General features: G+C 38.0%; 29 protein-coding genes, 2 long non-coding RNA genes, 1 other non-coding gene and 1 pseudogene across 43 annotated transcripts; 18 read left to right on the top strand and 15 right to left on the bottom strand.

The window, feature by feature from the left end:
* Positions 1 to 1,788: 1,788 nt before the first annotated feature.
* Positions 1,789 to 3,567, bottom strand: LOC110053240 (collagen triple helix repeat-containing protein 1-like). The gene is made up of 3 exons (XM_089298368.1): positions 3,508 to 3,567; positions 2,628 to 2,945; positions 1,789 to 2,535 (listed from the first exon to the last, which is right to left on the bottom strand). Exons 1-3 carry the CDS (start codon positions 3,565 to 3,567, stop codon positions 2,173 to 2,175), a joined length of 741 nt encoding a protein of 246 aa, XP_089154494.1. The 3' UTR covers positions 1,789 to 2,172.
* Positions 3,568 to 13,990: 10,423 nt separating this feature from the next.
* Positions 13,991 to 15,953, bottom strand: LOC110053226 (collagen triple helix repeat-containing protein 1-like; annotated as a pseudogene). Its single transcript, XR_016209976.1, has 4 exons — positions 15,769 to 15,953; positions 15,436 to 15,548; positions 14,671 to 14,901; positions 13,991 to 14,482 (listed from the first exon to the last, which is right to left on the bottom strand). The product of XR_016209976.1 is annotated as a collagen triple helix repeat-containing protein 1-like (transcript).
* A 681-nt stretch (positions 15,954 to 16,634) lies between these two features.
* LOC110053221 (beta-1-syntrophin-like) lies at positions 16,635 to 25,292 on the top strand. Of its 2 annotated transcripts, XM_020759430.2 has the most exons (6): positions 16,635 to 17,457; positions 19,318 to 19,546; positions 20,881 to 21,074; positions 22,150 to 22,346; positions 23,151 to 23,263; positions 23,681 to 25,292. In XM_020759430.2, exons 1-5 carry the CDS (start codon positions 16,689 to 16,691, stop codon positions 23,253 to 23,255), a joined length of 1,494 nt encoding a protein of 497 aa, XP_020615089.1. In that variant the 5' UTR covers positions 16,635 to 16,688; the 3' UTR covers positions 23,256 to 23,263; positions 23,681 to 25,292. The 2 variants fall into 2 exon arrangements, with proteins under 2 accessions (XP_020615089.1, XP_020615088.1); XM_020759429.2 differs by having other exon boundaries at positions 23,151 to 25,292.
* A 318-nt stretch (positions 25,293 to 25,610) lies between these two features.
* LOC110053222 (uncharacterized) lies at positions 25,611 to 30,795 on the bottom strand. The gene is made up of 5 exons (XM_020759431.2): positions 29,939 to 30,795; positions 28,324 to 28,422; positions 27,630 to 27,752; positions 27,052 to 27,104; positions 25,611 to 26,956 (listed from the first exon to the last, which is right to left on the bottom strand). Exons 1-5 carry the CDS (start codon positions 30,198 to 30,200, stop codon positions 26,876 to 26,878), a joined length of 618 nt encoding a protein of 205 aa, XP_020615090.1. The 5' UTR covers positions 30,201 to 30,795; the 3' UTR covers positions 25,611 to 26,875.
* Positions 30,796 to 34,975: 4,180 nt separating this feature from the next.
* On the bottom strand, positions 34,976 to 39,902 carry LOC110053216 (isoaspartyl peptidase/L-asparaginase-like). Of its 2 annotated transcripts, XM_020759426.2 has the most exons (5): positions 39,687 to 39,900; positions 39,137 to 39,284; positions 36,925 to 37,278; positions 36,388 to 36,489; positions 34,976 to 35,062 (listed from the first exon to the last, which is right to left on the bottom strand). In XM_020759426.2, the coding sequence occupies exons 1-5, from the start codon at positions 39,822 to 39,824 to the stop codon at positions 35,049 to 35,051; spliced, it is 756 nt and encodes a 251-aa protein (XP_020615085.1). In that variant the 5' UTR covers positions 39,825 to 39,900; the 3' UTR covers positions 34,976 to 35,048. The 2 variants fall into 2 exon arrangements, with proteins under 2 accessions (XP_020615085.1, XP_020615084.1); XM_020759425.2 differs by having other exon boundaries at positions 34,976 to 36,489; positions 39,687 to 39,902.
* A 17-nt stretch (positions 39,903 to 39,919) lies between these two features.
* LOC110053217 (inositol monophosphatase 1-like) lies at positions 39,920 to 50,432 on the top strand. The gene is made up of 8 exons (XM_020759427.2): positions 39,920 to 40,042; positions 42,658 to 42,791; positions 43,455 to 43,559; positions 44,471 to 44,516; positions 45,191 to 45,299; positions 46,249 to 46,363; positions 47,231 to 47,382; positions 48,296 to 50,432. Exons 1-8 carry the CDS (start codon positions 39,956 to 39,958, stop codon positions 48,400 to 48,402), a joined length of 855 nt encoding a protein of 284 aa, XP_020615086.1. The 5' UTR covers positions 39,920 to 39,955; the 3' UTR covers positions 48,403 to 50,432.
* LOC110053215 (ER degradation-enhancing alpha-mannosidase-like protein 2) lies at positions 48,851 to 60,111 on the bottom strand. 2 transcript variants are annotated; one of them, XM_020759423.2, is made up of 12 exons: positions 59,731 to 60,111; positions 59,247 to 59,357; positions 58,376 to 58,415; positions 57,920 to 58,025; positions 57,197 to 57,322; positions 56,458 to 56,595; positions 56,012 to 56,085; positions 53,874 to 54,015; positions 53,171 to 53,295; positions 52,865 to 53,009; positions 51,701 to 51,822; positions 48,851 to 51,023 (listed from the first exon to the last, which is right to left on the bottom strand). In XM_020759423.2, the coding sequence occupies exons 1-12, from the start codon at positions 59,820 to 59,822 to the stop codon at positions 50,559 to 50,561; spliced, it is 1,686 nt and encodes a 561-aa protein (XP_020615082.2). In that variant the 5' UTR covers positions 59,823 to 60,111; the 3' UTR covers positions 48,851 to 50,558. The 2 variants fall into 2 exon arrangements, with proteins under 2 accessions (XP_020615082.2, XP_020615083.2); XM_020759424.2 differs by lacking the exons at positions 57,920 to 58,025; positions 59,731 to 60,111.
* Positions 60,109 to 66,867, top strand: LOC110053237 (uncharacterized). Its single transcript, XM_020759448.2, has 8 exons — positions 60,109 to 60,270; positions 60,362 to 60,495; positions 61,630 to 61,770; positions 62,387 to 62,477; positions 63,120 to 63,255; positions 63,336 to 63,407; positions 63,973 to 63,995; positions 65,272 to 66,867. The coding sequence occupies exons 1-8, from the start codon at positions 60,112 to 60,114 to the stop codon at positions 65,464 to 65,466; spliced, it is 951 nt and encodes a 316-aa protein (XP_020615107.2). The 5' UTR covers positions 60,109 to 60,111; the 3' UTR covers positions 65,467 to 66,867.
* On the bottom strand, positions 65,507 to 75,149 carry LOC110053200 (E3 ubiquitin-protein ligase RNF166-like). Its single transcript, XM_020759407.2, has 6 exons — positions 74,912 to 75,149; positions 73,511 to 73,670; positions 68,995 to 69,092; positions 68,660 to 68,771; positions 67,475 to 67,582; positions 65,507 to 66,536 (listed from the first exon to the last, which is right to left on the bottom strand). The coding sequence occupies exons 1-6, from the start codon at positions 75,019 to 75,021 to the stop codon at positions 66,471 to 66,473; spliced, it is 654 nt and encodes a 217-aa protein (XP_020615066.2). The 5' UTR covers positions 75,022 to 75,149; the 3' UTR covers positions 65,507 to 66,470.
* A 55-nt stretch (positions 75,150 to 75,204) lies between these two features.
* On the top strand, positions 75,205 to 79,603 carry LOC110053199 (exosome complex component RRP42-like). Its single transcript, XM_020759406.2, has 7 exons — positions 75,205 to 75,386; positions 75,532 to 75,626; positions 76,647 to 76,812; positions 77,166 to 77,236; positions 77,537 to 77,657; positions 77,888 to 78,043; positions 78,607 to 79,603. The coding sequence occupies exons 1-7, from the start codon at positions 75,228 to 75,230 to the stop codon at positions 78,712 to 78,714; spliced, it is 876 nt and encodes a 291-aa protein (XP_020615065.2). The 5' UTR covers positions 75,205 to 75,227; the 3' UTR covers positions 78,715 to 79,603.
* A 105-nt stretch (positions 79,604 to 79,708) lies between these two features.
* On the top strand, positions 79,709 to 98,577 carry LOC110053203 (putative tRNA N6-adenosine threonylcarbamoyltransferase). Of its 3 annotated transcripts, XM_020759409.2 has the most exons (14): positions 79,709 to 81,103; positions 81,224 to 81,284; positions 82,651 to 82,709; positions 83,317 to 83,588; positions 83,759 to 83,808; positions 84,061 to 84,139; positions 84,924 to 84,989; positions 85,313 to 85,346; positions 86,001 to 86,057; positions 87,210 to 87,236; positions 93,600 to 93,648; positions 93,764 to 93,862; positions 96,679 to 96,730; positions 97,815 to 98,577. In XM_020759409.2, the coding sequence occupies exons 1-13, from the start codon at positions 80,989 to 80,991 to the stop codon at positions 96,722 to 96,724; spliced, it is 1,014 nt and encodes a 337-aa protein (XP_020615068.2). In that variant the 5' UTR covers positions 79,709 to 80,988; the 3' UTR covers positions 96,725 to 96,730; positions 97,815 to 98,577. The 3 variants fall into 3 exon arrangements, with proteins under 3 accessions (XP_020615068.2, XP_089153990.1, XP_089153991.1); XM_089297864.1 differs by having other exon boundaries at positions 96,679 to 98,577; XM_089297865.1 differs by lacking the exons at positions 93,600 to 93,648; positions 93,764 to 93,862; positions 96,679 to 96,730; positions 97,815 to 98,577 and adding an exon at positions 90,045 to 91,430.
* LOC149106144 (uncharacterized) lies at positions 91,104 to 92,995 on the bottom strand. The gene has a single exon (XM_089297866.1). The coding sequence runs from the start codon at positions 92,916 to 92,918 to the stop codon at positions 91,974 to 91,976; it is 945 nt and encodes a 314-aa protein (XP_089153992.1). The 5' UTR covers positions 92,919 to 92,995; the 3' UTR covers positions 91,104 to 91,973.
* A 2,279-nt stretch (positions 98,578 to 100,856) lies between the features above and the next one.
* LOC110053202 (uncharacterized) lies at positions 100,857 to 111,496 on the bottom strand. Its single transcript, XM_020759408.2, has 10 exons — positions 111,081 to 111,496; positions 110,896 to 110,966; positions 108,853 to 109,105; positions 108,028 to 108,152; positions 107,116 to 107,241; positions 106,582 to 106,657; positions 106,207 to 106,318; positions 105,651 to 105,759; positions 104,361 to 105,195; positions 100,857 to 102,193 (listed from the first exon to the last, which is right to left on the bottom strand). The coding sequence occupies exons 1-10, from the start codon at positions 111,316 to 111,318 to the stop codon at positions 101,907 to 101,909; spliced, it is 2,232 nt and encodes a 743-aa protein (XP_020615067.2). The 5' UTR covers positions 111,319 to 111,496; the 3' UTR covers positions 100,857 to 101,906.
* Positions 111,497 to 112,133: 637 nt separating this feature from the next.
* On the top strand, positions 112,134 to 114,824 carry LOC110053251 (SH3 and PX domain-containing protein 2B-like). Its single transcript, XM_020759461.2, has 2 exons — positions 112,134 to 112,476; positions 113,048 to 114,824. The coding sequence occupies exons 1-2, from the start codon at positions 112,149 to 112,151 to the stop codon at positions 113,392 to 113,394; spliced, it is 675 nt and encodes a 224-aa protein (XP_020615120.2). The 5' UTR covers positions 112,134 to 112,148; the 3' UTR covers positions 113,395 to 114,824.
* A 1,080-nt stretch (positions 114,825 to 115,904) lies between these two features.
* On the bottom strand, positions 115,905 to 117,228 carry LOC110053249 (ubiquitin-conjugating enzyme E2Q-like protein 1). The gene has a single exon (XM_020759460.2). It carries the CDS (start codon positions 116,957 to 116,959, stop codon positions 116,219 to 116,221), a length of 741 nt encoding a protein of 246 aa, XP_020615119.1. The 5' UTR covers positions 116,960 to 117,228; the 3' UTR covers positions 115,905 to 116,218.
* A 72-nt stretch (positions 117,229 to 117,300) lies between these two features.
* LOC110053247 (tonsoku-like protein) lies at positions 117,301 to 134,812 on the top strand. 2 transcript variants are annotated; one of them, XM_020759458.2, is made up of 22 exons: positions 117,301 to 117,468; positions 118,987 to 119,082; positions 119,712 to 119,875; positions 120,215 to 120,516; positions 120,688 to 120,859; positions 121,539 to 121,656; positions 122,428 to 122,573; positions 122,746 to 122,901; positions 123,275 to 123,400; positions 123,813 to 124,020; positions 124,774 to 124,853; positions 125,333 to 125,422; positions 126,646 to 126,718; positions 127,519 to 127,682; positions 128,451 to 129,629; positions 130,408 to 130,606; positions 131,066 to 131,227; positions 131,737 to 131,891; positions 132,346 to 132,529; positions 133,112 to 133,281; positions 133,815 to 133,972; positions 134,299 to 134,812. In XM_020759458.2, exons 1-22 carry the CDS (start codon positions 117,438 to 117,440, stop codon positions 134,648 to 134,650), a joined length of 4,485 nt encoding a protein of 1,494 aa, XP_020615117.2. In that variant the 5' UTR covers positions 117,301 to 117,437; the 3' UTR covers positions 134,651 to 134,812. The 2 variants fall into 2 exon arrangements, with proteins under 2 accessions (XP_020615117.2, XP_020615116.2); XM_020759457.2 differs by having other exon boundaries at positions 124,771 to 124,853.
* Positions 125,666 to 130,539, bottom strand: LOC149106143 (uncharacterized). The gene is made up of 2 exons (XR_016209730.1): positions 130,401 to 130,539; positions 125,666 to 127,667 (listed from the first exon to the last, which is right to left on the bottom strand). It is a non-coding gene; the product is annotated as an uncharacterized LOC149106143 (long non-coding RNA).
* A 174-nt stretch (positions 134,813 to 134,986) lies between the features above and the next one.
* Positions 134,987 to 139,094, bottom strand: LOC110053252 (proteasome assembly chaperone 4-like). The gene is made up of 3 exons (XM_020759462.2): positions 138,780 to 139,094; positions 136,162 to 136,237; positions 134,987 to 135,623 (listed from the first exon to the last, which is right to left on the bottom strand). Exons 1-3 carry the CDS (start codon positions 139,005 to 139,007, stop codon positions 135,505 to 135,507), a joined length of 423 nt encoding a protein of 140 aa, XP_020615121.2. The 5' UTR covers positions 139,008 to 139,094; the 3' UTR covers positions 134,987 to 135,504.
* A 9-nt stretch (positions 139,095 to 139,103) lies between these two features.
* On the top strand, positions 139,104 to 143,778 carry LOC110053248 (uncharacterized). Its single transcript, XM_020759459.2, has 2 exons — positions 139,104 to 140,735; positions 141,550 to 143,778. Exons 1-2 carry the CDS (start codon positions 139,301 to 139,303, stop codon positions 141,978 to 141,980), a joined length of 1,866 nt encoding a protein of 621 aa, XP_020615118.1. The 5' UTR covers positions 139,104 to 139,300; the 3' UTR covers positions 141,981 to 143,778.
* A 2,185-nt stretch (positions 143,779 to 145,963) lies between these two features.
* Positions 145,964 to 148,174, bottom strand: LOC149106142 (ATP synthase F(1) complex subunit epsilon, mitochondrial-like). Its single transcript, XM_089298110.1, has 3 exons — positions 148,072 to 148,174; positions 146,335 to 146,474; positions 145,964 to 146,105 (listed from the first exon to the last, which is right to left on the bottom strand). The coding sequence occupies exons 1-3, from the start codon at positions 148,101 to 148,103 to the stop codon at positions 146,089 to 146,091; spliced, it is 189 nt and encodes a 62-aa protein (XP_089154236.1). The 5' UTR covers positions 148,104 to 148,174; the 3' UTR covers positions 145,964 to 146,088.
* Positions 148,175 to 148,177: 3 nt separating this feature from the next.
* LOC110053253 (nuclear envelope phosphatase-regulatory subunit 1-like) lies at positions 148,178 to 154,216 on the top strand. 2 transcript variants are annotated; one of them, XM_089298109.1, is made up of 6 exons: positions 148,178 to 148,260; positions 148,351 to 148,422; positions 148,716 to 148,783; positions 150,653 to 150,765; positions 151,306 to 151,360; positions 152,047 to 154,216. In XM_089298109.1, the coding sequence occupies exons 1-6, from the start codon at positions 148,188 to 148,190 to the stop codon at positions 152,080 to 152,082; spliced, it is 417 nt and encodes a 138-aa protein (XP_089154235.1). In that variant the 5' UTR covers positions 148,178 to 148,187; the 3' UTR covers positions 152,083 to 154,216. The 2 variants fall into 2 exon arrangements, with proteins under 2 accessions (XP_089154235.1, XP_020615122.2); XM_020759463.2 differs by lacking the exon at positions 152,047 to 154,216 and having other exon boundaries at positions 151,306 to 151,717.
* Positions 154,217 to 155,680: 1,464 nt separating this feature from the next.
* Positions 155,681 to 165,624, top strand: LOC110053234 (uncharacterized). Of its 2 annotated transcripts, XR_002297121.2 has the most exons (6): positions 155,681 to 155,796; positions 156,211 to 156,306; positions 161,674 to 161,925; positions 162,277 to 162,330; positions 164,041 to 164,136; positions 164,292 to 165,624. It is a non-coding gene; the product is annotated as an uncharacterized LOC110053234 (long non-coding RNA). The 2 variants fall into 2 exon arrangements; XR_002297119.2 differs by having other exon boundaries at positions 164,041 to 165,624.
* A 13,446-nt stretch (positions 165,625 to 179,070) lies between these two features.
* Positions 179,071 to 180,287, top strand: LOC149106141 (uncharacterized). Its single transcript, XM_089298424.1, has one exon. The coding sequence runs from the start codon at positions 179,373 to 179,375 to the stop codon at positions 180,048 to 180,050; it is 678 nt and encodes a 225-aa protein (XP_089154550.1). The 5' UTR covers positions 179,071 to 179,372; the 3' UTR covers positions 180,051 to 180,287.
* Positions 180,288 to 180,322: 35 nt separating this feature from the next.
* Positions 180,323 to 188,593, bottom strand: LOC110053232 (small nuclear ribonucleoprotein-associated protein B-like). The gene is made up of 7 exons (XM_089298421.1): positions 188,494 to 188,593; positions 188,154 to 188,417; positions 183,094 to 183,202; positions 182,639 to 182,716; positions 182,058 to 182,189; positions 181,167 to 181,340; positions 180,323 to 180,667 (listed from the first exon to the last, which is right to left on the bottom strand). Exons 1-7 carry the CDS (start codon positions 188,494 to 188,496, stop codon positions 180,633 to 180,635), a joined length of 795 nt encoding a protein of 264 aa, XP_089154547.1. The 5' UTR covers positions 188,497 to 188,593; the 3' UTR covers positions 180,323 to 180,632.
* A 35-nt stretch (positions 188,594 to 188,628) lies between these two features.
* Positions 188,629 to 194,488, top strand: LOC110053230 (biogenesis of lysosome-related organelles complex 1 subunit 4-like). The gene is made up of 5 exons (XM_020759441.2): positions 188,629 to 188,765; positions 188,889 to 188,960; positions 190,290 to 190,391; positions 191,573 to 191,695; positions 192,655 to 194,488. Exons 1-5 carry the CDS (start codon positions 188,643 to 188,645, stop codon positions 192,862 to 192,864), a joined length of 630 nt encoding a protein of 209 aa, XP_020615100.1. The 5' UTR covers positions 188,629 to 188,642; the 3' UTR covers positions 192,865 to 194,488.
* LOC149106140 (U4atac minor spliceosomal RNA) lies at positions 189,273 to 189,393 on the top strand. The gene has a single exon (XR_016210076.1). It is a non-coding gene; the product is annotated as a U4atac minor spliceosomal RNA (small nuclear RNA).
* Positions 194,489 to 195,206: 718 nt separating the features above from the next.
* On the top strand, positions 195,207 to 197,265 carry LOC110053229 (ras-related protein Rab-38-like). Its single transcript, XM_020759440.2, has one exon. The coding sequence runs from the start codon at positions 195,502 to 195,504 to the stop codon at positions 196,231 to 196,233; it is 732 nt and encodes a 243-aa protein (XP_020615099.1). The 5' UTR covers positions 195,207 to 195,501; the 3' UTR covers positions 196,234 to 197,265.
* A 2,595-nt stretch (positions 197,266 to 199,860) lies between these two features.
* On the top strand, positions 199,861 to 202,755 carry LOC149106139 (ras-related protein Rab-32-like). Its single transcript, XM_089298423.1, has one exon. The coding sequence runs from the start codon at positions 200,509 to 200,511 to the stop codon at positions 201,235 to 201,237; it is 729 nt and encodes a 242-aa protein (XP_089154549.1). The 5' UTR covers positions 199,861 to 200,508; the 3' UTR covers positions 201,238 to 202,755.
* LOC110053231 (magnesium-dependent phosphatase 1-like) lies at positions 202,347 to 214,114 on the bottom strand. Of its 3 annotated transcripts, none has more exons than XM_089298425.1 (7): positions 214,021 to 214,114; positions 209,696 to 209,756; positions 208,834 to 208,944; positions 207,376 to 207,483; positions 205,686 to 205,771; positions 204,006 to 204,127; positions 202,347 to 203,654 (listed from the first exon to the last, which is right to left on the bottom strand). In XM_089298425.1, the coding sequence occupies exons 1-6, from the start codon at positions 214,076 to 214,078 to the stop codon at positions 204,042 to 204,044; spliced, it is 510 nt and encodes a 169-aa protein (XP_089154551.1). In that variant the 5' UTR covers positions 214,079 to 214,114; the 3' UTR covers positions 202,347 to 203,654; positions 204,006 to 204,041. The 3 variants fall into 3 exon arrangements, with proteins under 3 accessions (XP_089154551.1, XP_089154552.1, XP_020615101.1); XM_089298426.1 differs by lacking the exon at positions 204,006 to 204,127 and adding an exon at positions 210,353 to 210,400 and having other exon boundaries at positions 214,021 to 214,100; XM_020759442.2 differs by lacking the exon at positions 204,006 to 204,127.
* Positions 214,115 to 217,433: 3,319 nt separating this feature from the next.
* On the top strand, positions 217,434 to 220,713 carry LOC110053246 (protein CFDP2-like). The gene has a single exon (XM_020759456.2). The coding sequence runs from the start codon at positions 217,746 to 217,748 to the stop codon at positions 218,949 to 218,951; it is 1,206 nt and encodes a 401-aa protein (XP_020615115.1). The 5' UTR covers positions 217,434 to 217,745; the 3' UTR covers positions 218,952 to 220,713.
* LOC110053241 (uncharacterized) lies at positions 219,797 to 220,327 on the top strand. Its single transcript, XM_020759452.2, has one exon. It carries the CDS (start codon positions 219,797 to 219,799, stop codon positions 220,325 to 220,327), a length of 531 nt encoding a protein of 176 aa, XP_020615111.2.
* Positions 220,714 to 222,201: 1,488 nt separating the features above from the next.
* LOC110053224 (uncharacterized) lies at positions 222,202 to 231,677 on the top strand. The gene is made up of 5 exons (XM_020759434.2): positions 222,202 to 222,877; positions 225,422 to 225,563; positions 227,118 to 227,327; positions 227,709 to 227,879; positions 228,535 to 231,677. Exons 1-5 carry the CDS (start codon positions 222,280 to 222,282, stop codon positions 229,841 to 229,843), a joined length of 2,430 nt encoding a protein of 809 aa, XP_020615093.1. The 5' UTR covers positions 222,202 to 222,279; the 3' UTR covers positions 229,844 to 231,677.
* A 402-nt stretch (positions 231,678 to 232,079) lies between these two features.
* On the bottom strand, positions 232,080 to 232,929 carry LOC149106138 (uncharacterized). The gene has a single exon (XM_089298367.1). It carries the CDS (start codon positions 232,927 to 232,929, stop codon positions 232,171 to 232,173), a length of 759 nt encoding a protein of 252 aa, XP_089154493.1. The 3' UTR covers positions 232,080 to 232,170.
* Between the last annotated feature and the right edge of the window lie 2,948 nt (positions 232,930 to 235,877).

Here is a 235,877-nt window from a genome sequence, read left to right as displayed (position 1 = left end):
AATATTTGCCTGGCTTCAAGACAGACGAGCAAAACCTCAAAATTTTCTGTCACGCTACCAGAGCCTCCTGCAAAACGCAAGAATTGATTTGAGATTATCTGATTTGGTGCATGGTTACAAATGTATTGCCCTGCAGTAAGCTGCTTCAAAAGCATATGCTGACGCATGCAAAGTAAGAAGACAAACATTTGACAACTTAATCTTGATTTCTCTTTCATATTTTCTTTACTGCACTCCATAATTTTTGTATACATTAGTTAAGAGAATTTGTTTTACTGTCAACGCAACGCTTCGTTGGTGATCGTTTGCTTGACTCTCATGACATATAATCCTGATAATGGGATCACAATATGAGGAGAAATTATATATTTATCAATCTTGAACATCCTCGTTATTTCCAATTCCTTTTATTGCCAGCTAACATTGCCGCAATCTTCGGAAATCTTCGGAAATTTTCGGGAAATGTTCGGCAACGTTTGTGTGACCTTCGGGCAAGTCTTGGAGAAGCTTCAGAAATCTTCGGAAAATCGTCAAAAACGCCGTCATCAGTATATCTATATAATAAAAAGAACACTACGCGTTAGCTCGAAGATATGAACTTTATATTCTCGTGGCAAGAACAATATCTCACTAGTTCGCTGCGCTCACTTGTGAGATATTGTTTTTGCCACTCGAACATAAAATTGATATCTTTTCGCCACCGTGTAATATCCTCTATATATGAAAATGAGTTTAATCAGTTGCATGTCAATGCAATCTCATTTTCATATAAAAGGACTGGCTCCAAGACTCGCTCTGAGAAAGAGGCTAAAGGTAATTTGGAAATGGCCTGATGGAATGGTTCAATTCTGTCAGCTGAATATTTGAAGTTTACCTAAATTTTTACGGAAAGTAATTGCAACATTTACTAAAATTTCTGGTCTTAAGTAGCGCTTTTTAAATAGTTTGAAGCTGAACTAAGCTCTTAAAAAGTAAATAATTTCATTAGCTCCTATTAGTGATTTAACCGATAAAAAACTGGATATTTTTCTCTGTTATCTTCTAACGCCACGGCTCCCTTACCTCTCTATATCCTAGCTGAAAAACCATTGATAATATTTTTTCTGGGGGACCCGCGTACTATGCTCCCTGCATTCTTCAATTTAACAATACACCTCGTATTCAGCATAAAAGCCCTCACTCATCACACGCCACTCCTCGGTCAGTCTTTTCAAAAAGCAACGACCGTCGCATGACTTCGCTACCCTCCTCCCGAGAGCGATGAAACACTGTTCTCCCCTACAGCTACCCGTTCCCAATCGCCTCAGACTGATTCTTTCATTTCATATCATTGCCCGCGCATTGTTTGTCGGGGATCCAGGTAAATATATATTATTATTGCAGCTTGTGTTTCCTTTGATATTTTCTGCCGGATGTACTTTTAATAATAAGCAAAAATATTAAATCAGTCTTTCTCCATCCAAGCAGTAATGAATCCGACAATCCCGCAATATAGTTAAACAACCCATAGGTTGACAGTGTACACGAAAACAAAGCACTGAGCATTTTTTGAGGCTTGTTAAGGACATTGCACAGATCCCCATTTGATTTTAAAACCTTCTCGTGTCCCAGAAGGTTCTCATGTCGCTGTTTCAACGCTATTATTTTATCCAAACTCGTTCCCAGGGCTTCTCCCAATTTCTAAGGAAAAACTCCTCGGAACGAGGTTGAATTTTACCCTAATAAGGCCTCTCTGACTCTCCCATCAGTTCTTAGTATTTTCTTTTTTTAAGCTTCTTTTACGATTTCTCATGACCACTTCTTTGGTTGTTCCAACCACTCAAAAAATTGACGCAACAAAAGGTAGAAGAGGTTATCGCCTGTGATCTGATCATGATGACAGAGAGCACTGGAACTATATTGATTCCTGACGGTCACCGTTTTTCAGTAATTATGAATGTAGACCCATGTATGCTGCTGCTGCTGTAACACTCTAAGAATCATGAACAGGCAGTCAAAAGTTCTTTCTCGAAGTACTTTATTGGATCATTTTAAAGCATGCCGTCACCGCTCTTTTGCAAACGTTTTTAGTTCCCCAAAAATGTAACTTTGTCTACTACAATTGAAAACGGCGCGAGTACGTAAACTAAATTAGCAAAGCCGTTTTCCATCACAGATCACTGTGTTGTTCAGCTACTGTGGCTTAGGGACTTCCTCGATCATGATTCGGGTCACGGATTTGTACCCAGCATACGCGTCAGAACCGCTCTTGAAACCTGGGCAATCTCCCACCACCAATCCCACGCGTACGGTGCCTTTACCAATCCCTTCACAGTACCCACCGATCTGACTGTCCTTGTGTACGTTGGTGTCCTTTCTGCGATGGTTATGCCGAATCGCATCGATCCCCTCGATAGTGGTTGGGTTAGAACATTCCACGCCATTGAAGAAGAAATACCAACGCTTGCAGCAGTGGGTACAAAAAGCTACTCTGAAATCGCCATCGAACTCCACTCTCAAGGCTGTGTCTTGGTCTTTTTTAACGAAGACGCAGTCCTTCAAAATAAATAAAAAATAAGGCATTAGAAAGAAGAACGTAAAAGAACTACAGTGATAACATTTCTAGGTAAAAATCACAAGACATCAACCTTTATCAATCCCTTGTCCTTGCCATCTTCCAATTGTTTCCAAATGCATTGTTTCCAATTCCTATGAGGAACCACACCCAAGAGGCCCTTTTCCCCCTTGTCGCCCTGGGTTCCTTTATGGCCCATCTTTCCAGGTGGTCCCATTAGCCCTTGATTTCCTTTGGACGTCTCAGGACCCTGAAGTCCCTTTTTTCCGGGGGCTCCCACAGGTTCTTGTTCCCCCTTGGTCCCATCTCTTCCACTCAATCCGGGCACTCCGGGGACACCTGGGACGCCACTGATTGGAGAGCTTGAGATCTGCGGAGACCGCGGCTTTACCTGTTGTTGTTACTGTTTTATAGGGATTGCGTGACATCCAGGAGACTAAGTATGTATAACTTACACCATGTGACCTAGTTGGTTTTCGAAGTCGTCGATCGATTGTAATCGGAGGTTTTATCCTGAGTTTTACCCAGGAGTTTTAGTATTAAGATCGTTGAGTTTCAAGAGTTTTGGGTCAAGTTGATAGTGGAATCAACACCTGTGATAAAAGAAGATTCGATTGACAAATTTTGAATTTATTTTATAATGCTTGGTTACAAGGAAGTATGCGGAGAAAAGGATTAAATACTTATGTAAGGCACTTCATAACGAGGAATGGCCATCCTATCTTAGATTAGACATCCGAACACTGATATGCAACTTAAGATCTTCATCAGAACTTAATTTGGTAGTGCCTCAGTTCCCTGGCATGTTTCAGGACTGCGCAGCGCGCTTGTTAACAGCTTGCCTAAAGACATTAAAAACACCACTGGCCTGAGGGTCTTCTGCAGAAATATAAAAACTTTTATTTTTCCTCTGCAAAAGCCGAATTTGAGTAATTTTTTAAAAACGTTCTGACCGAAATGGTTCCAAATGAATTATGGCACATTAGTTCATTGTGTGCCTCAAAATGCTGCATTTTGAACTGAAAAGAGAGCCCTGACAGATTTATTCGTGTCCATCCCCAGACGGACTAACACAGGAATTACGAACTTCGCTCGACAAGGACAACCAAAATCAGAAAGGGGTTTGTGTCAGGCAGTTACAGAGGTCGTTTAAATAATCAAATGAAACAACTGATACAGTCTTCTTCGAATGGGATCGGGTGTATTCCTCTTTGTATTTTTCTATGGTTGGCCATTCGTTTCAAAATTACGACAGGGTATACGCGGGTTTTTCTGCCGCATATACTCGTTTACATACGTTACGTATGGGCTTTAAGCTCATATATACGACCATTTAGATCGCGTAGATACGCATTTTTAAAGGGCCACACATTTGCGTGAATTCAAGCGCGGGGATATGCGAAATAAATGCCCAAATATACGCGTCCTACAAGAACCCATATATAGGCGTGCTAAAATGCGCGTACATGCGGGTCTCGTAAATTACGTTTTATATGCCAGCACGAAATGTGCCTTTTAAGAGAATGGCTGTTCGTGTATGATAGCAATGAAAATTACTTTAACTAGGAATCGTCAATATGGCGGCAGTGGTAAAATGCCTTGTCTTGCTCTATCTGCTATTTAATGTTTGTTACTGCAGCTCTCCAGTGAATGAACTTCTAGAAGCAGTTATGCGTGTTTTGAATGACTGTTCAAGATTTTATCCCCACGCTAATCGTAACATGGCAGAGAACTTGATTGTTCGTCGTGAAGTTGCTGTGGATTCTGTTCGACGTTTAGGACAGAGGTGCCCAAGCGAATGCTGAGAGAATTCTGCCTCTAAAATTGCTGGTGAGACAAATTCAATACGGTATTTAAGATGCAGTCTTGTAATTTATGCGCCTTGTGGTCAGTTTCGCAATGTAACGGTTAGCGCTGTTTGTGCGCCATTAAAGACAGCATTTTACCGTTATCTCACGTTACATGGTGTCAGGAGTGGCTTGATCTCCAATGGCTTATCTTCAGTCGTTGCCTGCGCCTCATGCTCTCGATATTAATGACTCCAACGTCGCTGAGAAATGGAATGAATGGAAGGAAATGTGGCTTCACTACAGTGTAGCGGCTAAAGTCAACAAAGAAGTTGGCGAGGTTCAAGTTGCCACGTTCCTCACAGCGATAGGTCCTGAAGCAAGGAAAGTCTTTAAAACATGGAATTTAACCGCTACGGAGAAAAAGGACATCGATGCTGTCATCGAGCGATTCGACAATTACTGTAACCCAAGAAAGAATGTTCCGTTTGAGCGTTATCGTTTTAATTTGCGACAACAAGAGCCTGGTGAATCCTTTGACCGGTACGTAACTGCACTACGCCACATTGCGGATAAATGTGCTTTTGATGCCATTACACCAGATGATATTCTTAGAGACAGGATTGTTTTTGGCATTGCCGGCAACAAAGTCAGGGAGAGGCTTTTGCGGGAACCCGAACTCGATCTTAAGAAGACATTAGAAACTTGCCGCGCCGCGGAAATGTCTCAAGCTCAAATCAAGGCGGTGGGCGATCTCAACTTGGTGAACGCTGCTAACGTCCACGTGGTCAAAGAAAACGAAGAAGAAAAACCGCCGACTGTTCCTGCAAAGCCGCTGCGATATCCTTGCCGCTTCTGTGGAAGAAAGCATGACGGAAAACGCGAGGCTTGCCCTGCTTGGGGAAAGAAGTGCAATAAGTGCGCAAAGGATAACCACTTTGCAAAGAAATGCAGTTTGAATTCTAACTCCAAACAAGTCTCAATGGTAGAGGAAGAGGACGAATATCCCGTTTTCCAGGTGTTCAAAGTCTCGGCGAGTCAGAACTCCGACTCGAACCTCGTGACGCTAAAAGTTTCAAGCGGGAACTTCATACGCTTTGAGATCGACACTGGGGCCCGTTGCAATGTTTTACCGGTTCATATCTACAAGAAGGCAACTGGCGACTACCGCCTTGAGAATGTTAACCCAGTGAAGTCGTCAATTGTGTCTTATGATGGTGGAAGCATTCCGGTTCTGGGAACAGTAAAGATCCAAGTACAGCGTGGATCTTTTACGTGTCTTCTGTTGTGTCGTCTGGTGGAGAGCAAGCGTTGCCGTCCAATTCTAGGCAAATCCGCATGCGAAGGAATGGGCGCAGTCGAAATCAAAGACTCGGACGCTATTAGACAGCCTGATACCAGTGGTGGTGAAGTTTTCTCTGTTCAAGACGCAGTTTCTAGCTCTAAAATTTTTACCAAAGAGCAAGTCGTTGAGATGTTTCCTGATGTTTTTAACGATGGGCTTGGTGTGCTGGAAGGCGAATACCACATCAGGCTCGACGAATCAGCAAAGCCTGTTCAGCACGCTCCCCGACGAGGTCAGGTTGCTCTTCGCGCTAAAATCAAAGAAAACCTTGATGAGCTGCATAGTTCTGGAGTCATCGTACCGGTCACGAAACCTACACCCTGGATCTCCTCTATGTTGGCTGTCCCCAAAAAGAATGGGAAAATTCGCATATGCCTCGACCCAAAGGATCTGAATAAAGCAGTTCTTCGTGAGAACTATCCCATGCCCACTATCGAGGATATTGCTACTCGTCTTCATGGTGCTAAAGTGTTTACAGTCCTTGACGCCAAAAATGGGTTTTGGCACGTAAAGTTGAACGAGGAATCTTCTTATCTCACCACGTTTCATATTCCTTTTGGTCGGTATCGTTGGTGTAGGATGCCGTTTGGCATAAGTTCCGCCCCTGAGGTCTTTCAGCGGCGAATGCATGAACTGATCGAGGGTCTCACCGGCACGGAAGTTGTGGCAGATGATTTTGTGGTGGCTGGTTTTGGTGACACATATGAGGAAGCTGTCTGTGATCACAACAAAAGCCTTGTCGCTTTTCTACAGCGGTGTGCCCAGCGTGGAGTCAAGCTTGCGGTTGAGAAACTTCAACTGTGCTTAGAAGAAGTCCCGTTGATAGGTCACTACGCAACTAATTCGGGCTTGAAGGTTCACCCCGACAAGGTGCGCGCCGTTCTTGAAATGCCTCGCCCCACTGATGTAAAGAGTTTACTTCGCTTCAATGGAACTGTTCAGTACTTGGCTAAATTTCTTCCTCGCCTGTCAGAAATGTCTCACCCACTTCGCCAGTTGACTGTGAAGAACACTGAGTGGATTTGGTCAGATTCTCAGGAGAAAGCGTGGAATGACATCAAAACGGCCATCACCCAGGCCCCAGTCCTACGTTACTACAGCCTAAACGATGAGGTCACCCTTCAATGTGACGCTTCTGATACGGGGCTAGGAGCTGCCCTACTTCAGTTACAGCAGCCAGTAAGCCTTTCGTCGAGAGCCCTAACCCAAACTGAGACCAGATACGCTCAAATTGAGAAAGAGCCCCTCGCTATTGTGTTTGCTTGCGAGAAATTTGACAAGTATATTTTTGGGCGCGACGTTATCCACGTGGAAACTGACCACAAGGCGCATAAATTACAAGACTGCATCTTAAATACCGCATATGTACACGTGCACTTACGAAAATAACAACGATCATAATAACACCTAATTACGGGTATGCATAGTTCGTCACACTACATAGATGGGAAATGTTTGCAGTTCAGTTTTGAACTTGAGTAACCTCAAACTACACAAAGCATAAGCAGTGGAAAACAGTTTTATAGAGAAAAATTTATATTTGGGTTAACTTTTAATCCTGGGTTAGCGTTTACCGGCTTTCGAACAACCCGGCCCTGATGGTTCGAGAAATAAGACTGACGTGGGTTTTCCAATTCTGGTATCAGTATCATGCTGGGTTATTTGCGAAGTAGAAACATCTATGTTCAGCGTCAGCGTGTAAGGGAAAGTTTTTTTCAAACTGACCCAGCAGGGTCTGATTTGAGGTAGTTCAATACCATCACAAGGCGTCAGGGAACCTAATTCTCTCTGGCACATTGATGGACTACACTGCCTTATCAGTTGGAGGTTTGTAATACATGGTGGTTTTGACAGGGCTTTAGACTTTAAGCTTTGCAACAAAAAATTCTGCTGCGACTGGGCCCGCTTTGTTCTTAGCTGCTGTGCAAAGTTATGGATTGCCCTCTAGAGTGTGTTCAGACGAAGGGGATGAAAATTTAGAGGTAGGAAGAGCTATGCTATGGTACAGGGGATTTAATAGGGGAAGCAAAATTGCTGGGTTGTCTGTACACAACCAGTGAATTGAACGTCTCTGGAGAGGAGTCTTTATTGAAGTTGTTCAGTTCTACTACACTCTGTTCTACCAGATGGCAGAAAATGGCATCCTGGAATCGACCAGCATAATCGATCTGTTCTGTTTGGATTACATATTTCTTTCCAGAATTAACAACCAGTTAAACTTCCTAGTTGAGGCATGGAATAACCATGCTGAACGCGCAACCAATATGGGTGAACGCAGTTATTTTACAAGATATATGTAATACTGGAAATACTAGCTGTTAAGGACACATTTGATGATAACACCCAACCAGATGAATTATCTGGTGAAAACCCAACAAAACTTACACTAAAATCACATTCTGTTTCCTAAAACTCCCCTTGAGGTATTGATATATCATGGACTGGACGACCCACTCTTCCATTAGAAGCTGATGCAGTTGCCAAAGCCCTAATGGGAGTACACTGAGGTGCATGAAACTGCTCTTAATGCAAACATTTCCCATCTAAGTAGTAAATATTGCATTTGTCTCCCCAGCGATTCTAGAGGCCGTATCCTCTCAGCATTCGCCTTGGTATGGAGTTCCATCCCCGCCAAAAATCAAAGCTGATCACAACATTCAACTTGACAGTCTAACAATTAACTTGGCAAACATCAACATCATATTTCACTCTTCAACTTTGTACTTTGTATCACAATCATTGAAACTTTAAACATCAACTTTCAAAGTGACAGTTCAACGTTTAACTTTATCCATCAACATTCATGTGAACATGTCAACAATGATCTTGACACATGGTCTGTCAGCGAAAGATGAAGTTTGAACCTCCAAGTCGAATGTTGAGTCACCAAAGGCGCACCAATCCCGCCAAAATTCAACTTGAGAATTCGACTTTCAAGTTGATAATTCAACATGAAATGTTACGTGTCAATATCCGTATTTAGCAATGAACATTGCTATTGCTGATGACGTAAATATGTTCACCATGACGTAATGTTCAATTTTTCAAAGTTGGTTTCAACCTCGTTCCCAGGGTCCTCTCTCTTCCTCCCTCGAGAATGTACCCTGGTTGCGGCTGGTTACGTGTCTACGTATGCCAACCAAAGCCGCACAGAGGGTGGGTCCTCAACTTAAAGTTAGTCAACACTGTCTAGGGAGGTGAATGTTGCGCTGCTATACAGACGTTATTTATTTTGAAAGTGAAGCAAGTTGTTAGTCAGAGATCCTGCCTGACCAATGCTTCGTCGCTATGATCTGAACTTCTATGAGTATGAGATGCTAATTGAGAGGGAACTTTGCTTATTTTTCAATGCTTTTTGAAAACCGTCAACAACCTGCTTCGGATTAGTTTAACCAGTTTTTCATAGCAAAATAATTAAGTAACCGTCAAATTATCGACGGGATGCATTCAACTAAATGAGAAGCTAGTTTCTTGGCCGAAAATTGGACTTACCGCTAAAACAGTTTTAAAACGAAAGCCGTTGGATTTTGCAAATGCGCGACCGATGTCGCTGTTGTCAAGTTCTTCATAAAATTTCTCACAGCAAGAGAACCGAATGACCGTCAAACTGTCGATTGGATGAATTCAATCAAATTAAAAGCTAGTATCTTGGCCCAACACTGGACGTATCAAACTCTACACGAAGGCATCAATGTCTCCGTTTTGATTTTGCCGATCGAAAAATATAAGCTGCTTGATCAAGTTACTAGTATTCAGCACTCAGTCGTTGTTGATGTCAAGTTCTTCGTAATTTGTTTTCGCCGCAAGAGAATGGAATGACCGTCAAACTGTCGATGGGAGTAATTCAATGAAATTCAAAACTACCTTTGTGGGCGAACAAACAACATAATTAACTCTAAAAGAATGAGTAAATACCTACGTTGTGATTTTGCCGAGTGAAAAATGAAATTAAATTCACCGCGCGGTTCATTTATTGTTGTGGTCGTCATTTTCAAGTTCTTTGTCAATTATTTTCACCACCACAAATTCCAAAGACCGTCCAACTATCGATGGGAAAATTCAGCCAAATGCAGGGCTAACCTTTAAGCCGAACTTTGATGCATTGAACTCCAATATCGAATGTGTCAATGCCTGCGCTGTGAGTTCGGCCGAGGTTACAAATTCCACTCCCTACTGGGCTCAGTAGGTGAGCTCAGTGGAGACAAACTTTAACTGTCCTGCCCCTCCCTCCAATCATTTTTCTGGAATCTGCAAAAAAAAAAAAAAAAAAAAAATCTAGCAGACACGTGACCAGCCGCAACCAGGGTACATTCTCGAGGGAGGAAGAGAGAGGACCCTGGGAACGAGGTTGAAACCAACTTTGAAAAATTGAACATTACGTTATGGTGAACATATTTACATCATCAGCAATAGTAATGCTCATTGCTAAACACGGATATTGACACGTAACATTTCATGTTGAATTATCAACTTGAAAGTCGAATTCTCAAGTTGAATTTTGGCGGGATTGGTGCGCTCTTGGTGACTCAACATTCGACTTGGAGATTCAAACTTCATCATTCGCTGACAGACCATGTGTCAAGATCATTGTTGACACGTTGACATGAATGTTGATGGATAAAGTTGAACGTTGAACTGTCACTTTGAAAGTTGATGTTTGAAGCTTCAATGATTGTGATACGAAGTACAAAGTTGAAGAGTGAAATATGATGTTGATGTTTGCCAAGTTAATTGTTAGACTGTCAAGTTGAATGTTGTGATCAACTTTGATTTTTGGCGGGGATGGAACTCCATACTCTTAGTCGTAGTACAGAAATTTAACCGAGAGAAAAACAAATTCATTCACCTTCTAAATCGATTGAACTAAAAAACCGCTTACTTATTTAGCTTAAATTATTCCCAAACTTCTTTCCTAGATTTCTTGGGGTCAGAGACTTAAAAAGCTCAGATTAAAATAATATTCAGAGTTTGAAGCTTCAACTCTAGACTCTAAAAAGCTCCTACGCTTCACGTAATTCTTTTTTGTTGTGTATATTGTTTCTCGTAAAAACTAGTTCACTACCCCCACACTGATTCGTTTAACACAACAAATATTTACAAGATAAATATTAGCCTGGTTTTACAGACAGATGAACAAAATCTCAACATTTTCTGTCTACTAGACATTCTTGCAAAGCACAATTTGATTCGAGATTATCTGAGCTGATTTGGTTCGAGGTTACTGCGCCTTTCAATAACATGCAGAATCTAAAATTCAAAGCTCAACCGCCAAATGCGTTTTTCGCTACCGTCAATCAAATGTGCGGCGGCAACTCCCGGGTTTCGACTACTGCCAAGCGCGCGGTAATCAAATCGTTAAGCACAGTTCAGACAACGAAACAGTGCTCGGCAGTAGTCGGAAGCTGGGAGGAGCCGCCGAACATTTGATTGACGGGAGCGAAAAACGCATTTGTTGGTTGAGCTTCGAATTTTAGAGTCCGCATGTTATTAAAAGGCGCAGTAATGTTTTGCCGTGTAGTAAACTGCTGCAAAAACATACACTGATGTATGCAAAAGAAAGAACTTAAATTTTGTGTTAAGAAACTAGTAAACTTCCTCTATAAATTCATAAATATTTGAAAACGTAAACCTTGATTTGTCTTTTATGTTCTCTTTACTGCACTCCACATATTTTTCTATAAATTAGTTAGGAGAATTTATTTTACTATCAACGCAACCCCTTGTTTGTAATCATTCGCTTGACTCTCATGACCCATAATCCTGATAATGGATCACATTATGAAGAGAAGTCATACATTCATCAATCTTATGTATCCTCGTTATTTACAATTCCTTTCATTGCCAGTCAACAAATTTACGTCAAGTCAGTACTGTTTAATTGTTTTCTATCACGGCGTTACCTTCATTAAAATTCTACTTCAATTAATGAGTGAACTATTGAATAAACGACATCAAACATTCTAATGAAATTTATTTACTACATTCTATTAATTTATTTATTTAATAAAATCTCAACAAGAAATCCTATCACAAAGACCTCTGAGAAACGAAACGACGCGTTTTATTGAAGATCAATCCTTTGGGTGAATCAAGGAAACGTTTGCATGAGCAGACGTACCATTGTGCGGACAAGGCGGCCGTTCTTTTTTCATCGGTGTAGGGTGAAACTTTCTTTGCCCAGGGCGCGTCGTAAACCAAAAGGAGAAATTCCCCGCGGCCCTTTTCTGTTTCTTATTTGGTTGCATGGCTCAAAAGAATATTCATGTAAGCTAGCATAATTTGAATTGCTCGATTTTGTTGGCTGGATATTTCAAGTTCACGTACAATCTACGAGAAGTCGGTTTTTGTTCTTGGGATTCCCCGCGCTCGGGACTGAGTTTAGATTACGCAAATTAGACTGGGAAGGAAAGCGGAGGGAGTGGTAAGAGGCAGGAAAAACCGACTACGAAGACTGCGAAGGTCTTTCTTCTTTTCTTGCTCTCGAACGCCCGCGCTTCTCATCGCTCGATCGTTCATTGCACGCTAGGAAACGAAACAGATCACGTGCAGTCTACAGTTGGTTTGATTTCTGGTCTAGAACGAGGCTGACCTGAGATCCTAGAATGTAACTGACTTATTTTACCGGCCTCTAATAAACCGATAAAAAAAGGTATTTTACTTTAGCCCTCTAACGCCTGGTCATCTTTTTCAAAATGACTTGGCATTTACATCTCTAATCCTAACCGAAAAAACCACTCAGGCTGATACTATCTGAGTTTTTTAAAGAAGGACTGAGGGGCAAAGCGCCAGTCGATATGATAACTGTCAGTCCTAATCGTGGACCCTTTATTTCTGCTCGGGTTTAGTCCTTCGGTATTCTCCATCCTAATCCATCACTAAAAGAATTTCGCTCGCGCGCGATTGGTCTAAGCCCGTCACGTGACTAAATATTCCCCAGCTAAAACTGGGGAATATCCGAGGATATTCGCTAGCTTTCAAATCTGCGCGTGTTGCGAAAAATATTTGGAGGATAATCAACACAATGGCCTACATTGGGCGCAAAAATGAGTAGGGAGGTTTTTAACGACCCGCAATGTAACCCTTGGTTTGCCCTCGAGGAACATTGTGGGTCTCGGGGAAACAAAACTCACTGTTTCCCTTGTGTAGCATTCTGTATGACTTGTTTTCATTTCCATTGTCTTTTTAACAACAAGGCAAGTTATGTTTGAAGGCACCGCTTTTAAAGGGCTCTAACTTTTGCGGGGTCACTTATTTGGGAACTAGCTACAAAAGTGAAATTTTATCGAAAGGCAGTCGTTTACTTTTGTAAATTCACGTTATTTTATAAGCTTCTACTTATAACTAAACCAATAAAAAGCAGGGATTGGACAATACTTCTCACCTCTAGTCCAAAATAAATAATACCTGATACTATGGAAATTTTTTTAGGAATTAGGGGCAAACCAGGCGTTAACTACGAGAAATCTTCCAAAACGTTGTCAAACCCGGACACATTTCCTACGTCACGCAGACTTCTATTTAAGGTAATTCCCCTGAAATAAAACTTGACGTAGATTTTCGTTCAAACTTTGTCCAATGAATATTTATCATATGAGAACTTTCATTATAAAATAAAAAAGGGGGGTGCCCATGCTCGTTAAGGACCAGTGAGGCATTCAAAATGTCCCATTTTAACGTTATTTAATGCTTATTACAAGAACGCATTCTAAGTTATTGTAAACTCTTTGTGAGCCCAAACTCATGAAAACACGCCTCAAACTACAGTCAATACTTGTGTCGGACACAAATAAACTTTTTACGTTTGATTTTGACAGACAGCTGAATCCTTGTTAAAATATTGGAACCAGTTTTTCAACCGATAGAACTTGATATCAAGGCATATCCGCCATGTTTTCAATGTGCGCGTGCACGAACGCGCGCTAACAACGCCATAAATTATGCGCAGTAAGGATGCGCAATGCAATACTGGGGAATGACCTTAAATCCAAATACTGAAAAATGATCATTTGATGCGATGTCTTGTGATTTCCACAGAGTTTTTTAGATGTCCATCAAAAGTGAGCTAACTTTCAGTGTAAGGGGTTTCAATACTCATGCTATCTTTTGGTTTATGAATTCCTAAGATCTTAAGAGCTCTTTGAGGTTCTTTGAGTAGGATTACTCTCACAAACGGAAACCAAATCATAAGCGGTGCATACGCCGCTTTATGGATTTTCCAAGTAAATTTAGCGTATTCGAAGGAATTCAGGGATCGGGCACTTGATACCTCTCTGCTGTAGTTTCAACAATAAACACACAAATTGCTAATGCTTCAAAATCTTTTTAATCGCTGTTAATACACTAATATCCCGCGTCTAATGTGTACTATATGATAATGATAACAGGAAAATTAAGAAGCAGGTTAAGGCCTTCTATCTTTCTGTTTTGCTTTCAAGCTACTTCTGGGGTGCATTGACTTCCTCGATCACGAGTCACGGAGTTCCACCCGGTATAAGCATCAGACCCCGATTTCTTCCCTGGGCAGTCTCCGACTTTTATTCCCACTTTAATGGTTCCCTTGGAAAGTCCCTGGCAGTATCCTCCAATGTAAGTTGTTTTGTGTATATTGGTGTCCGTTTTGCCGTTGTTTCGGTAAATATGGACAAGACCATCAATGGCGAGTGGACCTTTACATTCCACTCCGTTGAAGGTGAAATACCAGCGCTTACAGCAATCCAGGCAGTAAGCTATTCTGTAGTCACCATTGAACTCCACTTTCAAGGCTATATCCTGGGCGTGCTTGGTAAAAATGCACTCCTACCAGCCGGAATTCGAAGTAAATTTATATCTTAACTTGATAGAAAACGCTGATGCTAATCTTCTTATTACCTGGTTAAAAACAAACTTGATGCCACGTAGCCAGACTCTGATTTTCTTGTCATAAATATTAGGGGAAACTAATCAACGAGCACTTTTTTATAATTATTGTTAATAAAGTCTCTTACCTTAATCAGCCCATAGTCTCTTCCATCATTGAGATTCTTCCACGCACATTGTTTCCAGTTTCTCTGAGGGGCCTGGGTACCCTGCTCGCCTTTGGGCCCTTGAGAGCCCTTAGGTCCCATTTTACCGGGTGTTCCCACAGGTCCTTGGTCTCCCTTGGCCCCGGGAGATCCCGGTACACCACTGCAGCCGCTGACAGTACAGCTCAAGGTCGGCGGGGACTGGGATTTTACCTGATAACGGGAAAAGAAGAAAGGCGGCAAACTTAGGTTTTACTTCAATGCTTGGTGACTGATAAATCTCCTTTATTGGCACGGGTCTCAGAATAGTTCTTTCACTTGCTTCGGTGCCGAGACGCTATTAGAGTAGAAATGGTTTGTAACAGGAGCATTTGCTCGACTACATGACGAAAACAATGAAAAACAGAGTATGGTCTGTGGAAGGTTATTGTGGAGGCTAATTTCAATTGTTCGTTGGAAAAAAAAAACACCAATACCGTTTCTTTCGAACTGAATGTGATCTCTTTCATCTCAGCGTTGATTTTCCGCCTCTTTGTCGTTGCATTCTTTAATAACAAAATAGCTGTGATCTCACTGGCGACTGAGAATGTAATGCCAAACAGGGAAAAGTGAAACAAGACTAAGACTATGGAAAGACAGTTCGTTCATGTAATTACTGGGGAGCTGAATTTTTCGCGAGTAAAAGAAACTTGCGAGTGAGACCGCATCGATTTGTTGAAATTCAAGATTGTGAAGATGAAAACTTACCGACTGGTTGGAGGAAAACACTAAATGTGGAATAATAAATCCAGCAAGGCAACTGAGAAAGATGACGAAACTCATTGTTTCAGCTTTTTCTTGGCCGTTGTCAGCAAGTTCGACTGAAAGAGAGAAAAAAAAGCGTTACATGTAACCTATACAGCTAGTGCAAGGAAACGGCGGAGCAAAGAAGGACTTAATAGTTGTAATTTCTAAGCTGAACTCGGTTGAGTTTTAGAATATTTCTGATCAATGAGCCCTCCTCATTGCTGTGTTGTCAAGCCACCGTGAACTGTGTTTACTGAAGCAGTGGACCAGTTCCCAAGACCCAAGCATAATTACCTCCTCTTTTTCTAGTGTTATACCGTGACTTGTATCGTTCCAGAAAATTGGAGACCCGAACGATATGATTTCTCTTTTTTTATCGGAAGAACTACAAGTACTTCTCATATGCCGAACCCGAAAGAATCTGCCTTCAGTTTTGCTCTCTTGTCTCTCTTGTTTCGGGCAAAAACACGCTAGCTCCAATTAATAAATATACATCATGTCGACTGTTATGATAATGTTGACATTGTTATTAATGAATTTTTGCTGATAAATAGTTTATGCATATCACTCTGTAGTATTTTACGGTCTGGTGATTGGGTATAAAAATTGGTCTAGATTGGCACGAAAAGGGGCTCATCGAAAAATTTTGAATATAACAGACCTAAATAAAATCAGTTTTAGAGACCCTTAATAAGTTCAAGAGATTATTTTTTTTAGAACTGTCAGTTATTCGGTTTCCTGTCCTCAAAAGTCATAGATTTTCTCAGTGACCCTTTGTTAAACATTCGTCTGAAACCGGCTGAACTTAGCATTGGTTCGTGACTATAAAAAATGTGCAATTAACTCTTCAATTTTAATCCAGTTAGGTAAATCGGCTTTTTAATCTGTGTTTCTGCTTGTATCGTAAGGGGATCTAGAAGCCCTGAAGAATGGAAAGCGAAGAGGAAGAGACGAAAACATTTGTGAAAAAGGTTTATCGGTACTCTTAAGCTTTTTAACGTTTCGTCCACCCTGCAAATGGAGCCTTTTCTTTCAATACTTTCTTTTATATGCTTCGTACCGCAAAAAGAAGCAAAGAGGATCTTGTCAAAGAGCGGAAGTTTCGGTTTCTTTCATTCCCAATTTTTTCTCAGCCACTCATTACCAGACTCTTTAGCTCAGCTCAGTACAGCTCAGCGGGAAGGTCATCACAAGAGGGGAATGCGAGGCCAAAAATGGCGGCCACTACGCGCTCGGGAATGTTAGAAATTTTCACTAAAGATGGATGGAAACGAGTGTTAGCCACCCTCGATGACGATGTTTTGACTCTTAATGTAGAAGATAATTCTTTAGTTAATGGCCAACCGCCCTCACCGACTCCTCCTCGTTCACCAGAAGCGAACGACCACGTCGAACCACCGCAAACGATCGCGGACCAAATCCGGACTGTGCGAGTGATAAAGCAAGAAGTTGGCGGTTTGGGGATAAGTATCAAAGGTGGAAAGGAAAACAAGATGCCTATTCTCATATCGAAGATTTTCAAAGGGTTAGCTGCGGATCAGACAGAGAGTTTGTACATAGGGGACGCGATTTTGGCGGTAAATGGAGAAGACCTCCGAAACGCTACCCACGATGAAGCGGTGAGGGCGCTGAAACGTGCAGGCAAAGAAGTTGATTTGACTGTGAAGTATGTGAAAGAAGTGACACCTTATTTTCATCGCACGGCCGAATTGAACGCTAATGCTGCTGCAAATGCGAGTACGAATGGCGAAGGTGAAGGATCTTCGGAGGGCAAGCCAAATTGTATCGAAGTGAAGAAAATACCTCTCAAGTTGTGCTTCGTGACGAGGCACGTTTCGCCCAAGATTGAAAATCATGGAAGAACGTTCGAGCTTTATAATCCCGACGCCAGATCAGCGTGCATACTGCGGGGGAAAGATACTTCAGCAACGAATCAATGGTTCACTGATATTCATACGAATATTACAAGGCTCATTGCACCAGGTATGTTCCATGACATTAATTTTAGTAGCACTGAATTAACGCAAAATCGGAAATATTGCGGAGATATTTTCACCAGCAGCTTTTATTCATCATCAGCTTTGGCGCTTAGCGCTGCAATTATGGATTACATGCGGGGTAGATCGATGTAAATTTACAGATTTATTTTATTTATTTTTTAATTTACTTCAGTTAATGGATTTCATAGTTTTCCCTCATTCCATCGTATGGGTTTCATTCGAGACTGGAGACTGAAAAGTGCAATTTTTCAATTCTGTTAGTACTGATTGCCAAAGTGCTTGAGTACTGCTTTCGAAGTTTAACACTTTAAGTTTGCCATTATATTTTATAAATAAAGATTGAGCGAACAGCTGAACGGAAGGGTGAAATTTTAATTCTGACACTTGAGAGTGGAAAGCATTGTTCGCGCTTTGTTGCTATTGTTTCAACCTTCGTGTGACAGTTTCCCACTTTCGTAAACAGTCAAAACATTGCAGTCAGAGGTAATGGCTTGTTTACTGAATAAAGAAGATGTATAAAAACAGTGCTTTTTCAGGCACTCTGTTGTAACTGGTTGAATAAATATTTAATAGAAATCTTTTCAAATCTAGAAAAAAGTGGAAACAAGTAGAGCCCGAAACGAAAACCATTAAAAATAGATCGGCACATATTCAAGTAACAAATCCTTTATTTATGTCTCAATTAATTCAAAGCCCATCGGGTAGAACTCATCAATTTTGATTATGCTAATGAAAACAGTTTGAGCATAAAACTATTGAGGAATAGCACTTTGTCGATTTGGCTGGAAATTTGCGAACAATTTTCGAAGAAGCAATTTGAAATTGTGAAAACGATAGTCTTTTTAAGGAGATTAAAAATATTGAGTCGTAAAAATAGCAAAGGTACATGTACTTCTCTTTAATCAGTGTTGTGATTTATGTATGCAGCCACAGTCATAACAAAGAGATCATTTATTTTAAGATTTGGTCTTCTCTGAAACCTCTTGTTTTTCAATTAGCCCTACAGCGTAAATTTTCTCATTTTCGAAACAGCTGTAGCCTGTTATTCCCTTAAACCTTTTTATCCGAAACTGGTTATTATGAATTAGTTTAAAAGAAATTGTTTCAAACTGACCTTATCCTTGTTGGACACTGCAACCCTGGTCATCAATTTAATAAAACAGACTTTAAGTATTTAACAAGTGTGATGTAGTTGAAAAAGACCAGTTCTTGTTCGTTCGTTTGTTTTTTTTATATTCACAATTTGGAAAGGTTGTAAACATGACATGAATACAGTACTACAGAACTCTGTTTTCAAACTAACTCCTGTTGGTAAAACTTGATTTCTGCAATATTCATTGTCTTTAAACCAAGATTCTTGGTGGAAAGCTTTAAATAAAGTACATTTTGTATGAGCAAAATCAAAGAGTATCAAAGTTTTTGTGCCTTTTGAATTGGGTGTGTTTTGTGCACCCTGGTTTTGTTTGATGTAAGTCTCAAATTGTGATTATTTTAGTTTTAAGTCAGGTCTGAAATCGGAGATGGAAATTCACACATTTTGTCAAAAATAGCTTAAGGGTTTCAATAAAAAAGCAGCTCTACCCCAAAATATTGCGGAGAGTGCCCTTTCCCCCAATCCCTAGAACTGAAATATTTGCAAATATGGTGTCACTGGTGAAGACAGTTTTAAGGAATATAGTTGTGTGGGAAATTTGAAGTCACATGTTCACGGTGAAACTGTATAATAATTATAAGTCCAATAAAATTTTACAGATGACAACTGGCGATGACAATAATAAATTGTTGTTACTCATGTCTGCCTTAAAAGGCCAAATGGTTAAGTTCTTTCTTTGTTTTTTCTTAGCCATTGAAGAAGTAAATGACATGCTCAGTTCCAATGCAGGATATCGCGAGGTGCGTGCTATGGGCTGGCTTAGTGAGCAAGTTCATCTTGGCGGGGACAGTTCTCATACGGAATGGAAACCGGTGTTTGTTGCTTTGACAGAAAAAGACATGTTGCTGTATGTGGCAGCACCTTGGTCACGGGATGATTGGAGTGCTCCAGTAATGAGCCATCCACTATTAGCAACAAGGTGGGCAATGTTGTTAGGGCCGTAGCTAGTAACAGGCAAACCGAAGCACTTGCGTCAGTCATTTTTTTTTTTTTGCCTGATCTCAGTGTTTGGTTGAAATGTAGAAATGAAGTCATTATAAACACCCTAAATACCAATGAAGACCATTTTTAAACCATAGACATTGCCTCAGTCATATTTTTTTTCCTGGTTTTAACTGTGTATGTTACTGCAGTCACATGTATTTTTTTTTTTCTGGATTTAACTGGGTACATGGCCTCAGTAAGAGTTTTTTGGCTACGGCCCTGGTTGTAGGGACAAATAGTAAGAGTTGGTGACAGTGCAACCTTCATAAGTTCCAAACAATTTAGTAATCGAGACACTTTGTGAAAATGGCACTTCATAATGTTTAACCCCTAGTAGTATTGCGAATACATCTAGTGACAATTGTCTGCTACCCCAACCTTCCAATTTAATGTTGTGCAGGTTCTTTGGTCTGCAGAGTCTTGAAAAAACCAACATTATTTGGGGGGAAGGGGAAAAATGTTTGTTGGATGCTCAAAAATAGAATTCTACCAAGAAGTGTCTCAACACATTTACATGTATCAGCCATTGTGTGTCCAATAACTGAAATTAAAATGTGTTAATGTGTTCTGCCTTTAAGGGCAAGAGAATACCTTGTTGTACCCAGTGTTCTCTGTAAGCACTGGTGATGGGCGAAAATTGCTGTCCACTAGTTCTGAATGGGCTGACTACTCTCGATACAAATATGAATTTTTGAGATTAAAAAATGCAAATGTGAAGCTTAAAGTTTTACAAGTTTTCAGTACCTTATCATTACCTCTCTGGGCTAAAAGTCGTTTGAAATTGAGCTGAAAACTTGGAAACTAAGCAAAAATCATGAACAAGCCTACTACAAAACATTCTCTGTCTCCTTCCAATTTTTGGGAGAATCCTGTGTATCTATTTCTTTTTTTTGTATGTGTGTTGTGTGTGTTGTGTGTGTTAATACCATTTGCTTTGAGAAGGCATCATTATTACATGACTTAGAAAGTTGAGAAGGGCAATACTAAAGGCATACTCAGACCTGTTAAGATATGCCAATCACAGGGCAATTTTTTTTATCTACGTTCCTCTTATTAACCAAGTTTGAGGTCTATACTGTAAGTTATGGACCAAGATTTTTCTCTTCCCCTTACATTCTTGCACTTGGTTTATGAAATATGTTTATTGTTAAAATTATTTTACTCAGCAAATAGGTTCAGAGAAGTTTGAAATCAACCAACACTTAAAAATAAATTCTCATCCCCTTGTTGTAAAGAATAACTACTCTTGTTTCTCTCATGATTTTACAGACTTGTTCATTCAGGACATGGTACTAACCACCTCCAGAATGACGATTTGACATTTGGAACACGCACTGGAACAAGGAAAGGAGTTGAGGCACATATGTTCAGAGTGGAAACTCCAAGAGAATTAGCTAACTGGTCACGCAGCCTGGTGCAGGGAGCCCATGATGCAGCAACACTAATCAAAGAAATTAACTGTGGTAAGTTTAAAATGAGTCTGTTGAAGGACAAGGGATCTGGGAAGCTTGACAGCTCAGTTTCTGAAATCAGCTGGAGTGCACTTTCTGAAAGTCAATCAAAACTGGTTAGAAAAATTTGAAACCCCAAACCAAAGGTACATTTTGTACATGTATGTTCAAAATTGTTTATGGATGCTGTAAGTTTTTTTGTTTTTGTTTTGTTTAAGAAAAGACAGCTACCTGTATGTAGATGAAAATACATACAATACAGTACATAGAATGTGATGTAGTTCTTTAATTTCCTCTCAAACCTACACTTTGATAAAGACCAGAGCAGGTCATTCTACCACCAAGATGGTAAGCAATGCTAGTTTAGAATCACAATGAAATAGAAACAGGCTTTATTTGTTTTAAAAACTTTAACTGTACACTGTATTTGTGACAGCCTTTTTCTCAAAGCTCTCTCGTGGTCCCTTCTTAAATTGCATATCTATTGGTTAGTGCCGCAATGGTACACCAATGCAGTGGTGAATCGCAATATTTTATGTCATGATACGAATATCGATATTACGACAAGATACCATGATATTATGATTTTGTGATTCTTCATGAATAAAAAATTCAACATTCAGAAACAACTGTCTTTTATGCTCCTTACCTAAGTCCTTTCAGAGCTATTTATTAAACTAAGGGACCTGGGAAAGGGAAAAAAAGTTCCATCTTTTCTTTGTATTGCTTTGTGTGCTTCCGGTCATGTATCTTTCAACATGGCGGCACAAAAGCATGCGCAGTTCCAATTAGCTGTCAGTTGACACAGTCTTGTTTGGCCACGGACAAAACACATGGTTCATCTGTTCCTCGCAGCTCTTCTTTGCCTGTCAGTTGTATGTAATGACGTATCATATCATGTATCATATGGTGACACTTGTATCGAGATATGTATCGTATCATGAGAAATTGTATCATTGCAGCCCTTCTATTGTGTAATACTCTGATCAAATGTAGCAAGTGTGATATAGTTCGTATGTTTTATGCAAGCAGTTAAACTATTTTACATTGAGCTATAAAATAATCATGAATTTGTTTTCCTCTACAGCTGTGACGTGGAGAGACCAAGATGCACGTTTAACTGTACACTTTGAAAATGGATTCACTCTTACAGATGCACGTGGGAATGAAGGCAATGGACGTGCTCAGGTCTTATGGTATTTTCCATTTGAAAAGTTGAAGCGTTCAGCAGATGATGGGCAAAGAAGATTATGGCTGGAATTTGGGGCAGATGAGTCTGATCAGGTAATAAATTTATGAAGACAAAACATTCATTCTGTAAGGTATTATGAATCTTCCTTATCTTGATTCTTTCAGACTTTCTTGCTGAATTCGAGTGTGCACTTGATGAAAAATGTATATAATGGTGATAGAAGTTGACCTTAGACTTTTTATCATCTGGCCCTTGTGGCTTTCTTGTATTAGTGAATGCTATATGGGTCAAAATAAGGAAAAGTGCCTTGTTTATGATTCATTAATTGCTTTGTGAATTGCTCATTACAGGTTTGGGGTAGAAAATGGTCATTGAATATGCCATTTTCGATATATTAAAATTCTGACATAGCTTCGAGGCTTGGGGGAATAAAACAAAAGAAATTCATTATTCATCACTCAACCCCAATATGATTTCTTTTGTTTTATTCCCCCAAACCTTGGAGCCAAGTTAGAATTTTAATATATCAAAAATGGTCTATTTGTGATGTGCAGTGTTCGATTTGTATCTTTTTAAAAAAGGGTGCAATAAAATTCCTAATTATTTTTTACAGTGTGACAACTTGAACTGGCCCAGCTAAAAGGAAGCTAACCATTCAGCCTGGTGCCATGCGTGGCATGGGTTGAGTTTGTTGTTGATTCTGACCTTACTCCGAGGGTTTTTCCCTTGGTACTGCAGTTTTCCTCCCCCCACAAAAACCAAGGACCTACATGAAAACCAGCTGACACTGGTGTGGCTTCCTCTAAAAAAGTCTTTTGATATTTTTAATCTTGGAAAGTAGGAGAGAGAACTTTAATAATCAACTGAGATGCTGTCCCCTATTTTAATCTCCTCAGGAGTTGGATTTAGAACTGGATCTTCATGGCTGTCCTAAGCCTGTGGTGTTTGTTATGCATACCTTCCTCTCAGCAAAGACAACTCGGCTTGGGCTGTTTGCTTGAGTAATGTGGTGAGGTTACAAACTGTGATTTCTCATCTTGATACTTCCTCCTCTCATGTAATGACAATAGGACTAAGAGGACTTTTAGCTACAAACAACTCATTAAATGTAATTATTGTTTTGTGTAAAAGTCATTTCTAGTTTAGTTTGCAGCTGTTTTGTGAGGCAATGCCATTAAGTGCAAGTGCCATTTTTCATCTGAATGAAATTATATTATAATTAAGTGCCAACTAGTTTTAAGCTGTACATGTATGTATTTGTAGATTGACATTTTTTTTTGTAGACATTAAGAAATGCTTCTAATGTAACTATTAACTATTATTAACGTTTTAATACATTTCTTTCAGTTTGAGTTAACTCATTATAAATTACATGTAAGTTGGTTCTTTACAACCAACGAGCAATCTGTTTGCTTTATTTGCGCAGAAAATGGAAAAAGATGTAAAGGTCTTAAACACAAAATGCCATGGAAAGGTAATGCAATCAATGGCTGGCTGCTATGCATAACAAAAAACAAACAAACACAAACGCAAACAAACAGAAATCTCAAAGGGTTTGTGGTAACGTCAGGGGTGAACAACGCAGGGAGTTACTATTAGTATTTGAAGACTTTTTCCTTTCTTGAAAACACACAGTTTGGGTGTTGTGTGTGCTAGAGAGAGTCCAAACCTTTTATCCCTCAGCCAGTGGTAAAATTAATTGAAAAACTTTCCAGATCAAGATTCTTTTTCATGACTGGTTTCAGCATGTAGCCAAATTGAACAACACAAGAAAGCTGTGCTGAAAAGTTAAAATAGCAGTTATGTTTGTCTGTAGCTAGGAATAGGATTATTGTCAATGTTGTGATGCAGTGAAGAGGCAAAGGATTTTGTATTCAAGATATGAAAAGGCACAGAAGGAAGTCTTGAATTAGTTTTAATTGCTCTGATGTTTGCTAATTAATTGTATCTTAAAGACTGAGGAAACTACGCATGAAAACGGTGCAAATTAAATAGACCTCACTTTGCAGGAAAGTAAAACATAGGAATTTTATATAAATTACATTTTGATACCAAAGAGTGGCATTTGTAGGATTTTGCAAGTGGAAGCATTGTTGTTCTTGATGATTTTCACTACATTTTCACATTGACACTGCAGTACATATATAAATTGTATTTTTATTATCATGATGACATATTATTCTCCAAGTATATTGTGCTTCAATTTCTTTTTAAAAAGGTCTAGGATTTTAGACCGGGGAGGTGATGTTTCTTACATTCTGATTTTTGTGTCATATTAGGAGGATGACCTTTTTTATTTGGTATGTAATTGCTGTTGGTACCATAGATTAAGGGTTGTTACTTCTTTGTTTGAGCTTTTTGGAGTGAAAGTATATCAACAATATTATTTGTAGATGTTTATGGGTTATAGTAAATGTGCTTGCAAAAGGAAATTAGTTACATCCCATGCCTTTACAAATGTATAGTTTAGCAAACCAATGATAATAATTATATTATTTGAGTGTATTAGGTTTGAACTAAGCTACAGTGAAAAGCAAGGAAAAATAGCAAAACATGTAGTTAGTGATTTTGTGACTTGACGCTTTTACTATGCTGTAATTAATAAAATATGATCGAGGAAAGCGTAATGCTTCAAGCTTTCCTTTCAGGTGTTTTCAGGCATTATATTGATTGCATCTTAATTTCAAGGTAAATGTACCTTTGTTCATTGTAACAATATATTATCAATCATTATGGTGAAATTTAAATTTATATCAGGCATTGGTTAGCAAAGTTAGTTTATAAAATCTGGCATATCTATGGAGACTTAAGTTTATGATATCTTATCACAGCGTGTGTCCAAGTCTGGACGAATTGGATGTGGGCCAAACATTTTCATCTCTGGCCATCACATTCAGTGAATAAATAATGTATTGCACAGCCCTTATAGGAAACGGACCTGTCTACAACTTGTTTTCCTTGGTTATAATCTGACTTTAGCACACCTGTAGCCATATTCATAAAATTTTGAAAATAAATCAAAGTATTTTTAGAAAGCATTTTGCTGTGTTTATTGTGTTCAAATTAAGAGAAAAATATTTATGTGTTGGGTACAGTCCAGAACAAGACATTGACTCTCAACGTATTTCGGATCCAGTTAAACAGTTGTTAAAGGGGCAATGTCCACCAGTTCTGTCAAGAGAGGTACCTCTTTGCTCTAGAGAGGTTCTAACTTTGTGGCTGGGTCAACGTTTGAGTGTTGAGATCAAGTGGGAGGTGTTTTGTTATAGAAGGTGTACCAAAGTAAGGCCTTGATCTGTTAACTTTACTATTGAAATATAAAGACATTTTGCAAATTCAATTGACAACTCTTACACTTTATCCTGCTTTAATCTGTCTTTATTTTTTCTCTACAAAGCCCACCCATTGTAAACTCAACAGCAATTAAGCAACTCTTGGTAATAAATATATTGATGCATTGTTTTTGAACCAGAAATTTAATAAATGTTGTTTGTCTGTGCGCAACTCTTGCCAGTAGACCATGATGAAATCAAAGTCAGGGACATAATTTTTCTATCTTTTTTATCATGCTGAGAACCAATAAGAAAAGAGAATTTTATTGTGGTTACAGTATGAATGGTATCTGCTGTTTGCATTGATGGCTGCATAAACTTTAATTTGAAGTTGATCTTAATAAATTAAAACTACCGGTAGGTAGCCATTTACCTAATTATGAATTCTAAAGATGAAGATTTTAATACATACTAGTGAGCAACGTGCAGACCTAGAAAAGAAGTGACTAAAATGAAATCCTAATATTCTAATAAGTAGTATACCTAGTGACTGAATGTTTAATTTTCACATGTTCTGATTGGCATATTCTCCACTTTTTTTGATGATTTATAAATTGTGGCAAAATTATTTAAATGTAAATAAACTTGTCATTGATAGTATTGAGGAACATCATTTTTAACCTGGTTAATTGCAATAAAAAGATTGTTCTTGTTATGGAAATACAAGAACAACTCCAACTCCACATCAAGTAATAAACAGCAGACTACGGCTATGTATTAACCAGACAGTTTCATGGCAAAATGTAGTTCTGCTATCCATCTTCAGTTTGACCAACAGTTGTCAAATATTGGGACGGTATTTTACGCCTTTTACGCTACACAGGGTTTTTGGCATGGTTTGGATAAAAAATGCATCTCTGCCCTCTGTACCTGTTTTCAGGATACCTAAGAGTTTATTTAGATCCGGTCTGAGCAGAAGAGATGGATGTGTGAGAAGTTGTCATTTTATAGAATGTACAAAGTGTGACACATTTCGATTGCTTAAAAATCCTTACCATGAAACTGGGAATCTTTTTCAGTACTTATATCAGAAAAGAAGTAACATTTTTTTGCATAGAAACAAAAAGGATAGATTTGGTAGCTTTGAAACAAAAGTTTCTTTTTCTCCAAAATTCTTCTTGTGTTCCATGACAATAGAAATGTTAAAAAAGTTTATGTTATATTACACATAACCAAGTCATGGGAAACAGTTGCACATTCCATGGGATGCATCTTGGGACAGTTGTAATTGCCACTTAAGTCGTGGATTGAATTGATTTAAATTCTAGTTGTCAACTTCTTGTAAATTATCATATTATGAGATTGGACTCTGTCATACCCAGGCAGACATTATCCTCATTTATCAGCTTTGCAGTGGCAAAATAATGGCCCTAAAAAGAAGGGAAAAAAATCATTTTCCTCAGTGAGATACTGTGCGTTAAAAAAATAAAGGAAAATAAAGTTGACCAAATATGATCTATCTTACCTTTGGAATGTATTTTGGTAGTTTGAAGGACTCATAAACATGAAGTTTTTGACCTGAAATTGAATGCACAACAAAAGTCATTAAATTAACAAGGTGATTCAACTACGACTAACATTTCATTTAATGTTAAAAATATTGGACACAACATAATAATTGCCAATGTTACAAGCCATTCCTTCCTCAGGCATTTACCAACAATGGTCGTTTTCCCATGCGTCCTGTAAATTTCTGCTTAGCAAATGTTCCCCTCTGTTCTGGAGAGGTTTTGGTTGATCTACAGATTGATGATTATTATGTTTGGTAACTGAAAGAACAGTTGTCTCTCCCCCCCCCCCCCCCCCTTAGTCTTTCACCTTCACCTATGGTTAGGCTGACAGCAGGAGACAACTGACTTTTCAGGCCTAGACCTAGAATCAACTATCCCACAGCAGACTCCAATGAAAGAAGGGCACATCTAGTCCCTGAAATGGACAGAGATAGTTGCTTCAGCTGAATTTCCTTGTTTGTTTGCAATGTTACTCCCTTTAGGGTGGGCAGCTAAGGCTGGTCCTGAAATGATAGCTATTTATATTTGTTACCTTTATGCATTGGACAGCCAAAGCTTTTTGCATCCACTTTGCAGACATTGTGTTTAACATCATGCAGGGTTCGGCCATGGAACTGTGCTACTACATGCACTATACCACCATTTAGGGTCGCTTCTACAATAGTGTTCGAGAAAGAAAATAAAACATTTGGTTCTTGGAATAACTGAGTATTTTCAAAAGGTCCAGATTTCAAAACTTTCTATGTGGTTAACATTAAATTGCAGTTGTTGCAAGAGGCGTTTAAAAACCTGTGGTTATGGAATTCAGTCTGAAACCATGTAAAGTGAGAGAAAAAACATGGGAAGGGAAGGGGAGGAAATAAAAAGAGACCCCTTTTTCTATTTACATAGCACTCCCCCGATTAGTTTCCATAGCCGTTTGTCTCTCTTATCCCGTGGGGCCTTGGCAAAAGAAAAAAAAAAGCAGTTCAGGAGACACATGATATGATTGGCTAGATTCTTAGACCTAGATTTTCACAATGCTGGTTTTCAAGACAATCAAATCTTGTTCCAAGAGTCACCTTGTGTTTGCGTAAAGGCCCTGCCAATGAGGGGGACAGGACACAATATAAATGGAACCAGAATGCTATCCCCTCTCGATATTGTGGATCTTTGTGCCTCAAGTTTTCATGCATCTCACACTCGTAACGCAATTAGCTGCTAACAGCAATCAACATTGATCTTACTTGCTGTAAAATTTGCAACTGCTGTTCCAATAACTCGTTTCTGTTCCGCATCGTAATGGATGATCACTTTTCCTATCTTTTTCCGTGAATCATTGTGGTCTGCAAATCAAAGCAGGATTGACTATACATTCTCTTTGTCTTAGTGTTGGCACAGTGACAACAGTAAACAATGGTTATTAGTCACAGAAATTATTTATATTTATTGTTAAAAACTTAGGGAGTGGTCGCCCAGCCCAAAAAAGTTGAACAGCATTACCTCTGCTTAAAATTAACTATAGCAAAGCAGAAAAATAAAACAAAATACTTCTTTTGCAGCTCTCCCAACATGCCATAATGTTCAAGAAACGTCATTTTGCATTTCGTATGTACCCTAGGGCTACATGTTCCCTTCAACCCCTAAATTTTTGCATTTTGCATTTCCTCTTTTGTACCATATTCACTTGTTCGCAAAATACTCCGAGAGGCCAGGGGCCCGTTTCTCGAAAGCTCCGGAAACTTTTCGGTCTCACAAAGCCATATTTAGTTAATCTGTATCTAAATGCAGAGAGGTGTGTGTGCCTGAAACTTCTTGTATGAAGGAAACCTCCGTCCTGTTATTGATCATGAATTTCGTCATAATATTGTCAAAGTAGTTGTGGATCCACGAGGCGATAGCCGAGTGGATCCGCAGACTACTTTGAGAATGTTATGACGAAATTAATTGTCAATAACAGGACAAACGCATTAAAAACTGACGTCAATTTGTTTTTTACAATACACAAATTGTCAAATTGTCCGCTCTCGCTCGTTGACGCATCTCATAATTTACAAATTCATTTGTCTGTCCGCTTATTGACAATGAAAATTAGCCAATGAGTGCGCGAGAATTTCCGCAGTTACCATAAAATTATATTTAGAATATATATATATATATATATATATATATATATATATATATATATATATATATATATATATATATATATATATATATATATATATATATATATATATATATATATATATATAAAACAGCTCTGTAATGATAAGGTTTGAGGTTGCTTCCGTTCCGGAATGCGAAAATTTTAACGGGCGCTTTTGGATTGCGTGACGTGACGGATGCGCGTCACGTATTGAAATTGATGTCTCATTTGACATTGACCTTTTTCTTCCAGGCAAATCCTGTTTTATTTTTAGAGGAAAACAGGAAATTGTTCTCCAGCATCTTGAGCGATGGAAGACCACACGTAATTTTTCCTTCTATTTTGTTAGCGATGACTTTAAGAGACAAGAAAAAATATCTGAAAAGAAATAGAAATTCCTCGATTGGAACAAATTTTGAAAGATTGCGTGCGTAAAGCACAATAAATTCTGATGGAGCAAAGTTTATACACGTCAACACTAATTGCTATTATAAAAGAGGAAAAAATCCAGAAATAGAGCTAGAAGCGCAAATAAACTGCAAGGGCAAAATAACGATTAATCGATAAAAAAAATTATCGTCGATGTCAAAACAAACTATCAAGATTTTATCCTACGCGTACAGTTTCTGAACATCATTTTTTAAAGTTCGTTCCTGTAAAATAGAGAATTTGTTAACTGTTGATCACAAACACGTTTTCAAAGGCGACCTCACCGCAACTGTCCCAGATGTCTCCAACAGCCTTCAAGCCATTTTCTTTAACCCATTGATCCCATTGTGAGCTATCGTTTATGCCATCTTGCCTCTCTTGTGTTATGTTCAGATCCGATAAGTCCGCAAAGAAAGAAGTCCAAACAGCCAAGCACCCGAGCACCAATAGCACAAGGATCGACAGAAAAAGCCGCTTTTTGTAACCTATACTCCAAAATCTCACACGAATGGAATTCCACTCTCGGCATAAAATCTCGGCGAACATCACGTCCCTTATGATCAAACCCTCCAAAGACTCGGGCGGTAAGGGTTTGAACAGTAGTTCAATTGTCACCAGAATCAGAATACCTCAGCAACCGAGAGCCACGTAGAACTTGAGGATCCTAAAATTATATAAAATACTGGAACCTTTCAAGACAGGAAATGACATGGTGCTGTTCAAGTTAATTATTGTCAGGCTTTTCCTATTTTGATGACATGTACAAGCATTCACCGACAATAAATCGGTCGCCCTTGTGAATGGGAAATGTCCAGGTGACATTTATATACAGGGTGACCGTTATATTATTGAATTAAGCTGTACTAACCTTACACTACTTACAATATGACAGTCCAACCTTCCTTCCCGGGGGGGACTACCATACCTCTCTATTATGGACAGTTTCCTATGCCCCGACAAAATTCTCATATATTTTCGTCAAAAGAAATCTCATACGGACCCTCTCTTATACGGTCAACGGACACAAAATCTCGCCCCCAGAGAGCAAATTCATATAAAAGTTAACCTTCTTATTACGGTAATCACTGAGCTGATGATTGTTTGTGAATGTGATACAATTTCCGGTTTGAACTTACACAAACACCAACGCAACTGGAGATTCATGAAAATTGAAATAAAACACCACAACAGGTGACCAAAGATGATCAAAGAGAAGAAAAGTGAAAGTGCGAAGCTAAGCCTTACATGGCTGTGTTTCACAACTGAGGACTGGGAACTGTACCGAATTCACGAAGTTGATTGGCTGAAATCGATATTGAAAGCGGTCTAGATTTTCCCATCTGGACCAGTTCCATTTTGCGGTGAAGAAGTTGCAAACTAAAATGCAAAAATATTGACTATTTTCTCTGAACAATATTTATTCATGGAAGTGCCAAAAAGCCTGATGAGAAAAAAGGGATAGAAGACGAACAACCTTTGGCAGAATTAAGTTCGGCTCATCGCCGTTCGCAAGCAAAATGTTAGCTAGTACAAACCAGTTATACGTCAACGAATTAAATTTTTCTTGCTTGCCATATAGTGAACATCTTATTAACCGAGCTTAGTCGGTCTGTATGGGAGATTATTGACCTCCGTCGTGTGTACAGACCTCACTGCATTCGGTCTGTACTCAAAACCTCGGTCAAGATTCTGCTCCCATACAGACCTCCTGCTCGGTTAGTAGGAGCTAAGTAGACTGTTACAGACTTTTTAAAGTTAAATGACTCATTTAAATTGTGAAGTGCTCATGGACTACACGGAATTAGCGCTATATAGATGTTACTTATTATTATTTATTATTATTTAAGATTGTCTCATATAATTCACTCTAGTTTGATCTAGTTTATAAGGCTCAATATGGGCTACTGCTGCAAACTATCGAGACATGTTTCAGAAGTGTACTTTAGAATTACTTTTTAGTTTTTTATGGTGTAATCGCGTTTTACTTCATTTCAAAGCAATGATACGTATACTGTATATAACCAAGATGTACAGTGTGGTAGTACGTAGTCTCAATGCTGTATAGATGCAATTGCCAGTGTGGGCCTGTTTTTTGTTACTGAACGCCAGGTCGTGGTGACCTCGACAGTGACCTCTACATTCAGCGCGAGGGTGAGAAAGCCCCGTCTCACCACCCCTTGCTCCCTCGAACTATTTTCCTTGCGCCGTGTCGCGCGCTTTATGAAGAGGACTGAGGACGAGTCCGTCTCTGCTACGGATACTTTGCTCTGTCCCTTAGGTGTCCGTATAACGGAGGTCTTACTACACTTATAAAACTTACACTGATTACACTACTTACACTGCTAAAAATACTTACAGTACTTACAACAATATTTTTCTGTTGCCTTTATTGTTTTTAATTTTTAAATTTACACTAGTTACTTATAGTCCATACAATGAGATACTTACAAATGACAGATTCAACTTATTTTACAAATTATAAACGGTAGTATACAATGAAATACGGTTTAAAATTCTTAGATAGGAATAAATCAGTAGAAGAGAAGAGCGCCAGTCGTGCTGCTGTCTCATCATAAGGATCCTTACAAGCCAAAGCGTTCATTTAATTTAGCTAAGAATTCATCTAAATAAGGTTTCTTGGAAAATGTTTTGCAAAAGTAAAGATAGTTCATTAACTATAGTCTACTTTTATGGGGTTTGGGTAATATATTCCGATAGAAAGAAGTTTTCAAATGAATAAGACATAAAGAACACGGGTCATCAGTGACAAGTTTGTAATTCCTCAATTCTTTGGATTCAGTCTTTCCAAGTCGGAATAATCCTATGCATGCTATGAAGAGCTGCAACTTGTTTGAAAGAAAACTGTAAAGTGTATTTGATGCCCAGTTAATCACTTTTTTCTCGAGAATTAATTGCGGTCTGCTTCGTGACAAGTTTTTTTCATTAACCAATTTATACTTAGTAATTTTTGCAGCCCAGTTTAGGTAACAGTGGTGTTCTGTCTTCTAACTGACGGTACACGATGTTAAGACGAAATCCGATAGAAAATCGAGCAATTTCAGTTTTTAGTGGACAAAAATCTGGTACCAGAATAATTTTTAGTATTTTACAGTCCTTTTTACATTTTCTTAAAGCTAAAGATATAAATAGTTGCCTGAAATAACACCAAAAACAATTTCCGGTGGGAACGAGAGAAAATAAATTTCAAAGTTCAGGGAAATTGTGCAAACGCAGGTAAAATTTCATCCTCCGTTTCATTTCACCAGTACTTTCAATTGTTTCGTACGAAGTTCAACATTTGTTTTCGACATTTGGTGTTGCTAGAAATGATTTTTTGAGAACATATTTAAAACAGTCTTACAGAAGTTTGCAATACGATGTAAACCCGGGGGAGTACTTTGGGAATTTCTGGGTGGGGATTTGCCGCTGGGACCCTGGAACCCTCAGCCTATAGCAGAGCTAGTTCAGCTGAATTTTGCTACCCTATACTAGAGTAAACTCCCCAAATCCCCCAATCTATCGACATTGTTGGGGCTGATTTGCATAAATTTAAACTTGCCGATTTGATTTTTTTATATTTTTGAGTGGCAATTTCTGGTTTCCTTAGTCTAGATAAATCTTCAACCAACCAGTGAGTTTTGTGAAAAATTATACCATATTCTAGACCCAAACGCTCTGATTTATATACCCCATCCTAGAATAAACTGCTTGAAAACCATACCCTTCACAGCGGCACATACCTATATAGCCCATATATTGCAGTGCTCCCCCCGGGGATGTAAATAATCTTGGTACTGGGTTTTTGTCCACTTGTTACACGAACTTCTGTTGGATTCTATTCAGTGTGCGAGATCAGGAGTTAGAAAAACAAGTGACTTTCTCTTCAATTCTGTTGGAATTGCAGCAATTATCTGCAGCAAATAAACAGGGCGACCGCTATATACACGTCAGTATCCTTCAAACTTTGTTGGAAGCGAATGAATAAATATGTTTTAAAAATGTTTTTATGTGGAACTAGTTAGCTCAGTTAGTGTAGCTTCTCTCCTTTTCTTTCGCTCCGCCTTTTTTTCGCGCTGCGCCCCAACTAAGTAAACGCCTAGAAGAGGCTACCTAAATGAAGAAAGGCCCCTAAATTTCCGTAGTTTACGTTAAGGGAGGCACTTTATGCTTGAGTTTCTCCTAAGTTCTCTTGAAGGCGGCGTACCATAGACGCTTTTACTGGAACAAGGCAGCTTGAATTTCACGGTTTTCAGAGATTTTCTGAGCGTGAAGCTTGATTTCATCTGGGATGTAATCGACTTTACCCTGTGTATAAGACAGTTCTTCGTGCCCATGGCACTACGCACGACATCAATTCTGTTGCTATCTGTGAGTGTCCCAACCCTGTACCACACGCAGGCGATGATATGTATTTGACATAGGTCATATTTGGTATATTGTATTTATTTGTGTGTGACCCCCTGCCATAGTGCGCTACAATTTAATATAAAGCCGTTCTATGAAGCTTGTAATGATTCGCTGATGGGTTGATCGTAATGCAATTTGGTGACCGTTGTATAGGTGCAAAAAACAAGAAAATTGTGGATTCGGTAAGTCTAAAGGTCGATTGTGTCCGTTGCATGCAGGTGACCGCTATATACAGGTAAACTTTACAGTAAATCTAAATAGGATTTTTGGAAAGTTGTTCTGACCGTTAAGTACAGGATGACCGCTTACATGTAAGATTTGCCTGTATAAATGCGAGAAAAACATTTTCATTCCTTTTTGTTTTTCCTGTATCTTTTTCTCTTACTTACAGTTCATGTATTTCCAAGTGTCGCTATATCTGTTATAAGTTATATGCATAAAAACTTGATAAAATCTGAGAAACGTGATAAAAGAAACAAAAGAGCTTCCATTGAAAATTGATTGCAAGCTTAACCTCTTGTTCACCGCAGGCCGGCAGGCACGAAAGGAATAAAGTGATTTTAATAATCGACCTCATTAAGTCACGCAATATTAATTTGCCGTGACTATGGAGGTTACCAAAGGAAAGGGAGGGGTGGGTACTTGGTCTATGGATCATCCTACTTATTGGCTCATTAGAATACCATATGGAGAAGTGATATTTTTGGATTATAGAGGTGTCTTAATGAGGGTTTATGACCACTGAAAGAGGCATTTATAAGAAGAGGTTTTTTTTGCAGTATGTAGGTGAAAAAAGGCAATACTAATAGTTGGGTTTTGACACCAAGGGTTCCATTTCATCTTCATTTCAATCAAATTGAGGGTTTTTCTGTGGAGAACAAGTGATGAACCAAAATAACAGGAAGAAACCACTCTTAGTCCCATTCTCCTTTATTGTTAAAAAGCTGAATGTAGAAAAATGGTCTGGAATTTGCAGCCATCTCCCAACTACCAATCATCTCCTAAAGAAAAACAAACACCTTAAGATAATTTTCTCTTAAACCTCTTAGAATTGAGACGATTGGAAAGATCTAGAAATTTGATTCATAAATCCTTAGATATAAGAAATCAAAAGTGGAAAGCTGATTGTGACCAATCCTCCACTACAGTTTGAGCAGTTTAAACAACTTATTAATAAATTATTTCTTATCGCTCATGGCGATAATGGAATAATAATATATGTAACAAAATAATAATACTACTCTCTGTATTATTATACATATATCTACTATATCTCTATAATAGTCTATGTATTAAATATCATCTGTGAATTTCAGGGTTTACTAAAACATATCCTAGCCTGAATGCAGATGTCTCCTATTTTAAGACGTCTGCATACAGGCTAAACATATCGCCTTACTCTGGAGCTGATGTCTTGATATAATTTAATAACCTGCACATTTGACCTTATTACAAATGTAATGCCAATTGGGTTACTGGATGCATTTTCTTCATCTGTATTTCTATCAACTATTCTTGTACCTCTAGATAAATGCATTAGTGTTTAATTTATAATTTTTATTGATAAATATTATCTTTTGCCTAAAATTAAGGATTTTAAATGTTTTTAAACATCAATACAATGTAATACTTAAAGTAGTTGCAAACATATGAAACAAAATCTTATTTCCTTCTGCAAAATATAAAGTTTGCAGCAGCTTAAAAAGCTACTAACATTATCTGTAATAAGTTACAAACTAATACAAAATTGTCCTTTCTTTTTGTTGCTGGGTTCCCTGTATTGTTCATGTATTTTTCCCGCTGTTTAGTTCCCACGTTTAAGTCACATGATCTTTTCGAGTGTGCATGTAATGGTGAACGTCGGCAAACGTTGTAGTTGTATGTGATCCACTCGAAGTAATGACGGATGAGACGGATAAAGACGCGGACGATTGATGGAATTATGTACAAGCAAACAGGAGCGTCTTATTGGAGTGTTAGTTGAATTAAAGTCAGTGAACTAAAGTGAATCTTGCCTATTGAAACCGAGGGAATTGGAAATTGGCCCATACACTTTTTGCGATTTACATTTCACCTGTTATTTCCTCTCCAGGGTCAATTCCATATTTCAGGATGTTGCTTCCAGTAATGGAAGCCCATGCCATTTCTCTTGTATTGAAGGCCACTCCGATCTTTCCAAACTTATCCAAGCATATAACACCTCCCTTACCCCCAGTCTGCTCATTCATCCTATGTATTGCCTTCATACAAGCATCATGTGGTGTAGCACCATTTTCTATACTGTATATGACCTCTCTGGATAATAGCACTTTAAGCAAAGACTCACCATGGCCAGTGCAGGCAGCACCTGCCTGTTGATTGGCATAAGCACCTGACCCCACCAGGGGTGAGTCTCCAACTCTACCACACATCTTGTAGGATGTGCCCCCTGAGGAAATAAAGAAACAAAAGAACTTGCTATTACATTTTCAATGATTAAGTCAATCTGCTGTGATTTGTGTCAAATTAATTAATATTGTAAATAACTGGCCATGGATACTTCTCCTTCTCTGAGTCATAAACTGAGTTTTACTGATTTTGTGTTAATTTGTCTTTAATATGTTTAAAAATATATTAAGACAATTGAAACCTTCCCTGGTTGAAAAATTAATTCATATTAAGCTTTCAGCTGCCAACCTGCAGCCTTTGACGAATGATTAAAAAGATGAGTTTGCATGCCTGGTTTGAGCCTTTGTTGCAATGCTTGACAACTCTGACATTTCTGACAGTATCACAAACACACTGCAAAATGGTAAGACGCAAGCTTGTAATACAAGAAGCTTATGATAAATGACAGTGTCACATGCAATATTTAGTTCATTACCTGTTGAATTGCTGACGGCAATATGGCCATTAGTATCCATGGCAACTACTCCTACAGTATCATGTCCTTCCGGCTGTGTATTCTTGTTCTCCTGAGACACTTTTTCAACAGCTGTGTCCTTTCTGTCACGGTCCACTTCCTTTTTAAGATTTTCACGTTTTAACTTTTCCTTCACATAAATTTGGTGTGAACGATCACTGATTAATGAACTGGGATCCTCCAAAACAGGAATTCCTACATCTCTTGCAAACTTCAGAGCACCTTCTCCAGCCAGCATACAGTGAGGTGTGTCTGTCATCACTTTACGTGCCAGAGAAATGGGATTAGCAATGTTCTGGACACATGCCACTGCTCCTTGATAGAAAAACAGAGAAAAAAGTCAGGTTTGATAAATACAGTCAAACTTTCTATGCAAGAAAGAGGCATGCCCTTATTATGGGCTATGCAAGATTGGCCGCTCAATTCGACAGGGTAGTATGTTATACCTGAGGGGTAAATTTTTCTACATTCTTGATGAATCTAGATTATTGTGGAACCTGGTTCATATGCACACCAAAGGGACACAACAAAATCCTAGGGGGGTGGGGAAACTCCCCTATAAAAAGGAGGGGGGTGCTTGTACTTATACTGTTTTCAGCTCAACACCCTATAGCCTAATCACTGTGGACTTTTTGAGGCTAAACATCCTAAGAGTTACCAAAACTCTGCTTTTAAAAAAGAGAGTTTTGGTACCTCTTAGGAAATTTAGCCTCAAAAGGTCCACAGTGATTAGGCTATAGGGTGTTGAGCTGAAAACAGTATAACAGGAAATAATGTGTTGTTTTAGAATTGGTAACTCTTGGACTTACGTGTAAACCACAAGACTGAATTTAATACAGAATCACACACCTCCGACGGAATAGAACGAAGTGACAACTCTTAATGTCAATGCAACGAGAACACAACGAGTACAAAGTTCCAACATGGCGGTCTCTCCTGCAGTTGAGCGCGTTTTTTTTTGTTTTCTCTACACATGCGCCGAACGTACACCGCAGGTTAATAGTATCGCAGTGAGGCTAGGTTGCTAGTCACCAGATTCCACAACTTAAGGTGAAAAAAATTTCAAGCCATACCCAAAAAAAAAGGTTGGATCTTGGTACCTATTCGGTTTTTTTTTCAAAATTTCCGATGAGCACCCCCTGTCCTTTTTATATGGGATTCCCCCCTCCCCGTGGACAAAATGTCTGTGTTATTCAGGTGTCTATTATTATTAAGCTCTCAGACACACGTTTGGTCAAGTTAAAGACTGAACGGAATGATTATTTTAATGCCATGACTTCAAACTAAACAAACTTATAACGTACATAATGCTTGCAGTAAAAGTAAATGTTCTTGTCAGTTTGGGTTGTGATGATGTGATCATGTGTGGAACAGGCCATGAGAGTCTTACAGACTCAGCAGTGCAGCACATACATTAAGAGCTATCCATCCCTCAGGGGGAGGGACTCTCATAAAAAAAAGGACAGGGGTGCTCATTGTACCTTTTAGGGGTTGGTACCTCTAAGGGTGTTCAGCCTCAAAAGGTCCACAGCAGGAGTTTTTGCTGCACTTTTTAAGGTGTAGACCCAAAAAAATATGACAGGCGACAATGTATTGTTTTAGAGTTGTAGGGGGACAGGGGGCGGAAGCCCGGGAGAATAGGGGGCATGAGGTGGGATAGGAAAGGATGGGAAAGAGCGGGAGGTGGGATGTGTTTTAAGTCTCCCTATTTACAGGGGATGGGAGCAACAGGAGTTGGGAGATAAAGGTACGGGAAGCGGGAGGGCGGGGCATGGGAAGCAGGAGGTTCTGATCCCCTGTTCCCCACACAGAATTGGTACCTTTTAGGGGTAAATTTGAATTTTAAATTGAAGCTACTCCCACAAAACAGGATCTTGGTACCTCTTAGGGGTTCTGTTCAAAACTTCTGACAAGCATCCCCGTCCTTTTTAGATGGAAGTCTCCCCATGGCTATCCCTTTGGACATCTGCTATTGCATACACTTATTGACACTTAGTTATGCTCTCAGCCAGTGCCAACAGTACATTTCCAACCTTAAGCAGACAATTTAATCTGCTGAAGGGAGTTTCGAATTAACGGGGTCCAGCTGTTAAAGTAATTTTAACCAAAAAGATTCCTTGTTATAGTTCTTTTACAGCATTAGACATTTAGAAGTAAAGTACAATTAACTTGCCAGTGTTTAAAGTTTGGCCATTCATAATCATAGCATCAAGTTCAACAGTTCCTTCTTCTGTAAGGTAAGATCCACGCCCTGCATTTAAAACTTCACTGTCCTCCATGCTCCGTGTGGCAGCTTCTACAGCATCTAATGCACTTGCTCCCTTAATTAAGATAGAAAAATACAATTCAACACAATTGAATAATCAATACGAACAGGTTTTGTTTTATTCAAGATCTGGCATAAATCTGAAAGCCAAGAGAATGAGGTGTACTTGTCCAAAATGTGATGGTTCCACGTTGATCCACTAGAGCTACCGATATAATGGATAAGCCTACACCTTAATCCGCATGATTATGTAAATTTATCCAAATTTTACCCATCCCTCCTAATTATGATTCCTTTCTTTAACTACCAACTAAGACTGTAAGTATAAAATAAAGGCCACACATGAAAACTAAGCTAGGGCATCTTTTAAAAGAACATATGATTACTTTATAAGAAAGAAACTCATAAACTATTAACAAAAGCTAACTGCCTCGGGGTACAGCCTGGTAAATCTTACTTCTAGGAGAACGCCATATCCAATCTTGACTGCTTCTGTTACAGCACAAAGAACTTGTTCTCTCCTTGATGTTGATATGTTTCCTGCTCCTCCGTGAACAATTATACATGGTTTGAATGGTGTCCTGGTTTCAGCCATTGCAATGGGGAAATTCGTATCTCAAAATCGGGAAAAATGGGTCAGTCCCGATGTGCGCTCTGATGATCTTCTGGGCCTCGGGACATGACACGTAGGCTTACATCAAGCACTACCTGTTTCCAAGCTCCAACATGGCGGACGACCTTGTACAGGCAGGTGGACAAGAAATTCAAGAGTACTTTGATGCCGCAGTAAATGTAGCAAAGCAGGCAGGACAGGTAATTAAATAACACGCATTTACGTATTTTCTTCTTGTATTTTGCTCAGTTAAACTGTGCAATTATTGTGGAAATTGCTGTTGTGGCGCACTGCTGGCACTGCTGGGCAACTGGTTCATTCTTTCTTCGCACGGTTTTCAATCGTTAATAATACCGCTATTGTATAGCTGTCACTTATTTTGTCACTTTTTTCTTATATGTTGCACACGATTGACGTGAGTAAATTAAGTAAACAGGGCAGAAGAATTTTAATAAGGCAGGCAATTTAATAAAACTGGTTTTAAGCTTAAATAATTTTAAATAAAAAAATAAAATAAGCTTCAATAAATTGTCGTCGAACAATGAACATTTCTCGACTGACTTATAAAAAGGACGTAACTTAAAGTACATAGTGCAAGACAGTGTTTCTCAGGCTTTTTAAAACTACAGTTTTCTGACTGCAGGGTTTATTTCTCAGCAGAATTTTAAAAATAAGCTTAAATATGCAAGTCATGAAAAGTACACAGAGCAGAAGTTTCTAAGTTATTTTGGTAACTAAGAAAGTTAATGCTGTTCTGTATTTTAGAATGATGAAACGTTTTCAACTCTGTTTACTGTTAAAAAAATTATCAACCAAGGAAAATCTCTTGACCAGTGAAAAACAATGAGTAGAACTTACACCCGTTTTCAGTGTTACGTGCATAGGCAACATCTTTTGACCATCTTTTGACATGCCATCTATATCAACATGCTATGTAAATGGCTGAAAGACCGTTAAACTGCATGTTTACTGATTTACGAGATAATTAAAACGATTATAGTGTAGTTGATCAGCTCTCAATAGTGAATTCCAGTAGAATTGGGCGACTACCGCTCATTTAATATTTGAAAGATGTAAACACTCAAAATAGTCGATTTATCTCTCAGAGAATGACTTCTTGATACTCCTAGCCCTAGTTTGATGTCAAATAAATCCATCCCTCATGACTAAAAGTTGAGTTCGACCATAAAGAAGTCAGGCCCAGTTCAAACGTTGCGCTTCTGCCATGCTGAACTTGATTGCAATTTGGTTCAATTATGGCACGGCAGAAAAACAACAGTACTCTGATTCAGAAGTCATGCCAGAGTTGAACCAAATTCAGAATTTACTGATGCCTTGTAACAATTCTCCTCCTAACTCCCTGTGGGAACGTAATCCCGCCAAAATATTTATTTAATAAAATTTATGAATTTTGTTTGGCGTGACAGAAGCACGACATTTGAATCGCTGCCGTGCCAGAGTCGTGTAGCACAGCAGAGCTTCTTGAACTTAATAACTTGTTGATCTTAATTCAAAAGTTTGATTCAGACACCGTGCTTCTGCCATGCTTTTCTCATGCCTTTGTCGCACGTAATTCGTGAATTTAGTCCGGTATGGCAGAAGCACAATGTCCGAACTGGGCCTTAGTTGTGCTTACATTTTTGGTATAGGCCAGGGTACATAGCATGTTGAGAGATGGCATGTTGAAAGATAGTTGCTATGCATGTAACACTGAAAGTGAGTGTAATAAATGACACTGACAATAAGTTCCAAACCCCACCATCCATCCCTCCCTCCTAGGGCATTTGCAAATGCCCTACGGTATACTTGTGCAAATCCCCAGAATGAAGCTTTAGGAAGACTGCAAGTATCTGACCCATGGAACAAGGTCAAAATTCTCTTTTTCTGATTGATGATGGATGCAATTATAATTGTTCAAAATAAGTGGATCTTAACTGTAACTATGGTTTTTGCAACCAGCTAGTACACCTTCGGAAGGTAATAAAACTTAACAAACATTGCAACAAATGGCATTCCATTTTGTTGGGGACTTAATGTCCATGTTTCAATGTCTGACTACCAGTGATAAGAGAGCTTTGCAACCAGCACGTGCACGCAGTGGCAGAATCTGATCTCTTTTAAAGATTCTAATTGAACAACTATGTACACTCAGGTGTTTGATTACAACACTGATTGATTTAGTGTCAATTCTGGACTGACTAGTTCTCAACTTATTTTTTTTACTTGAGTTGACTGTGAAAATTTTGCTGATTTGAATCATTTTTATAAAGTAATGGAAAAACGTATACATGTAACTTAACCAAATCCAGGGCTTGCAGCTGTCTGGTGGTGACACTACTTCAATGATTTAAGGTTAATTTCACCCTCCCCTCACAACTTAGCATCTTGCTAGGTTTGGTATCAGTTTGGCAGTTAGCCTGCATTCATATCTCTTGGTGGAGAAAGGGGGAGCTACCTTAGGTGGTTCCCCGAGCTTCCAAGGGGGACAAAAGCCTCAGAAGTTGGGGAGGGGGGTTTCCATATTTAAGCTATTAATATGGGTATGGGCTGCTGTGAAGGGTATTATCTTTAGGCAGTTTACTTTTAGAGGACAATTACGAAATGAAACTGGAATTTGTAGAGGGGTGGGGTGAGGGTCAAACCAAAGCCCTTCCATGGGGATGATGGTTATTTCCTAGGCCAATACATTTTACTCAGTAGATCAAATGAGTTGTAAAGCTTCTCTGATATTTGGCATTTTTTTAATTGCTTAAATCTGTAACACTAGTAGACTAAGTGTTATATTCAAATTTTGCCTGGTTTTTACCATTCTTAGGTTGTGTTAGAAGCTTTTCATAAGGAAAAGGCCATTGACACAAAGACTTGTGGAACTGATTTGGTTACAGAAACAGACAAATATGTTGAGGAATTAATTATTGGAACTCTACTGGAAAAATTTCCAACTCACAGGTATTTGCTTCTTTCTGAATGATTTTTTGAGAGCTGTACAAGGTGAATGTGGGCCTGAAGTCTTGAATGTATGGACTGAGCATAGCAAAGTTCATACATGACCAGGAACCATTACTATCCCAGTATGGCCCTAAGATATCATGGTCAATGAGAGAATTATTAAAATACTCAAAATGTTTAGAACAAAACCCAGCAAGATCTCGTGTACTGAAAAGATACTGTGTAAACTTCTGTTCTTATTGAGAGCTGACTTAACATTTTCTTACTGGGGTTGGTTGTCAAGGAAAAAGAAGGAAAAGGAAGTTGGAAGAGAAAGAGGAAGAATCTCTAATGTGCAAGTTAATTCTTTTAGAATAAAGTACCAGAAAACTGCAAGAAAATCAGGCAAGATCATTCGCAACAATGCCCAGTGCAATGCTTATAATGCTTAAAACTGGAACATATTATTTGTACCTAGTTGCCCTACAAAGAGTCACTGGAAATTCGATAATTGAGAGAGGGGGAATTCTCAAAAGTCAAAACATTTTGAAGGATAGTATGATGTTTCAATTCCCAGATGAGTTGGTGGATTGAAAAAACAAATAACCCCACTGTGGAGAGTAACATGATATTTTCTGGAGTGACATGTTTAAAACTATAGCATGCCACATTTTTATGACTTAGCTTTATAGGTGAGGAGTCTGCAAGTGCTGGGAAGAAAAGCACTCTCACAAACAACCCAACATGGATAATTGATCCAATAGATGGTACAACTAACTTTATTCACAGGTGAGAAAGGAGGCTACTTTTTCTACAGTTATTAAAATCATGTAATCAGTTGCCATTCTGATAGCATCCCATTTAACCCCCTGGACCCAGTTGTTCAAAATCTCTATCTAGCATGCAGTTGTCTGTCTCTGTTGTTATTGATTACAACAGAATTTCACAGAAGCTGAAGGGGAAGTTTTCACATTCCTTGTTTCATTCATATTGCACTGAAAACAACTTCTCTGTAGATTTTGTTTGAATTTTTCTTCTTCTAACCCCAAGTTAACCCAGGAGACATGGTGGCCTCATGGTTAGTGTGCTTGTCTCCAGATCAAGCTGTCCAGGTTTGAGCCCTGGCTGGGGTCATTGCATTGTGTTCTTGGGCAAGACACTTTACTCTCACAGTGCCTCTCTCCACCCAGGGATATAAATGGGTACCAGCGAACTTAATGCTGGGGGTGACCCTGCAATGGACTAGCATCCCATCCAGGGGTGAGCGGAAATACTCCTAGTCGCTCCATGCCACAGGAACTGGGATAAGCTCATTCGGAGGTGGGTTAAGTTTAACCTGCTGTTTAACCTGATTTTAGCAGTGACTTTGAACAACAGAACCAACACTTAAACTTTAACCTTGTGTTAAAGTTTGTACTAGATTTAACCTGAGGTTAGGACCTATGTTATCCTCTTTTGAACAGCTGGGTCTTGATTCCTAACTAATCTGTTAGTACTCTTTTATAAGGAATCCAAGTGGTGGAGTCAAAACTGAGTCGAGGGCTCTGATGCATTAAAACTAAAGTCTCCCTTTGCTGACATCAGTCCAGTGATTAATCAGCTCTGCACTCCACCCCACCCTCCAGTGTCCCACTTCTCTCCCATCTTACGCCTGCTACAGAGGCTAATAAGGAGGCTTAGGATTCTTGTTTGTTTTTCAGGTATCCTATGGTGGCAGTATGTATAGCCTTAGCTGTTAACAAGCAGGTATTTTTAAATATGCCTAGACCTCTCTATTATGTACACTTCAGGCTGCGGGGGTTTCATTAGGGGCTTGGCACCGGTAAATTGACTGTTGAGAGGGTTGTCCAATACACTCAAAGTGAGTTGATTCATTTAACGTTGTAGTCAACTCTACTTTGCAGAAGTTATGTTGTGTCATGAGGCCCTATGCGCCAACTTGGCGCCAGGGGACAGGCGAAGGTGATGTCGTGAAGAACAAAATGAAGTCGTCTAATGTTGCAGCATTCTCTGCTTATACACAGAGAGGACTTGACTCACTTTGAGTGTATTGGACATGGATGGGTTGTGAGGATGATTTTGCCCACCTGGTTTGCATATATGGAGTTTTTGCTATAAAGAGGTTTTCAGTTTTAAAGGTTTTGCCCACCTGTGAAAACCATTGTAAACTATTATTTAATGCAGTCCCTGCACGATGAAAAGTCTCCATCTATAATGCGGATACCTCTATAAGGTGGACAGTCAACCCTGCTGGGTAGAATTGAGGTGTTTTATTCATTCAATCATTGAACTTCTAGATCATTAAATAAAATCACTAATTAAATAAAATGACATGATGGAGTCACCCTTCTTTGTTGATAAATGTATTCATAATTTGTCATTCTCTATTGGATATTATGTCTTTTCTTTGACTGCTATAGGTAGAGATTGGAGTAGTATTCAACTCTATAACAAATGAGATGTACACAGCAAGGCGAGGCATGGGTGCATTTTGTAATGGAAAGCAAATTCATTGTTCAGGTGTTACAGGTAAATAATGTGGTCATCACTGTTTGATTTGAATTGCCACAATTATGGACAAGTTGGGAATGATGTTAAAGGTGGAAGGTTCACCCAAAGTTTTGAAAGTTTTAAGTTCCTCTATGACAGAACCAGATATGTGCTTGCAAGAAAACTTAGTGATTGGTCTTCTACACGGCCATCTTGAATGAAACATTGTGGAGTGCTACCTGTTTCTTTAAAACTAAACTTCCGAGAAGGTTCATTTTAAACTGGGGTGTATATTGTGTTGGACCCCCCAAGAAGAAGCTGTTTGTGTTCTGGGGAAGTGAGCCCAAGACATCCTAGGGACTCCAGATGCCTTTGGTATTCATTCTGTCTTATAAGTTCCTGGCCCTGGTTTAAAAATCCTGGATCTAGCACTGAATTGAATTATCCATACCCCTTCCTTGACAGATATTTTGGTTTTACCCCTTCACCCCTGGGGAAATTCCAGTTTGTACTTTCCCGTAGTAACTTTGACTTTTAAATTCTCCCTGACCTCCCTCTTGGCATTTTCAATGATTTTTCTTGGGTTGGGTATGTGTATTTTCTGGAACTGAACATTATAGAAGATAAGGAGTCATGCAGTTTCTTGAAAGAACTACAAAGTCAGAGTCCTGTTCCTTCTTCTCTCTCCTGGTCACACAACTCTGGACATGATGGTGTCTGTGGTGTGAGCTGGATTGACAAAGATCAAAGAAATGCACAGGGTAGTTAAGAGGGCTGTCTATTTTTCAAGTGCCAAACTCTACAACCCAGCGACTATAACACTGACTTCGACTTCATTTAAAGCCTTTCAGCGCATGTGTCACTGTTGCCACTTAGTTTAATGGCTATTCCTATTGATCAATGGGAAGTAGTCTCTTGAAGCATTTGGACAGTCTTCCCTAGGGATTGTTCAGTCTCATGTCTGTTGTTATGTGACTTTTATCTGCAGATCTAAGCAATGCTCTTGTCATTACTGAAGTGGGTTCATCCAGAGAACCAGAAATCATAGATGTAAAGATGAAGAACCTTAGAAGACTTTTAGAGAAACCTGTTACAGTTCATGGGTAAAGATATATTAGACTTTGGTATTTTACAAACAGTGTAGGATATGTATCAAATTATTGGTTAAGGCTTTACTGAGCTGACTCAAAACTGTGATCATGAAGGATATGCCCAACCTACAAGCCAGCAAGCCAAAATTGCAAGACCATCAAACAGTCACGTGAGGCTCACAAGATAATTTTGGACACAAATGAAGATAAACTCACACTTTGTTTATCCCAATGCAAGTAAATTTACCATGATGGTTTTGTTTATGGTATCTGTCAGATATTACATTTTATACTATGTAACATGTAGTTAATATGTGACTATTCAATTTACACTGTCTTGAAAGACCTTGTAGCGACACGAGTGTGATGTTAAGGCCTGTCCTAATGGGAAATGTTTGGCGACCAAACATCCTCAAACATTGTTTGGTGACCAAACATGCTGATGTTGATGTGAGTGGCCAAATGGTTAAAACACGTTTGATCAAACACAGATCAAACTATGGATACAAACCGCTGAGCAAGCATGGTACGCATGCGCACGCCAAACATGTTTGATACGGCTGGCCAAACGAACAAAACATTGCCCATCAAACAAGAGAGCAAAAGAAATGTTTTAAGTTGTTTGATCGCATGTTTGATGGCGTTCAAATTTTATCAAACACGACCAAACACAACCAAACACGATCAAACAGCACCAAACAAGGTGGCCAAACGGTAAAATGTTCGGTCACCAAACAATGCTCGATGGTGTTTGGTTGCCAAACATTTCCCGTTTGGACAGGCCTTTATGAGCTAACTTTACCTGCAGATGCTATAGGGAAAATAAATAAGAGTTCAAAGCCTTTCTGATTCTTTGATTTATTGTCGATTTTATTTCAGCATACGAATGCAGGGATCAGCAGCCATTAACTTGTGCACTTTAGCAAGTGGTGGGGCAGATGCGAGTTATGAGTTTGGACTTCATGTCTGGGATTTTGCTGCAGCTGGATTAATAGTTGAAGAAGCTGGAGGAGTGGTGCTAGATCCTTCAGGTGAATAATGAGATGTCTGGTTGTCTTTCTGTAGCATGCACACTATAAGCTAGCTCAACAGAATTTAGATTTTCAAAAGGAACATTGTTTGTGTGTGTGTGTGTGTGTGGGGTCCCCCACTAATTTGCCGATGGACAGGCACCCTAGTGGAATATTTATGAAAAGGAAACATCCTCAAGGAAAGTGAGCCACTCTACCCCACTTAGGAGCTATTCACAGGTCTTCTCCTGAGGTACATGTAGGCTTTAGCAATTGGTGTAATTTGAAAGTTCATTCAATTCAGAATTTTTTCATGAATTTCATGTGTTGGCTATATTTGTGCCTTAATTCAGATGTTTTATTTCTCCCAGACCAACACAAGTTTTGTCCTTCCTTTGTTTTGGCATTGCTATGTTAAGCAATTGTTGGCTTAAAAAACTCACACCACTTTGGCATCCAACCTGGAGAAACTTTCTCACTCATGCTTTTCCTATACTTCACGTCAGCTATATCTGCTGGCTTGGGAGTTTTGATTGGTTCATTGGATTGACTGTAATAGACCATTTTACAGTTGTCTGCTCAGTGTCCTGGCCTTTGGATGGCAGCGAGGCTGGAGTTGACCTTGTTTTGATACAGACCTCACTGCTTTTGTTGTGTAAAACAAGTTGTTCTGATGCTAACTAGGTGCATTTACATGACAAGAGCAGTGAGGTCTGTATCAAAACAAGGTCAACTCCAGCCTCGCTGCCATCCAAAGGCCAGGTGACTCTGCAGACAACTGTAAAATGGTCTATTTGCAATTGGTCAGGGTGGTTCCTTTGATTTGGTTTTAAGACACTCCTTATAATCAAGACTGTGCCACAGTACATTAAGTTTTCTAGTAATTGTTTGGCCTTCATACAAATAACAAATTTTAATGTGGTTTATGTACTAGGTAAACCAGTGGACTTAATGGCACGTCGTGTATTAGCTGCCGCAACCAACGAGCTTGCCCAAGAGCTTTCTCAGTACCTTGACAGCATAGATTTGCCAAGAGACTAGGAGGTTGATCTGTTTTAGTTGGTATTGGAACATTATAATTCTAGTAGTGTGAGGTCATGTCATTCTTTTGCGTACTGTGGCTCACCTCACTGCATGTGCGTGACTGATGATGTGAATTCATTATAATCAATATCCTTGCAACAGCTAGAGTTTTCAAAAATCATACATAATTATAGGGTTGGTGTAGTTTGGTAATTCAATTCATTCTTGGTCACATTTTAGCTTAACAAAAAATCATTTATTCATAAATATTTTTATTTTCTGGTAAAAAGGTATCTTGAAGCAAAGGTTTTAGTCAAGTTGACTAGAGGTCACGACCTAAATTGCCTGACATAATTTTGTAACTTTTATATACAGTATATATTACTACAGCTAGCAAATTATTTTTATTACTAGTATTTACTAGTAATAAATGTTTAGAATGACAATTGTAAGAATAAACACATACTTAACAGAATTTACTAGTGTTTTATTTGTTTCCAAAATCTCCTGTGTTTGTTGAAACTCCTGACACTTAGTTTGAATGAGAAGTAAGAGTTATACTATAGTTAACAGAGTAAAGCTAACTGTAGACTAACTAGCCTGTGTGACAGGCTGTAGAAGGGGAGGGAAGGGGTCAAAATGAGCACAGGAGGATCAAGCATGCTTTGAGGAGGGATGGCCTGCATCCCCTACCCTCATGCGCTTTGTGTGCTTGATCCTCCCGCTTTCTGTGCACTCGTCTTTCCCCTTTCCCTTCCCTTCCGACGCCTACCACACAGGCTATGAACTAACTGGTGTGTCGTTCAGACTTTGCACACCAAGTCTGTTAGCTGTCAGATGCATCATTACCATAGCTACGAGTACTGACAATAGTGTTAACCTATACAGCTAAAGTTGAGCTTACTGGTACGCTCTGACAGTAGGTTTTGATATGAAATATTTAACTATCAAGTTATCCCCAGCCATTTTATACTTCCATTTCATTTTTTCAAAATATTTTTTTTTACAATAAAATTATTACATCTACTGGTAAGTAAAAAGGTCACTTGCCTTGCCAGTATGGTTTGAGGATTGTGATATGGTTTTTTTTTTCTAATCAGTAAATGCAGATGAATGCTTGGATAATTTTGAAAGTAAATTTGTGACAATTACTCCCATGGTAAATTCACATCTTTATTCACTTATCACAATTATTGTGCCTTCTCATAACACAAACTCTGAAGTTCAAAACCTAGCCTGCAGAACAGGCGTAATTTTTTTCAAAACCTAACAAACAATTCATTTTTGTTGCTGTCAATCATAATTACAACGACAACCAACCAACTGTGAAATAAAGAAACAAACAACAAAGTTTGAAATCTACTAATCATAACCCCTTTTAGACCCATTAAAGGGAACTTGTTTCCTGACAAGTCTGCTAAGATGACTGACAGCAGCAAAACATGAAACTGTTGATTGAGAAGAGTTCATGTATTATTGAAGAGCCTAGTAAATGACCCTTGGCCAGCCTTTTTTTATTTATTAATAGACTTCACATCACCTGGTGGGATGTTGAATGAGAGTACTTTATTTTGGTAGCCATTCAATTCATGGTTTTGCAACTCTAGTTCAATACTTCCCTGCTAAAGCAAAGGCAAGCTACACTTTAGTGTTCCCCTTCAATATAAGCTCTCGTAGTATGACCAACTGGCACTATTAGTGACAACTAGCAGAATGAGACCTCCCCTTTGTGAATAACAAAATAAATAAATATGAACTCTGATAGTTGTAACCAATGGACATAACTTGTGAAAGAGTGATAATATCATTTTGTGGTTTATACCAGTCCTATTTAATTTGTAACACCTATTTAAATTCTTTTCATATCACTGGATGTAGGATTTTCAAACATGTCTAACCAAATTGACATTTTCATTGTAAAACTCCGTAGTAATAATTATTGTATATCTACATGTAACAGTAGTTTTTTTTCTAGTTTGTAATCAATTTGTTAAATGTGCTTCACACTACAAAACACAATAAATTATATATGTATATATATTTACAAATTTCTTGTCTACTCCAGCATTGCTCAAAATATTGTTTCATCTTCTCTGCTGTGTAGAAAATAACATTCATTTGATATGTTTCGAAATTACAATATAATTTATTAATAGAAAAACAAATTTCATTTATCAAGTGTTCCCTGGTAGCTCTTGAGATCCTTCAATAAATGCTCCTAATACTGACAGTTTCTTATGGAATGGTCTTGCCTGACAAGTGTAAGAGCCAGTAAAAGTTTTCTCTCCTTGACTGCTATCATCATCAATGTTGTCCAATAAAACTTCTGAGTCCCCTTTAGTTCCTGTAAATGACATTCTTCTAGTTCTTAAATTTTCAGGTATATGTGTAAGCTTTGAGGATGAACAGCAATGAATAGCGCCAATATCGATAGGGTGTGCCTCTGTGTTGAAGACATATCCTGCTGATCCAGTGTTACACGATGGTGACAGAGAAGGTTTTATTTGATGATCCACTGAACCATTGCTCTGATGAATAAAATTGTGCTCATCGAATAAGAGATACAAGTACTTAGTTGTTTCTGCTAAGAAAAAAGATTCCATTCTATCTTCTTTTTCATGTGTTTTTACATCTTTTATCTGAAAGAAAAGTTGGCAAACTGTGTAAGTACACTGTAAATTTGCTGGGCTGGGTATGTTTTCACAGGTTTGAAAGCTATGTGAGAATTCAGACTGAACATTGTAAAATGGGAATAGTGTTAAAGGTCTTGGGCAAGACTAGGATAGCAAAAGGTAAAATTTAAATCTTACTTTTAAACAAGATGATGATAGATTATGAGCAGTAATGCACTGAAGCCTTTTCAGAGTGTAGTGCATCAAAATGTTGGCACTATATTTGCCCAGTTGTTTCATCAATTCACTGGTACCCATTATATGCGTACTGATTAGTACAAATCTATTTGTGTTTTGGCTACCACTAGGCTACTCACTATCTGTTCTATTGCAGATACATGTAGTAAGTAGCCTAGCAGTGTGTGGTTGTGAACAAAATGATGGCCACTTCTTTGGGTTTTCGAAGCGTCGGTGAAGAGGATTTTGTAAGATTGACTCGGGCTTATGACAGAAATTGTGAGCTCATAATCTAATTATTGTTAAGTAGAGAGGCACCAAGAGAAAGTTTTGTTTCTTCCCTAAGAATGCAAGACAATACTGATAATATTAGAAGGCCATTGTTCCTCCCACAGGAAAGTTTGTACTCAATCTGAGAGGTAAGTATACTTGTACTAAAGGCAGTTAAGAACAATGGTTGGACTCACTGTGGCATATCCACATGGTGTTCTAGCACTATGTTCTATTGATTCCAACATATCCCTTCCTACTTCTAGGAAATAAGGATCCTGTGTTGCACGGTACAGGTACATGGCACTTTCAATCAACTCTGTAAAACAAATTGACATTAGTTGAGAACAAAGAGCTATTACAGGCAAGCAGTACATGCAGTGTGCACAATTTGTACCAAGGATTCTGAAGCTGTTGCCCTTCCTATCTACTGTGTGCCTATGGTATAAGGACTTACTACTGAGGTCAGATTGTGGCTGGTTGTATGCTATATTTTGCTACAATTACTTACAGGAGTAGCACTGTATATCGTAGAGTATACATTGTTTAAGAAATAGAAAACATGTAACATGTTTGTATCGAGTTATAGAAACATGAGTGGAAGTTTGGGAGAATGAGAAATGCTGTGGGAACACGAGCCGCAGGTGAGTGTTTCCACAACAAGTTCTCCCAAACTTTCACGAGTGTTTCTATAACTTGACAGAAACATGGAGAACATGTTTTCTATTTCTTTTAGCAAACACTGGGACGAAAAAAAGGAAAACAACTTGTTAACTTTGATTATCAAAATGTAAATTCTCTTTGCTTGCGCCATCATTATGTCAACAGTTCATGCTAGTTCTGTGTTTCTATCAAGTTATAGAAACATGATTTTTAACCAATCAGTGTTCATATATTCTTACGACTGTTTTCTAAAGAATATATATTGTAGCTGAAGATTAGGTAGATCTAACATCTGCTTTTTTGGTTACTTCTTGGCCATTTGGTTATGACCAAATATTTATTCACAAATGTAGTGTGAATTGAAAGTGCAAAGGTGTAATACGAGTTTGTCAATGGAGGGAAATTGCTTTTGAATATCCTATGAAAACTATTTCCTGGTTTTAGCTACAGCTACAGTGTTTTTTACCTAGAGCCTGATGTAAGCTATAAGCTGAGACCCTAGAGCTGAGTCACATAATGACATATTTACAACAACAGGGTGTGAGAGAAATTATTGTAAACATGAGCTCTCAAAATATTTCAATTATAGATTATAACCACCATCTCACTAACACAGTTATCAAAGAGGTCCAGTCATAACAAACAGTGAATCAATAATAATGATCAACAGAAAAATTCTTGTAGATGTTATCCCCCACCTGGTCTTAAGGGGTAACCAGCTCTTCCAGAATAAGGTTCTCCAGAAGAAATCTGATAAAACTCAGGAATGAATCCAAAGTGCCGCCATACGCTGTGGTACTTTTGAAGGGTCCTTGATGCTGGTCCAATATCGCCCCATAACGTCTATAATAATTATTGACAAAAAATTTGATAAATAATTGGATAAATTTATACCGAATAATGAAGCTGAAGACACACCTTGGGTATATGCGAGTAAATAATTGCATTAACTAGTGGGTGCAGTAAGCATGGCGATCAGCAAAGAACTGACAGCTGTCACTCACCTGAAGTCCTGGCCAATAGGCATCAAGGGACTGGAAGATTGGCATCGTAATCTGACCTTTGTCCATGTGGACCCACACATACCAATCACTGATCTTCAGGTACTGTTGAACCTTGCTATAAAATTCTTGGATGAGATAGAACAGCATGCATATTTAAGATCATTTCTCACTCACAACTGGGAGCAATGCCAAGCCAAATATAGAATTAAGCATGCACATGACAATCATTTCTAACACAAAAAATTGGGAGCCATGCCTTGAGTCGAAGAAAGAAAAACATGCAATTTAAAATCATTTATAATATTTAATAAGTGTATGCCTAAATTAATAAAATGTTCATTTAGCAGTTATCATTTTAAAGGTTCTTGACACCCTTGGATGAGACCGAAATCATTTATTATTTTTATTATAAAAAACAGGCACAAGGTTTTCAGTCCCCAAGCAAATCAGTCTGCCAAATATGACCTAGTATCTGCATAATACCGACCAGGAAAAATCTTGCAAATTATTTGAAAAAAGTAAAAGGAGGCCAAAAAATTGTATTCAACTCAAGTGGAAGCAAAGTCTAATAATTTTGAAACATTAAAACTTGTACATGCGTGTACTAAAAAAAACATTCTCTTCCCCACTAGCATCTAACTATAAAATCAAATTGTTAAACAACATTGTGGTGTTAAAACAGAAAGAATGTTCTCACCATTACCTTTAAACATGTCTATCAACCTTGGTGAACCAAACAGTATACCTCCTTTAAGGAGATACTCGAAGTAAGAGTCTACACCAGCACCAATGCCTGCATCTTGTGCTGTCCATTTACCACTAACTACATCAATATGGTTACCCACCTACAATATAACAGCAATAAAAAAATGAATTAGACTTTGAGAACTTTTCTCACTGGGAATTTCTGTTCCATTTGATTTTACTTCCAGAATTTCTGGAATTTTAGGTTGAATGGTTCACATTTTACAAAATTTAACGATTAGCAGATTTTCTGGAAACTTTCAAGAAAATTTCTGTAGCACTTGTGCAAATGTTTCAAAAGTTCCGAAATTTTTGGTTGAATGGAATGTGCCAAGATTTTTAACCTCCAAACAACTGTTTGGCTATCTGCCTAAAATATGTAGAGATGAAATGTTTGTTATAATATGTTACAGCTAATGCACATGTATGTCTGTCCACTGCACACTGAAGCCCTCTCGTGCTCATCTAGCTTCATCTGCCGATACGTTTTGTCCTGATCATTCATTCATTAATGGTCTAGTACGTCAACCCTCTGTATGCGCTGTAATCCTATGGTGCTGGACTGTGAAATTTTTGTCATGTTTCCGGGGGTAATCCCTCAAACTTTACAACTTAACCAGGGCTCGAAAAAACCCCCGTCTGGTCGTCCGGGACAAGTAGATTTTCCCTTTGGGCAAGTAACTTTCTCTCCTTACTTGCCCCACAGGCAAGGACCCAGGCAAGCCGTTCGCCGACTAAAGTTTTGATAACAATTTTGAGAAGAAAAGGTAACTTTTAGGCTCAAGGGTAATCAAGTGTTTAGATGAAGCTTGACGAAAATTACAATTTATAGCGTTGTTTTGTTGATTGCGTGACGCACGCTCACGGCTCACAAGGGGTTGCCTAGCACGTGATCAAAATCTGCCCCAATCAAATTTCCTTCCAGGATTAAAAGTAGCCGCGTTGGGCACGAAAACGCTGTGTTTATTTCGTTAAATTTTAGCAATTTTCTGGGAGCATTTTCCAGTTTCTCTGTACAAAACTTAACCCAACAACGATACATTAAAGCTATAGAAATTGTACGCGAAAAGAAGTCGCATATTTCTACTGCAAAAAAGAAGCCAGCATTTTTGATGCTAAAATCCAGGTAGATCTCTGTTTTCGGTGAAACATGCAAGTTTGCTAGTGGTAACATATTTGGGTGCTGCTGCGTAAAATGAAAAGTATTGTGTTATTAAAAAGAAATGGATAATTAAGTCATCAAAATACTTTCAGAGTTCCTGGAAGATGACTTAAAATATCTAGCCGTAGTGTTTCTTTCAAACAAAGATGTTTTCCCTCGACTAAAACTATTTTTCATTCACCCAAATGAAAAAATATGCTCTCGCCGGCTTTTCAAATTCGACACTGTGCCTGTGTCAAAACTGAAGTGGGAAGGCGACTTTTCGTTAATTCTGCATGTTATAAATTTCTCGCGCTTCTCTTCACAATGATGTCGTGGAGCTAGACAAGATGCAGGTGAACATTCAAGGAGTTGAATGCGATCTTTGGTGAATTGAACAAATTGATTCAAGGCTGTATAATAACGAAGATACCCAGCATGTAATACAGGAACTAGGAAATAAGTTCACGAACGAACAACAACAACTTGGGAGTTCATCCATGTTAATTATTACAAACCGCACAACGTCCTAAAAGCGGAATGAAGAAGTTAAAAGTTTTGGAAGCATTAAAATATAATGGCGTAAACATGAAAGTGATCAGCGCTAGGAGAACTACAGTCAAGATGGGTTTAGCCCTGTTAACTTAGTATTTTTTTTAATTTTTTGTTTTTAATTCAATTGCCACTTACACTACTTACAATACTAACATGGCTGCTCACACTACTTATTTGTTACCTATACAATAGTATTCTGACCAGCAGTATTACAAGTAGTGTATAAGTAAAGAATTATCACCTATGGAGTGGTTGTAATATCATTTTGTTTGGCATAGCAATGTATTACATAACTGTAAATAGGAGAATGATGTCTGCATCAAGAATAATTCAGTAAAAAGTTGTTGTTCTTTTTACATTTCTATTTCAATGGCAAAAGAGGTAAAAAAAGTTTTATTTACCAGTCCAAGTTTTGATCTGCTTTTCCACAGACCTTCAAGTGCTCCTATAGCAGCATTGATAAATCTTTTATCACCTAATTGAAAAAATATTGGTAAACAATTTCATGAATGTATGAAAGGGATAGACACAATTTATGCATGACTGCCACAAAACTAACAGTGAATTAATAATTCAACCACCTGCTGCAAGTCTATATAATGAGGTTGACTGGTTAAAATTCTTTACACAACTCATTATTTTATAGTCTGCATGACACTGGCATTATGGTGATGTTGTGAAGTATGTGTTTGAATCAGTTTAAGCTGCAGAGAAAATTCTTCACTTACAGAGACTGATATTTTTCAGGCAATATGCAACTGGCAATCGAAGTTTCAGGGCAAAAAAATTATGTAATCAGCTCATGGTTTTCCAACCTAGTTCAACCTGTCTGTGTAAATTAACATACCTGTCAGCGCACTGATAGTTCCAAACTCAATAATGAAGGTGCCACACCCTGCAGTACAGGTGACTGGTGTCTCCGAAGGTGGAATTCCATAACGAAGGTTTACTGTGCCATATGGCATCCCAGTTGGAGAGTTAAATGCTGTACATAGTAGATCATGAAGTACATTTTGATAAATTGAGCTTAAAAGAAAACTAGGATACCACCTTACGTAATATCCATAGGGATTGCAGAAATCAAAGGAAACAAGGTTTCTCGGGTTTATTTTGTAATTCCTCCTTACATACAAGAGACAACATAGATGAAAGTGCCCAGAAATGGCCCAGAAACAAGGTTAGGAGATGTCAGTGCAAACACATTGAGGTCCACTAAATTCAAGGGAGAGGACAACTAATGCATGCATTTTATTGAATGTACTTTCTCTGACCATTCCCTTGATACCTCTCTTACTAAACTAGAAGAACTCATCTTTTTCCTTTAATTAGTAATTAAAGCTAAGAATGAACAGCAAATTATCACAGTAGGCCTGAATCTCCAAATACACTGGGCATGCAGAATATTTAGCTACTACATGCCTGATTGCAGGACTTGGCCTTAAAAAAAGAATCATTTTCCTTTATTTTGTACTATTTGGCCATGAAACCTTGCAATTGTGCCTGGTTAGTTCAGTATAAAAATATCTTGAGCAGCAACCTAGTTTGCAACAAAAGTATAACATACTATTTAAGGTCTAGAGACCAACCTGGTAGCAGTCTCTCTGCGACATCCACAGCGAGTCTTAACAGTGGTCCTTGGCATGGCCATCCTTCCTCTGCAGTCACTCCTGCTCTTGGTGCAAGTAAGTGAGCTGACAACAGGCCTCCAATAACTGAGACAAAATAACAAATATGTCACAAAATGCCCTGCAATTTAAGGTAATAAAATACTGTGTGGTATAATTGCTTCCAATCTTTTAAAACAAAGCAGAAACCAGCAGAGGCAAAGGACTCAAAGTGAAATACTTCTAATCAGTGCTTCCCAGACCAACATGTACCAGCCTCCCCCCATATTAATTTCTCTTTTTTTGTCAGTAAAAGTACTTTACATCTATTTGCAATCTAGATGATCAATGTATGTACATTGTATGCCTGGATTTTGTACTGCAATCATACTTGTCTAATTGTTGCCTAAAGTTTCATTCAAACAACAGTCCTAACTCCGTAGATATGAGTATCCCCTTAAGGACACTTCCTTTTTCAAGACTTAAGTATTGAACAAGGATGGAAAAAACTGCCTGATGTGAAACAATCTGGCAATAAGCAAGACCAATAAATTTTTGGAAAAAAGGTTTACACCTTCAGGTTTTGCTTACATTATTTTGTTACAATCTATTGCATTTAAACGACTTAATATTCGGACAAATAGCAATGCAATGGTCAGTTCAATTACAGGATGAATATTTTCAAATCGCACAAAAGTTTGTCACCTCGTATGTTTGTTTCAAACACAGATACATTGATATCCATATCAAATTCTAATGTTTCTTCCAGCAACAATGAAATCCTTTGAAACTCTGAGGTATTCCCAAGAATCTTAAGACAGGAAATATGTTCATTTGTTAATAACTGAAAACAGATATTAATAATCACGATAAGAAAAGAGAGATCCTTACTACAATGTAATATTTTTTTTCAAATAGTGATGGATAGCACTAGTCTTGATAAACAATCCCCTTTTTGTAACCCAAAAACTACCACATGTTGGAGTCTTTTGCACAGAACTTTTAGCCCTTGGTTCACAGAAGGTCACAGAAGGACAGAACTAAGTTATTAGTAACTTAGTACTTTAAGTAATTGTTCCTGAAAAGCCCCATTGCGGAGGTAACAATAAAGTATGTATGTATGTATGTAATGATAAAATGCTAACGTCCTGCACTACTTACCAACAGAGTATCCAAGGCATCTATCAGTGTCAATGAGTAGCTAAAGAAGTTTGCAACAAATACATGTTATATGCTTGAAAATACGCAAAATGGAGAACATTAATTTTCATGCATTATAGTAAATAAATAATAAATAAAGTACATGTTCATAACTGAAGACTATGCTGTGATTGTATCAAAAGTATAGCCAATTTATAAGCCATGACGAGGCAAACACTATTTGAAGCAAATGAGAGTAAGATTTGCCATCAGGCTAAAGTTTCACATACAACTAGCACTAATGGCTTCTGAAACACTTAGGAGTATTTCCTCCACTATTTGTAGTCAACATATGCTTAACTGAATTAATATCTTACAAAGTCACTTCTGAGTTTCAATTTCTATAATATTATACATGTTCACGTAGGGTAAATAACCCTGATCTAGACTAAATTACCTGATCTACACTGGTCACTTTCCCAGTAAATTATACCCTATTCTAGACCAAAACTGTCTTAATTCTAATACCATATCCCAGACTAACCTGCCTGAAGGCCATACCCTTCACAGCGGCACATACCCATATAACTTATAAATATCTCCCACCACACCCCCCAACCCCAGCCTGCCGGCGAGCAGTTGCTATCATAGTTTTATTATCAGAGCAACCCATCACAGAAGACTAGAAAGCTATCGAGATATAATTTGTCGTCTACACTGTCCTGGCTTTATCAACACACTGCTACAGCACAGTGAAATAATTTCTCTATGCTGCTACGAACTTCTCACATAGCTATGCACCAGAAAGTCTACACATGTCTAACATTTTACCTAAGCTATATCAAAAATCAAGTGAAGAGTTATTAAAATAATAAATTATTCCAGGTCTCACCTTCCCCATGTGTCTTGCCCACTGCACGACAAAGGCTTTAGCTCGTCATAAGGATAAGCATAATTAAGATAACTATCATATCCATGGTAAAACATAGCTTTCGTCTTGAGTCTAAAAAAATAGAAAATTCAATCATCAGCATGCCAGCTATAGAGCTATCTTTATACTTCTTTTGGCTAACGCTCTGAAATGAGGTGCAAATATGCAAATAATTTGCCTTTGTTTTCCTCGGTAGTTTTCCGATCTCACTGCGTTTTTTTCTCAAAGTTTCGCCAAAAGAGGGCCAAGACTTAAATTGCAGTGAAATAATGAAAAATTGAATGAACTTTTTCATAAAATTTAAGATATTTCTCAATTTATAAGTTTCTTCATCACGGCATTGACTGAACTTAGCTTAGCTTCGTACGTGTATAATCTGATTCACTGTAAACAGCTGTTAACAAATGATTAAACAGTGTTTAACCACATTTTTTTGCACACTAACCTGTATCTCTCTATCTCCTCCTTGGTCATACAGTCTCCCCAGATTATAACAAGAAACAGCAAACACAAGGAAGTAGTTTTGTCTCGATGCATTTTGTGATGCAAGATTCCGTAGCGTGCGTGATACCACTATTTACAGTGAAATATTCATCTAAATACCAAGGGCTTGTAAATCATGAAGTTTCACCGACTCTCCTGTCTCACTTCTAAGCATGCCCTTCAAGAAAAAGGCGATCATTGCTGCAAAGTTCCTTAATCATAAAGGCCCACGAGAAAAAAAACAGGAAATCGTTGAGAAAATGTGCTGGTCTTGTGAGACATAACGTAGTTTTAAAAAGTCGACCGCCTAGCACAGTCCTTTGAACTGCGGGCACATTCCTTTATGCACTTGCCATTCGTTGTCAGCGGTTTCCAAAATGGCGGCGACTGGCGGCAGATTTTGAAAATCCTCTTACAAAACACCGAAACATTTTCAACAGTGTTAACAACAAATAGTGTGTTAAACAAAATGTCAATGCCTGATATACACAACTGCTTATATGTGAGTAGCTTTTATCAAACGATTTTTGAATTTTGTTGCTGTTTTCATTTGTAAAGTAAGCTAAACTGAGTTTTTGAAAATATTTCTTTAGCTCTCTACAGAAAATGAACGAATTAGAAAGAAGTACAAGAAGCTTGCAAGAAGAAATGGACAGTTAGAGAAAGAACTAAATGACCTAAAAGAGCAGTTTAGGAATAATGAATTCATGCAAACCTTTACTAGGAGGTAATTAAGCTAAGCAAACTGTTAGGAAGTCGTTTTCAGCTTGAAATTTTAGTCGCAGTATTTATTCTTGTTGTTTACCTCTTTATGAATGGCTATATCACATTGTTTCATTGATATACTGGGACATTCCATTTATTATCCGCACACCCCCTATGGAAGGCAACCTCTGCCACAGGGCCTGTCGGAATATTTTTTCAAAGAAGCCGACAAAATTTTGAACCCCTCGGATGCAAACTTCAAAGGTTCCGACAACAAAAAACTAGGGTGTGGAATGTCTCTACATGGGGTAGCTAGGAAAAGGTGAGTCTGATCTTCTTACTTTCCATGCCTTTATTCCTGGTTTCCTGTCCTTCCTTAGTGGTTCTGGCCTCTGTCCTTTTACTTTTGCAAAATGTGCCTTCTCTTACAAGATATATATGGAGGTGGTGCAGCAGAGCGGTTTGAGGTACTGGCTGATTTTGAATTGGGAGGCCCCTACCACAAATACTCCACCCTACAGGTTACTAACTGAAAATTATTTCTCAATAACTATTATCCTGCATTCAACTCCTTAGCTACACTTTGCAAATAGCCAAAGTATGCCAGTCCCACTAGCCTCCCACTGGCCTCCTATGCAGACATTCTGCATAGGAGGCTCATTGTCCAACATTGATTAGAGAGGAAAGATTGCGTGACAAGCCATGAGACTGACTGCAAAGAAGGCTTGCCTCCCACCAGTTTGGACATGTTTCTGTTCTTTTTGCTTTTTTGTTTGTTATAAATTTAAAATAACGTCAATTAGTACAGAGATGCTTGACATTGACATCCACAAGACCTCAGCAAGTAAGTAAGTAAGAACTTTATTTAAGTGTCAATGTATTTAGCCCATGTGGGCTAATAGGGGACACTGTATTAACTCTATCTAAAAATTTTCATTAATAGTATTATTAATAGTATTATTCGTTATTCAGCAATAATAAAGTACTTTAATTTATTTTCTTAATGCAGCTATAATTTCTCCTGGTTCTTCCCACTTTCTCTTCTCCTTCCTCCTATAAACTACCCACCCATTTTAATTCTTATTTATTTCTTACCCTTTGCACCCACTAACTACAAATAGCATTTTTTTATGCCTCCTTTTTTTAAAACCACTAGTGTCCAAGTTCAAACTGATGACAAAAGGCCAAGAACTGCTAGTGGAGTCATAACAGGAGGAACGCTGGGACCAGCATCACAACTGAATCAAAACAATAAACCAAAGAAACCAGTTGATGAACAGTTTGAAAGAACAACCAAGTAATTTCACTTACTGACATCGATCTGTGCATTTAAGTGTTATCTGACATAAGCACATGATGTTCTGTTGGTGTACTTGTGGAAAAGGCATTTAGATAAGACTTGAAGATGTACAATAACAGGGAGCCACATACAATAGTTACTGTGCAGCTATCAAGTTTTATATAATAAGTCAAATCATTCTCGCATTTTGATTGGGTCTTACTTATGATCTACTGGAGGACAGTCAGACATATAGATGATGCATTAGCATTTCGTTGTTTAGACTTCATAATATACAACAGATAAAGTCTATGTCCAGTAATACATGTAGATCACAGATGATGTCAAAACGTGGTAAGAACATCAGCGACACACTCCCTCAGGGCTTGTGTGGATTTTTTTGTTCTTACCACATTTTGACATCATCTGCACGGATGCATGGCAACATGGCATCTATTTAAAATAGAAGACAGGCTGGCAAGTGCAGTGGGCAGGTCGTTCTGGACAATTTCATATCAACCCAATCCTGTCCTGTACTAATCAGTTCTAAGGATTGTTTCCTTTAGAACAAGAAATTCCTCCATGAGAACTGTTAGATGATAAAAATAAGTTAACATGTGAAAAATTCCAACAGGATGTTGTCTATGCATAATAACCTTATGAAGCGATACCAAAAAGAGTTAAAGACCAACACAGCTCAAGTGGAGCAAATCACTACTTTGAGTGTAAGTGTTACAGCTGGACTGCAAGAGGTTTTGAATGAGACTTTCCGTCTTCACACAAAGGTCAAGAGGACATAACAATTCTATCAGTTCTTTCAATAACATTGAAACTAACTAAACCAGTTTACCGTATCACATGGCATTTCTAACCAAAGGTAGAATATGCTTAAGAGGTTTGAACAAGGCTTTGTGAGAGTTTGCTTTCAATAATATTGTTTTGTTGCATCCATCATGGTCATGTTTGTATTTCTCACAATCTTTATGACCTGTAGCTACCATAAGTCTGTGCAGGCTCTTTACTCTAACTGCCAGAAACCTTTCCACGTATGTCCCAAGTTTTGGTACATCTTAGGGTGTTCAGCCTTAAAAGGTCCACAGCAGGAGCATTTGCCATATCTTTTAGGGTACTGAGCCGAAAAAAGTATGATAGGAGATAATGACTTGTTTTGACATTGGTACATCTAAGGGGTAAAAGAAATTTCAAGCCACACCCACAAAACAGGCTGGACCTTGCTACCTTTCAGAGTTCATTACAAAATTTCAGACGAGCACCCCCGGCCTTTTTATGTGGGAGTCCTCTTCCGAGGTATGACTGACAGTGGTAACAGTTTATTCTTGATATTTATTAATAATTTGATTCCACAGCTGGAAAACAGAGATTTGGAAAAGAAACTCCACGATGCCCAAAGTAAAATAGAAGAGCTACATAAAGAGAAAGATGCTCTTCAGACAAGGATTAATGCAGTGGGAATTAAGAAAAGGCTAACACCTTCTAAAAGAGGTAGAAATGCTTGCTTTTTCTCTTGAAAATAAAATAAAACATTTGACAGATGTGATTTTGTTATATTTTTATTCAATCAGATTTAATGGCTGAACTCCGCAAGGTTTCACAGGAAAGAGACAGACTTGCTAATGAAAGAAAAAAGTTCAAAGGTTAGGAGCTAATTAAAATAGTGTTTGGCTGGCACAGGCAATAGCTTCGATATATTCTATTGCAAATGCAAAAATTATTTTGAAATCAAATAAGTTGCAAGGTGTATTAAAAAAATAAATTTTTAGAATACTCCATGGGCAATTTCCATTCAAGCATTTCAATGAATGAAATACTAGAATAAAAACCAGCTGGGGAATCAGATTCTGTCCCTCACTTGCCAGACAGTGCCGGGAAGCTTTTTGGGAAATTTTAGACTGAAGTACTGTAAGAAATGAATTTTTTTGAGGTTAGTAAGAATAAATCTCAAGCTATTATATCATAGATTAGTTACAGCTTGCCTGAGGGGCAAGTCCAAAAATTTGTTTTCTTTGTACCCTGGTGTGTGGTGTGTGTAAGGATATAGCCACTTAGCCCTTTGCACGCATTTCATGCCTATGATGTTGTACCATAGTAGAATAGACAGGGTAGAGAGGGTAAAAGCCAGAGAGCCCTTTGCAAGTGTTATGTCATGGATCAAAATTTATCAGTTTTCAACTTTGATTTAGCATACATTGTTTTCTACAGATGAACTCAAGATGCTGGACAGAGTAAGTAAAACATTGCAAAATATGTCTGCATCAAATGCCAACTTCCACTTCTCACCCTTATCTCCTAGCAAATAAAACTAAAACTGTAGGATCACTGTGCAGTCCACAAACTGCTCAGCGATAACTTGTGATGCCACAGATCTGTGATCAGAAATTATTTAACAAAACCATTTTCCAACCTCAGGTACATGTACATGCAATTGAGCTCTGCTAATACCTTTCTCTTACTCCTCATCCCTACTTTAAATTCTAAGCTACTGGACTTGGAGAAAAGGACACATTAACAGTCTAGTAATAAGTAATCAAATCCAAATTGCTAAGCATGCACTGGTAACTCAGGCTTTGTGAACAAATTTCAATCTCTTGCAGTGCTATGAGATCTATGTGACTCTCTGCCACAGGCAGTGTTGCATGACAATGTCCGCCACCAGGATGGTGATTGAGAACACCTGAAATATATTCTAAACAATCTAAATGCTATAGATGTATTTTGGAAATTGTCATGCAACACCTCCAAAAGGGGAATTTCATATAGATCTTATAGTACTACAAAAGATTGACATTTCTGTACAGAGCCAGATCAAGTGCCTGTGCTAAGTCGAGTTTTTCTGATAAGGGGTATTCTTGATCTTCTTAAGGGCTTTGCTGAAGAGATAGAAAAATTAGATTTAGAATTCAGGCTTTGTGTACAAATTTCAATCTCTTGCAGTGCTATGAGATCTATGTGACTCTCTGCTGGAGGTGGTGTTGCGAGAAGGTGTCAGCCACAAGGATGGCGATTTCCAAATGTAAAGAGAACACCTAAAATTTAATCTAAACAGTGTAAATGCCATACATGTCTTTTGAAAAGAATTGTCATGCAACACTTCCTAAAGCATAATTTCACATAGATCTTATAGTACTACAAAACATTGACACTTGTGTACAGAGCCAGATCAAGTGCCTGTGGCAAGTCAAAATTTTCTGATAAGGGACAGACCATTATTATTTTCCAAGAAGAATTCCTACACAGCAAAAACTGCTGAAAACAAAATTGTGCAAGGGAAGCCGCAGGGAAAAAAATCAAGCTGGCCAAGTGCTTTCTACTTTCATTATTCTGATTTTTGATGTTAAAAAAATTCCTGCACAAGCTATTGCCCACTGAAAAAAATCACGCCCAACCTAACGGTGAGCAAAAATTTCATGAATCAAAGAAAATTGCCCAACCTCCATCCCCCCCCCCCCCCCAAAAAAAAATAATGGTCCATCCTTAAGGGTTAATCTTTATCTTCTTCAGGGTTTCTTTGAAGAAATAGAAGATTTAAAGTACGCACTCCAGCAGGCAGCAAGACTAAACAGTGCTTACGAGAAAGCACTGAAGCAGTTGTGTTCCCAGAGTGGTGTTGCCTTCCCTAAAATAACTACAACCACACCAAAAAAGCGAAGTAGGAAACGAACAAGATCACAGGCGAGAGAATTTACCGGTAGATAGCTTTTTAACGAGCAGGCAAAATTAACTTTCAAGGCTCAAATCAAAATGTAAAGTGTAACTGTTGTTACACATAATTTAATTATAATAAATAATGTTCAGACAAATACCCCCAGATAAGTCACAAAGTGTCAACAAAATGGTTCCTTAGTTTTTCCCAGGATAAATACAATCATGTTAGTTTCATTAACTAAAAGTATGCCCTTTGTTTATCTCAAAAGCACAAAACATTTCCAGTGCTGAGTTCAAAATAGCAAGTCACCTTCCTTACAATACTGTTAGTAGTAATGCAATTACTGGTAATGAAAGCTGTCATGTCTAAAATGCTTATTGAATAGAAATAGTTCTAAGCAGGCTGGTAAATGAATGTGGCATTGTTCACTTATTTATAGTTTGAATGGTACATATTTTGACTTGCATAGCAATAAAGAATTCCTCAATGCTGTGAGGCCATTCCTCTGAGCTTTATTCCATCTACTCTTACTAAGTGAATGAAGATTTATGTTTGAAGTGTTCAACATTGAGGCATTTATTTAACTGCAACAACATATTCAGTAAAAAATTGATTCAGCACCTGAAAGAGTAATTTAATTTTGGAAACCCCCACCCCCACCTCAACCACCAGGAAAGCTTGCTATAAGGGTTATCAAAAATGGTAAACAGCCTACTTGTTTTGGGAGGTCACTGTGTTAGTGTAGCTCAAATGTACAATATTCAAGCTGATCGAACTTTCAGAAGCATTCATGTCTTTAAAATTCAACAATATTGACTTGGCATTAATTTGAACTGCCTTTTCTCTCATCAATGTTATTTTGAAAAGTTTGCTGAATCATTAGGTTCAAATATATACCACACCTCAATTAAAATGCTGATTAGAATTACTCTCGACTGGGCACTTGGTTATTTGAAACAGTTAATTCAAAACAGGGCAGTTATATGAGAGGGGATACCATAGTTACAAGACTTAGTTCAAGAGGTTGCTAAATCAAGTCATTAGTAATATTAGTTTATCTGTCTTGCACTGACTGAGCCAGGACTTGTTGTAGAATAGCATCTTCATCATTGTCAAAATCCTGTTAGATGAGGTGAAAACTGAGTAAATATAACATGTTAAGCTGCATTATACTTAGTATTACTTTTACTAGTAAGAATGACATGCTTTATCACAAATAATAATAATAATAATCAAATCCTCATAATTTCAGTTTTTGAGCAGAAATAAACAGTCTATGAAAGCCCTTGAAATGGGGAAACACTGGTGTTAATGTTTTCCCCACAATGTTGTTTACCTTTTTTTGTGTGAAAGCAAAATCGGTCTGTAACAGTACAGAGGCATTAGCAAATTCTTCTTAAAACCCAGTAATATTTTTGCCTCTGGGAAATTAAATTTAGATTCCAAGACAAGTGATGCATGTGAGTGCAAAGAGGGAAACATTATTTTATATTTTATTTTAAGAAACAATCTTTCAGTAATGAAGTGTCCTGGTGACTTCTAGGCTCAATTTCCAGCCATTTTGGGAGTCAGTGTGGTTGTTTATCCTCCTCCCAGGTGACTTCATGACCCCTAGACTTGCTTTCTACAATTATTCTGCATCTGGTATAGGAATTCTCAGCTTAATTTAATTGCAGCTGAAGGATCTAGGTGTCAGAATAAAAGGGAGCTTAAGCAAACCGTGACCACAAAACGTTTAATGAGCCAAACAGTGGCTATGCAGGTGTGTTCAAAATCTTTGTACATTTCTTAACTGTCCTCTACAAAGCATCGTGAAACGACCAAGTTCTGCATACTTTAACTAATGGGAACCAAAAGCTAATTTTGTGTATCGAATGCTGTCATTGCATGTTCAGGCTGAGCAAGTTCTTGGACCGATAGGTGTACTGAACAGATCTAGAAAATAATGCAAAATTTGAAGGTAAAATTAAATCCTTTTTTTTTCACTAGGTGTTGTTCTTGGTGTGACCATCATCATTGCTTATTAAGCTACCTAAAGTTTCACAACTACTGACTCACCACATATGTGTCATATTCAAATTTATGCCGCAGATTAAGGTGCTGAACAAAATTCCCACTTTTCTGCTGGGGATTCCCCCACGGCATGTTGGCACAGATTGGACACACCTGTAGAAAAAAAAAAACTGTAGCTATTATATGTGATTTTCACATCTATTCAGCAGTAACCACATTTCAGGTGAATAACAAGTCATCTCAGTCTGCTTGCTCATTCTACAGAGGTTTGTCTAATTCAAATAGTTTCTCTTGGGAGTATGTGACCAGAGAAATTCAGGCTAGTTGTGATTGGCAAAGACCTAGAAAGCATGGAAAATAATTAAAGCAAATTATCAGCAAAGCAGATTAAAGCAAATCTAAACTCAAAACTCATCTTTTAAAGAAAACTTATTATTCTTAGCGATTTTTACTTTCTATTACTTTCTTAAATGCACATTTTTAATTATTAAGATTAGTACAGCTCATTTTGGCAAATTGTACAGCGCCTAGAGCAGGCATGGATAGGCACCATATAAATATTTATTTATTATTATTTATTTATTGTAAATATTCTTCTTATTTGATTTAACAAAATTGGCACTATTTTAACTGACTGTCAGAATTCACATTTGTTTTGGTTTTGCTTTAATTTATGCTGAATACCTATGCCTTTTAGTCATCCAATTAGAACATAACCAAAATCAATCGTAACTTGTTCCCTGAGGCACTTGTTTTCCTGTGCTTTGCATCAGCTATATAATTTTTTATTATATGGCTAGCTTCATGAGCGGGCAAGATGAATCAAATCCTGCTCTGTGATTGGCTACCTGAGTGGGCAAGATGGAGCTATCTTGCCCACTTGGGACTACCCGACGTGTCCCGCAAGAAAAATTTCCCCAAAAGCCATATAATAAATCCTTTATTGACCAAGCTTGTTCAGTCAAGATGGCTGGATTTTGGCCTCGTTCTTTTTTTGCGAGTTTATGGACCTTGACTCTGTCTTGGTCCATAAACACGCAAAAAAAGAACTTGGCCAATATCCAGCCATCTTGACCTCACACTTGGTCAATAACCCATACTTATTTGCTTGGAGTAAATATATTGGTCCAATTGCCAGTGTGTCCTTTGTGATTGGCCAGAGTTATTACTAATTGGCATTGGTTTTACGACACTCAGTTGAAAACTGCTCTGGCTAACCATTAAACCTACCACAGACTGTCTTTCATTTTTGTGATTGCTGTTTACATGTTGCAACAGTCCACTACTGTCAAAGTTTCTCTGGTTGCAGAAAGGACAGGCGAATGTTGACCGATTTTTAGTTCTGGAAGACAAAAAAAAAAAGAAACAGTTTCAGTTACAAGTTACAAGTTTTATGTATAAAGAAAACTAAGTATTTATAAAACAAGCATTTGATTCTGGGGGAAGGAGTTACAAAGCAGGGAAAGAGATTGAAACAGACCAATGTAGTTAATACAAACTAGCTGCTTCTTTATTAAGCTTAGTTAAGAATGCAACAAATTTCATTTTAACAAAAGTCAACTTACTCTGGCCACGGTTGAGAAGTAGGGGCAACAGGAGAGAACGACTGATCAGGCATTGATGCGCAAGATGATCTGTGTTCTCTTAATCTGGACATGGGAAACTGAAAAAAATGAAAAGGGATCTCAAAAATCACTTTGTATCACAGGCGGCCCAAGCTCACAATGCAACGAGTTATTATCTTTATTAAATCTTTATGCGAACGTTCAGCGTGTGAAACGTGACAAGTTACCGCCGACATCTACTATTACATAATGACCGACTTTGGTTATGTGAAACGTGACCTTCTCCTTGCAGCATATGGTAGTGTTGTGTTACAACTTTTTGAATTTATAAAGGTTTGTATGGGGAAAAACGGTAATCGACCTTATAGCTGAAATTTTGGTATTTTTGCAATAAAAATGGCTTACCTCAATGCCTTGTTGTCTTTGCTATTGACATCTCGCTTCTCAGCTCGATCCGAAGCCTTTTAAGCGAGTTATCACTTTTTGGTTTTCCGCTACTAAGAAAGAGTAAAGGCTACACACTAGATTCTAGACTGACCCCCGCTCAAAGTGCAAAAAACCACTGAAATCCAGCCAGCTGCCCCAGTAGGCCCTTTGCAGGATCCGGTCACATGGTACTGAATTAATTACGCTGGGACGCAAGTTACACAGTGGGACTTCCAAAACGAAGGAACTCGTACCAGTCCAGCCCGACATTCCTTTGTTTTGGAAGTCCCACTGTGTAACTTGCATCCCAGCGTAATTAATTCTGTACCATGTGACCGGATCCTGCAAAGGGCCTATTCCTCCCCAGTATCATAGTACAGGGTTAAGCGCTCCCTTGCAGTTAAATTCCAAGCCAAATTCATCTCCACAGCGCACGACACAAAGCTCTGAATCGAAGAAAGCTAACCATCCGGAATCAGAGATCGTGCTGCCAGCACCAACCCTGGACACAGTCGAACAAATTGACCCTGACCAGGGGAAGGGAGCGCACAGTTCTCGACAAGCCAGGTACTTTGCTCCACCGTTCCCTGGAGAGATTTTTGTCCAGGCTGCCAACGGAGCCAACATTATGACAAGCCAATCAGTTCCTAGGGAACCGTGCACTCCCTTCCCCTGGTCAGGGTCAATTTGTTCGACTGTGTCCATGGTTGGTGCCAGCAGCATGATCTCTGATTCTGGATGGTTAGCTTTCTTTGATTCAGAGCTTTGTGTCGTGCGCTGTGGAGATGAATTTGGCTTGGAATTTAACTGCAAGGGAGCGCTTAACCCTGTACTATGACTCTGCGGAGGAATTGGGGTGGCTGGCTGGATTTCAGTGGTTTTTTTCACTTCGAGCGGGGGTCAGTCTAGAATCTAGTGTGTAGCCTTTACTCTTTCTTAGTAGAAGAAAACCAAAAAGCGATAACTCGCTTAAAAGGCTTCGGATCGAGCTGAGAAGCAAGATGTCAATAGAAAAGACAACAAGGCATTGAGGTAAGCCATTTTGATTGCAAAAATATCAAAATTTCAGCTATAATGTCGATTACTGTTTTTCCCCATACAATCCTTTCTAAATTCAAACCGTTGTAACACAACACCACCATATGCCACATGAAGGTCACGTTTCGCGTAACCAAACTCGGTTGTTATGTAATAGTAGATGTCGGCGGTAACTGTGTCACGTTTCGCACGCTGAACGTTCTCATAGAGATTTAAAAAAGATGATAACTCCTAGCCTGCGTAGCAAGCGTTTCCGTGGGGTTTGGAAGCAAAGAAAGACCGAGGAATGGGATTTTCGGTGTTTTGTCTGCGCGGAAAATGGGGCGAAAACCAAAAAAAGAAGGAGGGGGTGGGAGAGGGGAAGGAAGGAAACGCTTGCAGACAAACCCCTGGATTTTGAAAACCTCCGTTCGCCAGCGAACGGAGCTTGTGATTGGCTTGGCTAGTCCAATATTATTGACATGTGTCGATCAAAGGTATTTTAATACCTTTGAGTGCCAGACAAAATGGGAAGATGCGTTCGAAGCTTGGTTACAAAATGCTATAACTTTTCTCGCTGAACGAGGATTTAGTCGTCAGCTTCGACAGTACGGTAGAAATCCTGTGATGATATGCCGACGCTTTGGTTTTTTGAAGCCTGCACATTATTGCAGAAGCAAGCGTGACACAATTTGTAGCTGTTCCTTTAATTTTAACATCACTTTCTTGAATGCCACATGCGCCAAGGACAAGATAATAAACCACGGGACAGAAAATTAGCACTACTGCGTGAGAAAACCTAGTGATTTCGTCTGGCTTGTTACATGGCAACATGTTGTCGTAGGTACTCAGACATTTCATTAGAAGCATTTTTGTTGACAGCATTTAGAACTTCTGGGTACAATTCTGAATGATTTGTTATAGTGTTAGCTGCGGCATGCCAGTTTTTGTCACATATTTGCCTTACCAAAAATTTAGTCGTCTCGTCGCGGGGAATTCTTACGAGGACATTCTATAAACAACTTTGACTTGGAGGCCGCCTAGGGAAAGATTATCTTTATTCAGATACTGGTCAAGATTATCGTTATTTCTCCTCTCAGATGTTTGAAGCCTCTCCTGCCCAAATTCCAAAGTTTGCCGAGAAGACTTTCCGTTGTTTGTGTTTGTTGCAGGCGATAACAATCGAACTGATTTGCGGATCTGGCGTTTCCAGCAAACGCTTCTTTACTGGAATTGCCTTTGTGGGAGTTGACTTGCTAATTTTACTTTGTATCGATTCCTGGACGAATGAATACAGTGATCCAAGGTTTCGAATCATCCAAGCACAAGGATTACTAACACGACTGGAATACTTCTCACATTTTAACTTTCAGGCAGATTTGTGCTAAAACTTCACCCTTGCAGTCCTTCCTTTTAGACGGATTGAGTGGAAATATAGCTTGATTATAAATTACCAAATTTAATTCATCGAGATTTCTCTGTTCCCACCGTGCGCTCGTTGTTTCAGACATATTTTGACAAGTAAATTTTATTTTGGTTCAAAGTTCACTTCCGCTACGGAAGGCCGAAAATTTTATTGGTTAATTTATGACAGCCGATGACAGCATGAAATCTCAGTGTGCGCACTCAGGCATGAAAGACCAAGTGGGCGGTTTTCAAAATCCAGGGGTTTGTCTGCAAGCGTTTCCTTCCTTCCTTCCCCTCCCCCTCCCCCCTCTTTTACTCGCTCCATTTTTCGCGCTGTGATATTCTTTGCTCCCGAACCCCACAGAAACGCTTGCTACGCAGGCTAGATAACTCCTCGCATTGTGAGCTTGGGCCGCCTGTGTTTGTATTTGTTATTAGTATTCTAAATTTAGCCACTTTTATGTCATAACAATCAGTCATGTTAGGGGAGCAGGGATGGCCAAGTGGTAAGAGCGTTTGTCTCCCACCAATGTGGCCTGCATTCAATTCTGGCCTGGTGGCATATGTGGGTTGAGTTTGTTGCTGATTCTCGCCTCACTCCAAGGGTTTTTCTGCAGGTTCTTTAATTTTCCTCCCTCCACAAATTGATGTTAAGCAGATTGTAATCAGCTAAGACTGATGTGTGCTTAGCTCCTTTAACTCCATTATGTGGACTTCACAATGTGGTCCTAAATATAGTATGTAGTAAGGTAAAGTGGGTAATAAAAGTCTGCATCTGCCCAAGATGTCATACAGATGTCATGTACTTGTCAAGTACAATATAACTTGTATAGGAGTAGTGTTTCTACTCCTTCTGGATGGGATGCTTGTCCGATGCAGGGTTTTCCCCTAATATTAATTCCCAGGTAACCTTCTGTATATAAACCTGTGTAAAGATAGGCATTATGAATGTACATGTAAATTAGGTCTTTGCAAAAGAACACATTTTCATTTTTTTTTTTTTTCAATGACCCTGACCAGAACTTGAACCCAGATTGCTCAATTCAGTGTCCAGTGCACTAACCATTCACCACTTAAACTAGAAGAACCCTGGGGGCACGTCTCACCTTGCACTGGCTTGTTGGACTGTTTCTTGGGACAAAACAAATGACAAGAAGCTACGGCATCCCCAGTAACACAAGCAATTGCAAGATTCAATCTTGGCCAAAATGTTTGGGACACTCTCATTTATCTATAAACAGCATTCCAATCTATCCTCCCCCCACCCCCCCCCCCCCCCTGGACAATGTTGGTTGTCAGTAGTCAAAGATGTATCACAAATATTCTACAGTTAAAGGACTTCACCATTGTTCAGGGGGAGTGCGGAGAATTTTTTTAAGGCTATTTCTATGACTGTAAATTGTTGGTTTCTCGCAGTTTCCACACAAAAAAGTGACAACAAAGGGAAATGTCCCATACCCTTTTGGCCAGGATTATGGTTCTCGCCCCAGGTTTCTTCTTATTTGTAAAGTGGTGAATTAGGTTACCAAATCCTGACTTTCACTTACATACTCAACTTTTTATTTTTGCAAGCTCCAGCTAGTAGTCCAGACTCAATAAAGTTTGGCTATACATAACAATGAGTAAGAGACTTGGGTAGTGTTGAGTTGCAAAGCACATTGTTTACCTGTCTATTACAGCCTGAACAGGATCCACTACTTTGAAGGATCTGTCTATGAATATCTCTAGCTCTTCGCTTCTCATGAACACTGAAACTGGACCGACAAACAGGGCATGTTGAAGACCCAGAAATATTTTCACAAGAGTCCAAGCAATTATTACAGAACCTGAAATGAGATGGCAAAATGTCAGCTTAATATTAGATAAAAAGTGTTGATCCTGTTGAACAAAAGGACCTGTGTCTTGTAGTCCACTTGCTAAAAGTAATAACATTATTGTGTCTCTAAAACTTACAAAAACACAAAAAAGATTCTTTGATTTGTTTTTATAAAGGAAATGAAAGACATTTTGTCCATGATGCAATAAGGTAAGGCCCATCCTGATCCTACATGTAACAACTATGGTGTTGTTGGAATTAACTTCAGAATAGAAGATTGAGGTCAGGTCACTTTTGTTCTTTTGAAGTTCAGGGATGCTGGTGGCTGATGAGGCCAATTCAAGACCAGTTGCTGCAGGCCGGAAATGTCCAGTCTGTGTTGGGCATAGCTTGGACACAGTTTTTCTACCTTGATCTCTTTTCTTCCTTGCTGGCATGATGGTTCACTTCAAAGGAGCCGATGACTTGGTGGAGGTTATGACACCAAGTGCCCTTGTTAGCAGCCTTGGTAGTCTAGTGCCCAGATAAACTCTGCAGACACTGAGGGCTTTCTATTGTGTATCATTGTATTACTTCCTTAATTAAGGTACCAGTGTTCTAAAATACAGCACCATAACCTATCCTGTGAGCTTTTTGTATTTGAGTGTTGCATTATGTAGATATATTGATTTCTGCAATGTTTCGTTCCTTTCCATTAATTAAATGTTTGGAACTTAGTGGCATCTGAAGTTCCCTAAAGGACCAAGTAAGTGGTTCAGATGATTCCATTAGCAAATGATGCACATAGTTTTCTCACTGTCACAATGACTGCATACTTTTAGGTGTAAAGTTTTAATATAAAGCCACACATGCCCCATTTTAAGTCTAAACAACATGAAAGCCAGCAGTGTTGTTTCCCAAAGACACACAAAATATGCTGAGCTCCATTTTCTGGAATATGTAGGTTTTAATGCTTTTAGTTTTAATTTAAAAATAACTATGTAGTTACCCATAATACAAGAGATAATAAATAAACTAAGTCAGAGTTAAGTTTTTACGGAGATGTGTAGTTTTGCCATGCATCACCACTTCCGGTTTGTTTCAGGAATGCAAGTTCTCGGAATTCATGTTCTTTAGCTGCAGGTGTTGGCAGTCAGCTTCATTCCAGTACGTATAAGCTTGAAAAAGATTACGAACTGAAAGTAATTTGAAAAGAAAAACGGAAATCGGGATGAAACTGTTGCTTCTCGTCAAAACTAAACCTTAACTTACGTATGACCGCAAGGTATTGAGATGGGATTTTCCAAAACCTCCAAACAAACAGGACACGAGAAGTTTTCTTCTACAATCTTTGGCCGTACATGGTATCCTCCAGTTGCCATATTCTTTGTAAGAGTGAAACAGCCTTGATTTAGTTACGATTTCTAAATTTATACAGTTTCAGCTCAGTTACAGCTGGAGCAAAGCAGGAAATTCTTCCGCCTGCATGCTAGCCTCGACTTGAATCTGACGCCTTCACTACCAACCTGAGGGCTCAGCGGCATACTCAATGAAGGGTTACTGCGTGGTATAGTGCAAACATTTCAACATGGCGCATGCCATGCTCTCGTCATTTGAACGGACTTTTATTATTGCTGGGGTTGAACAAGATTTCCGAAGTGATGGAAGGTCTTGTCAAGATTACAGACATTTTGAAGTAGAAACTGGAATAGTGTCTAACACGAGTGGGTCCGCACGACTTCGTTTGGTAAGAATTTCAATTATGATGCATTAATAGCAAAGTGGAGCAAAGTTGGGACATTTAGCCGGACATAATTAGGTTATAGATCTGACCAATCAATCAATAAAGCTCACTGTTTAATTCATTGGCATGTTTTTGGTTTTGATTGAAGTCCAAAACAGACATTTTGGTTGGAGTTAAAGCCGAAATAGGAGAACCTCATATAGAGAAACCAAACAAAGGATATATTGAGTTCTTTGTTGACTGGTAAGGATTTGTGTTGAATTTGACTAATTATTAACTGATTTTGCATTTATTTGTTGATTTTCTATTCCTAATTTAAATTAGTATTTTATGAAAATGGTAATTGTTTCAATGTGCCTTTTAATCACATATGAATTAAACTCTGATCGTTTGGAAACATTGTAGATAGTTGGTAAGAAACTGATGGCAGAGTGAAACACAGGTACCTTGTTTATGTTAATTTCAAAACTTCAGAGTTGAAGTCTCATTGAAAGGTGCAGTGACAAACTCCTTGTGTCCTGATGAAACAGAGACTGATGTTAGCACCTTTTACATGATAGCCAAAACAATGCTCATGTTGCCTTTTTTGTCTGTGACATGTATCAGTCATGAGACAGATCCACAGTTGATGTCATTGTGTGAATATGACTTGCATGCATTATCTTAACCCAATTTTCAAGGTTTCATGATTTTGGTAAACGTTTTCCACATAATTAAAGGTTTTTCTCAGCCAGTTTGTGTGCAGCTGATTAATATTGTCATCATCCGTGGAAGTTTATCTTTTATCAGACAACCAGCAGGCTAAGTGTGAAAGATTACTCAAGATCAATCCAATATGATGCATGGGTAGTGAGAAGGGATGACCTTTAAAGTATCAGAAGGAAAGCCTCAAAATGTTATGTGGCTACTTGTCAGTTACCTATGTAAGACTCCATAATTCCAATCTGTGGTCCCAGAAAATGTCCATACCCACCCCAGGGAGGGTTTTTGGAAATTCCAAGGGGAATGAAGTTTTAAAGGAAAGTTAGTATGAACCAAAACAGCAATTTCAAGAAGGATGAGGGAAGGGGTTCAAAATTAAAAAAATCTCCTCTTAGGAGGGGTATGATCACTATCAATTTTTATTTTATGTAACAACACAATAGCTTTTTGGTGCTCAATGCACCACCCAGCAACATGGCTCAATTGCTTTCTGTTTCAGAGTGTAGCTAGTTACTGAGGTTTGAACAGAATTTGAATCCTTTAACATCTCCTTTCCTCCAGCTCAGCAAATGCTTCTCCTGAGTTTGAAGGAAGAGGAGGAGAAGAATTGGGTACAATGCTGGCCAAGACATTAGAGAGGGCATACAATCACAAGTCTGCTATTGATTTGGAGTCATTGTGTATTCTACCTGGAAAGCAGTGTTGGATTCTCTATATTGATGCTCTGGTATGGTAACCTGTTGAGATCACAATTTTCTTTTATAAAAATTAGTCAAGTGGCAATGCATAGATCAAGGATAGCAAAGCCTGGGCAGAGTGATCACGACTGGAGGCTAAAGATTTTCACATCTGGCTTGATTTAAAACTCAATATTAAAAGAAAGTTTAAGCATTCTGTGTGGTAATCACATGATTTTGAGTGCAATTTGGAATAAATAATCACCAGTTAATTTTTCAAAGGCTATCAAAATTGCACAAGTCCTATGAGCTCATGTCATAATATATTTATAACCCTAGTTTTATGTTTTATTTACTACCTGTCTATACCATGGCAGACTGAGGAAGGTGTTTAATTTGATAGGTGTTAGAGTGTGGTGGAAATCTGTTTGATTCATTGTCTTTGGCAGTGAAAGCAGCTCTTCATAATACCAGGTAAAGTTCACTTTCCTGTTTGACTTGTTGTATTCTTCCATCCAAGCTCAAATAACATTTATTTATTCTCTTTGTTGATCATCATATATTTCCTTGAATGTCAGTTCTGAGGCTTGGTAATACATCAAGACAGCATGACATACTTACCAGTAATTGCCTAAATATGTTCATTTGTTAATTTGGTTCAAACAAAACTTTGTTTGATCTTGATCTTTAACTTCTTGGTGATTTGTGGCAAAAAATTTTGTTTGAAAGATACATGTGGTGACCTGCTAGCAAATTGACTTTTTTTGGTCGTAGAATTCCAAATGTTACAGTTTCAACAGATGAAGGAGATATGGAACTAGAAATATCAGATGATCCTCATGACTGTAGAAAGCTGGATGTTAGTTCAATTCCTGTGACAGTCACTATGAGCAAGGTATAATAACCATTCATCACAAGTCTTATCTTATTACAAGAATATTATTGGGAGGAAACCTTCAATAACTTGTGAGAGGGTTAACCTGTGACAGAACTAGTAAGCCATCTTGAAGGAGTAAGAGTTCAAAGTCATTTTGTGCGATGAAATTAAGCTCCTCCTGCTTAGACTTGTCCCAGCCATAAGTAAGTTTACCTTCATGTAATGTCTGGAATACTTTTTTGTTGTAGATTGGCCATCGTCATGTGGTGGATGCCAGCCTGCAAGAAGAAGCCTGTTGTCTTGCTCAGCTTCTGGTGTCAGTGAACGGCAACAACAACATCTGCGCAATGCAGAAAGTTGGCCCTGGAGCTTTGGATCCTGATTCTATATTTGAGATGATTGAGGTAAAAATTCACTTTCACTGTGTATTGAAACCTAAACTGGCTGTTTATTACTACTTTTTCTTGTCATTTATTGAGTAGTTGTTCCATGTTCTAAAATATGTTTTGCCAGGTATATCTGTAGCATAATGACCTTACTAGTCCCTTTTTATCATTAACCTCTAATATTATCTTAGCAGAATTCTGCTAGTATTATAAATTAATACTAAATGAAAATGGAGCAATCTGATTGGCTGAGCTATCATGCTCTATCGTCCATTAGTGTATGTAGTGGCTGCAGGTCAGATACAATATGGTTGTGTATTTGTTTTTGAAAGTTCAGAAGAACAATTCAGAAATATTGCTGGATAATTAAATTCCCAAGTTAACTAAAACAAATAAAAAATACTGTCATGTGTCTTTTAAGGTAGCTTGCAACAATTTCCATCATATCTTCATTGGTCATTACAGCCATTGTTTCTTTAGTTCATGCTACAATAATGGCATAAATCAAATGCCCAAACATCTTGATTTCATAATCTAATATTATTGGTAAACGTTAACCAAATCCTATTTATCTTATTCAGACTGCTCGCTCTGTTGGAAAAGCACTGAACAAAGAACTTTTGAATGTTCTCAATAAGGAAGAAGCTGAAACGAGTACAAATAAAGAGAAAATTGGTTTCTTATTATAGCAGAAAAATACCAGCTAAAGGATTCAAATTTGTTAATGCTCCTTACTTACTTCAACACTGTGGGATCAGTGTGGCTATAAGGCTTACTTACCTTGGATACACAGGACATGACAGTGAGTGGCCTGGTGTTCACCTTCTGCTAGGATGACTGCTCTGACCTCTTGTTGTCAGATTTGTATAGGACGAGTGAGCAAGAAAAATAATGTGTTTGACTGTACAATGAGGAGCTAGTTAGGGAGAAGAACCTTGCTTTCCTACATTGTATTTCCTTGTTCAGCAGTGTTTTTTGTTCATCATGGTTTCTTTTACTAGTGTCCTAGTCTTACAATCTGAAATAAGCTAATATAAAACATGAGGGTCAGGTACATTCTTCAATAGCTTGAGTAATGCTTTCTTTATGTTTTTTATTAGCTCAAAATTTTATATTATTTGTAAGACTTCACACATGTGAGAGTCCAACATCGGCTTTTTCAATGCATATATCCCACTTTTTTGGCTCAATCCCACCATCCTGCCCTTTTCATAATGTTTATCCTGATTGTGCTTGGTTAGAGTCGCAATAACGTGTGATTTTCTGTTTTTTTCTACCACATAACAAATGGCATCACCTTTAGAACTATCCCACATCCCACCTGTCAAAGTGAGCACATCCTGCTACTGCTGAATCATTTTTATCATGTATCCAATGATTAAAAGTTTTTGTCATCCCACATTTTGTCTCCCTTCTTACTTTTATCCTTACATCTTGCCAAACCTTTGTTGGACCTTCACATGTCTTATGGCTGTTGATGTAAATATTGAACATAGCTACTTGTAAATTCAATAACTGAAATTAAAAGAAAAAGAAAACAGGAAATGCAAATGAAATTAAACAATATTTTTAAAATGAGTAATGGAAGATGTTAAAAGACAGAAGTTATTAAAGAAATGAAAAATGCTTAGGGGAGGGCGGGTGTTGGTGTGGACTCCAATACTTTGCATCAGTTTTTTGGGTGATCATGAAGATCTTCTCCTGAGGAAGCATTGTGTGATGACCCAGACAACAGTTGTAAAGAAAACAGACCTTGTTCCAGAACAAGTTCAATGCTAAATTTGAAACTCTGCACTTCCAAACTAAGGTAAAGTTTCAGTCTGTGTTTGAGCCTAGTGATTGATCAGGCCAGCACTCAGTTCTGGATTCTAATCCCCTCTGAATGGGATGCTAGGCCATCCCAGGATTACACCTCAGCTTGTGATTTGCTAGTACCTTCTTACCCACCTGGGTAGAGAGAGGCACTGGACAGTAAAGTGTCTTGCTAAAGAACACAACACTATGACTGCGGTCAAGATTCAAAACCAGACGGTTTGATCAAGGTCTAGTGCTATTGCACTAATAGGCGATTTGCATGATGGTGTCATTTGACTACAACTGCCAGAATCCTTCACTTTTTCTGTTTCTTATGGTAATTAGGGCAATTGTTATTTAAACCCCACTGGGGTTTAAAATTTAAATAATAAACAAAAATTGAAAGGAACTCAGGCAGTTGTAGTCAAATGATGGCATGCAAATCTGCCATGTCCACCTTGCTTCCCAGAATGAATGCTAGTAGAAATAGACTCAGAGTGGCATAATTTATTTTTCTTTGAAGATCCTAACCCAGTCCATGTTCATTTATCCTGTAAACAGACAATGTCTGAAATAGGGGTAGAAACTGATATATGTTTTAATGAACATGCAAATTATTTACAAAATTGTTCCACTGCCTAGAATTAAGTGCAACCCAGATTTTTGAACCACTTGTGCACAGATAGGAAGAGTTAATTTAAAACTTTCTTTGTAATATTTTACACTGTCATGTTTCCTTTTGTTCTTATAGTCAATTAGCATTTTGCATACACTATATATCAACTCTGTACTTTGTAATTTAAACTGAAGACGACAGAAGATTCTGTTGAAACATGTTTTTAGAAAACGTCGTGTTGTTTCTCAAAATAGGAAGAGTTATGATTAAGGAAAAACAATTTGTAATGAAAAGAAAAATTCTTTCTTTTTCTTTTTTTTCAAAGTTGGAAAAAAATTAAAACGTTATACCCTTGTACCCTTTCCATCCTACCTCACCCCAACCGCACACTTTCAACATACCGTCCCCTCTACCACAGGACCTCCATCATAAATTTCTCTGCCAAAGAGTGGAGAAAGACTGGGTTCTGGGAACAACGAAATGGCGGCGATCTGAGAGGAAAGTTCTCAAACGGTTTCTTTATTTTGTTTCTGCTGTATTTGACAATTTCACCATGACAATTGCTATCGGATTTGAAGGTAGTGCAAACAAACTAGGCATTGGCATTATAAAAGACGGCGTTGTCCTCTCTAATGTACGAACAACTTACATTACTCCGCCGGGACAAGGTAAGCTGTGCACGTGGGAAAAATTACATTTCAGGTTTGCTTTCTTCTAGTTAAGCGTATTAAATGTTCTGTTCACAATGTGAGTCGAGGTATACGTAATTACACGATATCTATTCTTAGGGTTCCTACCAAGAGATACGGCGAAACATCACCGAGAAAATATCATTGACATTTTGAGAAGGTACATTGCATAAACAGTTCTGCACACTGGACATCCATGCAAACTGGGAAGCTTTACTGTGCAACGTGCATAATTTCGTGTTTGATTTCTTGGCCAGGCCAATTAATTGGAAATTTGTTTGGTGAGATTGCTACTTATTAAAGTCAAAAAGGACCGCAAAACATTCTGCCTTTAGTGCTTGCCGTTGTTAAGTGGACAATCTTGAGAGGAATTTTATTGCAGACTGGACTGGGTACATGTATGCAAATCACAGTGGGCCCAGACTATGTCTACATTTTGTATCACCAAGTTCATATTGTTCAGCATGGGCGATGATCGCAATATTGTGTTCTGCTCTAAAACCAGAGCTATTCCTATATAGCATGACCTTGCTAATCCAACCACCAGTGGGCTCCTGATTGGTGGCTATTGTCCGCAACCAATAAGTATGCAATTTTGGTCTTGTATAATTACCCTGCGAGACAGGGATTCCCTTCGCACCTGAGTGATAGAAAATTGAGCAGTTTCAAGCAGAGGTCTCCTCATTTCTCACCAAGCAAGGGTACATGTATCTTTGTTTCAAAAGGGTAGTGCATAATAATCTTAGTAGTTGAAAGTGAAGAATGATCATCGCAGTAAATTGAAGAATGATCATCACAGTAAATTGAAGAATGATCATCACAGTAAATTGAAGAATGATCATCACAGTAAATTGAAGAATGATCATCACAGTAAATTTTCCAATCCAAGCAATTGGAAAGAAGGAACCTGAAAAAATCAGGACTTCAACGGGATTCGAACCCATGACCTCCGCGATACCGGTGCGATGCTCTACCAACTGAGCTATGAAGCCACACATTCGGAGCAACATCAATTAATTGAGTTCATATCTTCCTGTGAGGAGTGAAATGATGTGAAGTATATTTGAAATAATTCCTGATTTTTTCAGGCTTCTTCTTTCCAATTGCTTAGATTGTAAAATTTACTGCGATGATCATTCTTTACTTTCATCTACAACTGCAGTTCAAATATGAATTATTTCATATATACTTCACATCAATCTTAGTAGTAGTAACAATTTTACAGGGTAGTACCAAATCATTTTTACAACTTTTACCGATAAATTATTGGAAAATGCTGTAAAAATGATTCAGCTCACTTCACTTGGGCTTTTGTGGATGCAAAGTTGCTGCTTGCAAGCTATGGAGACCTTTTTTGAGATAGATCTAAATTTTGAAAGAATTTGTGTTAAGGCCCAAACATTAAACAGTATGGTGGATTGAGGTGGCCATAAAGCATGGTTCCACTGTACCTTACCTTACACTGTGCCTTAAACTCTTGAATCAGTCTGTTAAAGCTGATTTTGCGAGATTATGTTTTGTTTTAGATCTTTGAAAGAAGCTAATGTCAAACCCCAGGAGATTGACTGTGTGTGCTACACCAAAGGTTATTTAAATGATGATATGATTTTAAAGGCATGATTTAGTTCAAATATCACCAGCTTCTGTAGGGATATGTTGTAGTTTAAAATGTATTTTTGGCCAGAGTGATTTCAATCTAGGTTAAATTTTTTAAACCTTTTTTTCACCTTTTAGGGGTTCTTAAAACAAATGTTAGCACACCACCCACCCACCTCAATCCTTAACCCTACCCTAACCTGCCAGAATCCCTGTCAACCCATTCAGATCTTTTTTTAAATTTTGCACTCACCCAGATTGGAACACCTGATCTCTGATTTGGTATTCCACTAACCTTCATCTCCTCTAGGCCACACAAGCAATCACTACAAATTTTGTTTAATAAGTTATTGGTCCCAGACTCCCCCTTCCCTTTTGATGAAAACTGAACTATTTTGAAATTATTCTGACCTTAAATAGGTGGGTCAAGTATTTCTCTTTTAATAAACTTGAAGTTAAAGACTTAAAATTAATGTGTAATGCTAAGCGGTTAAATTTGTATACTGTTCTTTAACTGTATTTGAAGGTAAACCAGCTTTATGTGAAGTCACCATTACACATTTTCTAAAGGTCTGCATAATTCTTTTGAATTTCAGGTCCTGGTATGGGTGCCCCTTTAGTCTCTGTGGCCGTTGTTGCACGGACAGTCGCTCAGATTTGGAAGAAGCCTATTTTGGCTGTCAATCATTGCATTGGACACATTGAGATGGGACGGCTTGTGACAGGTGCTGTCAACCCCACTGTCCTCTATGTGAGTGGTGGGAACACACAAGTTATAGCGTACTTACAGCGGCGATATCGTATATTTGGAGAAACCATTGACATTGCTGTTGGAAATTGTCTGGATAGATTTGCAAGGGTCTTGAAGGTATCAAGGACATTGTAAATTCTGACTATTTGTTAATTGTTCCATTTAAAAGAAAAAGAGAAAACATTTTTTGAGCATGATTTCAAGTTAATGCAAAAGAGATCTGTATAAACCTGATTTTCTGTATGTTATCTTAAATTATTCACTTGTTACATTTGTATATCTTTCAGCTTTCAAATGATCCAAGTCCTGGATACAACATAGAACAGATGGCTAAAAGGTAAACCCTTGATAATAACCATATAGGGTCTCTTTTTCAAAGCTAAACTGGTAAAGATTCTCTTATTTTAATGAATGCTTTATAAAAAATAAAATATATTGCGGGGTCAGCTTGACAGCTAAGATCTCAATAAGTTCTTTGTAACTGAATCCAAAATGTTACCATGTTATGAGGTGTTTTGGTATATGTAACTGTATTTTCACCATTATTGCACGACCATTCAGTGGAAGCCATCTTAATCATTCTGTTTAGGGGAAAGAAGCTTATTGATTTGCCATATACAGTAAAAGGAATGGATGTGTCATTTTCAGGGATTCTGTCATACATTGAAGTAAGTTTACTCAGTCTAGACTTATTCTAATCAAGGTGTTCTTCAGCCATTTCTGTTAGCCTATTAGAGACAAGTGTCAATCAATTTGTCAAAACAGGAAATGGATAAGTAAGCACAGGATTGCTTTGAGCCTGTCATCCTTGAAGCAGGCAGTAAGGATCTGTGAACATGTTGTACTTCTAGTGCGCATTACAAAACAACCCAAAGAAGAGGACCCTACCCTCCAGATTCAATTTTTACACAGAAGAAGGTAAGGTAAAGTCTGCTTACAAGCCAGTGGCCCACCAGGCTGGAGCTTATCCTGCTTTCCGTAGCATGAAGCGACTAGGAGTATTTCTACTCCCCCCTGGATGTGATGCTAGTCCATCGCAGGGTTACCCCCAGCATTAAGTTCGCCGGTACCCATTTATACACCTGGGTGGAGAGAGGCACTGTGAGAGTAAAGTGTCTTGCCCAAGTACACAACACAATGTCCCCGGCCAGGGCTTGAACCCAGACCACTCAATCCGAAGACGAGCACACTAACCATGAGGCCACCGTGCACTGAAGACAACTTAATACAGAAGTTGGAGAGTACTTAGTATTTCAGATTGAATAATTCTTAATTAAAATTTGTCACAATAAAGATGATTGTGATAAAAACTTTCCAAAATTATAGCTCATCTTTTCAGAGAAAGCAAATGTGTGCTAGTGGTCTGTGAGATTGTGAATATTGTAACTTAGTTTACTGGTTTATGATTGTATAATGAATGAAAGAATTAAAATGAACCATTTTATTTGGCAGAGTATGGCACCAAAACTACTTGCTTCAGGAGAGTGTACACCAGAAGATTTATGTTTTTCACTTCAGGTGAGAAGTAAAAATAAACTATTAACTAAAAATACTTCCCTCCTCCCTGAAGAACGAAATAAGTAAACAAAGAGAGTAAATTAAGAACAGTGCCTGCTATTTTTAGTGTGCACATGTTCATGTGCATCATGCAAGGCACAAATTACATGCCATGAGCACACTATGCAGGTGCACAAAATGCAGGCGCCTTTCCCAAAGAGCGGCTGGCAATCAAGCCTACCAAGCACCTAACTGAAGTGAAAGGGAAATTTTCTTAAAGTGACCAGATCAAGTTTGTTTTATTCTAATATGGGCTTGGTTTCTTGTTACTCATTTCTCTTCAGGAAACAGTTTTTGCCATGTTAATTGAAACAACAGGTATCAATTTTGCATTTTTCTTATTAATTTTGTTGATTATTTTTACCATGCAATTTAAGATGATTTCCAATCCATACTGCGCATTCTCCACACCCTAATGTTTATAAAATTATAAATCTCACTCAATGGAATGCGAATTGATGTTATTCGTTGTGAACCACATACCTTTGAGGCCTTTCAAATTCTTTTTCCAACAGCTTCATTGATTTTTACAGCTGTGAAGTTGTTTCATCAAGTGATATGAGAAAGGACAAGCATAAAGCTTCGATTGCTTCACATCCATAGTGGCGTTTTCTTTTTAAACTTTGAATTTACTCCATGTAAGTGGTTGCAAAATGTTTACATTTTGTGATGTCTTACATGAAACAAAACGAAAATTGCAAACAAACTCTCGAGAGTGCACAGTACAGACTGGAAATCATCTTTAACTACTGAATAAAAATAGAATTCATAGTTTCCTCAAGGCAGTGCAGTTTTGCATTTTTGTGAGTGTCATGTGTTTAGCAACTAAAGATTGTATCAAACACTTAATAAAGCCTAAATTCCAGTCAGCGGACCTAATTCACCGAATTGTCTGTAGATTTTTTGGGCAGTTCTAGAACTCGGTGAATGTCAGTTAAACTTTACTGAGTGCTTCTTAATTCTCTGTTTCAGAACGAGCAATGGCTCACTGTGGATCAAATGAGGTTCTTATAGTTGGTGGAGTGGGATGTAAGTGATTATTAATATATTTTTTGACTGCATTTATGAAAATGGTGTTGATGAAAATTTCACCCTTTTTTGCTGCAACTCAGTCTGAGGTTACACTTTTTTTTATCTCCAAAGTAGATGATATGAATTAAAATTCAAAGTAATGCCAGCCTTTTTTTCAGCCACTCTCCTATATAAGTTTTTGTACTTTTTCCCATTACTTAGAGTGATTTTTCAGGCCTTTTGGAGTCATACAATGAAGATTTGTAAAAGAATAAACTTTTCATTCAATAATTTTTATAAATCTATAATTAGTTGTATTTATTTATCATTATTTCTCACAACTACCTTAGGTAATGAAAATACCGTATGCTCTAGAATTTGCATTCATTTGAGAAATAGAAAACATGTATCATGTTTCTATCAAGCTTTAGTGTAATCTAGTGTAATTGTTCTATCATGAATGCTATTTTCTGATTGACTATGCTACTCACTATCTATTCTGTGATAGATAGCGAGTAGCATAGCAGTGTGCCCTTCTTAACCAAATGACAGCCGCTTCTTAATTGGCATTTTCAAAGTGTCTGTGAAGAGGATTTAGATAAAGTTTTGAACAACTAGTACATTTTATACTTAAACAATATTATTAGATTATTTGCTTTCGATTTCAATGTGTGATAGTTGACAAGGGCGCATTGTCAACTATCACGAAATAGAAATCTCTGGTTCATAATCTAATTGTTTAATAGAAGCATGAGTGGAAGTTTGGGAAAATGAGAAATGCAGCTTTTTCGAGTTCTCCCACTCTCATGAGTGTTTCTATAACTTGATAGAAACACAGAAAACATGTTTGCTATTTCTTTTAGAAAATTCTGGAGTGAAAATGTAAAGAAGAAAACAACTTGTTTACTTTGACCATCAAAATGTTCATTCTCTTTTCTTGTACCATCATTACATCAACAACTTGTGCTAGTTCTGTGTTTCTATAGAGTTATAGAAACACAATTTTAAACCAATCAGCATGCAGATTTTCTCTGGGCTATTTTCTAATATTTATGATCTTATCTTGAAACAGGTCAAATGAGGTACTAGGATGTTTTGTTTTGAGGTTTAGTACTGGTATCTACATAGGGCATATTCTTACCCCAAATTCTGTTTTTGATCTGTTAATAGGTAACAAGAGATTACAAGAAATGATGGGTAAAGACAGTTTGTACTTGAAAGTATATGATCTTTATTTTTTCAGCAGTTGTCAGATGACAGCATTATTTTATTAGATGGCAATATTTAAGTTATGTTTCAAATTATTGAAGCAGCAGTGTTATGTAACTGAGAAAATAAATTAAATTAAATGGATGATTTCATTTCATGGCTAGGTGTCTACATGATAATTATACATTAAAAGCTAAAATGCTCAGCAAATGCAAGTAGAATACTTGTTTTATTAAAGCACCCCTAAAATATAGAAAACTAATAAAATAAAATAAAAATGCCAAAAAAATTATTATTATTATTTTTTTTTTTGTAATTTTTATTTTTTTTTTCAACATTTTGGGTTATAATACATACAATACAACACAAGACATAACACTAGTTACAATACTTACAATACGTCATAACTACAATAGATTACATACAACAAATTATAATTACTAATCGTAGCCTAATTATACCTAAAGAATATACACTGCGTTGTTTACAATAGTGCAGCTACCCAAATACAGAAAAAAAAAAAAAAGAAAGTAAGTTAGTGACATGCTGAGAAGGAGAAATTACAAATTAAGCTCAACTATTATTAAGAGATGGCATTAGTTTTTCCCACTTTTTGTAATGTTTATAAAGTTGGTTATTTTTGGTAGCTATTTTTTTTTCAATGTAATAAACGGTTTTTGTCTTTGCTAAAAATATTGTTAATGTTGGTTTAATTTTATTTAATTTACATTTATAAATAAAAAACTTTCCTAGCAGTATCAAGTGATTCAGGATAATAAAGTCTTCGTTGTTGTTGAACACTCCAAACAATATATTTTCAAATGTCAAAGTGTCCAAAGATACATTCTGGTTTGAAAGCCAAGAAGAAAAAGCCCGCCAGAAGTCTTTTGTTGTATCACAATAAAAGAGCAAATGTTCGAGGGACTCGACCTCTTTCAGACAAAAGGTGCACATTGGTGATTCAATCATTTTAAAACGGAATAACCTCTCATTTGTGAAAATTATATCGTTTAATAATTTATATTGGAACTCTCTAATTTTTGTTTCAAGTGTGACAGTGAATGGTAAAGAATAAATTTTTTTCCAGTCTTCTATAACCTCTGGATATTTGTCCTTCAACTTCCTTTTGGCGGTTGGAGGAGTTTGTTTCTTTGTTTTAAATCCTTTATACAAAAGTTTTGAAGAGGCTTTTAACAGATCCGATTTGGTTTCGTCGATATAAATATACACTGTATCCAAATGCTGTTGAGGATATAGTTGCTGATGTTGAATATGTGATTCTTTGATAATTAATCTCCATTCTTTTGGTATGGCATCTACAATTCCTATTAATTTGAAGTACTGGATTGGAGATAGATTCGCTTCCAACACTTTAGGGCTTTCAAGAAATTTACCCGTATCGGATAACAAGTCACCAATTTTAACAATTCCTTTAGTAAACAAATGTTTTTCAAAAAGAGATTTTCCGTGTATCACAATATTCCTATTATTCCAAATAATTTGGTCTACAACATCCTCATAGGTGGCTACCTTGGATTTCTTTAAATTACGAAATGCCTCTAGACACTCTTTGTAGAATATTGGAAGATGAACCGGTAGTTTACTAGTTTCAAAATCACAGAACAGGATGAGTTTTCCACCTATATTTCCAAAAAAGAAATCATCTAAAATAGTTTTCCAAGTGCTGTTGCTCTCTCCTAGATACTTTTTTAAGATCATCACTCTTTGAGCCGATATCATGGATTCAATATCAAGCATTTTTAGTCCTCCATTTTCAATATCATTGATAAGCGCGGTCCGTTTAATTTTATCGTTACCTTTCCAAATGAAACCGAAAATCAGTCTGTTTATCTCCTTGACAAGATCGTTTGATATTGAAATTGCAGTCGCTTTACTCAAAAATTTTGGAATAATGAAGGTCTTAACTATTTGAATCTTACCAATCAGGGTAAGACCCCTCCACTTCCACATACTCAGCGTTTTTTTAATAGATTTGAATATTGAGTCGAAGTTTGCTTTGTCTCGTGATGGTTTGTGATAGTCAAAAACGGTACCTAATATCTTGATTGATTTTCGCACTTTGTGAGTAAAGTCATTTTGTACTAGTTTATGTGGGCCGATACCAAAAACTTCTGTTTTATCGTCGTTAATTCGGAGACCAGAATGCAATGAAAAAACCTTTAAAGTTGTACAAAGTCGCGAATATGCATTTATGTCTTTTAGAAAACAAGTCATGTCATCTGCAAAAAGCGTGAGTTTGATCTCCACGTTTTTGACCATTATTCCTTGTATGGTTTTATCCTGCCTGATTTGACATGCGAGAACTTCCAAAGCTAAGATGAATAATAAAGGTGATAGAGGGTCACCTTGTCGTACACCACGATGGATACAGAAAAGATCTGTAGTAAAGCCGTTATTTAAGATACAGTTGGATATGTTTGTATAAAATGTTTTTACCCATTGTAAAAAATACGGTCCAAAATTGAATTTTTCCAATACTTTAAATAGATATGTATGGTCCAGAGAATCAAATGCCTTTTCAAAGTCAATTGCCATTAGAATACCTGTTGTATTTGTGAGTTTTGCCAATTCAAGTAAATCATCGATTGTTCTAACTGCATCAAATGTAGACCTTCCTTTGATAAAACCATTTTGATTATGGTGAATAAGTTCTGGCAGGATTGGCTCCAGCCTTCTAGCAAACGCTTTGGATGCAATTTTAACATCTACGTTGATCAGTGAGATAGGTCGCCAGTTCTTTATAAATCGTCTATCTTTATCTTTTTTCTCCAATAGGGTAATCATTGCCTGCTTTTGCGAAGTTGATAGTTGCCCGTGTTGGTGAGAGAAGTTTAGAGACTTTTCAAGATACTTTGCAACCACGTGCCAGAACGCCAAGTAAAATTCCACAGTTAAACCGTCACTTCCAGGTGTTTTGTTTTTCGGAAATGTCTTCAATGCTTCGTACAGTTCGGATCTAGTAAGTTGTTTATCTAAAGTCATTTTCTCTTCATCAGACAATTTTTTAGTATCCACTTCATTAAGGAAATGATCAATTGAATTCTCACCTAAATTATACGAGTCTCTATCATAGAGTTTTTCATAGAAATCATGAATCTCTTTCATTATTTCTTTTGGGTCTGTTATATATGAATCATTATCCACGGATAATTTCCGTATACATGTCTTTTTCTTTTTAGCACTTTCTAAATTTAAAAAATACTTGCTATTCTTTTCGCCCTCTTCATACCAACTCACCCGAGATCTTATGATTGCTCCTTGTGTTATATAATCATAATGGCGTTCGTATTCTGATTTGAGAACTTCTAAATCGCAGAGATTTTCAGCACTTGGGTGTTCGTCACATTTTCGCTGACACTCTTTTAGTCTAATTTCCAAATTTACCAGCTCTGACCTTCTCTCTTTTGCTTTCTTCTTACTATAACCAATCGTTTCATAGCGTATTTTATATTTTAAATAATCCCAGGTAACCCGCGGGTCTTCGATTTCTCTACTTTCGTCTACCCATTCACCGATTTTGTTTCTAATTAGGTCTACATATTCTTTATCTTCTGACAAACTTGCATTGAATTTCCAAAAAGACGGTCCATAGGTTGAGTTCTCTATACCATTAATGTACAACGTAATGGCGGAATGGTCAGATCTAATAGCAGGGATAATATCGACCTTATCAACCTCTTCCTGTATATTATTTGATATCAACCAATAATCTAACCGCCGTTGAATCATTGGAGTTTTCTGTCTCCAGGAGAAACGTTTTAATTTTGGGTTTCTGATTCTCCAGATGTCTATTAGATCAAGAGAAAAACATAGATTTTCTATCTTTTTGGACGATTCTTTCAATTTTGGAGATCCTCCCGATCCATCCAAATCTGGGTCGCGGATAACATTAAAGTCACCACCTATTATTATTTTGCAATCAGTGTCAATTTCCAATTTGTCGAATTCGTTCTGTATTTCGTCGTAAAAGATGCATTGTTCGTTGGTCTTATTTGGCGCATAGATATTCAAAAATAAAAAAGATTGACCTTGAACAAGACCTTTTAGAATGATATACCGACCTAGATTATCTTGTTTACATACCTCAAATTTACAGTCAAGCCCTTCTTTGACTAGTGTTAAGACACCTCTGCTGTGTTCAGAACCATGACAAAAAAACAAGTCTCCTCTCCACTGGGATTTCCAGGTGTTTTCCACCTCGGATGTGCTGTAGGTCTCTTGTAGAAAAATTATATCAGCTTTATCCTTCATACACCAATGAAAAAGTGCTTTTCGTTTATCAAAAGATCTTATCCCCCGAACATTTAAGGATAGGATACCAAAATTTAAATTAAGTTTTGTAACTTTTTAAGGACATATTTAAGTGAAAAGGCGAGCAGTTGCAGAGAATGAGATAGTAATCTTTAGTAGATGAGCTAATGAAAAAATTTGCATGTCTCTTGAACAAGAAAAAGGTAAAACTAATTAATATTGAAAAGGAAAAAGAAACAAAAGAAAAACATTTATAACACCTACAACTACAATTGAACATGTATGTAAAACAGTAGCCAGCGATAAAAGCTGTTAATTGCGCTACTAATGGAATAGGTCTTGCACGCATTGCGCTAACTAGATGACACGCATGCAGCTCCATTTTTAAGAACAAGTGTGAATGAGGCTTACATGTTATGAATACCTAGATAGAGAGTTTATGTTCCAAAGAAATTAGAAGATTCGTATACCCTCAATAAAAAGTTTGTCCGGCTCTGATCTTTTGAAGAACGCCGATTTTCCGTCTTCTTTTGCTTTTTTGAACTTAGGCATTAATTCCTTTCTGCGGTCCACAATTTCTTTCGGAAGGTCTGGCGATATTCCGAAACCAGTTCCTTTCAGCTTTCTTGCACTTGACATAACTCGCTCTCTGTCGGAGTATCGCAAAAAACGTGCGATTATTGGTCTTGGTTTTTCTTGCGATGGGTCGCGCTTGCCAATGCGGTGCACTCGTTGATACTCAAAAGAATCCGCCTCGCTGATGTTAAGTTCCTTCTGTATAAAGCCAATTAACACCTCTTTGACATTTTCTTCTGAGAGGTGGAAAGATTCAGCAATGCCGTAGAAGCGAAGGTTTTCCCGTCTTTGATACACCTCCATATACAACTTCTCGTTTCTTAAGGCCTCGATCTTTCCCTTGAATTTGTTTTCGGTGTTTACTGTATTTTCTTGGATAGTTTGTTCCAGAAGCTTTACTTTCTTCTTTAAATTTTCTATCTCTGTATTTGCGAACGACATTCCTTCATCTAACACCTTCAGTTTTGTTGTGGCGTCCCTGCTGAAGCTTTCAAACTGCTCAGCTTTATCCTGTAACTTGTTAACCTTTCCATCGACCACTTTCACAAAACCCTCAAGGATGTCCAATTTCTTTTCCATGTTGTCTAACTTCTGCAGAACAAGGTCTAGCTTCGGCATTACAGAATTAGCCAACTCCACGGCAGCGGCGGTTTCGTCTTCTTCGCTCGATTGCACCGTGTCAGACATGTGCAACTTGACTTTGGCTTTCTTCTCCAACGGTGAAAGGGATTCTTCTTCCGACGAGTTGGATACACTTCTCCAAGTTGGCCCAGTTCTCTCTACATGAGTTTTTCGTCTGAACTTTTCTCCTTTTTCTGCCATGTAGAGGCCTCCATATACGAATTTTGAGCGGAGCTAGCAAAAACACGTCTATACTCTACCCATGCTCGGCCCAATCCCCCAAAAAAATTATGGCCACTATGCTTTCCATAATTATTGAGTTATTTTTGTGTAAAAAAAATACCTCTTAGTTGGCGCATCGGGTATGTTATGGATGGGTCAATGGGTGAGTGAGTGATTGAGTGAGTGAGTGAGTGAGTGAGAGATGTATGTATGTCACACCAATCAGATTGGATCTACTATAAACAGCCAATCAAATTTCTTGTTGTCAAGGTAACTGGTATGTGAGAAGATTTGATCCAGATAGAGTTCAGAACGGTCATATTTATTCTTCTATAAAAGAGGAGGAAGTATTCATATACTGGGTTTATTTTGACATTTTCTGTGGGTTAGGCTGAGGATTTTAGTTAAATGAACAAGATAAGCCTTGAGGTTTGAAACAGTTCGTGAGTTAGTAGTACTGTACCATGAATGCTTCTATCTCCAACACTTCACACAAAAAAATAACTCTTGCACGCCTTGCATGCCTATGTTTTATATCTTGAGCATGGTACTGTATAATATTTCTCATATACCATAATGGCTAAGTTAATGAAAACTCTTGAACTGCATTATCCAGTGTTCCAGTTTTTAATAATTTGACTGTGTTGTTGGATGCTTTAGGTGTCATGGCGAAAGAGAGGGGAGCCAAACTTTATGCTACCGATGAAAGGTAGAACTATCTTTGATTATATTGTACATTTACTTGCTGTGTATGAAACAAGTGATTCAATATTTATAATTTTGTTAACTGACATGTGAGAACATCTGTTGCATTTTTTTCTCAGATTTTGTATAGACAATGGGGCAATGATAGCGCAAGCTGGCTGGGAGATGTTCCGATCAGGATGTGTCACTCCCCTTGAGAAAACCACATGCACTCAGAGGTACACTGTGACACTACTAACAATAAGAGTTAATTTAATGGCATAGGCCATATTCGTGTTCTGGGTAAATTGAAATGCCATGGGCAAGAACGTCCCCTAGATTTTTTGGCCATTTTGAAGTCCTCAAATATAGCTGAATTTTGGCATGTGGACTTTGTTTTACCTGAGAAAGATTGTTCTGAAGTTTTTTTTCGCTGGGTTGCTCTTCGTTTTTGAGAAATTACGTATGCAAAAAAACTCAGTTTTCCAAGCAGCATCTTTTGGAGATCTTTTGTTGAATGAAAAACAAAAGAAACCTTATTATTATTTTGTAGAACAGCAAACAGGCAGACTGTTTATAGTGTATTCCACAGAATCTTAGCTGTCTTTAAGTCAAAGGAAAACAGTATATAGAGCAGAAATCTGGGAACAGATTGTTTACATCTGTTATCGTGACGTGAAACACAACATGTGAATCAATCGAGCGTCAAAGGAAGTACCATCGAACAAAAAAGAGATGTGCTGCATTAGAGCTCTGTCAACTAATATCTTGAGCATTGTTTTAATGTACCTTGTATGCCTGCCTGGTGGTTGAGAGGCACCATAAAGCCTTGATAAACCCGTGAAATGAACATCCTTGCCGCCAGGCGTTCACATGCAGTGAACATTTCAACCTATTTAGACCTGAAATCAACATTTTTGAGATTATGCGTTGCGTGAAATTGACATTTTGCTGCTTTCTAAGAGAAATCAACATCCTTGCCGTCAGGCGTTAACGTAACTCAACATTTTAACCTATTTAGACCTGAAATCAACATTTTTGAGATTATGCGTTGCGTGAAATTGACATTTTGCTGCTTTCTAAGAGAAATCAACATCCTTGCCGTCAGGCGTTAACGTAACTCAACATTTTAACCTATTTAGACCTGAAATCAACATTTTTGAGATTATGCATTGTGTGAAATTGACATTTTGCTGCTTTCTAAGAGAAATCAACATCCTTGCCGTCAGGCATTAACGTAACTCAACATTTTAACCTATTTCCACCTGAAATCAACATTTTTGAGCTTATGCGTTGCGTGAGATTGACACTTTGCTGGTTTCTAAGAGAAATCAGCGTCCTTGCCATCTGGCGTTAACGTGATATCAGCATGTTAACCTGTTTCCACCTGAAATCAACATTTTTGAGATTATGCGTTGCGTGAAATTGACATTTTGCTGCTTTCTAAGAGAAATCAACATCCTTACCATCGCGCGTTAACATGAATTAACATTTTAACCTATTTCCACCTGAAATCAACATTTTTGAGCTTATGCATTGCATGAAATTGACATTTTGCTGCTTTCTAAGAGAAATCAACATCCTTGCCATCAGGTGTTAACATGAAATCAGCATTTTAACCTATTTCTACCTGAAATCAACATTTTGCTGGTTTCTAAGAGAAATCAACATCCTTGCCGTCAGGCGTTAACGTGAAATCAACATTTTAACCACATTTGACCTGAATTCAACAAAATTGAGCTTATGTACGTTGCGTGAAATTAACTTTTTGCTGTTTTCTAAGTGAAATCAAAGTCCTTGCAATCACAGCGAGTCGATCCTTTGTTACAACAAACCGAGGCAAGACTTTGACTTATAACAAAGGCTCGCCTTGGTTTATTATAACAAAGGATCGGCTTGGTTTATCATAACAAAGGTCCGGCTTCGTTTATCTGAAGGGCTCGGTGGAAAAAGAGTGTTAGGTATTTTCATCAAAAGTGAACTTTGTCGAAAACACTCCAAATTTCGCATGCAGTTTTGGTCAGGTATGTTAAGCAATGTCCTGTAGTTTTTGTGCTAAAGTTCATTTCGTTTTCGAGATATTGCGTATGCAAAAACACTTAGTTTTTCCTAGTGGTGTGCCTGTTTTGCAAACTTCAGAGCAATCTTTCTCAAGTAAAACAAAGCCCACATGCCAAAATTCAGCTATTTTTCAGCACTTTCAAAAATGGCCGAAAAATCTAGGGGACGTTCTTGCCCGCGGCCTTTCAATTATGGACAAGAACTAGCCTGCAACTGAGGCTGTTGTGAGGAGTCCATTCAAATGCAAATGACATTCATCTCTTTCTTATAATATTTCCCTGCTTGAGCCTCCATTGCAAGCTAGTTCAGTCCAATACCGAGAATACGAATATGGCCTATTTTGATGGAGAAAAAAATAATCTAAGTACAAAGGTCTTTCTTAGATTTTGCAATCAAAATATTGCCACCATTGTTTAAAAGTTTTATAGTTCAGTAAGAGCTGTTTTATAATGCTTCCCTAAAATGAAAAGTGGCAAATTCCCAAAGATTTATAATGACTTGATGTAGTAAAGTGTGCTCAAAGGTGGTCCATTATATGACAAATGCCAGAGGCGAAATTATAACACTTCTACTTCTTGGGCCTTTAAGTTATCTATCAGAGTACAACCTGGGGCTCATGCAGGATTTTAAAGAAGGGGGTTCAAGATACGGACCGCTCCTGTATGTTTTAAAATTGAGATCCTCGGAAATGGGATTTCTGGCATTCTGAGGGCAAGTCAGCATGTTATAATGTCTCAATTTTTTTAATTTAGCGGGTTCAACCAAATCGCCTTAGATCTGCCTCAGTTCAACCTTGTATCCAGTCTTACATTGAATTTCTGAAGTACTGTAACTTTTGTAGGCACACTATCAAGTCATAACTCTGGGACATGTGGGATTGAGAGATTTAAACTTGCTTTAATTTTTTAGGTTTGGTGAAATCCTTGTGATTATAGTTCCTTTCGAGAGTCTGTACTTAATATAATAATTATTTTTTAATATTTTAACATGGCAGGTATAGAACAGATGAAGTCGAAGTAACTTGGAGAAGTGACAGCTGACCTTAGGTGAAGCATTTATTGCACCTGTAGGCATTTTTGTTGTCTAAAAACACATTTCCAACAAATTTAGTGAAAAAGATAACAGCTCTACCAGTGTACATGCACTCTGCCAAAATTTTTGTTCCTTTTGAGATGCAAAACCTCCAGTCGTCAACAAAGGAAAGGGAAATTTTGGTTGCTGATATTCGTATATGACAATTTAAGGGATGTACAAATAAATGGTTTTGTAAAATAGGCAGGGTGGTAGTCGTTATTAGATAGTAGGGAGGTTAAGCAACGACGACGACGAGGACGACGCCTAGTAAAAAATGAATTTATAATTTACAAGCGAAATTCGCGATTGTTTAGATCTGTTCGGTATGCCAATGGCTCTAAAAACGTGCTTGAGCTAAATATGCAACAATGGCGTTCAATTCCAAATGGAAAAATGAAAAATTAGCCGTTGTTGTCCACGTTCCGTAGATGACGCAGAACTTGGTCATTTCATGTTGTTGTTTTGCAGAGGACGGCAATGAAATGTACAAAGATTTATAACACATGTGCACAGCTATTGTTTTGTTCGTTAAACCTTTTGTTTAGTGACGTTCTTGTTGCCGTCGTCGTCGTGGTTTGCTTAAGCTCCCTATTGTTATATGGCTTGTTCTTGTAGCAGATATAACATGCGCTCTGATTGGCTACTTGTAGGGCATTATTCTTCCATAATGCCCATGGGCTGATTACAGGCTTGCAAAAACAAAGCAAAAAGTCATATAATAAACAACTTATCAACCTCGAATGCTCAGTCTTTTCGGGAAAATCTCAGACCTCAACCTTGCCTTATTGACCTTACTATCGCTCGGTCAATACAGCAAGGTCTTGGTCTGAGATTTTCCTGTAAAGATCTCATTCTTGGTTGATAAGTTGTCAGTATATATCTCAAGATTGAAACAACAGGAATGGTAGGGACAGTTGCAAAGAAAACTTTCCCTTTCTATTAGTGTTACAGCTGGTTAGCTGACTACATTTTACATGACTTATATGCATTTCTTATACACACATATACTGCTTTTCAAATATTTATTTTCTGACTTGTTCTTTTTTCACTTAACAGTATTGGTTACCATCTATAGGTAAAATAAAATTTAAACTGAAATAGAGCAGCCAGTGTGTTCCAAGATTCCAAGGATCAGAGTTGTAGCCATATCTTGAAACAGTTATTCAGTAGGAATCGATAGTTTAATGGTTAAATTTTAGTTCAATTATATATACTTAGCTAAACTGTACAGCTGAATTTTTTTGTTCAGTAAATTAAAGTTTGTTCTGACAAGTTGTGAATTATTTTATTTGCTGATAGAAATGCCTGGTCTCTGTCTCCAAATTTTCATCTTTCAATGTATGCCTAAAGTTCAGTTCAGTTTTCTGATTGTGGTATGTTATTCATTCAACACAGTGGGCCAAAATCTAACAAAAAATTATTAGTTTTAACCTCTGGCCTAAAATGAGAGCCACAAGTTTGTTTCCCAGTGAAACTGTCCAATAACTCGGCCATGATACAAATAGTTAAATAGGGCCATATCTTTTGTTTTCCCAAACTTTCACTCATGTTTCCACAACTCAAAAGAAACATGGAAAATGCTTTCTCTTTCCTAATTAAAATAAAAGGTAACCATACATAATGACATTGCTAGGTAAAAATCAACATGTTCACAAGTTTAAATACAATTACACAATGTAAAATCATATTGAAGAAATTTTTTCATGTTTTTTCAATGTACCATAAGTAAGCCCAATTGTTAGATAGCAATTTTTGTGGTATTTGTAATAATAAAAGAAGGTTATTGTGATAAATATAGAGATGGTAAATGTTCAGCTTAGTTTATGTGGATTATTATGCACATTCCTACTGATCTGAACAGTGTGCAGGATGCATACCACATAATAATTAACCTGGCTAGTAAATGACGTAGCTCACCACAAGACTTCTTCAACTCCAGTTACAAGTACATGTGGCCTCCTGCACAGACATTCTTGTGGCTTGTCACACACTCCTCAGGATAGATTGCATGACAAGCCCAAACAGTGTCTGCATAGGAGGCCAGTCCTGTTAGGGACTCAGAGGTTTTTCGTTCTCTTATACTGGTAACTAACTGAATAATTATATAGTAACTCAATAAACTGATCGGAGTTATATAATTATTCAGATGAGGAAGTGACAATTTTACAAAAGATAACAAGCCCTAGTGTCAACCATGATAAATTTTTTATTTGAGCTAATTTTATTACAAACTTATTGTTAAAAAATGTGCTCTTGTGTAACATTTTAGCCCTTTAAATCCAGGTGGATTCTTCATAATCATTGGCATGCATTTCAAGAAGAAATTTTAAGTACCTTTAGTTAGTCTTCTATTAAGTGCTTCCTTTCTGGAACAAGAAGTTTACTAAGCCCGCCTTTCCAGCCACCTGCTTCTTTACAACCAAAGACATGACTGTTAAACTGTCTTACAAGAGTGCATTTTCTCCATTGCAAATCCTGGCAAATTCAGGTACAGTATTTGCTAGCTTTCAAGGGAAACATAAATGGTACTCTCCCTTCCCTTTCAAGCCCCAATTAAACTTGATGGATTCTCAGACGGTCCAGGTCGGCCATGCTCTCTCTCTCCCTTCCAATAGGCCTGCCAGATTTTAGTTGCTGATTATTTGGGTTCAAAGGATGAAAACTTCATCTATTTTTACAGATACAGTCATGTTGCTTCACATCCAAAGACTGCAGCTCCCAGAGTGGTACTCAAGGACAAAAGAAAGCTGTTAAAATCTTTAATTTTTGTAAATAATATCCCTCTTAGGACACTATAATATACACCTACCATAATACCAGCTGTCATCTTATTTACCCAAAATATTGTAATACCCCAGTAATTGTTAATTTTTTGAAAACTTTTCAGTTCTTAAGCCAACTTGTTTTTTTTCTTTATTCGGGTCAGTAAATTTATGACCTGAATAATAATATTTTTTTGCACCATCTCTCTCTTTTATTCTTGAGTACCACTTCTATCTTTATCTCTGAAAACCTTAGGTTTTTTTTTCAGAATAATAACTTTTAGCTTGTACATAAAAAAACTTTCCTATTTATTTCTCTCACATTCTTGTGGAACTATTAAACTAACGACGTCAACCATACTTCTCTCTGTAATCATGATTTTATTTTCCGTGTGCCCACCTTGTTAAAACATATACAACTATTTTCCTGAAATGAAATATCAAATAAGTTAAGGCTTGAAAATATTTACCTAAAAGGGCTTTGGGCTTTGCACATAAAACATGAAAACTTTGCATGTTTTTTTTTTTTTGGATTAGTATATATAAGAAACCTAAAACAAGTATTTTCTTAAGATAAATTTGTTTCAGGTCCACACCTGTAGCTTGCCTTTGTTAAGATCAAATCTAAGTTATTTTAAACAATAATTCCTTTCAGAAACATTTTGATTATTCCTCGGTCAATGCAGTTAGAGTTTGTCTACAAACTTAATAGGCTACATTCCTGAGAACTTAGAGAAACATCAGAGTACCATAGACTCTATTTCCTGTTGGAGATGATGGGGCTTCACTGTTACTGACAGGGCATTTGGTAGGTTAAAGTGACACCATCAGCAGAGGATTATGCAATTGGAAAGTTGTAACCAGAGTCATATTTTCATTAATGGAAGTTCCTCAAAATAATGGTCTATTTTGCATATCAATGAAGGTTCTTGATAGCAATTTAACACTGTTTTGAACAAAAATGCAGGAACCCCCCCCCCCCCCTCTTGATTATTCAAAGCAGCTTTTGTTCCCTTTGCAAAAGAGTTAGAATATGTTAAACAGATAACCTTGTCTGTTTTGAACCTCTCAATTTTTGGAACCAATTTCCACTCCCCCAGGGGCTCTGTTGACTGCAATCCAGTTTAATTTATGGTAAACAAGAAGGTTCTTTCCTTGGTCTAGAATTTCCATACATTTTTACAACATCAATGGAAGCTTTTCTTGATGTAATCAATCTCTCCATTTTTATGAGCTGCTCACTTTTAAAATAAAATTTAAATCCCAGGATCATTAAAATAATGAATCTTTCACATTGAAGATTAACAACAGTCTGAAAAAAAAATTGTGAAGTAACTTCCAACCACGCACATTTTTAATCATATTCTTTTTTTCTTTCTCTCTGTTTCGTTTATATTACAAACACTTATAAAAGAAACTGTTGAACTGCACTCATAAATTAACTCTATCGCTGCAATAACATTATATTAATATAAAAAAGAAACATCGGTGAAAGCAGGAGTAAAAAATAAACAGAAAGTGAGAAGAAAATGCTTGTAAAAATTGTTCGAAACATTATTTTTAATTATTAACAACAATGCAATATTGACTGCTGAATGGTAAAATCCCAGTCCTTTCAGATGCTGAACAGCCTCCAAAAACCTAATAGTATGTTAAAAATTATTAAACTTGAGGAAATTTGAGCTACTTCTTAATGACAATTCACATATTTCTATATCAGCCTCCTTCTGCCTTCCACACTCCAGTTTAACTGTATCTGTAAATTAATGTCTCTATGTCATCAAACATTTGTAGAGTGACATAATTTTCAACATCGCTATTGCTTACACTAAACTAGGTTCCTAAAAAAGTGTGACCATGACAAAGTCTTATCACCATTTAGAATGCTACAGCTCCACAATGTCAGGATTTAAATTTCTAGATCCTTTTCCTACTGACTTGCATCTCATCAGGACATGTAGATAGTTTCACAGTTCCTGCATTGGTTTCAAAGTCTCTATATAATCATAGCTACTGTCAGTAGTTAACAAAAAGCTCTCAGAAAAATGTATACTGTAGTCTTAATCTTGGCTCCCACTGTGGACCTTCCGTAGATAAAGGTGAACATCATTTGTAATTTTCACTTCTCTTGTGTCCTGGCCCTGTCATTTTGCTGAACTAGATCACATCACACCTGAACCAATAGACTTTACTCACCAAGAGGTAAATCTTTGTTTCTCACAGCTAAGAATGTTCAAACTGCTCTGCAAAGTGTCCATCTAGTTCCTAAACATTTCTGAAATCTTGAAGCTCCAACTTAGTGTGCTTTTCTCTAAAATGACTCTGCAAACTTGCATCATCTTATGATGCTGAACATCAAGTTAAGTAGGTACAGAGTACCTTCTAATCACATCAGAACACAGCACGATTTCTTGTGCCGACCAACCTCCTCAGCATCAGTGGGTTGCTTAAATTTTTTTCTTGGTTCTTGCACTGTGCTATTGCTTACATTGTTTGTAACAGGTGATTTCATGGTTGGAGCAGTTTCACTTGAAACATCAAGTGTTGCAGCTGTATCATTATGCTGTGTTGATGGTGGTGATGTTGGCTTTGGAGTGTACTTAGCAGTTACAGTTTGTGAAGACAGTTTGACATCTGACGGTGAAACAACTTTGGATTCCTTGAAGTCTTTTGCTGTGGTTAAGAAAATAATGATCTCATTTTAATGTTCAAGAAATTCTCTTTATGTAGACAGTAGTGTATTATTTATCATATCTATCACAAAATTCCCGAGTATGATTGGTTCTCCACAGCCTATTTTTCACATAATTGGCCCTCAATCCAGTGGGTGCCCATTACACCATGTGCAGTATAATTCAGAGTAATAGTGCTTGTAATGTCAAATTGGTTTCATGCTCAAAATTCCTCATCTGCATTGTACTCCAATAAGTCGATTACTAAATTAATACCAATACAGGCAAAATATGGCACCAATTTAAATGGCTATCTTTCTGGAATGGCTGACCTTGTGCCAACATTGCTACAATCCCCAACAAAAGTCTTGGCACACCTTCCCACTTTTGCAACATCTCTCAGGGAAATTTATCAGTTTGTCCCCTTCCTCCAATTCAGTGTTGTTTATCGTGATGAATTTGTCATTGCTCATTTACAACATTGTCAGGAGGAAGGGGGTTCCCTATTCTAGTGATATCATTAGGTATTGTCCCCAAAATACCCTGTCAACAAATTTTTGTGCTATCTGATCCAGGCGTGCCAAGGACTTTTGTCATGAATTGTAGGTAACTTGCTTTCCACGTAAATTCATGGCTAGACTAGTCTCTATTACTAATCACAATACAATTCCTTTATAGCACAACTACTAAAAAGTTGCTTATTTTATACAATGATTATTCTAATTGAAGGCTTTCGTGCAAAAAGGGCGTATGTAGCATTTTGGGCCAATTTTTATTTTTTGTAGGATCGAGCTAATTCTTGGCAGACTGACTTATTTTGACATGAAAAGCATCATTGCGTAATTGTTTTTGTTGATTTGCGCTTCGTTTTTGAGAAATAACGTATGCAAAAAACTCAGTTTTCCAAGGGTATCTTTTGGAGATCTTTTGTTGAGCGAAAAACAAAAGAAACCTTTGTTTTGCTAAATGATGAAGTCACCAAAGCATGGTATTTGCTGCTAGTTTTATTATTCACATAATTACGCCATTCTCTTACTGTTGCTTCGTTAGCGTAAGCAAATAAGGCGCTGAACTGGCCGGATGCAAGTTTGTTTTGTCGTGACGCCGGTTCAATACGAGGTCAGTCAATTTTTTTTTCCGGTCTATTTCTCTACTTCTTCAAAAATCAAAACATCTATTTAAAAAAAAACGTGCTGTCAAAGCTGCTAAAAGTAACCGTTTAAGTTTGCGCCACGTCAACATCCACCTTGGAAGGATTCGCTCCAAAAGATGCCGCTCGGAAAACTGAGTTTTTTTTGCATACGTTATTTCTCGAAAATGCTACATACGCCCTTTTGCACAAAAGCCTTCAATTATTGTTAAACTGATGGGTGTCGTATTAGATTGGTGTCACTAAACAAAGTTCCCTTTAATTTTTGACATCTTAATGACAACTTTTTGAAGAGTTCAAATGATTTGATCACTTGATAACCATGGAATTGAGGGTAGAGTTTACAAGTGCAGTACTATATTTCCAGTTGGTGACATGATGCTGTGTTGCCCCTAGCCCGCGAACATGCTCCCAATGAGCCTCCTACCTTAAAAAAAGAAAGAAAGAATTTCACGAGCAAAGCAAGTGGGGCAGGGTAGGGAACCTGTATACTTTGTTTTTGATGCCCCAGTCCACCCTTGGTGATTAGCCTGTTACAAATCAGTCAAGAAGTTAAGACTTTACTCCAGTCTCAGCAAAAATTATGCAAATCGACAAGCTGTTGTTAAGATCTGTCAACTATTTATCTGAAAAGCTGTCAACAATCAGTGATTTATCCAATCAGATAATGATACCAGATTCTGGTATCCTGGAAAGGCAGCATCAATAGAATGTCCACAGGCCTCCCTACCTTCGCTTCCTCCCAAGACAATTCTTGTTTCGCTTGCCAAATTCTTTTTTTTGCACTGGTTCGCTGGAAAATTTTTTCCTGCCCTTGCTGGGAACCTATTTGCAGGTTATGTTGCTCCCTCCAAATTTCTCAAGTTACTAACAGTACAGCATACATCACTGCTCTCATCTTGTCAGTAACATGTACAATCATAATCATGAAGAAGGCAGTACACAATGTTAAATACATTCTGTATGAACATGAATTCATACTACATAGTAGAAACATCTCAGTTAAAAGTTAACTTACCCAATTGTTGCAGAGCAGTTTCTGTTAGTTCCCGTGAATCTCTCGATTTCCGATTGGAAAATGACTCTGGGTAACCTGAAGTATCAGATGATGGCACCTGACTCCTGCCACTTGTGCTTCCTGAAGATTGTGGCACTGGAGGTGCAACACGTGTCTTTGTTGATTTAGGTGCTGCTGTAACAGACTGTGTAGTTGCATTTGAGTTGGAGCTAAGTTCAGACAAAGGCTTAGTTGCAGGAGTCCTTTGCTCTTTTGTTACAGTAACTTCTTGACTACTGTGACTACTAGTTTTTATTGTGCTATTCTCTTTTGTTGTTTGCTGTCCCCTTGGATCGGCTGGTAGTTGCCGACGACCCACCGTTGGTGATCGAGGAGGTGGGCATGATGGAGGTTCAATCTTTTCTGATAGCCTGGGGGTTTTCTTCTCTTGTGACACTTGCTCTCTTGTTTCAGTCTTGCTCTTATATTGAATGTTTGTTGATGTGGTACCTTGGAAAGGTGCTGAAGCAATTTCCCTTGTCACAGGCTCCCTAGGTTTTTCACCTTTTAATATATCACTTGTTGTATTTGCCAGAGGTCTATTCTCCTTTTCATTACCTTCTTGTCCTATCACTTTTACACCGACTATTTTTGCGGTGCTTTTTTCCTCAACCTGGGAAGTTCTTTCATAATTCTTTGACACTGTGATTTCTGTCATTTGCGTGTCAGTATGTTGTATTTTTTCATCCTCTGTCTGTGTTCTCACTGGTGAAGGAGATTCTTCTTTGGGTATAAAATCATTCTGTTCTGCACTTAAATCCACTTGATTTGGTTCATCAGTCGTCTTCTTGTCCTTCTAATGATGTAAATCAAAACGTCACATTTTAAAGTCTAGCACTTACAATTTAGATCAGAGAACAGTGATACTTTGACACCATGTTTGCTTGTCTATGACCAAGCTAGACAGCAGAGTTGGTATTCTCATATTTAAAATAACATCAATTTTGAAAGCCATTAACATTAGCACAGCTTAAGAAAAATCTAATTTAAGCACACATAAAAATTTTGAGGATTTAACCTGCAAAATTCTTTAGGTTGTTACCCTCAAAAATTCTGTAACTAGTCAGATGGGGCACATAAAAAGAGACACCTTATAAAAGCTAACAGTGTCTGTTTAATGATGTGAAGACTATTGTGACTGTCTGTCTGTCTAAATATAGACCACCTACTGATCAAATAAAGTATGTATGTATGTATTGACATTCCAAGTTTCATTCCCTTTCCCTATCCCCTTTTTGAAGGCTGCTTTACCGTAATGAGGAAAGCCAGTTCAGGGTGTTGTCGAAGAATTGCCTCTGCTTTTGCCTCATTCTGAGAAATTGAAATCTTTTCTTTCAGACTTGACCGTTTGACTGACAGCCTACAAAACAAACAGTAAAAAAGTTTTCAGATGGATCTTTAGTGAGGTAGAAAGTAAAACAAGTTTTTCCGTACAACAACAATGAAACTAGCTGAAACACCTTTATATTGAAGTCCAGGGGTACGACACTTCACTCTCACAGTGCCTTTCTCCATGCGATAATAAACAGCCAAGTAAACAAGCATGCAGTACATGAACTGTTTGCTGGAAAACCTGATAAAATGAGGAGAGGGTACAAGCATTTGATGTACTAGCATCTTATCCAGGAGGAGTCATAATACTGTTTTAGCTTCTTCATGCCAGCGAAATGGGAGTTAATAATCGGTGGCCTGTCACACTGCTAGACTACTAAAAGGTCTTCCTTATATCGTACTTTGATGAGAACAGGAGAGGACAGCTGTCTGAGGACAGAGGTGGTCAACATTATAAGAACATTCCATGACTTACGATCTTGAGTTGTTTCTTTTCCTTCGGTTATTCTTGACCTTAAACTTGTTTGTCTTCATTTTATTCTTGAGATCAATAATGAATTGTCTTGTGTCAGCATCCTCACATAAATCTAATGAGAGAAGATAATTTAAAGTAACACTATGTAATATTTATAATAAGAAATGGAAAATGGCTTGTAGGCTTACAGTATAGCCAGATAAACACATGGAGGGTGTTTGAGAATATAGAGTTTACACAGTCAAGCATTTTCAAATTCTCTAAAACCCCGTCAAGTAATTGCATCAGGTTACAAGTTTACACATGTAAACAGCATTTTTAAATATTTCATACATAAATGTGTCAAACTCACAAGCAGAATTATTCTTTACATACCAAGTGGAGTTTCACCGTAAGGTGTCCGGCTTTCAAGATCTGCCCCATGTTCAACAAGTAACTCAATTGCTTTCTCCTACAATATCCAAATTTTAACTTTAGCTTCATGGTGCTTTGGAGTTCCTGTATGTTACCTAAATGTAGCAGCATTTTCAGGGTATTCAAGTACATTTTAGGAGTTTTCCAAGAGTACATATTTTTTCAAGGATTTTTCCAGGTTCCAGGAACAGTGCAAACCTTGGTTCCAAAGAATCCAGACAACTGTAACAAGGTTTGATTGTGCTGAGAATCTACTTGTAATTACTTTTAATCAAAACAATGGAGAAAGGAAAGAATTCAATCAAATTCAACTTAAAGGGAAACAAGTTAACTAGAAGTGAACTCTCATACAGTAGGAGAAATGATTTCAGCAGCAATTTTTTAAGATAGCCACACTGCTTGAGTGTTCCCAAACAATACAACATTTCAGGTTTTTCGAACACAAATACAGCTGCCATGACATCAAGTAAATTAAAGCTTTTTGGTTTCACTCACATTTCCCCAGCAAGCTGCTGCATGAATGGGCTTCCAGCCATCCTTATCCACAACTTCTACATCAGCATCATTCTCGAGCAAGAACTCCAACACCTCCACATAGGCATTGGCTGCAGCAATATGCAACTGAAAATAGAATACAGTAAAATCACATTTGATGGGACAATGTGATCTTTAAATATTTCCTGTAGGAATGAGAAAATACTTTCATGGTGATCAGCTGCAAGGAGGCAAATTTATTGTTGAATTTTTAATTTTCAGTGAATTACAAATTTAAGTGTGCATGTTTGTAGTTTTGTCAGTTATATAATTTATCTAGTAATTGTTTGGAAACTTATTGAGCAATTGACGATTTAGAAAACAAGTGATTTCTGAAAATTCCTTAACATTGCACTCACCTAAGGCTCATGCAATTTTGAGAGAATTTTCAAACCTCACTTGTAGTGCAAAATAATCCTTTTATTGCATTTGTATTCACATGATTACCTATACTAATTCCATACACTGCTTCACATTTAGATTTTGGGTAACAGTGTAATCTTTAAGTTTTAAAATTGTTACTGAGATTCAAAGTTTTTTTCTTTCCCTTTGAACTTTTGGTTATTATTTGGCTCTGACACCAAACCAAATAAGGTAAGAGAACACATAAAAAAAAAGAATTTTACAAAATAGTGTCCCAGTTTGACCAGCTGAGAGCAGAGTGAATACAAACTGACAAGAGGAAGGAAGAGAATTAAAACAGACAAGATTAATAACTGAATTTGAGGAACAAAAAACCTACAAGAAAGATGCTAAAATACATGAAAACTAAAGTTGTCCAATAACAAATCCTTGGTTGGAGTGGTTTGGTACATTATGCACAGACATTTTAAAACACATCACAACTTTTTATGCTACCATACTGAAACCTACCGCTGTTGCGCCCTGCATATCCTTGACTTCCAGGTCCCTTCTCTTTTCGATGGCATCTTTTATATCTTCAAGCATCCGCGTTTCCCTCAGTATAATTAGTTCATCAACTTTATCTTGATTGAAACCTGAAAATTTGACCACATTTACCCTGGACTGAGTTTGCTACTTACAGTATCAAGGTATACTGTTAAACTCTCATAAACTGAACTTTGGGTATTAGATAGCCTATAGTGCTACAGGCAAGCCTCCTCACTCAAATCAAGCTACAAATTCGCCCTACTGGTCTTTATCTTGTGTTGGTCCAGTACTAGCTGGAGAAGTTTCTTGTTTGTCACTGGGGCTTAGCCAACACAACAAGGTAAAATAGCCCGGGGGGCTATGAAAATGCTGGGGACGCTTGTTGTAAAATTTGAAGCCCCAAAAGAAGACAAACCTGGGCGTGGTTCAAGCATTATTTGACCCCTAAAAGATACCACTAAAAATGTAATAGGCTTGATTACCAGCCACTGTTCAGGAGAGGAGCCCGCGCTAGTAGACTGGACTTGAGAGACCGACGAAAATCGAGCCAACAAACAGAGATAAGAGCATTTTTGGTTTCTATTTTTTTGAGTGCACCTTAAAAGCTACTTTGACAGCTAAAAATAGGGGCGTTTTGTCATCAACACCCAAAATGAGATCAGAATCCTTGATTTATACCCCTTAGCCAGACGATGAGGATTCCTGGCCTTTTCATATGGAGTCCTCCCCCTCTCGGGAAGATAAAGAGTGATCTTGATGAACTACCTTGTGAACTCTTAGCAGCATTTAGGGGTGAAAGTAACCTACCATGTTTATTCATCTCATTATGCAAGTACTTTCTTAGCTCTTCATCTTCTTCAACCAAATCAACAGGCAAGTTTCCATCAGCATTGATAGCAGCAACATTAGCGCCATTTCCTACTAAGTACTGAACCATGGCAAAGTTCTCACATGCTGCAGAAGCATGTAAGGGTGTCCACAATTCTCGATCTTCAGCATCAATATCAGCACCATAACCCACGAGAAGTTCTGCTATGTCTTCACACTCATCTATGCAGGCCTTGTTTAACGATGCAGAAAAAGATTGACATAACACATGTAAATTACAATATTTATTATTCTTTAAAATATTTTTTAATAGTTATTGTATTATATATCAATAATATATTATTAATAATTTTGTATTAGCAATCACATTTCTTATTCAAAACCAAGACCAATCTCAGCTTTTCAAATTTGGTCCAACAACATCTAAAGTACAAAAATTACTGTGATAGTAGTCAAGATAACATGGTACACATAAAAAGGTGCTCATGTGGTCATATCTTGCCTAAATGTGTACAAACAAACTGAAGAATAGGAAAGACGCCAAAACCTTTAAAACCCAAAAGGAAATTTGAATGTAGGTAAAACTAATTTTGTATACAAGTAAATCAAGCTACCTGGCCTACAACTTATTGCCTTTCACCAAATTAGTGGGTAATTGAATTTAAGTATTCACAAAAATTTTTCATGTTATCACCAGCCAAAAAACTTGTAATTTCTCTTGCCAAAAAATAAAAACATTTCCAATTTGGAGAAAAATTGTGCCCATCACAAAATTGTATTTCTAGGACCCTCCGATTTAGTGTACAATATTTTATACAAAGTTGGTTTTATACCAATATTATGAAGAACAAGGAAAAGGGACTGCATGATGGATTGTAAGTCACTTATTAACTTTCAAGTGGTATTTATTAAGTGACAGTCATTCATCATCTTTAGCTTACTAGGTGAGCAGATGTCATTACAGAGATCTGATATGTTTTGTTTTTACATGATCTAATTTTTTCTCTTATAAAGATCACAAGAGAGTTGAAATTTAACTGCCCTAACTTCGTTAAAGATAACCTTGAAAAGAAAAAGAAAGGTTAAAAATTTAAATTTTACAGTAATTTAATGAAAGCAAGTATAATTGAAAAATATGCTTTGTCAACAACGATTTCTATTTTCAAAATAATTAAATTTCTGTAAAGGAACACGTCTTGTTTACTCCGGGATAACCTGCAGTTTTCTTCATAATCTTAAACGGACATTCACGAGAGGCCAAAAAACAGAATTATGGATAATAAAAATTGTCTAAGCTTAAGTAAATAAAATTCCAACGGAGAGTAAGAACGAAATAATTGCGATTTGCAGACGTTCCGCGTTTAAAAAAAGAAGATAAAAAAAAATATATATTTAAGTAAATACTTATAGTCAGCCCACAGCTGAAAAATTCTCACATACCAAAGTTGTTATGAGATCAAGTATTCTACACCGAATGAAACTGATTGATGAGAGATGACTTTCTGGTCTGTTACATCGTCTCATAATTTGACATTAAAAACAATTTTATGTTAAAGTTTAAAAATCCATGGAGCAATGGACCGGAAAAGGCAGCAATATAAAAATTATATTGGTTTATTCTCCAGGTGGAATATGTATTTTTTTCCCATTGCCTGGAATAAGCTTACTAGTTAAGTAACTTCAATAAAGCATATCAAATCTAAATTTTAATAGAATTATAACTGTGCAGTGATTTCTTTGGAAGGCATGATATATTGGGAAAAGGAATCAACACCCTTAAATCTTACACAAGAAAAATTTCATGTGGTCCACTGAAGAAAATTAATTTTCCAGTGAATTTAATTTCGCTCAACAGTAAAACAAACACGGATCTTCTGACAGTGAAACTAAGCAAACATAGCGCATTTTGGAAATTAGCTGACAAATATCGCGCCCTATTGAGTTGCAGCGATTCAAAACAAGATCCCATTAAGACTGCATACTTAGGTAAGTAAATCGGTCCTGCACAGAGACTCAACTTACTTGATGAAGCGATGTTAGGCCGTCGTCATTCGCTAAGTTTGGGTCAACACCATAATCAAGCATCCTTTTCACTGGATAAGAAACATCAATAATTCAAAATTCGCCTATAAATAGAAAGGCTCAAGACATAACTATCATCGAGGAATAAACTTTACGGCAAAAGGCCAGATTAGCTGTGTACGAACCTTCGTCGTAATCGCCCCTAGAGGCAGCCTCGAGGAGAATAATTCTGGGCTCGAATTTCACTGGTTTCGCTCGGTGAGGTCGCTTTTTGGGCGGTGGTGGACCGAGTTCTTTATCTTTCTCCCTGTCCCATCGTTTGAGCTGTTGAGAACGGCGTTTTTTCGCCAGCTCTAGGCGATCTTGTACTGTCAATTTCTCGACCTTAGGAATTTCAGCCACAAGTTCTAAATGGTCCGCCATGGCTTAGCGCGGGGGAGCCCAAGCAACTTAGGCCTCGTAGAAGATTGCGGCAACTTCCTACAGTAACATTTTCGAGGTTAATCTTCTCAGTTTCGGCCAAATCCGACGGAGATGTACAGCGAACTTAAGAAGACTGTTGTCTGGAAAAATTATGCAAATTTTGTATTTAGTTTAGAGGCGAGCCGCGGCAGTGTATTACCGCTTTCCATATATGGAGAGAATAATAACTTCCGGTTCCTCGGCTGGGGATGTGGTTAGGAAATGAAATTTCCCGTTTTATTTTAATACGCTTACACACTTCCTTGGTTTTACGGTTTTCACCGTTCCCACTTTTTAACGAAGCTCCTCTTTTGCGGGAAAATTACAAGTCAACGTTTCAATTAAATAAAAAAAGTGAGCTGTTCCTCTGGAAATTTGTTTTGGTGACGGTTTCGCTGGCAGGGCGTTTACTGATCTAAATCCCTTTACTAAAATTAAATATTTTATGAAACAAAGTGCCTCACTGATAAGTGGTAATTTCCTTTAATACTAGGCCACAAAAAACTGTGTCAAAAAAAACTTTCCTTTTACGCCTTGTTTATTCTTGCATTTGTGTGAAGAACTAGATCAGAGATGCTACATTCCTTCCCAGTATTCAAGGAAAGCGGCTTCATCCGGCTATCACAGATGCCAGATGTATTTATCACAAATATAAACAGCAAAACGGATGAAGATAACGGTGGAACTTCGATCAAAAGATTTAACCGGAAGTCGTTTCTGACGTGAGCGTGACATAAACTAACTTGCGTTACGCAATTTACGTGATTTGCATTGAATCAAAACCACAGATAATGCTCTCGAGGTCAAAAGCTCAGCTGTCTCCTCGGAGAAGTCACGTCTGTGTGGTTAGCGACTGTATAGACAGTGTAGATGAAAAGATCGCCATGATTTATGTAGTTTCAGCCAAACTTGACTCAATCAAGGAACGTTGGGTTGGTAGCAAGAGTAGAAAGAAACAATACGCTTTTGTTTTTAACCTCAAGTGGTCGGATGGCTCTTTAAGTGTCATCTGGCGCAGTTACAATGACGTTTTCGATTTTCAATGTGGACTGTTGGACTCTTTTCCTGAGGAAGCTGGTACCGTGAGAGGATTTGTGAGGATTATACCTTACCTTCCAGGTATATTTGCATATTTAATATTCATCGGGATTAGTGTGACGAATACCCCTGAGTCGCATGTCTCGGCGCGAAAAAGCAACTGGCAGACCGGTTCTACGAGACAGATACGAGCTGAAAAGAGAAGCAATCGTTTTGCGAGCCAGGGTAATGTATATAGCACTGTGTCCTCATCGGAGAGGGGGTGGGGTTGCAGTTGCAGGTGACCTTTCTATGATGTTGGGAAATTTACTACCCTACTTCCTAAAACTTTAAGCCTTCCAACTCCCACCCCACATCTCTTGTATCACTTTTTAAGGGTAAGGCCCGGCCCCTTTGCATTGATCTTCCACTGAATCAAATTGATCTGGACAGAAATAATTTTTATTTTTGCGACTCAACTCCAAGTGAAATAATCACACTTAAAGTAGGCTGTGATAATTTTTTTTTTTCAGTTTTGGATCATTTCTATGTTTAGCATTCCAAGTTACTTTGAAAGCTGTAACATAATTCTATACCTAATAATAATTATACTTCATATCTGCCACTCATTATTCTTATGGTAAATTAATGCTGCATTTTAATTCACTTTCAGGGAGAAAAATCCTTAGGAAAAGTGATCTAACTCTTGCGGAAGAACGAAAACCAGAGATTGAAAGTTATGTCAAAAAATTGATCAAGCTTCCTCCCAAGATTTCACAAAGCAACATTGTGATGTCTTTTTTGAAAAGAAAGCAAAGTGATCCTGAGTGGTTTCAACAATTTCCACAGGGAATCAATAGACAGGGTGATCATGTAGATATTAGTGATTCAAAGGATTCAATGACAGAAAATACAGTTAAAGAAGGCCAACAGGTACTTCAAGGAGCAGATTTACTTTATGAAGATGACAGTGGACAAGGCAGCTACTTGAATCCCACATTTGAGGCATCAGAAGTCTAAGCTAGTGCCTAAAACCTGCAGGAATCAGTAGAATATTAGAAGTCTTTTAAAGTTGCCAGATAAAGTCCTATGCAGAAGCCAAGTGGTTCACACCGGCAGAAATATTTTCCAGTCTCCACAAACAAGGAGTATTCATAATTCCCTGCAAGTTCAAGATGTTTTTTTTTTTCATAAATGATCGTAGCAATTTTTTAAATTGCATTCTGAGGTAACTTACATGTAAGGTTGTGTAAGCAAACCATGTGTGTCTTCCTGGAAATGATTCAGAAGAAATGTAACTAAGGGTGCATTCCTTTGGGGTGATGTGGATCAGGATCAGTGATCCAAGATCACTCAGATCATGGAACATCAAAGAAGCCAATTAATCCCTGACCAGAGTGGATTCACCGGTTCCTTTGATCAGACCATGTTGGATCACTGATCCCAAAGGAATGCACCCTACGATTTCTGTGGTATAGTGCAATGTCTCCACAGTAAAATTTACCTTGAACCATTTGACACCTTCGTAATTTATCATATGTTTTGGTGGCACAGTTTGTCTTAGATCACTTCTCTTGCATGGAGGATAACTTAAATCCCCTGCAACCTTCAACAGTATTGCTCTCAATCTGCTTCCAACCGGGGTAGAATTCATTAGGCATGGTACGTCAATGGAAAACATGCTAAATGTATACCACGTAACACCGCATAAAATAATGAAGTCTAGCATTAGAGTCAACTTTTAGTAATGCTTATTGTTAAGCAACCAATTGGAATGTGGTCCGTGAACCCTGGAGAAACAGCAGGTTTCGCAAGCACCATCAATGCGTGTGATATACTATTTCATTGTTTGATGAAATTAGAGTTTACAGAATTTAAAAGTTACATTATTTTAATCTAACATGCAGGTTTTTTTATAGTAATGGTGATAGTTCATTGAAATATTCTTGAGATTATGACTATTTACAACCAAGTGCTCAAATGTTCAAGGAACATAGGTTCCAATACCAGCCGCCGTTCAACAAAGGATCCTGCACTCCTCCTCCTAAGGCACAACTAGACGCATGAGCTTTGCATTGTTAATTTCCGCCAATCAAAAACATGCCTACATGAATTGAGCAGGCGGCATAAATTTTCTTTCTAGTGATAAGGAGCATAGCCCAGGAGAGTGGCAGAAATGGAACCCACCGCAAACACAACTTTTTGTCTGCTGTAAATATTTACTATGAGGTTGCATGACTGATAACTGCTGCAGAGGAAAAAAACTGAAATGAAACTAAACATGAATACATAATACAGTCCAACACACACTGGCATAATTTTGATGTTTTCCTTGAATTTCTTTCAGCTTCTCTAACAGTGAAAATGTACTGTACAGACTGGTGACTGGAATGAAACAATAAATAAAATTACCAGACAAGTTCAGGAAATATACAATATTAAGTTACAAATATTTGGGTCTATTTCATTGACTGGATTTCGGAATGTTATTTCTATTATTTAATTATTAACAATGTGTTAACTAAGTTCACATTGGGCACTACAGCAAAATATCCACTAACAGTAACTGGTTTAAGTAGTAAGATATATCTACCATACCAAGATTGTAGCCTTATCTCTTTGGTACTAGCAAAGAAATCAGTCTACACCTAAACTTATTTAGCAGAGAATCACTTAAAATTGAACCTGTGTAAGACTTCTTCACAGAAGAAAAAAAATTAAAATTACAAAACCCACTGGTAAATGTATTCATAACAATTAACTGTACTAATGGCTTTCTTTATGCACTGACTCCATAAAACAGAACAAGGTAATTACATCCTTTGAGACATCCTGCCTAAAAAAAAACACTTTTAATACAATAATGTGCATACATATATATAACGTGCCTTCAAAGTTATTTCTTTCGATGGCATATTTCTAAGACATTTGAGTGAACTGAACTTGCTTTCTTCCAGTCTGTGATGTAGAAAAGATGCAGTCCACAAGTATTGCCACTAGTGTACTGCAGGTGGCAGTATAATGTTTATGATAACTTTCCCATGCCACAATAAAAGCCAAAGCAGTCCATTTCTTCAATTGTTGGTTGTTTCACATTTTCACTGTAATTTGATATCAGTTTGGTTTTTGGGCATTTGACGATATCCTAAAGCAATTTCCTCTTAACATGACAGAAACAGGACACAACATCAGCTGGTATGTGCTATCTTAAAATTATTTTAATCCTACGACACAAAAACACTGCCTCAAGGAAATAAAAATGTAAGTGAGATGTGGAAATAATGTATTTACATACTGAATGCCACAAGCTTTTAACAGCAATTTTGTCATTTAATTGTTTGAATGACTAGCAATTTTACCTAAGCTTAAATTTTTACAATTTTTTTCATTAACACACATGATGAAAAGGGTGTGCTTTTAGTAGGACAATAACTTACAGCTGGTAGAAAACTGATTCCAAATCGTTCCCCCATTTACTTCCCTAAAAAGATTCCAAGAGTTAAATAAAAATTTGTGAGTAAAACTCCGCGAAATCAGAATAAAACCGTGATAGAACAAATTTAATACCAAATCTGCGCACATCAAATAATTCCACAACAGACGATGAATGTTTATATTTCAAACTTAAAACAGAAAATTGAAAATCGAAAACAAAACTCCTCCAACTGGCCACTGTAATCTCTAAGTTTTTTCCTTGAAGCAAACACTAATGTTAAATGTTGCTATCCGATGAACAACAACAAAAGCAATTTTGTAAATGTGAACAATGAACTTTTTCCCGATGGAATCGATTGGATGTACTTGTATCTACATGAAAATTTGACCTCCGCAGTTCTCTAGCCGGCTAACCTTCTGATTTTGGTGGTGTTACCCATCCATATTTTTCATGAGTCTTTACCAATCGTTTATAAGCTGATTCTGCCTCTTTCTTAGAAAATGCCTTTTTAGTGGACCTGTCGATTCGTCCTTGACCCTTCACAACCGCGGCCGAAAATTGTAACACTATCGCTTCCACTGTGTAAGCACTGCTCCAACCCTTGGGAGTTAAAAGTTCCATGCAGATCGCTCCGCCATCTAAAACAAATCCGCCTTCAATTCGTGGCGCTGAAACTCGCATGAAAGGTGGTGCAAATGGAAAATTGTCGGGAAAGGTAATATTCAAAAGAATAAACTTGGTTCCAGTTTCAACCATATCCCTATAGAGCAAACTATCCGTGTCGATTTTGTATAATTTTACGTTCCATTCGTAAAGGTTATCTTCCACAAGTTCCGCTGAAAACAATTTGTTATCGCATCGCATGGTCACATCGTGAAACTCTTTCATTAGACGCTTTGCTCTCACCCTCTCAGCATGCGAAGAGGACATTTCGCCGTCGCTGACTTTCACACCATTGTTAGTCCCTTGAGATTTTGCCGGATGAGAATTTAGGTGTCTTGTTTCGTTGCTCTCCTGAGGCTGACTGCTTATCTCGCCATCCTTTCTTTGGCTTTTGTGATCGTCTCCCTTCGCCTTACATCCATTCTTGTCCGAACCGTCTGCATTCCGTGATTCGCGTCTTACTAATTTTCGAAAAACGGACGCCATCTTTGAACGTCCGTAAGTAAAAATTCAAAGGAAGAGAGAAGTAGACTCAGGGTACACCACGTATCGGTGATATACGTGCTTGGAATTTAACAGTCTCAAAAGGTAAACAGCAATCCTGTGCTTAAAACACTCCTGAGCTAAATTCTAATTAATTCCTGTTGCGACATTAAAATAAACACAGAAGTAAACGACACATATACAAGTTGGTCCCTTCGTTCGTCAACAATAAAATCTCCTGCGGGGTACAAAGAATTGTGGGAAGGTATTTTATCGTCCACAAAAATAGCCTGCGGTTGTGAAAAAATCCCAGCGGTAACACCACATCTCAAAACGAAAACGAGACACTCGAGTGAAAACTGGGTACGAGATCAAACCGAGCGAAGAACCCGCCATTTTTGAAGGTGAAATTTGGCCTGTCTTCATATTTTACCTTTTTCCGAAAAGATGAAAATTAGATGAATACTGCTGGTCGATTCAAATGGAAGCAAACCTCCAAAGGGAGCTAAAGCGTATGTTCTCATGTTTTCCATGCCTTCAGCTTAATACATTGACTAGCTATATTTGTGACCGTGTCGTATGAAACTTTTGACAAGGCTTCTACTCCAATCCCACTCTACCTTTTCGAAGCCTGGAATTTAGGTCACAAGCTAAAACTCATGCGTTAAACTCCTGTAAATGCCTGAGGTAGACGAAGTATCTTAGACATTCAGTGCAAATTTTCTTGTAACTACGTTCAAGCTTCACTGTACTAGTTTTGTGGCTCGGTCAGATTCAACCCTGTTGATTTCCCTCCTGGGCATTTTGAGACTTTTTGACAGGGTATGGCATTTGCTATAACTTGTCATCCCGGGGATGGGGCAATGTCAAAGGCGACGTTATATTTCAGATTTTTAAATATTTATACCTTTGTTTATTTTAAGGTACAGCGAAACCTGTATTAAGCGGACACCCTTGAGACTTTAATTAGTGTCAGCTTAATACAGGGTGTCTGCTTAAAACAGGTTCTGATAAATTGTACAACAGAGTGGGTTTCATTTTAGCGTCGTAAAACCAAAAGCAAACCAGTTACTTACAAATTGGACTACTCAGCCAATCTCAAACCATAGTAAATAAGTTAACCTGCAATCTTTCCCTATATGTTCCTTTTTTTTATCTTCACCATTTTAAACAAAACAAAAATTAATGCCTGATTGCAGGGTATTGATAATTTGCAATCAGTATTTTCTGACTAACAAGTCTATAAAAATATAGTGCACAGACGTTCATAAAACTGAGGCCATCATTTTATTAAGAGGACACAGAGTAAGTCACTTAGCTTTAAAACTACATCATTGAACAATAAATTTTAAAGGAGTCTGAGACCACTTTTAGAAGTAAAAAGCTCTTGAAATGTCTGCTTGATGTAGGTTTTGTGCTACAAAATATGTCAATATTGGTGTCCGCATCTGCTAAATAGAAGTGTCAGCTGAATGCAGGTTTGTTTTACAGTAAAATGTGGGAAGAAAATTTAGGGACTCAATTTGGTATCCTCTTAATAGGGGGTCTGCTTAATACAGGTTTCACTGTATCAGTATACCTCAATGGCTCTCAGATATGCCAAATCACTGCCTACATTTTTTTTTGTTTTCCTTTCAGAGATACAGAGGATAAACAGTTTTGATTTTGTAATGATATTACTCCCAACAGCAGGTTGATAAATTTCTGTCGTCACTGATGAGTTCACCCTCATAAGTCATGTGTACAGTGCTCAATAATTACAATCCGAGTTACTACCTTTCTTCATTTGACTACTTTATTTGCTGTTTCTCTATTCTAAAGTTTCAACATCTTCACAGAAACAGAAAGTATCATGCCTGTTTGCTTGAGGAAAGAAGCCAACATGGCTCTAGAACAAGCCATGTCCTGCTTCAAAGGCTACTGATTAATACATTTGATTGTGCTTAAGCTTTTGCTTGCACTGTAGTTATAACCTATACACAGTGCTCTTAATTTTCTATTCTTGATTATTTCTGTTTGATTTGATTCAGAACTAAATAAAAGGAAAATTAAAGCTCAGGAAAAAGGGGACTTAACAGAAGAGGCCAAGCTCTGCAATGCTGTGGGAGAGTGGCTTTTCCAATATGGTAGGAGCACCTAACTACCTGTACATATAGTCAAACCTTGTTAACTTGTATGCCGAATACCAAGACGTAGTTATATTAATTGGGTTGTATTCATGATTGATGATCCTTGTTTTGGCCAAAAGAAAATGGTCATAATAAGAAGGTTGTATCAGTAAGCTGATTGCATATTTAACCATGTGGTTGTAAGGGGGCAGTGGTCTATGTACCATATTCCTTTTGATCAGTTATAATGTGTGCAGTCAAGAGCTGGATTGATCTATATATGACTTGTGTAGACTGTGGACAGTCTTTCTATACATTTACAGTGATCTTGTTGAGCTATAATGTTCTCTTGTGGGGTGGCCATGAGGCTCAAAGATGGACTAAATAGGTCATTTTCAAATTACCTTTAGCTTCCTTCCCAAACGAATCTTGGTGCCCATCCTTTCATATGAAAATGAGATTTCATTCTCATGCAAATTAAACTCATTTTCTTATGAATAGCTGTGCACCAGGCCTCACTTTGATGGAGAGACTTAGGGCAACTTGGAAATGGGCTGTTGCAAGACATTTATTAAATACGTGAGAAGTACATTAATAACTTGACTGTACAATTCAAGTGATAATTTTGTCATAAACTTCATTTGTAGGGTATTATGAGAAGGCTGTCAAAGAACATACCAGAGAAGTTCAGCTATCTGAAGCAGGACAGGATACTATTGGAACTGCCATTGCTCACCGAAAAGTAGGAGAATGCCTGTGTGCACTTAAAAAGTACAAGGAGGCTCTATTTCACCAAACTTTACATCTTGAGGTATGAAAAAATCATCACGAATTGTGTTCTAGTTAGCAACACAACATCAGATAACGACTGCTTTACATTTTATTATTCCAAATTACTTTTTTCTCTTGGTGATTGATTTAATCATTGCAGTATTGATTATTGTGCAAATTATTCTACATCTACATTTGATTTCTTTGGTAAAGTCATTAGAAGTCACACCAATGTTAAAATTATTGCAAAAAGTTGATTGTGTATATTGTGTAACCCACTTGACTAAAACAGTTCCTTCTACCTACCATTAGGTATACCACTTAACATCGACAAAAAATTTATCTTGTACATGTACCTGTCTTTTATTTTCTTTAAAAGCTTGCTCAGTCAGCGGGGAACCTAGTAGAGGAACAGAGAGCCTTAGCTACTATTGGGCGCACATGGTTTGTCCACTCAGATGATGCAGCCAGCAATGATGAAGTAGAGGAGTGCTTGCTTGAGTCGCAGACAGCTTACCTGAAAAGCCTAGCTGTATGTGACAAGTTACGGGAAACAGTTTCTGAGAAGGAACTATTGGAGATGAGGTCAAGGTTGTATTTGAACCTTGGTCTTACTTATGAAAACCAGAAGGATTCTTCTAGGGCCAAAAGTTTCATGGAAAAGGCCTTGATCATTGCAAGGTATATTTTTCACTTTCTTCATTTATTCAGATGCGTCACATTCCATATTTTTTACCAAAATTGAAATTACACTGTTTTCAACCTTTTTACTAGACACTCCATTGTATTTTGTAAACACCTGTAATAACAGTGAGTGATTAAAATTTTTTTTGTTTTGGCTTCTTTCCATAGAGAACAAGGCCTAAAGGACACTGAATACCTCTGTCTGTTCTCAATTGGAAGTGTTCGGATGAAATCAGATGAAGATGCACATGCCTTGAGGTGCTTCGAACAGGCACTGCAGGTGGCTAGACATGGAAACAAGAAGTTTGACGAGGCTGATGCTTTAGCTATGTTGGGAAAGGTATTTTAGACTCTAGATAGTATAAATGGACCCTGCTAAGGGAAACAAAAACTAGGTGGCACAGGTTAAAGAAAGCCAATAATTAAATGACAGAAAAAGCATATCCGACAGAAAACAATTTGCATTTAACATTGAGGGGAATTCAAGATAACCAAGTTCAACATAGAGGGGTTTAAATGTATTCAAGAAATTGTCATGCACACAAGGAAGAACCAGTGAATTCCATTGAAGATGATGAGGGAACTTACAAAAAGTTATTCCTTCTTCTGTTATGCCAGTTTTACAGATTGAGCAGAGTATTGTGTAAGAGCTGATTTAAGTAGTTCAGTTTATGCCTATGACTGTCTGGTGCAACATGCTTGCAGCATGCAGAGTGGACAAAAGTTTTTTAGCATGGTGTACAACTTGCTTACAATACTGCAGCAAGGTGGTGAGTGTGTGTGAATAGTCATACTGTGAGCATGTTTCAAGCAACAGTCAAAAACCAGACTGTCTAAATCAGCCTAACAACATGGCTGACCACCAAGTGACTTGAAGTTTTTTTCTTTGATTTCCTCATATTGGACCTTTTGTGTATCTCTGTTGAGACAATTGGTTATTAATTTAGTTATCTTACTTGAAAAACATAACATTGTGAGCTTGAAGGACTTCATTTTAATTTCATTATTTTTTAATTTAGATTTTCCTAAAACTTGGAGAATTTGCAGCTGGTCATAAGAATTTAAAGAAAGCATACATTATAAATAAAGCTAAAAGATCAGATGATATGGAGGAACTTAAATCCTGCTTGGCAACAGGTAACATTAGCGCAATGTTGATTATTCTTTTCTCAGTCTGTTTCTGTGCTAAAATAAAATTGGGTGATGAATTGTACTTTTTCACCTGTTAGCCAATTTGTAATGGGAGTAATAACAGAAATTTGTCTTTGTATCCTCATTTCCACCCCTGAGTCAAAGACTGAAGAACAATATTCCATCTCAATATTCCATATCAATAACATATACATGTACCTGGTCAAAGATGTCTACATGGTGTTTTTGACTGATTATTGCTTGCACGTAAAACTTCTAAGCCTTCCTGTCCCAGCAAACAATCAGACAGACACTGTGCAGATTTCTATAGTGCCACAGCATCATTACTTCTTTGGCATATTATGTGGTTTAATCTCAGCTGCCCCCTTTCTGCAAATATGAATTGTCTCAGGCTTGCAAATATTTGATCTTCCAGCGCAATTTAAGCATTTGTAGCTTGTTAACAGAGATATGTTACTTGACTTTTGAACATTGTTTATCATTGTACTCTGTATTTTTATCTCGTAGAACTTTCTTTTTAGCTCCTTTACTTTTGTAAAGCGCTTACAACAGATCTGGATAGGCGCTATATAAATATATTATTATCATTATCGTTATCATCATCATTATTATTGTAAAAGGAGAACAGATTGCATTTATTAACAATAGTGAGGAAAACCTGGCAAGAACTGGAGTAGTCATTTCTATTCTTAATTTTATTTTGTGTGTTTCATATTACAAACACTGTAAGTTTAGTCATGTTGTTTGTTCTGTTAGCCATCAAAGGAATTAGATTTCAAAGAAAACAGACAAGACTCTCAGAACATTCTCTGGATGAACAGATTAAAATTTTGGATACCCTTGGTGACCTGTACTGCCAAGTGAAGGCTTTCCACAAAGCTCTTGGCTGTTACAAGAAAGAGGTATTGCAGCTTTAGTTAGAAGCACTTATTTATTGTTTCCCTACAATTTGCTGTTTGTTATTAGAAGGCTTTTACAGTATGTAATGATATTTTTGCCACAATTAAGTGCCTGTTGAGTGCAGCCCCAGTTACTCCTACTCTTACCCTGACCAGCAATATCTAAATTTTATAGCTTGAACTTGCCAAAGTGGCAGGGAAATCTCACAAGGAGCTGTCATCCATCTACGTGTCTCTTGCAATAACATACTTTGATCTAAAGTGTCCAACTGATGCAATCAACTGCTACATGGAAGAACTGGAAATAATGGAGGAAAGGAATTACAAAGAGGTAAAAGTTTCTTTTCTCTCAACAGTTCTTTTTTGCAGAAGTCCAAATATGTATATTTATATTTCTAAGGTGTAACCAAGGTATTGCTGTGACAGAGGTATCCAAAAGAATTATTTAGAACAAAACAACGTGATCCATCAAACTGCTAGGAAAGAGCTCAAGAGTAGAATGTTGACCTTTCCAAAGTAGTATTTCTGAGCAGAGAGAAGCCTGCAAGTGTTCTGACAAAAAAATTAAACTTTCTTATAATTTGCAATCTTTCCTTTTAGCATTCTGTAGAAAGAGTAATAACCCCACCTCTTGGAGTTCTGTGGTCGTGTTTTATTCATCAGAAGTACCAAACCCATAATTCTGTCCTTCTCCTTCTCTACAGATGTGCGACACGTGGTGTAACATTGCTTATGTTCATGAAAAAGCAGGGCATACTTATGAAGAAATCAAAGACGCTTACATCAAGGCATTGGCATATGCAGAACAATCTGAAAAGCCTCAGTCAGTGGTAGGACTACGCTTAAATTGTTTGTTGCTTGAATTCATTAAACACGCAACAAAAACAAACATTACTGTCAATGTAAAATTGGTTCATGTTTAGTTTGAGTCTGAAGTTATGGATGCACAAAGGAGTTAAAAGATGAGAGTTGCTCAAGGCATAGCCGAGAACAGCTCTAGCTTCTTGGTTGACAAAAACTAATGTCGGCAATCTGTATGCATGCTAAAGCATCACTGAAATATGACTGACTAGTGCTGAGATTGGGACAAAGTGTTGGGAGTGTCACTCTCATGAAAACAAATTGTCCATCTTACTGTAGTCTCTGTAAGCTCTAAAATTTGATTTTGTCTTTATCACTGGTGATGCCTTCCTTATGACATCTGCAAGTTCTCTCTAAGAAAATGTACCTTTATTTTAACAGCTTAGGGTTTGGAAGTGCTTGGCATGTATTCAGAAAGCATTTGATCTCACAGACAAGTACAAAAAGTCACTTGATAAAGTTGCAGAACTTCAAAATCAGTTCGGTGTTGAGGACATTAGTGATGACAGTGATGAGGAAGGAGAAAATAATAATGATGATGAACTTACAGAAGTTTTGATAGCAAAAGATTTACTACTATCAGAATCTGGTAAGTGCAAGTCAAGTTTCCAACATCAGAATCAGTGCATACAAGGACATTGTTGTTTCAAGTCTTTGGTGCACAATTCTTTAAAACCAGTTTGACTTTCTTTTTCCTTTGTGTCACATTTAACAAAATTTTGAAACTAAGGAAAATAAAGAGTAAATTGACTGGTGATGACACTAGTATGCCTTGCTGTGATTGGTTACACGCGTTTTTTGTTTAGATGAAGTAATTTATGGCTTAAGATTTCAATAAAGAACACATGGCAACTGTTTTTGCTGATAATTGTTTCAGATATATATATAACACTTTGAAGCCAAACTTTTTGTTAAACCAATAGAACATAACCATAAGTTATTAATATCACTCAGATGAAAAAGATAAACAGTGTGATTGAAAAGTGTTTTACTGGGGCGTCATCATCATCGTCAGCATCATCATTGTCAGCATCATCATCGTCATCATCTGTCCTATCATTGTCAGGTGGGGCATAGGGCTTCAGTGACTCTTCACCACTCGCTCTGGTGGACAGCCACTTGGTAGGCCTACTCCCAACTCTTTCATGGGACACGTTAATGAAATTAACCATCAGTTGTGAATGGAACAATTTGTCCAAGTAAAATTCAAACCAATACTGCAATGTCCAAAAATTGCTACTGAGCGCTAGAAAAGTTACAGTTGTTTCAAGTTGTTAGAAAAGGACAACATGTATTCCCTGGGAAGTAGATGATCAAATATATTTTGCTCTTGGTTTAGAAGATGAAAGCTGTGATGATGACAATGAAGGAGACGAGACTAAAGCTAAAAATAATTTAAAACCAATAAGAACAAGACGTCAGGTAAGCTACAGTAATTAGCAGTAGTTGTCAATTTTCATTTTGACAGTACAGTCATGTAAATGAACAACACTGAAAGTGATTGACAATGTGTAAAGTATTTGTAACAAGATATGAGGGATGAAGGTTAAGGCTGGTTTTCACTGGCGCATAAGCAGAAGTGACATATGCAGCCACAGTAAGAGACTGATAATTACCACTTTTTGTTGGAAATTTCCAACAAAAGGTACTAGTTATCAGCATCTTACTGTGTCTACATGTGTCGGCTTATGCTTATGTGCTGGTGAAAAGCCTTTAGAACATTCCCAGTCTCCCAAGTGAGTCTAAATAATTTTGGGTAAGTGTGTTTCTTTAGGTGTATTTTGTAGATCAGTTGTCCAGATTAGTCCCATCAAAACAGAGTTTTCACCCCTAGTAATTTGCAGTTTGTTTCCATTTTGTAATAATTGAAGGTTATTGAGAAAGTTTTTTTTTGTTTACAGCGAAAACATGTTAATGAGAAAGGGGAGACTCTACTTCATGAGGCTGCAATTGCTGGAAATTCACAGCGTGTTAAAGAGCTATTAGCAAAGGCAAGCCTACGTATTACACCCGAATATTTCTTTACAGATGGGTCAGGTCCCACTAAGAGAGGCCCTATATAAATTGTGTCAAATCATTGTTGAGCATATGTAAACGAAGCATTACTTGCTAGATAACCTTGGGATGGAGTGACCCACCAGATTTCTTTGATCACTACAAATTTTGCATTGTAAAGGCTATTTTGCTCTTTACTGTAAAGAATAAGGTATTCATCCGTGCCAAAAGCAGCTAGATTCTTTTACAAAGGCTGCACTGCATGTTTCATTTAATAAGTTCAATCATTTGCTTGATCAAGTGCACAACTCTAACATATAAAAAGTTTGCATTTAAAGAAACATATTTTTCACAAATACTACCAAAGCCAATTTCATGAACTAGGCTGTTACTTAAGCCAGGAATATGGGACCAGCCATGATCACTAATAACCACTATCATTAACCACTAACCACTGAAAACTTAGCTAACCACTGAAAATGTATCTAACTGCTGACTGCTGACAACTGCAGGCACGTTCTTTAAAGTAAATAATGCCAACTGACACCTATCAGAATATGCTTTTAATAAGATTAACTTCTGCCTACGTAGATGTTATATTTTTTCTGACACAGCTATCGCATAAAGCAGAGCCTCGTTGACTATTGCACAGTGCCATTTTGCATTCATACACTCAGTAGAATCAGTGTTGCCTGTCAGTTTCTCTGAAAAACCAATGCCTGTGCTGTAACAACTGGTTTGGTGACTGTAAACTGAAATGACTAGCCCAGAAGTTGGGGCTGGGACAACTTCAAAGACTTGACTCAATTTCTTCCTCCTTATCGGTAAAGTAATAAAAGATGCTCTGCTTACATGGTATATTATCATTATAAAACTGGTTTGTTTTCTGGTTCATTTCCTTGTGTTGCACATAAAATGAAAATCTTATAACTGACATGTTAACTAGGTCATAAACTTCAAAAAGACAAGAAATATACTGCTATTTTCTGAAGTGGAAACATTAATTTTTTGAAATACTGTAACATTAGGAAGTTCTGAATAACTTCTTCACTTGAGCAAGGTAGAACATTACTTCTTTAATCTGTGTTGCATCATTTATTGGCAAGTTATATCACTAGTGAGACCTCTCACATGTATTACAGGCCCAACTGAAAACACTGAACATCTGTAATAAATATTCATCATTTTCATTGACTTTATTCTTTCCTTACTCTTTCAGGGTGCTGATGTCAATGCAAGAGATTACTGCGGGTGGCTTCCCATTCATGAGGCTTGCAACCATGGTCACTTAGGTCCTGTTCATCCCTCATTATAAACAACAACAAAAGGCTGACAACACGAGCCTCACTTTAGCCTTTTACCCAGATTTAGTAGGAACTAAGAAAATGAAATAATAAGAATCTGGTGTATTTTTTGTGATTGTGTTGTTCTAGAAGATATCCATATCCCTCCCACAAAAGGCATGTTAATTTGTGTTACTCCCTTCACTATCACAGTCTCTTGTAAATTGTCACCTAGCCTTGTACTTCCCTTTAAAATTGGGCTTTTGAAACCCCTTTCCCCCTTGAAATTTGTAGTGGCCTTTCTTAGGACAGATGTGGACAACCTCTTGTGACTTTTTTACTCAAGATCTGCCTTGCGCTTCACTAGATCTGCCTCTCGCTTTGCTTGAGGGTGATGATTAAGCAAAGGTTCGCTTAAGGGTGATGATTAAGTGAGGTCAAATTATAGCAAGTCTAGTTTTCTTGGTGTGACTAGAAACACTCTTCTGTGTTCCATATAAAGCCCTCCTTGCACAGGTATGGTCAAAGTTTTTTCTATTAATTGAAATGATTTTTTGGTCCTAACTAATCCCAGCAGTCACAAAATCCTTATTTCCCTTTACAGTCTTATTTCGGGTTCTAATGGATAAATTAAAAAAGTAAATTAACTAATTATCTCAGGGGAAAAATCTTCACCTACAGCCAATTTTTCTCTAATGAAGATGTCCGTAATTGATTATATTTAATGACAAAAATGCATGGAAGGCAGAAAGGAGAGTGTTTTGGTTGACTTTTAACATGTGAATCCAAGGCTTTCATCTTTTCAACAGATGTGGCCAAGGTTTTGCTGATGGCAGGGTCAAATGTTAATGACCAGAGTGGTCAACACTGCTGTGGTGTCACACCGCTTCATGATGCAGCTGAAAATGGTCATCTTGATGTGGTAAAGCTCTTGCTGTCACATGGGGCATCTATCAACCTGAAAGACAGCAAAGTATGTATGAAAGTCTATTATGATCATACCTCTTACCGTTAATTTCCATCCCTGTCAAAATTTTCATGACCTCTTAATGCTGGCATCCAAATAACCTTTTGAAAGGTACAAGTCAGAGGGAATTTGTTTGTTTGCCCTCAAATTTGGACAGTAGCTAATTTAACATATAAACAATAAAGACCTGTTTGTGACTTTTATTCTTTTGAAATATTTTTTCTCCAACAGTGATTTTGTAGTATCACTTGACATTTTTTTGCCCAATTTTGAAAGTTTTCTTTTACTTTTTACTGCAACTGAAACTGAGGAACAAATAAGTGGAAAAAAAATTGCTTTGACTTGTAGCTTTCAGAAGGTGATTTGGATGCTTCTTTTAGAGGTCAAGAAAAATTCTACAATGTTCATTTTGTTTCAGTTTTCTTGGTACATGTATAGTTAGTCGGCCAGCTCCATGAGCTTTAATTTGATATAGGAGTTTAGATATCTTCAGTTTGAACTGGAATCCCCTCATCACTTGGACACAAGACACCTCTTAAAGTATACAGCAACCCTTAAGATCAGTAACTGAATAAATTAAATTTATAAAAATTGTCAAAAAAATAGATGAAATGAATTTAATGATCATCAAATAATGGCTCTGACTTATATAATATCTATTTTCTTTGCAAACTGAAAACCCCTGTAAATCCAGGGCAACATTGCAATTATTTTGCAAGGTAAGGGGATTGAAGTTTTAATCACATGGAGATTCTGATATTTATTTGTCACTAGGGATGCACAGCCTTGGATTCTGCAATCCAAACACTTAAAATTGATAAGACTGATGATAGCTTATCCACAGGAAGACAGCAGGTAGTTAAATTCCTTCGAAATTACAAAGGGGCTGAGAATAGTGCAGAATTAAGGAGAAGAAATACTGCCTTTCATGATGACAGTGACGAAGGAGACTCTTCTGGAGAAAGTGCACCAAGTGCTTTAAAGAGATTTAATGAAAAATTGAAGAAGAAAGAGATGGAGAGACTTCAAAGAATGAATGGGACTGTCTGTGAAGAGAGTAGTCCAGAAGACATAGACGAAATACATCCAAAGAAAACCAACAAAGGGTTAATGAGGGAAGATGATGATTCACAAGAGAACCAGCATGAAGTTATCCTATCTTTTCCTTCTAGCTCATCTACACAGTTTCAAAATTATTCTGGCAATCATATTGAGAACCAGTCGACTGGGTTACGGATAGATAGCAGTGTTGATGATATGGTTCCTTCTGATGTTGCTGAAACATTTTCTGATGCCAGTGACTATGAAGAAAATGATAATGGAGATGTGGATAGCACATATTCATCGATGGATGAAGGGAACAATGGAATTGAAATGGTAGACTGGAATGATCAAGACTCTGTTATTACGGGAGCTACTCTTGTTGATCCTGTTGCTAGAAGTACCAGTCATTTGAGTGGTCGAGTGCCATCTCTGGTCACTCAAAAAACTGCAGATTGGCTTGTTAATGACATGGGGCCAAGAACTGCCAAACGTAAACGTCCAGCAAAACAAGTGAAGCTTCCAGGGTCTTTACAGCGGAGAAAAAGAATTAACCATGCAACAATTACCAGGCCTAAACATGGGTTAAGCCCTGGTGTATCACAAAAAATGCCTTGTGCGAAGCAATCAACATTAGCTGTTTCCAAAGAAGCTAGAACACATCAGAATTCAATTCATGTCCCTTCTGTTAATGTTTCCACCCCAGTACCATCTAGACCAGAGGCTGTTTCTACCATCTCAGGTGCAAACTCTGGATTAACTATCTCTGCAACAAGTCCTAGACATATCGTGGCCCCAGGGGGGACACCACCCATGCGCCTGCGGGTACAGGTGCAGGGCAAAGTTTTTCTGATTCCATGTCCTCAGGGCTGTGCACAAGAAGCCAAGAATATTGGTTGGCTGGCTGAACAGGTAAGTGAGAATGTTGATGGTAACTGTTGCTTGTAATATTTTTCTTTACACCTCACATGTGTGTTGCTCCAGAGAATATCTATACCCCCCTTCACCCCTGCCTGATTTTGACCCCTTCCCCCTGCCCATCTGTTAAAACATTCCATTCTGAATCGCCAGTACCCTTGTACATTTACACCTCTCAAGTTTGACAGTCTCAACTTTGAAATATCAAGCTTCAATAATTGAAAGCAAATCCACCCTCAACCTAAGACTTGGGTTATGGTGGAATTGACACAGTTCGCACAGACTTGAAAGTCCTTGAAATATTGTCACAGCCTTGAAAAGTCATTGAGAATGACAAATTTGGATGTTCTCTCTCTGAGACATCTGTGAATTTTGACTAGAAGTCCTGAAATAGTGTTGACAAAATACTTGAAACTACGGGATAAAAAAGCAGCATTAATGTAACTGAGTTATTGGGAGTCAACTGTACACACTGAAAATGTTTTTTAGATGCAAGGCAATAGTAGGAACCAAGAATGCAAATAACAGCCAGTAGGACTGTGTTCCAGGACTGTCAATAAGGGCCGTAACCTGTAACACCTGTTATTATATGACTATTATATCCTGTGCTGTGATTGGTTACCCAAGAGGGCAAGATAGAGCTATCTTGCCCGCTCGGGACTACCTGCCGTGTCCAAGGGACTACCTGCCGTGATCAAGGCTACAGGTGAATGAAAACTTGAATACAGCCCTGTGTTCCTCAACATAAATTTGTTTCTCATTCACCTTGAAGGCTGCTCTCAGGTACTTCTCATCTTTTGGCCTTCGTCCTGTGTTGGCCTTGAAAACAAGGGAAGGAGCTTTTCTGTCAGTGGAAGATAAGATTTCAGATGTACTGTCAAATAATGAAGAAGTCATGGCATCTGTGGAATCTTGGGACTTGCCAGCTCTGTCTGAAAGATATCGTGATGCATGTGCCAATTCCAATACAAGTAAGTGATTATCAATCTGTTACTTTAAGATGAAACATTTATTAACAAATTTGAGGCCACTATTTTGATGGTTCTTTAAATTGTTTAGCCATTATGCACATGACCAGAATTTGACTGGGTTATTCTTTTCACTATTAACCAGTTTCAAATTTTTTTACGTCTTTTGAAATTGACTTAGCTGTAGATCACTTATTATTGTCAGCTAATATTCCCATAGTCTCTCTTCTTCCTGCTCTGGGGGAGGGAAAAAGAGAGACCATGTGGACAAGGTTGTTAATATTTTGTTGTAAGGATGAGTAGCTTGTAAAACATATTAAGTAATTTTTTTCCGTCACTAGTCACTGTTAGCTAGTGCTATCTACATGCTACTCGAATGTGTTGTATTATTTTAGGCTGCAAAAAGGTTAGCTACTAGATTTTGAGGTAATTAATGTTTATGGCATCATAATGTTTGTCCAGCAACAAGAACAGACATACTGCACATCCTTGAGGCTGATCCACAGCTATCAAGCTTCAGCTTATCAAACAAAGCTTTACAAGATGTCCATGTACTACCACTGATCAGAGCTCTCCAGTGTCATGACACTCTCACCAAGTTTACACTACCTGGCAACAGGATAGGTATGTACATGTGGTACATGATATTATACCCTAAAGTTCCCACAAGTGACAAGTGACAACCCAGTTTTAATGATACAATGGAAGGATTGTTACCTTTGGTTATTAATGTGGATCTGTGGTGACCATGCAAAGTTGTACCGTTCAAAAATTGCAATAATAAAAGGCTACCATAAAGCCCAAATTAACCAGAACTTTACAGTACTATAAATAAGGCTGGTAGATATTTAGTTGCTCAATGTGATACCAGAGGACTTTGGAAAAGTATTTGCTTAGCATGAATAAATGAATTATAAATAATCATTAAAAAATAATGATAAATATTAATAATAAATGATTATAAAGGACATATTTTGAAGGACTGTATGTACTTGTTGCTGAGCTAGATGTCCAAAGAAACGCACTACCTCTTCAGAAAGAAACCACCGATAGCAGTTATAATTTGTACATTACTTCTTTCAATACAATAATTATTATTACTTGGCCAGTGAGAATATGTTCTATCCCTTTAGGTGACTCTGGTGTCCAGCATCTGGCAGCAGCTTTGTCTACTCTCCCATCTCTCACTGTGTTGGACTTGACATCTAATGGAATAACTCACAAAGGGCTATCCTTCATAGCCAGTGCTTTAACTACCAGGGACTCCACAAGCTCAGGGACACAGCAGGTGTGAAGACAACCTTTCGTCTATATAGAATCAATCATCACCTCATTTCTTCTCAGTTCTAATACAAAGTCGAGAATGTAGGTTAAAGGAATAAAGAAACAAATGGCATGAAAAATTACTGTAATAGGTATACTCAAATTCTCCCAACTATAAGAATACAATTAATTTACTATAATTTGTTATGACCAATTAAAATGGCGCTGTTGTGTTTAACGTGCTTATGATACAAACTGTTTGGCTATATCAAGCCTACATGTCATGCCAAAGTAATGCAGGTAATCCAAGTTGTGATATAACTTTTAGTGATGTGTCTATTGTGTACTTGGACATGCTTGTGCTGTTGCTCAAGAAAAACCTTCAACAAACTCTTTCAGAGTGCCTCTTCAAAGACCTCATCAAAAGCAGCTTATGTAAGAGCCAAATATGTGCAATAGTAATATTGAGTTTTCTGTAGAACTGTGCTCTGAAGAAACTGGAAGAGTTTAGCATCAGTTACAACTGGCTGGGAGACAGTGCTGGCACTTCACTGGCTGTGATTCTTAACAGATGTTCTATTCTGACAACTTTGAGAATTGAATCTTGTGGTCTCACAAGTCATGTTACAGCCCAAGGAAAAGAATTCCCTGTGGCTCTTAAAGGTAGATATACATCATAGTTCATTTCATGAATCATAGCAAGACAAATTATTAGTGTTGTTTTAGGCTTGGAAATCAGACTTCATAGTTACTCTAGTGCTCTAAGTAGAGCTCATCGTCATCATTAATTCCAATTCCCAAGCTGGGAAGTAATGCAGCAGAGTTATTGCAACCTTCTTCAAGGTGTGCAGAAGAAATGACTCATTATAATATCTTGGGTTTGTTTAGTTTTTATTGACATGTGAAAATTTAATGTTCGAAATAAAAGCAATGTTGTTTGTATAAGAAAGTAAAGATTTCAGGAATGTTCACAAATGTGGCATTGTTTATAGCAATGAAACAAAGTGGTACTCTATATTCAGTAAACTTGAAATGAAGAAAACCTTATTTCAGTCTCCTCAGTCTAAAAGAGTGCTCAAAATACTTACATATGTAATAGTGGCGTTTTTAATGACATTTTTAAAAGCATAGAGATACTTCACTCGGACCAATTAGAAAACTCAGTAAATGCAATACCAAGGCAAGTGAATGATACTTTTTTGACAGCTGATCAAAAAGCACTAATGCATTCCATGTCATCTTCAGGATCCAGGTTATTGCACCTGTCTGTAGCCTACAATTCCCTTGGTCCTCAGGGAACAACAAATTTGATAACAGCTCTTCCTTCTGCATCATTGCACCACCTTAATATAACGTCGTCATTGGAAGATAAAGGAAGTCAATCAGTTATTCAGAGTATGGTGGAATTTATGGAAGTATGTCATTGCAAGTGTTTCTATTGCATGTGTCTGGTGTTAAGGTGGTAAAAAGAACCTACAAATGTAGCCAATAATATTATTGTTACAATCAAATACTATATCTAAAGAGGAATTTGGAAAAGAGAAGTTAAGGCTATTTGCATTAAATTTCTCAGGCCATGCCTGGGCCATATCATGTTAATCACAGATAATTAATTTTAGTGATTTGTGTCAGTTGTGCCTAGCACGTTATTATGGTGATGTAGTGGGGTTTCTGTTACATTTGTGGTCATTTCCCACCTTGTTTCTCAATTACCTCAAAGGAAACTGACATAACTTTGAAATTTTATTTCAATCTGGAATCTGAGGGCTACAGCTGATTTGTTAGTCGTAATATTGTCAAGTGTTACCAAAACCTCCACTGTTAATGTACCAGTACTTATTCAAGTTACTTGGTTATTTTCTATTATTCAACTGAGTGCCAGTTAAATTTTTTGTATTTTTCCACTGCATATAAACAGTTTGTAATGTTTTGATGTTGCCATTTTTAGAGTGGCTGTACCCTTTCTGATCTGGTTCTTGGAGATTGTTACATCGGTGACAAAGATCTAGAGATACTTATGAAGGCCAGGCATATGTTCTCTGGACTGCAGTACCTGGATCTTAGCTGTAACAATATTGGAAATGATGGGGTACCAATCCTGGCAAGGTCAGACTTGGTATCATTAGTTTGTTTTAATTTTTAATATCTTGCCATTTGGGAAATGAGCTGGCACTCCTGCCATGGGAAGGAGAAAAGACTGAATGCAAGAGATGCATGAAGTCTGGGAAGTGATGTTACCTCTTGTGATTAGCACATTAGAAGTTGTTCTTGTTCAGATATAAATTATGTAAAGCCCCTAGTTATGCTTTGTTAACAGAACTGTATGGAGGGGCAAGTGTGTCCAACAACATTACTGATGACTGTAGCTCCAGTCAGCCCTATTCCCATTCCTGATCAACAAGATAACACTCGTGCTATCATATTTTTCCTAGTCTACTGCAAAAAAGCTGCAAACTTTCAAGTCTCACACTGGGTGGCAATGTAAGGATCAGCACTGTTGGTGCAGAATCCCTGCTGATGGCAGCGAAGGACAGTAAAGCCCTTCAAAAACTTAATTTATCAGCATGTGGAGTTACCTCACCACTTGATGCAGCATTCTGTGATGCTTTGAAAACTTTAGTTTGTCAAAATGATGGAGAAAGTTCTTTAACAGAGCTGGATCTATCTCACAATCTGATAAGTGTTGTTGACAAAGAGAGACTTGCAGAAGAATGGGAACTGAGATCTACAGGAGAGAGTTCCTCTTGTTTGAATGATAATCTTTGCATTTTTACAAAGTTGTAAATACTGTTTGTTGGTCATAAATTAATTCTGTAAATAAGTTTACATAATTGTAGAATCTCAAGTGTTGTATTGTACACTGTACAATAGGAATTGTAATTCGACAATTGAATCCTTATTCAAAATATTGCTACATATTAAACAATGCTTTGGAATGTCTCTTCACTGCTTGGACAATTATGGATGTCAGTTTTATATAATGTATGCAATAAAGTTAAACTTAGTATTACACAAATTATAGGAATTCACACTGCTTACCATGTTAAATAAACATGGTAGTGCTACAACAAGAAAAGATCTATTTAACATGGCAAGCAGTGTTTTACTTAAAATGCGTGATTGGACACAGTCTGGTTTTATTTCTATTCTGAATTAGACAAATACTTGTTTGAGGAAAAACAAGAGCTCCCCCTTCCCTAAATACACAGCAATCAGCCAACTGTTCCCAGCCTAAGAGGATTGCATTTAGCAATGGAGTTCAATCACAAAAAGTCTGTTTATACATGTAACTTGCTGAGACTAGCTGCACTTGTTACTGAGTGTTTATATGACAACAAGCTATGCATTTGACAAATTGGCACACATCCATTTAGGAGAGTGCCCTCGAGTCTTGTGGTAGAACTCCATACATTATTCTATGAAGCAAAAATATCCTTACTTCCCTGTTGTTTTCAGGCAAGGTCTGACAAACAGAGAGATACATCACTGTTTGAAAAGGTCTCTCTTTGTCAGATAAAGCAGTTAGCTTCTATGCACGAAAGCAGTGCTGTCCAAACTTCACTAGAGTACCTTGGCCTCTTGATTTGCAAAAAGTGGCATGCAGTTCTTGTAAGACCGTATAAATTAAACGCAGATGTTTAGAACAGTTGTGGTTTGTCTTTAATCTCCTGGTTGATCCTTTGCTCCACCAAACTTAACAGCATGTTTTCTGTTGGTATATTGTAGCTCACAAAGCACTGTTTGCTGGTCTTCTTAGCTAGCAGTGAAAGAGAAATAACAATTTTAAACATCCAATGAAAATCTTATGATTTACCTTAAACAGGCTAAATTGACAAACTTGAGTGATTGCAAAATTAAATACCCCCAGCACACTGTCTCACTGCATGAATGATCCCCCTTAATTTAAGCTTGTCTGCACTGCTGTTTAACAGTCAAGGGACAGTTTCCCAAGTGTCTGGACACTGTTCGGGGTAAAGGGTTTCATTAGATTTCTCTGGATATAACATGTTGTAAACATATACCATGCACTTAATTTTGGCACTACTATTTTTGCTTGTTTTCATACAAAAGCCTACAAACATAACAGTGCACCAAATTTGCCTTCTCTTACTGTCTTTATAATACAGAGCGAACTTTAAGTAAGGTAACTCTTGTAAACATGCATATGCAAAACCAAATAAACTTCACTGAGAAATCTTAAACCTGCCCTCCTCCAGGACTTAATCACAGACAAAGGGTGGAACCTTGGTCAACCAAGATTTCCTGTCTAACATAATAAGCACCAGGGTTCTCACCAAGCCTTTGAGCAAGTGTCGTTGAACTTAGATCAGCTTTACTTCCCATAAGGTTGATGACTGATGGTACTGAATCCTGTTGGAACCAAAACAAGTTTTCTCTATCTCTCTTGTACATATTCTCAAAGGGGATATGGGGAGGAGGAAATCAGGGGCGGATCCAGGATTTTCCTTAGGAGGGGTGCACCACTAATATAATGTAAAGAATGGCATAACTGTCTGGTGAGGTAAACAAATTTTAAAAGTGAATACGAAGAAGACGGCTTCATTGCAGGGGGTTGCACCCCTGCAACCTCCCCCTAAATCCGTCCCTGGAAATTATCTGAGCAAGGTGAGTACAGGCACAAGTGGTCAGGAGGAATGATCTATAGGTCTTCTCATCTCTTGCACCTAGAGTCACCTTGTGAGTGGGTTTTTCCCCTGCCTCTAAAGAGGAGCAAGTTCCTTCATAAAGCAAAGTCAAATACAACTGATTAACATAATCACAACATTTCCACACATTCCATGAAAATCCATGTGGCCTTGAACACCATACTATTTAAAACTTGAGAGACCGCTTGCAGTCTAGCATCTGACCGTCAAGGCATACAGTCCAATAATGAAGAAGAGCTGTACAATACTCAATAAATTGTTTCAGTTATTTTTCTTTCTGCTTTATGTAAATTTTTTTTACAGGGAAAAAGTGAAACCCCCAGCCCCTCCCCCTGTGCAGTCCCTGCAGATGCATGATGCCTAAGGAAAGGCAGACGCAAAACCTGTCAGGAACTCTCACATGATGGTTGTTGTTCCCGTTGTTTTTGTTTTTTGTTTTAATAATTGTTTTTTATGCAAAGTTATGTTCTGGGCTGTGTGGAGGCATGGTGGCCTTACGGTTAGTCCACTTGCCTCTGACCCGAGCGGTCCGGGTTCAAACCCTGGCCAGGGACACTGTATTGTGTTCTTGGGCAAGACACTTTACTCTCACAGTACCTCTCTACACCCAGGTGTATAAATGGGTACAGGCAAATTTAATGCTGGGGATAAGCCTGCAATGGACTAGCATCCTATCCAGGGAGGAGACAGGTGCTGGCTTAACTCCCCCCCCCCCCCACCCTCCACCCCACCTCTAAGCTGAGGGGCACCACGGCGTTGACAAAACCTGGATCAGGTCACGGATCGGATCACGGATCGGATCACGGATCGGATCACGGACCGGATCACGGATTGGATCAAGGAAAAAAATTCAAAATTTTGTTGAGCAAATTGCACTAGAGTGACTATTGTGAGCAGAAAGTTTTATTTAATTCAGGTGTGATATTCCCTTATTCTTTTATAATATCAAGCCAACTGGGAGCTGGTCACAGATCAATTTTTTTCAGGCTGTTGGGTTTTGATTGCGATGATCAATCATATCTTCATATCTTTCTCCGCAGTTCAGATAAATGATATTTCGTGTATTCACTTGCATCAAAGGTAAACTGTCATAAAACGAGTCAGTATGGTGATAATAGGACGAACGTATGAATAGAAACACAAAAACTAAAAACACTAAAAAATTAAACACCTGATGATTTCAAACAATTTCCGTTTTTGAGACAAGTCTATACTTTTACAAGATGTGAGTTTGGAATACAATATTTCGCACTGGAATAAAACGAAACAAACCATTTGTGTTTCAAGGAAATATAGCTGTTTTACAAAAAATTCTAGGAATGACATCGATAGTGTGAACAATAACGCAACCTGAGAATAAACAACATTTTAGGAGTTACGTCACGAGTTTTAGAGTCATTTTTAGGGTCGTAAAGAGTTGCCTTTAAATAGAATAAAACCTTAAAATGATCGTGTTCTAGGATAGAAAACACTTAAGAGGCAAGAACAAATCAAAACGGAATGAGGATCGTCAAGGATGGCAAAGATTAACGGGGATTGCAAATGACGAACTTGAAAAACTAGGCTAGTTTTTTCAAGATGTGCAAATCGTGACGTAGCTCCTTCAAAAAAAGTCATGTCCTTAAGCTTTCGTACGTAAGTTTTCTCATTAACTGTAACGCCAACTGCAACGCTCACATCTGACACGAAAATGTAGCCAAGAATTAGCCACTGATAACAATTTCAAAAGCAAGAATGGGAGGTTCACGCAAGCTTCGAGCCAACTAACGTTCAAATATAACTACATCTGCCTGTTCATTACAATTTAAATTCGTCGTAAATTAGGCGCTTATGTGGCTTTTTAAATGACCTCTTGTCATTCTCTGTAATTAACATGTCATTGCATCAAATTTGGGATTCTTATTCTCATTTAACATATTTTAGTTTTCCACTTTTATTTTTTATTTATCATTATCTTATAAACGGTTTGATTTTAGTTTTTGATTTTTTTTCTTTAAAACTTTTTTTTTTTCTGTGATCCGATCCGTGATCCGATCCGTGATCCGATCCGTGACCCGGTCCGTGATCCGGTCCGTGATCCGATCCGTGATCCGATCCGTGATCCGATCCTGGTTTTGTCGACGCCGGGGGCACCAGCCCCCTGCAAAAAAGGAAAACCAGAAATACACTCACTTTCTCACACAATAACAGCCTGGATAAAAGTAGAAGGTAGCGGACTATAAAAGGTGTTTTTAAAGGCTACTCACATATTTTGTACACATGGCAACAGCAAGTGCGTTCATTTCTGGAGAGGTACCAATCCAGACATACAAACTGTCCGTCATTTTGAGAATTTGAAAATGAACCTTTTGATCAAGAAGCGTGTCAGAGAATGTATGGACCTTAAATTTGCATTCCGCCGTTAAACATCCTTCGGAAACTGCACCATCGCCACCTAAAGTTGAATCGCCGTTCAAGTGTTGTTCGTCCGCCATTTTGGAAATTGACTATTTTCGTACAAGTTCGGATAACTTCGGCAAAAAGTCGATTTGCGCCCTCGTATTTCAATACCAGTCCCTTCCCTCGAAAACACCGGCGTATTCGATATGAGCAACCATATTTGATTTTTTCGGAGGGGAACTTTAAAATTGACGAGAGGCTTTCGTTTGAAGATAAAACAAAGCTGCCGTGAGACATCTTCTAAACGCCACACCCGGAATATCATTTTCTGTTGTTTTCATACCTTTTTTTATCGGAGGAGGTTTTGAACACATTTTGACAAGTGGAAATGAGTTTTCCTTCCGACCATCAAGGTCCTCTCATCCCAGATATTGCAGCGCTTGTTTTCTCGTTTCTTGACGTTTCAGAAAAGCAAATTGCAGCCCAAGTTTGTCGTTTGTGGAGAAGGGTGTCTTATCTGCCGTCTTTATGGCGTGGAGTGACAGTAGTGCTTCCTTTGGATTGTTCAGAGGCTCTCGTCAAAAGCCTCAGCAAACGGAAAATAACGAGGGTGAACTGCTCGAGGGCTAACAACGATGATTTATCTATTTTGTTCTCTAATTTACCGGAGATTACTCATCTTAATCTAGGAGGATGCCCGCAGGTAAGCGAGGTGTTTCTCAAAGAAGAAATCCCTAAACTACATGAGTTACAACACCTTTCCTTCAGACGATGCGGGAGGTTGTCTGACAGTGTTTTAGAGGCATGTGGGCCTCACCTCAAGAAACTTAACAGTTTCACTTTGGAGGACTGTGATAACATCACTGAAGCTGGCTTTCAAAGTTTTGTCAAGCATTTAAGTGAGCTTGAAGTGTTGGACTTGACTTGGTGTGAAGGGCTCACTGATGGGTGTCTGAAGATACTCGCAAACAGCTGCCCTAAAGTGTCCAGCCTTAGTTTGCGGGGATGTGACTGGGTGACTGTGCTTGGTGTTCGACATGTGGCTGAGAATCTCAAGGATTTGACTGTACTTGACTTCAAATGGAGTCATGGAATAAATGATGTAGCAGTTGAACTTGTGGCGAAGAATCTTCCAGAAGTGACATTTTTAGATGTCAAGGACTGCCCTTTTGTGACAAGTGATGGTATTGGTCATGTGACAAAACACCTGACCAAAATAAAACACTTGTCGTTTGGTGGCGGTGATCACATGCATTTTGCAAACAGTGTTCAAGACATTGAGGTTATGTTCACAGACATTTCAAAGCTGACTGAGCTTAGATGTTTAGCTTTTGACTTTTGCGATGGCATCAGTGATTCTGCAATGCATACTCTCATTAAGAGCTTGCCGAATCTGAAGGTGTTAGATGTCGGGTATGTTGAAACAATCAGTGACAATACTGCTGACTTGATTGCCTCACACCTACAGAAGCTAGAGTCATTATCACTGAGCAGTCAAAAATTGGCCGACAGAGGAGTCACGACTATTGCCAGCAAGCTTACGCAGTTGAAAACTCTTGACCTGAGAAACTGTGAAATAAGTAATGATGGAATGGCAAGAATGGCTCCATTTTTGAGAAATTTAAAATCTTTGATTTTGTCATCCCATTCCAAACTTACAAATGTTGGAGTGAAGTACATTGCAAATTTTGTCAGGAACCTTACAAGCCTTGATTTGATGGACTGTTGTGGAGTGACAAATGCAGGTGTTGGGATTCTAGCTTTCAACTTAACACAGTTACAGCAGCTGAATCTGTCATACTGCAGGCATGTTTCTAACAAAGGTACCGATAAAAGAATTAGGTAGTAATAATAATAACAACATAATAATAACAATAATAATAATAACAATAATAATAATAATAATAACAATAATAATAATAATATTTTATAGGGATTACCTTTCTTAGTTTTCTTTTCCTAGTTTTATGTATTTACACAAAAAAAATTATTTTGTTATCAACATTTTCTGTTGTTGTTGAAAAAGTGTGTAATATGGTTTGGTATTTTTAGGCATCAAATTTTGTTGAAAAATATAATTGGTATTTTTTTAAGCTTCAAGCAAAAAAATCAAAGTTAAAAGTAAAAGGGCACAGCCACTTTATATTTCTTTCCTGATCAAAAAAAATAGATTAAAAAATAATGATGTATTATTTAGTCAAACAATCATTATAGTCTATCTTATCACCATTCTTTCACAGAATTTGTTAATTTGCTTTTACACAATTTTCCATAGCTTGTGGAGAGGGAGGCCTAGACATGCCTTATAGAATCTCATAAATAAATATTATTTCTACAACTTGTTTGTTGTATATTCACACTCTAAAATGCTATCCACCTATCTTCTTGTGTATAAGATACTTTTCTACCAAAATTATATTTTTTAACACTGTTGTCTGTAGTCTACAGTCATGGGTACTATTAAGATGAATGTAATATTATTGTGTGTTCATATCAACATTGTTTTTAGACTGCAAGCAATCCCTTGTTTTAAAGTCCAGGCAGAAGAATACAGTAACTGAGCAAATGAGCACAATATTTGAGTGGCAAGTTGAGCACAATTTTTTTTAATCATGTGTAATTTTGTATTCTTTATAGGTATTTGTGAGGTTGGAAAATATCTCAAAGAACTCAAGCAACTAACTTTAGACCAGACCAAAGTTACAGACCATGGGTTTGTTTATGTCAGTCGACATCTGCCCAAGCTTGTTTCTCTTGGTGTCGAAGGATGTAAGATAACAGACAGAGGTCTGGTCAAAGCCTCAGGATCCCTCACAAATCTAGAAGAGCTTGATCTTGGTTCGAATCTCATCACAGATGAAGGAATCAAACAAGCTGTAGTGCACCTGAAGGGTTTGACGGACATGACTCTGACAAGCTGTAACTCAATCACAGATGCTAGCATTGAATGTGTTATAAACCATCTCCCTTGTTTGACGCATCTGGGAATTGAAGGCTGCCTTCACATCTCAGAGGAAGCTGTGGAAAGACTCAGAGAAACTGCAAAGTCAGCCATCAGTTTCTTTTAGGTTGTTGAAGACTTCTTTGAACTGTTACCATAAAATCTCTATTAAACCCCTTCCACCTCTCGAATAAGCTCCCCAAAGCCCTAATTTCCCTGTTATCAAAATTGCTTCTGAAGGATAGCCTTTTAAAAGTATGTACCCTAAATCTAAATTTTTTTGTATGCATTTTTGCCTTTGTACTTTGCCTTCAATTGACGCTGAAAATAACCCTATCCTCCAGGGAGTTTAATAGAGTTTTTGTGTCAAGTTCAGACATTTTGTGTGCTATATACATGTAGCTTTGTTTCAGAATTGTCATCCTAGAGTAACTTCATTTCAGGGTGTGTACATTAGTCAAGGCCCTACTTTTGATCTAGCATGTAGTTATAGACAAATACAGCAGATAAGATTTTAATTTCTGCATTTAAAATATTGATGTTCATCAACAAGGTATACCATTTTTCAGTGTTAGAACTGTTGATTAGAAAGTACATTTTTATCAGGGTAAGTGAATTTATGTCCTCTTTTTCAAGATAATTTCCATTATTTCCATTCCATTCCATGTTCTATGGTTGACCAACAAAGGGTTTCCATCAAACTTTTTATAATTACAGCAAGCAAAAATGACTCTGTTAGCCTCCTTAGAAGATTTGTATTTTTTACAATTAATGAAAACTTTCATATGTTACAATGTATATTATACTGGTACTTAATCATTTCACAAAGTTGATGCCTTATCAAAGAAAATAGCTTTGAGACCAGTTTGACATTGAAATACAGTTGAACCCCACTATTTTGAACACTCTCAGGGGAAAGGAAGAATAGTTTAAAATAGCAAGAATTAGATATAGCCAATAGTAAATGACTGAAGGGCAAATGAAGGAAATAATTTTGAGTTTGAAATACTGGGGAATTCAAAATAACCAAGTTTGAATAAGTGGGGTACAACTGTATTTCAAAGGCCCCTGGTAGGATCAGTTACAAGCCACTGTTCAGGAAAGGAGCGTGCACTTGAGGAAATGGACCAGACACTGCAGAGCAACAAAATTAAGCCTGATTTTCGAGCACAGTATATAGTGTAGAGTTTCTGACCAAACCATTCCCTAGCTTCTGTTGTCCAGACCATAAATCAAGACATTAACCCAGCCTTTATCTTGTAACTACCCTTATTTATGTTTTCCATTTGTCACTTTCGTAGGAAGAGTGATAGGCAGTGATTCCATTGCAATATTTGTTCATTCTGAACAACTAGGTGAGGGTTTTTGACACATTGTAGATTTGGATAAAGAAAGCTTACTTGATTTTTAGCAATTTTGAATAAAGTAGGTGGCTTTGAACTCTTACTTGCAAATTAGCTTCAAGTGGCTAATAAAACTGACTGGTTTTATTGAAAACGCTATTAGGTATGAGCTATTAAATCACTTATTAAATCAAATTAAAAATAAAGCTGCTTGAACCAAGAGAATTGAGAACTTAATATATTTTTAAAGCCCAGATTAGCATTAACTGGCTTCAGGCTAACAACATTATGAGAATCTTGACTTAGAAAATAACTGCACGGAAAAGAATGCTAAAGACTAAGATGTAAATAGAAGATAGTAGTGCTATTCAGAATGTGTCCATCTTACAATGTGATGTTATTGTTGGGACAAATGCAGTGTTGTTTACCTTTTGAAATATGAAGAAAAATTTTCCTGTTTGAAATTCTTTTGAAGTGAAATATTTCAGAGCCATTTTTGTAATCTGAGGCTTGCATCAGATTGTATTTGTGCCATTGTGAAGGTAGCATTTTTAAAATAAACCAGGTCTTTATTCGCTTTCATGTCACTGGAGTACTTGTAATTTAATGCACTGCATATAGGAACAAGACTATTCCTCATGGGGAAATGTGAACACACCATCCATTAACTCACTGCAGAATACAAAACCGTATTAATGTTCAGTTAAATGCCACTGACTGTGCTAAGTAGTTCTTCCAATTAGCCAAAATAAGTAGTTTCCCATTAGGCTTATTTAGACATTTTTTTCATTGGCTATTATAAAACAAGATTGCACTCAGGTGAAAATGATCCATACCACTAAAGCATATCTGGAGCTCTGTAGCATGAAACAACTACAGGTTTTGATCCTCTACCTGGATGGGATGTTAACCCATCAACCTCTAACAATTTGACTGAAAATACTGCTTCCAGTGTTGCAATAGGTGACAGAGATTCTATACGTTTTTTGCGATCTGATCTGTTTCAATCTGTTCTGAATTTTTGGTGGCTTCTGTCCACCTTCATCAGAGCTGCGATCTAAAGGTTCGTTATTGCTTGTGCTGCAAGCCCTATTGATTTTTTAAATCAACAGTAAGCAAGCGCGAAGGAGCCATTTCCTCTCGCTGATGGCAGCACTTTCCAAAGTTGAGTGCAACAACTCCAAGAAAAGCCTCTTGTGGTAGTTGATCATACCACATTTGAGAATCTGGGTGTCCCTTGAGTGGAAGTTGTGATCCATGGACTCAGCACGTTGTTTAATTGTTGATTCACTGTTGGTCGTGGGGCCTGGATCGTGCTTGGCCCTGCGTGGGCTGCACATTGAGTCAGAACATTGGGACAGCAAGTGCCTTTGGAGCTCGAGCAAAATAATTCCTTTGCAGGTATATGAGAGATAAGTTTTCATGACCTTGACGATCATCATTGCAGTACGAGTAGGGATACCCCCTTCCCTCCACTTTTTTGGGAAAAATTAATTTTAAATAAGACTTGCCAGCCAAAAATTATTGAAAGTATCATCAACTTCAAAAGAATTCTAAAAGGAACTCTCCCAACTGCTAAATCATCACCCAGAAAACATGTCATGTCAGTTTTCTCCAGAAGTCTTCCTAATTTTCTCTTCTCTGCAGGATTGTGTTACATCAACCATTGACCACTTGCAATCATCATGTTCAAAAAGCAACTTAAAAAATGACAAAAAATTGTTTCTCATAAAGGTATCCCAAAATAATGCACCGAAAGACATTAGAGCATGTCAAGATTGTCAAAATTTTCAAGGGGAGGATGCCCCCAGATCCCCACACAAGGATGGGCCTGCAACCAATCAGCACATGCCACCAGCCCTTGTGTTCGATCACTATAAAATGTGTTCCTAAAGGCTTTGTAATAATGAAATGATTCCATAGATGGGATAGAACATCATAAAGTGAGACAGCGCTGGCAATTTTAAGACTGTTGGGGTCTAAATGTAAAATGACTGGCAGTTTGAAAGTTTTAATCTACCAGTGCCATAGAAATTTTAAAATCTTATAAGTGTGTTAATGTAGATCATTTGAGGCAAGCCTAAGAGCCGAGCCCCTGATTACAGTAAGTTAACCTGGTTTTAGCCTGCAATCCAATGGAAACCATTTCCTGGTCAGCAGTCAACTTGAAAAAGAACACATGACCTTGATGAGCTCTAAACCCAAGCCCACGATATGGCCATGTGATACTGGTCAGCAGATACCTTGTTTTGATAGGTGTCAATAATAGACCATAACATGGATGTCTGCCATGCTGCACAATGCTGTTGTTGTGGCGCACACGCACCCACGATCCATGCTGCTAGCCATGTTGAAAAAAGAGTTAGGGTTAGGGTTAGAGCTGCATGGTTTTCCATTTCTATGCATGCATGTGGTTCTGCTCCTATAGTTCTGGTGCTCCCCCTGGCAGCCCTTCGGACTGCCAGAGCTCCGCTAAAAAAGCAAATAAGATTTGTATGGAAGAAAGGTGCTGCATGGCAAGCATAATAATCCTTTAAATTTCAAATTACCATAAAATGACCATTTCAATGGTCTCAAACTGGCAACTCTACTTCTTTTCTGGCACCCATTTTGTTCCACAACCATTTTATGTGATTGCCAAAGCCACCTGGACAGGGCTTATTTAGTATTGAATATACATGCATCTGTATTCTCATGCAACAATGTTGGGCAGGGTTAACAGAGGAGAGGCAGGGTTAACAGTTCCACTACAAGACACAAGCCAATCTCTTATCACAATGTTTTATTCACAAAGGTTGCATCTAATCAGCAATAAGTCTGGAATTGAAATTGTCACACAACAGCTGATCTTGAACATCTAATAACAGTGAAGAAGAGTGAAGTAGGTCTGTTTTACTGGCTGATTGATTCTACAAGAAAAAAAGAATGATATATTTTCTAATAAGATCCTCTGGCATTGACAATCAGTATTATGTTGTAATATCCAAATGACAAAACATGAAAACAAGACCATAGGTATAAATATTTAACGAAGAGGGAGTGATATACTTTTGAGCAGAAATCCAGCTGTATTTTTACAGAGCTTAGCTGATAGGAATGAACTATTATTTTAAGACTTCAACTGCTATTAATACTAACTTGCTTCCCCAGCTTGCTTGCCACCTTCCCATTTTACAGACTTCATGAGGGATTCTTCACGCTTTAATGCTTCCACTCGCAAATCTGGCTTCAGACATCTCCGGACCAGCCTTGCACAGATGGATGAGAAGTTGAGATAACTATAGAGATGAGGAAATCGAAACTCATGGGTTACTAAGGCGTCAAATACATCAGTGGTTATCAAAAGAATGTACAGTGTAACATGAAGAAAAAATGATTGAGCTGACCAGAAATATATACTGTAGAGTAAAGGGAGATATTATGATTAATATACAATTCTTCATTTTGTGTAGGGAAGAAATCTTTTGCAGTTCCAAGAAAAGTGGAGAAAAGTTGTAAGATACTAATTTTCACTAAAAGACAGGAATGTTCACACTTGTTTCCATAGACTGATGCAAACATTGAACAAAACTTAGTAGAATAATTTTGAAATTTTGTGTATTAAGTACATGTAGTTTTGAATTCTACCAAACAAACTTGAGTGTTTGCATTAACCCAACATTACTAATCAAACCAAATTGAATGTTCAATTAATCAAACTAAATCAAACCTAATCGAACCCAACCACACTTTTGGGTTTGATTGAGTTCAGTAATCGAACACAATCAAACTCTCACAAAAAATTTTAGCAATCGAACGCAATCAAACATTCAAATATGTTCAACTAGGCTTGATTGAGTTTATACAGTTTGATTGAGTTTGATAAGGTTTGGCTGTGTTCAATTTGAGCCTGGATAGCATGGTAATTGAAACAACAGTGGTGGACTAAAACCAAGGGCAAATTCGTGAGGGAATGGGAGGAGGTACTGCCATAAAATGGAATGGAACTATAGTGAAGTAAGAATAACTTCCTATTATGCGTGTTATGCAATTTTACAGTCGGTTTATTTTTTCATTTGTGAAATCAATGCGTTTTCCATGCCCAAAGGTTTGTAAAATGTTAATTTGTAGCTGTTCAAATATCTGGTGGTATTTAGGATGAATTTCAGATTTTTCGATTGCGTTCAACTGAGTTCGATTGGGTTTGATTAGTTCGGAAATCGAACGTATATGAACTCTCTCACACAATTCTTTTGGTTCCATTGTGTTCGATTATCAAACTAATCAAATGCAATTGCTCAATCAAGTTCTGCTAAGTTCAATTAACGAACAGTTCAATTAGGAACATTGGACATTAATCAGTGTTATCACAAGCAGTGTGACATGTTTACACAACCTCACACAAAACAGCAAGTTAATATCAGCATGTGTTTATATATGATCAAAATATGATAACCTGATGTATAGAATGATATTGATATCAAAGTGATATGAGGGAACTTAGTACGACCTAGGAAGTTTTATGATAAGATCCCACACCTTGGGAAATTATTAAAATTGCCAACACATGATATCCAATTCCCCTGGGGGTCTACCCAGTGAAAACCAGTGAAGAATGACAGAAATTTTTGATCGATTATGAAGTTTTGGTCGCTGGGAGTAAATGCAGGAAACAGTTTGCAAAATCTCGTTTGTAACGTGCTAAGTTACGGGAGTTCAAACTTTTGCTAGCTGACGTACAACCCTTGTGACTCCAGAGGCCATATCACGTATATTCACATGGAGTTTCACATGATATAGATTCGTCATTCTTCCGATCGAATTAAAAGTGTTTCATAGACCTAAATATGTCATAAAACTGTGCAATAAGGAAAATAAAGAAGCGAATTTTCTAACCTTAGACCGGCTTGCCTCCAATACGACACCATCTTGGATTTCGTACCTTCAAAAAAGCCTGCTCGCGCAAAGTTAACCTCTGGGAAAGATATCGCGGGCTCGAAATTTGCCGGCGAATGTGGAACATGCGCCTTATCGCGGAGAGAAATGGAAGTTCTTCTGCAATGGCAAGCCAGCAAGTGACGGAAGGTAAGTGAGCTGCAAATTATTTAGATCTTTGTCAAAGCTCTTGAGAAATTGTTTGATTATGGGCTTTGCATATCTTTTTCTGTTTTGCAGATCTGAAGGCATTTGAACGAAGGCTTACGGAGTATGTGTCATGTTTAGGTCCACAAACCGGAAGATGGAGACGTAAGTTTCAAGCATGTTTGTCGCTTGATTTCAAATAAAATCATTCCATTGATAATTGAATTAATCAAAACATACGCGAGACTCAAACCGAACCTTGGCATTTCTGTGGGTATTTTAATAACATTTTTTATGATATGTTAAGCTTAAATGCGTACATTTGAGAGATGAACTCGCACCTGTTTGATTGTTTATAACAAATATTTCAGATATAAGCTTGAGGTAAAGTGGAAGCTTAGTGAGCTCAATATCTGGATCTAACATTAATCTAACATAATTTTATTTAATTTTCGCAGTTATCCTTGTTATATCATCAGTTGCTACTGCTGCAGGTGCCTGGGGATTAATAACAGATAATCAACATGTAAGTTTTTTTGAAGCGTGAAAATCAACGCTTAAATATACCAAGTTCAAATCATACTGAGACTTGGGTAGCAAAGTTTCTATCTATCTATCTATCTATCTATCTATCTATCTATCTATCTATCTATCTATCTATCTATCTATCTATCTATCTATCTATCTATCTATCTATCTATCTATCTATCTATCTATCTATCTATCTATCTATCTATCTATCTATCTATCTATCTATCTATCTATCTATCTATCTATCTATCTATCTATCTATCTATCTATCTATCTATCTATCTATCTATCTATCTATCTATCTATCTATCTATCTATCTATCTATCTATCTATCTATCTATCTATCTATCTATCTATCTATCTATCTATCTATCTATCTATCTATCTATCTATCTATCTATCTATCTATCTATCTATCTATCTATCTATCTAAGAACATGCACGTCACATCAACATGATGCAGTGGCTAAATCACGTCCTATATATGCACAGAAGGTATGACTAGAACCACCTGCTACTGACAGAAATTAAATCACAAGACGTACAAATGTACATAAACAAGGACATGCATATCGTAGTGGCATGTAGTAGCCCTTCTGTTACTTGGGATAAGTTTCAGTATCAGTGCTGTAGCAAAGCTATATTGCTTTGTCACAAGTAAATGGTGGCATCTTTACACAGGTTTTTCTCCATGTGTTCTCAAGAAAGTGGGACAACATATCTGTGGAACAAAAGTGGAACAAAATAACTGCCAAACTCTTGCCAGACCCCCCACTCAACTTAGTCTTTAATTCCATATGCTTTTATTAACCCAGTAAAGTTAAGTGATGCCAGGAATGATACACCCACATTTGTGTTCAATCCTGTAGACTGTCATTCTATTTAGACAGTCTGGATAGACAAAAATATTGACCTGATTGCAGTGACTAAATGGTTAGGGCGTTGAAATTTTGATGACCCTGGTTGTTCTGAAAGACAGATTAAGGCAGGGGGGTGGACCCTCAAGCCTTGAGATTTGAAATTTCTTAAGTGACAGTTTTTCAATGGCGTATCCATAGAAACCACAATCATTACTGTTAAATCCTAGGGCTTGCGTACTCCAATACATTATAAGTGGAGGGGAGGATTGAAAACTTTTTGAGGACCCTAGGTCCTATAATTTTTTTGTCAAGGGGAGTGAGAGACTCCCCCCCCCAACAAGACTCTCTAATTTGGCACAGATTTGTTATGAATATTATGATATACATACATAAATTCCACATGGCAATTTCATTTTGTGAAATGTAGCTTTGTTTATAATATATATTATTATATGGCTGTGTCTCACAAGGACTGGGAACTACCAAATTCACGAATTTGATTGGCTGAAATCGATATTGACCACGGTCTAGATTTTCCCATCTAGACCGGCATCTAGACCGGTTTCATTTTGCATTGAAAAAGTAGCAAACTAAAATACGAAAATGCTCACTGTTTTCTTTTATCTTCTTCTCAATTATTTATGGAAGTGCCAAAAAGTCTGATGACAGAAAAAAAAGGTAAAGAGGACGAGCAAATTTCGGCAGGTTTAAGTTAAGCTCATCTCCGTTTGCAAGCAAACTGTCAGCAAACAGTTACATTAAACGAATTAAAGTTTTCTTCTTTGCCATATATTAAACATCTTATTAACCGAGCTAAGTCGGTCTGTATGGGAGAATCTTGACCTCGGTCATGTGTACAGACCGAATGCAGTGAGGTCTGTACTCACAACCTCGGTCAAGATTCTCCCATGCAGACCTCCTGCTCAGTTAATAAGAGCTAAATAATAAATACATTTTCATATCTTGTAGTCTCTTGGTTAAATTGATATGTATTTATTTGCAGCATCCTTCACTGCTGCAGTATCTATGGCATCACAAGTTGTTTACAGTTAGTTGCTGTAATTTATTCATTCTATTTATGCTTGGAATTCATAGAAGAGTTATGGCCCCACAGATGTATCCTTTACTGATACTTAACAAACAAAGTGTGTGTTTATAAATAAATAATAATTAACAATTATTGGACAAAGGGTAGCAAAATATCATGATTTGTCGGTGGTGAGCAGAACAGTAAAGCGGAAGGCTGACGCGAATAATTGATCTGCGAGACACTGACAAATCACAATACTTTGCAATATAAACCAAGTTCAATAACTGTTTTCATTCGATCACCAAGATTTTTTGATACTTGATATACTCTCTGACCGCTCAGGGAAGCAATCTGCAATTTTTCACACAAGAGCATTGTTGGATTATGCAGTATTACACATGCCCAGCCCATTATTTATAGGCAACTATTTGCAGGTCACGTGGTGGGCTCTCGGCCAATGAGAAGGAAAAAAATTGCATCGATTGATAATACAAATTGTCTGTGTAAAGCTAAATGTCTGCAGTAAAAATATTGCCAGCATAATTTATCACATTAATTTTCTTTTATTGTAGTGCAAGATAAAGATAAATGTTATTTGTTGTACGTATCTTTAACTCAGTTAAAAGAATTTTAGCAAGAACAAGAGTAGTTTTAGAGGATTACAACATGTCCTGTGATGAGGTAAGATCTTTTGATATCAAAGGCTTTTCTGAGCAGTTATTATATGAGAGGTAAAACACTTCCATTACCTAACTTCTCCCCTTCATCTGGCTGTTACTATGCTACTTTGGGCTCAGGGTTGGTACTGTGGTGAGAGCACTCACCTCCCACCAATGTGGCCCGGGTTCGATTCTGGACCGGCATCTTATGTGGGTTGAGCTTGTTGTTGGTTCTCATCTTACTTGGAGGGTTTTCTCTGGGTACCCTGGGTCTCCTCCCTCCGGAAAAACCAACATTTCCAAATTCCAATTCAATCAGGATAGAGGACCTGCATGAAATCTGCTAGGGCTGATGTGGCTTCCACTTTAAATACTATAATTTAAGAGAATTTGGAATGAAGATGTGTCAAGCATTCTTGGATCACTGATTTTCTATATTCTTGTCCTAGCTTAATACCCTTTTGGATCTGATGGCCCCTTTATGTTGTGTCTTGTTTCACTAACTAATCTCAACCAGACCAACAATCAAGCCGGGCTTACACCGTATTCATTTTGCATCTGGCACTCCTAAATTTGGCATATATGCTGATAATTTAGGGTTCTCTGTGCTTAATTTACGTGGCAAAATAGTTTCAAATATTTGCAGAATTCATTTCTGGATAATGGTATGACAGTTCATAATTTGACACTTTTTCTTTCTATTTGCAGAAGGGGAGACTAATTCTAAGACCAAGACCAACATAACATATGCTTTTAAAATACATATGAAATGATTTGTTTCTGATTTCTAAGGGTAAACCTAATCTTTCAAATCACTCAGACCAGTTCTAAATAATTCATAATTTTCAGCTCCTCAAGACTAGATGTTTCATTTTCTGTTCAAAACTTGGTCCCTGTTTTTACAGTTAGAGGAATAAGTTTACGAAGCAATGTAGTGGATATGCCTGAATGTTTATGTTTTTCTAATTTGTACATTGATGCGCTGGAACTTTGTGGGTGCGGTGTAGGAAATAAGCATTGAACTGCATGATGTTAGGGGCTGCTTTCGATAATCTTGGCATGAACTTTGTGCTTTAGAAAATGGGCGAAGTGTGTCCACTGGATAATATAAAGTAGTGTTAGACTTCTGTGGATGATAGTAAATGAAGAAAATGAAATATTCATTTCATATGTATTTTAAATATTGTAAATCTACATTTAGAAAACATTGTAATGTATAGTTAAACATTATGTTATAAATCAACTGTGGTGTACAGCATCCATATATATGAAAAACAAAAAATACAAAACTTAGAGGAAAACTTGGGAACAGTACTATTAAACATCTAATAGCTAGCTAAGTTAGATAATTTGAAGATTTTTTGAGTGTTATTGAAGGTAAAATATTCAAACAGCAAGATCTATTTAACTTTTAAAACACCATGCAGACCACATACATCACAAATAATTTGTCATATTTGAAAAACTTTCTAGGGAAAGAAGTATGTCAAGCTCTGTTTATGAGAAGCAAGTCAATTTTGGGACAATCGAACACAATGAGAATTACTTGTCTTACGAGCAGCTTAAGGTTACTTCAAACCTTCGCGGGTGTCCTCCAGAAAAAAATTCGTATGCGTGCTGTTTTGAAGGAAACCCCACAAACTATATATCAATAGAAAGTTTATAAAATGTAGAATTCGATAAAATTATATTCTTTTTTGCCGACTGCTTTCCTAAGGCAGCAGAAGCCGTTAACACCAGAACGACAGACTGAAATTCCAGCAAATTAATCGGGTATCAAATGTGATCATTGATGTAAAATAACTGTGCAGTGTTAATCGCAAAGCATCAATCTCTCAAAGTGTGTCGGCATTTTCTTTCATTTCTATTGGTTATCTTTTTATAGATCTGTCAAGTTCCACTATCGAAAAATTCGTGTGACATGTTGCGTTAGAAACTGCCACGAGAAAAGTAATTGAAATAAAGGAATTTGCCGACAAATTTTTGTTCCGTATCTATCAGTGAATGTTCTGGCCAAATTTCAAGGAAAACCGTCGATTCTACATACACTATTAATTCATTTAAAGAGGAAGGATTCTCTCGAAAAACGAGTGCAAGTTTTCGCCTTCTAAAGATTTATAAACATGTCACGCCTTCTCAGAGGGATATGTCAACTCAAAATGCCACCAGCCAATGAAATAACAGAACCCCTAGCGTTCACAATAAGGAAAGTTGAGCTTCTCGGTAAAGCGATAGTGTTACAGTCACATTTTAGGCATATACGTTTTAGGCCGGTGGTCAACAATAAAGGGCAAAACGGAGAAAATCAATGTGCAACAAAACAAAAAGAAACTGAGGAGCAATTGCTGAAACGTGATTACAAAAAGGCACTCTTGACGGACATGAAATCTCAAATTGAAAGTATTTGATATAGGATCTCTGGATTAAGCTGTTTGCCGTGAAAAGGTCACTGAGGAGTCCCTGCCTTTTGGGGATTATGACACCTTGACGGTTTATTAACTTCTATTAAAAAACCTCTTTTTCCCAATAACTCGCACGCATTTTAATCTTTTATGTTCATTTTTTTTGGAAATGCTACTTTGAATAATGAACTTTAATTTGGATGGAAAAAAGAAATTTGGAAAAAGTAGCCCCGTGAAGGTTTGGAGTAACCTTAAGCTATACTAGCCTCCAAACACTTAATAGTATGTGAAGAAAGAAAACTTACATGTTCTAGTACCAGCAGATTTATTTCTGGGGATAACCCTGTGATGGACAAGCATCTCATTCAGGGGATAGAAATACTCCTTGTCGCTTCATGTTGTGGAAACTGGGATAAGCCCTGGTGGTATTTTACAAATTTCTTCAATAAAACTTGCTCTCAAGCAACAATATATAACTTTTGTTTGTGTTATTTTACATCTTACCAGTAATGCTGAAAGTGCTGAGTTTCCTGTACAAAATCTTTCCTGTGTTGTGGCAGAGTCATCTGATTCATACTGTCATATACACTTCAGGGATCTGCTTAACATCTCTGTTGGGTTGTTGCTTGGTTAGTAAATTTTGCATGTATGTAATCATCACAGACAAATCCCAGGGTCCTTCAGTATGCTTTTTGAGGACCTGTTCGTGTAAAATTCCGACAAGGGCCATGACATTAAAAGAGCAACATGGAGGGAGATGAAATTGTGACAATCCTGTTCTGACCACTAACTGATATTGTTCTCGGTAGCCCCGAGTTCAACTTCTCAGCTGCGCTTGTAAATAGCCAACTGGTCTGCCTCCTGCCAGTTGGGATTCTTAACCTAGTTATGTTTATTTGAATATTTATTTATCATTGTTTATTTGCATTAGTCCTTAAAAGCCCTAATGGGGAGTGCCCAATTAAGAACACTTTTTTTTTTTTACACACAATCAAAGAGACTTTGGTTGAAATTCTGACAGCCTAGTGTGAATCTTGTAAAATAATTATCTGTGACATGAAAAGATTTGAAATTCAGACAGGACCTGCATAATCCCTCATAGTTTAACAGTTTATACCCTAACAGGACCTTTTTTGGCAAAGGGGGAGGCAGTGGATACTTGATAAGAGACAGTCCTGTCTTTTCAGCATTTTGAAAAGACCTGTTAGTAGGCCAAAAAGTGAATTACTGCAGCTGCATTCTCAGAGCCCAGTGACTATCTTGATATGCAGTATTGGGGTTCATTTAACCATTCCAAGCATAGAGGTGCCTCATCAGGAGCCCTTCACTAGGACCGTGCAACTCCCATACTAAACCCATATATGTCACCACATTTTTACAGACCGGTCTATTCTTAGACTTCTTTTCCCACAAAATAGGTCAGTGCAGTCTATAGGGGTGCACATCAGTAAAGAAAAAAATGGCAGCCTTAAATGGACATGTTGACTTGATCTTATAGTGAAATGATGATGTCAGTTAAAAATTAAGCCCGTACTAGTGATTGGTCACTGAGGTTCCTGCTGGTGTTTTAATTTGCGGTAAATTCAAACTAAAAATAGATTGATCTGTGAAAACACTGTGACAGGAATACGGGGTAGTTTCACGCTGATGGGCTCCTGGCCCCGTTAATGCTTCCCACCACCCTACCCCCTACCTGAGAGTCAGTGTTGTCACACCCATACCAGGGAAGACAGCAGCAAAAACATATTGTGCTTTTGTTGTCGTTGTTTTCTTTTTAACGGAAACTTCTAAAGGAACTTTAAATAGCAGCCAAAGGTTTTAGTGTAAAAATGTGGCAAGATTTTTCATCGTTCTAGGCCGTTTTAACCTCGTTCCCAGGGCCTTTTCCCTGCCCTGGGAACTTCTCCCAGTGACTGGGAGACTGGCAATAGTGGGTGAAGTCGTTACCAGGCTTTCTCCAATGTTCAATCCAAGATGGCGAAGTTGACCCGTCTGTCTGGCTGGATACATAACAACAACTCTGTGCAATGTCATGTAAAGATTACTTAATCTCGAGGTGAGAGAAACTTGCAGCATTTGGAAATCTCATCATGTTATTTTCTAAACGCTGCCCCTATGCTTAAAAGAAATCGTTAATAAACCAGCTTCTGTTTAAAACAAAGGTCCGCAATTTTTCTATGATATGCACAGAGGTATTTTGACAATGGACAGCATTTTAGTCGGACCCATCTTGCTCTGTCTTCTGTACTAATTAACCCTTGAGGTATCACTCAGGCCACTCCATTGAAAGGATCCTCTGAATCTCAAAACCTAAGACTCCCTCCAAATCTCAAAAACTAAGATCTAAGACTCCCTTTGAATCTCAAAAACTAAGATCTGAGTTTGCCTTAATTTGAAACTTAAATCAAGAACAGTGTTTTTCCCTGCTTTGATCTTTTCTAATATGTATTTGCTTTGTTTTTCCCCTCAGCCAAGCCATTCTTTAATTTCTGTAATCCCTCCTTATCCTGAGAACTGGTTGCCTCGCAGTAGGCTACACTGGATTATAAGAGGTCCTGAAATATAGGTGAGTTGGTGAGTTATAATGACTTCATAAATTTGTAGTTTTGTTCTTTTCTTTTATGTGGATCAATGGCGTAATATTAGCTGCTACTGGTTGGTCTCATCAAAAGAATTAAGAGGGGTCTTCTCTGCATCATTGATCAATTTTGCATTTATCCAATAATGCTGAATAATATTTCAGTTTTTAAGATTCGCTTTAAAAGTATAATTCATTTTACACCAAAAAGGTAGAATATCTTGCGCTATGTCATACTTTAAGGGAACTCTATTTCCTATGACGGGTGATGACTGGCCCTTTAAAAGCATGACTCATGTCCCACCGAATTTTAATCAAAATTCATGTCTCAAACATTGATATGTGGTAACAAAATTTATTTTTATCAAAAAAATTATTTCATAACAATTTATGACTCAATGCTTCATGAGCTCTCTAACAGCGTACCTCATAACTATTAAACTTATGCCAAGTCAGGCAAGGCAACAAGTTCTGTGAACTTCTCAAAGTACATCTGATAATGCATACACATTGCAAATCCAATGAAACACACATTTTTTCACTCATCAACACGTATGATTCTTTTAAAGAAATGTTTTCCTCATTGTGGCAATTTCTTCCCAATTCTCTGCCTCTGTAATGACCTCATCAATAAAGGTTTTTGACATTTTGACAGTTTCTTCCCAATTCTCTTTCTCTGGAATGACCCCATCAAGGAAGGTTTTTGAGATTGTGGCAGTTTTTTCCCAATTCTCTGTCTCTGGAATAGCCTCATCTATGAAGGTTTTAGAGATTTTGGCACTTTCTTCCCAATTCTCTGTCTCTGGAATGACCTCATCAAGGACGGTTTTTGAGATTTTGGCAGTTTCTTCCATATTCTCTGTCTCTGGAATAACCTCACTAAGGAAGGTTTTTGAGATTTTGGCAGTTTCTTCCCAATTCTTTGTCTCTGGAATAACCCCATGAAGGAAGGTTTTTGAGGGTTTGGCAGTTTCTTCCCAATTCTCTGTCTCTGGAATGACCTCATCAAGGATGCTTTTTGAGGTTTTGGAACTTTTATCCCAGTTCTCTGTCTCTGGAATGACTTCGTCATGTAAGGTTTTCAAGATTTTCGCAGTTTCTTCCCAATTCTCTGTCTCTGGAATGGCCTCATCAAAGAAGGTTTTTGAGATTTTGGCATTTTCTTCCACATTCTCTGTCTCTGGAATAACCTCACTAAGGAAGATTTTTGAGATTTGGGCAGTTTCTTCCCAATTCTCTGTCTCTGGGATAACTTCATCAAGGAAGGTTTTCGAGGGTTTGGCAGTTTCTTCCCAATTCTCTGTCTCTGGAATGACCTCATCAAGGATGCTTTTTGAGGTTTTGGAACTTTTATCCCAGTTCTCTGTCTCTGGAATGACTTCATCATGTAAGGTTTTCGAGATTTTCGCAGTTTCTTCCCAATTCTCTGTCTCTGGAATGGCCTCATCAAGGAAGGTTTTTGAGATTTTGGCATTTTCTTCCACATTCTCTGTCTCTGGAATAACCTCACTAAGGAAGATTTTTGAGATTTGGGCAGTTTCTTCCCAATTCTCTGTCTCTGGGATAACTTCATCAAGGAAGGTTTTTGAGGGTTTGGCAGCTTCTTCCCAATTCTCTGTCTCTGGAATGACCTCATCAAGGGTGCTTTTTGAGGTTTTGGAACTTTCATCCCAGTTCTCTGTCTCTGGAATGACCTCTTCATGTAAGGTTTTCGAGATTTTGGCAGTTTCTTCCCAATTCTCTGTCTCTGGAATGACCTCATTGAGGAAGGTTTTCGAGATTTTGGCAGTTTCTTCCCAATTCTCTGTCTCTGGAATGACCTTATCAAGGACAGTTTTTGAAGTTTTGGAACTTTCTTCACAATTCTCTGTCTTTGGAATGGCCTCATTGAGGAAGGGTTTCGAGATTTTGGCAGTTTCTTCCACATTCTCTGTCTCTGGAATGACCTCATCAAGGACGGTTTTTGAAGTTTTGGAACTTTCTTCCCAATTCTCTGTCTCTGGAATGGCCTCATTGAGGAAGGGTTTTGAGATTTTGGCAGTTTCTTTCACATTCTCTATCTCTGAGATGACTAGGAATGTTTGTGTAATTACGGCAGTTTCTTGCAAATTCTCTGTCTCTGGAATGACCTCATCAAGGAAGCGTTTTGAGATTATGGCAGTTTCTTGCACATTCTCTGTCTCTGGGATGACAAGAAATTTTTGTGCAATTATGGCAGTTTCTTCCAAATTCTTTGTGTCTGGAATGACCTCATCAAGGAAGGTTTTTGACATTGTAGCAGTTTCTTCCACATTCTCTGTCTCTGGGATGACCTCATCAAGGCAGGTTTCTATTATTGTGGCAGTTTCTTTCACATTTTCTGTCTCTGGGATGACAAGAAATGTTTGTGTAATTATGGCAGTTTCTTCCAAATTCTCTTTCTCTGGAATGACCTCATCAAGGAAGGTGGCCGTTTCTTCCACATTCTCTGTCTCTGGGATGACAAGAAATGTTTGTGTATTTATGGCAGTTTCTTCCACATTCTCTTTCTCTGGAATGACCTCATCAAGGAAGGTGGCAGTTTCTTCCACATTCTCTGTCTCTGGGATGACAAGAAATGTTTGTGTAATTATGGCAGTTTCTTCCACATTCTCTTTCTCTGGAATGACCTCATCAAGGAAGGTGGTAGTTTCTTCCACAATCTCTGTGTCTGGGATGACAAGAAATGTTTGTGTAATTATGGCAGTTTCTTCCACATTCTCTTTCTCTGGAATGACCTCATCAAGGAAGGTGGCAGTTTCTTCCACAATCTCTGTCTCTGGGATGACAAGAAATGTTTGTGTAATTATGGCAGTTTCTTCCACGTTCTCTTTCTCTGGAATGACCTCATCAAGGAAGGTGGCAGTTTCTTCCACAATCTCTGTCTCTGGGATGACAAGAAATGTTTGTGTAATTATGGCAGTTTCTTCCACGTTCTCTTTCTCTGGAATGACCTCATCAAGGAAGGTGGCAGTTTCTTCCACAATCTCTGTCTCTGGGATGACAAGAAATGTTTGTGTAATTATGGCAGTTTCTTCCACATTCTCTTTCTCTGGAATGACCTCATCAAGGAAGGTGGCAGTTTCTTCCACAATCTCTGTCTCTGGGATGACAAGAAATGTTTGTGTAATTATGGCAGTTTCTTCCACGTTCTCTTTCTCTGGAATGACCTCATCAAGGAAGGTGGCAGTTTCTTCCACAATCTCTGTCTCTGGGATGACAAGAAATGTTTGTGTAATTATGGCAGTTTCTTCCACATTCTCTTTCTCGGGAATGACCTCATCAAGGAAGGTGGCAGTTTCTTCCACAATCTCTGTCTCTGGGATGACAAGAAATGTTTGTGTAATTATGGCAGTTTCTTCCAAATTCTCTGTCTCTGGAATGACCTCATCAATGAAGGTTTCCATTATTGTGGCAGTTTCTTCCACATTTTCTGTCTCTGGGATGACATTATCAAGCAGAATTTCCCTGATTGCAGCGCTTTCTTCCCAATTTTCTGTCTTTGTGATGACCTCATCCCGACTTAATTCTCGAGGAGTCTCGCATATTGCCAACTCATCGTCATCAAAGTCCAGGATGGGAAACAGGGGCGGTTGGGGTTCCGCCTTGTTCGTGTCACTCTGAGAGCGCACTCGACGCAGATTTTCCCGCCATTTTTTGGCTTTTTCCTTTGGATCACCGCACTGCAGATCATTCCAAAAGAAATTTTCCATCCTTTTCATGGCTTGCAGTTTTTCCTCTAGCTCTGCTTTACGGTTGCTGCATTTACTATGAAGAGAAGTAAGTTTTCCCACAGTTAGACCTTAATAATAAAACGCATTTTCTTGCTACATGTCTTGACAGTTTCTCAGTCTTAAAGCGCAGAATATCTTAGTAACCGTGTACTGTAAGAGGAAACACTGTTGATTTGCACGGCTGTGTGTGAAATTCTTCCATTATTCAAGGCCCTTTTGATACTCACATGATCTCAGACATCAACATTTGATGCTCTTCTAATGCTCGGCCTGCTGTACTTTCAGAGAGTTCTGCTGCCATCAGATGACTTCCTGTGTTTCTCGGGGTCTGTTGGTTTCCTTCTGCAGCTCTTCCTTGCTGCTTGCTTACAACTTCAGTGCTCCTGTGTGCAAACATAGAAACAGTAAGCATGTTAATTTACAGAGTTATTTTGCAGCAGAGTTTTTGCCAAACTGGCATTCCTGCGCAAATCGTTTGAGTGCACTTTGTAACATTTTAAGAGAATTTGACGTGGAAATGGATGTGTTTAGTTATAAAAACAAAACAATTAGAATTCTTACCCTGTAGTCTGAATATCTTCTTCAATTCTTCTAATTGCTTCGCGCAAATTGCAGAGTTCTTTTTCCATTTTTCTTCTGTGGATTAACAAGAACAGTCCGTCAACAAAGACTGGAAAAAATAACTGAACAAGCGTCTTTAAAGATTCTCACCTGGACTTGACTTTTCTTTCACAGCAACTACAACAATTTAAACGTCTTACGAATCGTAAAACACCCATACTCACAAATTTGAGAGTAAAATATCAGGAGAAAATTTAACTCGCAACTTGCACAGTGTTTTTCAACTGAATGTGTCTACGTACGTCGAGTGACTATTGTGATGTTTTTAACACGACACGCGCGCGCTCGTGCTCGCGCAAGTTAAGGTGACTGCCATTTGCGACGAACAGCTACTGTTTGGTTGAATTTTAATGGTTACGCCTCTCGCAATGATTAGTCGGTGCAGAATAAATCGAATACTTTGCATCGTAAACACTGTTTTCTTGCCTTTACAAAAAACGCAACATCCCTTTACTAAAGTATTTTGCGTTCTTCAATTGTAATGACATGCACGCTCTATCTGTTCGCGCAAGTTAACTCGCTGAATCCATCGGCTTAGGATGAAGTTTTCTTTTTGTTTCTCTAAATTAGGCTACATTCTCTAAAACCAGTGGGACTGTCTAAGTCAGAAGAACCTACAATCGGGAGAGATTAAAAATCTTAGGAGTGGACCTTATATTTTTGTGGGCTTGCGGGCATTTCTTTCTAAGCAGTAATTTTTTTTTTTCAGCGCGAGGTCGTGCGGGATATTTTTGTCGATTTGTTGTCTCTTTTACGTGACTCGCTGTGCTCAATTTCTTTGTCGATTTGTCCGAGGAACCTCGTGGGATGATGCAAACGTTGATTTTCAGTTTTGAAGATTTTTGAAGTTTATGTAAACCTAGTTCGCTTCGGAGACACTACATATCTTTACAGGGTTAAATTTCCGTCTGTAACGCAGACTAAGGTAAACCCGGATTTCGACTGAGGGTTTAATTAAGCAGTTTCCAAATGTCTCACTAAGGTGAATAATGCAGTGGCAAGTGGAGTTTATGGCGTGACTGACGTTACACGCAGGAAGTTGAAAGCGTGACTAACATCACGTACACGAGCACACGATTATTGCAAGCGTAAATGGCATCACACAGGTTTTTGAAGGCGTGAGTGATAGAGGGTTGATGGCATGAACCGAGGGGATTGTTGTCGTGACTGACTTGACACACAGACGGTTGATTGGATATCGCAGTGGAAAGACTGCAAGAGTCTGAATGTAACGGTGAGTAATGACACACAAAAAAACATAACACCCTGTCAATGGAATTACTACCGATAGGACAGGTGTCCAACTTATCAACAAAGTATGCATCGATACTTAAATTTTCCTGACCCACAACGCCGTGATTTTTTCACTTTACAATGTAGATTATCCATAAAAACCTCAGAAGTGGACGTTCCCTTAAAAAGTTTATTTGCTGCAACAGAAATCAGATGCGGATATTTAGGATTCTATTCATTACATCATTTATCCGTTCTCCAAGTGGGGAATTGGGCCGACCACGTGCATGTGAAACGCTTACCAATTAATATTGTTTTTTAAGACTAATTAATGTGTTATTCTTAATTTCAGTGGCACGTTTTTTCACATGTCCAGAGATGACGCGGAAACCACAGCCGTCACGAGGTCAGTATTCTTGAACGCTAATGGAAAGGAAGTGTCTTTAAGCAGAATTGAAATAAGAATTTGTAGGAATTTTCTCGATTTGTTTCAAACCTCTATTATTTTAATAGGAGGGTGGATTTGGTGCGCGTGGCAGCCTTAACAACAAACTACACGTACTAAATGGGAAAGGGGAGAACCTGTTTTCTTTAAATCCCTTACTAAGGATTACATTTCAGTTACAAATTGCTAAAACATTTTCGGGGAATAGGTAGCTAGCCTTTCTGTTTTCAGACGAATGGATGCGATTAAATCTCGTTTTTGCCGGGCTCTTTGTCACTCTTCCAGTATTCCTATTTTGAGCATGGAATCCTCTTTTCTGATAATGTGAAATTCAACTGGTTGATATTCCATGCAGTCGTTTTAACGTCACTCTGTTACTGGCTTCTGGTATTCTTTTTACTGGCGAAATGTAAGTTTTGTGCTCCAGGGCTTTTTTCTTGTTGTCGCGTGTCATACCAAACGGTTTGTCATTCAATAAAGTCTTAAAGAGTTTTGAAATTATAGTTTGCACAGTAAACAAAAAACAAAATCGGTCACGTGGATATTTTTGTAACGTAGTTTCTTCTAGCAAACTTGAGCTCTTCAGTTTGTTCAGCGGCCTCCTACGCAGGCTTTCTTTGGGCTCGTCACGCAATCTTCCCCAGTAGGAGGCTATTAGTCCAGCTACTGTCACGTTTTAGCCCGGCCAAAGTATTCACTTATTGCTGAATTACACCCATGACGTGCAGGCGGTCGGAGAAATTTCTAGTTAAGAAAGGAGAGTTTTTTTTGTTTTGCTTTTAACCCTTGCTTGCTGTCTAATAAATGTTGAAAGGTGATTACAAACATTTGACAAGCGCGTCCGGGAAAAAAAGAAAAAAATAGGAAAGAAGTTTCCGAGCTGTAATCGAATCTGTGGCTGTCTGGACTGAGGAGCTGCAATGATCTCCACTACACCACACAGACATACATGAAGCTCTCATGCAAATAGTTAACCAAATAGTATAGCGTAAGCTATGATTCGTCATTGGTTTTCAAAGAGAACCATTAAGCAATCATGATAGCTTGTTCATATATTTTGAATCCCTCTAAAACAAGATCGAAACATGCAAAAACATCAAAAATTTTGAGATAAAGTTATCATGAAAGCCAGTATCGCGCTAAAACAGAAAAATAAGCTTAAACAAACACCAAATTTCGATCAAAGTGCCGTCAAAATTAAACAGGCGTATATTTTTCCTTTATAAATGAATATGGTGCAGGATTTTCTGGCGGAAGCTCAGCGGGCCAGTTTTGCTTACTTTACATGGATTCTAAACTTCAGGAAAATAAAAGGCATTTCAGTTGTCTTAAAAAATAAAGCGAACAAGGAGACCCCAGGACCTTTCGATTCATTCTCAGTCGCTCATTGCCTCCCGGAAACTGCATTTACTTTTTTTACTTGTTCTTAGAGCAGTAACAAGCCATATCAATGCCCCTAGCCGTTAAAATAATAAATAGAGGCAGTGTTCACAGCAGAGGAATAAAAATCGTTGTTCCAGAAAGGAAGTGTCTTACTGGAGTCTCTCAAGCTTGGTCTCATAGGTCATGTGCGTGCGCCCCCCCTTATGTTAAACTATTATTCCTCAATATTTACGTTTTACAGGTGTTTCCTAAATGTTCCTTATGGGAAATTGTTTTCATTTATCTCAGGTATTCAGTCAAGAAAAGCAGTAAGGTCTGGACGAGCTGTTGATGATGTCATTTTGGGTTGATCATACACCACGTGTGTCTTAAAGTAACTTGCCGGTACGTTAATATATCTACCGTATGTACTAGATACAAGTTAGATATCTCTTGCTTCTGAGAATTTTTTTTTTTAACCGTGTTGTGTAGCAAAAACTAAATTTTTTTGGAGGAGTTGAAAATTTGAACTTGATAAATAATATTTTGCTACTGTAAAGGGACGGCAAAGGTTTGCAAGAACAAAACAGAAATGAGGATGGACAGGACTGGGAAAGATTTAGACCGATAACATTTCAAATCTGTAGATTCCTTATTTCACATGTTTCTGATGTAACTCCTTTAACGTGCTAGGAGACGTATCACATTTTTCGTTATACTCGGTTTATATCTTTCTATGTAAAAACTGGATCTTGTCAGTGCTTTTACCCGCAACATGTAATATTGATGATAAGGTAAAGAAGAAATTATCGTTTGTTTAAGGGGAGGTATTCCTTACACTGGCGACCAAAAATTTAACTTGTTTGCACAGATAGAAAAATAGGGTTTTCATTTTAGCCTTGGTAGAACATTGATGTCGCTTGTATTTTTTCTGTCTGAGTTCATTGACTCTGTGTAAAAGAAAAAAAATACAATTTTCATTTCTGTATTGTCCTTAATCGAGTAGGCAAGAGCTTTGCAGTTTTCTTTCCTTAAATTATTTTGGTTTTACAAGGCGAGATACGTTTACCGATACATATTTTCACAACAGACGTGGCTGTTTATGATAGGGAAAACCTGCATTAACAATACATATGATAATTTTATCGACTGTAATTCTGTTTTAATTTACATGTTTTTGTTGTTGTTCACGCACAGCTCGGTGATTTTTTAATCTTTCGTTTGTAGTTTTTGCATAAATCGTCGAACAGACGTTTGTAAGTCTATTAATTGCAGATCTGAGCTGAAAGGCTGATTTTCAAGACCTCTGAAAATTGCACTTTTCAGAATCTTTGCAGAAGTCGAAGGAAAGTATCACGTATCTATATCACGTTCATTTAGCTCGTAGTCTAGTTCACAACTACAGGAAAAGGCAATCGAGTGTTGTTACAGCAAACGGCAGAATAATGCTTTACTGGATTTTGTTGATACTGCAATTAGTAAACAAGGCCGCTGCTATCGGAGGAAGAAATTATCGTTTGTTTAAGGGGAGGTATTCCTTACACTGGCGACCAAAAATTTAACTTGTTTGCACAGATAGAAAAATAGGGTTTTCATTTTAGCCTTGGTAGAACATTGATGTCGCTTGTATTTTTTCTGTCTGAGTTCATTGACTCTGTGTAAAAGAAAAAAAATACAATTTTCATTTCTGTATTGTCCTTAATCGAGTAGGCAAGAGCTTTGCAGTTTTCTTTCCTTAAATTATTTTGGTTTTACAAGGCGAGATACGTTTACCGATACATATTTTCACAACAGACGTGGCTGTTTATGATAGAGAAAACCTGCATTAACAATACATATGATATTTACAAATAATAATATTTACAAAATAAATTACTTTTATCACTCTACAAACTTGTGTCAGTTTACTGAAAGCTATGCTTGCAAGACTCTTTTGCAGATGCCTTACAAATGACAACTGACAGAAAAGAAAAACTTGATGTGGGACCCCGCCACCCCCCCGCCATCATCACTAACTGGCATTTTTTTATACTTTATAGCAAGGTTTTAGAGTCCCCATCCTTATGGTACTGTAGCCTTTAATACGCATGCGTCCTAGGTGAGCGTCTTGGCTGTAATAAGTCGAGTACGAACTATACTGTGTGTGATAACTGTAAGTAACTAATAACTTCGTGTTGTGTAACCCGAAGTTTAAAACCGAAGTTCAAACTTCGGGTTACACTACGCGAAGTTATCAGTTACTTACAGCTACCACAGACAGTATACTCGACTTCTTACAACTAAGATACTCAAACAGTACGCATGCGTATTAGAGGCCACTATACCACAAGGATAAGAACTGTAAACTCTTGCTATAAAGTATAAAATAAATGCTAGTTAGTGGTGGTGGCGGGGAGGTGGCGGTGTTCCACATCAATTTTTGACCACTTCTTAAAACTGGTAATTTTCACGGCATCTGAGAGAGAGAGCGCGCGCTCGTGAGCCAAAAGACTTACTCAAGAGTATGATGCCAAATGCGCCTGCGTAAGTGAAAAGTTGCACCACAAGGATGGGGTCTCGAAACTTTTGCCATAAAGTATAAAATAAATGCTAGTTATTAGTGGTTGGCGGAGAGGTGTTGGTTTTCCACATCATTTTTTTGGTTGCCATCCAAAATTGACTTTCTCGATGTTGGTCATTTCTATGTCATCTGAAAAAGAAGAGAACGAAAACTTTAAACACACAAGTATTTCCCGCTAAAAGACTCATAAAAGGTATCCCAAAATTTTATTCAAAACAGCATGATTTGTAACAACTTTTCAAATAGTGGAAAGGTAGTGAAATTTGCTTGCATCTCTATTTTAGTAATCAAGTTTACGCCCAAATTCACCTTGGAAGGCTTCGACCAGTTAAAATCTGTTATCCTGTACCTTAACGACGCTTAATCCTTGTCGAGTTTTATTGGCGTGAATGCTTGTTAATATTTACTGATTTGAATAAATCTCATAATATTGACGCCTGCTTTTTCACTCAAGCCTAAGTTTTTTTGCCAGTGATTTTAAATTTGATAAAGCTTGAATTAATTGATTGTTTTGGTATTAACGAGGTCAAATTAAGTATAGCTCAAATGCTCAAATGCAGAGTAAACATGTTATTAATACGACTCACCTCACGCTCACAGAAAAATAACAAAGGAACTTTCCCGATGGCGAGCGAAATGTTTCGAAAGTCATCTACTCAACCTTTAAAGCTGTTCGCTGCTGATACCTAAACGAAACAAAGAAATAAAGATATTTTAATGTTATCCGAAAAATAAAATGTAAAAGGGGCAAGAATGAACGAAAATACGATGCAAATTGTGCCGTTCGCTGCTCGCGCTAAACACATCTCATTACGTTTTCTTTTGCATAACATGCGATTTCACTGACTGTAATAAACTAACTTTAAAGATACCAAAGCGCAAACAACCAACGACACCGTCCTCTTCTCTATGACCGTTAATAATAAAATTCGTTTAATTATCTAAGAAGGTTACGATAGATGTAAATATGACAAATTTCTTATGACTTGAATGTTCTATGGCCTACATACGCGTTAGTGTCTGGATAAGCAAGATCTTATTCAATGAATGAAAGAAAGAAAGACAAAAATGCGATAAAATGTCACCAAAAAATAAACATTCACTACAAAAGTAACAATGTGTACTTTGCTGACGTTTCTACAGCTGACCATGGTGCGCGCTGTTAAAACTCGTATGCTTTGCTAGTTAATTTTTCAATGCAATTTGTGTTAAAGCCGGTTGGCGCAGTGGTTTGGTGCGCGCATTGTATAATACAGAGCTTCAGGTCTTTTCACAGTTGCAAGTTCGAATCCCGTTCCTGACGCTCAAAAAACTTTTTTTCGTTTTTACAAACTTCAATAAATTGACCGAGCCTTCCGTGCCTTAAATATTTGTAACAGATTTTATAGTGTAAAATCGGCTGTGAAGATGATTTTTACCCGCCTGGTTTGACCGTAAAGAGAACAATTTTTCTTATAAAGAAGTCAGTCTTCAACGTGAAAACCACTTACCCTTCTGCTGAAAACGTTGATGGAACCCCTGGCGTTTCATCAAGTTCTTTTTATCCGAGTTCACCATTGACTGTGAACATAATGATTATCTCAACGATTGGAAACGTTTCGTGTAGAAGGTTTTTGTCTTAGCTTAATGTCTTAGCTCCTGTTTGGCGAAAACACCATGGAAAAAAAAAACATTTTTTTTCTGCTAAATGGGCACAAACAGTAAAGCAAGCGATGTATGAAAAGGAAATGAAAGTAACCGACCTTTAAAGAGAGTAACATGCAAGCAAAGTTAAAACTGGTATCAGCCTCTGTATATTTGGTTTTGGTATAATTTCCAGAGATGAATAAAAGAACTGGACAATGTAATTGATCGACCAGAAAAGCTCGATTTATGACGCTTCATAATCCATCAAATATTTTCGCTCGCGCGCGATTGATCTAAACACGTCACGTGACCGAATATTCCCCAGCTAAAACTGGGAAATATCCGAGGATATTCATCACACTGGGGAGTAAATACAGTCGAACCTCCGGTTGCGACCACCTCTCGTAAGCGACCACCTCTCCTCGGCGACCAATTTTCCAAAATACCAAAATTTTCCAAGTCAAATCACTATATTTAAAACCTCTTGAAAGCGACCACCTCTCGTAAGCGACCGCGACCACTTTTAGAGCTAAAAATTTGAAATGTTCGTGAACCTCCCGTAAGCGACCGGTGGACAGATAATTGAACGAAAATTGGATAATGAGGTGTTGTAACAGGCCGTCGATAAAACCAGGAACACGGAACATCCCGGAACATCCCGGAACATCGAATAATTATGATAATTATGAGAAAAATATGTAAAATTAAATTTTCAAAAATAAAATAGACAAAAAGAAACTGGTATCAGCTCGAAAAATGAAAAGATATTTTAGGGGTAGGGGAGTCGGTAGGGGAGTCGGTGGGGGAGGGGTAGGGAGCGTTGGGTATTCCTTCCACTGACCACAATGAGTGCAGGCTCCTCTTCTTTCACGCGTCACGTGGCTTTACAGCACTCTGTTTTTCAACACAAACACGGACGATTCGGACGATGGATGCCAGGTAATTCATTGCGTTTCCTTTGTTGATCTCTGATTTCTTCAACATCTGAGGGCCATACTTTTGTCACTACTGTTCCGTCTTCAGGTTGCAATTATCATCCCCAGTTTTCGCGCTCTCCGCTAGGAACGTCTGGCACTATGACCCACCAAGTGCAGACTCGGCCTTTCCGAAGCCCGAGTAACAAGCAAGTTATCATTAATAAACTAGTAGTAATCAAATATTAGAGCAGTGCATTCACGCGCGTACTTCAAATGTTTGGTCTACTTTGGTGCCATTTGAATGGCTCGAGAGAAAACTAAGAATGTCAGATAACGATCTACACGTGAAGTTGAACTAGGGATGAATAGATTATAGTCTGCGCCAAAATTAATTATTAATGAATATTAACTTGTACTTGACAAAACATTTTCCAGGAATGGCATTTCAACCGTCACCCTGCAAGCAGAGCGTTTTCTTACGGTACATATGCTTTGGCGACACTTAGAATTCAATTTCATATCGCCAGCACTTGTAACAAATATTTCTTGAGACAATAAAGTTTTGAGTAGCGACCCCGCAAGACCGCGCGTCGCCAAACGTTTTTAAATTTTGTGTTTGCATTTGTTTACACTGTCATTGTGGTTGAGCAGTCCGAACTAGTTTAGACAAGAAACTCAGTGCCGAAGAGTTTAGATTTCTATCTCATAGAGAAACTATTTCTTTATGAGGAATCGGCGTGTATATGCATATCTTTGAATTGACATAATGAATTGAATAAAGAAATCACACGCGCGTGCCCCGTATTTTTCGGTCTGATTAAAGAGTTCGAACGCCACCACCTTGGTTTTCTATGAACAACGAAATCTGGGAATAAGGGACAGTCACGTGATTGACCTGATTGCGAACGACTGGAGGGAATGGATTAGTCCTCTAAGTTGCGAGCCCTCTACCCTGCGAGCAGTTGGTTTCTCCTACGCCTGCTCGTAGGGTACGAGCCTTCTTCACTCATTGCAGTTTTTGTTTTGTCGTTGTTTTGTTTTTTTATTTTCCGAGCTGATACCAGTTTGTTTTTGTTTAATTTAATTTTGAAAATTTAAATTTACAGATTTTTCGCATAATTATTATAATTATTCGATGTTCCGGGATGTTCCTGGTTTTATCGACGGCCGTAGTAATATTATCGCATTCCTGAATAGTACAAGATGCGGAAATTTGTCAATGAGAAGTACCGGATTTTTTTTTTCTCAAAATCGACTTTTTACATGAATAAAGCATTTAAAACAGGGATAAGTCTCTTCCAGGTCACCTTATGGTAATGAGGCAAAATTTTGACCCAATCTGGTCTTATCTCTCGTAATCGACCACGTCCTGTAAGCGACCATCCAGGCTTGACATTTTGGGTGGTCGCTAACGGGAGGTTCAACTGTATAACACTTCTAAGCTTGGTTACCATGGTTACCATAGTTTGTTTAATACCATAGTTACTATAGTTGTTGGATCAACGTTTGCGATAAAATGCAAAAATACTTATTGAAGTAACTTTTGCGACAAAATCCATCTGTAAATAGTGAAAAAAAAAAGACTTTCCGCTTGTATGTAGGGTTTTCCGCAAGTTGCTCGGTAACTTTTTGGCAACTTCTCGTATTTCGAGCAACTTGTTTTCGTTTCGAACAAACCTTTTGGATTCTGAGCAATTTCTAGTTTTCTACCAATTCTGGTAAATCGGAGAAGCTTTCAGTGATTAAACTGGCCTTCCTTCCGAATTTCACAGTGTTTTAGTAGACAATTTATGAATTTCCTGTGAAAACAGAACCAGATACCCCCTCCCCTCTGGGGTAGATCATGGGTACAAGATACAGCCGCGCTGCTAGGTCAGCGGGTTTTTTTAAAGTTCCACACTCGACTGACTCGAGTGTCTCAGATGAAGAATTTTTACAACATTAATATTACATACATTTTTTGGTTTTAATTGAGGACAAAGTTATTTAGCAACGCTGGTTACGCCGCAAAATTGCACAAAAATGTTTAGAAATCTTACTTTTGTTGTATATTTTTGCGTCAGACCAAAGAAAGGAAGAGAGTAACACAATTTTAGGAGGGACGGGTTTGAGCAACTTTCGTTACAAAAGCAACTTTTGACTTTTTTTGAGCAACCTTTTGAGAAATTGCGAGCAACTTTTTGGGAAATCTCGAGCAACTTGTGTAAAGCGCTACCTGTCTGCACTTGAAGCTATTTTGAAAAAAAAGCAGCTGTGGAGAGGATCGCAGGCGCACCGAAAGACAAAAGGTTGGAAACATTTAAAGTTCTTACCCAGAAAAAAGTGGTGGATCGACTTTTTCAGAAACACTAACAGTTTTTCTATTTAAACTCCAAAATTCCAAAACCATTTGTTACAGCAGTAACATAGAACTTCCATCGTGAAAGAACAAGGCTGAAAATTGGGGATAAATAAAGAAAGTATTCTTTGGGGGTAAAACTGTGACGCTTTACCTCAGTATCTGGCTGTTTTTGAGTTTTAATAGTTTATCTTTTTTGCAACCAAGGGCGATATACACCTGGGCCGGGTTGTTCAAAATGCGATTAAGCTAACCCAGGATTAGCGAGAATTTTGATTTCATTTTTGGAACTTTTCGGCGAGGTTTTCTGTTTATATTGTTTGTCCTTCAGTTTTGAACTTTAGTGATCTCAAACTACACAAAACACAAGCAGTGGGAAACATTTTTAGAGAGAAAAATTTATACTTGGGATAACTTTTAATCCTGGGTTCGCGTTAATTTCGAACAACCCTGCCGTGTGCGAAGTATATATGAAATAATTCATATTTGATCTGCGGTTGTAGATGAAAGTGAAGAACGATCATCGCAGTGAATTTTCCAATTTAAGCAATTGGAAAGAAGAAGCCTGAAAAAATCAGGGCTTCAACGGGATTCGAACCCGTGACCTCCGCGATACCGGTGCGATGCTCTACCAACTGAGCTATGAAGCCACACATTGGAAGCCAGGTCAATTAACTGAGTTCGTATCTTCCCGTGAGGAGTGAAATGATGTGACGTATATATGAAATAATTCATGTTTGAACTGCGGTTGTAGATGAAAGTGAAGAATGATCATCGCAGTGAATTCACAGCGATGATCATTCTTCCCTTCTGGCCCTGTGTGTTAAGGAAAGGACAGTGGCTTTTCTGCACAGGTGTGCATTATTCTCTTTCCCAGTCCCTCTGCATGTTTCTGCATTACTCCATAACGTAACTAGCGTTCAAAAGCTTATAAAACATAAACTCGTGGGTATCACAAAACAAAACGATAGTAAAGACGAAGTTCACTGTTAACTTAACTTCTGCTTTTCTATCACTGATTCTAAGTAATGAGTAAGCGAGCGAAGGGAGAGTGGCTAGAGGGTCTATGGATCGGGCGAAAAAATGTACACAAACCAACCCTTGCTCAGCTGGCGTCGCTCTACATCCCGCAGTTTATACCTTGCTACCGCCATCGTCGATTAAAAGAAAGCAGAGCACCTGTGAACAGGCAAACGAAAGAATGCCTTATATCCTAATTCAAAATATGTTCCAGTTAATGTTTCCTACTCACCGATTAACTTCTGTACCTCACGGTTGGGTCATTTCATCCTTGACTCCCTGGTATCAAAGATAGAAAACTGCGGAAAAATTTTCGTGGTTACTTGAAACTGAATAATACAGGATGACAAACATTGATAGTTAAGTACTCTCCATAAAGTGTATGCAGACAGTCCCGTTCTTGTCTCGCGGATGACTCTTGAACAAAGTTCAAGATCCATTCAGCGCATGCAGACAGTCCAGTTGTTCCTAATTAAGTTTTTATTTTGTACCGGCAATTTGGATGTAGGACCAGTCTTTGCTTGACAGAACAGAAAACTCAGAAAAATAATTTTTAGGTGTAACCCCAGAGGGGTACTTCCAGAAAAATTGAGTGGGGGTGTGCGGCCCGCTTCCCAAAACTCTTACCCTATTTATGACCAAAATCTGCGATATCCCTACCCTATTTATGACCTGATCAAAAATTCGAAACCTTTTTTATAACCTGACCCTTAAATAAAAACCCTGTTTCAGACCTACGTTATGATTGGTTCCCTAGTTCAAACAAATGTTAAGTTACCATAAACATAATTTGTGAAGGGCTTTTGTTGCTTTTCTTTTCCATAATGATGAAAAAGTGGCTTCTTCTTAAAAGCTTACCCATATGAAAGCTAGAGTGCAAAAACCATATCCTATTTATGACCAAAATCAGCTAAAATCTACACCCCATTTATGACCAAAACGGCTGAAAAACCATACCCTTTAGGGCCGCACATACCTATATAGCCCATATAAGGGAATACCCCTCCGGGGGTGGAACCAGCTCCCTTGTGGGCCAGTCCTTACACCCAAGGTCTTTTGTACAAAGCTCAAGATCCATTCAGCGCATGCAAACAGTCCAATTGTTCCTAAACAGAATTCTTATCTTGTGCCGGCAATTTGGATGTAGGACCAGTCTATGCTTCACAGATCAAGAAACTCAGGAAGAGAATTTGTAGGGTGGAACCAGCTCCCTTGTAGGCCAGTTCTTACACCCAATATCTCTTGTACAAAGCTCAAGATCCATTCAGCGCATGCAAACAGTCCAATTGTTCCTAAACAGAATTCTTATCTTGTGCCGGCAATTTGGATGTAGGACCAGTCTATGCTTCACAGATCAAGAAACTCAGGAAGAGAATTTGTAGGCTAGTTCTTACACCCAATATCTCTTGTACAAAGCTCAAGATCCATTCAGCGCATGCAGACAGTCCAATTCTTCCTAAACAGAATTCTTATTTTGTGCCAACAATTTGGATGTAGGGCCAGTCTATGCTTCACAGATCAAGAAACTCAGGAAGAGAATTTGCAGGGTGGAACCAGCTCTCTTGTAGGCCAGTTCTTACACCCAATATCTCTTGTACAAAGCTCAAGATCCATTCAGCGCATGCAGACAGTCCAATTGTTCTGAAAAATGTTTTGTTATCTTGTGCCGGCAATTTGGATGTTGGACAAGTCTATGCTTTAAAGATCAAAAACCTTAGAATTTTTGGTGGTACATTTGACCCCCTTCAAAGGCCAGTTCTTACATAACAAGTTTCTGTCGTGATCCATTTTGTCAGACCAGTCTGTGCTCTACACAGCAGAAAATCCAGGGGCTGATAGAATCGCTTTTTTTAAATGACGATACGTGAAACAAGGTTTATATACTTACTGGCCTTACTGTCTGTGTGATTTGCAACTGTCGCCTCCTCACCTGTGCCAGCGACGTACAAAGCTGCCGTAGAATATGTCGTCTGGTCGATGGTTGAACTGATGAAAGAGGACGGGAGAAACATTAATATTAATTGTCGTTTCCTCGTAAATTTCTGTTAAATAACCAAGTTATTTACCTGCTAATAAAGCTAATAAGGGTAATTAAATCTAACACAGCACGATCTAAAAATTGCATTCTTTTGAGGAGGGACGTAGTTACAACCCTGTAATTAGCCTTTTTCTACCTAAAAAAACAATCTCTGGCGTCAGCTTGGGCTGTAGAGAGGCTTTAAAAAATTTCGAACGTTTTGAAGAAGTTTGTATTACAATAAGGTAGTATCTTAGGGAGTAGGAAAATAACCTGTTAATTCATCATTTCAGTAATATTCTGGTGTTTCTGTGCCTTCTTTCGATGAGCTAAACATTTGACAGTCCACAAAGACATCCTCGCAATGCGCGTGTGCGGAGAGGAATCTGTACTTTGACAGACGCGAGTATTAGTATATTCTACAGCAAGCAAGCAAATACCTGATGGTAATCGATTAGTAATCGCAGGCCGCAACGCATGAAATCAAAGATGAAAATTAAGGGAAGGAAAGTTAATCCCCCTTATTATATGGCTAGTTCCGTGAGCGAGCAAGATGAACTGAATCCTGCGCTGTGATTGGCTACCCGAGCTCGGGATTACCGGCTGTGTCCCGCAACAAAACAGTGTTCTTTCTCCATACAATAAATCCTATATTGACCAAGTTTGTCCTGTCAAAACGGCTGGATAGTAACCAAGTTCTTTTTTTCTTGCGTGTTTATGGACCTCGACTCCGTCTAGGTCCATAAACACGTAAAAAAAGAACTTGGCCAATAATCAGCCGACCTCACGCTTGGTCAATAACCCATATATATGGTCGACATTATTCCCTCTCCGCACTCGCGCGTTGTGAGGATGTCTTTGTGGACTGTCCACTTGAATAAAATTCCGTCACATGATTGGCTATTACACGAAAGCCGTGATTTAAAACCAAATTCTCAGGACAAACTCCAAAGAAACGTCTTGAATTTGGTAAGAACTGATGTTGGAGGAAATTTAGAAGGTTCAAGCCAAAAAATTGCAAAAGTTACATGTAACTGAGTTAAAGTATCGTTGCAGAAGTTCCGGAAAGTAATGCTTAGTGCTCTGCAAAATTGCACGCAGTTTCTGGGTTGAATCAAAATTTTTGTGCGGTTATGAAGTTGCACGAGTGCAGTAGTTTCATACTTCTGCAACATTGTACGTAGTGTTATGACAAAGGGCTATCAAGTCTTCCGAGCTGGCCTGATCCAAACACGGCAATTTGTTTTTCAATTTCACCTTTCTTGCCCTTCAAGACAGAAATTTCCTTCTCTTTCTCATCGAGTAGAAAGAGAAGAGAATCTCTGTATTGCAGAGTAACCTTTCTCCTCTGTGAGTAAGAATACTAAACAGGTTCAGTTATGGTTTATTCTGCTTAAATAATTGATCCGGCTACCAAGTTATGGTGACATGACAATTCCTGCATGGTTGTTCAACTTCGAGCAAGATTAAGTTAATCCACGATTACTGTGGATTTTGGTTTCAATATCATAACTCAGTTTCAATGGTTTGCTTCTGTTTTATATATTCTGTCCTCTAGTTTTGACGTCAGCTAATATCAAACTACAAAAAAAAAACATAAGCAACGAAAAGTATTTACAAAAAAATATTATGAAAACTTCGATCAAAATTAATGGTTAAGCCTGGTTTTCACTAGCGACGCAAGCACAAGCGCAAGTACAAGCGCAAGCACAAACGCAAGCAATAGGGATGACCCAAGTAATAACGAAATTCGATGCAAACACAAGCACAAGCAAAATCATCCGGACCTTCCGGTATTTTAGACAACTGTTTAGGCGCGAGGTAATTTGGATCCAGTATTTTCATTGGCCAAACATAACCACGTGTGGTAAATATCCCTGTGCTTGTGTTATGCCTGAGCGGTATTTCGTTTTCGCTTGTTGCAGCGCAAACGCAAGCAAAAGCGCAAGCACAAGAAAAAGGAAAAAACTTGATCCTTGTACTTGTGCATGTGCTTATGCCTGCGTCAAGGCCGTTTTCACGGTGAAATAAGGATTATTATGCTTGCGCTTGTGCTTACAACGCTAAAGAAAACCAACCTTTAGCGTTAATCAGCAGACATCAGTTGAACCCGGTTATCGCAAAATATTGTGATTTGTCAGTGTCTCGCAGATCACAATCGTGACAAATTACGATATTTCGCTCAACCTAACAACCTCGTCCAATAATTGTCAATTGTTTGTCTCGCTCAGCAGTTATTTTTTCCTCCTTTTACATTGACTACCGCCAGCCAGCGTATAAATATTTTTTGCTGCGTCCAGTCAGTGGTTTTAACCGATCTTTATATGTTAAAATGTTGAAGATGTGCGTTCATGTTGGTGGAATAAACAAGAACGCAAATGCAAGGGACGTGCTAACGAAGAATGTAAGGCACTGTGCAATAATTACTTAGAGGGGGAGCTGGGAAATGGGTGAAATATGCCCCAAGACTAAGTCATACCCCCCTCTCATTAAGCAAAAATTAATTTCAACTCCCTCCCTCACATAATGATAATATTAAGGCTAACTCCCCCCTCCCTTGAAAAAAGGTCTCCTCCCATTGATTCCCTCATACCGAGTTTATTTGTTGGAGTTCTTCCCCCGGTACAAACATGTACGTACATCGCTTCAAATCACTCTTCGACGTATGTCGAAGAGTCATTTGAAGAGTCATCAGAATCACTGGACTTTGAGCTTGTGTCGTCTTCGCATGAATTGGGAGAATCCTCATCTTCTACAGCATCTCTGGCACTAAGGTTCCCGCGTGCGTGGGTGAGAACTCGATCAATCAACTCAGCCTTGCTTCCACTTATCGTAAGATCTTTTTGCTTTAGATACATTTTCAGCTGCTTGTTGGTAGGCGCTTTTACATCTTCTTCAATTGTCCAAGAAATAAGCGGAAGAGTGTTCCTTTCTCGTACTCTTTTTTTGGCTTTTGCATCGAGGAACTCAAGATGGTGTACATAACTTAAATACATGCAGTCTCGTCCACGTTGTACTGGGAACATACCTCTTGCAAAGACCTTTCTTCAGAAGAGGGCAATTTTCCCTCGTTGAACAATCTCTTTATCTGGACACTTGGGAGAAACTTGTCGATCTGGCCTCCAGTGGACGTTGCCGTAGTGAATGGTAAATACTTTCCGCGCGAAGTAGCATCTAGGGTTGGAACTGGAGAAAGTTGGACAGGAACACCTCTTGTACAACCTTCATTAAGGCATACATCGCATGTTGGAGTGCAGGAAAACTTAAGGTACTCAAGGAAGTACTGCCCCTGACGAACATGGTCTTCTTTTAATTTCTGAAGCTTTTCACACAAGGCATTCCCACACATATTTAATTTTACATCCAACCCCGTCTCTCTCTTGTTGTCATTTTCTCCTATGCCCCCCGCTCTAATTTTCCAAACCCCCCCCCCCCCCCCCACCTCCAGGTAATCATTGCACAGTCCCTAAGATGAAGGCCTGACAGGGAACGCGCGTCTTAGTAACATCTAACGTCAGTTTAAAATCAGAATTTTCCTTTAAAGCAATTTCGTCCTTTCGTTGGACTCGGATATTTGTACAAACTGCAAATTATATCGACTTAAGTACGAGAAATGATGGAAAATCTTTACCTTTTCGTTGTAAACTTTTGCCATATTGCTGTCCGACTTTTCGAAGACGCGGTCTTCTTGTTTTTACAACTTCTGTCCTTGTGGAATGAGCCTGCACTCGGCTGACGCCTGTGAAGAGAAGCACTGTTTCAAGTTGTCTCTGTTTCGCTCGAAAGAGCAATGTTTCACTAGTTTCTTATTTGAGTCGCTCGCTGTGAAATTCTTGGATCCAACTTGTTCAGTTTGCGACGACGAACTAATTTTAATATATTCAAACTTACGACTCGGAAAAGCCACGCAAAACGTGCATGAAGTTATGCTAAAATTAGCATAGATTTTCGGACATGGAATTGTCTTGAGGCATTTGGTATGCTTGCTTATTACAATATAAATTTGTATGTTTAGTAAGCGAAAGACTGACTCCTACGGGAAGTGCAAACACAGAAAAACCCAAACGAATTTTTTTTCTAAAAATGAAACCCACAGAAAATTGTGCTTTGGTTTGAAAAATCAACCTACCTTCAGGAAAACTCAATACTTGAAGTGGATTGATGCAATTTTAACATATGTTTAATAAATAGGTTGCAGTGTATTTTGACCTTTTTATAACTTAGACAAAATGAAATTGGAATTTTGGAGCAAACTAAATGAAATTCGATGGGTGTGGCTTATGACGTCAATGTGTTCACAACTGAAAGTTCAAAGTGCACGTAAGAGACTTAGAGGGAACATTTCAGTGAAAAAATTGAAGGGTGAAAATTCCGAGAGGGGACCAAAATGTATCATAGAAGTTGTGGTTTGTGTATAATAACCTATCTTTATGTCTTTGTGTTCAGACCCTCTTTTATATCTTATTTTCGAGAGCGGAAAGATATTGAGGAAGTCTCTGCTTGCGGGGTGCACCGTGCACACGATAATGACGCGAATTTAAAGAAGAACAGACATGTTCTATCTAACGTGGGTACTAAAAACGTCCCCACATCTGATCATCTTCAATAGACATAGTTCCCTTTAGCGCTTTGGAAACCGCTAAAAAGTAATGCGTGACGACGCGTGACATGGTGAAGTCTGTATCCTTCGACCTGTCTAGTAACTCTCCTTGTCCCAAACTTTTCCTACCTCATACTAACATCATGCAACCCTTGAAAAGCAATCTACATTTAATTATCTTCTTTAATGGTTTTGGCGTGATAATAACAAAGCAGATGGAGATTTTTTTTTTAATCTTAAAAATTTTGTCCTATGAGAAGCAAGATCGAGCGTCACATCTCAATTGTAGTTTGGACTAGTAGTTTGCGCTGTCACGTTTTACATCCTGACTGGTGATTTCGTAATGTTCACAGATTTGATAATAATGACATTTTGATCTTTGAAATCACTCTTATTATCTATAACACGCAAGGAGTTCGACACCAGTTGCACAGATTCTTCTCTAGACAGTGTTCAAGAAGCACTTTGGTTTCAACGACAGTGGAATGAACGTTATTACCCGGAAATGAAAATGTGATTTGCTTGCGCATTTGGATTTGAAACACTTCCCCAACCTACAATATATGATGTCTGTAGGATCTAAGTATGAAATTCCAGAGGAGGTGAACGAAAACTTATTAATGACTCTGGGCAAAGATGTTGAGATGCAAACGTTTAAAACAAACGTTGTTCCCGAGGAGCAAGCAGCGATGGCTGACGAAGAAAGGAAGCTCGCAGTGATTCTGTGCGTAGGGACAATCACGGGAAAGAAAACTGTATTTGTCAAAGATCACTTTCGCCGCTCGCCGCCAAAGGGGTCTCGCCTACCGACTATATGTATGGATATCCATTTGAAAAAGATTACCTCATCGTTAGAAAGTGAGGAGAGGCCATTATCGGTCGTTAATGCAATCAACCCTGATCATTACGAGGGATTTAATTTCACATCAAGTCACGGTGCTCTCATCTTCTGGACACCAGAGCAGTCATCTTCGTTAACTGAAGCAACAAGATGGAGGAAAGCGATAACAGAGTTTACAAATTCACAAATCCCATGCGTTCTTGTGACTTTCAATTCCACCAATTTAGAATGGATGGGAGAAGGAAAGACATTTGAAAGCAGGGAAGATGTATCACAGTTCTGCCGAGACCATGGCTTCATCACGTCATTTGAAATGAGATCGCGTGACTGGGATGGAGAGATTTTTGAGCGAGCAGTTGCTTGTCTGATGGATCAAATTCAAACTGATGAAACTTCATGACCTGCTTTCCAAGATCTACTTCCCAAATGAGAGTTGTGATGAATTTTTCACTCCACCCATTTTGACGTACTATAAAGTAAATTTTGTTCCAAAGGTATTTGCTTGCACAATAACTGAACTCATCTTTGTGTAATAATTTACTATTTTACTTTTCTTCCCAGAAACCTGGGGGCTGTATTTGATTTGCATAAATAACAAAATATCCTTGGAAATAAAGGCACTAACCTATGTACCACCCACGGTAGAAAAGTAATCATTTGGTAGACACCCAATAGAATCTTTATAAACAGATTTTATTGTTTTGAAAAGAACTCAAATGGTCAAGAATACTAATACAATGATATTTACAAAACATAACAGAATGCAGTGAAAGCAAAAGTATAATTTCAGGATCATTCTTTCGTTCTTGTCTAACTGGTTCATGTATGCTGCAGATTTCACTCCACAGTAACACTGCCGACCCATGTGAATCCTGCCTCTCTTTAAGAAATGGCACAAAATTTACTGACTGGTGGTACAAGACAGGACTGTTTGATTCTGTAGGGTTTATATAGTTGACACAAGGAACTTTAACAATCCACTTTAGCGGGGTGGTGGTCGCATGCCAGGTGGTGGTCCTAGAATGAAAACGATTCCATGTAAATGGACAACAACTTTCTGAAAGCAACAGTGACTTTAGGCAAATGTAAACAGAACTCTATCTGCTTGTTTAATCATACCAATGAAATGTTACAAATCAGAGAAACTTTGGTCAATGGAAAAATTTAGTATGTATGTTGTATCAAAACTGGTACAGATGAAACTGACAAAAAATACTAATGAAAAACAAATCCACTCATTATCAAATAGATTAAATGTTGCGATGCGTCTGTTCTGTTATAGATCACAGATGACATCAAAGTGTGGTAAGAACAGAACAGACACACAGTAACAGAATAAATCCAAGAATAATTCAAGACTTATTAATAATATGGTATATCAGTGAGTGTAGTAGAGATGTCATGTACGCCACATAAATTATATCACAGTATATCTTCAAGGACTAAGTCTTGTATCTTTGTATGCGCACTTTACTAGTTATGGAGTAACTGAAAAAAACCGAGCTAACTTCCTTACCTCTACCCATAAGCCCTGGTGGTGGCATTCTTCCAGGGGGGCCACGGTTCATTCCGGGTGGCATCATTCCAGGGGGAGGCATACCTGGTGGCATCATTCCTCTGCCTGGGGGGCCCATATCTGGAGGACGCATCCCTGGGGGAGGACCTCGCATGGGCATTCCTGGAGGAGGCCCTAGTAATAAGAGGAAAAAGTTCATTAAAAAATGTTGACCGAGCAAGCTTAACCAACACGGACAGAACAATTCTGTACAAGCAAGTGTAACTGACTATCAATACTACCTGAGAATAATAATATACTGTTGGTTGAAATACTGTCTCTTGGAAAACAGTTCAGAATGGCTTGTATGACTATTTAAACACAACTTAGTTTGGCTGGATCTCTGTGGTTTCACGGGGCTGTCAGTAAGGGCTGGTACCTGTAACACCTCCTGTGGCTGAGTATGTTTGATGGGCCCTTGATGATACAGGTAAATTTGCCTGTTTTTGATACAATTCACCCACAAAGTAACAAGTTTGTTATGGGTGTGAAGATCTTGGCTACTGGTGAATCAAAACTGAATGACAGTCCTTTTTTTCCACTGAACATTCAACATCATGCATCACTGACAATAATGTTGTGAAGTTTGTTACTTATAGTTCCACCCATGATGAAAAAACACATTTTTTTCACTTGATTTAGCAAAACTGATCAAATGAAAAGTACCCATTTTATGCTTTAAATTTGCTTTGCGGATCACCTGAAGACAGTAATTACATGTATCAATAATTAATACTGATTAGTTATAAGGAACCTCAGAATTCTTGGACTTTCTCTAACGTTGACCAGAGACAACTCACATATCTCATCATCCACACATGACAATTAACCAATCATTAATTGAATACATACCTCCTGGTGGCATACTTCCCATGGGGGGTCTTGGTGGAGGGGGTCCTCTCATTGGTGCCCCCATTGCCCCACCAGGGGGACCTGGCATAGAACTAGGAACAGAGACTGGTGGTGCTTGTTGTGGTGGTCCACCTGTCAAATGTACATGTACAGAGGTTATTGCATGAAAAGTTGGATTATTAAACATTCTCTTTTAACAATCGTACATGTCAAGTGTATGTATTCTTTAAGTTTGGTAATCAGTTTGGAAATAGTTTTGGTTCAGCTTTCTTACATTACACAATGCTTTAAAAACACTTGCCACTATCTCAACCAATCAGATTCAAAACGAAAACTTATCATGACTTACCTTGCATTTGGCACTGATTATAATGTGTATTTGCTCTGAAATTGCAAGTAGCATGGATGTAAACAATGCAGCTATCCTGCTACGCTGTTTACATCCATGCTACTTACTACATTTAACCATTGTTCCAATTATTTTTTTAAGTCTTGGTTTGAATCTGTTTTGACCTGAACAAACCCCAGGTTGCTGTAAAATTTTGTATCACTGTTCATCAGGTCTATTAATGTTAACATACCTGCTGGTCCTCCTCTTCCTTGTGGGGTCATTAACTGTGCTGCTGGTCCACCTACACCTCTCACTGGCCCAGCTAGTCCTACAATCATTCATTTGTTTACATATTATCAGCTTAGGGTCAACATGACTGTCATAATCACAAAATTACCTTTTAAATTAAATCAGTAGCAACACCACAGTTCAGTTAGTCAATAAATTTGGAAATTATATGGCAACCGCCTTGGATCACTACTGCCATATCCAGTCTTTTCAGGGTTCTCCCCAAAAAATTGAGAATGACTTTTAGTAGGCAACACCTTGAGCAGTTCCAGAATGTCTTCACCTCTCACATGAAGTATAAACAACTAACTATTGCTAAAGCCAGGGTAGCCTGCTCTAATGCAGTATTGTGAAACAACTTCGCTTCTATAGATTATTTAATAACAAACAAATCAGCACTAGTATTAAGGTACATACCTGGTGGTGCGGCAATTGTTGGAGCCATAGGAGCTGGCACTCCCCGTCCAGCAGCACGGCCCATCCCTGCTCCAGGGGCAGCATTGGCTCCAAGCAACTTGGACTTTGACTAAAAGCAAAAACAAGATATCAATGTTTTGTTACAGATGTATTACAGGGCACGAAAAAAAAAAAAAAACTTGAATTCAAGCTAGGTTTTTAGCCAGAATTTGAAGAGTGGCTGTCCAAAATGTGCTACAGAGCCTGCTCAAATGAGCAATTTATAAGGCAACATATGAAAAATAAAATAATTTTCTATAGAAAATGGCCATCCTCAGGATGCCTGAACATCCATCTGGCCAAAAGCCAGATTACAAATTTTGCTCGCCCTGGGCATGCCTTAGTTTGGTCTTTTAATGATTTAGTTGGCAGACGACTTGCCTCATCCCTTGCCCATCTGGGAAGTGAAAATGAAAAGGTACTTGCCCATAAGGAGAATCTACTTGTCCCGGATGACCGGAAGGCACTTTTTTCGTGCCCTGTATTAATTATACAGTTCATGGCTGTCAGTAAGGTTTGAGTCACCTGACGCCTTGCTCTTCACAAAACAAACTTATTACTATGTGGATGAATTGTATTAACAACAGACAAGTTCACCTGCAATGTAATGGGCTTATCAAGCATACAACTGCAACAGGTGTTACCAGTTACAGCCCTGAATGACAGTCTCAAAGATAACACAGATGTATTTGAAATTCCACAAAAACTCAGTCAAAAAAATGAGAATCCAATTAATCAAGTCAGTACTCAATTCATCCTATGTGAGAGGTGTAATGTTATGTTGATAATGTTCCATTGCAGAGATCACTGAAGACCTCAAATGCCAAAATGTTTAAAGGAAAGTAAGCTGTCATAATCATCTCTCCACAAGCAGAAAGAGGAGGGAATCGCGGTTTTGCAGGGTAAGCTACAAGGGAGCTTCCAGTTCAGTCCTAGAAAAATTCTGGCAAGAACGGGCTGGGAAAAGGGGGTATTATGGACATTATCTGGAACAACACAATGAGACTATTAAATTGTTTGTTGATAAAGCCAACTATGCCTGTGCTATGTACAGCTTGGCTTAAATAACAATTTCTGAACCATTTTACTCTTTTAAAGATCACAGTACAGTCGACAGACCTTGCTTATGTCTTGTGTGCTATACTTCAACAGGAGCCCATACAAACCCTATGAGACAACCTTTGCGTGTGTCTTCTTATTTTTAGAAACCTGCAGGGGTTTTTGATTCGCGCGCACTATTTGAACAGCCAATCAGAACAAAGTTATTGTCTTACGTCATGCATTAGTTTCAACAAAAACTATCACAGGAATGGCAGAAAGTGTGGATAATTCATCCAGTGAAGGCTGTGAAAGCTCAGATTATGATGAGATCTCTCCATCAGAATTAAGCACATCTTGTGAAAGTATGAGCGTAAAAGTGGGGTTGACTAGCCTACACAACTTCTACGGCTCGTGACATTTGTACATTAGCCGTTCTCTGTTCAGTCACTCGACTTTTTTTGTCATTTCACTCCTGTTTATGAAGGGCACTTCATGTTGTGTTATAAGGAGGAATTTCAAGTAGAATTGAGCCGTTAGATTGTGGTATAGCAAATTTTTGTAGGTCATAGGTCTGCGTGATTTCCATTGTTATCTGCATGTCGCTTCATAGAGTTTGACACCTCTGTAATTTGCCATGAGTTTATGCATTGTTTTGGCTCATTTCTATTGCAAGCTATGTTTTTCAGTGAATCTCTAAGTATTTACTTTCAAAGAACAAAATACGAAATTTACCGTGAACATGTTGCTTACTTGCATTCGCTATTGTGACGCCGGGCCCGGCTGTGATTAGAACTGTTTGCAAGTACAGTAGTAGATTCTTATAATGGACATCATATTTGTCCTCGTAGGTTTTTCTTCAGAGACGCCATAGCTTTACTTCAAGAAAGCTATAAGTTTGTCTAGAAACATTTTAATGTTTCTATCTGATCGAGCTCATGTTTCTTGAGCTCGATGTATAGGTTATATGTATAGGTTCTGGCACCATGATTCAAATGTGCTTGTTTACGTGCAAGTCTGTTGACTGCTTTGCATGTTTTATTTGCCATTGTTCGGCTTAGTTCAGGCAAGATCATGGTTTCGATCCTCCATGTGGATCTCATCAGTTACCAGTATTTCTAAAATACTCTGTATGTCTGAGGTTGCTAGCGCAACGCGTACATCTGTGAGAATGCAAGGCATTCTGCGGCTTGGCGCAAACTTCTCAAGGGTACCCAACTTCACAACCATGTGCTCGTTGATGGGACATTGAAGATTCCACTTTCCATCAACATAAACGATCAAACGAACAGGCTGAAATAGCCCTGTTTGCGGAGCATATGTATACACTTTTGAAGGATATAAAACAAGTACATGTTCAGGAAAATGAGCGGGACGCTCGGTCTTGGCAAGTGGTGAATGTTTGGTTGTTAGATTTAATATTTCGCAGCTGAAACCCGTAACAGAAAGTTCAGAATGCCACTTTTTCAGTAAATCAACCTCAGCTAACATGGACTTTGTTTTCCCCTGAAGCTTTCTTCTTAAGGTATTCCTGGAGGCTAAAGTGACATTTTTGTTTTGCCAAAATTTTTTGTCCGCTGGAAGATAATTTTAAAACACAAACGTATGCTAAGTCTTAGGTCGGAAAAACCAAACCCGTCTGAGATATTGGCATGCGAAGTTTCGTTTCTATGTAGGTTTTCGCGGTAAAAATACGAAAAAATGTCCTGCTGTGGTCTCCCAAAGGATGGTCTTGTTGAAAGCTCAACGCAATAAAACCTGGTAATTCGAAATGTGACACCCTCTTTGATCGTGATGGCAGCCGAGGAAGCAGTAAATGCGCTCGACCGTACTTTCAGAAAATAAAATAGGCATTGAACTCGCGGACAAAAGAAATAATGCTTGACGTCGTGGCCACAAACAGTCCTTCTGGGATACGGATTCTAAAAGATAAAAGCAATTGTAAGTAACAGCGCTTTGGCAGAGTCATTGTAATTACAGTAAACAAAAGCGCACTGGAAAATCATCGGTCAAGGTTAGCTAATGTTTTCACATAAAATTTGTAGCTACACAAGCTAACAAAACGTGAATCAAAAATTTCACTGGGAAGCACCAAGGGGAAGTGAAATAAACGTATGTTATGGACGCTTATGTAATGAGAATGTATTCATTGCTCACAGATCACATATCATAGAAACGTGAGAAAATCTCAATGCTAGACAAGACAACTAATCGAGCCATCAATCTTCAATGAAAAAAGTTATGAAATTGAGACGGTTTGTTGTAAGCTACAAATCAAGATACAAGCAGGAGTCTCGCCATTCCCTATTGCTTTCCTCACGAAGTTCCTTTAGCGGTGGTTCGTAGTCAGAGTCATCATGGGGAGAATCGGTCGTTGATTTCTGCTCTTGTTTGGCGTTGACAATGGTTTTAGTTGTTTGAAAGGTCTCCAAGACCCCTTCATCTCTCAGTTGCCGTTCTACATCTTTCGCACTTTTTAGTGTCTTTCCACCAGGGTTTGTGTAGCGTAGGTAGACCTTAACTCCCGAGGACGACTCCCTCTCCTCCTGTTTTATCGTCCAGCCAGCTTCCCTCAACTTATCAAAATCTAACGCAATTCTTGATTGTTCATTTCATTTTCTTTTCATAGGTTAATCGCTACGACTTAAAACTTGGCAGACAAAAACTACGTATGTGAACGGACTTTTTTGTGCGAGTACGTCAAATGCCTTTGAATACAAGACTCGTAGAAGCATTGCCATTTTTATAAGGGTGTGAAAACATATTTCTAGACATAATTTTTTCCCGTTTTCCTTTTCTCTGACGTACTCGCACGGAATTTTAGTTTTCAACCTCGTGCATAAATTGGCCAAACCTTTCTAACATTGAAGGAATATTCTTTGAGTTATTTTGCAATAATCAAAACAAGAGGGTTTCGACCACGCCCATTTAAATATCAAATTTCAGGGACTACTTTCATTCTGGCTGAAGAAAATTATTTTTTAAAGTAAATACATAGAACAACGTTTTAGATGTAAAAATTTTATCATTTTTGAGCCAATATTTTTAATGATTTGATGCATGCAAATATGGTAGAAAAATATGCAAATTGGCCTCCAGGAATACCTTAAGAGATTTCCTTTACGTTGAACCTCACAGCATGATTGTCATCGCCGAGTTTCTCACTAAAATGTGAGCTAGATGCACTGCCACGGTCCAAGTTACCGCTTTCACCCGAACTTGCATCATCATCTGCTAGAGCGAAATCTAAAGACTTCTTGCAATGTTTGGCAGAAAACTCCATACGGTAATTTCTTTTGGACAGCTTACATGACTAAAGCGCCTCGAAAACAAACGGACAATCACTGCGAAAGGAGCAAAAAACAACGACAAAGCTGGTAAAACAGCTTCACCACGAAGCTTCACTGCGAGGGATACTTCTGGATTCAACTGTTCATGGTCAATCAAGTTATTTATTACCAAGCAATAAGTTAGGAACCAGGGTCTCTCGGCTGTAAATACAGGCTTCTGGACTGAATTAAACAGGAATATGGGAGTAGGAAACAAGATGAGACTTGCCACTTCGGCCACCATGTTTTTTTTCGAAGTTATATACGGACGTCAGTGAAAAAAATATGCTTTTGCGGGAATTTGAGCTTGCCTGGGGTGAAGACTCTTCTAAAAATAAGAAGATACGCGCAAAGGTTGACTCAAGGATATATGGGAGATGGAGGCTCCTGGTGATGGGCTCCTGACTTCAAATATAATAAACGGGTTTACAAGAAACAAGACTTAATAACAGACGTTTTAAATCTTCAATTCAATGCAGATGTTCCAGCGAACATAGCATAACAGTATATCTCTGATCACAAAATAAAACCCCAAAATATACACTTTTTGACATGATGAACGATCTTTAGTCTTTCAAAGACTTTCCATCTCGTCCTCAGCAAAAACACTATTTATCTAAAATTAATAACATGTGATTATAATACGTAACTTACATCAGAAGATGGAGGTCCTTCAACTGTCAGAGACACAAGATGTTCCCCTCGCAACAAAACTAAACCAAGCACTCTCTTTTCCTCGCGCTCCGGTGCTTTACTGCTCTTTGGCTTGATTTTCCTAAATTCATCACAGTCTCCTAAAATGATGTTCATGTGCTTGTCGAAAGCTAAAAAAGTCCCTATGAAGCTGCGGCCATCTTGCAATGTGCACCGCATTCGGTAGTTGATGTGCTGGAGCATCTTCGAACTCTTTCCCACCGTCTGAAAAAGTAAACGAGCAAATAATGAAACTCTGCAAAAGTAGAATAATGTGAGATACCTTTGCACCTGTACATACCATTTTGGCGGTATAGATGTTCGAGATTCAAGCAGATGCAAAATTAAAAGTGAAGGGAACACGGTCAACGTTTCGAAACGTTTCTCTTTACCACGCGATTAACCGCTGATCAAAGTGTAGTCGGCTCAAAATTGCTCCTTCGATCCAAGATGGCGGACGGTGGAGAGCAAGCTCTTGTGGAAAACGGTAAATCAGAGGACGAAGAAGAGCTTGATTTGGCGAAGTGCGCTGCGGAATTTGCTCAGTATTGTCAAGTGGATGTAAGGAAGGAGGTATGACAACCATCGACGACTTGATTGGAGAAGTATTTCGGCAGAAAAATTGATACTTTCAGTCTGCTTGTGTGAGGAGGTAGATTTATGTTCTAAGCTCATTTATTTTTGCGTGTTTTTCAGTCCAAATCTATCGAGGATATCATTGAGGATATGCTTGTTCGTTTGGATGAATTTTCCCATCTTGCAGATACGGTAAAAATTAACAATAAGAAGTTAAAATACGTGTTATGAACGTAACTTTGCCTGTGTAATTTATTCAGTTCGCAGGACGCATGACCCTTCACCGTATTACAGGATATTTCGTTTTTCGGGAGTTTATTCTTTCCTTACTAAACCATTACATCGAAAGATGATTTCTATGGTACTACATATCACTTTTGAAATATTTGTTTCTGTTCATAACTTTGTTCGTATTTCCGTTTTGAAACGACAACATATATTTTCGTCCCACATGGTTCACATTCTCAAGTCAAGACATATACCCAGACGCTACCATTGTTTGGTAACGTCCTTATCGGGGGCTGCGTGACTTTTCCGTGATCAATGAGTGAGAATTGTCCTGCTGACACCCTAACTTACGACACTTACGCACGAGCTTGAAAAAGATCGTGCAATTTTTGGACTCTTTCCCACCTGAGGAAAGACATAATATACACATTATGTATCAAGGTTGAAGAAAAAAATTTATAAAAGTGGTTTCCTACAAGATCAAATTCACAAATTTCTTATGATGATTAATATGAGCTAACCTTTGTGCAATATGAAATTACTCATTTCGGAAAAATCTCAACTTAACTGAAGGATTAGTGGGGACAGCTGATGCACAAGTTCAAACCCTGCACACAGTCTTCTCATTTTGTCTGCACTACGTACAAATCATTGCAATGCAAGCATAAACACAAGAAAACAAAACTTTTCATTCTTCTTGTGCTTTTGCTTTATGATTGTAGACCCGGGTGCATGTTCTGATGGACTGCCATGCTGAAGATACAACAAGGCTTTTTACATTCCATGCCATACACCTGGCAAGCCCCACGCCGAAGAATGCTCTATATAAACGCCACCCCAAATCAGGGGCAAAGCTTGCATTTTCATAGAATATGGACTAGAAACATTACCTAGCAGTGAAGGCACTAGTTGCTGGGGGGGGTGGGGGTATACTCCCCCAGGAAATTTTTACTTTTAGGGGCTCAGAAAATGCCATTTCCCACGTTTTCCTGCAAAAATTTCCATAAATTAAAATAAAAAACATTGAGTGTACATGCTGCCTTAGGCCAAAAACTCCAATCTCACACTGGTATGCTGCAAAATTATAAAGGCCACATTGAAGATCTTCAGGATGCACCCTGGATTGTAGATCACATAGAGGTGTACAGTTTGCAGTTTATTCATCTCACATCTTGTAATTTTTTCATTTGTCACAATAGAATTCCAGTACAATTATTCCACTGGTTATGCCTTTAAATTTGTGAGTTGCACGGTAACAAAACTTGATTTACAACAGTTTTTCTTTGTACACAGATTCGCAATGACTCTTCACAATCCCTTATGGAAATTATACCCCAGCTACATGCAAGATCTCAAGAATTGCCAACATTATTCAGGAAGATTGACCAACTAGAGGTATTTGTAACATCGGTTTTAATTTTGCATCTCAGTATCCCAGTATCCCAGTATCCCAGTACAAACATTCTTTTGTTTTTGACATACCCATCTCATTCATTAGTTCTGTAATCCATTTGCAGAATGGAAATGGAGGAATTAGAATGCTAAATACATTTGGTATAGTCTTGAAGTTATCAAGTTATTTATGCCAGACAAAAAAAGGCACAAGATTTGACCTGCATGCCCAGGAAGCTTAAACATTTGTAGTCAGTAAAGCTTGCTCAAAACTAAACTCAACTGATATTAGTAGAATTCTACTAGTATACTAATGCAAATGCTGTAATCTGATTGGCTGAGCCATTGAACACTATCAGCCATTAGTGTGCAGTGGCTGGAGGTCATCTAGGAAATGGTGACATTTTTTTCGTTTTTCCAAAGTTTTGGAGGAAAATATTGATGCAAATGGATAATTAAATTCCTGAGAAGTCTAAACGAAGGACATTAACGCTTTCTTGACTTTTAAAAAAGTTGAAATTAGTGAAAAAACTGATGCACATGCACACACAACTTCAATTTTAAATGACAATTCAATCCGAGCGATCTTTTTCAGGCGCAAAGTTTAATAGTACGTCAAGAAATAATTGGAAACCATTATTTGAAGTAAATTTTAGTAAGAATTCTACTAAAACAATTAGATTATTTGCTCTCAATTTCTATGAGGTGATCGTTGATGAGGCCAAAGGCCGAATCAACTATCAGCTCATAGAAATCTCGAGCTTATAATCTAATTGTCAGTTAGAAGTCACTCAGCTGTCTTCTATCGGAAATCCACAAATTTGATTGGCTCTCTCATCATTTTCTCTTCATTGACAAACGATGATTGCATGCACTGTCCTTGAATGAAGGTTTAAATATACACAAACTTGTAGGTTTTGGGCAGGAATCCCTCAGAGTCTCTACTGAAACAATAATTTATTGGACAGAGACTCCTAGCCTTCATGTTTCATGAACAATAGTCAACTTGGTGATGCTGCATTGACCATTTACTCATAGAAAACTTGGGCTTGCAGTTGAATTGTTAGATAGATCTTCATAAAATTATACCGGAGACAAGGTCATTATCCCTCTATTAGTAAGCGCTGGTGATACTGTATTTTATTTTATTTTTTTGTGCTAACAGGCTATCTTGTTTTATAAAGGCTTTTATGAGTGCTGTTAAGAAGAATGTTGATGAGGTGGAAGAAAGTGTGGCAACCGCAGAGAGAGAGCTTGGGAGTCATACCATTCATAAAGTTCTGAGCTCTATACCAGGACTTAGACAGGTAGCTTTGAAGAGCGTCACAAACAAAAGTTACTTATAGTAAGAAAATTAGTCCATTTCCCTCAATAATGACTGAAAAGTTCTAAAATAGAAAGCTGTTGTGTTCTGACTGGGTTCAAATCAGCCCAGTAATTCTCTGGTGTCTATTATTTTTCATACTACTCACTTACTGGTACTTCAAAAATAAGTATTTGTTGCCATGGAAAAGATCAAGTCATCACTCTTGTCCACCGAGCCCACATATTCTTGGTCAGTAGTAGCCAAATTGCCAGTGCCATTTAGGAAACCAATTCATACATACATTCTTTATTCAAGATGCAAAGTTACAAAAGTATACATATAAAAACAAAAGATAAAAAAGAAAAGGCGTCTCAAAAAGGAAGTTATGAGGTAAACCCTATGTAAAAACTCCCTAAAATAATATGAGAAATACAGAAATTATATAAAAACAAGGATCCTTAATTAAACATTCAGATACAATTTGAGCTTGGATCAGAATAGCTGGAAGCTATCAGCTTCCACTAAGTCTCTTGGTAAATTGAATAACCAAAAACCGTAACCAGGAAACTCTGGTTCTGGTTTGATTGAGCATATGTGTTGAAATTAGGTAATGGTTTGTAACCATGTGTAGAGCAAGGAACTGCAGTAACTAGTGCTAGCTCATCTTTTGATTTTGTGGACATTGGTCGAACCTAAAATAGCCCATTAAAAGGCTGAATTTGGTCTAAAGAAGAGAACAGATTTTAATATTAGTGGGGTTAAAAATAACATACAGATGTTGATGGGCAGGTCTCAAATATGATGTGGAAAACCATTTAGGGTATGGGGTATGAGTAGGGATTGACTTCCCCGCTCCCTGTAATGCAGGAATCTGTTGGTATTCAGTAAATTATACTGTGTCCTACAATAATATTTTGTAGTGAATGCAAAAACATCTCTGATTAATTCTCCTTGTCACAGATGACTCAGAATCCCCCAAAGAAAGATAAAAATTTGTCTGGCTGGCAAGCCCCAGCTGTATTCAAGACCAGCGATTTCTTTAGTTCAACATTACAAGCTACAGAGAAACAGTCAGCAGAAGAGAACACTCAAGAAGCAACAAAACAATCAACCGAGTCTTCAGCTGATAATCAAACAGACGACAACAGCAGCCACACAACAGATAGATAAAGATAAAAATTAGCAAATTATAACAATATTATGGTAGTGAGAATATAAAATTACCAGTAATTTATTGGTCAGTCCTGCAGAATCAAGTTCAAATTGTCTAAATAGCTTTAGAGAATTGTGTTCTCTGTTTTACTGGGCCGGGTTGTTCGAAAGCCGGTTAACGCTAACCCAGGATTAAAAGTTAACCGAAGTATTAATTTTTCTTGTGTAAAAATATTTTTCGCTGCATATGTTTTGTGTAGTTTCAGATTGCTCAAACTCAAGACTAAAGGAAAAACAAAAACAAACAAAAAAAAAAAAGAAAAGAAAAAGAAAACCTCACCGAAAATGTATAAAAATCAAAGTTCTCGCTAATCCTGGGTTAATCGGGCTTTGAACAACCCGGCCCTGTCGTTAATGTTATGAGATAGATAGCGTGTCCTGAAAGATTTAGCCAGACAGTTTTTCTAAACGTTAGTCGTTCGTAATTCTTCCCAATCTTTCCCAGTCTTTTCTTATTTGGTTGGTTACTATATCTGTAGTGTAAACTATAACTTGGTAGACTTATTATGATCCAAAACGCGAAAAAAAAAAAAAAAATGAGAAAGAAACTCTATTTAGGTAAAACAGACCAAGGAATGTCAAAACTAGAAAAGATTGAGAAAGATTTCAGTTAGGTAATGTTTTTTTCTTTTTTTGAAATCAAGTTATATGGTTAAAAAACGCGGTCTGTTAGGCTCATAAAAAGTCTCTGTTTATGTAGCGGAGATGTGAAGCTCAAAGCTGCCCTGAATTAAGGATCGAAGATGGAAAGGGTGGAAAGGGTGGAAAATGCATTAGAAGGCAATTACTGTTAAGATTTATGAAATTAGTTCACGTACCTCATCAATTTTACTATGTCTATACATATCAGTTTGGGAAAAATCTTAAATAACAGTAGATAACTTCTTAACCTAAAGGGTATCAAATTTTATACGTCATGGACACGTGTAATGGTTATACATAGTTGAGAAATTTTAATTAGTGCAATCTTCCAAAGACCATTAAAAGAGTTACATCACGGTTTGCGCGCGCCCATCTTGAAAAGTTTAGCCTAAATTTTTCAAGTTCGTCGTTTTCATTCTATGATAATCTTCTCCATTCTGGTACCTTTATGGCTTGTTATTATCTCTTTGATTTTTTTCCATATTACTAAAGCACTATTTTCAGGCTTCCTTCAATTTAAAAGTAATTTCGTACGCGCCCCAGATAACTTAAAATGCCGTCATTGAGCTCCGGTAAGATATGTCGCCTAGATATTTTTCATTGGTACTTTTTGTTAGAAAAAAGATCTGATCACTATTAAGGTTGAAATTTTAGTTTGGGTTAGGATTACGTTGGGCTGAAAAAGTTTGAAAAGTAAAAGAAAATTAAAGTGGAAGCGGTAATTTTCACGGTGAGTGTTATTCAATTCAAGTGTAGTTGGTGGCGCTCCTGCTTTTAAGATTGTGGGAGAGATAAAAAGCCATATTGAAATAATGAATCATGTATAAGAGAAAGAGGTCGTGTAGTTTTAGTCGCCAAGATACAGTATTTGAAAATATGAAACCCATTTATAGGCAGACAGTCGTACGTGATACAAAATAAAAATGAAATCCTGTTTTAACTATTTTGCCATTTGAAAGAAAAGTGTATTGGCTTCTAACAAATGCTTGCTTGACATGAATAAGTAAATAACTGCAGTGATTTTTCTTTGATACTATGTTCTTGTTAAACACTGCCATCAAGGCTATATGCTAATTTAGCAAATGGCCGGTAAAAATATTTAGACTTTCGGACAAAGATACGTCAATTCGACAGTCACACCCACATATGCATTGAGTCTTGGGAATTTTTATTTGAAGTTCTATTTAAAAATCCATCTGGGCTAAATATCGACAATGTTCTGTTATCAGTTTCGAAACTGACGCATCCCTGACTTATTTGATAACCGTTCGGTATCTTTTTCAAGATTTATGTTTTAATATGAACATTTTCTTGTTTTCATTGTACCTGTTACATTTGTGTAAATATTTTCTACGGGAGACTTGAAAAATATCATTAAGCAAACTCAGCCGACAAACTAATTATTAAAAGAGCCGAAAGAAAAATATGACATTTAAGTATAATTAATTTGTAAAGGGGAAGATACCCAGGGATTTTTTTCCGATTAAATTATATTTTTATCTGTGTAGAGTTTTATAAAAATTTAAACCGAATAAAAGGAAAGAGGAAGGGCGTTGTTTCTTGGAAAGCTCTACGTGTACGAAAATATTCGCTCTTGGACGTGTTCCATATACACCGGCAGTGTAAATTAAATATTTAGTATTTACGTTTGAAGGGTTTCTGTCGCATTTGTTTCATAACATTTCCAGTGCAATATTACGTGTTTGGCTGCATTGAACTGGGTTCTTCATCATTTGGTGGATTTCTTACTAGCGCACGCCAAAATGTTTTGACTGTAACCAAATATCTTACGTAAGTCGGCATTTGATTGACTTGAAGGATTTCGAAAGGTCTTGATGAAAGACATGAGTTGAAACATGACGCACTCTTGTGCGATCAGATTTCCTTCCTGAAGCAGGAGGTTTCAGAGATACAAGTAAATATCTACGACATCGTTGCTTGATACAGATCAGAATGTCAGATGCAGAGGTACAGCGAAGCGAAAGCTTTACGAGCCGCGAAATGGAATCGGAAATGGCAAGCGATGCGGCGTTTGTAAGAAGGGACGAAGAAATCTTCCAAGAAGTCAAATCCAAAGAGACGGACTTCACTTTCAAGATAATGTGTGTTGGCGATTATACAGGCTTTGGCAAAAAGGGGGGCTTCGTGTCCGATTATATACAACATCGGCCGCTTAGCTTTTACCACAAGCCAACGATCGGAGTCGACTTTTACTTGAATTTTATCAAATGGAATGATAAATCAACGAAGGAAGAATACAGTGTCAAACTTCAGTTTTGGGACGTTGCCGAGCACGAACGATTTCTCAAGATGACCAGCGTTTTTTGTCGGAATTGTGTCGGCGCTTTAGTGTTTTGGGGACCAAAAAGTCCTTCTCCACTTGGTAGTATATTAAAGTGGAGCGAGAAAATCAAAGAAGCAAACCCAAAAGACGCCAATATACCTATGGTCCTTGTCATAGAGAACATTCCTACATCTAAACGAGGTAAGCCTGTTGACTGGATCGGCCCCGGGAAATTGATCGAAAGCAAGGTGTTGTTGGACGAGTTCTGCGCTCGAAATGGATTCGCTGGCTGGTTTCAGCTCATTTCAAGAGAAGGAGAGGGTTACACAGGTGTAATGACCAAAGCGGTCGATTGTCTCGTTCAAAGTATTTTCAAACAACGAAATCTTGGAAAGCGGTGACATTGTTTCAACTTCCTGTGCGGATCGTATTGAATGCAGGCCAATTCAATAAAGGACTTCCGGATTAGTGTCAAATTACCCTTCACGGTTTTGGAACAATCCCGAGATTATATTAGCGTATTGTAATGCATCAGCCTGGTACTACATGTACTCTAGTCTCTTCAATGAACAGTTTGGTCTGGAAATGCCTGGCAGAGACCTGTTAACTGCTTGGTGTTTATATTAAACTACTTGTTTATCGCGTGACATCTATATAAGTTGACAATATTGTTTATCTGTCACAAGAATAGCTCCTCATTTCATTTTCGAATTAAAATTTCAAAAGTATATTTGCTTAAACGGTAGAAACAAAACTATGTTAAAAATGGGAAGAAATATTGAATTTTTATCTCTATCGGGTACGTATTTTTTTTAATCAAATATAATTTCAATACAAGCGTAAACAGGCTAACCAGCTAAAGAAAAGTTAATTTCGTCTGTCGTCTTGCATACAAGGATCATTCAAACAAATCAAATGCGCTCATGATACCACGCGATTGGTTACCTTACTAATCTGATGACTGGCCTGCCAAATATAACTTAAGGAAACTTCTATTAATAGTAAGCGATGAAGTTCTGATCTTCGGCAGTCAAAATGTACAGACTCAGAAGAGACTGTTGTATTGTTATTCAGATAAAACTAAACCAACAGACCGTCTAGACCGAAAATAAGTAGAATCGGAAATTCGTCGAGTGCTGGAAAGAAGTTTTCCCATTTCTGGCAAATCCTTCCTTCAATAAACTAGAATCGCGGAAAAGGGACAAAACCTTACGTAAACAAATAGACAACTTAAGATTGAAGGTCAAGGTCCTTTTAGCTAGGGTTTTAATAGTCCGCAGAGGTCCCCAGTTTGAATTTCTTGTCTGTGATCGTGCAAAAAATTTAGGTAATCCTCAGTTATCCTTCAACATATGGATTACCGTATAAGGATGCGTTACCGTAACAGGGGTCGAGAACAGGGTCAGTTTTAATTAAACTTTTGAACGAAGTAAGCTTTCATCTCATTTCTTTTTATTTTCTTCCGAAATAGAACACCATATTCCAACAGACAGGTGTGTTTTACAGTTTGCATGTTTTTGTTTTTGTTTTTGTTTTTGTTTTCAACTTTTTTTTTTTTAACTGAAGTGTGGATTTCAACATGTTCGGCACCACGAGTCTCTTGAAACGTTTCAGATCACGGAACCAGAGTTTCCGCATAACAATATTTTTTTTTAGAGAGAGGATTTTGGCAGAACATGTTCAGATTCCTATTAGCCTCTCCTGCGCAAATTTAAAAATGTTCACAATTTACCTGAAATTTCCTTGGATATAGTGCTTAGCTTGGTCTTTTTATCGTCTTGAAGTTTCGTGATTTTAGCCCGTTGTCACCCCTGACACGGACAATTTAATTTAGTTTCCGATGCACGTAATTCCCGGGCGTATTCTAGTTGCATGTTTTGTACAAAGATTCAAAGGGCTCTTCGAGACAAGGACTGAATGCAAAATCCCTTAGCTCATCACCCTTCCTGCCCCCGTCATCGTCAGGTTCCCGTCCCTCTCCTCCCACTCTTCAGTCAGCGTGACACCCATCACGCGATATACATTTAAAAAGACTTTTCAAAAACTTATGTATTTCATTTTTGACCAGACACGCGAATGTTTTGTTAGAGATCTAGACATTTCAGTGTTAGAAAAGCCCGAAGCTAATTACCTCTTCTGAACCTGTAACTTCATTCGATCCCTCTTTCACCCATCTTTTATTGTTTTAATTTATTGTCTCAGTTGTTTTTTTTTCTATTGCTTTAATTTCTCAGCCAATCCTGTTAAGCCTTCTTAGAGGTATGTGGCGCCTCAAAAAAATCAAATGTCATCCCTCAGCCTTCCGTCCCTCTTTAGCTTTTTGCCCATGAGAACAGACATGAGACGAGCTCTCTCCTGCTCTAACAAGCAAAGAGCTGCCTCTCTGCTATCATCGAATTAAGGCTTTTTTTTCAAAAAAAAAAAAATAGGTATTTCTTCTTGGTCAAACCGCTATGTTAGTGACGTGAACTTTTTCGCAGAGATCTAGGCAGGGTATCTTTGTTAGATCTCTTTGTTATAAAAGCCATCTGTCGATTAAATTTTAAAGCTTGGCGAAAAAATCTAGAAGCCAACTGAGTAACTTTTCTGATCCTGTAATTTCATTCGCTCCCTGTTTCATGCACCCTTCTTCAGCTTTTTGCCCATAAGAACAGACACGAAAAGATCTGCCCTCATGAGCGAAAAGCTGCCTCTCTGCTGTCATCAATAGTAGCCGAAAGACCATATTTTTCTTTTCTTACTATTTAATAGCGAATCACCGCTATATCAACGTTTTAGTTTGAAAAACAAAATAATGACTTTAAATCTTATACATGAAAAATGCAGAAAGGTTATTAACAAAGCAGAACTTTGAAATAATTTTGCGCACGAAAATTTAGTTGACTGTTGTTGGTTTTTTTGGACGTTGGCAAAATTTGATATACGACTTACGCTGTACAATTTGGGCTTAAATGAAAAAAGTGGCTGGCTACGCCCCTGCAGTCGGTTAAACTACAGCTCCCCGTCCGAGGAAAAAATTGTCAGGTATTCACGTCACGTGTTTAGTCACACCATGTACCAATGTGTTGCAAGTCTCAGTTACCATGACGTAAAAATGGCGGGAAACAGATTGACCTGTGTTACAGGCCTAGACGGGAAAAGGGGTAGGGGAGGCGAAAAAGGCCAGGACAAAGGGCAAGGAACATACATTCCTCCACTCTCCCAATCCGTATTGGAACTAGTTACACAGTTGATGTAAAACCCCAGACCAGTTAAAAAGAACCTCTGGAGCTTAAATTGTTTTACAGCCAAGATTCCTTAAAATGTTTACGTGTATCAGCATTGCTCGTAATATGATGGGGTAATTAATCTGCAACGCAAGACATTAAACTTTCGGAAAACTTGGGAAATTATCGCGATCGGCGAGTTATGAAATTTACAAGAGAAATTTCGCTTATTTTTTTAATGGTCTACGAGAAATAACCTCATCAGATGTCCAAAACTATTTCTTCTACTTGAGTTTCGGACATACTACGACGCCATTCTGTGGCCTTTGACAACCACAGAAAGTGGGCGATTGAAATCTCAACAGACTTTGTTCTACCCCATAGAGTATTTACAAGTTAGAAGACAAATGCCGGTAATAGGGGTACTGGCTACCTGAAATAGTCTTAGAGGTACATGTAAAAATGCCTGGCAGCCGGCTAATAGAAATATTTTTTCTCGAAAATTTCAGTCCTACGAAAAATATTTTGCGCGAAGTTCCACACTGTGGGAGATTCCAATTGCTCAATTAGGTGAAAATCCGTTTAGCCACTTTGTCATACTCACGATAGAACAAATTAGGCTACGTGGCCGGTTGTCCGATTTTCTTAAAATCATTCGTATGATTACAGACCGAATTAGACTCCACTCAGTCTTACATCAATTATATGGTTAAAAGGTTGAAATCCAAAAGAGAGGTCCTTTTAATTTTGGCAGCCCTGATGGAGAGGCGTTTCGTGACAAAAAGCCGTCTGATGAGACAAGTGTGAAGGTGAGATCGTGACTGGTGTGTGACACCTCAAGTTGAAGCTGGTTGTCTTCTAGTTCATTCTCTCGTATTAAATTTGAATTCGAGAGCATTTAGCTTCGTCACGGATCCCACATCATGAAACTAAAATCAAGCATAAATCAAGTCAGTGATTGTTTTGACGAGTCCGACGACGAGTCATGAGTTTTTCAGTTTTTCTCGCCAGGCTTCTAATTGACTCATGTGATAAACTGACTTGCTTATCACAAGACGCATGTAACTTCATGTGACTCAAACAGAGGACCTGTTCTTCAAGAAGGGGACGCTACATACAACTATACAGTTGGACTGAACTTGAAGGACAAGAAGCTGCACGAAATGAGAACAAGATAGCAAGCTCCTACACGCTGGATTCCCGATCCTTAACAGGAAATCTTTCTCAACGTTCGGTTTGACAAGAAAGTAAAAATATCAGTTGCCAAGTCATCAAATTTCGGCCCAATTTATAGTTATTACTTCAACAAGTTGTTTTAAATTCAGTAACTGTCGCCGAGGGTATAGAGACCGTTTGAAGTTTAAACAGCAAAGCCTACGGTTAGCACAGAACACAGGAAGAGACAATAGCTGGCTAGTTAAAAGGTCAATTTGTCTACTTAACTTCCTTGAAGGTGTTTTTAAAAACAACATGAACCTACCTCACGCTTTCTACGAGAAACCCGAAGAAGAAAACAAAGATCGTTTGAGTCGACTTGGAAAGGAAATCCAGTTAAAATCGTTCAAGAAAAACATCCTGGAAAATGGTGACGAACTGCATCTGAAAATAATTATTGCAGGTGATCCAAAATGGAAAGAAAGGGTATCTTCCCCAAGGGCCTACTGTACTCCATGGTTGCATCGGGAGGAAGTATCGTGGAAAAATGCATCAAACTTACAGGAGTATACCCTAAAGATTCAGTTTTGGGAACTTGCGCCCATCGACAGATTTCTTTTCCTTTGCGGCCGCAACTGCAACCTGTTCAAAGCGTGTGATGGAGCGATGGTGTTTTTTGATGTCGACAAACCATCTTCCCTTTCCTCGGCGCTTCAATATTTTAAATTAATACAGAGCGCCAATCCGAGCACAGGACGGAATGGTTTTAAAGTCCCCGTGGTTCTTGTCATGATCAACAATTCTAATCAAAACGAGTGTCAAGGAGATGTCGTGAAAATCACACAGGAAATGGACAGTTATTGTAAACAACATGGGTTTGTCACCTGGTTTGAGTGTTTGTCACGCAAGACCGATAGCTACAAGAGGGTGTATGCTAAAGCTGCTCAAAAGGTTCTAGACGAGGTCATCGTTTTGTCAAGGAAAGGAGTGACCATCTGGGGCGACTGGAAACTCAAATACGGCCTAGAAACGTATAATCTCTAAATAAAGGACATCCCATTGTATGAGAACACATTTGTTTTACGGACCATCTTTATGACTTTTTCAAATAAATATCTAGGTTCCAAAAGAATTAAATAATCTATTAACTTCTTTTTCTTTTCTTATATAGATATATATTTATCTTTCCAATTACCACCATTAATAAATTTGCCTGGTCACGCAACAGAAGGAAACAGGTGTTGCGTGACAAATCAAAGGAGAGCCTGGTGGAAAAGATGCAAACTTTACACTTCAAGGAAGCATTCATTGGAATACATTGACTTTTCCCATCAGTGGTTATTATTTATTATCACATGGTAGAGCAACTAGAAAGCCAGTGTACAGAAAATACCTAATGAACGCAGGTCTTTTGCTGCCATCAATCATATTAATGACAACAATCATCAAAGATTAAAAAGAAAAAACAGTTAAAAGGTCTGGATAGTAGCAAGACATGTTCAAATTTTGAGAAACAACACAAAGTTCTTTAAAAACATGTTTCAACAGAATCTTCTGTCATCCTCAGTTTAAATTACAAAGTACAGAGTTGAATATATGGTGTACGCAAAATGCTAATTGACTATAAGAACAAAAGGAAAAATGACAATGTAAAATATTTAAATATGTAAATTAACATGATAAAGTTGATGATTTAGCATAGGTTTTTCCCACTGAATATGAATAGCTTCTTTTATCTTATGCTGGAAGGTGGTGGAAGCGTGATCTAGGATACTGAAACAGTCGTTGGAGCATGAAGAAGCTATTCATATTCAATGGGAAAACCTACCATGACCTACACTAAATCATCAACTTTATCACGTTAATTTAAAACTTTCTTTGTAGTATTTTACATTGTCATGTTTCCTTTTGTTCTTATAGTCAATTAGCATTTGAGTACACTATATATTCAACTCTGTACTTTGTAATTTAAACTGAAGATGACAGAAGATTCTGTTGAAACATGTTTCTAAAAGACGTTGTGTTGTTTCTTGAGAAAACATTTACCCAAGATGTCTGCTATGATTATAATTATTATCACAGAAGCAAAAAGTGTAACCGTTGATTAGGTGGCGTTTGCGTGTTATTCAAAGACACAGTGAGAAATTACAGCATTTTAGAGGTTCAAATAGTTTAAATTTTAATTCATCCAGCCCAATGAATTTTCACATCAGATAACGCAATTTCAAATTTACATTGGTAACAACGGATTTTAAGGTATCCTGAGGAATCGTTTGATTCAATTTTTCATCACTAAACATTCTATTGGAAACAATTCAGAGAGAAAAATCAGGATTTTACATATCTTGAGAGAAAAATTATCGTTGAAATGTTGCATACATCCCTAAGCAGTATAAATGTGAATTAATATACTGACCTACTACAAGTTGCAGAGTTGATGTAAGAGATAAATAAATATTCCAAAAATGTAATTTTTAAAGTAGAAATCTGAAATTGTTATTGCAAATAAATAATGACAGAAAATGTTACAAAAATAAATTAAAATATTTAGAGAGGAAGCCACATCAGCCTTTGCTAATTTTCACGCATTTAAGACTCTTAATTTGAAATAAACACGGCAAAATACTTTCTAAAAATACTTTGATTTGTACGATGATGATGATGATGAAATACTTTGATTTGTACGATGATGATGTGTACAAATGATTGTAATAATTATTGCCCACTATCAATGATTATAGTTTGCCACTCAATAGCCGTTACTACAGTTATCAGCGGTTTGACGTGCAAACAAAGCAAAAGGGTCAATTTTGCTCTGTACAGACCCGTTTGCCTCGTTTCCATGCCTTTTTAAGCAAAAGAATATTTGACCACAGGCTCAACTGTAATAACAGCCATTCTCTCCTCCTTAATGGATCAAATGGACCATAATGGCAAAAATTACTTAGTGATTGTTTTTACAATGAAGACTCAGTATAGTTTGTTTCCATCTCTGACTATTCACACCCTTTCAGCATAAAAAACACTTAATCTCCACTCCCCTCCCCTGCCCAGCTTTCTTTGTGCACATCTGGGTCTCTTACTCCAAGACAAACTTTTCTGTCAGGTTTGTTATGTCAATTACAAGTTCTTTTTGATATTTTCGAGACTATTTTTTAAGATCAATTTTAAATTTTTTCTTCCATGGATCCTCTCTCAAAGACCCCTTTCAAGGGCCTTCTGATTTGTCCAGTCACAAAAGTAATACTTACTGAACTCATGCTTAAAGCAATATTATTATTGATTTAAGCATGAGTTCCCACATCCCGTTTGCCATCATATGGGAGAGCACCTGTGTCACTTGGGGAATCAGATTTTTTGGGGCTATCTGTTTTTTTGCTTGTGCCTTGCAGCAAATTGCTCAAGTCCATTCTGTAAGACAGTGTGTTTCATTCCACTTCTCACCAAAACACAAGTTACACCTGAAAGAAAGCATGCAGATCTTGTTGGTACTGAATGTTTTGGGAACTTAAACCTTAAGTTGTCAAACAATTCAAAATACAGCCTGAATTTTTGTCTCAGAAATCAAATTTAGAAAATAGCCTAAAGAAAATATGTACGCTGATTGATTAAAAATCGTGTCTCTACGCCTCAATAGAAACCCAGTAAAGTTGTCGCAGTCACATTGTTTGCTGTTTTCTTTGAGCTGTTTTCTAAAAAAAGATAGAAGACATTTTCTTCGTGTTTCTATTGGTTTAAGTATAAATCTACTAGTGTAGTAATCTAATAGTGTACTATCTATTCTGTTATAATATAAATCTACTAGCACTCACGAATGCCACTCTCTGATTGGCTGCGCTACTCACTATCTATTTTGTTGTAGATAGTGAGTACTGTAGCAGTGTGCACTTGTAATTAACAAAATGATGGTCTCTTCTTTGCGTTTTCAAGGTGTCTGTGGAGAGGATTTAGATAAAGTTTTGAACGACTAGTAGATTTAAACTAAAACAATTAGATTATTCCCTCTCGATTTCTATGCACGATAGAAATCTTAAGCTCATAATGTAATTGTTAAATAAAAACACTTGTGAGAGTTTTGGAGAACTTGAAAAAGATGTGGAAACACTTGCCTATCAGCTTGTGTTCCCACAGCATTTCTAATTCTCCCAAACTTCCACTTGTGTTTCTATAACTTGATATAAACATGCAAAATGTTTTCTGTTTCTTAAATGGCATCAACTAGCATGGCATCCAAGAGCCCCAGAAAGAAGCTTAAGGTTTTAGGGGAGAAAAGGTATCAGTTTTCAGTTTATTTTGGTAACCAGTGACAACCATCAACAACCAAGCTCTCAAAATTGGTTACCTACAGAGCTCCACATATTTTACTGTTTAAAGCTAGTCGGACAGGTCCAATTTTTCCAAAATGAAACTTCTAATTTAAGTTTCAAAAAGGAAAATGTTTAGATTCACATACATGTGCCAATTACTGGCTACTAAACAACAGCTTTAGTGAGATCTGTTCCAGAAAGTTTCACTATCATAATGTCCCTTCTGTTAAGTTTAAACATACCCATCAAACCTACTGAGTTTATTTAATGTAAGTTGTTTTATCATTGAAGAGGTTTCTTCCTGTAAATGTCAGAAAAATATGGTTGCCCCTTACAGAAGTTACCCAGCTATTCTCCCAGATATCTCAGTCTAAGGTGGATCTTACCTTCCAGTAAATGTGAAACTTCAACATCCCCATGCAAGGCAACCCCCAATTTTTTGAACTTTCAAACTTTTGAACATTCAAATCTCCGTTCCTCAAGCCAAAATGGTGTTCAAATATCCCACCTTGCACCATATTAGCTGATCAAATGCCTGAACCCCAAGACATGACAAAAATGACTAAAGAAAAAAAAAAAACTTCCTCACAAAACCTCTACTGAACTTCCACTACAGTAACATAACCATACTGGGGAATACAATTTCACAGGCAAATTAAACTAAGTATATATTTCTCATCAACGTCTTAAGAAGCATTTGAGGGCTCTTTTTGCTGAGCCAAGATGACAGAAAAGAACAGGGCTGTCCCTTGCTGTTTTCTCAGTGTCTTCTAGCTTCACCACGACTTTGCAACAACTTGTTTACCAAGTGCCCCATAATTCTTCCCATATGGTGCCAGATTCCCCACAGCCCACTGATGTCAAATTCCTCCCTCAATTGGTAAATCAATGAGTCAACTACAGGGGTGTTTTTAATGGGGGGGAGGGGGGAGGGGGGAGATGTTAATCAATGTCTTCCTTGATTGATACATATCACCTTGTTGGTGTTATTATTAAACTTTCTTTAAAACAAAAACAAAACAGACAAACAACAAAACAAGGAGTGGTGAGATTTTGTAAAGGAGATCCACTCTTAAGACACACAGATTTGTTTAAGTAAATGGAAAAAACTCACACAGCATCCTCACCAATACTGTCTTAACTAAATAACCTACAGCTAAGAAGAACTGATTTATTAGCACTTACCAAGTCTGCTAATCTCGTCAATGTTTGTCTCTTCATCATCAAAGAAAAGCATGTTGGAGTATGGGATTCCACTTGCCTGAGTAAATCTTGAAGATAAAAAGACAAGAAACACTGCTAATGTTATTTGCTGACAATAAGTTTCTGTTATTGCTTACTGGTGATCGGTCTAAGAGCTTAATAAAGCAGTGTAAAAACACAGTAAATTTTCAACCCTTAAAAAGCAAATAGGCATCGCCATGTGCCATCAACATCTATTTTGAGAGTTCCCCCTGGGGATGTTTAGGCTTTGTTCCAGTCTATAGTCTATAAGGGTAATTTGACATGTGACCTTCATTTCACTTACAAAATCATAACAACAATATTTGACAGGTTTTGGTTCTAGCTTTCTCCAGAAAAAATATGAATTTGACCATGATTTATTTAAATGATAATTATTATCATCCACATTTCTAACTTGACATAGCCTGTGTTTTTACGAGATGTTTACCTTGGTTTTGTTTCAACTTTACTGAAGTGAAATTTTTAATTGTGTAAACACAGTAGCAAACCTCAGTAAATGGCGGCAAAATCAAAAGTAGGCCAACCTAGGTTTGTCGACAGTTGAACACATTATCAGGCATGGTTTAGCTCAGTAACCGACGGTAACCGAGGAAAAGCAGACGTTGTCGTGATATCTTGGCAGCAAGTGTTTACACGTGCAGCGCATAAAGAAGAGAAAAACAGACAAAGATTCCTCCTTATGTAAGTGGGTTTCAAGTCAATGGGCAAAAAAAGCTAAATAAACTCATGTTTAGGCAAAGAAATCCTGGAATGCTGTTTCCCGTTCATTCTCAAGTGCCGTTGGCATTTCCTTTCTGTTAGAAGCTCAGTAGCTTAGTAACAGTGTACAGGCATGCGCAACTAGAAGACGACCTACCACAAATAGAGAAAAAAAAATCATAATTGAGGTCTATGGAGAAGAAAAGCAAATGTTAGAATTTAAAGCGGCTTCGAATAAGAAGAAGTACTGGTAAACATTTACGTAGTCCGGGCTTCGTGGCAGATGCCGTTTTTCGCGAGGAGGCTCAGCAAGATATCAAAATTTTCTTTCCACTATTCATCTACAAAGCTTTACATTTAAGGAGAGTTTGGTTCGACATCACCGCAAGCAAATTGACAACGATCTGCGTTTGGCACTGGGGTAAAGTCAAATTTTATAATTTTTCAATAGCTTCTGAGCAACATTGCAGCACTTGCTTTCCGAGAAAACCTCAAACTGTCCGTTGTATGTGGCCTACCTTTGTTAATTAGCTTTGTGTAAACAGATTCTCTAATAACTGCGGTTTAGTTACGAAACCTTGGTAAGCTGTAACCGTAGTAAGCCTGTCTCGTGAAAACACGGCAATAGTCAAATGACAAGACTTTAAAGTAAAGGCCCATGCTGTTTCAGAGCCCTATTTCTACCATTTTCTTGAGTCTGGTCTCCATTTGGGATGGGCTTATTTTGCTAAAAATTGAACAGTAAATTAGACCCTACAGATTCTTGATCCATTCATGATAGAATGTGAATATATTTATATTTAAACTTAATAGAAAAACAATAGAAAAACAGAAAATGTTATCTATTTCTAAATTACATAGTTAATAGATAAAATAAATAAATGTACTTTACTTAATAGATGATCTATTCTCTTTTGCAACACCCACTTACTCTCTAAAATGAGTCACTTTTGATCCAGGATATATCTCTTTATATGAGAAATACTTGTCAATGTCTAATACTCTCAAAAGCTCCTGAGCAGCAGCGGGATCTTCAGTCCTGCAGAATAATGGCATTTTTTAAAATTTAAACATATTTGTTATTGTTTACCCCCAAAGCATCTAGGCTTAGAAGGAGAGGGATAATTTACAATATTACAATTTTTACTTCATTTATTCAGGCTGACACGGACACAAACACATAAAAATTGCACTGAAAACAATGAGCTAAGTCTACATATCTAGAGATGTAGTATTTTAACAACCAAACAGTGGCCACCGAAAAGCAATTAGTATTATTTGTAAAACTTTGTACTTCTTAAAAAAAAAAAAGCACAGTTGACATCGTAATTTACATCTACTGAACACCATACAATAAAAAATTTAGTTTTCTAACGTCACTGCTCAATGACAATATTTCACCAAGTATATTAGCAGCAGATGTAAGGAGGACATAACGTTGAGCGGCATACCTTGAGCAAAACAAAAAAAAGGGTTTCACAGATTCAGAGTCAAGACCATACTTGCAAATAGATGATGCACAACAATTAATTTTAAAAAGTTGTTCTCTAAAACAAGGAAACCCAAGTCTGAGGCAGGTGTGATCAATAGATGCACACCTTGAAGAAGAAAAATCAAACAACCGATGGAAAGTAAGCGAAAAAAGTTGCCTTGTCAATGTTTAATGGTGCAGAAATTACAACTTAATGTGGTACTTTTATTTATCTGAACAAAACTGAAGGAAAAAAAGTGGCAATGGAAAGAGAGTCAAAATTTACAAGTAAAATATTGAGTGACTCTTGATTTAAAAGCCTTGTTTAAGAGCTCATGCTCCTGGGGTCCCCTTTATATGATGCTCCAAGGGTAGGAGTGAATTCCGTAGTCACACCTCCTCACCATGTTAATATCAGTGGTTCTTTCCTCAGGGACATGGGTTAGGGTGAGCACGGCTTGCACAAAAGTGAATGACTGGCATTATAGTAAACCTATATCTTGTCCCTGCCTCCAAGGGGGGGTCAGAGGCTAGACCAGTCCAGCTAGATGGCATGGCACAAGACAGGGCTGGTTGGTGAGTAAAAGTTGCAGCATTATGCACCTCATGGCATGGAGAGAACTAACTAACTGATCTGGAATATTCAAAAATTGGTATTCTTCAGTTTTTCTTTTATCAAGGGAACACAGCTGACTGTTTCATCTAATAATGATTAATAACTTATCACCAGTCCTCTGTGTTTTGACAGAAATTGAAGAGTTCAGAAAAGAGATTTCCATTGTCATCAATTACCAGTAAAAAACCGCATGTGAAATTTGGAGTGCTTTCGACAAAGTTCACTTTTGACCAAAAATTGCTGATGTCCTTTTTCCACCAAGCCTTTCAAATTATTGTAATATTTTAACTTTTAAAACTTGCCTGGAAGCTGCTGCCAAACATATTTCCTTTGACTTGAGAAACTTCAGAATGTCCAATGTATCATCATATAGTTTTATCTTGTATCCACTTCTATCCTCCACTGAACCATTGCTTTTAATTAAAACATATTAATTTATTCATGAACCAAATTGCACATATTAGTACAGTCACTAATATTTTACATTATCATTTGGTGAATTTTTTCCTTCTTTTTCATTGGCCAAGAGCCCACTGCGTGACCTGCAAATAACTACCTACAAATAATGGTCTGCTTATGTGTAATACTGTGTGGGTTGTCTCAAAAACTAAGACCTAAGACCCCCACCGAATCTGGGCGGGGGTTGTAGGTCTTAGTTTTTGAGATTCAGAGGAGGTCTTAGGTCTTAGTTTTTGAGATTTGGTGGGGGTCTTACGTCTTAGTTTTTGAGATTCAGAGGGGGTCTTAGGTCTTAGTTTTTGAGATTCAGAGGGGGTCTTAGGTCTTAGATCCTAGGTCTTAGTTTTTGAGACACCCACACTGTGTGTGTTTTGCTGCAAATAACATTGTGCTCACGTGTAATCATACCAATGCTCTTGTGTGAAAAATGGCAGATCGCTTCCCTGAGCTGTCAGAGAGTGATTTAAATATGAAAACAAACTTGGTGATCAAATGATAAAACAATTATTGCAATTGGGCATCGCAAAATATCATAATTTGTCAGTATCTCGCAGATCAGTTATTTGCTTCAGCCTTCAGCTTGGGCAATTAATTGATCTGCTTGCCACTAACAAATCACAATATTTTGCTCCTCATCCAATAATTGTTAATTACTGCAAATCTGAACTCAAGTACAAAGATCTAGAGCCAAATACAGAGATTCACCTTTTCTTTGAAAAAGGAGGAGACACATGAGTATCAGCCCAAAAAGGCCACAATGTAAAATCTGTTGACGAAACACACAGTCACAAGATTTAGTTTAGCCATTTTGACAGTGCAGACTCTAAAGCTAGCATGCATGGAGCCTAAAATTTTACCATTTGCCAACCCTAATGTTCAGCCTGAAAGACTTATTCTGGACACATGCATGAGTTATCTACTTGCATCCAATTGGTTCAGTGATAACAACAAAATTAATAAATTGAGTGTTGCATGGGTGTCAGAACATATACATGTAATACAAATGTAGATCAAATAGATATCAAAATATATATCTTTCTATAAGTTAATGTAAAAATTTAGACATATACTTCCTTCCCTTTCTTTTTTTTTAGTTGAACATTTTTATCTTAAGCCTTTGGCTCGGAAGATGCATGGGTATTGTGCAAACACTCCTCACATTCTTCGACTCTAAATAAAGTTACTATTATATACTATTATTATATGGCTGTGTCTCACAAGGACTGGGAACTACCGAATTCATGAATTTGATTGGCTGAAATCGATATTGACTGCGGTCTAGATTTTCCCATCTAGACCGGCATCTAGACCAATTTCATTTTGCGTTGAAAAAGTAGCAAACTAAAATACAAAAATGTTCACCATTTTCTTTTATTTTCTTCTCGATCATTTATGGAAGTGCTAAAAAGCCTGATGACAAAAAAAAGTAAAGAGGATGAGCAAATTCCGCCAGGCAGGTTTAAGTCAAGCTCATCGCCGTTCGCAAGCAAAATGTCAGAAAAACCAGTTACATTAAACGAATTAAAGTTTTCTTCTTTGCCATATAATAAACATCTTATTAACTGAGCTAAGTCGATCTGTATGGGAGAATCTTGACCTCGGTCGTGTGTACAGACCTCACTGCGTTCGGTCTGTACTCACGACTTCGGTCAAGATTCTCCCATACAGACCTCCTGCTTGGTTAATAAGAGCTAATTATTACTTTAAAACAATGTGCATTGCAAAACAAGTGCCAGAGTCTTTAGGGTTAACAAATTTCTTATTAGAATTATCAGCAAATTTTCTTTGTCAAGAGAAGAAGCACATTAAATTCATTAGAAGTGGGAATACTTTTAAAAGAGGCTGGCTATCAAATATAAACTCTGAAAGGTAAGGGTTTAGGATGGATAGAGCTTTTGAAATTCCAATAGGCCATTTTACAGTTGTATATATGGGTTATTGACCAAGTGTGAGGTCAAGATGGCTGGATATTGGCCAAGTTCTTTTTTTCCGTGTTTATGGACTGAGACGGAGTCGAGGTCCATAAACACGCAAAAAAAGAACGCGGCCAATATCCAGCTATCTTGGCCGAACAAGCTTGGTCAATAAAGGATTTTATTATATGGCTTTCGGGAAAATTTTTCTTGCGGGACACGGCAGGTAGTCCCGAGTGGGCAAGACAGCTCTATCTTGCCTGCTCGGATAGCCAATCACAGTGCAGGATTTGATTCATCTTGCCTGCTCACGGAGCCAGCCATATAATAAGATTAGTTACCTGGCCTATGAATGCAAGCAAGGCTGGAGGTGACATTGCTTTGATACAGAACTCTCTGCTTTCCTCATTTAAATGCCAACTAGTTAGCAACATAGGCATGCAAGGTGTGCAAGAGTTATTTTTTTGTGTGAAGTGTCGGAGATAGGAGCATTCATGGTACAGTAATGATTTGGTTAATTTGACATTTTTTTTTGGTTGCGATGTTACATCGGTCATGGTAAGATAGCTAAATAGTAAGCCATAAGATGTTTGACTGAACAAACTACAGTAATCTGACATGTCTCCAGATTAATGTAGATACCATCTTATTTTCTAACAGGCAATTTGATTCGTTCTTTGATGCAACCCGGTGTGACACGTGCACATGCATAACTCCCTCACTCACTGATCACATAACCCTTCCAACCCCTAAGAGGAATTTTTGCTCAAAAATACTCAAGTTAATTTAGGTACTTTTTTGCATTTTATATGAGACGTAAGTTTACCTTTTCACACAACACAACAAAACACAACTTCACCAAAAATAGAAAGAAAGAGAAAAAAACCTCTGACAGGTTGAAAGTCTGATTTAATTAAATTGCACTTTAACTTGGTGCCACGCAGTCTTCAAAGAACATTTGAACAGTTTTCATACTTTTTACCTTAAAAAATATCGGACTGAAATGAATGTTATCAAATAAAACTATTAAACTGCTACTGCAGAGACGTAAAAACCATCCAGAAATGCAAGCTTTTTTGTTTAATATCCTGGAAACAATAGCCGATAACTTGTCAGCTCTAATTGAATTTACTCCCATATAAAAAACAAAAGTTACCATTTGTTACTAAAGATAGCAAACATCTCATGGGAAAGAGTGGTGACGATTCGTCCGCTCTAATTGAATTTACTCCCTTGTGAAAAACAAGAGTGTCAAATTACACTTTGTAACCAAAAAACAAAAATATCTTGTTATACTTGCATGCAACAAGTACAAAACAATCGTCACCCGCACTTACTATTGTAAATGTTAGAACTGTTTCAAATCTTAAGTCTCGTCCCCTCCAAAACATGTCCTAAGAACTAGAAGCAACAATTCGTGACCTCTAATTGAATTTACTCCTTATGAAAAACAAAAGTATCAAGTTACCTTTAACTAAAAATAAAAATATCTCGTTGCATTTGCATACTACGAACTCATGAACTGTTTCAAACCTCAAGGCTCATCTTGTTCATATAACTAAAATCCTCAGTCTAACCCACAGAAAATGTCTAAGTAAACCCAATATATGAATACTTCCTCCTCTTTTATAGAAGAATGAATACAGCCGTTCTGAACTTTATCGGGATCAGATCTTCTCACATACCATTTACCTTTACAACAAGAAATTTGATTGGCTGTTTATAGTAGATCCAATCTGATTGGTGTGACATACATACATCTCTCACTCACTCACTCACTCACTCACTCACTCACTCACTCACCCATTGACAAGTAACATACCCGACGCACCGACTAAGAGGTATTTTTTTTACAAAAAAATAACTTAACAAGAACAACTTGATTTACGTAACAAAAGCAGTAAGGCCTTTATCAAAACAAGATCACTGGCAACCTTGCTGCCTTTCAAAGACCAGGTCACTGAACAGACAACTGTGAAATGGTCTTTTGCATGCAGGAATAGAGGATTGGTGAGTTTCTAAATGTGGAGGGGGGGGGGGGGGGGGCAATTGATGGCGACCAAGTCATTTTGTACAAAATGCCGAAATTGCTGTATGCAAAGAGAAAGCTTTTTTATCACAGCTAACTATGTCTACAATAATATTGTAAAACAGAATAAGTCAAATTAATAATAGACTGAGTTAAATATATAAACAATAGTGAGGGTGGTAAAGGGGGGGTATAGATCACGTTTCACAGAAAATAAAGGAGCCCTTTCACAATTCACAAAAAATACAACATTGGCATTCCATGCTTCACGGAAAATGAAAGAGAACATTTTGGAAAATCACGGTTCACGGCGACTATGGAAATCACGATTCACGAGGAAAAAATTAGCCATTTCACATTTCACTGGAAAAAAAGGGCCGATCACGAGTCACGAAAATACCCTTTACCACCCTCAATAGCCTCCATTTGGTTAGGAAATATGCTTGGATATTTGTCCACGGACATTGTCTGTTCTGAGAAGTGAATAGTTTTCTGAGAGCGTGGCTCGAGGAAAAGTGTGAGCTTTGAGCAACAGATAATATCCAAGGACAAATGGAAGCTATTTTGTTTATTATCCTTCAAATATTTTTCCCAATAATGACGCACAGTTTTGAAAATTGGGAAAGATCACTTGGATATTCCCCAGCTGGGGAATATTGGTCACATGATGCGTTTAGAACAATCGCACATGAGCGGAAATATTTGATGGATTATAAGTAAGCATATCCTTGAATAAAATGCAGTCCACAAACAACTTAACACTCAGTAGAAGTCGTAGGACAGCCAAAAAAGTCTGGAATTATAGCTTATATTAGGGCCTAGGGACGCCACAGTTTTCATCAATGCCATAGTTCTTTTTATATTTTTGTTAAGAAAGGGTAAGTTGATTATATAAGCTTAATTGATTCAGCTGATGTTTTTCCAACATTTTAAACTGAACCAGAGGCATTTGACTGAACATATAGACACGTGCAAGTACGTTTACAACTGCTTATTTCATTAACATAATGCCGCAGTTTCTCATTATTAGGCTCCACTGAATATTTTTAAAGCAAATTCATCAATGTACTACCCAGTAACATACTCACCTAGATCAAACACTACTAGTTTTGGAAGAAAATCTTCGCCATCTTCCTCCATGGTCATTCTTTTATTATCGGACTAAACTAGTGTTCAGTCTTTGGTGAGAAGACAGAGGTAAACTGGACCTGAGGAAGGGGACAGCGGTCCTTCATCTTGACCAAATTGCAAACTTTGTCATTTCATATCAGAAGTCTTTACAATGATTGTTAGCACTACATGTCAGTTTCTTGGACTGAGGGACTTTTATTTTTCTTTTCGCAAACACCTTTTGATTCAAGTTCCTGAAATTTAAGATTAAGGAGAAACAATTTTTTCTTTTTGATGACTGGAAGCCAGCCAACTCTTTTTAATTTGTTTTGATTATGATCCTATCTTTTTTTAAATAATTGTTTCTGTTTAGCATAATAGTGCAAGTTGTTTTTTTTTCTTTATGTAGTATGTGTGTATTTGCTAATATGTTATGTATGTACTTGGCCCTATCTTTTCCCGTTTGTTTGTTTTTTGTTTGTAATTTGATCATTAGTTGACCTTAGTTCAACTTAAGGTGTGCATTTTATTTTTTTGGTACAAATAAAGTTGTTCCTGATGAAAATTATACATTTCTCAACAAACAAGTCTCCGGGATCGGAATTGAGAATTTTTTTTTTTGCATGCTTAACCCCGGGTGCTTGATCACAGGCACTTGACAGCATATGATTGTCATGTAAATGCTCTTGTTTATGTTTATGAAGATCCTACTGTACATTTAAAAGTCACTAACAAAATCTACAAAAAAAGTATGATCATGGTTTGAGCGTCCTCACTGTAATAAGGTGAAACTCGCTTTTTTTGGTTAGATACATCCATAGCTTAGAAACGCAAGCTATTACCTAAGAATTTCACACATTTTTTATTACCTTAAGTTGGAATACCCTGTAATACCTTAATTTCCCCCAAACAAAGAACTTTGTTTTCATAAAAGGATGATAATCCATTGTGTCAATGGCTAACATTGAGCTTAATCCAGAAGAAACATTTACCTTGGAGTAGTTACATAATAAGTTCTAAACAACAACTCCTATTTCCATGTTTTGAAATTTTCAGAGGTTAAGAATTACGTAATAATCTTTCCCTTCACAAGTTCGTTGAGTTTCAAATTAATTCAAGTTAATTAAAAATTCAGTCTGTTAACTGTAAAGTTTGCCCAAATACTGAATAAATATATGAAAGAGGTCAAGCGAAAACAACACGAACTTTTCAAATTGTATTCAATTTTTATTGTGACGTACTTTACAAATGTATATCCAGCGGGTCAATTTTTCTGTGACCAGTAACACGGTTTGTCCAAAACCAAGCCATCAAAATGAATGAAGCTACTGGCAAAATTATTTGTATCTATCGATATAGTAATTTCTTCGCAAGTAAATAACTCTGTAGCTTTCTATTTCAACTTTCGTCACAATGTTTGTTTGTTACGCTCGAACTCATTAATATGCAGAAAACTGTCTGCGTTTGCGAAGAATGAATGGCGTCTTTAAACCGTTTGGCATCGCACGAAATGTTACAAATAATGATTTATTTTGCTTGCTTTCAATCGCTTAGGACTGAAAATCCTCGTCAAATGTTTTATCAGCAATATAACGTTAACGGACTGTTCAAATGTTCTTGATCACGTTCACGGAATCGTTCCTCGGACATCACAGAAGTGTAAACAAAGGATATCTGCAACCGCAAAACCTGGTTTTCCGAGAAAATTCAAGTTCTTCCTGTAGTTCGTTGCTAACTGCTATTCAAATGCATCCGGATTCAAAAATCACAAGATTCGCAAGATCGACTTCTTAATAACGTGATCCACAAAACCAAAAGATCCTCGTCATCTGCAGCGATCGAGTCGTTTCAACTGTTTACTTCGACTGGGAGAGGTTTTCAACCTTCGCACGGCTTCTTTTATCAAATTTCCCTGTTCTATCAGTTCCATTAGTAAGCCGTAAGATGAAGAAGACGATGTAGACTTTCTGAAAGGGTCTGCTGTGGGACAAATGCAAGCCCGGAGTGTTATTTCGGTGTCGTCCGTCGGAGGACGCTCACAGTCTACAAAGATAGGATCGTAATTCATTTCTTCCGCCTCCTTCTGATTCACTTGGAGCAGGTCGCGAAAATCCGCAATTACTGACTCCATTCCATCATTTTCACCTTTCTTTAACCATAAACCTCCTTGGCAGTAGCTTTTCGTTGAAGGCATGGTGATCTTGAGGACACGAAAGGAGAATTAAGAAGGTATTTTTCGGCGGACAGAAACGTAAACAGAACGAAACTGTTGACAGTACGTTGTGTTATTGTTTAGCCGATTGAAAGGAACTACAACGCTGTCTTTGAGCACGTGGAAGAGGTATTTGCAAAAAACAAAGAATCTGATTGGCTAAGAGACAATGCTGTGACTGATGATATCTGCTCGGCCTTGGCTTCGATTGGCTTACACCTGCAAGGCCACACCATACAATGTCATATTTATTTTAGTCTTTTCAATGGCGGGAAACAGAACGATCAAAGTTCGATTTTAACTCGAAACCGAAAAATCGTAACGAAATTTAGCGATAAGTGCCGGAAGTTGAAGCATTTTACCCCTCAAATAACGAATTTCTTTTCATTTTCCTATAAATAACGACCCAAGTCATGTGATGAATTTTTAAAGGCATTTAGATTTTCGAGTTTTGTTTCGCAGGTCAGCATTTTTCATGAAAACAACTGGTGAAAATCTAAGCTAAACTACACTGGCGTTACGCATTATAATAGATAGCTGACTTGATTCGTAGGCTCTTCGAAGTAACTACAACTCGCCTTAGCAAGAGGCAAGAAGTAGGTCGGGCAATCTAGCAATTATCAAAATATATGAAGGGATAGAAAAACTGGAAACGGATAACCTATAAAATGGCTGGAGAGAGAAACTCTAGAAAGTGCTCAGTCATGAACGATGCAGTGATGAAATTTTTCAACATGTCATATCATATCACACAGTCAGCAAATTCGTAGACACTGTGTTACGTTTTCAGAAACAACTCATCATCACGCTTAAAAATGTTTGAAGTTGCGTGGAATTTTTTTGTCCAAATTCTATTTTTACCCTAAACCAATTTGCCTTATCTCTCACCCAAAATAATATTGGACGGCGCAAATATTACACGTTACAGTTGACTTTTCTTAGGTCAACCCAATAATAACTGATGTTTCGTAAAAAGAAAAGGAATGTCAGTAAAAAACAGTGAAACTTCAATAAAACGTCAGCAGTGAGAAGCTGTTGCTTTAATTACAAGCAGTTACTTTTCATTTCGTATAGGCAGGTTAAATTACTGCTGCAGATCATTTTTCACTGGCTAGCTTCCGGAACCTCTAATAATTACGATACAAAAAGTTTTTCAAAACTTTATAACGGTCACTTTTGAAAATCCATGCTGACTAGCGTACGAAACGTCAAGTTCATTATAAAATACGTTGGACTACATTGTTTATCACGGCTGTTGATATTATATTTTTAATCAAGCTCAAGAAATTATGATATCTTGTCAAGCTACCCTGGGCTTGTCGCCTTGTCGTGGTGGTAGAGCTTGCGTGTCTCAGTGACCCCAAGAGCTATGCCTGGTGGGTTCAACCGTGCCGGATTGGTCGAGGGATAGAGACCTGACAAAGGACAGCCCTGGTCCTCCAGGTTGGGGGTTGGGCGTTAGGCTAATCACCTAACTTCGTAAAAAAATAAATGATCACGGAAACCTTGCACATTAGAGGCAATCTACCGAATCTTGGGGGCCGAGTGGCATACAACATGACGCTCCAGAGCGAAACCCGCATGGAAACTCTGGAGCCGAGGACGCCAATAGTGCACCCAAAAACACAGTTGAGGACAGGAAACTGGAACGTGAGAACCTTGTATGCACAAGGGAAGACAGCCCAAGCGGCGAAAGCAATGAGAGAGGCTAAGTTGCAGATAATGGGTATAAGTGAAAGCAGATGGTGTGGATCGGGGAAGTTTATTCTCAGTACAGGTGAGACAATAGTGTACTCTGGCAGAGACGACGAAGTTCACCAACATGGCATGGCCATCATGCTAAACAAAGATGCAGCAAAAGCATTGATCAACTGGACACCTATAGATGAGCGAATAATTCGAGCCAGATTCCACTCTAGGTATGTCAAGTTAACGCTGATCCATGTCTATGCCCCCACTAATGACACTGATCAAGAGGTGAAAGATCATTTCTATGAGAAGCTCCAGGCAAAAGTGGAAAAAACACCGAAGCACGATTTGCTGGTTATCACCGGAGATCTGAACGCAAAGGTAGGAAGCGATGTAGAAGGATACGAAAGAGTAATGGGTAAGCATGGAGTTGGAACCAGGAACGACAATGGCGAGAAACTATGCGATTTTTGCGGCATGAATGACCTGGTGATCACAGGTACGATATTTCCACATAAGGAGATCCATAAACAAACTTGGATATCTCCTGATAGACGCACCTGCAATCAGATAGACCATGTGTTAATCAACAAGAAATTTAGAACATCTGTGCTGGACACAAGAGCCGTAAGATCAGCTAATATCGCCAGTGACCACCACCTGGTTTGCACCAAACTGAGGTTAAAGCTAAAAGCAGCTCCTAAAAGACGTGGAATTAGAAGGGCGAGATATGATACTCAGAAGCTGGAGAACGATGGGTGTAGGAGGCAGTTTCGTTTGGAACTAAGGAACAGGTTTGAGATATTGCAGAGGGAAGAGCTGGAAGATGACGAAACAGATCAGCCAGAAGCTGAGCTGGAGAAGGCAAACGGCATCTTAGAGAAGGCTTACAATATGACAGCAAAGAAAGTTCTAGGATATAAGACAAAGAAAGGTAAGCCATGGATTAGTAAAGAATCGTGGGATCTGATTTCGCAGAGGAAAGCGATAAAAACTGATAAAACTTGATGGAACCAACTCCGAGAGATTGAAAGAAAAGAGGCGAGTAGAATATAAAGCCAAAGACCGAGAAGTGAAGAGGCAAATACGCAGGGACAAGAGGAATTGGACAGAAGGGATAGCAAAAGAAGCAGAGGAAGCAGCACATGAAGACTCTTTACAACTTAACTAAAACGATCTGCAACGACAAACCAAGGCAGAGCACAGTTGTCAACGACAGAAATGGTAACGCCTTAACCAGCGATGAGGATAGAAGGAAGCGGTGGAGAGAGCATTTCATGGAGATACTCAATAGGGAGGAGCCAGCCTACCCGATCAATGAAGAAGATTGCGAACAGCAGGACATAGCTGACATAGACACGAGACCTGTGAGCAAAGATGAGATAAGAAGGGCAACAAAGAGTCTTAAGAATGGTAAAGCCCCTGGTGAAGATATGAGAACAGCAGAACTACTGAAGGCAGACCTTGAATTTACAACCGACAGAGTGAAAGAACTTATAGACACGATTTGGAGTCTGGAGAAGGTCCCACGTAAATGGAAGAGGGGACTCATTATTAAGATACCGAAGAAAGCGAACTTAAGGGAGTGTAAGAACTGGCGGGGAGTGACTCTCCTACCAGTTGTTAGCAAGATATTGGGAAGAATTGTAATTGATCGCATTCGCATGGGGATTGACCGCAAGCTCCGTAAGGAACAGGCTGGATTTAGATCTGGTAGAGGAACGACGGAGCAAATTTTCATCTTACGCAATATATTAGAGCAAGTGAATGAATGGCAGGCAACTCTCTATATCAATTTCGTAGATTTCGAGAAGGCGTTTGACTCAGTGCACAGAAATGGCTTATGAATGATAATGAATCAGTATGGTATCCCACAGAAGATCATCAACATAGTTAAAGCGCTGTACGATGGTTTTGAATGTGCTGTTGTCGAGGAAGAAGCAACCTCAGAATGGTTTGAACTAACGAATGGTGTCAAGCAAGAATGTACAATGTCTGGCTTTCTTTTCCTGCTCATTATAGACTGGGTAATGAGGCATACTGTGAAAGAGGAGGGAACCGGGCTGAGGTGGAAATTTACATCCAAACTTGAGGACCTCGACTTCGCTGACGAAGTAGCTTTAATTTCCTCAACGCAAAGGCACGTGCAGTTGAAAACAAACAGGCTGGTAGAAAATGCAGAAAGGACAGGCCTTCGGATAAATGTCGGGAAGTGCAAAGTCATGAGAGTCAATGCAAAGAATAATGAAGCCATCACAGTGAATGGTCTGGCGTTGGAAGATGTAGAGAAGTTTATCTATCAAGGAGCCACAGTATGTAAACAAGGGGGCGGAGAAGAAGACATCAAGGCTAGGCTAGGGAAAGCGAGGGGAGCGTTTGTGTAGCTGAATCGAGTATGGAATTCCAGCAGTGTGTCGAGGAAGACGAAGATCAGGCTATACAAAACATTGGTCAAACCAGTTCTCATGTATGGTTGCGAAACATGGAAAGTGAACGAAGGTGATGCTAAGAAAATCGATGTGTTTCAGAACCGATGCCTGAGAAGGATAATGAAGATTAAATGGCAAGATAGGATTAGTAATAGGGAGCTACTGGAAAGGGCTAACGTGGAGAGGTTGAGTGAAGAGGTAAGAATAAGGAGATGGCGATTTATTGGACACATCCTCAGACAACAACCTGACAAAAACAACCTGGCGGCGCACAGTAGAAAAGGAGAGGTCCAAAGCAGGGTGGCAGTCCTGGAGAGAGGTGCGCACTGCAGCGCAAGACAGGAATCGATGGAGAGCACATGTGGAGGCCCTATGCGCCAACTTGGCGCCAGGGGACAGGTGAAGTTGAAGTCAAGTTGCGATGACCAAAGAACAAGAAATAACACACAGACTGTGGTGATAAACATGACAATAAAACGCATTGTTGGAAAACAAAAAAAAACTATATCATTTAACTCGACGTTTCGTATGTTATATTTTTGTTTTCCAACAATGCGTTTTATTGTCATGTTTATCACCGCAGTTTGTGTGTTATTTCTTGTTAAGCTACGATGGCCAAAGAAAAAGAGTATCTAAGAACAAGAGTTTGTATGTATAGGCGCTACTCCGTTCCCTCCACAAATTTCAAGTTCATAAGAGCCTGCTGGCTAACCCTTTCCCGCCAAAAGATGTGGAATAAATTCCAAAAAAGTCCCCTGACATCATTGTCATTTAATGCTATTTTTTTGGTGAACTTTTCTCTTCGGGGGGGGGGGGGGGGGGGGGAAGGCGGCGTGGCGAGAAAAAGGGAAAGGAGAATTGAAGTGGAGGGGGAGGGGGGAGGATGCATACCATGGGATAGGATTCAGCCGGTTTCGGGACCTTTCAGTAGAAGGAATTTTACGTTTGGGTGAATAATTTTGGGTAGACGTTATTTAAAATAAGTCATGACTTTGTCTTCTTTTCTAGAGAAATGCTTAAACAAAGCTTCACCATGGGGGATCTTTTGATCAGAAATAAGTCATACACATTCATGGACCTGTTATCGGTGGAGGGAGTGCATTACTGCAGGGAGACTGTGTTGCGTCTGATATTTGGATAGCTTCTAATTCTAGCTTAGCGCTTTTTTCAGCTAGGTGGAAGGGCGTATCTTTTAAGAAATTCATCGGACAAAACCTCTGGCAGCAAAACTGAAGGATCACTATAGACGGTAGTTATTTCCTATTTCCTTTCAGCAGATCTAACGCTAGCGGGGGGGAGGGTGGGGGGTTGGAGGGGAGGGCGGGGAGATGGGCACATGAAAGCTGATGTTCTGACCGACGTTTCCCATTAAAAAGATTGAACTTTTAAATTCTACATTGCGAGAAACAGAAACTGCATTGAATCAGGGAAGGCTATGCGATCCCGAAGCCCTGCAAGAAAATTCTGCATTGTTAATGTTAGGGCCAATCGGAATACAGGAAAGCCGTTCTATGGCGTGGTATAAAAACAAGTGTGTACACCAAGAAAATGTAAGTGACAAGTGGAGCTGGAATAGAATGATCACGAAAAGCAGCAATGATTTTTTCCCCCATTTCTCTAATCCCTTCGCAATAATACATTTCATATCTTCCACTCTTCTCATTAAAATCATATAAACTGCGTAGTAGAATTGTCCAAATATTTGAAAACCTGCTGAAAACGTCATTTCTTCCAGGCAGGGAACGTTTCATCGTGCTATCGTTCCAATTCCTTCTCTTCTTCAATTTCTCGCGTTCTGATTGGTTCTATGATGTAAACTGACGTCTCCATTGTTTCCTCCGAATATTGTTTGCATCAACAGCATATAGAAAATGGCCGATCCATGCCAGGATGTTTGAGACGAGAAGATGGCGAAATACTCCCAAAATTCCACCTTGAAAGATGGGCAAATTGCCGGATTGTACGACTTACAAGAAACTCTAGGATGCGGGCACTTTGCTGTTGTTAAAGTTGCGAGACATGTTTTCACGGGAGAGCGCGTGGCTGTTAAAGTGATTGACAAAACTAAACTCGATGAGATCTCCAGAGCTCACCTCTTCAAAGAGGTTCGTTGCATGAAGCTCGTTCAACATCCAAATGTGGTTAGACTCTACGAAGTCATCGACACACAAACTAAACTTTATCTTGTTCAAGAATTAGGCGATGGCGGTGATATGTACGAATATATCATGAACCATGAACAAGGCCTCAGCGAAGACAAAGCCCGACATTATTTCCAGCAAATTGTACTCGCCATTGACTATTGCCACAAACTACACATAGTGCACCGGGATTTGAAGCTCGAAAATGTGATATTCTTCAAGAGTTTGGACGTAGCCAAGCTTACTGATTTTGGATTTTCGAATAAGTTCTCTCCCGGTCAAAAACTCGATACCTCATGTGGGTCTCTTGCTTATTCCGCTCCTGAAGTTTTGCTTGGAGATTCGTACGAAGCTCCAGCAGTAGGTAAGTTTTTTCTTCATTATTAACTTAATATTAAATATCGGCTTTGAAAGTTGCGTGTTCATTTCCTCATGCTGTTCAACTCTGCCTTGACTAAGCTTATTGAAATATGGTGCATTTTCACATATTTCACCTTTTAATAACATAAACATGCTTCGGCCCTGCGGGGTTGAATCATAAAATTATAGTGGTTTGCCGTTTGTAGCAGGATCATATTTTGTTCAATATCAAGTTCTCTGGAAATTTTCCTTGTTGTCTTCACAATATCCAAGGCGTCGTATGCTTTTACATGTATGTCGTGTTGATTCATGTGATGAAAATTACTGTTACAAGAAGTCATGCGTTAATTTGCTTGCCGCCTTGGAGGTGCACGTTTCGAATATTTACCTCTTGTACAAATGTATTTAGATATACTGTACTCGAGTTTTTCAACTGAACTGAATTTTATTGGCCTCTCACAGTAGGAGGCAAGCGTTTTAATTTTACTGAACTTTCTGTAATATCTACTGTAATCAGTCATCAACCAGATTATTTTTTTTTGAAATTTATTTTTGTTGGGGGTAGAGCTATTAATATTTTAATATTAAAGTTGACTAATGTGCACGCGGAAATCGACACCTGCCATAAACGTAACCAACTTAAATTTGAATGAATTCTATTTTTCGGTTACATGTAAAACAATAAGTGACAGATTAGTGTGTTTCATTATCAGATTTTTGACTTCACTTTTTGTTTCAATTTTTGTGGGTTTTCACATTATCAGTTCTTGATAACTGGGAAAAGATTGTCAGGATCTAACTTGAGGTCTAAAAGTACAAATTGTAATGCTATTGAGGTGGAGAGTTTAATTTCGCTGATTTGCAAATCCATTGAGACTGAAGTTTCATAAGTAATGAATATAAAATTAATGTTGTTAGATGTTTCTAAAATACTTGGATTCGCGAGATGTTTACACTACAGAGGTATTTGAATGGGACCAAATTCACTGTTTTTATGAAGATAATGGTTCTTATGTCCTTGCAATCTTTTACTGGGTATTCCAGGACATGTTGTCGCTTGCTTAAGTTACCAAAGCAAATTACAGCATTTGTGAATTTGTCCTGTCAAAAATCGTCCTTCACGCTTGTCCAATCCAGGCTATGTGAACACTAATTGTCACCTTCTGAATATAGAATAGAATGCAATAATTTCTTGTTTGCCTAATCATCTCATTGTCAACATTACAGCAATCACTGCCTATTGCAGTGTAATTATTAAGCCAGCTGTTACCACATAATTTGCGATATAAGTATGGAGTGAAATTCAGAAGTTTCTTGATCCATACACAAGTGAAATATTTAGGTCTAGCTCAAATAGTGAATCTGGTACAAATCAGATTGTTGATGGCAGCGACATGATAATGTGCATGTCTTTTTGCTTTGATTGACATAGCCTGTGTTACAGCCGTCCTCGCCGAACAAAAAAATTGGAGACAGTGTCTGTGTTGCCATGCTAATTTCATGTTTGCTACATAAATTGCCCACTGATTAAAGCCATTTCAGTGCCATAGCATCTAACGTGACACATGGAGACAACAAAGGAATTTGCTATCTGGAAGTGATCTTTGCATGAGATGTTAAGTAACAGCCTGCAAAGCAGGAGGATTAGTTGGGGCAGAGCGCAAAATGCGATACAGGGGCATGGAGCATGACCATGGATGTGAAACGCGATTTTAAATCAAAGAACATCTGCCTGTCAGTCACACTGAGTGTAATGCTCTTTGAACCATTTGCCAGGCGAACAGTTTTTGCTCATTGGTTACTACATCAATTTGTACGGCTTGTGACATTTTTACCATTTGCTGTTCTCGTTTGAATTTACAGTTTTTTCAACCTTTCATTTTGTTCCTCACTTTTTTCTGAAGAACACTTTAAGTTAAGAATTTCTTTAAAAATGGAGTATAGCCGTTTGACTGTGGTATTAGCAAATGTTTAGAGTTCATAGGTTGGTTTTGAATGTGATCTGTCACTTGGTGGAGTTTGATCACATGTATCATTTGATGTTTCCAGGACAATGTATAAAGTTTATGACATGTAACTGCAAGTGTTGCGCTAAAAAAGGAACTGTTCAAATTAGTCAATTGAAACTACAACACAATGGCTGTTAAAACCTCTGGTTAAATTATTGATCAAGGAAAGTATTAATGGCAGCTTGTAACTTTTAGTTCAAATAACTCAGATTAATTGTGTTAAAATTTCCACTTCATTTGTTGGTGAGTGTTAATCTCAATCGTTTTTGCGTACATCACACAGTGGTCATGTAGATGCTGTGAAAAATTAAATTGAAGTCAAGTAAAGACTGGCTTTTATCTGTTAACTTTTATTTTACAGCACTGTTTAACATTTTATTAAAAAACCTTTCTGCTGTTTGAAAAATATACAGAGATATGCGAGGAGAATAAGATTTTTACTATAATTGCTCTTGCATGCTAAGGCTTGTTATTCAAGTTTTATCAAAGGATAGTCAGTATTCTCATTTCTTGTTACTAATAAATGGTTTTTGGTTTAGACATTTGGAGTCTGGGAGTCATTCTTTTCATGCTGGTGTGTGGTCGCGCCCCATTTTATGAGGTTAACGACAGCGAAACACTCATCAATATCATGGATGTGCGGTACAGTGTATCTGATCATGTATCTCAAGCCTGTCAGAGGTTAGTTTCTGATGATATAAACCATTTGTCAGATGTGTTTTTGACATTGTTTTGGACTGGATGTAACATCATAAAATAACATCATACGACATTAGAACTACTGAAAGTATTTTTAACCTGCCCCTACACAAGGAGATGATATCTAACAGTGCATGTTAGATCCCACTGAATTTCTTTAGGCCGAGGATTTCTGTTATTGTGTCCCATTTTCAAATCTTTGTCGTGATATGAAATATTCAAATATGTTGTGTGGGAAAATGACTCACAGCAGGATATTGTATGAAGGAAGCTGCATTTTGTTAGTTTATGTTTGTTATAATCTTCAACAAAAACAACATCCAACTGATGTAAACTGCCAAATACTTCCTGTTGTACTAAAATGTCCTGTGCAAAGTATCTAGTTTACCCAATTTAAGAACAAGAATAGGCCATTTCAGAGTTTACTTTTGCTTCTGTGTCAAAATAAGTCTGTGCGAAACTGTTCAATATGAAAATGTATTCTGCCTACCTGTTTATTTTCTGGCAAATCAAACTCATAACACAGAACTGGCCTATTGAATATTTTCTATCATTACCACGAGGATTGGGAAGGCCGTGCGCCATGCGCATATGGCACATAAAGCTACAAAATGGTGCATTTTGAAAGTACTTACCAGGCCTGCGATACGCCCTAGAACAAAACAGCTGGTAAAATATACACTTTGTGGAAAGGACTTTCATTTGTGAAATTTTCAGTGAAATGACGAATAAACACATGAGAAATCATGATGCCTTCTCTCTGTAATCAACGCTATAAAAGCATTCAATTTGTTTTTGTTCACAGACCCCTTACTTGGACTCTGCTCGGAAACGAGGTTTTCGCTCAATCCATGAACTTTCAGTTTTCAATGATAGAATCGCCCGACTTGAATATGTTTTGCATGCTATAATTAGCCAAATAATGTGCCTCCAAAAGCGAAAGTTCCGAAATTGGATGTCCAAGACTCTGAGATTGTTGCTGTTTTGCACTTTGAACACGGAGTCCACCACAACGAATTGTGATCCTGAAAACAACAATGAAGCCAAAGCTTCCAAGCCTTCTAGTCTGCTTGAGGGATGTTGAGTAAGAATGTCACAGGGAAGGTTTAGCACAAGAAATCTTAAATGAATCCCAGAAAAGGAATATACCCCCTACAAAGATGATTGGATTTGGTTCTGATGGAGGAAATGTCATGAGTGGAGAAGGAAAAGGCATAAATGGGAGGCTGAAAGAACAAAATGCGCACATGATATCGCTTGTTGAAATTTTTTATGGCCCATTTATTTACCCTAATGGCCCAAATGTTTTAAAAATGGCCCATAACTTGCCATTGCCACAGGCCATAGGCTCATTTGCCTGTTTTGCCTTCCCAATCCCTGTTACCACAATTGGGTAATGACAAGTAATTTACATTACGGTATTTTTGGAGCTTTCTGCTACCCTTTGTTCCAGTAAGTGTCAGCATTACCAATGTAAATTAAGGCAATTGATGACAAAATCTACCATTTCAAACTTCTCCTTCTGTCTTTCAACAGCCTCATAGAAAAGATGTTGGTGCGGGAGCCATATTTACGCTCCACTTTAGAGAGCATAATGGCTGACCCCTGGTTTCAGGGGGGACACCCTCCTGTACTTCCCACCCCTGTACCCTTAGTAACAGAACTCCCACTCACCCCAGAAGAACACAACTATGTGATGGACACGATGGAGGCTGGGAACATTGCTGACCGAGAGACTGTTCAAAAGTAAGTGATGCTGCTGTTCTACATTTGTCTTGGTAACGTCGAGAATTCTATATGGAAACCTGTGCAAGTGTGTCCATACAAGGGATATTTTTGTTATTTTGTAGAATTTTATATGATTAATTCAGTTTTGGTTCAATAATTTGAAGAGGTCATGGGTTTGAATCCTGTTCCAGCCTGAATTTTATTTTTTTTACAACTGCTTTAGTTGTGTAGATAACTGCAATAATCTATTCCGACATCTAACCTGTTTTTCATTTGCTCAGCCAGTCTTGGTTGAATAGGACTGGTATTTAAAATTAGAAAGACATGTATATTTGTGGTCTAAAGACTTTTGTGCTTCAGCCTTCGGCTTAATAGTTAATTTATATGTGACATTTACAGGTCCTTGGAAAACAATACATACGACCATGTGACAGCAACCTACTACCTTCTAGCAGAACAGCTGTTACGGCGTTTGAAAACATCAAACAGCAGCTTACAACCTTCCGTCAGAAGAAGAAAGAATGGACGGCTTTCCTTGCCGGAGAACAGGCGACGAGAACAGCTCCCAAGGTATTGTAACTATCTGATGTTAGTATCACCCAACTAGTGGACTAATGCAATCCTGCATTTTGATTGGCTATGCTACTAGAGGACTATTAGTAATAGTCCTCGAGTGGCGAAATTGGCGCCAAATTGGCGTGACGCTTTCTTTCGTTGCATTCCCAAATAAATATTTCTTCAACTTGCATTTGCTAACTTTATTATTGCCTTTGCTCTCCGACTAGTTGGGTGATACTAAAACAATTAGACCCTCCGCCCTCAAGGGCCACGGGTCTATAGCCCATTCGGCTTCGCCTCATGGGCTATTGACCCGTAGCCCTTGCGGGCTACGGGTCTAATTGTTAAGTAACAATGTTTAGACAGGCTTAGGAAATGCTTGAAAAACTCGTTGTGAGAAGTTTAAATGGGCACAAGTAAATTTTCAAACACTAAAAAAATTGCGTGATCCCGCAGGGCGAGTGCAATGTGCAGTCTTCGAGAAATTTATGAGTGCTGATTTATTTCAAACTGCAATTGAAAAAAACGATAAGGTGATCTGGGTGTTGGGGTAAGCCCATTAACCTTTTTAGACGCATAGGGAACATAATTTTCCTTCGCAACATTACTCTGGTAATAAAGCGTGTGTCAAAGCCCTCTGTTAATTGAACCTCCCATATTTCTTCAGCACTCCTGTGGTAGAATTCGTGGAAGAAGATAAAGAAAACGATTCTGAGAACCACTCAGACACTGGCTCGGCCTCAAGCTCCCCGAGACTTCGCCGCAACTCCTCTGGAAGACTGGCGCCGAGGGAGGGGCAAATGTTGAACGAAACGATTAAGGCGCATGCGATCGAGGCGGATGAAGTTCTGCACAGTTCGATGGAAGAAGATGATCTAGTGGTGTCCGGAAGTCTTTCGAAAACGCATGTAAAATTCCACTCAACGAGCGCCCTTCCGGATAAGCCTTCCACATCGACAAACTCCCAGTTTTCGACCGAAATCACTCCAAGTTTTCCGTCGTTGGCGCGACCTAGAGTCGGTCGCCACAGTCGATTGGGAAAAGCGAAGAGCACTCCTTTGGCGTTGAATCAAATTCACGAGGAGCGTGAATCTGATTTAGAGGACAGTCCAGTTAACTCGCCGCGTGTTGAACGGACTAGAAAACATCTCGGGGGAGGAGTGATGAAATCAAAAAGGACAACGCGCCGCCTGTCGCCGGTACCCTCGGGAGGCAGTCGGCGATCCTCGAGTTGCAGTAGTTCAGATGAAGACGAAATCGAAAAACACATGCGTAGGCTTAAAACCACTTCTGGATGTAAATTAAGTTCCAGGCGCGCGAATAACGATGATGGCGACTTCGATGGGGATAACGGGGGAGGCAGTGGTGTTGGAGGAGGTAGTAGCCTGGGAACTACTCTAGTAGTTCCCTCGGAAAATGGCTCGAGCGGAGAGCAATCTTCGTCTAATAAAAACCCACCGTCTAAACAAGAAAGTAACGGCAAAAACAACTGTTTAAACGTGAATCATGGATTTGCCCCACTTTGCGAGGATCTAGGCGTTATAGAGGAGAGCAATAAGGAAAACTTTGATAATAATATTGCAAACGATGTGGAAGAACTTGAGAAGAAAGGAAAAACGGAGATTTGCAATGGGAAAAAGAGCCCACTCATTGAGGAATGTGACGTATTACCTTCCAAAGGTGACGCGGAACAAGACCGAAACGGGTTTTTAGAGAAACGAAATAGCGCCTCGAAGTACATTCGTAAAAACTGCGACGCAGACGGAAGAACGTTTACTTTGAATAACGACAACGAACAAGAGTATAGCAAAAACAAGCGCAATTCTCTTGATGGTATGGTAAATATAGAAATCGGTGATGTGAGCCTGCAGTCCAGAGACACAAAGAGGCTGGTGGAGGACACCAAGAAAAACATGCGTTTACTCCACAGCCCAGCCATTCAAACGGTGACCAGTAACTGCTGTCAAATATTTTGATTCCATCATTTTCAGTTTCATGTACATAGGTCTGTATGTCTTTACTTTCTTTTTTTAATTTCCAAGTTGGCCGGAAGCATGGTTTGATCCTGATTCCAGAAATTGCTAATATATTCTTGCAAAGTAATTAGAGATGCTATGTATTTTATATTGATTTTTTTTGCTCCTTTTGTTTTACAATTTTGAATGATGCGGTAAAAGTCAGTCAACTTTTATTCCAATTAATTACCTAACGTACGTGATAGTTAACAGCAGTTTTGATGAGAATTATGAAAATTTCAAATTTTCCAAAATTTTACGAAGAAAGTTTCTCCTATTGTATTCATCGTTTGGACAATTTTAAAACTGTGGTAAATTTTGCTGGAAGTGTAGCTAAAATTCTTCATTTTTTTGGCTGGCGCCTTGTAGTGCTAAATGTGCATTACGAGCTACAAAGACATCTGCGTTAGAATCGAATTTGCTGTGCTCCTCCAAGCCGGGAGCCTGTTCGCAGGCTATAGAAATAATTATTTTTTGGACATCCAAATATGGAGGGAAGGATTGCCAGATCCTGCCTGATTTTCTGACCTTTCACCTCCCCTCTTAGTTAGCGAATGACCGCAGGTTCGGTTGTTGATTCAATTACACAAAGGACGCCTTCAAAGAAGGTACTATTGGTTTGGTATTGGGATAATTTGTTTGCGATGACTAGTTGCGTCAATTTTTAAACATATTGGTCAACTGTTTGTCTAAACAAAGTACTTTTGTACAGCCGTCTCTGTATTAGAATATTGTAGATAGCTTGTGAAGAATTCGAGTAGTGGGCTGATGCTTTGTTGATCAGCTTTTGACGTTTGTAAAATAAGGGAAAGATTGGTAGTCTCGTTGCCATACAGTGCAGTTAAAAAAGTCTGCAGTGACAGGTTAAGGAGTTGCATAGTATTGTCATCCATGTTTTTTAGGAACTGCCTTGTTACTTTTCCTTGGACAACAAAAACAAATCTCTTGATTCGACTTGCAGGTATTTGAATTTTGCAGTGGAAAATAACATTCAACGCGTGATGTTTATAGATAACGCAGCAACGAGACAACATCTCCTTAGGGAATATCCCTTTGTGGGGGTCTCCCAGGGCTTTGGGGGAACAAGGGAACATGATCACTTATTTCAAGGGAACAAGGGATACTTGTGGGATTAATTTGAAGGAACAAGGGATATCTTTGCAAGAGAACTTTGACAAAATATTGTAGGGAACAGTGGAATATATTAATAGGGAACATGGGAGGAAAGTGAAATTTTCAAGGGATCTAGGGGACATGCTGCCCGCCCCTCTCCCACCCCCTGAGAGGCCCTCAACGGTGAACGTAAAGTTGCCAACGCACCTAGTTATGCGTGCGCTTTCACAGGTAACAGTGTCTGCTGTGTTCGAGTTAGCATGTTGTTGTATAAGATGCCTGAAATCTGGTTAAAGCATTTAATCCCCCTATGATGTAATAAAGCTAAAAGCTTATCAGTCAAGTAGGTATGGAAGCGTCTCTGTAAATCTTCCCAAGGAGTACCTTTTCATTTATGAACTCTAAAAATTACTTCTTACATAAAAATGTATTCCTGTAAAATTAAGACGAGATATCGCGTTATGTTTCCGTTTATGATACTCTTTTACTTCTTAATCCAAATAACAGAATGATGTAACGTGTATTTTTTAATTTATTGGCCAGTCTTAACAATACCTGGCATTTATTGTACATAGTGAATTTATAAAGTATATGTAAAATGCCCTAAGTGTGGCTTTAAATGAATGCCATGAACTTTGCTATTAAATATACCTAAGAGCTGGCTATCCTCAGCTGTTGTAAACTTGTTTTACTTGTTTGGCTTACGAACAAAGGGATTTGTCAGATCAGTTATATCTGGGGGCGTTTGGAAAAACTAACGTGAACTACGATTGGGTGAATAATTGTTGCCCTTAGCACTCATCGGCCACTCGTTTGTCGAGTTGGAATCTAAATGATAACAGACGAGACCCATTCTTGTCCCCAGAGCCGCTTGTCCCTCTCGACCGTCGAGGCCTTGGCACAAGAAAAAAGTTAAAAGGGTGGCTCTGGAGTGCTTTATCCCTTGGGAAAAGTTTCACAAAATCAAAGTTAGGCTTTTCTTGCCCTTACAAAAGGGAGCCGGGAAGAAAGGAGGGTTGCGGGGCTTAAAGGAGTGGCAGGGACTTGAAGGAAAATCCCCTAGATTCGCTCCTGGAAAGCTTTCTAATCAGGGAAGAAATCTTCCCATCCGTAATCATTAGCATTCTCTTGCTTGTCTCCCAGGGACTCGTCATCATCAGAGGCGTGGTAAGTATCTAGTTCTTGGAGATTAGCGCGAATTTCTTCTTCCTCTTGAGACATCTGCAAATGAAAACGTCGTTGCAAAATTGTGCGGTTACAGACAAATGCAGTTTACAGTTAATACTTACTTCGTCTTTGACTTTCTTGGCGTGTTTCTCTCGCAGTTTATTCTGCCTGTCAATCTTCTGCTGACGCTTCTCCTTCCTTTGCTCGGTCTCGTCAACCTTCCGTTTGATAGACGACTGAAGTTGCGTCTGCGCTGCGACAGTCCTGCTTCTAGTCCGTGACGCTCTGTTCCCCGCTTGTCTCTTCTTTTCCAATTCCTCTTTCCGCTTTTTCTCGGCTGCTGCCTGCTTAACTGCGATTTTCGCTGCAGTAGCTTGGGCGAACGTCTCCGTGGGGTGTGGTTTGCTAACTCCTGAACTGATGTTCGCGAACTCTCGGATGCGCCGTAATTCCTTCAGTTTCCTTTCTTCTGCAGCGCGCATTTTTTCTTTCACATCCCCAAAAGTGCGTTCAGGGGCGACCTTTTGCTTTCTCAAACGCCGAGAAACTCTAGCAGGTGGAAAGACCTTGTCTCCAACAGGAATGTCGAAAGCGACTGCGTTTTTCACTTGCTTTAACGAGAGATTGAAGTCAGTTGAGCTCAGTGGCTGAACAGCGTGGACAGTGTTCATTTCGCTGGCGACTCGTCGCGGCTCCGGAAAAATCTTCATTGCTGGATCCGTCTTGCTGCGAGAGGTTTTGAACTTGGACAGTAAGGATCCACACATCTTCGAAAAAGAGTTGCTTGCAACGTGTACAAATCGTGTTAACAACCTTCTAAAATTAGCAAACTTGTTGTTGCCCTGGATTCGTTTGTTACGTACGAAGACGTCACATTCAAGCGACGTCGATTAGAAGAGAGGATGATTAGAACTCGCACACGGAACATCGAAAAAAGGAGTTCGCCTGTGAATCATAATTTTGGGTTTTTATGCTTGTCTGAACGAAATCAGAAAAAAAAGATGCTTATTGTGAACGTTCTGAATCCGCAATTGAATGTCCCTTTCCATGTTTTGAACAACCCTTGGAAACCAGTTGTAGCGTGACCAATCCAAATTACCAATTTATTACTTTTTTTGGGGGGGGGGGGGAGGGGGATATTCAGATTCCTACTCTCAATAGGTCAGAGTTTGGAAACGGGAAGCAAATGGCAACGAGCGCGTGTTCTAGTGGCGCTAGTCAGTGGATAACATGATCACGGATTGAAGGACGTGAGAAAGGTTTTGCTGCCCACTGTTAGCAATTGCAGGAGCTTTCGTTGTGCCAGCAATGATTAATGAACAGAAATAGAATATCTAGAATGGAGGAGAGTAGTAATGAACGAAGAGGGTTTGTTTTTGCTGGACTAAGGTGCTAAAAAGAAAACGGAAGGAGTATGCCAACATTTGCAAAGAGTAACGCTAGCGAGAACAGAAAATATTATAATATGGAACTGAAATATCATTTTTGCCGCATTCCCATTTAAATACTCAGCACGTGGGATGGGGAAAGGAACGGACCAGACAGCAAAAACCATTTTCACAATAACTGTCTAATTTCACGCGCGCTGATTGGTTCATTTTTATCATCAATAAGAGTACAGACAGATAAAATGTTAATTTATGCAAGCTTTCAAGTTCAACTTTCAGCTGTCAAACTGTCAACTTTTTAACCAATGAGATTTTATGGACTTTTTTAAGTAGCCAATCAAAAAGCGAGAAAAGCTATTGACACTATTCACTTTGTTTACGGCAAGTTAACGGCGTCTTTGCCCCCCATTTATTCCCGGCATTTGACCATTTTGGGGTCTCATTATTGTAAAAAAACAAATTGACGTCAGTTTTTTATGCGTCTGTCCTCTTATTGATGATAAATTTCGTCATAACATTATTAAAATTTAGTGCGGAACCACTCGCCTGCTGCTCGTGGTTCCACAGCCACTTTGACAATGTTATGACCCAATTTATCATCAATAAGAGGACAGACGCATGACAAACTGAGAACGGGCCCTGATCGTGGACCCAGTCTTCGAAACGGCCTAATTTAGTGCTTGGTTACTAAGTGCTGTGCCTTCGTCAGCTGGACAGCTGGGCAAGAAAGACGGTTGCGGAGATTTTGCAAACAACTGACCAAAAACTCATTTAACTTTATAAGTTTAACGTGCCTGGAGGTAATAAGATTTTCTTTGTTTTTTACATGAGCATTTCCATAAATTTATATAGACTGGTGTCTCAAACTCTTACATTTTCTTTCATTTTGCTTTCAAAGATCTGGGACTACAAGCCTACGTGCCGCATACAGCGTAAAATACGAGAGTTTTTTTGAAATTTTGCGGCTTCTAAGTGATCAGTTAAGCTTCATTCAATCATCGTATTCCAGTTCAATCACTCAAGAGACATCATTTCTGGAAACGAAAGGTAAACTACTAAAACATGATAATTTATCAATACCGAATGTTTAAATTTGGTCTCTATATTAAATTTAAGTCTTAGCTTCGTTCTCATTGCTAATTTTAAACTTTGCATGGCACTTTGCATAGTTCATTCCTATCCATGATTGCGTGTTATCTGGCTTCCCTCTTTTGAACTCTTTCGGTTTTAGGATCAAAATTGAAACTCTCCTAGCTATATTTCACACGTTTGCCATAATTTTTATTGGAGGATTTTGGTTTTTGACCGAGGTAGTTTTCACGTCTTGAGCCTGGAGGAGTTATAGACTTGTTAAGACAAAACAAAATGAAATTACAACTGAATCCATTCCATTCAACGCATCGAGTTTTACTGCTGAAATTTTCACATGATGTCATTCGTTTCATTAATTAGACACAACAGCGATCACTACGTAACTTGAGTTCTTATACATATATATGAAACTGATTGAAGTTTAAATTGATTCTTTTTCGCGGTAAAACTTGCATTTTTAACAATGGATTATATCTCTCCTTGGTGTAATAAGTTTACATCGTCGGCATTCCGGAAGATTTCATCACGCAAGAAGTTTTGTCACTTGGAATCAAGGACGCCTTCAGCGAAAGGTGCAAAGAAACACACGTAAAACTGAACTCAAAGATGATCGAATCCAACTACCGTCTTGCTCAAAATTTGTTTAACAAAATAGTTTGCTGGTTTATATTTTAAGTTTCAAGACTGAGAAATTCTTAGCAACAATGCCAGTTTACTCAAAGGACGTCGAATTCTCATAAACCCACAAACATGGACTTAATCTAGGGCCATAGCCAGTTTTCGTTATTTTTGTCTTCCATATTATGAAAAATAATCTAGAATCTCCGTTTGATTGAAGAAAGTGTACGTAAGTGATTTCAATTTGCCGAGATTTTAAATTAGTCTCTTTTTCGCTTTTCGTGTAATGAAATGACATACATGTTTTTGTTTTCGTTTTTATTTCGTATCCTGCAATTGCCCGTTTTTTGAGGGAAAAAATAACGATTTTTGATAACGTGCAAAGCCGAGAAAATGGCGAAAAACTTACAGTTGCGATCAAAAAGGCTGGACGAGCCACTGGCAAGCGGTTGATTGCTCTTTGAGGTTTATTTTAAGACGCATCATCTATAAAAAATCCTACAATATGTCAATTTAGTCTTCAATTGGTTTTTTCGTCGATTTTTATGACCGTATTTGTTCGAAATTAAAACGCATGACTTGTCGATCTAGAGGTTGTTATGCTTAATTTTGTGTTG

This window comes from Orbicella faveolata, unplaced genomic scaffold (genome assembly GCF_042242905.1).
Source record: "Orbicella faveolata isolate gen_17 unplaced genomic scaffold, um_ofav_v1 contig_3, whole genome shotgun sequence".
NCBI classification, from domain to species: domain Eukaryota; kingdom Metazoa; phylum Cnidaria; class Anthozoa; order Scleractinia; family Merulinidae; genus Orbicella; species Orbicella faveolata.
Note: the sequence above shows the minus strand (reverse complement) of the source record. Positions and strands in the feature narration are given on the sequence as shown.

Bases quoted from the DNA above. Each gene is read 5' to 3' on its own strand.
- LOC110053240 (XM_089298368.1), bottom strand. From the start codon at position 3,567: ATGCAGCATTTTGAGGCACACAATGAACTAATGTGCCATAATTCATTT. The intron at 2,946-3,507 runs GTCAGAACGTTT...TAACAACAACAG, and splicing joins ATTCATTTGGAACCATTTCG to GTAAAGCCGCGGTCTCCGCA. The intron at 2,536-2,627 runs GTTGATGTCTTG...TTTATTTTGAAG, and splicing joins AGGACAAGGGATTGATAAAG to GACTGCGTCTTCGTTAAAAA.
- LOC110053221 (XM_020759430.2), top strand. From the start codon at position 16,689: ATGGCGGCCACTACGCGCTCGGGAATGTTAGAAATTTTCACTAAAGAT. The intron at 17,458-19,317 runs GTATGTTCCATG...GTTTTTTCTTAG, and splicing joins TACAAGGCTCATTGCACCAG to CCATTGAAGAAGTAAATGAC. The intron at 22,347-23,150 runs GTAATAAATTTA...TAATCTCCTCAG, and splicing joins GGGCAGATGAGTCTGATCAG to GAGTTGGATTTAGAACTGGA.
- LOC110053222 (XM_020759431.2), bottom strand. From the start codon at position 30,200: ATGTTCGCCGAGATTTTATGCCGAGAGTGGAATTCCATTCGTGTGAGA. The intron at 27,105-27,629 runs GTAACAAATATA...ATTCAATTTCAG, and splicing joins TGGCTGTCCAATGCATAAAG to GTCAAAAACTTCATGTTTAT. The intron at 26,957-27,051 runs GTAAGATAGATC...CCTTCTTTTTAG, and splicing joins TACCAAAATACATTCCAAAG to GGCCATTATTTTGCCACTGC.
- LOC110053216 (XM_020759425.2), bottom strand. From the start codon at position 39,824: ATGGCTGAAACCAGGACACCATTCAAACCATGTATAATTGTTCACGGA. The intron at 39,285-39,686 runs GTAAGATTTACC...ATCTTAATTAAG, and splicing joins GATATGGCGTTCTCCTAGAA to GGAGCAAGTGCATTAGATGC. The intron at 37,279-39,136 runs GCAAGTTAATTG...TTTTCTATCAAG, and splicing joins TGGCCAAACTTTAAACACTG to GAGCAGTGGCATGTGTCCAG.
- LOC110053217 (XM_020759427.2), top strand. From the start codon at position 39,956: ATGGCGGACGACCTTGTACAGGCAGGTGGACAAGAAATTCAAGAGTAC. The intron at 40,043-42,657 runs GTAATTAAATAA...TACCATTCTTAG, and splicing joins TAGCAAAGCAGGCAGGACAG to GTTGTGTTAGAAGCTTTTCA. The intron at 43,560-44,470 runs GTGAGAAAGGAG...TTTGTTTTTCAG, and splicing joins ACAACTAACTTTATTCACAG to GTATCCTATGGTGGCAGTAT.
- LOC110053215 (XM_020759423.2), bottom strand. From the start codon at position 59,822: ATGCATCGAGACAAAACTACTTCCTTGTGTTTGCTGTTTCTTGTTATA. The intron at 59,358-59,730 runs GTTAGTGTGCAA...CTATTTTTTTAG, and splicing joins GAGGAGATAGAGAGATACAG to ACTCAAGACGAAAGCTATGT. The intron at 56,086-56,457 runs GTATGTTAATTT...TTTTTCAATTAG, and splicing joins AACTATCAGTGCGCTGACAG to GTGATAAAAGATTTATCAAT.
- LOC110053237 (XM_020759448.2), top strand. From the start codon at position 60,112: ATGCACTTGCCATTCGTTGTCAGCGGTTTCCAAAATGGCGGCGACTGG. The intron at 63,256-63,335 runs GTAGAAATGCTT...TTATTCAATCAG, and splicing joins GCTAACACCTTCTAAAAGAG to ATTTAATGGCTGAACTCCGC. The intron at 63,996-65,271 runs GTAAGTAAAACA...TATCTTCTTCAG, and splicing joins AACTCAAGATGCTGGACAGA to GGTTTCTTTGAAGAAATAGA.
- LOC110053200 (XM_020759407.2), bottom strand. From the start codon at position 75,021: ATGGCAACTGGAGGATACCATGTACGGCCAAAGATTGTAGAAGAAAAC. The intron at 68,772-68,994 runs GTAAGTTGACTT...TTTGTCTTCCAG, and splicing joins ACTTCTCAACCGTGGCCAGA to AACTAAAAATCGGTCAACAT. The intron at 67,583-68,659 runs GTAGGTTTAATG...TTTTTTCTACAG, and splicing joins AAAATGAAAGACAGTCTGTG to GTGTGTCCAATCTGTGCCAA.
- LOC110053199 (XM_020759406.2), top strand. From the start codon at position 75,228: ATGGCGCATGCCATGCTCTCGTCATTTGAACGGACTTTTATTATTGCT. The intron at 75,387-75,531 runs GTAAGAATTTCA...TTTTGATTGAAG, and splicing joins GGTCCGCACGACTTCGTTTG to TCCAAAACAGACATTTTGGT. The intron at 77,658-77,887 runs GTATAATAACCA...TTTTTGTTGTAG, and splicing joins TGACAGTCACTATGAGCAAG to ATTGGCCATCGTCATGTGGT.
- LOC110053203 (XM_020759409.2), top strand. From the start codon at position 80,989: ATGACAATTGCTATCGGATTTGAAGGTAGTGCAAACAAACTAGGCATT. The intron at 81,104-81,223 runs GTAAGCTGTGCA...ATCTATTCTTAG, and splicing joins CATTACTCCGCCGGGACAAG to GGTTCCTACCAAGAGATACG. The intron at 84,140-84,923 runs GTAAGTTTACTC...TTTATTTGGCAG, and splicing joins GGATTCTGTCATACATTGAA to AGTATGGCACCAAAACTACT.
- LOC149106144 (XM_089297866.1), bottom strand. From the start codon at position 92,918: ATGGCAGAAAAAGGAGAAAAGTTCAGACGAAAAACTCATGTAGAGAGA.
- LOC110053202 (XM_020759408.2), bottom strand. From the start codon at position 111,318: ATGGCGGACCATTTAGAACTTGTGGCTGAAATTCCTAAGGTCGAGAAA. The intron at 108,153-108,852 runs GTAGGTTACTTT...TCAAATTTTCAG, and splicing joins TAATGAGATGAATAAACATG to GTTTCAATCAAGATAAAGTT. The intron at 106,319-106,581 runs GTATGTAAAGAA...TTCTCTCATTAG, and splicing joins TTACGGTGAAACTCCACTTG to ATTTATGTGAGGATGCTGAC.
- LOC110053251 (XM_020759461.2), top strand. From the start codon at position 112,149: ATGCTCTCGAGGTCAAAAGCTCAGCTGTCTCCTCGGAGAAGTCACGTC. The intron at 112,477-113,047 runs GTATATTTGCAT...ATTCACTTTCAG, and splicing joins GATTATACCTTACCTTCCAG to GGAGAAAAATCCTTAGGAAA.
- LOC110053249 (XM_020759460.2), bottom strand. From the start codon at position 116,959: ATGGCGTCCGTTTTTCGAAAATTAGTAAGACGCGAATCACGGAATGCA.
- LOC110053247 (XM_020759457.2), top strand. From the start codon at position 117,438: ATGGAAGCAAACCTCCAAAGGGAGCTAAAGC. The intron at 123,401-123,812 runs GTAGGACTACGC...TTATTTTAACAG, and splicing joins CTGAAAAGCCTCAGTCAGTG to CTTAGGGTTTGGAAGTGCTT. The intron at 125,423-126,645 runs GCAAGCCTACGT...TTACTCTTTCAG, and splicing joins TTAAAGAGCTATTAGCAAAG to GGTGCTGATGTCAATGCAAG.
- LOC110053252 (XM_020759462.2), bottom strand. From the start codon at position 139,007: ATGGCGGACGAACAACACTTGAACGGCGATTCAACTTTAGGTGGCGAT. The intron at 136,238-138,779 runs GTGAGTAGCCTT...TGGTTCCAACAG, and splicing joins TTGCCATGTGTACAAAATAT to GATTCAGTACCATCAGTCAT. The intron at 135,624-136,161 runs GTGAGAACCCTG...TTTCACTGCTAG, and splicing joins GACACTTGCTCAAAGGCTTG to CTAAGAAGACCAGCAAACAG.
- LOC110053248 (XM_020759459.2), top strand. From the start codon at position 139,301: ATGAGTTTTCCTTCCGACCATCAAGGTCCTCTCATCCCAGATATTGCA. The intron at 140,736-141,549 runs GTACCGATAAAA...TATTCTTTATAG, and splicing joins CAGGCATGTTTCTAACAAAG to GTATTTGTGAGGTTGGAAAA.
- LOC149106142 (XM_089298110.1), bottom strand. From the start codon at position 148,103: ATGGTGTCGTATTGGAGGCAAGCCGGTCTAAG. The intron at 146,475-148,071 runs GTTAGAAAATTC...TCATCTCTATAG, and splicing joins TGGAGGCAAGCCGGTCTAAG to TTATCTCAACTTCTCATCCA.
- LOC110053253 (XM_020759463.2), top strand. From the start codon at position 148,188: ATGTGGAACATGCGCCTTATCGCGGAGAGAAATGGAAGTTCTTCTGCA. The intron at 148,261-148,350 runs GTAAGTGAGCTG...TCTGTTTTGCAG, and splicing joins AAGCCAGCAAGTGACGGAAG to ATCTGAAGGCATTTGAACGA. The intron at 148,784-150,652 runs GTAAGTTTTTTT...ATTTATTTGCAG, and splicing joins TAATAACAGATAATCAACAT to CATCCTTCACTGCTGCAGTA.
- LOC149106141 (XM_089298424.1), top strand. From the start codon at position 179,373: ATGATGTCTGTAGGATCTAAGTATGAAATTCCAGAGGAGGTGAACGAA.
- LOC110053232 (XM_089298421.1), bottom strand. The intron at 183,203-188,153 runs GTAAGTTACGTA...TTTTGCTTTTAG, and splicing joins AAGGACCTCCATCTTCTGAT to TCAAAGTCCAAGTTGCTTGG. The intron at 182,190-182,638 runs GTATGTTAACAT...TACATTTGACAG, and splicing joins AGGAAGAGGAGGACCAGCAG to GTGGACCACCACAACAAGCA.
- LOC110053230 (XM_020759441.2), top strand. From the start codon at position 188,643: ATGGCGGACGGTGGAGAGCAAGCTCTTGTGGAAAACGGTAAATCAGAG. The intron at 188,766-188,888 runs GTATGACAACCA...CGTGTTTTTCAG, and splicing joins AAGTGGATGTAAGGAAGGAG to TCCAAATCTATCGAGGATAT. The intron at 188,961-190,289 runs GTAAAAATTAAC...CTTTGTACACAG, and splicing joins TTTCCCATCTTGCAGATACG to ATTCGCAATGACTCTTCACA.
- LOC110053229 (XM_020759440.2), top strand. From the start codon at position 195,502: ATGTCAGATGCAGAGGTACAGCGAAGCGAAAGCTTTACGAGCCGCGAA.
- LOC149106139 (XM_089298423.1), top strand. From the start codon at position 200,509: ATGAACCTACCTCACGCTTTCTACGAGAAACCCGAAGAAGAAAACAAA.
- LOC110053231 (XM_020759442.2), bottom strand. From the start codon at position 214,078: ATGACCATGGAGGAAGATGGCGAAGATTTTCTTCCAAAACTAGTAGTG. The intron at 209,757-214,020 runs GTGAGTATGTTA...TTTCGTCAACAG, and splicing joins ACTAGTAGTGTTTGATCTAG to ATTTTACATTGTGGCCTTTT. The intron at 205,772-207,375 runs GTAAGTGGGTGT...TTTATCTTCAAG, and splicing joins AAAGTGACTCATTTTAGAGA to ATTTACTCAGGCAAGTGGAA.
- LOC110053246 (XM_020759456.2), top strand. From the start codon at position 217,746: ATGATCACGGAAACCTTGCACATTAGAGGCAATCTACCGAATCTTGGG.
- LOC110053241 (XM_020759452.2), top strand. From the start codon at position 219,797: ATGAATCAGTATGGTATCCCACAGAAGATCATCAACATAGTTAAAGCG.
- LOC110053224 (XM_020759434.2), top strand. From the start codon at position 222,280: ATGGCGAAATACTCCCAAAATTCCACCTTGAAAGATGGGCAAATTGCC. The intron at 222,878-225,421 runs GTAAGTTTTTTC...TTTTTGGTTTAG, and splicing joins GTACGAAGCTCCAGCAGTAG to ACATTTGGAGTCTGGGAGTC. The intron at 227,328-227,708 runs GTAAGTGATGCT...TGACATTTACAG, and splicing joins GACCGAGAGACTGTTCAAAA to GTCCTTGGAAAACAATACAT.
- LOC149106138 (XM_089298367.1), bottom strand. From the start codon at position 232,929: ATGTGTGGATCCTTACTGTCCAAGTTCAAAACCTCTCGCAGCAAGACG.